Source organism: Eulemur rufifrons, chromosome 28 (assembly GCF_041146395.1).
Source record: "Eulemur rufifrons isolate Redbay chromosome 28, OSU_ERuf_1, whole genome shotgun sequence".
Taxonomy (NCBI): Eukaryota; Metazoa; Chordata; class Mammalia; order Primates; family Lemuridae; genus Eulemur; species Eulemur rufifrons.
In genome coordinates, this window is record NC_091010.1 from 54,688,021 (window position 1) to 54,943,108 (window position 255,088).

General features: G+C 43.8%; 2 protein-coding genes across 2 annotated transcripts; both read left to right on the top strand.

Moving 5' to 3' along the window:
* Positions 1 to 2,091: 2,091 nt before the first annotated feature.
* On the top strand, positions 2,092 to 37,770 carry SMC3 (structural maintenance of chromosomes 3). Its single transcript, XM_069460935.1, has 29 exons — positions 2,092 to 2,201; positions 3,308 to 3,383; positions 9,487 to 9,525; positions 11,109 to 11,176; positions 13,086 to 13,157; positions 13,556 to 13,635; positions 13,910 to 13,988; positions 16,411 to 16,528; positions 17,476 to 17,651; positions 18,180 to 18,260; positions 18,491 to 18,655; positions 18,997 to 19,118; positions 20,160 to 20,373; positions 23,931 to 24,034; positions 24,228 to 24,327; positions 24,729 to 24,889; positions 25,214 to 25,355; positions 27,273 to 27,423; positions 29,454 to 29,606; positions 31,356 to 31,507; positions 32,600 to 32,758; positions 33,365 to 33,472; positions 33,987 to 34,095; positions 34,623 to 34,870; positions 34,958 to 35,170; positions 35,485 to 35,676; positions 35,836 to 36,013; positions 36,717 to 36,823; positions 37,407 to 37,770. Exons 1-29 carry the CDS (start codon positions 2,187 to 2,189, stop codon positions 37,476 to 37,478), a joined length of 3,654 nt encoding a protein of 1,217 aa, XP_069317036.1. The 5' UTR covers positions 2,092 to 2,186; the 3' UTR covers positions 37,479 to 37,770.
* A 34,765-nt stretch (positions 37,771 to 72,535) lies between these two features.
* RBM20 (RNA binding motif protein 20) lies at positions 72,536 to 240,607 on the top strand. The gene is made up of 14 exons (XM_069460844.1): positions 72,536 to 72,708; positions 190,307 to 191,393; positions 192,776 to 192,837; positions 194,715 to 194,806; positions 195,158 to 195,255; positions 206,965 to 207,105; positions 209,781 to 209,912; positions 218,536 to 218,615; positions 220,283 to 220,952; positions 226,685 to 226,789; positions 227,854 to 228,496; positions 230,019 to 230,153; positions 236,534 to 236,655; positions 240,497 to 240,607. The coding sequence occupies exons 1-14, from the start codon at positions 72,536 to 72,538 to the stop codon at positions 240,605 to 240,607; spliced, it is 3,651 nt and encodes a 1,216-aa protein (XP_069316945.1).
* The last annotated feature ends 14,481 nt before the right edge of the window (positions 240,608 to 255,088 follow it).

Genomic DNA, 255,088 nt, shown 5'->3' on the forward strand with positions numbered 1-255,088 from the left:
TAAGGTTGGGGGACAGAAGTAAAAACACCGAAGGGCAGATGATGCTATGTGTTGTTAATGGGATGTTTTCATGTAAAAAGGCTGCAGCAGTTCTCATTTGTTTGGCTATGAGGAAGTAAACTTTGAGTGGTTGGTATTCTGCTTTATGCTGGCAATTTCATTTGGGAGTGACCTTTGCCCCTAGATAGTTCCTAGGTTTCATGAACTAACTACTCATCCCTGCTAAAGGAAATCATTATGTTCTGCCCCTACATACTTCCCAGAAGAGAATGGAGAATAATGCTTCCAAGGGACATGGCAGGTAGGTGGAATGGGGCCGTGGGGAGCCTTTAAATACCAGTAGCTGGCATATATAGGCCAGACACTATGGTAAGTACTTTGCTGCTGTGCTTTTTTCACTCCTGAGTATTTATTGAGTACCTTCTGTGAACTAGTTACTATGGAAACAGCAGGGACAAAATAAAGTCGCTTCTCTCTTTCACTTCCTTTCTAGTACGGACAATAAATACACAAATGTAACTAAAATGATTGCATTAAATTCTCAAAATCACCTTTTTTGATATTTTTGGTTTTCACTGATCTTCATTTTTTCTGCCTATATAAATTATATAAGCTAATTGTGTAAGATTCATTTAATATGGAAAAGCCTAAGGAAGAAAGTAAAAATTCCATCACTGTGAAAACCATCACAAATGTTTTGGTAACCATCCTTTCATCCTTATACATATATATAAAATTATGGGTAAAAAGGATTACTTTATATATCCTGTTTTTCATTCTAAATATGAAGCGGTTTTATAATACTCAGAACTAGAGGCTTAAAACTTTAAATATTAATAATATGCCTAAAATCCCACAAATTAATAGGGTAGATGCTAATCCTGACGTAAAATGTTTAAGGAGTTTTTTTAATTTTAATTAGTTTTTAAATTAATTAGCTAATTAATTTTTTGAGAGAGAGTCTCCCTGTTGCCCGAGCTAGAGTGCAGTGGCTTCATCATAGCTCACTGCAACCTCAAACTCCCGGGCTAAAGGGATCCTCCTGCCTCAGCCTCCTGAGTAGCTGGGACCACAGGCGTGCCACCCCACTCTCACGCGAACCCTACTAAGTTTTAAATGTTTTTGTACAGACAGACCTATTAAAAATAGCTCAATCTAGAAATAATTAAGACCAGAAGTGCCGACAGGGGCGGGATGGACGGTGAGGACAGATTTAGGTAGTTATTTTGTTCTTGTCCCAGCAGGTAATTTTAAAGCGGCCCAGCCATCCAGTTTCTAAACAAATAATTTTTTTTCCTCAAGGCTGATACGGACCACAAACACAGGATTGCCACTAGTACCTAAAATCTTTCAGGTTGTTAAAAAAAGAGAAGTAGGTTAAAGCTTTTAACCTCGGCTAAATCTCTTTTCGTGCAACTGTACAGATCTGCCTAGATTTATAGCACATGGTAGAGCAGTAATAGCTCCCGGGGTATTAATTATCACATTATTAAAACAAAGTTTCCAGCGTCGACCGGTCCCTTCAGGGCTGTCCTGCGAGTGGGAGGTTAGGAACCAGTGGGGGGCGTTCTGTGACTGTAAAAGTTCCTAGGAGAGCAAGAGAGAATAATGGAACAGCAGGGATTCCACACACAGAATTCCAGGCGTCACCAGCATTCCGCGGGCGCCACGACAGGCTTTATTAAACAGGAGACCGCTTTTTCACACTGCCCGGGACCACGTGGCCGCCGGCCAGCCCAGCTACTGGCCCTCGGAGTCTCACACTTGGCTTTGGCGCCGAACCTTTCCCCCTTGTGGACGCGACCATTGGCTACGCGCTCGGAGGTAGTATGGGCCAACCTTACGGTCAAGGCTTCTCCGAGTGAGCTTCCGACTGAGTCTCGGGAAAAGGTTAGCTACAGAGTTCCAGAATGAAATGAAACCCACCTAAAAAGGCCGTAGAAGGCCCGTTTTGCCGAGAAGAGAGAGCAGGCCTGAACCTGACTCCCCCTATGCCCGGAGGCGGCTGCGAAGGTGGTTCCGTCCGAGGCGCGGACTCCGCCTCCACGGGCGCCGCCATTTTGTTTGGCTGGAGCGGAGCGAGCGGCGCGTTGGGGGAGGGGTCTCGTAGGCGCCTCACCTGCCCCTGTGGCCGCGCTGTTGCTGCTCCGGGGGGAGGTCTTCTACCCGGCTGGGGGCGCGGAGCCATGTACATAAAGCAGGTAAGGCTTTCGCGCCCCTCCTACCCGTCAGGGGCCGGTGAGGACCACTCCTTGAGGAGGGGGTGTTGCAGCGCGACCCGCGGTCTTTCACCTCTGCGCGCCGGGTGGACCGGGCTGGACCGGGGCCTGTGGGGGAGGGGAAGACCCTGGGCTCGCTAGCGCCCGGGCTGCGGGGGCCCTGAGAATTGGGGCGGTTCTCTGCAGCCCGGGCCTCCCCGCGTCTGAAGGAGGCAGGACCTCGGAGAGGTGTGGAGGGGCCGGCGGGGCGGGCCGCTTGGAGGGACCGGGCCTTCCCGGGCAGCCCGAGGGCGAGCAGCCGGGGTTCCGGCTGAGGGCTGGCCGGGGGCCGCGCCGGGGGCGGCAGCTGGCGGGAAGGGCTGTGCTGTGCTGCCGCTATGGCCTGGCGCGGGCCATTTGCGTGGGCTGTGTGGAAAGGTGGCCTCCCCGGCCCGGGGGCACCCCTTTCGGGGCACTGGCTGGGGTGTCGGCTGTAACCCGGGGCCTCTCCACTCTGGGATCAACCCGCGGAGTCAAAGGGACCCTTTCTCTAGCAGAATGTGTGGCGCCGCCTCTTCCAGTTGTTTACTTCTGTCAAAATAGGCTTCCCGCGCTAGAGTCCACCGCAAAAACGAGCCCATTCACACAATTTTAGAAAAGTTTTTCTATTGGATATGTCGGGCTCTGAGCACTCCTACTTTGGAACGTTGACTGTTTCTGGCTGGCCGGTGTGTCTGCCCGAAAGCACTCGCTGGGCCTGGAGTCGGGAGAGCGGGGGCCGCTCTGCCTGCTCGACACACCCGCTGCGCGACACCCTGCTGCGGCGTCGAGTGTGCCCGTCGAGTGTGTCGCAGCCTTTCGCGGCGTGCTGGACTTGGGACGCTCCCTGGGCGGTTGCTAACCAAAACGCCCAAGAAAAAAGCCCCGGGACTTCGCCGGCAACAGTTACTGATGAAAGGACTGTTTTTAACAGGTTTTTCATCACCACTTTCCTAAAAATGAATTTTTCTTACGTAGAATTGAGAGATAAGGAAAGGAATGCAAAAGAAAAATGTTAATTTATAAGTAATTTTTTGTGTGTGTTCTCAAAAATATCTTTTATTTATTAGGTGATTATCCAGGGTTTTCGAAGTTACAGAGATCAAACAATTGTAGATCCCTTCAGTTCAAAACATAATGTTATTGGTAAGTGTTCCCAGTTTACTAGATCGGATTTACAATCTATGCAGGTATATAAATTCTGCCCATTTGTATAGAGGCTTAAGGGGCTAAGGATTATCTTTGAATATTAAGTAAATTTATGTTTTTCCGTTTAACTTCTATGTCCTTTATTGCCTGGTGAATTGCTTATTTTATAAATTCAAAAATGTTGGATAGTACAATAAGTTGGTTAAACATTTTTATTTGGGTAGCCTTGTATGTGTGAGAGTGCTTTAATAGCTTTAAGTTTATGGTGAATGACACTAAATTTAGCGTTTGAGTTATTCTGTTCTTCATATATCCAAGTTCAAATGCTCACTATTGCTGTATTTCAAAGATGACCGATCTGTATTCGCAAATTAGTTCTCACATTCTTTTCCGCTGTCAGTGTCTAACACCACGCGGTGTAGTTTGGTTGGAGGAGCATAAATTTTGGAGCATAGCAGAATGGGGTTCAGATCCTAGTTGTGGAACATATTCTTTTTCCAACTTTCTGAGAAGCTTTAGTTTTCTCATTTGTAAAGTGGAGATGATACCTGTTTCGTAGGGCTGTTGGTAAGATTAAATGAGAAAGCATATGTAAGTGTGAGCATAAAGTGTGATTGCCGTTAACAATATTTAGTCGTTAATAGATTCTTCAGATTATAATGTCCATTTTGCTGATATAGCTAGCAAAATTTTTTTTTCTGACATTCTGCTGAATTTTTAAAGGATAGATGAAATAAGTGCTTCTAGACACCAGAGAATCACATTGCTATTGAATCAGTTTTGCTCTTTAGTGTCCTCATTGTGGGAAATACTAGTTTGCTAGGGCAGCCATAACAAAATACTGTAGACTGGTGGCTTAAACAACAGATTTATTTTCTCACAGTTTTGGAGGTTAGAAGTCCATGATCACGATACCAGCATGGTTAGTTTCTGATGAGGGCTCTCTTCTGGCTTATGGATAGCTGCCATCTTGCTGTATGCTTACCTGGTCCCACCCTCATGACCTCATCTAACCCTAATTATCCGCCCCCCCCCCCCCAGGCTCCCATCTCCAAATACTATCACCCTCAGGTTTAGGATGTCAAGGTATGAATTTCAGGGGGACACACTTCAGTCCGTATCACAGGAAAACTTATAGGGAAAATAAGTAAAGGGGAAACACTGAATGCTGATGTTTCCAGAAGACCCTAGAGAATCATACTTTCTTTATTTTGTATAAAATAAATAAAATTGAGGGCCAGGTTTTCCTTGCAACTTTGTAGTTGGGAATAAAGAAAATGTATTTTATTTTCCCTTGTGTTCTAGCTACTGAAGAGTCAGTTAATTAAATTGATGTACTATAAAGGTAGCTTGATTGTACTGGGGTTTTGATTATATTTTGATTACAGGTGCTGTTTTTCATCAATCAAAATCTTTAGAAATGTAGAAAAATAAACAATTACTAGATTTATTATTTATTTTTTTAACCAAAGACCATCCTTAATTATAGTATTAGTTCATGGTAACTGCATGAAAGCATTGCTTTCAGGAGGGATTAACAATTTCCAACTTAAAGAACTTCTCCCAATATAACAACAACCAATTTATATAAATAAATTTGTTAAAAGGTATAGAGGCTCCTTTTGGACCTGTTGCTAGAAAACTAGAGAATTAATGAATGATACCAAATGCACCTATTCTAGAAGAGCGTTGACAAATACATCTCTTGGCTTTGTTGAGAATGTTTTGCTACACAAAACGAGAGTGTTTCTACACCAAATGTTGAAGGCAGTTAGGTTTTCAGAATCCAAATTGATGGCAGCTACTGGTCCTTCAGACTGACCATCCAAGCTGTGGGGATGTAGCCTCCTCCTCTTGGGCTAAGCTGCTGGGGTATATTAGTTCATTAACTCACAAGTTAAAAATGGATAAATATCTTAATATTTCAATTATATAATTTTATAAATGATCTGTAAAATGATGACCGTTACTATCTAGAGTGATTACATTGTGCCTGTAAGATCTGTCAGGTACCTTTGTTTTAGCTGTTTTACTCTCTTGATTACAACGTTAGAATTTCTAACAGTCACTGTTACAAAGGAACGTTGTGCAAGTGTGCTTTCTTTTGCAGTAACTAAAACAAATGAACCTAACATGACTTTATTGGTTACATATGTTTTAAAAACAGGTACCTCAGGAAGGCAAGGTGGCTCATGCCTGTAATCCCAACACACTGGGGGTGGGAGGATCGCTTGAGGCTGGGAGTTTGAGACCAGCCTAGGCAGCATGGGGAGACTCAGTCTCATTAATAAATAAAAAAATAAATCTTAATGTAGAAAAAAAAAGAAAAAAAATAAAACCATGGATTTTGGATTTTCACTCTTTGTAAAATAATTTAATTAGAAATCATTTTGTAGATATGTTTTCATATGAGAAATAAAAAGGAATGAGAGCCACAGACCTAAAATAAAATAAATAATTTAAAAAAGACCAAAAGTAGTATATACTGAGATTGACCTTGAAAATATCCAGTGAAAGCATACTACTTTGATTGTTAAATGATTTTGGAAAAAAAAAAATCAAGATTTGAAGGCCAGTAGCTCTTGTGCTGATATTTAATATATGTACCAAATATATACCTCTTTAACATTTTTCTAGCATTTTAGCAAGATAAATGTTAATTATAGAACATTATGGAAAAGCTTTGAAAGGAAGAAAATTAAAATAAATTGTAATCCTTCTACTCAAAAATAACCATTCTTAATAACAACAGTCTATACTTGTCTTAGCCCTGGTTTCCTAGAAAACAGCAGGCAGGCTTAGCTGCTAAGGCTTTCATGGGAGGTCTAAGGGCAAGAATGAAGGGAAAAGCTGGTCACAGTGTCATAAAGAAGACACAGCTGGCTTGTGGTCATGTTAGATAACTTCCAGACAGACATTGTGGACCCACTCTGCCTTAGAAAGGTCAGATTGGAAAGGAATGGAGAGGATTTGTCTGCTGGTGCCTGTCTGTCTTTGGTCAAAGCTGACTACATAGGGCATTCCCCCGAGCTCTTGGATTGTGTTGCTCTGGGAATTAGCCCCCCTGAAGTAGTCAGGGAGTTACAGCCTCCTTTGGGTCTTCACAGATCTGACCTGAGTATACTCCCAGGAGAGGCAGTAACAACCACAGGTATTAGGAGATTGAGCCTCTCTGATTGGCAGCCAAGGCCTGGGCTGGGACAAGTGAATCTGGGGGCACATATGAACTGGGTCTACGTCAGTACTCCTCTGATCTTTGTATATATCTGTAAATTGGCCTTTTTAAATTAAAATGGGCTTATATAATATTGGTAATATTTTTTTCTCAAAAGTAAATCTTGACTATCTTTGCTTATTAGATATTCAACATACATTATAATTGCTATATAATGTTCCACTCTATGGGTAGGAGTAATTTTTATAGGGAAATTTGTAAAGTTTCAGTTATTTATTTATGAATACATTATGGTTTTAACTATTTATAGTTGTGTAATGATAAATTATCTTTTTAAATTTTTATTTAGAAATAATTTCAAGGCCGGGCGCGGTGGCTCACGCCTGTAATCCTAGCACTCTGGGAGGCCGAGGCGGGTGGATCGCTCAAGGTCAGGAGTTCGAGACCAGCCTGAGCGAGACCCCGTCTCTACTAAAAATAGAAAGACATTATATGGACAACTAAAAATCTATATAGAAAAAATTAGCCGGGCATAGTGGCGCATGCCTGTAGTCCCAGCTACTCGGGAGGCTGAGGCAGTAGGATCGCTTAAGCCGAGGAGTCTGAGGTTGCTGTGAGCTAAGCTGACGCCACGGCACTCACTCTAGCCTGGGCAACAAAGTGAGACTGTGTCTCAACAAAAAAAAAAAAAAAAAAAAAAAAAAGAAATAATTTCAAATTTATAGAAAAGGTGCCCCAGTAAGAACTATACAGCTAATACTCATACCTTTTACCTGGAATTACATTGTTGGTTTTTTTTTTTGTTTGTTTTTGAGACACAGTCTCGCTCTGTTGCCGGGGCTAGCGTGAGTGCTGTGGCGTCAGCCTAGCTCACAACAACCTCAAACTCCTGGGCTTAAGCGCTCCTACTGCCTCAGCCTCCCGAGGAGCTGGGACTACAGGCGTGCCACCATGCCTGGCTAATTTTTCTATATATATTTTAGTTGGCCAGATAATTTCTTTCTATTTTTAGTAGAGACGGGGGTCTCGCTCTTGCTCTGGCTGGTCTCGAACTCCTGACCTCCAGTGATCCTCCCGCCTCGGCCTCCCAGAGTACTAGGATTACAGGCGTGAGCCACTTTGCCTGGCCTGTCGTTTATAACATTGTTATTTTTGAAAAATACTACGTAAATGATACGTCCTTTTGAGGCTATCACATCTGGAGGCACATGAGGTCCATCTACCTCTTATTGATGATGTTACTTTTTATCACCCAGTCAAGGTGGTGTCTGATGTTTCCACTGTATAGTTACTGTTTTTTCCCTTGCAGCTAATAAATAATATGGGGAGATAACTTTGGGACCATGCAAATGTTGTGCTGTGTATAATACTTTCTCTCTAAATTTAGCATCTGTTGATGACTCTTGCCTTTATTCTGATGGTTACAAAATGATGATTTTTCGTTTCCAGCACTCCTTTCACATTTATTTAGTTGACACTTGGTATTCTCCTATAAACAAGAGTCCTGCCTCCTTATTTATTTATCAGTATGGACTCATGGATTATTTCCCCCACCAGTAATTTATAATTTATCTAGTTATTTTGGTACTCAAATTGCCCTGGATTTAACCAGTGAAAGCCCCTTTCAAGCTGGCTCTTGTGTTTATTATATGCCTTTCTTTTTTTTTTTTTTTTTTTTTTGAGACAGAGTCTCACTCTGTTGCCCAGGCTGGAGTGAGTGCCGTGGCGTCAGCCTAGCTCACAGCAACCTCAAACTCCTGGGCTCAAGCGATCCTACTGCCTCAGCCTCCCGAGTAGCTGGGACTACAGGCATGCACCACCATGCCCGGCTAATTTTTTCTATATATATTTTTAGCTGTCCATATAATTTCTTTCTATTTTTAGTAGAGATGGGGTCTCGCTCTTGCTCAGGCTGGTCTCGAACTCCTGAGCTCAAACGATCCGCCCACCTCGGCCTCCCAGAGTGCTAGGATTACAGGCGTGAGCCACTGCGCCCGGCCTATATGCCTTTCTTAAGCACTCCTTTACTTTTTGGCATAGCGTAAATGACCTTTTTGGGATTTACTTTGCGTAAAAAGTGGTAACTTTGGGGCTAATTTGCTCAGGATGTTTTGGTTCAAGATTGAGAGATTGACATAGTTATTTATCACTCTTAACACTGAACATTTCTAGCCAGGCATGGTGGTGCACGCCTGTAGTATCCCAGCTACTCAGGACAGGAGTATTGCTTGAGTCCAGGCGTTTGAGGTTACTGTGAGCTAGGCTCACGCCAGGGCACTCTGGCCCGGGCAACAGAGCCAGACTCTGTTTCAAAAAACAAACAAACAAAAACACTGAACATTTCACTGAACAAATTAATTAAATCAAAAGCATTTGATATCTTTTTATATGTAGAATTGCTTCTATCTAAACTTAGGTAGTAAAAAATGTACCTTATAATCGTCCATACTTTTGTGGTTCTGAGAGACTATATGTGACAGATTGATCGTAAACAGTTTAACATGAGGACAGTTTGAGAATTTAAGACAATTAAGTATTTTAGAATGTTAGCAATATATGAATCTTCAAATAATTGTTTAAAAAATAGTGTATATAATTAAAATAGGATTCTACATCCATTGTAATGATTATAAATTAGGAAAGCCGGGTTTTTTTTAATTCCTATTAGTTTTAAACTGTTGGAAAAGAGCAAAAGAATTAACAGTGAAATACCTTTAAAGGAAAAACTATCTGTAGTTTATTATACTCATTAAGTGATTAAAGCTTTTTTGTTTATTGGAGTTTTTTTTTGTTCAGTGTTTTGTTGTATTTAGCTTTGAATATTAAGATATATTAGAAAATGGGATTTTAAAATGAGTACTTTTAAAAATTTAAAGAGTTTATTGGTTTTATATAAAATAACTTGTACTTTTTAAAATTTTATAGTGGGCAGAAATGGATCTGGAAAAAGTAACTTTTTTTATGGTACGTATTGTTTTTTGAATTCTGAATATCTAGACCTAGGTACCTTAAGATAATTTACTAAAATCACTGGTTTTCTGAGGTTATGTCTGCATGAAACCCAATACGGGGTTGCATTTTCGTATAGCAGGTTTAGAGTGTAGGAATCTAAGTCCTACTCTGTACCCAGTTTCTAATTAGCTATGTTTGGGCAAAACACTTAACCCCTCAAATTGTTCTTTTCATTTTAAAAATGGAGATGTTTGCCCTGTCTACCTCAGATGGGTCCTGAAAATCAAGTGAGGTAATCCACATGAAAGTGCTTTTTAAACTTGAATGCAGTTTGTAAATGTTATAAATGTATGTGTTAAAAATATGTATAAATGCAGTAGAATAGTTAGTATTGTTTTGGAAAATGGTTCATCTTTCTGTTTCACCTTTTAAAAAATGTTTTCTAAGCTTTTTATAAAGGATTGAGTGGTATAAAAAACTTGAGGCTCAACAGACAATATTGTCAGTTTGAAGGCAGTAAATAGAGCTTTGAAAATTCTCTCCAAAGATAAAATGCATTTAAGTATAATAATGCCTCTTAAATCTTTTGGAAAGAAAAACCTTTTAACAGAATTAGACTATACAAGGAATAGGTTGAAAAATGTGAACTCCTTAGTTGGGTAATGCTTGAGGGAAAGGGGGATTTAGTACACTGGTTTAGTAAAGACAAAGGTTCTCTCTCTTCCGTACCAACAAATCTGAAGGGTACTCTATATCCTGTGTATCCCATAGTAGTTGTAATTTGGGAATAGCAAGAGAGTGGATTGGAGCGAAAGTGTGTATTTCAAATCTCCAGGGATGAGAGCAATTTGAATCTCCTCCTCCCCCCAAAATCCCTGTGATTATGAGAGACAACTCTTTCCCACCCCCAGCACACACATTAATGCTCACTTGCATGTACTCACACTCCACCCCACCCATACAGAATATCAAAGGTCTCAGGTGGATTGAGACCAGAACAGCAGAGTAAAGAAGTCCATTTCTTGGGCACGATGATCCAGTTAGGCACTCTGTATGGAAGTGGGAATGGCTCTTTTCAGAAGGTAAGGGCAGTATAAGCAGCATAGTACAAGTTGAAAATGTGAAACATTTCCCTGTATTTCGTTAGTTTTATTTCTTTTGACAAAATACCCAATTAAGTATATTGTTAGAATACATCTTGTTTTGTTAAAAAAGATTTTAATTAATACATTTGTGTCTAGTGGGGAAGATAAGCAAATGTACTATTAATCTAACCAGTCAGTGTAGCTTTTGGTCAAGAAGTAGACCTTAGTTTTGTTTGTCTGTTTTCTTGTGCCAAAGTGTTTTCTCTTTATTTTCTTACTTTAAATGTTTCAGTGAAAACTTCTCAATGTTTTTCTTATATCATCATTTCCTACTTGATTAGTTTAATGTGCAGGCAAATTTTCTACATTCCTTTCATCTACATGAAACAGGTAATTTATCTGCATTGTTCATTACCTGATACACTGTATTCTGTTAAGCTATGGGAAGTTATGAGTAAGTGATAAATCCCATTTTAGACTCAACTAATAGTTATGTTTTTGTATTTCTAGCAATTCAGTTTGTTCTCAGTGATGAGTTCAGTCATCTTCGTCCAGAACAGCGATTGGCTTTGTTGCATGTGAGTGAGACTTCTTTAAGACATGATTGATATTATATGCTTTAAAAAAATATATTGTTAATCCTGGTTAAAAAAAATCATCTGTCCAAGTTTCAGATTCTTTGTAAAGATAACACAGTTTATCTCTTAAGTGTGCTATTCTGCTGTGAAATTTAGTCCAATATATTAATGGCAGATAAATGCCTAATTTTTATACAATGATTAGGAGAAAATTGTATGATTTGCCTATAGATGGGTATATCTGCTGTATAAATTTCTTTAAGGATATGTTCTGGTAAGGTTTAGGAAGCAGGTTTGCTGAGGAGAAAGAAGAGTTTGAAATTGAGGATTAGGAACTTACAAATGCAGAACCAGAAGTTAATTGGTAGCATAGAGAAACAATCATTATAAACTAAACAACGAAAAAGTTGTCTGTTTTATTTTTAACCATATTTGTACTTAGATAGTAGCATCATTTTCCAGTATGAAAAACAGTACAGATGCTCCTTGACTTACAGTGGGGCTATGTCCCAGCATACCCATTGTAAGTTGAAAATACCATAAAGTTGCACACGGATTTAATAAACCTAACCTACTGAACATCATAGCCTAGCCTACCTTAAACATGCTCAGACACTTAACATTGGTGTACAGTTGGGCAGAAACATCTAACACAAAGCCTATTTTATGATAAAATGTTGAATATCTCATTTATTGAATACTGTACTGAAAGTGAAAAACAGAATGCTTGTATGGGTACTCAAAGTATGTTTTCCACTGAATGTAAACTGCTTTCACACCATCCTTAAGTCGAACCGTATTAAGTCGGGGACCATCTGTAAATTTACGGTAATGCAAGGTGTTAGAATTTTTTACTAATCGTGAATAATGAACTAAAATAAGTTTAGGATAAAAAATTATAAGAGGTAGCCAGGCATGGTGGCACGTGCCTGTAGTCCCAGCTGCTCAGGAAGCTGAGGTAGGAGGATTGCTTGAGGTCACAGTGCACTATAATTGCGCCTGTGAATAGCCACTGCACTCCAGTCTGGGCAACATAGTGAGACCTTGTCTCTGAAAAACAAATTATCAAAAGTATAATAATATAATTATCTTCCTTCTGATTTGAATATTGCTCATAATTAATTTTAAGACCAGAAAATGAGATTCTTCAATATATCCTAATGGTGTCTCTTACACTCAGGAAGTTCTTTTTGTTTAACCATTATCTTTTTTTTTCCCTCCTTCAGTTTGTATTTGTAGCCCAGTAATCAGGCTTGATTCCCTATAGAAAAATTCTTTTTAGGTTTCTCAGATAAGCATTAAAAGAACGATAACTTCTTTAGTATAGTTCTTTATTGTATTGAACCACTACATACTAACAGTTTTTAGAATCTGGAAATGATCTAGACTTGGTACATAGTTGTCATGTCATAAATTGGTCTAAATGTGACACATGTTAAATGTATATATTTCTATAACACATTTAAAACCATATAGACCGTTTCAAATTAAGTATTAAAACAGATTTCTAGTAATTATTACATAATTTCTTAGAGTTCCTTTCTAGTATTAAGATTAAACTGTAAGAGAAAAGCCTCACGGAGTTTTAGATACTGGCAAATAGGTATAATTAGGCCCCAGACTTGTGGTATAAAAAAGTGATCTGCAGAATAAAATGTAAGTATATGTAACTTTGACATCTTTTGCATAGTTCTTATTTTTTATTCAGAATCGAAAGCTATTTAGTTGAAAAGTTTTCTTATCCTAATCCAATGTCTCTGCTGTTCAGGCAAGAAGGGGATATATACTGGCCTTATAGAAATTTTTCTCTGTTGAGTCAGGCTTGTTACCTTGCTTTAGACTTTAAAAATGTTTGCAGAATATGAATGTACCACTTAAATGACAAATTTCTTATTTTTCTTATTTTTAGGAGGGTACTGGCCCTCGTGTTATTTCTGCTTTTGTGGAGATTATTTTTGATAATTCAGACAACCGGTTACCAGTAAGTAACTTTTTCTTTCCTTTTTTTTTTTAATTTTTTATTTTGTAGTGATGTTGAGAATTTTATTGATGTATTAATAGCTAATTTTTTCATACTTTGAAACATTTATAGCTGTAGTTAAACTTTTATAATTTTTAGTTTATGTTAAAATAATTATACAGTTTACATACTGATTTTGTTTTAAAATTATGAATATGCTGGTGAATTACAAATGAAAGTGTGTAGTCTATTGCAAAAAAATGTCTTCATTGTGAGTATTCATAGCATTATATTTAGTGAGATAATTGAAATTTTAAAATAAATAGTTATGGTCAAGGACTTTAAAATGACCTTCATTAAAAGTGTTCTATTAATACTTTACTATTAAATTAACTTTGGGCTTTTACATTTTTTCTTAGATTGATAAAGAGGAAGTTTCACTTCGAAGAGTTATTGGTGCCAAAAAGGATCAGTATTTCTTAGACAAGAAGATGGTCACGTAAGCATTTTTCTTTAAATTTACAATTTCTTTACAAAAGAGTAAAAATAATTCTTTTTTTGCCTCATGTAAGATATACTTGCCTCATATTCAACAAATGAGTATTTAGAGCATAAACATAAGAATCAGAAGGTTCTCTGAGGCTCACACAACAGATGGTTTAATTGCTGGTCTGTACTTCCTAATGCTACTTAACCCAGGAGCTATTCTTTGCTTATTATTGGCTGCTTTAAAATTATTTATCTGAAAAAATAATTTTAATGTTTATCAACAGGAAAAATGATGTGATGAACCTCCTTGAAAGTGCTGGTTTTTCTCGAAGCAATCCTTATTATATTGTTAAACAAGGAAAGGTAAAACAATTGTATGTCCTTTTGTTTTGTTTTGTTTTTAGAATTTGTTTTCTGAGTAATTCTTCTCTTGAATGATGAATTTGGTTTATTGATTCTAGTGGTATAGTGGTTAAGCTGAAGTAAAGTGGACCTTACTGTTTTTTGTTCTTATTGATTTATTTTGTATTGAAGTTTATTATCTTTTACATGGATCCAAAGTACAAAATAGATCCATTGCATATTGGGATAGAAGTATTTAGTAGATTAAGTGGACATTGTTTTCTTAGTGACCTGTATTACTTACTGAGGTGCACTGTGTTGGAAGACATTACCTTATAGAAATTGCAGTGATCATATTTAAGAATATTGTAGAAATTGTATAAAAGTGATATTTGAAAAAATTATTTTCTAAAGTTAATATGCTTTATTTCTCAGTTTATGACAGAAGTAAAGTATTAAAAAGCTTATATTACTGGAAATCTACCAACATGCTACATATTATTTTGCCTTATGAAAGTTGTATTTTTTATATTTTTTAAAGCAGCTAAACTACAGACTTCAGCTGATTGTTCTGCTGCTTCCTAATACTTTGAACTATGTCTAAGATAATTCCTTCTCATGACTTATCCTGTAGTGTCCTGATAGTTTTGTGTAGTGTGTTTCTTTTTTGGACTAGGGGAAAATTCTTGAAGATATCCACTAGTTATTTTATACTGGAGGTTTTTTAAGGTACATGTTGGAAAGTTAGCATTTAGAAGAAATGATTACAAGAGTATGGAGTTTCAGTTTTGGAAAATGTGGTACTGGATGAACAAGTTTTCGAAAAGGCTGTCTTCACTATTTGTGGGAGAGAAATTTCTTAAAACAGAGGCTGATTTGAAAGCAGTTATCTGAGTCCCCTCCCCCCAGAACATAGTCCCTTTTACTTCATTTCAGTATCTGCCCATATGTCATTTTAGATAAGCCATCCATGACTACCTTATATAAAAACATTGCCTCCCCTCCAACTCTATATGCTTTATTTCCTTAATCTGGTTTATTTTTCTTCATAACACTTATACTGTTATGATATGCATATTTTCTGTCATTCCCACTAGAATATAAGCTCCGTGAGGGCAGGACCTTCTTTACTCTTTGCTCCTTTCTCAGTGCCCAGCAGAGTGGCATATATGTTGTAGCCATTCGATAAATTATTTTTGAGTGAGTAAATTCAATGAATGAACATGTTTTATTGGGGTGCCCGATAATGAGAACCTGAAGCATGACTCTCTGTATACTTTTGATAGACTATATTTTCTTAGCTTAGAGCCTGTTCTCTTTATGTAAAAATGTTAGAGTAATTATCACTTCAAGTTTTTAATGCAACAATAGCATTTTTGACTTTTATTGATGCTTGTTATATTAAGTTGTATGGCACTTAGGTTGTACCGCTCTCTGTATTTAAAGCATACTTTTTTGTTATATAGTCTGCCCTCCTTATTTGCCGGTTCCACATCTGCAGATTCATATCCTCAGATTGAAAATATTCAGGAAAAAACCCCCAAAATAACAATATAAGAATAAGAAATAATACAAATTAAAAAAATTTTAACTCTATATGTAGTGTTTACATTGTATCAGGTATTGTAAGTAATCTAGAGATGATTTAAAGTATATTGGAGAATGTGTGTAGGTTATATGTAAATATTGTGACATTTTATATAAGGTACTTGAACATTCCTGGGTTTTGGTGTCCTCAGGAGGTCCTGGGACCAATCCCCAATGGATACTGAGGGATGATTGTATTTTTAATAATATTATAGCTTTTAAAAAATGTATAGTCAGTGATGTTTTCCCCTTGTAAAAATACCTTATTCTTTGGTAATGGAGCTCATCTTTTATGCCTTATCACATTGACTAAGAAAAATGGTAGTATTGGATACTCCTTAATTTGTTAATCTTAAAGGAGATTTATGACTATAATTCTAATTGGATTTTTTTTGCAAGTTTCGTTTAAGTAAAGGCAATATAGATATGTAGGTATATGTACTATATAAATTACATTAGTCAAATCACAGTCTACTTAAAACTTAGCATGTGAATACAGGTTGACCATCCCCAATTCAAAAATCCAAAATTCGAAGTGCTCCAAAATCCGAGACTTTTTGAGTGGCTGACATGATAGTCAAAGCAAATGCTCGTTGGAGCATTTCAGATTTTCAGGTTTGGGTTGCTCAACCGGTAAGTATAAATGCAAATATTAAAAAATCCATTAAAGCAGTAAAGGTAATATTGTTTAAAAAAAAAAAAGTAGGAAAAAATCCAAAATTTGTAACACTTCTGCTTCCCAAGCATTTAGGATAAGGTATACTTAATCTGTATATGTATTAAAAACTTTCAAGGTGGCGTTCTTATTCTTAAAGAGCAATCTATAGCTATGTAGTGATTTTTCTAAAATTTTTAGATCAACCAGATGGCAACGGCACCAGATTCTCAGAGACTAAAGCTATTGAGAGAAGTAGCTGGTACTAGAGTGTATGATGAAAGAAAAGAAGAAAGCATCTCCTTAATGAAAGAAACTGGTAAAATAAATGTGATTCTGCCTGCCTTCTTTCTGTTGTGAATTGCTTTTTCATTGTGTTGTAATTATAAAAGGAGTTATGTCTATTGTCAGAAATACACTGTGTGGTAATTTGCCTATGTACTGAATGGAGAGAAAATTAGTTTGAGATTTCTAATAATTCATCCCTTGGAATAAAGGCGCACTATACGGTAACATAGGACCTTTGCAGGTCAACTACTTTTGCTTCTAGCTTTCTTGTCAGTTGTTAGGACAAGACATTGGGATGTATTCCTCCAAAAAAAACACTGGAGTATCAACTGGCATTAGGTTTTAAATTGTTCGGAATAAGTTAATGTAAAACTTTGAACTTGTAATCTTTAGTACATTTGTTATGGAAACTTTGCTTTGCTTTTCATTTGCTGTGTCATATCATGGCTTAGAGTCAGACAGTCCTGGATTAAAAATCTGACTAATAATTAACTGACATGACCTTAAACTTTATCTCTCTGGTCCAAAACTTCCCCATCTGTAAAATTCTGTAGGTTGTGGTGGTGAGTTAGAGGATCAAAGTAGCTCCATGGTAGAAATACAGTTACGTATTCAATATATGGCAGCTATAGATAATGCTATTATTAATAAAAGCTGGGGATTCATAACACCAATGATGTTGTTAGCTTTTTGTCAGTGTTTTGGGGGAAGGCTCACTGACTGTTAAAAAGGAAGCTTAAACTGAGGCCATTACATATGTAACGAAGAATCAATGTCACTATCTGTAAATTTGTTCTCTGATGCTTTTCATAATAAAGCATCTTAATTGCCATTTTAGTATCTTAGATTTGGTTACCACATAATATCAAAGGATAATGCTACAGTTCTTAAGGGTAAATTTATGATATATTTGAGAAGTGATATTATTACATAAAAATTGTATTCATTTCCTTCACCCCCTCCCCATTTTTTTTTAAGAGGGCAAACGGGAAAAAATCAATGAGTTGTTAAAATACATTGAAGAGAGATTACATACTTTAGAGGAAGAAAAGGAAGAACTAGCTCAGTATCAGAAATGGGATAAAATGAGACGAGCCCTGGAATATACCATTTACAATCAGGAACTTAACGAGACTCGTGCTAAGCTTGATGAGGTAAAATATTTACCTTTGACACTTAAAATCAGATTAATTTTGTTTTTATGACTTTGTTAAACTCATGTGGTATTTACACTTTTCAATGATTTTAAAAAGAAACTTTAAAAAACCTCTCAATGAATTCATTAGCAATTTTTTTCTTTCCGTTTACTGTAAGGAAAATGCCTAGACCCATGTGTCCTTGCTGTAGTTGTATGTGAAATATAATCAGATGGTGGTGTCAGGCAGACCAGATGAGAGGAAAGCCACCTTTGAGGTTTCTTGGATTTTTAGAATTTATTAATATCTTATAATTAGTATTGCTGACATTTTACACAAAAATTTGTTTAGGTAATGCTTCAGTTTTCTATTTAAAGAAAACCATTTTAAAACTTTTTGTAAAAGTTTTTTAAGTAAATTATTACTTTCGGTTTATTTTAGTAAATACAAAAAATTTTACTAGATGTTATGAAATATTAAGCAAATACAAAATTAGTTAGAAACACAAAGTTAGTTAGAAATGGTGGCTTGTTTTTCTTTTTTCAGCTTTCTGCTAAGCGAGAGACAAGTGGAGAAAAATCCAGACAATTGAGAGATGCCCAGCAGGATGCAAGAGATAAAATGGAGGTAAGATCATAAACAAGGTGCCGGTTAACTTAGATTTTTTGACCTCAGTAAGCCTTTTTGTACCAGAATTATAGAATGGTAACCATAAGGGGGATTGAATATTAGAAAGACAAGAGTAGTACTAAAAGAGTAAATGAAAGAAAAAGAAGGGACAGAATTAATGGTATCACAATTCTACCACTGTACTTCTAATTGCCTGACTCATTTTCTGTTCAATACTTTTTGAATAGGATATTGAGCGCCAAGTTAGAGAACTGAAAACAAAAATTTCAGCTATGAAAGAAGAAAAAGAACAACTCAGTGCTGAAAGACAAGAACAAATTAAGCAGAGGACTAAATTGGAGCTAAAAGCCAAGGATTTACAAGATGAATTGGCAGGCAATAGTGAACAAAGGGTAAGTTAAAATGCTAAAAATGAACGACATAATATTCAGGTGAGTAGGAATTGCAGAAGACAGTGCTTTATTTGATGGGTTCATGTTTGAGTTTTTTGTAAAACCTTTGCCACATTAAAATAAATTTGCACTTAAGTAGCAACTTAGTACTATCTCTTTGTTTCTTACGTTAAAAAAAATTTTGTGTTGTAAGATCAATTTTTCTCATGAGTTTTTTTCATGAGAAAACTTTTTTTTTATTATATTCAACCCCAGGAGACAACATTTTATGCTAGACTTAAAAATTAGGCAAAAAATTTTAAGCAGATTGCTTTTTTAATTTTATCTTGCTTTATTTACAGAAACGTTTATTAAAAGAGAGGCAGAAGCTGCTTGAAAAAATAGAAGAAAAGCAGAAAGAACTGGCAGAAACAGAACCTAAATTCAACAGTGTAAAAGAAAAAGAAGAACGAGGAATTGCTAGGTCTGGGAATTTTCACCAACACGTTAACTTTCTACATAGTTTCTTCATAGAACCTAGTTATGGGTTAAGAATGTACTAGCACGGTAAAGGGCAAAAGTTAAATGCCCACTTCAAAGAAATAATAACTAATGTTTAACAACTACTGTGGGCCATGGATTGTTGTACACATACTGCCTACATTATTTCTCCTCAAAAACTCTAGGAGATTGATGTTAGCCCTACTTTAAATTCAATAAACTTGAGCCTCTTGGAAGTGAAGCACCTGGCCTAAGATTATAACGTAGCTAAATGTTGGGCTTTTTTAAAGCATGCATTACGTTCTTTTTTTTTTTTAAACTCAAACGACATCTTACTGTATGTTTCATTTTACAACTTACTTTCTTCCCTGAATGCTGTTTTAACAGCTTTTAGTATCTATAAATTGGACTTGACGGTGTTCGCTGATTTCACATTATTTAGTATATTATCATGTTTTTATGCCACTTATATTCCTTTTAATGAATTGGCTATTTATATCCTTTGCCCATTTTTTTGAGATTTTTTTTCCTTACTGTTTCATAGGAATGTTTTATGTAATCTGGACGTTATGTTATAATGGACCAGTGTTATATAATGTATGTTATAAATGTTTTCTCTCTTTTTTTTTTTTTTTTTTTTGCCTTTTAGAGTGTCTTTTATTGCAATGAGTTGAAAAGGTTTATGTAGTTAAGTATAATTACAATGTTTTTGAAAGTTCCTGAGGTGTAGGGCACGAAAACTATCTAGATTTACTGACCAACCCAGACCTGGAGTAAACCCAGACCTGAAATCCTTAGGGTATGAGTTGTCCTTTGACTTTGAGATTTTGAAGTTAAATTGCTATTATATAAAACTGGGTAGTTCAAGGAGCTGTATTATATAGTAATTGCTTTTTATACTTAATTACTTTTTTAATATTTTTTAAATGACTTTGTTTTTATGTACAGTTGACATTGATTTTGATTAAAGTTTGTCATTTTGTGTTCTCATTTTCAACCCATTCTCCTCTTCTATCTTGTGTAGATTGGCTCAAGCAACTCAGGAAAGAACAGACCTTTATGCAAAGCAGGGTCGAGGAAGCCAGTTTACATCAAAAGAAGAAAGGGATAAATGGATTAAAAAGGAGCTCAAGTCTTTAGATCAGGCCATAAATGACAAGAAAAGACAGATTGCTGCTATACATAAGGATTTGGAGGACACTGAGGCAAATAAAGAGAAAAATCTGGAGCAATATAATGTAAGAACTTTTATAGCTGCTTTGTAAAAATCCTTCAGAAGAGATAAACATGTACAGTTTTATCTACTTCGTTTCATTTTTAAATAAGTTTACATGCTACTCTTAAAATATACAAGACAGGCCTTTATTTAGAAAAGGCCAGCACAATTTAATATACATACAGTAGTTCTTTTTTTTAAGAATGTTTTATCCGTGTCAGTGAGTATTCATGTAGATTGAGTATATTTTAAAATATGTTATAAATTTGTAGCGTGTACTTGATCTACCCTTAATTTTAACATGATACTATACCAGTCTAAAATAACTTTATGTTAACTTATTTATTTTTCATTTTTTATATTCTAACATTTTGTCAATAACTTAGTACAAAATATATTTTTTGTTGGTTAAAGCAATGGTGATTTTATAACTTTTTGAAATGAATTAAACATTATTTGCTACGCATGTTTAGCTAGCACTTCCTTAAAAATTGAAGTAGAAGATAAAGTCACGGCTTCCAGAGTAAGATACATCTCATTATTTGAAATGAGACCAAGGGGCAGGGGAGCAGGGAAGGCTTCTTTCTTAAGTGATAATGCATGGCTATGTATAGGTGAGTAGAAGGGGATGAAATTGATGGGAAGGGAGTGTGTAAGACAGGTGTAGTACACAGAAAGAACCCTCTTACCCACGAGATCTGTACCAGTTGTTTATTGATTAGTTAAAAACTAAATAGCATAAGATCTTAAAATATATATAGTATATATGTATACGTGTGTATGTATATGCAAACATATTTGTATATATATCTCAAGCATTTTATTTTAAATAAATAACATTCATATATCAATCTTTTGATGTAAAGCCTAAGGGTTTTTTTGAGTATGAGTGATAAGAGTTTTCAAGGGCCTTTCTTATATGATTGTAGGTATAAACACATTTCTCATTAAAGTTAGATGAGAACAGGATCCAGGATTCCATCTAGCATCATATGTTGCTTTTAGTTGCCATGTTTCTTTTAGCTGCTCTAATCTGCACCAGTTCTCCAAGTCTTTCCTTGATTTTTTTGTGACTTGACATTTTAAATTTTGGTACAAAGTACATATAAATCTATATATTATTTAATTATTTACCCAGAATCTTATAGTTGATTTGCCCATTTAATTCACTTTTTAGTGACTCACCTTTGAATGTGTCCAGCATGTTTTTAAAAAACAACTCTTTGTAGTCATATTCTCACTTTATTTTAACATAATTACATAGCCAAAACAAAAACAGAGTTGGAAGCAAACGCAACTGCCTCTGTAAGCATAAACAACTCAACTGGTAGGGTAAGATGAATGTTAGTAATAGATAGTAGCTTATTGGTTTTGAAAGTCCAGTGTGCTGTGGGCTTCAGTCAGGATGTTTTGTAGAGGGCGTGGAGAATGCTGGTTAACCCAGCTAAGTCAGTTATTTGGAAATTGGTTAGTATAGTTTCAACTGTGATAGCTACATGTCCTTTCTTTAAACAAAATGAGTTTTATCTAGAGTTCACGGAACCACGAACCTCAGCAGATGCCGCCTTTGAAAGAGGCTGGTGATAAACCAAGATCTTCCATTGAGAGGCTTTATTCATTCTTTCTTAAGCTCCAATATTTTAGCTATAGCTTTGGTTCTCAAAATGACCACTTGTCAAGATGAAGTCTTTTCCTTTATTCTAGACAAAGATGATTTTATAGTCCTGGTTATATTATGTAAACCAGCCTTTTACTTCTTGGTATAATACTAAATTAATTTTTCCACAGTGTATTTGTAACACCTGCAGTATGAAAAATGAAATGTCTTTTTGGCTGTTTTGTTATGGTTTATTTTGTCTCGTTTATATAATATGTATCCAACATGCTTAACAAACTAAGTTTTTAGACTTTTCTAACTGACATTAGGGAAATCTTGACCCTAGCACCTGCCATAGAGAAGAGAACACTCTTAGGTAGTAGTTCTAGTATAAACTATAATGTTTTATTTATTTTTAGGCTGTAAAAATAAATACTTTGCTCAGCAAAGTCTATAAAACACATTATTTCAGAATTTAATATAGGTAGCTTATTACTGGTTCTGAGTATCATCATGGTCTTAGAAAGGGAACCATTAATATTCAGATATACCTGAAAAAAAGAGAATGTGGAATTTTAGAAATACTGTAAGCTGTGATGGTAATTATTTACACAGTAGTTTTTGAATTGGTTAGGCTTATAAAGATGAAACATTAATTTAGAAAGCAGACTCTTCAAGGTCTACACTCTTCTAGCATGTAGTCAGATAGCCTGGGGATGAATTAAGTCATTGCTGCTGAAAAGTTGAATTTTACAAAGGGGATTTGTTTACTCTTTTATGGTTTCAGTTACCACTGAGTCCCATATTCCTCATGTGTAGTATGAAAGAGTTTAATTATTCGAGATGTTGCGAGTCATTCTAATTTATCCAAGATTTTATAAATCAGTTAAGAAAAATTTGAGCAAAATATTTTGATTCTATTTCATCTGATGCAAGGATAGAAATGATAAATTTAATTATATATGTATTTTGTATATATTCCAGACTTTTAGTGTATTATAATCTTTAGTTCCATTTAATTTTGTTGACATTAGAAATCCTCATAAATAGGTAAATTGACTGGTTTGATTTATTCTTACTTGTGCCCTTATTGTACCGCCCATTCTTTGGCAGAGGCTCTAATAGAACAGAAGCTGGTAAGCAGAAGATTCACATTGCCCTAATGAGTTGACAGAATACAATAAAGAATATTATGTAGTATCTGTGCTTTTGTCACATTACTACTAAAAACTAATACCTTTTAATACTGTGTGGGAGTATTTGTAATTACTTTGATATTTCCTTAATAATTGGTTACAAACAGAGAGTGTAATTATTATCTCATGAAGCATAATTTGAAGTACCCCCCTCAAAGGCTGGTTGATCTTCAGATTTATCTTGCTTATTTTATTGCTTTCTACAAAGGCAAGGATTTTTGTTTGGTTTGCTTGATGATTCCCCAGCTCTTAGAACAGTGCCTGGCACTGTGTTCTATTTTGTGTCTGTGTGTGGAGAGGGGGCAGTATGAAAAGTATGCATTGCAGTATTCTGAGATTTTGTGAATGTATTTTTTTCTTTTAAAATCCTGGCATATATATTATAGAAATAGTAAGGTTTAGATAAGTAATTAACAAATTATTTTAGCTGTGTTTTATAGAGTATTTCATTTTATGGTTTGTGTTTTCAGGGTGATGTGCTTTTTTGCCTAAAGATGTTTAAAAATTGAAATTGGAGTTTTTAACAGCTTCATTGAGGTATAATTGACATACAATAAAAGACACATATTCAAAGTATATCATTTGATGAGTTTTCACACACATACACCTGCAAAACCATCTCCATGGTTAAGATAATAAACATGTTTATCACCCAAAAATGTTTCCAGTTCCCCTTGGTAATTCCTCCCTCACTCACCTTTTGCTCCCTCCTCCCCCATCCTTTTACAACCACTGATAAGTTTGAAGAAATTAGATTTTAAGTTTGAATTATTTTTATTTCCATAGAAACTGGACCAGGATCTTAATGAAGTCAAAGCTCGAGTAGAAGAACTGGACAGAAAATATTATGAAGTGAAAAATAAGAAAGATGAATTGCAAAGTGAAAGAAAGTTCGTATAGACTAAAATATGCCTTAATATTTTTTTTGCCTTAACTTTTTGAATAATGCTAATTACTGGCTATTACATGGGCTTTACAAATTAACTGTCCAATTTGTTTTCAGTATTTTATTCTAAACTGTGTACTGTTACTGCATCTTCTTATGCGTTTAAAGTTAAAGGCAGTTTAACTTTTATTGATTAGTTACCTGTGGAGAGAGGAGAATGCAGAACAGCAAGCACTTGCTGCTAAAAGAGAAGATCTTGAAAAGAAGCAGCAACTTCTTAGAGCAGCAACAGGAAAGGTGGGCAGGTTCTTTTCATTACCTCTGTATGCAGTGAGTCATTCAAACACAAAAATTTCTTAGCTTTTAAGCTGTAAGTCATTGGTTTCAGGTAATAAATAGGAGAGTACAGTCCAAATCACTTACCCTCTATAAATATGAAACAATAACGATTATATAAGCAGCCTTATTACCACGCATGCTATTAATGATAGCACTTTTGATTTTTAACACTAGTGTCATAGAATAGAACTTATAAGGTGTTACATGTAGTTGCCATATTTCAGGGAGGTGATGTGTTTGTTGGGGAGGATGTTTAATCTCTAATATATTTTAAAATCTCTGGAGTTAATGGGCTTATTTCTTAGCAGGAGTGCCATTGGTGATACTGTTTTAATATTTTCACTTCAAACAATTTACAGGCCATTTTAAATGGAATAGACAGCATAAACAAAGTGCTAGACCACTTTCGTCGGAAAGGAATAAACCAGCATGTTCAAAATGGCTATCATGGCATTGTGATGAATAACTTTGAATGTGAGCCAGCTTTCTACACATGCGTGGAAGTCACTGCTGGAAACAGGTGAAGGAAAGGACTAAGAATAAACTAAGAAACAACTCTGTACTTTTAGTAAAATATGTCTTCCATTATCTTCTTGTATCCTTGGTTCCTTATTTAACTGTCTGATTAAAGAAGTAGACGCTAAGTATTTGTTCCTAATTATAGAAACTAGAACTTACCCTCTTTGGGTTTTCTCCATCCCTTCATTAGAATTTTCTAAGTAATCTTTTTTTTTCCCCTACAATACAAATTGGGTTGTATAGAAAAAAGTGAAATGTTTGATGCTTAAATATTTATAACACTTTAAAGTCTAATAAAGGTGTGTTTTACTGTGTTTACATGTAGGTTATTTTATCACATTGTTGATTCAGATGAAGTCAGCACGAAGATTTTAATGGAGTTTAATAAAATGAATCTTCCTGGAGAGGTCACTTTTCTGCCTCTTAACAAGTTAGATGTCAGGGATACTGCCTATCCTGAAACCAATGTGAGTCAACATGTGTTAAGATCTCTCTTTCATTAAGTTACTTTTTATTATATAGATTATTTAACATTTGCTAGTGCCCAGGCACTGTATGCTGGGATTTACTGATTTATCTATGAGATAAACGTGCCTTTCTTTTGATAGAGCATAGTTAGTGCTGGATGGGGTTGAGGAGGGAGACAGAATTCATAGCCAAGACATGAAACAAATCATTGCAAATGTGTAAAGTGTTAAAATGTATAAGGATAGGATACTTTGAGAGCATTTGTGTGTGTGACAAAATTAAGGTTAGGGAGTTGAAGAAGAATCCCTGAGCAATCTGGATATACTTTTACAATAGTTTGTAAATTAAATGAAAAATGGCTAGCAAAATGACAGATTCTGAAAGCATAACATTGCTGTTGTTACTAGCTAGTATATTTTAGATGGATTAAAAATATTCTTCAGACACCCTTCCTCAAGAAATGTTGTAATTGCTTTGAGTTACTTCAGAATGTTGATGGTAGTAGCAACTGTTTTTACCATCCTGTAATGTTAAAGCTGAAACCCTATGAGGAGGATCAATAATGTAAGTGGAACATTAATCTTATAAGCTACTGAAGGGTCCATTTTTTTCTGTTTTCAGATCTGTAAATTAACCTTTGAAGTTTTGGGGAGGAAAAAGTGAATCTCACAATGTGTGAATGAAACAAGACACAAAAGAATGCATGTAGCTTAGTTTCAATTATACTACATAACAGGACTAAAATGATAGAACTAGGAAGAAGTACAAGGAAGTATTTTTAGCACAGAATCACAATAGCAGTCACCCCCAGCAGGCAGCCACCGTATATAACCACTGTGATTAGGAATGGAGCACACTTGTGTCAGTGTTCTGTTCCTTGTGCTACGTGGTGGTTATATCGGTGTTTTCTCTATTAAGCTTAACCTGTTTATTACATTTTTCTGTGTACAGGATATATTTCATAATTTTAAAAATTCTAAAAATCCTATTCTAACAGCTGAGGAGAGAGAAAAAATGAAAATAAATTTTATCTGAATATTTTTCTGAATATCTAATTTAGATATGTAATATATAAAATTAAAACATTTTGGGGAAATACTATTTACATTTATTTAGCTCTTCTGTGTGAGAGATATTATACTATCCTAAGTATTTCACATATATTAACTCATTTAGTCTTCACAATTTTAGAAGGAAGTTTCTGTTATTATTGTAATTTTGTAGATAAAGTCACCGTTATCTAGAGAAGTTAAACAACTTGTCCAGAGCACATCATGAGTGATGGAGCCAGGATTTTGAACTTAGGCAGTCTGCTTCAGAGCCACTGAACTCTTTAGCACTGTGCTGTACTATTTGAAAAACTTAATGATTATGTGAATAAAATTTTCAGGATATTTCAATAGAATGATTCTTTTAACTTCTTCAGTATAAAAGCCAGTAATTTTGAAATATAATGGCATTTGTGTTTATTTGTATTTCTTTTTTTTTTTTTTTTTTGAGACAGAGTCTCACTCTGTTGCCCAGGCTAGAGTGAGTGCCATGGCGTTAGCCTAGCTCACAGCAACCTCAAACTCCTGAGCTCAAGTGATCCTCCTGTCTCAGCCTCCCGAGTAGCTGGGACTACAGGCATGCACCACCATGCCCGGCTAATTTTTTTTTCTATATATATTTTTAGCTGTCCATATAATTTCTTTCTATTTTTAGTAGAGATGGGGTCTCGCTCTTGCTCAGGCTGGTCTCGAACTCCTGAGCTCAAACGATCCGCCCACCTTGGCCTCCCAGAGTGCTAAGGATTACAGGCGTGAGCCACCGCACCCGGCCTATTTGTATTTCTTAAAGATGTAATTTATAATTCTGCTAACAGTTTTTAATTAACTCGTGATGTTTTTGCTTGCTGACAAAATATTTATTTGTAGGATGCTATTCCTATGATCAGTAAACTGAGGTATAATCCCAGATTTGACAAAGCTTTCAAACATGTGTTTGGCAAGACACTTATTTGTCGTAGCATGGAAGTTTCAACCCAGCTGGCCCGTGCTTTCACTATGGACTGCATTACTCTGGAAGGTTTGTAATAATTCTTAGCTTTGAACAAATAAATTCTGATAAATCATTTAACACATATAATAAGCTGTTTAATAATATGTCACTTGACCTGTATGCCCGTCTGATGAATGTATCTTATATATTTATTCAGAGTCATTTTGATTTTAAGAGTATTTGAATTCCAGAAGAGCTTTTGGAAGAAAAAAAAAAAAAAGAGTATTTGAAAATTCATGTCTAATTATTTTATCATTTTTTAGATTATTCAAGTAAGATTCCAAACAGGATTCATACTTGATATTTAGTGAATTAAATCTCTTAAATGTAATCATTTGGTCTATAGCAGGAGTTCTTACCTTTTTTGCAGTGTGCATTCCTTTGGCTATTTGAAGCCTGTGGACCCTTTCTCAAAATTTTTAAATGCATAAGGTAAACTACTTTGGATCACAAAGGAAACCAGTTATATTGGCATGGTTATCACAACATTTTTAAAAACATGACATAGTAATTCTTTAATGTATTTAAAAATAAGATTTAGTGGATAACTACCATAATTTTGAAGTGCTGATGCATATAAACAATATTTCGAGATCTGTGACAAGTGTAATGTGATACAAAAATAGTTTTTATTTCTCTTGGTAACAAAGTTATGAGTACTAAAAATACTACTGTGGTTCTTATCCTATTCATTATAGAAAGAAATGCTAAATTTCATTTTGAGGTTAGTAAAAGTAAAGATGTAAAATTGTTTCCCACTCAAGTCATAGATCTCTTGAATATTATCTGTGGAATCCAGGTTAAGAACCCCCAGTATATAGGTTTACCTGTCCTCATTTTTTATTTATTCCTTCTCTTTATGATTGATTTGCTGAAGAAAGAAGGTCAAACTCCAGCCTGTAGCTTTATCTGTATATATGTACATTTTGTTGTTGGTTGTTGAACTCAGCATCTGAGAATAAATTGTAAAACATAATGTCATACCATTTGTAAAATTTAAGCATGCATCTCCTTAGAATAAGGACAATTTCTTGTATAACCACAGTATCATTGTTACACCAAAGTAACTTAACATTAACCAAATAATATTATTTAAAAAGTATCCACATTTAAATTTTCTCAATTGTTCTAAAATATTTTTCTACCTAGGATCCAATCAAGGGTGTATGCAATGTCTTCTCTTTAGATTCTTTAAATATAGGTATAGGACAGTTCCTCTTGTGTCTCTCCCCTCTCCTCCTAACCCGCTACCCCCAATGAAATGGACTTTTTCATAGAAAGTCTGCAATTGTCTTGTTGCTTCCTCATCATTAGATTCAGGGTAAGCATTCTTGGCCTGAATGCTGCATGAGTGATACATACTTATTCCATCATGTAATGTGTGCCATTGTTAGTGATGCTGTTGGATCACTAGTAGATCTCAGTTGTAAAAGTGCCTTTCCACCTTTATAATTAATAAGTGATATGTGGGATTAGTCTTTAAGACTGTGAATATCAGATAGGTTCTCCAACAACTTTTTTACCAGTCGTTCTAGCACTTTTTATTGACCTTGCGTGAATCAGTTATTACTGAGGGGGTTTCAAAATGATGATTCTCAAATTCTATCATTGTGTCTACATTTATTAGCAGTCACTCTTCTGTAATGAAAAACCCTCACCTTTCATTTTTTACAAAAGTATCACTTGTGATTCATGGATTCCTTTTTAAAATTCAATGTGTTATCACATTGTCATTATTTTTGATGCTCAGGTTTTCCCAAATATGGGCAGTGGGAATTCCAGGCTAGGTCTTGTGTCTTCTTGACATATCCTCATTAATCTTCAGCACTTCCTTGCTTTTTGGGAGATATTCAGGGTTACCTGGAGGATACATTTTTTTAAAACTGCAAATTTTAGCATTGGAAAGAAATTTTTTCAGGGTGACTTAAAATATTTGACTTTTTAATTTTCATTATGAAGTTAAAGCCTTTAGATTAGTTTTTTGATGTAAGTAAATTCGTCATTGAATAAAGAAGTTGTTATAGGGAATTATTACCTTTCTTATGTTTTATTTATAGGTGACCAAGTCAGTCATCGGGGTGCTCTAACTGGAGGTTATTATGATACAAGGAAGTCTCGACTTGAATTACAAAAAGATGTTAGAAAAGCAGAAGAAGAATTAGGTGAGCTTGAAGCAAAGCTCAATGAAAACCTGCGTAGAAATATTGAAAATATCTTTTTATTTTGTGCTTAGGATGGCTACTGTAGAGAAAGAACTGTGTTTTGATTGCAGTGTATAATCTTTTGTGTGTTAAGTGTGTTTTTCTCATATATACAGCAGAGGAAAAAATTCCATGCCTTTCGCTTTGACTTTTATTTAAGCACAGGGGTTTATGTTTGTTTAACTTTTTAAGACTAAGGGGAAAGGCTAAAAGCTATTTTAATATTGATCCTTTGCTTAACTGTTAATAGCTAATACTAGTGAGTCACTTTAGAAAGAAAATTCAAGAAACACCAAAATTAAAGATTATTGGGCAAAGAAAGGAAACTAAGAAGGATTGGTCAGTGAATTGTAAAAGGAAACCTAGATAGCGTTGGAACAAAGAAGAGGGTGGGAGCATCAGTATTGTCACATAGAGTACAGAAGTCAAATATATAAGGATTGAAAAATGTCCATTAGATTTAACCTTTTTTTTTTTTTTTGGTAAGACGGGGTCTGGCTTTGTTGCCCTGGTTAGAGTGCAGTAGTGTCATAGCTCACTGCAACCTCAAACTTCGGCTGAAGCGATCCTCCTGCCGCAGTCCCCTGAGTAGCTGGGACTACAGGCATGCGCCACCACACCTGGCTAATTTTTCTATTTTTTTGTAGAGATGGGGTCTGGCCCTTGCTCAGGCTGATCTTGAACTTCTGGCCTCAAGCAGTCCTTCTGCCTTAGCTCCCAAAGTGCTAGAATTACAGGTGGGAGCCACTGTGCCCAGCAGATTTTACTATCTTGAAGTTGTTTGGTGCAGATTTAGTGTTAGTGGAGGAAATGGCTATCAAAAATCCAAGTCTGAGTAAACATAGTTGTTCTTTCACATAAAAATGATGCTGCACAAAGAGTGGCTAGTGCAGCTCAAAACTGAAACAGTCGTGCATGTGCATTTTCTTAGAACAACCATAATGCTTTGGTATAAGGCAGAAGTATAATACTTTGTGCTTCCCATTTTGTCATACAGTGTTAAAAATACAGGTCCTTGGAGCATCAAGAAAAAATAAAGTTAATGATTTTTAGTGCTTCAAGGACATTCTTAAGTGAAACTGGCAGGTTTTTTTTTTTTTAACTGCAAGTTTATAGCTTCTGTGTCATCAGTGCAATCAACAGCAAGGAGAAAAAGACAAGCATCTTAGCTTTGACCTTGCCCAGGTCTGCATATCACACTTGGAGAACTGCCTAAATTTGGCAAGGTGTTCACACAAAGTAAGTATGGGGAAATACTAAGAAAAAAGGACGTCGACAGCATATACCAAGCTGTCTTCCTGTATTTGATAATCTAGCTAGTTGAATTATTCTTCCACATTGGGCAATACCTACTTTTCATGCATAACTTCCTAAAGTACCATAGTGCCTTAAGCATAATAGATAAGACAGTAAATACTTGTTGAATGAAAAGATACTTTAAAAATTATAGTTAGATTTCACTTACCTTCCTTTAGGGTTTTCCAAGAATTTTTTTTTGTTTAGCTACTAGTAAAATAGTACACGTGTTATTTTGAGAGTGATATGGTGGGGTAAAATGTTTTAAGCTCCTTTTATGATTGAACACATTTAGGGTAGTATAGTTAAGCATTGTTAGGGTCCATAAATGTGAGGACATAACTGTTATTTAGGGTTAAAGGAAAGGGGATACTTGGTGTTGTGTTAATAAAGAACTGAAGAGAATTTAGGATATGTGATAATATTTACAACCTGGAGAGAGTTTTCCTTAGCCTTGTATATGGATTAATAATGAAATTGATCAGTTGATGAACCAAATGCAACAGATAGAGACCCAGCAAAGGAAATTTAAAGCATCCAGAGATAGCATATTATCAGAAATGAAGATGCTAAAAGAGAAGAGGCAGCAGTCAGAGAAAACCTTTATGCCTAAGGTTCGTAAGTATGTCTTTTATTATAGATTAATTGGGGTGGATCATGTTATCTTTGAATTTTATGTGTTCCATTTTTGTTCGTACCCATACTTTTGGATAGCTACATCTATACTCACATCCATGGATACCCAGAGTCTCCTATTGGCTGCATTCAAATTTTTCACCTTCATTGGATAAATAGGCATTTTTGAGATATGGCACAATAGTATTGTCTGACCGTCAGTATTTAATTTGTCAGTACTTTTTCTGTCTGGAAGCACTCTGGAATTAGTTGAATATTTGATTGCATTTTGTCCAGATTGTATTAAAATGAGTAGAAAGCAAACTTATAAGTGATAATATATTATTTGTCTCCTGAACTTGAAGCAGTTTTGACAAATCTTTTACATCACTACATCAATAGTATTAATACTATCAATAGTACTAAAACAACAAAGAGGTGAAAAAAAATAAAGGGTCCACAATCATACCATCCCAATACATTCTGGCAACTTTTTTTTTTGGCAGGGGGAGACAGAGTCTTGCTCTGTCACTGGGGCTAGAGTGCAGTGGCATCATCATAGCTCATTGCAAGTCAAGCTCCTGGGTTCAAGTGATCCTCCTGCCTCAGCCTCTCCTGAGTAGGTGGGACTACGAAGTGCACTCTACCACACCCTGCTAATTTTTCTATTTTTTTTTTTGTAGAGACGAGGTCTCGCTCTTGCTCAGGCTAGTCTCAAACTCGTGGCGTCAAGTGATCCTTCCACCTTGACCTCCCAAAGTACTAAGATTACCGGCATGAGCTGCCTTGCCCTGCCTCTTGCAACTTTTTATTATGAATATGCCTTATGAAGATTTTAGTTTAATCATGGGATATGATCTGTTCCACACACCTCCATAGTATTGCATCATAAATATTTTTCTTGTTGCTATAGAATCCTAATTGCCAAATTTAATGAGTACCTAATATTTGAGTTGATAAAATTATTTATTTAGCTTACTAATATCAAATAGAGATTGTTTCCAGTTTTTTACTATTAGTATAGTTTACTTTAATTATAAGTAACACAATGACTAATACCTTTAATAATAAATGGATAACCTGTCATATAGCAACGTAGCTTACAAAGTTTGGAGGCAAGTTTGCATGCTATGGAGTCCACCAGAGAGTCATTGAAAGCAGAACTGGGAACTGATTTGCTTTCTCAACTTAGTCTGGAAGATCAGAAGAGAGTAGATGCACTGAATGATGAAATTCGTCAACTTCAGCAGGCAAGTACAACTTGCAGGAAAAAAATTTTCATTGATAATTGGCTACTATGAGAAGTGTCTTTTTTGCTAAATAAAGGAATGTGAAAGAAAAGAACATTGAGAAGCATAAAAATGAGACTTGGACTTATACCCATAAGAATAAATTTTTCTATGCCATTCTGGCCGTTAGGATTATATAAGAAATCTTCATTTTCTCCTGTCTTATTTAGTTATTACTTATTAGTTCTAAGTATTACTATTACTAATAAGATTAAGCTTGTTTAATAATGATTAAAGATTTAATAATGTTTTGAGTAAACATTCTAATATTTGATTTTTTAATGCGTAGATGTAAACAACACTGAGTCCAAAAAATGAAAAGCAGGAAAAGAGAACTATTTTTGACAGCACCTTATAAAAAGAACCAGGCATAAAAATTTAGCATTATGGATGAGCAAAAGAGAGAAAATGAAGAAAGTATAGGGCTTTTTGGAAGGTTATAGAATAGAAAAGTCTATTTCCAGCTCATTTGAGCAAAAGTAATGGACAGGGCGGCAGATTAACAGCATATCTGTGTGTGAAATATGCATGCTCATGTAGATAACTAATTTTTCTTTTTAATTCTAGGAAAATAGACAGTTGCTAAATGAAAGAATTAAATTAGAAGGTATTATTACTCGAGTAGAGACTTACCTCAATGAGAATCTGCGAAAACGCTTGGACCAAGTAGAACAGGTGTGTTGTTTTTTTGAGAGTTGTTTGACACCCATAACCTATTAAAATTGGTTATATGAGAGGCTCTGATTAAAACCATGAGTTTTGGGGACAGAAAGCCTAGTAGTCTGTCCGTGAGCCTTGGGTTGGAGTTCTAGCACTGCCACCTAGTGTATGACTTTGGACAAGTCATTTAATATTTCTAAGCCTTGGTGTCCTCTTGTGTAAAATAAGCATAGTAGTACCTGTTTTGTATGATTGCTATCCTGGTACGTTCCAGGTGCTCAGTAAATGTTAGTTAATATTTTCTCAGAAGTATTCAGATACTGAGAAATTTTCAAGTAATTATATCATTACTCCTCCATCCCATGGACACTTTATTTGCAATTATATGAAATATGTATATTTTTTTGTTTTCCTGAATGTTTATTCAAGTATAATAACAGCTATAGAAACTGTTGGCAGTCTTAACATTTTGAAACTAACAAAATTTGTATTTTGCAGTTTAATGCTCATAAGTTCTTTTGTGTTGCAGGAACTTAATGAATTGAGAGAGACAGAAGGGGGTACTGTTCTCACTGCCACAACATCGGAACTTGAAGCCATCAATAAAAGAGTAAAAGATACTATGGCACGATCAGAAGGTGAATTTTTATATAGTAAAATTTTTTTGATATTTGGCTTGTTTTATAAAATAATATCCAAATAGGCAAAAGCATGTACTAATGATTTTTTTATTTTCCATCATCATGAACAATTTATAGTGAATGGAATATGGTAAGTTGACTATAAATGGTAACTTTTGTTGAAATGTTCATGAAAATTTTATGAGAGACCATAAATTATTCATTTCATTGACAGAAGTATGAGGTACCTGAATCAGGTTTCTCTTGTCACTTAGTTGCTGAGAAGAAAATAATTTTTTAGTTTTTTATAAACATGAACATTAACTAATGAAACTTATATACTTCAGTGACTCATATACACTCCTAATTTTGTCATGACTTAAATAGTTCATGAATTCTCACAGTAAAATTTAAAGAAACACTTAAAAAAATCTAAAACCTATCTATTTTGGTAGATATGACTATTAAAATAAAATCTTTGCTCATATAACACTCTGGCTTTAAAATAGATATTACAACCTAATTTTGTTTTTTCCTTATCTTAGATTTGGACAATTCCATTGATAAAACAGAAGCTGGAATTAAGGAGCTTCAGAAGAGTATGGAGCGCTGGAAAAACATGGAAAAAGAACACATGGATGCTATAAATCATGATACTAAAGAACTGGAAAAGATGACAAATCGACAAGGCATGCTATTGAAGAAGAAAGAAGAGTGTATGAAGAAAATTCGAGAACTTGGATCACTTCCCCAGGAAGCATTTGAAAAGTACCAGACGCTGAGCCTCAAACAGGTAAATCTTCGTGATTTTAAATTTGAAGTCTTACTGCAAATTGCTCTGTATGTGAGTTTATTTATGCATATTTTTTTCTCTTTATAGTTGTTTCGAAAACTTGAACAGTGCAACACAGAGTTAAAGAAGTATAGCCATGTTAACAAAAAAGCTTTAGATCAGTTTGTAAATTTCTCTGAGCAGAAAGAAAAGTTAATAAAGCGACAAGAAGAGTTGGATAGGGGGTATAAATCAATCATGGAACTGATGAATGTACTTGAACTTCGAAAATATGAAGCTATTCAGTTAACTTTCAAACAGGTATGTTTGTGTTATAGTTAAAACATACACATAGACAAGAGCTTCAGCTCTTACTCAGTTTGTGACGATTTTAAAGCTTTTAAACCCTTGACAGGTGGATTTAAAACTCATGAACAAGTCCAGCATATAGGTTGCTAACATACAGTAACTTAAATGTTTTAAACAGCTCTTAAGATCCAATCTGTTATTTTTGTTCTTAAGATTAAAAAATAATTGGTTGCTTTTAAATATTTGTCTTTGTTTTAAGCAGTAATATGAATAATTCCACTAAAGAAAAATTTATATTTGAATTGACTTTTTTTTTTTTTTTTAAGGTCTCCAAGAACTTCAGTGAAGTATTTCAGAAGTTAGTACCTGGTGGCAAAGCTACTTTGGTGATGAAGAAAGGAGATGTGGAGGGCAGTCAGTCTCAGGATGAAGGAGAAGGGAGTGGTGAAAGTGAGAGGGGGTCTGGGTCACAAAGCAGTGTCCCATCAGTTGACCAGTTCACTGGAGTTGGAATTAGGGTAAAATACCTTTACATTCCATTTTCCTCAGAACATTACCATAGTAGAATTTATAAAATCTTTGGCAAATCTAAATTGGTACATTATATGCAATTTAATTTTAAGAGATGATGGTGATTCTACCCCTTTAGGTTGTTAACTCATAGTATATTTTCTTAGGTATCATTTACAGGAAAACAAGGTGAAATGAGGGAAATGCAACAGCTTTCAGGTGGGCAGAAATCCTTGGTAGCCCTTGCTCTGATATTTGCCATTCAGAAATGTGACCCAGCTCCTTTTTACTTGTTTGATGAGATTGACCAGGCTCTGGATGCTCAGCACAGAAAGGCTGTGTCAGGTACAGTTTTGGTTTTGTACTTACCAATGAGAACTTGCTTAAAGATTATACCTTACCTCTTCTATAGTGCTATCTTGTTGCCTGAGGTATTGTGGGGGACTAGACAGGTTATATATTCAATTAGTAAAATAACTTCTCTTCTGCAGGTTTTTAAAAGTTAAGTATTAAGACTTCTTTATGAGGTTTAGTTATGTGAGAAGTAGCTGTGTAATCCTTTGAGTCAGTTGAAAATGCTACTCTAATTAAATTTTCATACAAAAGTCTCTCATTTTAAAACTTGTTTTTCTTAATGTTAGACTAGTCCCTGTCATAAACAGTGCTGATTCTGTATTTATTTAAAGAATCTAATTCTGATCTTGAGTAAGTTAAAAAAAGTCCTTGGGGGAATGGGTAACAGAAAGAAGTTTGTTTTTGTTTTTTTGTGTGAGAAAACTTATTTTGCCCTAACTAATGCTTTGTTAGAAGTTGCTTCCTCTTGATATTAAATAAGAACTTTATATTTTATAACTTTAAGATATTGGGATTAAAGATTTATAACTAATTTAAGAAGTTAAGTTGGTAATTTTTGCAGATGTATGTATGAAAAATAAAAATCACAGGCTGTTTTGACAGTTTTGAATTTTAGGTAAGAGTAAAGATAGTTGCTTTTTCAATTTTCAGATCTGCCAAGAAGAACTTATTAAATTATTATTTCTTTTTACAGATATGATTATGGAACTTGCTGTACATGCTCAGTTTATTACAACTACTTTTAGGCCTGAACTGCTTGAGTCAGCTGACAAGTTTTATGGTGTAAAGTTCAGAAATAAGGTGATTTTATTTTACATGAAGTTTGTTAGTGTTTCATTATATTTATTGGATTCTGGTTTTATGTTACTTAAATAATAAAAGAAAACTTAGTCCTTGCTTATCTGATGTTGATATCTTTGTAAAAGAAACTTCAAATACTTAAGAAGTTTAGCGATTTTTTTTGTAACATTCGTTACATTGATTTTTTTTTTCCATTGGCATTATGAGACTACTTTAATGTGTGATCTTTAACAGTTACATACATTCATTTATATTTGGACGTCATAGCTCTTTCTGGTATCTTCCAGCCTTAAGATTCTTTGATGAAATAGCAAAGTAATAGAAACTGAACAAAAAAAGTAGTTTAAATGTTTAGGCATAAGTGTCCATATATGTCTTCAGAGCATTAAAATACAGAATATTTTTAAACCCACACATTGAACAAACACAATTGTAAATAAAGGTAGCAGTGCTTCAGAATCATTTGGCTTAGTATATAAAATATATAGGTGATAAGCTGTATATTTTTAATATTACCCTGTACAATGCAAACACTATATATTTCTTTAGAATTTAACAGATTTTAACATCTATTGTTCTTCAGGTTAGCCATATTGATGTGATCACAGCAGAGATGGCTAAAGACTTTGTTGAAGATGATACCACCCATGGTTAAGTGGAAAATACTGCCAACTGGTTTGGAAGATGTGTATAGTAATATGATTCTCATACCCAGAAACTGTAAATTTAAACCTAAATATTTGGTCATTATTCATAGTTTTCAGACTTACAGCATACATAGTCCTTTTATATTTCTGTCTTTGTATTTTATAAGACACTGTGTAATGTTACATTTCTACTTATAGTTTAAGAATTTTATTTCCTGCGCTTTTTGTAAAGTGTCCTGCTCCTGTTTTAAATCTTTTGAAACATGCTAAATATTCTTTCCTAATTATTTTATCAGCTGTACTGCCTCTTTTTTTATAGCTTCAATTAAATAATTTGTTTTGTGACTAATTTAGTATTTTATGTCTTTTTTTGTTTGTTATTGTCTCTTTCATTGAGAACACCAGTCATATTGGATGTAAGGCCCCATTTGACTTAATCACGTTTTTAAAGACCCTGTCTTCATATACAGTTACATCTGCGTTATTGGGAGTCAGGGCTTCAACATGTGAATTTGGGGAGGGGGACACAAATCAGCCCCTGTGGGAACATTGGTATATTACTATCAACTAAACTCCAGATTTTATTCAGATTTCACTAGTTTTTCCACTAATGCCTTTGTTATTTTCTAGAATCCCACAAGGGATACTACATTGCATTTAGTTGTCATGTCTTCTCTGGTCTGTGACAGTTTCTCTGTTTTTCATACTGTAATAATTTTTGAGGAATACTTCTCAGATATTTTGTAGAATGTCCCTCAATTTAGGTTTGTCTGATATTTTTCTCCTGGTTAGACCGGGGTGAAATAATACCACAGAAGTGAAGTATCCTCATCACATCATAAAACAGTGCATGTTATTAGTGGTAATGTTTATCTTGATCATCTGCCCAAACATCGTGTTTGCCAGGTTTCTTCATTGTAAAGTTACATTTTTTCCCTTTCCATACTCTCTTTTTTGAAAGCAAGTCACTAAGTGCAGCCCACTTTGGGGGTCTCCTGTGACCTGGGAAAACTACCTTACTAGTTCTGGTAGCTTTTTTTGGTAGATTCTTTGAGATTTTCTATGTAGACAATCATCACCTGTAAATAAGGGACGGTTTTATTTCTCTTTTCCAATATAATTCCCTTAAATTTTTTTTTCTTGTTGATTCTCCCACCTCCCTCAACCCCCCAAGTTTATAGTTATTATCTACAGGAAAGTTTTTTAGGAACTACTCTTCCCTTAGTGGAAACCAGAAGTACCTTAAGGGGCACTTTTAAAATAAATATTAATGAGACTTTAAATTTACTTAAAAATATGCATTCTCTTTGAGTTTTCATTTTGACTAGCTGAATCTATAGAGTTTAAATACTCAGTGTATATACTCCACGGTTTGTTATAATATAACTGATCTTCTATAACAGAAAAATTGGTATAAGATATATTCTACCCAAGGCTCCATTCAAAGGGTTATGTAACTATAACATCTGCCTAATACTCCCACTAACTTTCCTATGCATTTACCCAAGAATATTCATCATGAGTCATTAAATATGAAGGTTAAAAAGGTTGGTGTATAGTTTATGACCTATAGCTTTGTTCTTATATGACCAACTCTTTACAATATGAAATTTGGTGTAAGGTAAGTTCCATTTAAGACTCAAATTCAAGGGATGTTAAGGGCATAGCATCACTCCAGAACTTCCTAATATGTTTTTAAGCATCTTCCCAAGGAAACAGTATAATGAAACTCCAGTGAATTTGTAAGAATAAAACACCTAAAAAAGAAACACTATAAATGTTTTAAAAACCCATATTTTTGCTGTATTAATCATGAATTAGTAATTCTAATGAAATTGAATAGAAAAATGTGAAAATACTGGACGTGATTAGTCAACTCAGAAACTTAGAAGAAGGACAGAAATCTACCCAAGGTATTAGGCAGTGATTCATAAGAAATTCTAAAGTGCTGCTCTGTGGCTGGATAGTCCTCTCCTCAGAGTAAGACTGATTCTTCCACTTAGGGATTTTGTTAATACTGTTACAAGTGCTCTACATTTACCATAGTAGATTTGAACGATGTATATATTTTTAATGGCCTTACCAGCCAGACTGCCATTATTAACTTTTGGGGCATTTCCTTCAAATGTTTATACAAAGTTTTATGGTTGGTTGTTTTTATGTTTACACCAAGTATATAACTTTATATCCTGGATTTTTCGGTTAGTAATATAAAATATTCCTGTTTTAATTCTTTAGAAACAAAATTTTGGCCGGGCGCGGTGGCTCACGCCTGTAATCCTAGCACTCTGGGAGGCCGAGGCGGGTGGATCGCTCGAGGTCAGGGGTTCGAGACCAGCCTGAGCAAGAGCGAGACCCTGTCTCTACTAAAAATAGAAAGAAATTATATGGACAACTAAAATATATATATACAAAAAATTAGCCGGGCATGGTGGCGCATGCCTGTAGTCCCAGCTACTCGGGAGGCTGAGGCAGTAGGATCGCTTAAGCCCAGGAGTTTGAGGTTGCTGTGAGCTAGGCTGACGCCAGGGCACTCACTCTAGCCCGGGCAACAAAGTGAGACTCTGTCTCAAAAAAAAAAAAAAAAAAAAAAAAAACAAAACAAAATTTTAAGGCTGGGCGTGGTGCCTCACGCCTGTAATCCTAGCAGTCTGGGAGGCTGAGGTGGGTAGATCGTTTGAGCTCAGGAGTTCGAAACCAGCCTGACCAAGAGTGAGACCCCGTCTCTACTAAAAATAGAAAGAAATTAGCTGGAAAGCTAAAAATATATAGAAAAAATTAGCTGGGCATGGTGGCGCATGCCTGTAGTCCCAGCTACTTGGGAAGCTGAGGCAGGAGGATTGTTTGAGCCCAGGAGTTTGAGGTTGCTGTGAACTAGGCTGACACCACGGCACTCTAGTCAGGGCAACAGAGTGAGACTCTGTCTCAAAAAAAAAAAAAAATTTTTTTAATAGCCTTGTGATACTCTGTCAAATAAAAGTAGCATAACTTATTTATCCCATTGGAGACTTAGAAATTACCTTTTGGCTAAAGTACCAAAACCAAAAACAGATAAATACTTTTATACATAAAACTTTGGACATTTATAATTATTTTCCCAAGATAGATTGCCAGAAATTAGAGTGCGAATATGTATAAGGCTTTTTGTGTAATTTTTATACCCTTTAAAAAAAGAATGTAAAATATGGAATGGTTAGTATAAGTGGGTTAGTCAAGGATTTGACTATTCAAAATAAATGAAAAAGTAATTTTAGAATACGATAACGATTTATTCTCCACATAGGGGGAATTACCGCTGTTCAGGAAAAGTGAATGGTATTCAGACTTCATTGTCACCCAGCAAACTGTCTTCTCACATGAGGCACAGCTTCCACTTGTTGGAATGCTTGCTGCAGAGGTGCAGAGAATCTGTTCTGTCTTAAGGATTTGTTAGAGTAGAAATAGTATTCATTCTTTACCTTTTACTCAGGCATATCTTCTTCTGGAACACTAACTTGCATATTTGTGCTGAGTCTGATTTAAGCAGAGGAAGAGTAAATGGAAACCAGTTGCACATTAATGCAGTTAAAAGTGGTGACAGCAAAGTGTTAACCTACTACCTAGAAATTAGGAGAGTCTGTCCCTAACTACTTGAAGATTTTTTCCTTTTATGTTCTTTAATTATATATAATTAGGTGGAAATTATCCTCTACTTTTGTGTGTAGATTTAGCAATAGTTCCTTGTTCCCTTAGTTTCATCTTTTTTGAGAAACAGGTAGTTCTCCCTCCTTTGCATCTGCGGAAGGGATAATAAGCTATTTCAATTGTCTTTTGCCCGGAAATGTGTTACAGCGTTTATTTTGGTCACATTATGTAATTCTTGATAACATGGGTTGATTAACATTTGTAGAAGGAACACTATTTTGGCAAGAGCATGTCCCCTTAAAATATGGATTTCCTGTCTACACTTTAAGCTAAAAATATCAGAGAACCTTGAGAGTTAGGATATATTTAGATGCAGAGATATAAAAATTTTTAGTTTAATACTTTGATTTTACAGATGAAGAAAATTGAAGTGCAAATGGGTATAAGTGATCACAAACAGCTTAGTAAATGACAGAGCAAGAACCAAGTCCTGGCTTTCCTGCTTCAGTTGGGCAGACTTTCTACTGCATTAGCTCTTTGTTTCTCCCAAGTTAACTATGAAAATGGGGGAGATGTATCATGAGTACAGTGTTGATTGATCCTCCACATTCAGAGAAATAGATTTTAGGGGCACGAATCACCACCATTTTTGGTTTCCTTTGCTCTTTTCCTCCCTCTCCCCACCATATTCTTTAGACCTCACCTATTTAGGTACACTCTGATCACTTGTCTCCATGTCCTAGGGGGACTGGATTACTCCTGGCTGCCAGTCTTCTGTATGAAAGATGCCAACGTTGCTCCATAAATCTGCCACCATGTGGCACTCACTCTCCCCTTCCTAGAGACAGAGAGTCTGCTGGGTGTAAGAGCCCTTGTAGCAGCCAGTAATTGCACAGGGGCATGAGGCAGCATAGAGATAAGGTTTGCAAGGAGAACATGGATATGTTTCCTTTCTCAGGTCCTCACATTTGTTGGTATTAGTCTATTGCAAAGAGACATTGGCATTTGAATGTTACTTTTATGGATTCTGTGTGGTTCAGATCAAGCACATTGTATGCAATGATAACAAGTCCTGCAATAGCCTCATAAATTAGCCAAAAATTATTCATACGTTAAAAATGATCATAAAGACTGGCAACACGGATGTACATACAGGTGAGAAGGAAAAAAAAAACACGATGGAAAATTGAACTTGAAGGACATGGGTTTAAGACCAAATCATTTGGGGTTACAGAGGCAGTTAATGGGTAATGTAGCAAAGGCTCATGACACTTCTAAGGCAGAATCTTTGCTGGGAGAGGTTTTCAAACAAGAATCTATCATACCACCTCAGAATTAGAAATGATGGCTGCAAAGGTTGCTATGGTTGAGGCTTTCCTCAGCATTGCGCTGCTACTTTTTCTCCCAGTATCCTAATCCCAAGTTACTTCATTTTTTTTCCAGAGCCACTAGAGGGGGCCCTTGACACATGCTAGCTCCTTCTCCATTTTTCGGTCTAGTTTTTCAAACCCTAGCTTATTAGAGTTCCAGGAGCAATGAGACGGTCAAGGTGTGATATTCTTGAGGTTTCTCTGTTGCAGGAATTTATGAGCTAAGTGTTAACTGCTTGCAGCTCAGTCATAAATTGGATGCTTTTAGCCAAGGTACCGAGTGCATGCAACAGGTTGGATTGCTGTTTAGAAAGCTATACAGCAGCTGTTTAATGGGATCTTGTTAACAAAATGGCAGCCCTTTCTTGCAACAGCCCTACTTGTTTCTCAGAGCCATTTTTTCTGCCTGTGCCTTTTGAATCCTCATATAGACCCGGAACAGGTTGTCCCTGTTTTCCTCATTTACTATTTTTTTTTTTTTTAATAGAGACAAGGTCTCACTTTGTCGCTGGAGTGCAGTGGCATAATCATAGCTCACTAAAGCCTTCAACTCCTGGGCTCAAGCAGTCCTCCTGCTTCAGCCTCCCAAGTAGCTGGGACTACAGGCGTGTGCCACTGTGCCCAACTAATTTTTTTTTTTTTTTTTTTTGGTAAAGATGGGGTTCTTGCTGTGTTGCCCAGGCTAGTCTAGAACTCCTAGGTTCAAGTGATCCTCCTACCTCAGCCCCCCAAAGTGCTGGGATTACAGGTGTGAGGCACCACACCTGGCTTCATTCACTATTTCTGTCTCTATCTTGACATCCCTTAATTGAAACAGCTTCACCTGTTACATTGCTTTTCAGCTTACAGTTGCTAAGTCATCTCCCCAGTAAGACTCTGAGTCTGGATCAGGGTTTCCTATGTTCTCTCACAGAGTGATGAGAATACTTGCTGATTTGTTTTCTTATTAGAAACTGTATTAGAATCTCTGTAGCCTTGGAGAAAGGGCTATTATCTTTTTTAGAACTGTTCCAAAGTCCATTTTCTATACTGCTTAAGAATGAAGTGTTCATCCCCATGGTGAGCAGGTGTGTAGGATCCCACACACTGCCTGTACCTCAGCTGGGGTCACTCACAGGCTAAATATCATCCTTCCCCATGCTACATCCATCGTGACTCTTAGAATACTGGCACTGAGCATGGCCCATGGCCTTGTGAGGGATGAGAGTTTAACATATTGACTGCCACACTAGAAAATAAAAATTTTTCCCTGGGGCCATGGTGTTTTATTAAAACAAAACAGTCCTTTTAATTTGTTATTTTTTATTTTCTGTGCATGAGTTGTATGCAACACAATCCACGTTTTTAGAATTAAATTGTTAATTGTAACAATAAGAACATCAACAAGATTTTCATGAACCAACTGCAGGGTTTTGCTTCACGAGGCCCCCAGGGGTTAAAACTAGCCTGAGTTAAATACAACTCACATGGCAGTCAATGTGTTAAGGTACAAGTAGATAAGTGAGCAACATGGTGCTTCAGTTCTGAGATGGGAGTGACAGGCTTTCATCTCAATTGTGAGATTAAAGTTCTAAGGAACCTCCAAGAAAGAAACCACTGAAGCTGGGTGCCAAAGTGGTCTTTCCAGTGACCCTTGCCCTTTGTTTTGTTTTCTCTTTTTTGTGGACACGCTTCTGGGGTATCTATCTAACCTCTGCCCTTGGCTGGGTAGAAGAAAATAGATGTTTGATTTCAAGTGATTTCTTGATCCTTTGGGACAGAAAGCATAAGGATTACAGTCTTCCAGAGACAGCTTCTTTGCTGTATGTTGACGTAAACAGGCCAACGTGTGTGAGCAACCCAATCGTTACCTACTAGGTACCAGGCAGGCCCTTTTACCATCTCACTTAAGGGCAGCAACTTTGAAGTTGGTGGTGGTAACCCCAGTCTGCAGAAGTGGAAACCAAGCTTCCTTGAGGGTGAAGTAACTTGTCTGACAATTCTTGTGGGAAAGCAGTGGAGCTAAGAGTAGAGCCTGGCTTTATCCTTCTCCATCAGAAGATAAGGTGGAGAGAAGCTTGTCCTCTCACTGCCATTTTAAAACTCAAAACGAAGTCAGTGCCAACACTTGCAGATAGACCAGCCACAAGGAAGGTGAAAGGCACCTCTGAATCAGTTGGTTTCTAAGCCATCTACAAATCCGGGGTGTGTTTGTGGAGCTCTGTTCTTCCCTGCTGCCTCCCTCCCCCCACCTCTAGGAAGGCCATGCCACACCAGCAGGGGGCTTTGTTTTAACAATATCCTGGGTGCTGGAGGCTCTTTCGAATGGCACTTGAGAAGGAGCTGCACGTCCCACACTGGGAGCCCCTTCTCGCTCTGTGTGACCCTCGAGCATCTTGGCAGAGCAGGTTGCTGGCAGAGTGCCTTCGATCCTGCCCTTATCCAGCTGTTAACCCTCAGCTCCTCTCACTTGGCCCAACCCTATCTTCTCCTCCCTGTTTACTAAAGGAAAGGGCTACTGAGCGGATTGGAAAAGCCTGCACATCCAACGCTGCCACCACCCTTGCCCTTCCTGGCCCTGTCGCTTAGAGCTCAGCTTCCCCGAGGAGCCTGGGCCCAGTTCTGCTTCACCTTCCAGCTCCGAGGAGCAGGCTGTGCTTCTGCACCGCTCCCTTCTCTCTTTTAGTTCTTAAATCCACTTAATTGTGCTTCGCTTTGTAGTTTGCAGGTATAGGAGGGATTTTAAGGAGAAACTTGGGACATCTGAGGTAGGGAGGGAGATGGAAGTTGACAGAACTAAGAGTAGTTCCAGGTCACCAAGCTATTAGACACATCAGGGCAGGCGCAGGGGTAACAGTGTTATTTGTCCCCAGGCTGAAGGCTCTGCTGTCTGGGAAAGACACGCCCCTTTTCTGGGACCTCTGTAATCTGTTCTTGCTCCAACAGACTGAGTCTAAAGCAAGGACACAGGCAGAACTCTCATCTGAATCAAACCTGTGCTTTTCCCCACCGTTCCTTTCTTCTGTCACTTTAAAAATAAACACAAACCCTATCTTCTTGTATTACTTTGAAGTGAAATGTCCCTTTAAGACCCTCTACCCTGTAAGTCGTGTGTATTGGGACCGTGTCTAATTTTTTTAAGTGAGAAATATTCTTGATTTGATATTACACATAAACCACACTCAAATGCCTTTCAATAAGTAAAAGGCAGCATTTTTGTAGATACAGGGAATTAGATTGGCATAGTTCAGACCAGAAAGATCAAGTAGACATTGCTGCCTTATCGCCAGCCCTCGCCTTTAACAGGCTAATGAACACAAATTAAAACACCAGTGAGTCTTGCTTGGTTCTGAGACAGGAAAGGATTTCCCTAGCACTTAAATAAATTCACATAACCAGTTATACAAATCTAAATATAAAACCAATCTTCAATAGGTTTGAGATGCCAATTTACCGTGTTTGTGAAAAGTTGAACATAACTAATCAAGTCCAATCATATCTTTAGAAGGAGAAAATAGTGACAGCATTTACTGAATTAGAATTACTATCAAAATTCCAAAAACTAATCACATTCATTTAACCAAAAGCCAGTCTTAGTTAAATTAGAACTGTCCGACAGAAATAGTCTGTCGTTCATGATCTGAATTCTGGGGTATGAGATCAATTAAGCTATGACACACATAAAAAACGTCATGAAGGCCGGGCGCGGTGGCTCACGCCTGTAATCCTAGCACTCTGGGAGGCCGAGGCGGGTGGATCGCTCAAGGTCAGGAGTTCGAGACCAGCCTGAGCGAGACCCCGTCTCTACTAAAAATAGAAAGACATTATATGGACAACTAAAAATCTATATAGAAAAAATTAGCCGGGCATAGTGGCGCATGCCTGTAGTCCCAGCTACTCGGGAGGCTGAGGCAGTAGGATCGCTTAAGCCGAGGAGTCTGAGGTTGCTGTGAGCTAAGCTGATGCCACGGCACTCACTCTAGCCTGGGCAACAAAGTGAGACTCTGTCTCAACAAAAAAAAAAAAAAAAAAAAAAAAAAACACGTCATGAGATAGTTCTGTTTTGTATAAGGTGGTGGCCAATTGTTACTCATCAGTAGCTTTTTTGAGATAAGCCATCAGTATGCCCTCCCTGCCTTCGTCTTAACGTCAGCAAAGAACACTTTTGTTCCAGGTATGTACTTCCTGGGATTCTCCAAATACACCATCGGTGCATCCTCTCCCCAGGTGATGCCTTTGTTCTTACTGGCGTCTGTTTAAGAGAATCCAGCAGCCTGACCTGTCTTCTGCCCAGAGAGACTGCAGGGATTCAGCCCAGTTTTGTCCTTGTCTCCCTTTTCTACGACAGAATCTTGTTGCCTTTCTCAATATCACCTTTATTTAATTTTCTCTTTGGTTGCTGACAGTATGAAGATTTCCGCTTGGAAGCCACACATTCTGGCTAAGTCCAAGGACCTGCCGGGCTGCGCCTATGTTCCAGTGTTGGTGCAACCTATTTTTTTTATTTGTTTTTGCCATTTTTATCTGGTGGGTATTTGTTGAATAAACTATCAATATAAGGGCATTAAATATGAAATGTCTGACTTCAAATCAAAAGTTTAGTTTATTATCAAACAAGAAGCAGTACGATTAATCAAAGTATGCACCTGAACTATCCACAGTTTTGCCATCTTAAAGGTAGCTTGTTTATGGCAGCAGTGAAGAAACCTGGAGAGCGAGTGGCAGTGAAATCGTGAAAGGCGTTTTCCACAGCTTGTTGAGAATTGAATATTTTTCCTTGCAAGAAGTGGTCCAAAGCCTGGAAGAAGTGGTAGTCAGTTGGTGCAAGGTCTGGTGAACATGAGGGATGACAGAGAGTTTCCAAGTCCAGCTTCTGTAGTTTTGAGCAGCGTTGTTTGTGCAACATGTGGTCAAGTGTCTTGCGAGAGGATTGGCCTGTCTCCATTGACCAATCTAGGCTGCTGAATCACAAGCATCCTCATCATTTTGTCCAATTGGTTGCAGTAGACATCCGCTGTAATTGATGGACCAGGTTTCATGAAACTGCAGTGGATAATACCAGCGCTGGAGCACCAAACAGACACCAGTAGCTTTTTTTGATGAATATTCGGTTTTGGACTGTGTTTCAGCACTTTGTCTTTATCCAACCATTGTGCCGAATGCTTGTGATTGTTAAAAAGAATCCATTTTTCATCACACATAACAACCCGGTGTAGAAATGGTTCGCCTTTATGTCGTGACAGCAAAGAAAGACAAGCTTCGAGACAATTTCTCTTTGGAGCTTGTTTAATTCACGTGGAACCCATCTATCCAGCTTCTTTACCTTGCTCATTTGTTTCAAATGGTCCAGTGTTGTTGGCGTAGTCACGTCAAATCTTGCTTCTAATTCACTCGTAGGTTGAGAGGGATTCGCTTCCACAACGGCTTTCAGCTCATTGTTATCCACCTTGGTCTCAGGTCACCCACGTGGCTCATTTTCAAGATTAAAATCACCAGAACAGAACTTCTCAAACCATCAAGGTCCTGTGTGTTCCTTAGCCACATCCTTCCCAAACACTTGGTTGATATTTCGAGCTGTCTGTGCTGCATTGGTTCCACGATGGAACTCATATTCGAAAATTACACAAATTTTTGACTTTTCCACGGTTTCACAAAGTTACTGTAAAAAATAATTTGAAAGATAATCACAAGCCAAACCATGCATTTGAAAGACTGAGGATGTACCTTCACAATAAAAATAAAACAAGAAGTGTCAAAATGAAATGTCGGAGATATCAACGGTCAAACTTAGTACTTAAGGAAATCGGACATTTCATACTTAACAATAACCTAATACCAATAGCTGGCACTTAGCGCTTACTGTGTGCCAGGCTCTGTGCTGAGTGACTGCTGTTCTTCAAGGCAGACGAGCCTCACTACAGCCCTGAAAGAGGAACTGTTGTTCTCCCCAGGGTCCAAAGGAAGAGACTGTGTCTCAGAGAGGTTATTACCACCATGGCCACGCAGCTCTAAGAGGTAGAAGCCAGCTCCCCCAGGCCTTGTCCACCGCTGAGATCCGCAGTGACGTGGCGCCCCTCCAGCAATGAGTTCCTGCAACAACACCCAGGCTGCTTCGCCCCTCAGTCTTCTCCCACACACTATTTCTGTCTCCGCCACGGTTGTATTCAGCTAGGTTCCACCCGTAGGGAAATGAGGACTGGGTGCTGGAGAGAAGCTGCGCTCTGTGGGGCCCACTTTACCTGCCTCCTGGGATGAACCTGGTGACTAGGTACGACCTGGAACAGCATAGCCAGAGCTTTGCCTAGAGCTGCATGCAGAACCCCATATGACCTGTTAGCAAAGCAGAGGGGTTCTAATCTAAACCTATATGACCCAGTCCTTGCCTCCTCACCAAATTCACTTGAAAAAGTGATTTCTCCTGTCTCTTCCCTTGGAGGTTCTACCTCAGCAGATCTGGGGTGGGGCACAGGAGGGCCACAGGTGAGATCCACTAACTAGGGAAATTTGTTGGTCTTCAAGAGTGGGGTCAGGCCTGCTAAAACCTTTGGGAGAAAAGGGTGCTCAGTGAAGCTGGGAGAAATCCTTTCTGAGGCAACTATGCAAAGGAAAGCACCAGAGTTCTTTGGTTTTGGTTTTATCCAATGAGGAAAGTGAAACTTTGATCTTAGCTAAGGCAGACACGGGGGCAGCAGCTGGGTGCAAAGGGAGAGACTCTGCACCCAGCAGAACTTTAGAAAGAAAGGCCCCCAAGCCAGAGGGCTGGGGTTTCAGAGACGAGTAAGCCAAGGCCTCCTTCGTCCTGGCCAGCCACGGTATGTGCTACCGCCACATTTTCCTGGGCCCTCAAGCTCATTCCTGTCTCCAGGGAAGAGTATTTTTAAACCTACCAGTTTGACTCATCAGCCTCTTCAACAGAAGGGGCCTGAGGCTCACAGCTGAGGAGTCTGCGCTGCTGCGGCAGCTCCAAGGAGGGGCTCGGGGTGGTCACAGCCCTGGCGATGGCTGCTCCCTGCCACCCCCAGGCCTGCCTCGCAGCCAGTGGCTTCCAGGGAGCTTTTGTTGGAAGCCAACATGAACGTGACCCACACTGCGGTTGTCTCCTCCAGCCCAGCCAGTGGGGAAAACCCCAGTGGCCCCTGCCCAGCAACCAGAAAGAATCCAGACCGGGAGCGTCCGTGACCTCTGAACCCCGACCACCCCTGGCCGGTCTGTCACAGCCTCGTTAGGCCTCAGCGTCCCTCCCAGAAGGCTTCCCAGCCCCTGCTGCCTTCATCCTGGACCCGAGGAGCAGGACTTTGCAGGCTGCTGTCTGCCCTATTCACCTCCTCTCCTCCAAAAACCTCATATCACTAAACCTTCTGGAACGTTCTTTTACCTCCTGAGGATTTTTTCTGAGGTCTCTCATCTTTGAAACCCTCCTGAAGGAGACCAGGATGTCGCATCCTCCTCCTCGCAGGTTTAGGAAGAGGGACCGGGAGCCGCTGGGCTGGCTGCCGCTGTCGCTCAGGGGTCACTCCTCAGTCCCGGCTGCCCCCACACCCGCGCCTAGTGCCATCTGCCCAGGACGCAGGGGCACTCTCTGTGTTGGCCCAGCCCTCGCTCCCCGGCAGCCTGTCCCGCTCACCGGCTCAGCCTTCCCGGGCCCACACTCGGGGCTCCTCTCACCACGGCCCTGGGCTCCTCGCGAAAAGCACCGTTTGGGAAAAGCTGAAGTGGCTCTCATACAAGCTGTAGCGAGTGTGCGTCGGAGACTTAGCTCTCTCAGTGATGAGGGAACCAGCAGGATGACGAAAGTTCTGTAGGACAGTGACCCCTGGGGGTATGTTTTCTAGCCGACAGCAATCACTTCCAATTTCCCAGTCCTCTACTTCTCTGTGAACACCTCATTTCACGGAGCTGGGCCTCATCGGTAGGAAATAGTGAATCAAACTAAGTTACCTTCCCCTGGAGAGTCAGGCGACCCCTGGGGGGCCCGCTGGACCGTGCTCAGGTGTGGCTGGGAAGGAGTATCCGGCACGCTTGTCCCCAAGTACCGGATTTATTTTCTGAACATGTGAAGCCTCTCTGACCACCCACTTCGGCCCTGAGAAGCGGGCCCATGAGGAGAGCTGCTCGTGGACGCTCAGGTAGGACGGGAGGAGGCCTGGTGACAAGCAGCTGGGGCCAAGCAGGTGGGGGGGCGGGAAGAGAAAGCGCGGAGGAGAGGGGGGCTGAGGACTCCGCACCACAGGGGCACAGGGGCGGATGGGGCTTGATTCGACAGTTACCCGTAAGGACCTGCGGCATGGCAGCCTGAGTTAGCGGCTACGGTTAACCAATTTTTCAGATGAGGAAACTGGAGTTTAGATTAGGAACAGGTCCGGAGTCACCACACTGAGTGGTGAAGCCCAGTGTTAATGCGGGTCTGCGCTCCTGAGCCAACAGTGCGCGGGAGGCCACTGCGTGGGAGGCAGGGGTGACACTGCGTGTGTGACCATACGTGGTGGGAGGTAAAGGTGATGCCGTGTGTGTGCACATGTATGTATAGGAGGTAGGAGGTGACACTGCATGTGTGTGTGCTCATGTCCCTGCACTAGATGCGAGGTAGGAGGTGACACTGCATGTGTGTGTGCTCGTGTCCGCGCACTAGATGGGAGGTAGGAGGTGACACTGCATGTGTGTGTGCTCATGTCCGCGCGCTAGATGGGAGGTAGGTGACACTGCATGTGTGTGTGCTCATGTCCGTGCACTAGAAGGGAGGTAGGAGGTGACACTGCATGTGTGTGTGCTCAGTCCATGCACTAGATGGGAGGTAGGAGGTGACACTGCATGTGTGTGTGCTCGTGTCCGCGCACTAGATGGGAGGTAGGAGGTGACACTGCATGTGTGTGTGCTCATGTCCGTGCACTAGATGGGAGGTAGGAGGTGACACTGCATGTGTGTGTGCTCATGTCCGTGCACTAGAAGGGAGGTAGGAGGTGACACTGCATGTGTGTGTGCTCGTGTCCGTGCACTAGATGGGAGGTAGGAGGTGACACTGCATGTGTGTGTGCTCGTGTCCGCGCACTAGAAGGGAGGTAGGAGGTGACACTGCATGTGTGTGTGCTCATGTCCGTGCACTAGATGGGAGGTAGGAGGTGACACTGCATGTGTGTGTGCTCGTGTCCGTGCACTAGATGGGAGGTAGGAGGTGACACTGCATGTGTGTGTGCTCGTGTCCGTGCACTAGATGGGAGGTAGGAGGTGACACTGCATGTGTGTGTGCTCATGTCCGCGCGCTAGATGGGAGGTAGGTGACACTGCATGTGTGTGTGCTCGTGTCCGTGCACTAGAAGGGAGGTAGGAGGTGACACTGCATGTGTGTGTGCTCAGTCCATGCACTAGATGGGAGGTAGGAGGTGACACTGCATGTGTGTGTGCTCGTGTCCGCGCACTAGATGGGAGGTAGGAGGTGACACTGCATGTGTGTGTGCTCGTGTCCGCGCACTAGATGGGAGGTAGGAGGTGACACTGCATGTGTGTGTGCTCGTGTCCGTGCACTAGAAGGGAGGTAGGAGGTGACACTGCATGTGTGTGTGCTCATGTCCGTGCACTAGAAGGGAGGTAGGAGGTGACACTGCATGTGTGTGTGCTCGTGTCCGCGCACTAGATGGGAGGTAGGAGGTGACACTGCATGTGTGTGTGCTCATGTCCGTGCACTAGATGGGAGGTAGGTGACACTGCATGTGTGTGTGCTCGTGTCCGCGCACTAGAAGGGAGGTAGGAGGTGACACTGCATGTGTGTGTGCTCATGTCCGCGCACTAGAAGGGAGGTAGGAGGTGACACTGCATGCGTGTGTGCTCATGTCCGTGCACTAGATGGGAGGTAGGTAGGTGACACTGCATGTGTGTGTGCTCATGTCCGTGCACTAGATGGGAGGTAGGAGGTGACACTGCATGTGTGTGTGCTCGTGTCCGTGCACTAGATGGGAGGTAGGAGGTGACACTGCATGTGTGTGTGCTCGTGTCCGTGCACTAGAAGGGAGGTAGGAGGTGACACTGAATGTGTGTGTGCTCGTGTCCGTGCACTAGAAGGGAGGTAGGAGGTGACACTGCATGTGTGTGTGCTCATGTCCGTGCACTAGATGGGAGGTAGGAGGTGACACTGCATGTGTGTGTTCTCATGTCCGCGCGCTAGATGGGAGGTAGGAGGTGACACTGCATGTGTGTGTGCTCGTGTCCGCGCACTAGATGGGAAGTAGGAGGTGACACTGCATGTGTGTGTGCTCGTGTCCGCGCACTAGATGGGAGGTAGGAGGTGACACTGCATGTGTGTGTTCTCATGTCCGCGCGCTAGATGGGAGGTAGGAGGTGACACTGCATGTGTGTGTGCTCGTGTCCGTGCACTAGATGGGAGGTAGGAGGTGACACTGCATGTGTGTGTGCTCGTGTCCGTGCGCTAGAAGGGAGGTAGGAGGTGACACTGCATGTGTGTGTGCTCATGTCTGTGCACTAGATGGGAGGTAGGAGGTGACACTGCATGTGTGTGTGCTCGTGTCCGCGCACTAGATGGGAGGTAGGAGGTGACACTGCATGTGTGTGTGCTCGTGTCCGTGTACTAGAAGGGAGGTAGGAGGTGACACTGCATGTGTGTGTGCTCGTGTCCGCGCACTAGATGGGAGGTAGGAGGTGACACTGCATGTGTGTGTGCTCATGTCCGCGCACTAGATGGGAGGTAGGAGGTGACACTGCATGTGTGTGTGCTCATGTCCGTGCACTAGATGGGAGGTAGGAGGTGACTTCCTCCAGCAGCAGGTGCAGAGCTCAGGCCTGGGGCGATCTTACACGGCTACACAAAGCCAACTGCAGGATTCCACACATCCGCACCGCAGGGCCCTCATTCCTGTCCCTCTTCAGCACCAGCTGCCTTGGACCCCAGGGGATGAGCTCAGCAGGCGGGGGCCACAGTGATGACAGCAGCTGGCAGTGCCTTTGACAGATTTGCGCTCCAGCTTTAGCACTGTTCCCAGGAAGGATGGGTCTCTGCCCCGCTGTGGGCTGGAAGGAGGAGGAGGAGGGGGCTGCGGGTTGGGGGGGGCCTGGGGTCTGTAATCAGATAGGAGGCTGTGATGGTAGCAGCTGTGGCAGGGCCTGGGGAGGGGGCTTGGGCTGCCAGAGCAAGGCTGGGTCGGGGGGTTGGACTCATCCATCATCCTGGAGACAGCTCCCTGGGGTGCTGGAATCTGCATCTATGCCAGAGTCCCTAGTGTCACCAACACAGCCTGTGTGGGGATGATGTCTCATGGGTGGGGAGGGCCCCAGGAAGCTCCCACCCATCGAGGGAGACACTACACACAGACTCTGGACAAAGGCGTGGGTTTCCAGTCCCAGCCTTGCCCCTTGTTAGCTGCTGGGTCTTGGGCAAGTCTGTTAACCTTTGTCTCTGTTTCCTCTCTGGTCACATGGAGGCACCGCATGAAAAGATCTTCAAAAGTGGTTCGAGATTTAAGTGAGAACAAAGTGCCTTGCACACTGTGTTTGCTCCATGAGAATTAGGTTTAATTTTTTGTGCCAGTTGGCAGCCAAGTTCTACTGTAATATCGGGGGCTGGAAAAGCTTGTGTTTACTCACTGCAGAAAGGGTTTAACCGCCAGCCCTCAAGAGGGAGAGTTTTCATACCATTATCTGCTATTAATATTATGCAACAAATGACACCAACCTCAGGTAGATTAAGACAATCACCACTTATTATATCTCATGATTTTGTGTGTCGGGAGTCCAGGCAGGGCACAGCAAGGTGACTCTTTGCCCCGCGTGGCATAGATGGTGGTCACCTAAGTGGCATGGAGATGACGGAGGGCCTAGAGAGCCCAAGACGGCTTCACTTCCAAGTCTGGTGCATTTTCAGGGGAGGCAAGAAGGCTGGACCCGCAGGCACTGTCAGCCAGAGGCCTGCGAGTGACTTCTCCGGGTGGCTGGACTTCTTACTCGGAAGCTCCGGCTTGCAAGCGAGTGTTAGCTGATGGCTAAAGTGGACACTGCTGGGCTTCTTATGACCCAGCCTTGGACGTCCCAGAACATTGTTTCCACGTTCAATTTGTCAAGCAAGTTACTAAGCCCAGCCTTGATCCGAGGGGGGGGAAATTGGGCCCCACCTCTCCACGGAGGAATGGCCGAGATTTTGCAGCCACCTTTAGTCCACTACAGTTAACCCTCAAAGAGGATCTTTACAAAGTATTTCTTTGTGTAGAACTTTTCCAGTGGCATCTTGGGGGAGTAGAAAGAGCCAACGATCACTCGGCGCTCCCTTTATGCTAAAGGCCCTGTATCTGATGCTGGGAACTCGAAGGGAGGTGGAAGAGTGTTCCTGGGTTCTAGATCTCAGCCTGGACCTGCTTCTAATGTAGTGACCGCAGGCAAGTCATAGCCCCTCTTGGCGCCCACTTCCCTGGTGAGTTGAATGAGAGGAGGTTGGATTTGCTGCCGGGAGCCTTTCTCTAGCACCAGCCCTGTGGGGCTGGCGTTCACTATTGGAGAAACTGAGAGAGACTTGCCTAGCTTCATGCTAACTTTCCAGTTCCAGAGTTGTCTATGTACCTCTCATCTTTAGCAAAGTCACAGAAAACAGCTTTACGGAGCTCAACCAGAAAGAGGTGCTGCTCTATTTATTATTGTTTTTTTTTTTTTTTTTTTTTTTTTTTTTTTTGAGACAAGGTCTTGTTCTTTTGCCCAGGGTGGAGTACAGTGGTGCGATCATAGCTCATTGCAGCCTCCAACTCCTGGGCTCAAGTGATCCTCTCACCTCAGCCTCCCAAGTAGCTAGGACTACAGGTGTGCACCACCATACCAGCTATTTTTTTTTTTTTTTTTGGTAGCGACAGGGTCTCTCCCTTGCTCAGGGTGGTCTTGAACTCCTGGCCTCAGAAGATCCTTCTGCCTTGCCTTCCCAAAGTGCTGGGATTATAAGCATGAGCCACCACACCTGGCTGGCTGGTCTGTTTAGAAGATTCTTAGCAGACTCCTTTAAATTGCCAGCTTTCCCAGAGCTCCAGAACAGGAATGGGTGCACAAAAATAGGAATTCCTGGCCCTGTCTCAGAAACACCAGGCATAAAGCCCCACTTGTTCTGTGAACCCCCGTGTGTTGTGGGACTTAGGATCTGCACCCCTGGCTGAGCCAAGATGGAAGAGGGAGAGGCCCAGGCCAGGCATCTCTCCACTCACTGGTTCTAGACTGATCTCCTTACCTGGAGAGGTCCCCAGAGCATGCACGTAGTCCACATGGCAGGTACTCCAGAAAGATGCTTAGACCAGAAGGTCCCAGCCTCTGCCCTTCTGGGCCACTCTGGAGTCTCCAATCCTCTGGGCATCCATGGGCCAGGCCATCCCAGGGAGGGAGTAGGGAGCCCGGCTCCGGCCACCAGTGCAGGAGGTGAGAGAGGGTGGGCAAGGAGTGGCCTTGCCTGGAGCCAGGGCCGTGGGATTTACAACTATCCTGGGGCCTGTAAATACTTGAAGAGGCTTTTTAATTTTGAGGCCATGAGTAATTGAGCCAACTGTGTGCTCAATTACTTCTGCTCCAAAGAGCAGAAGTTCTAATTTTGATGAAATCTAATTTATCAGTTTTTAAGTTTGTACAAAGATGTTTCCTATGTTTTTAATTTGAAGTTTTGTAGTCAGCATTTACATTTAGGTTTGTGATTTATTTTGAGCCAATTGTTGTGTACGGTATGAAGTGAGAGTCAAGGTTTATTATTATTTTTTAAATAGCTATTCATTGCATCTAGCACCATTTGTTACAAAGACTTATAGTTTCTCCCATGAATTATTAATACGTTGGCACCATTGAAAATCAGTTGGCCATGTATATAAGGGCCTATTTCCCACTCTGTTCTCATAAATTGATCTATACATCTATCCTTACACTGATACCATGCTGTCTTGATTATTATAATTTAACGGTAACTCTTAAATCTAGTAGTGTGCATCCTCCAAATTTCTTCGTCACATTGTTTTTGCTTATTCTAAGTTTTTTAATTTTCCATATACATTTTACAATCAGAATGTCAATTTCTAAAGACAAAATCTGCTAGAATTTTGATTGGAATTGCATTGAATTTGTAGATCCACTTGGGGATAATTGACATCCTAAGAATATTGAGGTTTCTAATCCATGAATGTTGTAGATCTCTCCATGTATTTAAATATTCTTCCATTTCTCTCAGTAATGTTTATAGTTTTCAGTGTTTCCATAGTTTTGCCTTTTCCAGAATGTCATATAGTTGAATCATACAGTATGTAGCATTTTCAGATTGGCTTTTTTCACCTAGAATATGCATTTAAAGTTCTTTCATGTCTTTTTATGGGTTGATAGCTCATTTCTTTTTAACACTGAATAACACTTGAGTATATGGAAGCACCACCATTTATTTATCCATTCACCTACTGGGGAACATCTCGGTTGCTTCCAAGTTTTAGCAATTATGAATAAAGCTGCTGTAATTATCTGTGTGCAGGTTTTTGCATGGACATCAGTTTTCAACTCATTTGAGTAAATACTAACAAGCATTACTGCTGGATCATATGGTAAGAGTATCTTTAGTTTTGTAAAAAATTGCCAGACTGTCTTCCAAAGTGGCTGTAGCATTTTACACTCCCATCAGCACTGAATGAGAGTTTCTGCTGCTCCACATCCTTGCCAGCATTTGGTATTGTCAGTGTTCTGGATTTTGGCCATTCTAATGGGCGTGCAGCTGTATCTCACTGTTGTTTTAACTTGCATTTCCCTGATGACTTATGATGTGGAGCATCTTCGCAGCCATTTTGGGTAGTCTATGAAGATGTTTATTGTGCTTTTGAGCTAAGGATACCTTTTTTCATATTTTATCTATTATTCTTATGTACTTAGAGCAGCAGTAGTGCCTCAGAGTATGAACTTACAGAATAATCTTTAAAATCCAACATTCTATGCCTATATTTTGGTCTACAGACTTTCAGGAGGCCCCAAGTTTTGAATCCTAGCTCTGCTATTAATATATATTCCTATTTAAGTTTTAAAATGTTTTGAGTTCTCTCATCCCCGAAATGGGCATAATAATACCTACCTTGCAGAGTTTTTGTGAGCGTTACATGGAATTGCCTGGCAGGGTTTCCCAAATGTTGTTGACTTGGAAATTGACACTATGATGGAGTCTCCCATACAGCATGAATGAAACAGAGGAAGCTGATATTCCGCCAACAGGTGCAAAGGAGGCTGCTGGACTTTTAAAACAAAAGGACTCCAAATACACGTGACTGTTTACATTTAGCACGAATGGTCCCTTGATCCCATTTCTGGCTGAGTGTTCTCAGAGGGAGTGGGTAGAACACACAGAGGCGGGGAATGTGTGCTATTTCTGGAGCCAGAAAGCAACACATCCAGCAGCAGGAATAACCTTCCTGGTGCTGATCAGTTGCTGTGACTCTGGAAATTTGCAGAAATTAAGTGGCCAAGACCTGTGTTTTTCTCAGCCTGGAGAGACGGTCAAAGACTCGTGTCATGCAGATCCAAACCAGCCAGTAGTAATGACAGGCGGGGGCCGTGGGTGACTCAGGTGTGGGTTGTGGGAAGGTAGAGTATCTCGGAGCAAAGAACGACCTCAGCTGAGCCCTGGTAAGGATCTGAGGATGCTCTCCTGGGGCATATTTTTTTTTACATTCCTGGATCTTCATGTCATTTTCTTGAGCCCTTCCGAGCCCAGGATCCAGCATGATGGGTTTGTCTCCACTCCCTGGTCATCTCCAGGGTCTCTTTGTGGGTTCCCACCCCTAACCCCGACCTGCACCCCTGCTCCCCTCCAGTCGGGCTGGCTGAACTCTCTGAGGTCATGGGCAGCCCCACGCTGACTTTCACCTGAATTACTGACTCCCTTTCCGTTCAGGATTCTCGTACGGCCAGAACACCCCTTGCAAAGACACGGGCAGGTCACTTTTACTTTAATCATAAAATGTTTGAAATTATAGAAAAAATAAAATGATATTACTTAGCTACACTAAAAGAAATGGTTAAAAATCTGTTGTAATCATAATTCCGACAGCCCTAAAGGAATTATTTTTATTCTGTTTTTTTCTTTCACTTACTGTTATTGTAAACGATGGCAAAATGACATCATCAAACATGTGCTCATAGTGGGTGCTATGCTAAACATTTTACTGATTTTCTCTCAATCATCACAACAAGCCCATGTGGTAGACGTTCATAGCTCCATTTTAACTTGTCTATCAACTCAACATTCTCACATAATTAAAGTTTCCACATAATGTTTATGATGGTTTTTAATTGCTACATACTAATAATGCTCCTAATTCACTTAATTTCCTTTCCTTTGTTAGGTATGATGATTACAGGGGCTGGGGGGCATTTATTCATTCATTTATGGCACTAGTGTTTCATTAGCACCTGCCGGGCTGTCGGGTGCTGTGTTGTATCCAGGGAGCACAGTGGCGAGTGAGGCAGAAACGCTGCGGCGTCCCAGAGCAGCTCGGTCTCATCACAGCGGATGTAGCCCTGAGAGGCAATTATGGGACAGGTGGTGATGAGGGTGGTGCTGGATGCCGCGGGAACACAAAGAGAGGAGCCTACTCCATCCCAACAATGTCAGAGGAACAGCTGTCAATTAAGACCAAGGAAGGTCACTCCAGGAAGAGTAGAATGATTTGAATGGCCACTAATTTACCATATAGAAAACCTATAATGGTGCTATGGTTTGAATATTTGTCCCTCTCCAAAAGTCATGTTGAAACGTAATCCCCAGCATGGCGGTATTGAGAGGTGGGGCCTTGAAGAGGTGGTTGGGTCAGGAGGGCTCTGCCTTCTTGAATGGATTAATCCATTCATGGATTAATAGGTTAATGGGTTAGTGGATTAAGAGGCTATCATGGAAGTGGGACTGGTGGCTTTGTAAGAAGAGGAGAGACCTGAGCTAGCACGTTCAGTCCCCTCGCCGTGTGTTGCCCTGTGCTACCTACGGACTCTGCAGAGCATCCCCACTAGCCAGAGGGCCCTCACCAGATGTGGCCCCTTGACCTTGGACTTAGCCTCCATAACTGTAAGAAATAAATTCCTTTTCTTTATAAATTATCCAGTTTCAGGTATTTTGTTATAAGCAACAAAAAACAGACTAGGACAGAAGGCCACCAAACACATGCCACCCATGATGCTTGGATGAAATTTGGGACTCCAGGGATCCCAGGGGTTCAGATAAATTAGGATTTGGAGCCCCAAACTATTTTCATTTCATGGTTACTTTATCAAAGGCTTGTTTGTCATTCCCTAGGCTGAAGAAGCCTGAAACAGCAATGATAATGTCTTTATCGTCCTTATGATTATGATGTTGATGATGGTGGTGGTTGTGGTGGAGGTGCTGGTTTTGACAGCTTTTATTAACCGAGCATCTCTGTGTGTCAGGTATTTTACAATGTCATTTCATTGATGTTCACAATCAGCCCTATAGCGTGGTATCATGGCCTTCATTTTTTAGGTCAGGAACTAAACTAGGCAGATTAAATAACTAGCTCAAGCTCAGTCTGCTAATAAACATGGAAGGAACCAGTTCTCTAACCACATGAGTTGCATCATTTAGACTGTTAAGAGCAGTGGCAGAGTGTACTGGCTTTACCCTAAAGGTGCTAGTGGTGGGTTCAAGTCTCTTTGAGATACAAGGGGAATTTGATGCATCATCGCTGGCTTGAAGATGGTGGGGGCCACCTGAGAAGGAGTGCAGTGGCCTTAAGGAGCTGAGAGAGGCCCTCTGTTCATAGTCAATAAGAAAACAGGGGCTTCAGTCCTATGACCACCAGAAACTGAATTTAACCAACAACCTGAATGAAGTTGGAAGCAGATTCTCACCTAAAGCCTCCAGATAAGAGCCCAGCCTGGCTAACACTTTGTTTTAGCCTTGTGACACCCTAAGCAGAGAACCCAGTTGAGCCATCCTGGACTTCTGACCTACATAACTGTGAACTAATAAATCTGTGTTCCTTTAAGCCCTTATATTTGTGATAATTTGTTACACAACAATAGAAATACAATATAGCAGCTCTGGCCACAGAGTCACTTGATGTTCCATGGTCAGCAAGATCAGAGGCTCTGTCTGTACCGGGGCCTGCTCACTCACCAGCAGCTACTTTTCAAATGGTGCAATTCTCTGCTGCCCGTGTCAGCCCCAGCAGAGCACTGCATCGTGACTCTCCTCCTGGGGCTTGTGACCGATGCGATAGTGTCTTTCTCCCCGTAACTCCCTCTCATACCCTAGGGTCTTCTGTGTCACTGGACTTTGTGCAGAATCCTTTCCTCGTCAGTGCCTCATTCAAAGCTGGCAGCCTCTCACGTCACTTGACAGATGGGCCAGAGCACCATCTCAGGTGTCAAATAAATATGCTGCCTCCAGAACCCAAAGAGGGCCAGCAAGTGCTGTGTTTCCTTTTTGGCGGTAGATGATGCAAGATGCAATAATTTATCTGTTACTTTGGAGGGAATGGCAGGCCCGGGACCACTGGGTTCTGATCAATTCAGTCCTGTGGCAAGCCCCTGAATCTTTGTAAGGTTTCATTTCTCGCCTTCTGCAGGACGAGGCCTCCAACACATTTCTTGCTCTTCCAGTATTATTAACATGATGTTATCAAAATAGAGGACAATTGTGATATCCTGAAGGATGTCCAGCTTGCCCAGGTCCCTTTGGATGACAGATGATGGGAGAGTTAACATAGCTCTGGGCAAGGCCACAGACGCGTACTGCTCACTGCTCCATGTGAATGAAAGCCATTTGTAATAGTCCAAATAGGGTGGAGTAGGCTTTTCCCATCATATAAAAGTAGAACTATTAAAGCAGAAATCAATGAGTTAAAAAGTAGAAAAAACGGCAGAAATAACAAACATATTCAAATGCTGTTTCTTTGAAAAATCAACAAAATATATAAACCACTAGTTAACCTAATGAGCAAAGGAGGAGGCAAAATACACAAAATAAATGAGAGGAACAAAAAAAAATTGAAAAGAGTAAAACTTTTGAAAAGACTATTGTGTATCTCTTTGTGAATAGACTTGAAGAATTAAAATCTATAAATTCCTGGAAAATACAATTTGTCAAAATTGTGCATAGTAAAGATAGAAAAGTTAAACAAAACAATTCCCATAGAACGGTATTCTCAATTTTTTTTTTTTTTTTTTTTTTTTTTTGTCTCAGGGCTCTTTTACACTCTTAAAAATGTTTGGAGACACCAAAGAGCTTTTATGTGCATTATGTTTGTTATTATTTACCATGTTATTTTTTTTTTTTTTTTTGAGGCAGAGTCCCGCTCTGTCACCCTGGCTAGAGCGCCATGGCGTTAGCATATCTCACAGCAACCTCAAACTCCCAGGCTCCTGAGTAGCTGGGACTACAGGCATGTGCCACCATGCCCAGCTAATTTTTCTATATATATTTTTAGTTGTCCAGATAATTTCTTTCTATTTTTAGTAGAGACGGGGGTCTCGCTCTTGCTCAGGCTGGTCTCAAACTCCTGAGCTCAAACAATCCGCCCGCCTCGGCCTCCCAGAGTGCTAGGATTACAGGCATGAGCCACCGCGCCCTGCCCCATTTATTTTCAAAAACAAATAAATGTTACATGTTAATACAAAAAGGACCTTTTTAATGAAAAATTGCTTTATTTTCCATAATACCATTTAGGGAGAAAAGTGGCATCATTTTAATATTTGGCTTAATAGAACACAGATGGATTCTCGTATCTGCTTCTGCATTCCATTTCTTGCTATATGTTGCTTGATTTGAAGAATATAAAAAAAATTAGCCTCACGTAGACATGTAATTGTAAAGGAGAACTTTTCGGTCATGCTGGATGGGTTATATGAACCACTGGGGGTCCTTGGGCTACTTATTTGAGAACCAATTCCATAGAAGAAACAGAAAATGTTACCAAAGATTTTTTTTTCCCTCTCTCTGTCACACACACCTACACATATAAAGCAACAGGATCAGATGATTTCACAGGGGAATTCTTCCTGTCCTTGACAAACCAGATGATACTAGAGCATAGAAAAAGAAGGAAAACTTCTAAACTTTTTAAATGAAGTAAATATGACATTCATACCTAAATATAATAAACACACAAAAAGAAAATATAGAGATCATTTTTAATTATAAGTATTTATGCAAAAATAGCAAATAAATGTTAGCAAATACCCTTTAACAGCATGTTAAAAAACAATACATCATGATCAAGTGGGATTTATTCTAGGAATGCAAGGATAGTTTGATATTATTCATTAATAAAATTCTCCATAATAATAAATACATGAAAAAATTGTATGATTATATCTACAGAAAATGATTTTTATAAAATTATGTATTTATGATCAAAACATTAAATGAAAAGAATTAATTCATTTTAACATAATAAATGTATAAATAAGTATATATGTATATAATAAATGTATATATCAGGAAAGTCAACATCTCACTTAATGGATAAGCACATAAGTTCAGGAATAAGGCAAGGATGCCCAGCATGGCTACTATTATTTAACATAATATTAGAGATATTAACCAATGCAGCCAGAAAAGAGAAAACTATTAAAAACATAAGGAATTGAAAAGGAAAAAAGTAAAACTATCTGTATTTGTGAATCACAGGATAGTATATCTGGAAAACTCAAAAGTTGTAATTATAAAACTAACACAGGCAAAATAATTCTGTAGGTATACATGCACAATTTTGTATAGATGGATGAATTAATGTAGACATATAAATATGGAAATACATGTTTATATTTATATAAACAGTAACCACTTAGAGAAGGTAATGAAAGAGAAAATCCTATTTATTATAAAAGGAAAAGAACATAAAATATTTAGGAACAAACTAAAAGAAATGTAGGAACTAAATGTGGGAATTCTAACATAATCTGTTGGGGAGTTGTTTACCTAATATCGTGGCACTAAGCGTCTAATAAATGAGTTACATAGTCATAAATAAGAAAACATGGTATATAATAGGCAAGTTTGACTCTAAAAGTAGCCACCATGTAACTACTTTGGGATTCCTAGGGTCTCAAAAGCCCGATACTATGGGGTCAGTGCTTGGTCCCAGGAGAGGTGCCATGGGTGCCACCTCTGGCTTGGCTGCATATCCTCCTGGCTCCCTGTCTCTTGTCCCTCTGGGCTGCGAGTCTGGCAGCTGGTGACAGTGTGGCAATGTGCTTGGCTCTGTCCTCCCTTCTGGTATCACTTTTTCTGTAATAAAATTTTTGCTTTGATCTCTGGAGTGTCAAGTGTTTGATTTGATACCACTAAAGCCATCAAAACGTCTTTAAGCAGAACTTTAAAACACCCCCAAAGGGCATAAAGGTAGACTCGAACAAAGCAAAAGACATCCCTTGTTCTTTGATGAGATGACGCGGCATCATAAAGATTGAATTCTCCTCAAGGTAATATACAATGTTAACATGACGCTAATCTGAAACCTGAGGACACCAACAACAAGTAACGAGATAGCAGCAGTAATAAAAAGTCTCCCCTCAAAGAAAAACACCACTTTTTTTCTAGAGAAATTGATTTCAGAGCGATATGAGGGGAAAGAACCAGGCAAGAATAGCTGTGAAAACTCCAAAAAAGAAGAGTCGTGAGAAGAGACAAGCCTTGTCAAATACTAAATGATATTAGAAAGGGTGTATAATTAAAATTAGTAACTGAACAGGCAGACTATTAGGAATAAATAGAAAGTCCAGAATTAGACCTAAGTACAATTTTTAAAGGAAACTTTAAAGTGTAACATATATACAGAAAAGGACACAAATCATAAATGCACAGCTTGATGAATTTCCACGGAGTGAACACATCCATGAAACCACCATCTAGTTCAAAGAAGAGAACATTTCAGCAGCCCAGAAGCCTCCCTACAGCTAAGTTTAAAACTCAGCTTGTGGATCACCCTATGGATGTTTATTTTCCCTCTTTACTTGGCATATCTATTTAACTTTTTCAGCAGACATTTTTTGGATACCTTTCTGTGTGCAGTCACCCTGAAGTGCTTGTTGCCATGACATCACCCTAGCCCGCTGGGTGGGCTCAAGCAATCCTCCTACCTCAGCCTCCCGAGTAGCTGGGACTACAGGCATGCACCACCATGCCCGGCTAATTTTTCTATTTTTAGTAGAGATGGGGTCTTGCTCTTGCTCAGGCTGGTCTCAAACTCCTGACCTCAAGTGATCCTCCTGCCTCAGCCTCCCAGAGTGTTAGCATTACAGGCGTGAGCCACCGCGCCCGGCCATAATGGCCACATGTTAGCTTGACTACATCTGCAAAGGCCCTATTTCCAAATAAGGAAATTCACAGGGACTTGGGGTTAGAACTGCAACATATCTTTTTGGGGGACACAGTTCAACCTTTACAGTTGAGACATGCTTATGTACTCTTCCTTGGGTGGGTTCCTGAGGAGAGAGGAGGAGAGTGAAGGAGGCACATGTTAAAACCCTCCTGGGAATGGGGAGGATGAAGAAAGGTTGGTTAATGGGTACAAACATACAGTTAGAAGGAATAAATTCTAATGTTCCATAGCAGAGTACGGTGACTATAGTTAACAATGTTTTGCACTTTTCAAAATAGCTAGAAGAAAGGACTTGAAATAGACCCAACACATAGAAATGACAAACACTCAGGTGATGGGGACCCTAATACCCTGGCTTGATCATTACACATTTTATGCATGTAACAAAATTTCACACGTACCTCATAAATATATACCAATATAATGTATGCAACCCCCCACCCATCCCCAGTACTAACAGCACTTCCTTGAGATTCTTCAAATCATCAGAAGTCAAGTTCCTCAGGGAAGCATTCTGAGGAGCAGGCAATCTGCCACCACCCCCCAAATCCCCCACCGGCAAAATCCAAACAGAATCACAGCTGTCACCCCCTCCGCTCCCTTGGGCATCCTGCTCTCACCGGATATTCAGGTTTTCTGAGCTGACCAGTGTCCCGTGACAGAGCAAGCTCAAGGACATCATTACAGCCACGTGGGGAGAGGTGACTCTGGGCGCCAGCCTGTGCTCAGCCCTCACAACAACAGGGAAGAGAGATTGCTCATCCCCATCTTACGGATGAGGAAACTGAGGGCAGAGAGTTGCGGTAACGTGCTCACGGTCACTGCTCTGGCCAAGGGCAGAACCAGGACCCAAACCCAAGTCTGTGAGTTCCTTACAGGGCGTTCTTCTGACAATACCCCCCTTTTCCTGTTTATCTTCCAGATGGTTCGTACGATCATGTCTTTTCACCCTGGGACTTAAACGCGCAGAAGGTGCCCGGCACCCTGACCCAGAGCAACCCTCCCCCTTTCAAGAGAAGACCAGGTATCAGGATTGCTAAACTTCTCCGACGGGAAGTCCAGTAGTCATCATAAAAACAGCTATGACAGTTTGCTGAGCCCCCATCACAGGCTAGATGACACGGGCCGAAGTGCTTTACGTTGACTCCTTATACTAACCTTACGGCGTGGGCACTGTTATTCCCATTTTCAGACTGGGGACACTGAGGCTCAGAGGGACGGAGTAACGTGCAGCATGTCATGCAGCTGGCGGGCCATGGGGCTGTTTCTGTTCCAGCCATTCTGACTCCAGCGTCTGTGCCGAGAGAGGGTCTCCTGCACGGGGTGGCCCTGGGATTACCGAAGGGGCCACAGCAGGCATGGCACTGTCTACCCGCTCCCGGCCAGCTGCACGGGTGCCCGCTCAGTGAGGTCAGCACATCGCAGGCTCTCACTGTTCCTGGCGTCACTCTGGCACGCAGAGGCCTCCGGTGTTGCCTTCCAGAATGATCACCTGATCCCGGGGCTGGTGGGCAAACAGCCCGAGATGTTTATTCTCTGACAAGCCGGCCTGACAGACAGACAGGCTGGGTGATAAGAAAAGACAGAAGAGGCGACTGGGGAGGGGCTGGATAAAGGAATCCCCTGCTCTGAGAAGGGCTGTTTTGCTTGGCTGGGGCCTGGAGTCACACCCCAGGCCGCTGAATGACAGTGACATTCCCCAGGGATTAAGCTCCTAGTGTGGAAGCTGGGTCTCCACGGGGGGTGCCGAGCCCCATGGAACTTAAATAATGCAATTAGCTACCGGCTGCCATTTCTCCCACATTCGTTCATACCGCCATCCTTCCCCGTGCCCCCTCCAAAAATCACGCAGCTGCAACTTGTTTTACAACCCGCGGTGACCCTGGGTTGTATCCTGCCTTGCTTTCTCTTGGAAACAGCAAATGAGACACAGTCACTCTCTGGCTCTCTTGAATCATACCTCAAAACTCCGCTGTTCCAGGAAGCCATGCCCAGGTAACCCTGTCCCGTGCTGCTCTGGGCCTGGGGATTCTGCCCTCAGTCTGCAGTTGTCCGTTTGTCATCAGGTACTGAACAAGTAAGTGGTGGAAAGATGAGCTATAGCCACCAGGGGCTTGGGGCAGCGATGCTTTTAGGGGAGGCAAAGATGCTGATGTCACTCCTGGTTTGGGATAACTGCTTTCCTGTTCAGGGACATTGGATGTACTTAATGGTCCAGAGCCTGGATCTCCTGAGTCACAACCCACTGCTGCTCTGACTACAATACAACACTGTGGGGCTTGTCAGGGGTCAAGGGGACTGGCTGCTAAATTCCCGACCAGAGAGTTGGAGGCCAAGCCTTTCCCTGCAGCCAATGAGGGAAGTTATCAGTGAGTTGTTGGGCAGGAAAGAGACTCATGGGTCATGTCCTCACTTTTCCTCAGCTAAAGTTCCCTGACAGTCTCCTTCAAATTCAGATGTGCATCCAGTTCCATGAGTAACCATATTATTTTTAAACAGCATCCTTCAGCCGCTGTCTCTCCTGGGTTTTCAGAGAGTGGCAATTCTTTGTGAAGCCAGGACAGGATTTTGTTTTATGATTGTTTTCAAGCATCTGCAGGGAGTCCACAGAGTTCAAGTAAAAATAATATATATACTCTGGTCTGAAAGAGGGACCAGCAAATAGTTAAAGCTCATCCCAGGGGGATAGAAAAGTGAAGCCAGGGAGTGTGCAGAGATGGGAATCCAAAGGATGGGATTTTGGGGACAGCAGAGAGGGTCAAACCTCGAGGGTTTAGTAGAGGAGTGTCTGGTCTCAAAAGCCCCCAAACCAGGAAACACCACTCAGAGTAGCTAAAAAGCTCAATTCTAGGAGTAAGAGTCTGGAGTTAGATCCATCCATAGCTCCTCCACCTACTAGCTGGCCAGATGGCTGAACTTCATTGAGCCTCAGTTTTCTTATCTATAAAATGGGCATAAAAATAATCACCTAATAAAGTGATTGTGAGCACTGAATGAGAAATATTATGTGCTCAAGACAGCCTGTCAGAGTAACCCTCAAGAAACCATAACTGTTATTATTAATGCCCAGATAACAGTTAATATCTTATCGCTAAGATGATATGATAGGTTGTTTAATATGTATCCATAATTGTCAAACCGGTTGATTACAACTGTATCAACATGACCACTGGCAACTTAATGATCTCTATTTAACTGTCTCTATTGGGGTTGTTAGGATATCAAAAGGATAGGGTGTAATACAATACATTATCCAGTGTGTTTCTCCTTCATTCTTTCAGATAAATTTTTGCTTTAAAAGTAAACATCTTACTAATGTACTGTTTTTTTTTTTTTTTTTTTTTTTTTTGAGACAGTCTCACTCTGTTGCCTGGGCTAGAGGCTAGAGTGCCATGGCATCGGCCTAGCTCACAACCTCAAACTCCTGGGCTCAAGTGATCCTCCTGCCTCAGCCTCGCAAGTGGCTGGGACTACAGGTGCACACCACCACGCCCGGCTAATTTTTCCTATTTTTAGTAGAGACAGGGTCTCATATTTGCTCAGGCTGGTCTTGAACTCCTGAGCTCAAGCAATCCTCCTGCCTTGGCCTCCCAGAGTGCTAGGATTATAGGCATGAGCCACCGCACCTGGCCTTAAGGGCTACATTGTATTCTCTTACATGTAGAACCATCTTTATGTAAGCAGTCCACACTGCTCAGCACTTTGTTTCTAGTTTTTTGCTATTATGAACAATGCCCTTGTACATACAACTTTGATTATGACCACAAATAAACTCATAAGATAAATTCCTAGAAGGGCAACTAAGTCAGTTTCCCTTTTTGCAATTTTAATAGACCGTTCAAATTCACTTCCAAAGAGGTTGCATCAACCGACTCCCACAGTATATGAGAATGTCTGTGTCATCACACTTTACAGTCTACTAAGTAAACTGTTATTAAAATGAATAACAGTAATAGCATGTGGAGTAGCAGCACATATGACATGATCTCCTCTGCAGAGATGAATGCTCGCAATCACCCTGAGAGGTGAGCTGTTTCCCCTTTGAATAGAGGACAGAGGGTCACAGTGATTCAGACCAATGTCTGAACCTCAGCTCTGCCGTTTATTATCCCAGCGACCTTCAGCAGGTTCTTCAAGCTTCTCTGCAAAATGGTGATAGTAAATTAAGGCATGAGAAAGCTCCTATAATCAGTGCCTGGAACCCAGTAAGCATTTACATAACATTTACTAATATTAATATTATGAAACAAGTTGGAGTGCCAGAGTCCCCGGCAAGTTTGAGAAGGACCCTAGTGTACCAGAGACACTAGGGTCTATTTGCTACTCCTTCCTACCACCTCCCACCAGGTTGCTTTATTTCTTTGAATTTTCTTATTTGCAGGGTGTTAATTTAGGTGTCTCCTATTAATTTACTGATGGGGACAGTTATGAGTGGCAGAGTTGCATCACAATGCAGGTGACATTTTATATTCACAGCAACATCACAGCAAAAGAAGATAGGTGGGGTCTCAGCTCCATCTCTGTCACTGAGGCAGTGTAGAGAGGGGGGAGGGGGTGAGACCTGGGGACAGACCGACCTACCTCAATCCTGCTTCTGCCCTTTAAAAGCCAGGTGACTCCGAATAAGTTCTTATACCTATCCGAGCCTCAGCTTCCTCAATCTTAAAGTACAGATTAAAAGTAGTTACCATGGGGTTACCGTGAGTATAAAGTAAAATAATCTGTGAAAATACTTAGCAGGTGACGCTTGTTAAATGTTCAGTATATTCATTAAATGTTCAGTGTATTCATAAACGACAATCTAGCCTCCTCCCTGATGATAGTTTGCCTGTAGGTCAAGGAGGGACAGGATGCTTCTGTAGAGTGGAACAAAGAGAGATGTTACCAGCCCTCACCTCCGAGTCACATTCCGCATTTGTCAGGTCGTGTGACTCACACAGCGTTTCTCTGGCTGCAGTCACTGCGCCGCACACCCTGCGGGGAGGGCAGTGAGGGCACAGGGCAGACGCAAGCAAAGGTGGCCGCCCCAGCTGGGGTCTTTATGTTTTCCTCCTGGAAAGAAGGGAGAAAACACACATTTAAAAATATTTTTTCATTGGAACTTTTTAATATTTTTTGACTTGCAAAATGAAAGTGCTTTTTCAATGTCATCCTGGAAAACATTTTTGTGGGGATTCTGAGGTTGGACATGAACTAACTTTAGGTGTTTGCTGCAGTATTGTCCTCTACCTTCGAATCTGCTCTAATTCCACTTTCAGTTATTATGTAACACGTGAATTGCAAATATTCAGCTGTAATCACAGAAATGGGATTTCTGAAAAACACCTTGTGAATCATTCATTTTTCTCCAATTTTTTTATTTTGAAAATTTCAAATTTACAGAAAGGAAGCAAGAAAAGTCCAATGAATACCTAGATTAACCCATTATTTCTTATTTTGTCAAATATGCTAGTATATTATTTTTGAGATGCATTTGTGCCAGTAAAAATGATATGGGGATAGACTTAATTGTGTAAATATTGTGACTTCTAGGCACTTAGCTTCCTGGGGTTTGATTTGTTGTTCTGTTTGGTTTACAAGGTTGGAATATAAAGAATTATGTTTATAACAAACGCCAGATTGAACACTGTCTCATCAAATCTGCAAGATACCTATCCCTAACCCTAACAGGGACCCTGCAAGCCAGGGTCTCCTCACTTCCAATTTACATATTTGGTGACTGACACACAGAGAGGTTGAGTCACTCCACCAGTAAATTGCAGAGTCTGGATTCAAAAACAAGTGTGTCTTTTTGACTACAAAGCCCTTTCCACCAAGGTTTTGGAAGATTTTCAGAGGGAGATTTCAATGAAAACATATAATAAGTTTTCATTGTAATTTCTGGGAGAGTTGCAATGTTAACTTTAGGTAATTTCCTTTCACCAAGGAAGTCTGGGGGTGAGGGGGTGGGTGGGAGATGGAGTTTTAAGGAAACCAGTCACCAGTTTCTTGATAGAAACTAAAGATGATGAACTAACCATTCAGAGAACCGGACAGGACTCTTGTTCTCACTACCTCTTACCTGCCCTATCCTGGGACAAATCACCCCAACACCTCCTTATTTGTGAATTGGGGGTAACAACCAATACCTCTTCACCTTTTTTTTTTTTAATGAGAGTTTTGCAATCTGTGGCGATCTGATCTTTATGAATACAAGGAATTGACAGTATTATTTTATGTCAGAGGAAGGAGAGAAGGGGGAAGAAAAGGGAGAGGGACGGAAAGAGAGAGAGACACTCCCCAGGTAGGGTGGCAGAAACCAAGGGAGGTGCAGGCGCAGGGGAGTCTCCTAAGGCTGAAAACCCAGTCTGGGTGAGAATAAAGTATTTTTCAGGAATTCAGATCTCAGAGAATTTATCTCCCGAATCTTCTTCTGCCTGGTTTAAGGAGGAGGGCGGGTGGGCTTGAAACCTTCAGCAAACTCCTCTCCAGGCCGTGGAGCAGCCTGGCCTGCGCTCTGGCTTCCAAGGCACCCAAGGCATGATTTTCTCCGCTCCTGGGGGATGCTGGTGTCAGGATTTAGAACTCCCGTGCGCCCGATGGCCGGTAAGGTCTACTGGGCAACCGCTTTCCCTGGTCTTTGCCCAGCTCCTGCATTTCTGCTGTATCAGGTACCTCTCAAACCCGTACCCGGAAGCCAAGACATTAAGCTGCACCTTGCAGGGTGGTTCCTCAGCCTCCAAAGACGCAGGATGTCCGGGCCCCACAGCTGAGAACCGGTGTGCTCAAGTGGGACAGGCGCACGCGGATGCCCGGGCAGTTAACAGAGCTTCAGAGGCGGTGATGGTCGGACGTTGTCGGCGAACTCTTTCCTTTTCACCTTTTACATTTCCTCTGAGATTTGGCCAATAAATAACAAGAATAAGACGTATACTCAGTTTGGTCTTTGCGCTCTCCGGGTCGTGGCAGGTTTTACCTTATCAGGTTTTACCTGATAAGCAAAGGAAACAAGAAACCCACCGCGGCCTCACCGGCTGCTTCTGGGGACCCCTGAAACCAGCAGCTGGAACTGCCAGTTTGGAGAACCCCAGGGCCTGCAAGTCTCACCGACCTGGGGGAGGGTCCAGGCTTTTCCCTCTCGCAGGGTCAGGGCCCTGGGGCTCGAGTGGCGCTGGCGGGGCTCCAGCCGCGGGAAGATGCCAAGCCCAGCGCACTTCGCACCCGCGATGCGCGCGGACGTCCGGGGCGCGCTCCGTCCGCCCAGCTCGGCAGGAGCAGCGCGAGGCCGCGCGCGCCGCTCCCAGGGGTAGCTGGAGACCCCGGGGTCCCGGAAGAAGCGAGCTTGCGGCGGGGTGCCGCTGGCTGGAGTGTGTGTCACCTCTTCGCGCGGTGTGTCGTGCTGTGGAGCGTCCGGCTCGGGACCCGGAGGGCGCACGGTGGCGAGTGGCACACGCCGCGCTCCCTCCCGGCTGGCTGCACTCAGGGTCAGCAGGCAGAGCTCCCCGGCCCACCCGGGCTCCGAGCAGCCCCCAGCCGCCGAGCAGCTCCAGCCGGCTGGGAGACGCCCCCTGGCCCCAGCCCCCGCGTGTCCGGGCCGGACAAGCAGGGGCGGCGGGAGGAGGAGGAGGCGGCGCCGCCAGGACTGCCTCCTCCCCGCCCCTCGCGTCTCCTCCCAGCGCCACCAGGAAGGACAAGGGGACTGGGCACGGGGACCCCGGCCAGTGAGCGCCCGTGCCCCGGGACCGCCCCTCCTGTGCGCTCTCTCGCCGCGATCCTGGGCCGGTCTCGCCCCGCATGGTGCTGGCAGCGGCCATGAGCCAGGACGCGGACCCCAGCGGTCCGGAGCAACCGGACAGAGATGCCTGCAGTGTGTCGGGTGCCCAGGCGTCCCCAGCACCCCCGGGCCCGCGAGGGATGCAGCCGCCGCCGCCGCCGCCCCCAGCCGGCCTACCCCAGATCATCCAAAAGTAAGAGGAGGGAGAACGGGAGCAGGAACCAGGGGGTGCGCTTTGGGACTCTCCCCGGGTGCTCCCTTTGTGGCTCCATCTCCTGTCCCTGCTGAACTTCGCTCGGCTTCCTGGCGTTTGCAGTTTTCTCGCTCCCACTCTGGGCAGAGTGACTGTCATTCTGGCTGTTTGTGAGGTTGGGGAGAGGGGAGCCAAGTTATTTGGGGGAAATCATTTCCTTTTTCCTTATCTCCTTTCTCTTCTTTTCAGGGATGTTACTGGATATTTTGAACTAAAATAGCTCAAACTGGGGGGAAATGGTCCAGAGACTGTATTTCATCTTTCTGGTCCCAAGAGGCCGCTGGAATGTATGGGGAGTCGTGCGTGAGTGTGCGCGCGCGAGTGAGGGTGTGTAAGTGAAATGTCGCCAAGAACGAAACCACCCTTACCGTTGCCTCTGAAGTCAACTAGTGACACTGGGGGAAAGGGAGGTGTGAGAGTTTGTAAACAGCATATTTTGCTTTGTCCTGAAAGTGTACACTTTTCAAGAAGGTCCTTTCGAAGAGTTCTCAGCTACGCAACCTTTTTCCATTAATGTTACCACCTTGTGACTCGGGTGAACCGTGCGACTTGGGTCGTGAATTTTCAAAGTCGGCCTTCCCAATGCGTGAGTAGGTGGGGAGTGGTTAATAGCCCCTGAGAAGCGCTTTCAGCCCATTTGGGGGACATTAAAGCAAAACGGTGATGTTTTGTTTTTGTTCTTTTGAGATTTTATGAGACAGTTTAAGGCCTAGAATGTTGGTTTATTTGAAGGATCTCTATTCTCCTAAAAGTTTACCCAGCTTGTAATGAAGCCCTCAAAACTAGTTTAAAAAGTGTTGGAAAGTGAATGATGGGCGCTTCTGCGAAACTGATGAAACTAGATAAATACACAAAAGTACAGCAAAATTTATCTCAGGGAACAGAAGTTTTCCAGCGCTGCTGTATTGATTGAGTTGTGTAAACTTATCAAAATGTAGTAAGAGAAATAACCAGTGATGGATGAAAATGAATGTAAATAGCAGTTAAATATTTATTGTTTCGAAGACTGACTTATGTAATAGAAAGAATAGTGAAAATTCAAGTTTGACATTAAAGAACGCTGGTATCATGTTTCAGAACAAAATGGTTCCCTATTTTTGACTGGTGGAATACTAAAGCAACACTTATGACAATTTTTTGCTTTCATTTGATATTTTATATAACTTTCAACTATTAACAGTTTCCAACTATTTGAAAATGAAAATATTTCATATTTTTTTGTTTTACAAATTATTTCGGCTAATACTAAATATGGTTGGCAGTTTATGTACACCATTACTTAAAGTTTTTCTTTATGTCTCAACAAAAATACAAAACAACAGAGAAAAACTACTTAAAATCTAAAGTTTACTTACTAAAAAATACAATTAGACCAATCATTAATTTGGAAACATCTGACATGCCTTTTACCGGGCCAGTGGCTTGAAATTAGACTGCATGTTAAATTTGTTAAAATTGCTTTAGTATTGTAATCATCCTGCATTTTCCTATCATTTACCTTTAAGTAGAAAAAAACTAGAAACTTTATATTCACAGAAAAATCTTTGTAGGTGGGTGTCTGATTATGAAATGTTGCCAGATTGAAAATAAAATACCGTTTTGTAGAAATGGATTCTGTAAATTATATTTTAATTACCTCCTATAGTAAATAATTTACCCTATAAATACATCCCCCATTTTGAAAATTCCATCCCTGGAATATCTTGTTTTAAAAGATAAGGCTGAGCTTTTCAAAGATGGCCCCTTCTGCTTGCAGTCCAGGATGGAGACATCAAGAAGCACCTAATGGCTCTGCCTTGTTTTGCATTGGTGACAGATCAGTGTTCAGGGACCAGGTCCAAGGTCAGTGAATGTGCCCATAGGGTTTGATGTTTGCGTGCTTATGTTTCAGGCTTTCTTTATAAGGATGATTTGGGGTTCGTGCTGAAATTCTGCTGGAACCAAGTGTAACATGGCAAATGCCTTGCAGGTCCATCTTTAATGTACTGAAATTTGAGCAGGTTATTTTGAAACTACATTTGCATAATTTAATCTGAGCAACCATTTTTATGTAGTTCTAAGGTGCTGTTTGCATCAGCCATCTTAAGAAAATATAGGGCAGATACTGCCCTCGGCTGCAAAATGACTTGTCTTCCTGTTGATCTGGGGAATTTTGTGAACTGGAGCTTTGGATGAAATTCTCTTCTAGTGGAACGCGTATTAAATATTATTAGGAAACCTCTATTTTTTTCTAGTTTTTTTTGAGAGGTCATTATGTAATTTGTAAGAGGAGAAGTTTTGATCGCTTTCAAAATGATGGTGACATCAATCTTGTTGCTTAGCGCTTAAGGATTATAAGAATTTTTTTCACTTCTTAATGTCTATGTTTACTGATTATATTAGCAATGGCTTTCATTTTAAGTAAAAGTCAATGACTTTGGTAAAACCATAGTAACAGTCATAACAACCGATTCCTGTTCACATGTGTAATATTTGATCTTTAGAGAACGGCTGTATACTACATTTAAGTAGATAAACACATGAGGTGTGATGACGAAAAATGAAACGGATTTTGGTGTTTGTTTTACGGATGCCAGTCTTAGTACTAATGAAGATTGCATCTAGAATTAATTTTTGTGGTGTAATTTTGTTCTAATTAGTTATATTTAGTTTTCTTATTGCATTCTTAGCTTCAGTTAAGATCGTCCATACCTTTTCTGCTCTTGCTTACCGCTGACCCCTGGCCACTATTAGCATTAACTGTACAGAATGTCAGCTATGTTATAGACACTTCCACCTAATATCTTGTAAGATTTTTATTTTAAATGTGCATTCTCCAAGTTGGCCAATGTGGAGGTATTATTGTATATAACGTAAAACATTATTTAAGCTGTTTGGGCAACAAGAAATATAAGTAACACCTTAAGAGGAGATTTGGAATGAGTTAGGAAATCAGAATAATTTGAGAACTTAAAAAAAATATATATTTTCCATACTAGGAGATGTAAGAAAACATTGACTGGTGTGTGTTAGCCAATGTTTAATAAGGATTTACCTCGTCAAACATTCACGATATTTTATTTCTGAAATTATTTCGTTTTAGTCGTGTGCTTTAAAATCAAACCTAATCCTTGATTTATAAGAAGTTATTTATTAACCTTGATGCACATCAGAAATTTACATGTTAGGTTGCAAGTTTTAAAACCGACATCAGAATAAAAACAGAACCGCTCAGTTCTGTGTGAAATATTGAAGTCAGCGGTCGGATGGAACTATAAAGTGTGCCACGAGTCCTAGTGAAAACAGACCAAAGAAATACACACACACCTTTCATGAAGTGAGTGCATATTTCCTAAATTATTTGAATTGCAGCAAAATATTCCTGGCTAATGCATGACATTGGGTTGCATATTGACTTTGATTATAGATGATTTTTTTCTCTTTCCGCGATTGTTTTTATAAGTGATGAATAAAAAACAATTATAAAAAATAAAAAAGTTTTGTTTTAGCATTTGATAGCTAGTGTCACCTGAATGTTAGTGTTTGTGGTTTATGAAGATATAAATACAGTTTTAATTTCTTAAATTTATAGTCTTCTGTATAGTATTAGAACTCTGGCTATCTATGTTTTCAGAACAAAGTGCTCCCCCAACTCAGAATAGAAAATGTTATAAGTAGCAACTCTGATTTACAGACTTCAACTCTAATTTTATAGACATCCTGCATTTGGGAAGAGTTTCACATAACTGTTAGGGAGTGATAAGCAGGCAAGTTGTGAATGATGTCCACCCACTTTTGATGGGCATGCTGACAGTGACATCCACAGTCAGGGGAGGAAATAAGAATTTGCTAAAAAGGGACATTACCTCACGCTCATATTTGGTCTTTTTGTGGAAAAAGGATGGAATTTCTAACATCTGTGCCAGTTTTTAACATCAGTTTGAGCCCATTTTTAGGGGAATAGCAATACACTTGTAGAAGGAATTTTGAAAATTTTAAACACCATCTTAAACTACACATAAGACAAGCATTCTGCAGGGAAAGCATCTGAGAGGATTAAGCATTTACCCCAACAGGGAGAGAGAAGGCGGCCTCTCTCTCTCTCTCTCTCTCTCTTTTTTAAAATCACTTAGAAAAGTTCCTTTGCTTCTCTAGAAAGCCTCTTAAATGTGTTTTTTTAAAAAAGAAATTTTGCTTGAGGGTTTGTTGTGATAAGTGTTTTTAGATAGTACGTATAGCCATCCACTTACGCGTTTTTCTCAAATTGCCAAAGAGATCAGTATTATAAAATGTGTACATTATTCCCATTAGTCACAGTAAATGACTATACATATGGTGCATGCAGAGTTGTTCTAATGCCAGTGCTGCAGGGGGAAAAAGAAGGAGAAAAGTTTGATCACCCTTTTATTTGTGTATCCACTTATTTTTTTGCTAATTCCTTAGAAGTTTCCAAAATTAAAAAGCCCAAATCTGTCCATTGGAATGTGAACTCTGATCTGTTAAGATCTCTGCCTGTCCTAATAGCTGGGGGGGGGGGGGTACCCCAACCAGGATTGACTCATAGTGAAGTGATCCCACATGATCTAGTTTCTCTCTGCCTCTGATTTATTTTTCTTATAGCCTTAGGTTCTTGATTCCAGTTTAAACTAATATTTCTTCCCTTCCCACTGTAGCCAATCCTTGAGTAAACAAATCAATACAGCTCAATTCACAGCTTTGATAAACAAGAACACACAAAATGCTGGGAACTAGGGTCTAACCAAGTGTTAGAAATTAAAATGTGCTGAACTAAATATGGAAAGTAAGAATGGAAGAAGATGGAGATAAATAGTGGAGTTAAAAATCCAAAGAAAAATCCAGAAGCAGGGCTCTCTGCTCCCTTCATCTACCCGGCTTTCCCTGCCACGGCTCTCCTGTAGCACAAAATCCCACTTAATCTGATTTTTATTTCCCGCCACAGTAATTACTTAGTTTGGGATGGTCTAACTGATACGATTTTGTATATTTTAACAGGGAAAGTTGCCGTGGATCCACAGCTGGTGCAAGTGACTGGTAGCTGTGTTTAGAATAGAGTGTTGAAAAGTTTTGCCGAAAGTAAAGTGATCTGTATTTCAGAAAACCCGAGCAAAGACGGTAATTAGTGATTTAAGAGAGGCAATTCCCTTTCTGGTTAATGAACCAAGCTGGATCTTGGGAATATGTGTTATCATGGATGACTAACACTGCTTATTTCCATCAGTGAGTAGACTGGGAAATCCTAACTCTAATTAAGAAGATGCATTTTTGAATCAGGAAAATGAATTTGGTTTCCGACACCACCAAGGGGGTGTTGGTGGTGAGCTGATAGTTTGACTGGCTTCATGGGTGGTCAGTGATTAAATTCCACCCAACTAAGGAGCTGTACAAGGTTTCAGTCTTTGACATTTACAGACAGCATGTGTGGGGACAAGTCATCGCTGCCAGTTGTTTGAGGAGGAGGTGGAAGGGAAGTACCCCTCCCTCCCAAATATTTTGTTTGTGTTTCCGTCATGTTGATATAGCCATCTAAAATGGTAAAGTCTTTGCTGTGGCTGAAGTTACAGTCGAGTTCATTGATCCTCCTCTTTCCTACAACTCCTGCTGGATTTTGTAAGATAAGTAAGTCCCCTGATGATTAACAAGGCAACTTTTCCAACGTGCTGACAGCAGATCCGTAGGGGAGATGGCACATACTGATGCTAATGTACTTTATGAGCAAAAAGGGAGCAGTTAAGCGACTTCCGTGAAGATGTGTTAATAACTCATAGCTCAGTTTGCTGAATAAATCTTTCCATGTGTTCAGAAACAAAAGCCTGGGAGTCATGCATGTGTTTGGGGGTTGGTTGTCACTCCGTGAAGATAGTTTTCATGCCACTTTCCCCTTTAATGTGGGTATTTGCTTTAAGGATCCACTAGGGCCATTTGCTTCTGCCTTTTCTTTGCACCTGCTCTGTCTCCATCACACTTACGACCCATCAGTTCTCACTTGCTACTTCCCACTCTGGCCCAAACACGCAAACCTCTACTCGCGGCTGTCTGGACATCTTAAATACTCTTCACTTTTGCAACTTGTCTGTAGACTCTTTCCCAAATATTTTATTTAGTTAGTTAGTTTTTAGAGACAGGGCGTTGCTCTGTCACCCAGGCTGGAGTGCAGTGGCATGATCACAGCTCACTGCAACCTTGAACTCCTGGGTCAAGTGATGTTCCCGCCTCAGCCTCCCAAGTAGCTGGGACTATAGGCATGTGCCACCACGCCTGGCTAATTAAAAAAAAAATTTTTTTGTAGACATGAAGTCTCACTATTTTGCCTAGGCTAGTCTGGAACTCCCGGCCTCAAGTGATCCTCCTGCCTTGGCCTCCCAAAATGCTGGGTTGCAGGGTGTGACTACCACACCCAGCCCCCAAATATGTTTTCAGATTTTGTTAGGCCTGCCATCAAACTTGACCTCCAGTGAGGGTTAGATAAGGTAATATATATTTTAAAGACAGCATTAATTAAGCCTCTTCTTTTGGTTTATTTTGAATTCATTATTGAATAGAATGATTTAGGATCAGCTTGATGTTGTCAAGTGTAAGAGGAACATCTTTGCTCTGAATTCATTACTGGGTTTCTGATAAGGAGGAGCAGAGTAGTGGAGGAAAAAACCTGTGGACCGGGAGTGTGACTTGGACAAGCCAATTAACCTTCCTAATCTAGCTTCTCCAGGGATTGGAAATGATCGATGGTAGTTCCTTCCAAGAATAAAATTAGGTGAATCTCCAGGAATATTGCTGAGTGAATGTAGAATGCCTCCCTCGGTCCCCTCCCTCCTACCTGATAAGGAATATGTCCTATGTCACACATCAGTTAAATTTTAGCCAAGTACCACTGGCATAGGTACTTGTTTGTGAGATTGATCACTCATGAAAACAACAATAACTGCGAAAAGGGAATCAAACGCTTTCTTTAGCATTTGCAAAGAATATTTGGATCAGTGACATAATTTTAAGTCAGAAAAGTGGATGCTAATGTCAGCGAAAAGAAAGACGTTTTATACTGTTTTTTAATCTCTAAAAATTTTTTTTGGTTTAAAAATAATTTTTTGGAATATTAATTATTTTGGAATGGTAAAGTAAATAGAGTTTGTAAAAAGGGCTGTTTTCAATTTAGGAGACAGATTCCATAATTTTCATGTGTCTAAATTGGATTGTATTAAACACAGGCAGGCGGGAGTGTGTTTGGTGACATTATAGATTTTAGGACAGAAAACGTAAACATAGGACCCACAAACGTCTTATAGGAGCGTGGCTGCCGCCTGGACTCAGAACCGGGACACGCAGTCGCTGGGCTGCAGAGCCCTGCTGGAGGTCGGGCCCTAAAACAGCTTTGCCGCCTTGCAGAGGTCGTGGCTGTCCCAAAGCTGGGCCTCAGGCTTCAGTGTGGCCTTGCTGTATCAGGAGACCGAATGTTTCCAGAGCCTCTTAAAGACGTGGGCGCCTCGGGGGCTTGTGCTGCGTCCTCCAGCTGGCGGTAGCGTGGAAGTGTGGAGACACTTTATTTGATATTCGAAAAGATATTTTTTAACCTTCTGCATTAAAAAGGAAGATGAGTGTGTGATTAAATCTTGGTTTATAGACTTTGAGTTATGCACATAAATTAGAAAGAGCCTAGGGATATTTATTGCAGCATTGTTTGGAGGAGCAAAAAATTAGAAACCAAGGAAATGTTTCTCAGTTGGGAAAACAAATCATGTGCATATATGTTATGTGCCATTCAGCCGTTAGAATGATGCTGTTATCTTGCATTTATTGATATGCAATGAGGACCATATAATACTGTTAACTAAAAAAAAATTACAAACAGCATGTATATAAGGATCTCGTTTGTTTTTTAAAAGATATGTGTGTGTGTGTGTGTGTGTGTGTGTGTGTGTGCCGGTAGTTGCAAGCCCAGAAAAACATCTGAAGAACAAATATAAAGATGTTAACAGTGATTCTAACTCACTCTGGGTGGTGTAATTATAGTGGTTTGTCTTTTTATTAAATATTTTCTATTTTAAAAAAATTCAGTGAGCATATATTACTTTTATTATGCAATCAGAGGAAACAATAAAACTATTTATATCTTTAAAAATAAAAAAAGGAGTAGACATTTCACATTGGTATTGCACTGTCTCTAAGACTGAGCTGCCCTTTAGATTCTGAGAACTGCTTTAGCCCAACCCTCCTGTTTTCATTTGCTGTTTTAGCAAATGAAGATCAGAGAAGTCAGTCGAATTGTCCAAGGTCACACAGTGAGGAAGTGGTCAGAATGAGATGAGAATCTCCATATTTCCGTATATTGTTTTTTCTGCTAGGCTATCCCTTTGTCTGCTTAAAAATGGGGGAAGGAGAAATGGAGGCCATTCATAAATTCACCATGTGTCTACTGGCCCAGATTGAATCTCTCTCGGGCATCTCACGCCCTGTTCCTTCCTGCCAAACAGAAGCTGAGCACCACATTTTCTCCTCTGCTCCTCTTGATTCAAGGTTACTTTTCTCCAGATCCTTAATAGGGAAAAACCCAATATCTACTTTTCTTTCATACCCAGCAACATCCTCTTGATGCCTTGGAGCTATGGTGTAAAGATGAACCCTTTAAGGTATACAACCATAACTAATATTTTTATTTAAAAGAAGCAAAACACATTTTACTTCTTACTCCCAAGCCAATAACTCGTAATACTTGTTATAATTTCTGCTACCCCATCTTCCACTCACTCTCTTTCAAATTGGTTTCAACCAAGTATATAATTTTGACTGTATTTCAAAAAAGTAAACTTCGTTTTAGGGGGACTACATTTGAGTTCTTTCTTGCTCTTGCATGTGTACTCTATATTTTTTTTTTCTGAGCTATTTGAAGGTAATTTGCATAACCATCATTCTATTATCATAGCTAATGAAATTAGTCTTACTGAAATATTTTTTGCTAATAAACACGAGATCTTTAACTTTTTCTAGTTGTCTGAAAAATGTCTCCCACAGTTTTAAAACTGGTTCAGTTCACACATGCGTTTGTTTATGATGTCTCTTTCTTTTGATCTACCAAGTGTTGTATTCACCTCTCTCTGCTCTTCTTGACCCAAGATTATAGGCTAGTTGTCTTGTAGAAGGAACCACGATCTGGTTGTGTCGGTTGTTTCCTCTTGATCAGATTCAGGTTAAGCATTTTGGCAAAGATACGCTATGGGGGATGTGTGTCCCACTGTTTCATCCCTTGGTTAACATGGTGACCACCAGATTGCTCCATTTGTTCTTTACATTTGTTCTTTAGATGTTTCTCCAGATTTTTAGAAAGCACTTTCAACGAAATATATAGAACTAGAAAGATAAATAAATATCATTTTAGAAAGGATGAGTTTGGATATATAGTTTATATCAAACACCCTTGTAAATATGTTTGCATTATACCACCCTGTGGATATTAATAGTATGTGGAGCCACTGGATTTTTCTAGTCCTGACTTAACAGGACTAGACTGATGGGCCAGCTACTCCCCACTTAACTCCTGTGGAGGCGTTCTGTCTCAGGCTGCAGTGCCTTTTAATGTCCATAGAGTGAATATAAATCCTTTTTAATGCAATGGCAGTAAGTGGATGCTAATGTAATTTTTACTAGCTCATGAGATTTTTTTAGGCATCCTTTTGACACTATGTTGGCTCTCTGCACGAACCTTTTAACTCCCTTTTCAAAGTCACTGTATGAAGCAGACTTTAAAAATGACCGATGACTTGCCCTGGAGCCTAAACTGGCTGAGTCGTGGAGCTGGGCAGTGACTACCAGTTTGTTCCTGTTTTTTAGATTTAAGTTTCATAGCTATTTTTGCCTGTTCTAGTTTGGTCCTCTTATTTTCATACACAAAATATGTATGGGTGGGGAAAGTGGCGTGGAGTCGTGAAAAGGAGCAGGAGCAGGCAGGCTACGTGTTCTACATTCAGCTGTGCCACCACTAACCCTGAGCCTCAGTGTTCTCATCTGTTAAAGGGAACAACAATAATAAAGTGAATAACAACTAACTTATTGAGTGCTTCCTGTGTACCAGCTACTATTCTGAGCACTTGATGTATTTTAATCCATTTACCATTTAACAATAATCCTGTGAGGTAAGTGCCATTATTCTCCCCATTTTACAGATGAAGAAACTGAGTCACAAATCTTACTAGGACTCAGGAAAGCTAAGAAAAATAGTGTTTACGAAAGAACTGGTGGATTGGGGCTGGGAATGGAAAATAATATATAAATTCAAGTGATCTTCACTTCTCTATGTAAATATCTGTACCCTCAGAATAATTTATAAAAAGCTCATCACTTTCAAAGAAAATATTATAGGAAAAAAATGCCTGGAATAAATTTGAAAGTAGGTCAAATTTAATTTTTTTAAATGGTCATTGAAAAAGTTGGTTTATTTTATTTGTCAGTATTATCTAGGTCAAATTTAATTTAAGACAAACTGAGCAATCCCATTAAAACTTTTTTTCCTATTTCTTTTTTCCTTTCTCTTTTTCTTGTAGCTTTAAATATACCATTTGGTTTAAAGTGAAATCTATATCCCAATTTAAATTCCACAAGAAAATCCGACTCTGGCATTTGATTCACTGTCTTATTCTGCTAGTTATGCATGTTAGGCAAGACCTAAATTCGATGCTCACAGAGAGTACATAAACACTTATAATCCTCTCAGCATGTGCTAAAATAATAACAGATATGATAGTTTGATTTGCAAAGTGAGCCTTGCCAAGTTCTACCAGACCCTTTTTGAACCAGTTCAGAAAACCAGGATTCAGCAATGATTAAAGTGTCCCGGGCTCCTATTAATAGCGAAAGGAATTCCTGACTTGAAATATAGACACATGAAACTCAGTCTCCGCCAGACAAACTTTTTGAACTATCTTTGCAGACATTGTCACAGGTGTTCTTTTGCTTTAAGAAACCGTGGTATGTGAAAACCAGACTGAATAGAATCAGTAAATCAGGAAAGGGTTGTTTGCTTTCAACCTGCGAAAGGGTTTACAGTAAAGATACTTTAAGCAGTGAGTTCCTCAGTGTATTTCAAATAGAAATTCAATAATGCTAAGAGTTCGGAGGCCTAATAATAGTTTCTAAAACTTTTGTGTCTTTTTTCAGTTTTACAGAGGTATAATTGAAGTACAGTAAGCCGCACACGTTTTAAACATCCATCAAACCATCAAACAGTTGAGATAGTAGTCCTTTTTTCACCCCCAAATGTGTCTTCATGCCTTTTACAACATATCCTTCCCTGTTCCCTTACCTCCTCTCCCTCAGGCAACCACTGATCTGCTTCCTATCACTCTCACTATAGATTAGTTTGCATTTTCTAGAATTTTGTATAAAAGAATCCAAATATTACTCTCTTTTTTTGTTTGGCTTCTTTCACTCAGCATTATGATTTTGTTCAGAAATATCATTTTTAGAAATTGTGATAAAGTACACATAACATTTATCCTTTAACTATTTTAAAGTACATAATTTAGTGACATCAAGTACATTTACAGTGTTGCGCCACCTTCACCACCATCGAGTTCCAGAACATTTATATCACCCCAAAAGGAAGCCCCAGACCCATTAAGCAGTTACTTCCCGTTCCTTCCTCCTCCACCCCTGGAAACCTCCTGTCTACTTTCTGTCTCTGTGGATTTGCCTATTCTGGACATGCCATATAGATGCGGTCATATCATAGGTGGCCTTTTGTGTCTGGTTTCTTTCATACAACGTAATGCTTGCAAGGTTCATCCACGCTGTATCACGTATCAGTACTTCATTACTTTTTATTGCTGAATAATATTCCACTGTATGGGTAGATAACATTTTGTTTACGTATTCGTCTACTGATGGACATTTGGTTTATTTTCACCTTTTGATTATTGTGAAGAGTGCTGCTGTGAACATTTGCATACAAGTTTTTGTTTGAACATCTTTTGGGTATGTATTTTGCAGTGGAATTGGTGGGTCATATGGCAATTCCATGTTTAATTTATTGAGAAACTTCCAGACTGCTTTCCAAAGCCCTGCACCATTTATTAAATATTAATACATCCTCTCCAGCAATGAATGAAAGCTCCAATTTTCTACATCCTTGTCAGCACTTGCTATTTTCTGATTTTTTTCTTTAATGGCCATCCTCGTGGGTATGAAGGGGTATCTCACAGTTTTGATTTGTACTTCACTGATGACTAATGATGTTGAGCTTCTTTTCATGTACTTGTTGGCTTTTTGTGTATCTTGAGAAATGTATATTCGAGTCCATTATCCATTTTTAAATTGGGTTGTTTATATTTTTGCTGTGGAATTGTAAGAGTTCTTTATAAATTATGGATGCTAGACCCTTATCAGATGTATGATTTGCAAATATTTTCTTACACTTTATGGAATTTTTTTAGCATAATGATTTTGAGGTTTATCCATGTTGTTGCTGGTATCAAAAGTTTGGGCCTTTTTATTAATGAGTAGTATTCTACTTTATGGCTATGCCACAAATTGTTTATCCATTTATCTGTTGACGGACATTTAGGTTGTTTCCAGTTTTGGGCTATTAATACAAATGAGGCTGGTATAAACATTATTTTGCAAGTGTTTAGCTGAACATATTTCTTAGTTTCTTTTGGGTGTATATCTAGGCCAGGCTGGGCACGGTGGCTTGCGCCTGTAATCCTAGCACTCTGGGAGGCTGAGGCGGGAGGATCGCTCAAGGTCAGGAGTTTGAGACCAGCCTGAGCAAGAGCGAGACCCTGTCTCTGCTAAAAATAGAAAGAAATTAGCTGGCCAACTAAAAATATATATAGAAAAAAAATTAGCCGGGCATGGTGGTGCATGCCTGTAGTCCCAGCTACTTGGGAGGCTAAGGCAGGAGGATCGCTTGAACCCAGGAGTTTGAGGTTGCTGTGAGCTAGGCTGATGCCACGGCACTCACTCTAGCCTGGGCAATAAAGTGAGACTCTGTTTCAAAAAAATATATATATATATCTAGGCCAATGATAATTTAACCTTGTAGGAGCACAGATGTTATGTATAACAATCATTTTTTGGGTGAAACCTCTTTGAATTTTTATTACTGTGTCTTTGAACTGTGACCCTTCAAGGCATTTAAAAAACACACACTTTTTCTTCTTTGTTTTCAGCGTCAATCACTCATTAGCTTAGTTTTTTTTTTTTGTCTCCTGTTGATGAATCTTCCTTCAATAGTTTGTCATTTGGCAAATAATTATTACTGTGAAAGTTGGAATGTAAGATGAATAAGACAACAAAATTGCAGAACCTCAAACTGGAAGGGACCCTAAAGATTATCTAAGTCAACTCTCTTACCATAAAAAAGGAAATCGGCTCCAGAAGGGAGATCGAATTTACCAAAGGCCAGTCAAGTATCCGAGAAGTGAAGCGGAGCGTGGAGAACGCGGCTGCCTGTGAGGGTAATTTGAAGTCTCCCAGCCACACTGCAGCAGTGCTGGGGGCTGAGCAGCACCGTGTTCTTGAAGTGCTGTAGCGTTCACAGGGCACTTTGTTTCCTCCTAGGTTATCCCATTTAATCCTCCAACAACCCTGTGAAGTAGGTAGGGATTAAGTAACTAGCAGTAGCTTGGGGTCACCTAGCCAATCATTGGAGAACTCAGGCTCAGAGCCAGGCCTTCTGATTCGGTCCAGCTTGTGCCACCTCCTCCCTTTCTTTTGAGCCCCTTCCCCTTTTCCGTGCCCACTCTTGCCCCCTTAGCCCAGGCCTCCCAGCTTCTCCCCCTGCCTCCTGCTGGGCAGAGGCTCCATCCTCCTTTTCTCTCCATCAGTGCAGCATGAATCTTGTCTTCTGCTTGCTTAAAGCCCAGCTGTGGCTTCCCACTGCCTGTAGCTTCAGATTCAGGCCTGCTTAGAGGCCCTTCCAGGCCTGCCCCACTTAGCTTTCCAGCCCCTGGGCTTGCTGTCCTGTCTCCCTGTCCTCAACCAGAACATTCTAGTTCATCTTTGTGGATTCTGCTTAGACCTCACCTCTTGTAGGAACTATCTCTGACCCCCAGCAGGAAGGAGAGGGTAGGTGTCCCTCTTCCTGTAATACTGTGTGGCCCCCACTGTAGCATTCGTCCTCCACTTACCTCTGGTTTGTCTCCCCTGGGGATCATGCAGAGTCCTTGCAGGCAAGGCCAGTGTCATCCATCTTGGTCTCCTCAGCACCTAGCAGGGTCCCTGGTACATAATTGGTGGAATATATGGGAGAATGAGAAACTTAACTGCAATTGAACTTTTGATCTAATTTGGTGACGAGAAAGCTACTTAGGACAAGAAAAGCTTTTCGTGGGTGAGGATTGATGTGACACCAAAGCTTACCTTTTATTTGGACTGTCTGAAAGGACCAGACAGACATTTGTGTTTGGAGAGGTAGTATAAGGGGAGCATCGAGGCGGAAAGTCAGAAAGGTGAGCTCTGCCCTGGGCTCCATCATTAAGCCACCGTGTGACTCGAGGTGGGGCACTTCGCTTCTTGGGTTCCACATTTTTGTTAAAGGGGTTGCAGGGCGTGGGGCTTGTTCTAACAATTGACGGGATGACACGTGAACACGCATTGGTAGGACACAGTACTGAGTACATGTGTCATAACGTAACCTGGCTTTTTGTCTCATTCAGTCATTGCCAGTCAGAGACCGAATCGTGTACAGGCAATTTCCAGACTGAATTTCTTTGTTAGATTCTGTCCAAATAGGAGACACGGTGAAAACAACCACTTGGAGCATTCTTTAAACCTTGTTGCATCAAAGCTTTTAATGACAGAAATTCCTGGGTCACAAAAAAGGTTTTTAAGCCCTAAGCTAGCACTCTGCTTATTTCAAGCAATTTCTAAAATAACACGACTCAGTGCAACTGTAACACTGAGATACTATTTTATTATTACCTTGACATCGTGGATAATGACAGTTTAATTGTGGCAATGATGATGACAGTTGACTTGTGACAGATTAAAAAAAAAGGAGTTGCCTGGAAAATAAGTTATTGTTCATGATTTCCCAACGAGACCTACTTGGACCACCCTGTTTAATGAGGATCCTGAATCCATCCCTTTCTGTTCCAGCTCCCTTACCTTGCTCTAGTTTTTCCATTTGTCATCTTCTAACAGATTACATAATTTGCTTATTTGTTATGTTTTTATTATCTGTTACTTCTCCTTTCACCCTGCCCCCACCACATAGCTCTACAATTGCAGAGTTTTTGGGTTTTTTTTTTTTTTTGGAGACAAGGTCTCACTCTGTCACCCAGGCTGGAGTGCAGTGGCACGATCACAGCTCACTGTAGCCTCAAACTCCTAGACTTAAGTGATCCTCCTGCCTCAGCCTCCCAACGTGTTAGGACTACAGGCGTGAGGAGCCTCTGCACCAGACCGTAGAATTTTACTCAGGGCTTTACTTCTCAGCACCCAAGAACAGTCCCGGGCACACTGAAGATGCTCACTAAATATTTGTTGAACCACTAAGTGAACTGTTAATAAAATACTGACTTTAGTGATTACTATGTGGTGGTATTTGTTTCTTTTCTGAGTCCACATGAGATATGAACCATATGGGCTTCAGGAGCTGAGTTTTGTGATTCGGGAAACTGGAAGTGGAAGGTGTTGGACGATCATAGCCTCTGCCTCTGTGTGATTCTTAGAAGTAAACTCGCCCCAGGCATCTGTGACACAGTGCTCTTGTCACCACCTGGCTCCAGCAGTTGCTGGTCTAGCCCGACTGTCTTTGGCTGAGATCTGAGGTGTGTATTTGGTGGGGTCTTGATGGTGGAGGAAGAGCAGGCCTGGGCTCAGTCCCTAGAAATAGATGCCAAAAAAAAAAAAGACTGGAGTAACCTTGTGTCCAGCAATAGGATTAGTGAATAAATTCCGCTACATCCTCCCAATACTATGCGATCATCTCTCTACAGACTATGATTCAGAGAAATCTCAAGAATATATTATTAAGGGAAAAAAACAGGTGACATGTATATAGTTGGGTATCTATAGTAGCCAAGTATCTATAGTAGCCAAGTAGGGGGAGAGGAAGCTAAATATATATATTCCTATTTGCTTCAGTGATCAGAAGGGCCAGATCTGAGAGCTGTTGGAAGCAGAGATGAGCAGGAAGACCATTCTACCTGCTGCCTGATCTCAGGCACTGGGCGGATATCGTGGGGAAAGGGGAGCTCGGGGGAGATGATCTTTAGTGGCGCTGGTGTGGACAGGAGCCAGCACTCGGCTGTGGCACCGTTAAGTTCCACATGAGATCTGTGCTTTGTTAGGAAGGATGTAGAAGGATTAGGAAAGGAGAAAAGACTGAGAAGCTCCCAGCCCACCTCAGTGAACTTTAATTTTCCAGTTCAAGGAACCACTTGTAGTTCATGGAGACCTAAATTATCCTATGATATTCTCAATCCAAATATTTAATACTGTGCCTAACTTCTCAGACACAATTAGGGGAGAAGAACTGTGAGTATTATACTAGTCTCAGTCAGGAAAGGCAGGGGCAATAAAGGTAGTTCCCTGAGCATATCACTGCCCTTTCTCAAAAGAAATGTCCTTTGTTCAAAATGTAGAGAATTGAATTAGATGACTTTAATTAAAATCTCTCTCAGAGATTTTTAATTAAAGCTCCTGAGATTTCAAAAAAATTAAAAATTTAAAGTCGGCTTGTAAAACATATCACTTCGTGGTGAGAATGTAAAGTGATACAACGTCTATGGAGGAGAAGTTGGCCATATCTAGCAAAATTACATGTGTGTTACCTTTTGACCAATGAATCCTGTTTGTAGGATCTATCCCAAGATACACAGGCAAAAGTAAAAAAGGACTATACACAAGGTTCTCCATGGCGACACTGTTTGTAGTAATAAAAGACTGGAAACAACCCAAATGTGTACCAGTAGGGGATGGATTGTGCAAACTATGACACATCCACATAGTGTGTTCTATGTTGCAATAAAAGGAAGGTGGATGATCTCTATGTGCTGCTATGGAATGATCGGTAGGGCATACCGTGAAATGAAAGAAGCAGAGCGCAGGAAAAATGAATAGCATGCTATCTTTTATCTAATAAATACATACATATTTGCTTATAATTAAAAGAAATGAAAGAATAAACTAATAAAAATGGTTACCCGTATTGGGAGGGAGGAAATGCATTGAGTGGGTCAAGGGTAGAAGCTAGACTTCTCTGAATGGATTCTGTTTTGTAGATTTGACTTTGGAACCTTATAGATATTTTTCTTAATTATAAAGTAAATTAAACCAAAATGGAAAAAAGTAATCCCCAAAAGTCAAGAGCAAAATGAAACAAACTTTTGTACCAAGTTGGTGGCTTAACCACACAGAGAGTTATTTCAGGCAACTTTAAAACACAATAATTTGACTATACATATCTAGTGGAATATATCTTAAGGTCAACATGAAATCCAAATAAATCTTGAGCTATTTTCAGTAATATTGTTGATAATAATATTGATATCACTTTACTGACACTAATATATGCACACACACCCACATATATGTATATATTTTATATATATAAGTAATTATGTTAAAATAATTAGAAACCAAGAATTTTAGTATACAAAAAGGGGATACCAATTTTACAGTAAAAGATAAGTGAAAATCCTATAATCCTAAATTTGAATTGGAAATATTAGTATGAACTCCTGATATATTTTAAACAAATAAAAAAAATTTTCTAACCCTGTCCACTGAACAGCCTAGGAATAATGACCAACCTGATAGCAATAAGCATCTGTGACATCCAGATTGTGGCCTCTAAATACAATTTTCCACTAAAAAAGAACTAAGAATCCTCAGAAAAATGGCTGACTCCAGGTCTGGGGCAGAAAATAAGACACGAGATAAGCCGGAATATTTTGCTGTGCCAGGAAGCAGAGAGGCTGTCAAAGACTACTGTGTCCTGTCAAAAGGACTCAGAAGCCAACCTGAAGGGGCTTCCAGCATCCAAATACTGAACAATTTGAGCAATAAAAAGGAATAATTGTAGTGGATTGACATATATCAAATATGTTAAAATACATAAAATCCATGAGTTAAAAATTCAGTAGTTCCCACTGTAGGCAGCTGATGAACCAACTTATTATTTTGAAAACTGGTCAAAAAAGGTAATGAATGAGCATTTTTTTCTGGTATTTCTTATTGGTTCCTTAGAGTATCTGAATAATTAATGAGGAAAAATTCTTCTTTTTAGAAAAATGTTATCTAATAACTACAGAAGGAAGGAACATTACCAGTTTGTATCCCCTGGTGAATAATGAGTCTAGACACACGGTTGTCAGTGGCTGCTATGTATGCTATTAGGTGAAGCTGATGGGGGCCTTTATAATGGATGGATCAGGCTGACAACATTTAGACCCACTGATCAACCTTAATGTCTCGCAAGGCTTGAGACCTAACTACCAGTTTATAGAAATACAGGAGACAGAGGAACATGTCAAAGTGATACCATGGAGGTGAAGTCAGCATGGGGGACATTCTTCACGTCAGATGACTTGGTTTCTTTAATAAATTGCAAGAATAAAAATAGCAGGAGGGGTTATCTGTAGATTAAAAGGGACTTAAAATACTTATAAGCAAAATTCAGTCTACAATTCTTGTTTGGATCCTAGCTCAAATGAACTAACTGTAAAAGATATATATCTGTGTGTGTGTGTGTGTGTGTGCGCGCGCGCGAGAGAGAGAGAGAGAGAGAGAGAGACAGAGAGAGAGAGAACAAGAGAGTCTAAGACATTTGAATAGACTGGATATTGAGATTAAGGAGTTTATTCCTGGATTACTTACTTGGTTATTTAGTTTACTTATTTATAGCTGTGGTAATGGTATTGTGATTATGTTAAAAAAGTTGTTATGTTCTGGAGCTATATACTAAAATATAGACGAAATGATATATCTGGGATTAGCTTCAAAACAGTGACAGGGATGGGGGCAGAGTAAACAATATTGGCTGTAGGCTGCTGATTTTTTAAGCTGGGTGATGAGAATTATATTATATATATTATTATATATATCATATTATTCTCTATATATTCATTATATATCATTATATTATTCTCTCTACCTTTGTATGGTTAGAAAATTTCCATAATACAAAGTTAAAACAAAACAAAACATCAGCTCAGTCAGTTGGCCAGGCCTGTTTTCAGATGTCCCTGGATTTAATATTGGGCAGTGGAGTGGACCCTTCTTAAACATCACCTGGCAAGCGCGAGGGAGGCTGGGATCAGAGCTTGCATCTGTCTGGCTCCAAAGCTCAGGGTTCTTTCCATCTTATCCTGCAGAATTTATGTCCCTCTTGGGGCTCAGACTATTGTGGGATTGTTTAGATTGAGGATTTGTAGGATTTTACGAGCAGCTGTAATATAAACATGGGAAAATGGGGGCAAGGCAAAATCAGAACAAAAACTGCAACCCGTTTTTCAGAGTTGGTCTTCCTTTGAGGGAGGGAAATTTACCCAAGTGTAAGGCAAGAAAATGGAAACAGGCTGCATACCTCTTGCCTTGACCTTGTTGGTCCTTTTCTGTGGCCACTGGCCTGGGCTTTGGATTGAGAGAGACCTGGGTTAGGTAGCATGGCCTGTCACGTGTTTGGCCTTATTGTTCATGCCTCAGTTTCTTGAATCAGCCTCATTTGGTTATTAGGAGGATTACATGAGATTGTCCACACCATGCTTAACACAGTGCCTGGCAAGCAGTGAGGCCTCAGATGTTCATTAGGAAAGAAGGCAGAAGTACATTTCCCCAGGATCCTGAGAATCCCAAAGCTGTGGGCCGAAGATGGTGTGTTTGGCAGTGCGTTGTGATGTGGACACCCCAACTCCTCCCCGGCACATTCTCCAGCACTTTCTCGGGGACCTCGGGCAGCCTTACCTAGATTTGGAACTGTCATTTAGCCTGGGTGAGGAGGCTCAGTGCTCTCAGGGTAGTGATTTTTCCACCTGGCCACATTTTATTTTTTGTGTAGTTTGATAAGTGTTGATAGGTGGGTGGATAGAAAGGTAAGTAGCTGGTTAGCTGGAGGCCAACTTTAACTTTGCCAGCTTTGTGATTGGAAGGAAAAGGTGAAACTGCTTGTCCTTCCTGAAGCGAGCACCACAGTTTCTCTCCTTTCTACCTTGTTTACCTCCTACAACCATAACCCAGACCCCTTTCAACCCACCTAGCTCCATCCTGGCAATGTGGATCTTTTCATGAGCCCTTTAGGAGTTACCGGCAAATGCACTTGTTTGAATCACATGGTCACCTGGGAAGTGTCAGGGAGCCCTGCCTTGTGGTGCCTCCCTGATCACAAAGTGATCAAACGGTGGCCTTTGATTCCTAGGCCCTCAGCGTCCTGCTCACTTCCCCCCGTGCATGTGGCTGCCCACTTGCTGGGGCTTGGGTGTGAGTGAGCGGCACAGGGAAGCTAAGCCAGAAGAAGCCCTGATTTACGAACTGTCCGGATTTAACTGAGGCTACAGCACTTTTATTAATAGAACATGCTGCATTTCCTTTTTATAAAAATATGAAGATCATTGCACTCAGGAAAATGCCTGGTGACTTTCTGTCTTTAGGGCATGTTCATCACCAGGCTAAAATTAAAAGTGAAGTCAGGCCCTCCTTGCATCTATTTTTAACTGAGTTTAGCATATGAATGTGAACGTGAAGTCTTTCTTTAGATTCCCCTGAACTCAATTACTTACATATGCCAAGCATCCCGCCCGGCATTCCAGAGCTGTGGCTGGGGTTATCTTGAGTGGGGAGGCCCAAAGGAAGGTTAGGGCTGACCAGCTGCTACCTGAGTTTGTGTGTGTTCACCCATCTCAGCTTCACTTAGTCTGGAAAGTTAAGGTGAGGCCAGCCATTATACTGAAAAAATAAAAAAATAAAACAAGGGAAAAGCAAGCCAACCAAACAAACAACCCATGGCTATTTTGTGATGCTGAGATATAAAATCGCCCTTAGTGGGTACATATTTTTCTAGGGTGTTCCAATTTAGAAGCAGCCACTTGGGTTGAAGGGAAGACACTGGGTTGCAGGGGAGACCTTGTCATTCAAGCAGAAAGTGCGAAGCGCCCTGGCATACCAAGGGAGACTTGAGACAACAGGTGGAGGGAGAGGAAAAAAACTGAACAAGTGTCATTCCTGTCCTGAGAGTTCGCGATGAGTGATGGGAGTGCCAGAAGAACCTTTTAGAAACCCTCTTAAATTCCCTCTTTGAAATCTTTTTAATGTCTGCTCTTTGAGGACTGTGCAGAGAGGGGAGGGTAGAAGACAGAGTTGATCCCAACTCTTAAGATTCTTTGGCCTAATGTTTCACTTGAAGGCAAGGACTGACAGAGCTCTTTTTTGAACTTTTTAGGGCAGTTCCCTGTGGACATTGTTCAAGTAAAACACTTAAAAAAAAAACAACCTGTCAATCATTGTGTCCTGGCCCTTGCTTTGCTTTGTTTTGTTTTGTTTGAAAAGTGATTTTAAATATGTGAAAAAATATTTACAGTTCATTAGCATTGTGTCATTTCTCTTTGAACATTTAAGTAAATGAGTATTCAACTTTTGTTGTTCTGAACACCTTTAAGGTGTTGTGGTTTTTAAGCAGAAGAAAAACCTCCTTCTATTTTTTGGAATGGCAGCCAAGCCATCACTGAGGATAAGCAGAAGATTAATTTAAAATGACAATTACTTTTGCTAATCCGCCAATGGTGAGGATGAGGTTGTTTATGGCTGGAGAACTATGGAAATGTTTCCAGATAGAGTCTGAGAGGGGAACACCAGGAATGTGGGGGGGGGCGGCGGGGGGGCGGGGTGGTCTTTTTACTTTTGGGGAGTAGGGGTAGTATTTAAACAGCCAGCTCCTTCCATATATTATTTGGCCTTTCTGTGGAAAGCAATCAAAATGAAGGATGGTGTGTTTACAAGCTACTGCCATCTGTCTGAAAAATCTCTTAGGGGCTTTTGCCTGCTGTTCAACAAACCACTTACATAATTTAACGTACCTTTCAACAAAACTTTGGATTAAATTACAACACTTTCAGGCTTAGAAGATTGTTTTCAAATCTGAAAACTTTGCACCTTCACTTGGTTGCAGTAAATTGTAAGGGACTAGCTTTCCTAGCCAAATGGACATTTTTGGGTCTGTCCAGTTAGTAAAAGGAAGGAGGAGTGGGGGTGGGGAAAGGTATCCGTTGCCATGGTGCCTAGGCACACAGCGACTGAAGGGGTGCTCTGCTGGCTTCTGGATAAGGCTTGGGACTTGGTGAGTGGACAAACTCCTGATAAAAAGAGTTGCTGAACTTATAATAATATGCCATTTCTTTGAAACCATTCAATTTCACCCTAGTTATTCCAGATATTTTTGCTTTGGTATTTTTACCATGACTCATCTTTATTTAGCGAGTCTAATGATTTCATCTCTTTGACACCTTTTAGTTTTATCTTGTTTGGTTGCTCCTGTTAAGTAAGTATTTTTTGTCTTGTTTTTTCCTGGCTTCGATTTGCCTCTTAGGGAGTCTCAGGATTTCACACCTTGGAGTTTTAGGGTGGATCCAAGAAAGGGCCCGAACGCTCTTTCCCAGCGACTGTTGGTTGATACCTGGCACAGACAGATAAGGAAGTGAAGAATGTGGCACATCCTTAGACTGTCCTTTGGTGAGATCTGAGCCTCAATTTCTCATGACTGGAATACGTTTCTTTAGATCATACACTGTGTGTGAAAAGCCCTGGGCATTGGCCCCTGCTGCTTTCACTGTCATTATGATTTGTGGGGATTGATGCTGGGCCTGGAATCCCCAGTGTTTGTCTCAGCTGGAGTTCTCCAGCACAGGGCTAAGAGCAGTGCTAATTCCAGCTGCCAGCATGATCCTCCTTCCCTGGCAAGAGAACATTTAAATACGGTAGAACCATCCCTGTTGTAAGTTTCCTGCTGTGAATGCTCATGGCTTGGGAAAATATGGCTTATTCTCATAAATGCTTTGAGACATAGTTCTCTTTCTCCAAAGTTTATGTATAACAACACTACTCTAACAACATAAAGGAAATTTTTTGAAAGAAAAAAATATTAGCCATAAGCTCTGTCAGACTCAATTATTTGCCTATTTTGTGTTCATTCCTTTTATTTTTGGTCACGTTTATATATTTAAAAGTAATACACACAATTTTGCATTCTATTTTTCCTGTTTATCATTATATTGTAAAAATATTTTTCTTGCAGTTGCATTATCTTCATAATTTAATTTTCCATGACTGCTTGATCATCGATGAGGTACAAGTCCACGTACAACCCAGCAAGCTGGGGGCCCTGGCGCTCTAAAAGAAAGGCACTTTTCTAGACCAGGAGAAAAGATCATCTCTCTGGTGGCCACTGTGACCCCCCAGGCCTGGAAATGTCTCTAATCAGGGGACAGAAGTGGAGGATGCAGAGCATCTTTGGGGGGTGCTGGAAAACTGTGCAGGTGGGCACACTTCCCTACAGTCCTGAGCTGATCTGTGGAAATTTATCTAACTTTTCACCTGCTGATGGGCAATTACAGCTCCAGTTTTTCACTTTTACCAGTACTATAGGAATGTATACCTTCATGCATGTAATTCGGAACACTTCCCAGTAATGGGATTACTGGGCCAAAGGGTATAAATATTTTTATTGCTGTTGATATATTTGCCATATTGCTTTATATATATGCATATATATGATATATGCATATATATTTTTACATGTTTATTAGCCGTATTTCCAAGAAACTCCATTTTAATCTTTTTTTTTGGAAAAAGGATCTTTTACAGTGTTAATTTACAGAGCATTATGCTATGATTATATATCATATCTGGTGAATAATACCACACGAGTCTAAAAAAGTCAGCAGTAACATAGGAAGGTGCTGGTTTCACAGTAGCTTCATGGTCTCGGGAACCACTCTGCCAGGGTTTGAATCTCAGCTCACCACTTGTCACCAGCTGTGTGAGGGTGGGCAAGTTAACCTCCTTATACTTCAGTTACTGCCTCTGTAAAATGGGAGTGACCATCATATCTGCTTCCTAGGGTTAATGCTAGGAATGAATTGATATTTGCATAGTGCCCAGAGCAGTATCTACCCAAGTATTATGCACTGGGTGCTGGTTAAACAAATGCATCTCTCCAGTTCAAGAGTTTTTAAAAAGCTAATAGAAGTGACACTTTGTTATATATATGTGTGCACATAAGAATATATTTTTACATGTTTATTAACTGTATTTCCAAGAAATTCTCTTTTAATCTCTTTTTTGGAAAAGGGATCTTTTAAAATGTTAACTTACAGAGCATTATGATATGATTATATATCATATCTGGTGTCATTATTCATTATGTAATGTATCTGGTGAATAATAACACCACACAATGGTGTGATTATACGTGTTATTTAGGAATGCTTAATTAGCTTTTAAAAGAGTCCTGTATCCCTTTAAGGTCGAGTCGGGTGGTCAGTGTTATCTGAGACTCAGGTGCTGAGGTTGACAGCCACTCAGCTCTGAAGAATTCTGTAATAATTCACACCGAGGGACAAAACAGAGGGTATTTTTGGGACTGTTCTTTGCATTAGGGACTCTTCCTCCTCTCATGTGCGATAGCTGTTCTCGAAGAACCCCGGTTTTGATGTGTGGCATTGCTTTACTCGGGGGATTTCAGGTGCTGCGCCTTGCTTTGCTCAGCGCACGTGGAGCCGGTTCTCCCAGAGGGATGGCGATGCCCCAACCCTGCGGGTGGGGGCAGTGGTGAGACTTCGGGCGGCCCCTGGCGGCCCGGACTGGAGAGGTGTCAGCCCCTGTCAGTTTGTGGCTCGATCAGCTTTCCCCCCTTAATTCTGGTTGTTTCTGCTGCGCTCTCCGAATAATTCTACCCTTGTGTGTGTTTAAAAACTCTAGAAGCCTGAGAAATCTCAGCGAGCCAGTCGAAGGGGAAGCTCCCCGCGCCAAGGGTCACCGGCGCCAGGATCCTACGTCCCTGCTCGGTGGAGACCGCCTCTCCGGGCTGTGTCGCCCCTTTGGACCCGCGGAGCTTTCGGGGTTCGTGGGCCAAAAGTCGCCGGGCGAGTGCGCTGCGCTGGGCCGTCCTCCCGGGGTGCGCCGGAGGTGCGCGCCCGCCCGCACGGTTCTCCAGCGCCCCCTGAAGATGCTCGGTCCTTGGCTTCTGTCCCCTAATCGGGGACGCTCACAGGAGTTGGAACAGAGAAGTGTCAACAGCCACCGCCCGAGAGATGGTCTTTTTTACTGGACTGGGAAAGCGACTTTCTTTGGTAGCGCCAGTGCCCCAGCGTGCTGGGTTGTACCATGGAACTGGCATCTTATCAGTTTTTCAAATAAAGCTTAACACATGCTTATTGCAGAACAGTAGAAAGCAGGGGGGAGAACCCCTCACGGGTCCACTCTCCAAAATCAACTGCTGTTTGGAATAGTTCCTTTGCCTTTTTTTTCTATATGTAAATTGGTTTCCCCCCCCAGCTTTAATTGTATTATAGAGCTCAATTTCGAATATTGCTTTTTTCCCTTGACATTTTACAAACATACATACTGGCTGCATAATATTCTGTCCTGTACAGACATACATATAGCCATTCCACTGTTGGATATTTAGGTGGTTGATTTTTTTTTCCTTTTAAAATTCTATGGTAAACATCTTTCTGCCTAAAACTTTTTCCATATTGAGTTCTAGTCCCATTATTGTAGGGCAGAGAGTGGGAATGCTTTTAAGGCTCTTGATATATGTTTTCAAAATGGCTTTCCAAAAGGTTTGTGCACGTTTTCACTCCTGCTAGCTGTGCTTAAGTGTGTATTTCAGCACTGGGTATTGTAAAACATCCCTGTAAGATGTTGTCGCCAAGGCTGCAGGTGAGGAGAGGTTAGGAGGGGGCTGCTGAGGCCTTTGTGCTTTGAAACCTGGACTCTGTAACATGTTTATTTCCAACTGTCTACATTTTAAGGACGTTGTCTGGCCTGTATTGAAACTGGAGAAATGAGGGTTAGTTGTGTTTCAGAGATTGAAGTGGTTCTAGAGATTGTGTTGAAAGGGTGTGTTTAAAGCAGAGAGCTGTCAGAAATTGTCATGGCTTGGTAACCTATGAGCTTGAGTCATATAAAAATGGAAGATCATTTTCTGTGGGTGACACACCTTTTTGGGGTTGGCTTCCTAAACATTTTGAGGAGAATGAGTCTACCAATGGAGGGGCTTTCCCTTGGCATTCTGAGTGTGCATCCTCCTGGTGCAAGGTCCAGACCCGAGGTTATTCTGAGCCCCCTCCTGCACTTTTATATTGTTTGTCCAGCTTGCTCCGTGGGGAGAGATGGTCTCTCTTCAAGGATGCATTTCAGTCCCTTTGTGCATCAGGTGGGTGGGAAGAAATGCAGAAGCCATCTATAGCTGCGGTCCCAATTCTCAGGTCCACGCCTGTTAGGCTGTTAGGGACTGGGCTGCAGAGATCCACTGCCCCCCTCACCCCTGCCCATCAGTCCGTGGAAAAATTGTCTTCCATGAAACCGGTCCCTGGTGCCGAAAAGGTTGGGGACTGCTAATTTATAGCCATTCAGTCTGCAAACACACTGGAAGGAAGGGTGGGGCTTTAAAAACAAATGAACTGTATCAGATGGGAGTCACTTTTGAGTTACGGTCAATTCTTATGTTCTGTAAAATCCATTAGAAAATCTGTACCCATATCACCGGTTCATACATTCTGCACCTGGCTCTCCCATTCATGGGACATTTCTTACCACAGTGAACTCTTAAACCAAGGCTGCTGTTTTTGCCACACTACTTTCAGGTAAATGCAGGATTCCAACATTCTGCAGTTTAAATACATTCTGAGCATCTCCCAATTCCCACCCCATTTCTGGAGGATGGGCAGGCTTGAATTATATAACCTGTAGCTGGACATTTTTGTCTTGTCCACACAAGCTCAGTAATGTCTCCCAAGTCTTCAGGATCACTTTGAAGCTCACTGGATTAATGGTGTTGAATCTGTTTAATCCAAATAATTTTAATTGGATTAGGAGCCCTGCATATTAACAAGCTGGTAATGAGTGCAGGCATTAAGATTGATCACTGCTTAAGGCTGTGAGATCAAATACAGGGTCTGGTATTTTTGAGGCTGTTGATGGACTATATTCTTTAGGCTCTGTCTTTGATTGCATTTTCTACTCTTAGAATTTAAAATAATTGAAACCAATAGCTTTAGGATTCCCCCACTAGCGGGTATGCCTATTTTATATGGGTGTGTGTGTGTGTGTGTGTGTGTGTACAAACTACCTCTGTGCCATTGCCTGTGGAGAATATAGAAGTATCTCACATTCTGTCCTCAAGGAGCTTGCAAGCAAGTCATGGGGATAAGGAAAACAAAGCTGAAATATCTAGTAAATGTTTCAGGACAGAATATAATTCTGTGTTCACAGTACATTGCTGATTGCTGGTGATGCTCTAAGTGCCAACGTTGTGGGTTGCAAATTATTTAAAAGGAGAAGACCAATGGGGCTTCAGTGTTTGAGAAAGACTTCATGGAGGAGGTGAGATTTGGAGCAGCCTTGAAGGAGTGAACAAATTTTGGTAGGTGGTAGTGACATTATTGAAGTCATACCTAGATGAGAACGTGGTGGGATAAGGAAGAAAACCTGTTTTGGAGAATAAGATTTGTGTTGAATTTTGATGAGCAGAAAGTTACTTACTGGCTGTCACCTTGAAAGTTAATTCTCTGAGCCTTAATTTGCTCATTTATGAAAGAAGGATAGTAATACCTCAGGTTGTTGGGAGGATTAAATGAGATAATATATAAGATCACTTAGCAGAATACCCAGCAGGGAGTAAGCAGGCAGGCAATGGATAGCAGCTGTGGGCTTATATCTGTCAGATGTATGCAGGGTTGTAACAGGCCCTCCGAGAATGAGAAGGAATGAGGGTGAGACATGAGTTGGGTAGAATTTTGGTAATCATGTGCAAAGATAATTAGCCAGTGCAGATATCGGGTGCTGGATCCCTTCGTCTGGAGCATCCCAGGAATGGACTATAAATTCCGGATGTGGTTCTGTACTGCTCCAAGAACTGACTGCATTTCCTTTTGTCTTCCAAAACTTGGAGGGTGAAACCAGGTCACTGCCATTGTACTGAAATTGGGCACAGGATCTGGTGCCAATTGTGCATTCCAGAGGCTGAAATTGGGATCTACTGAAATGATTGGTGTCCTCACTCTGCTGGGTCTCTGTCCTCACTCTGATGGTGCCGACCACAGATGAGTGCCTTCCATCTCACAGAGAGAAAAGCAGATATTCGAAAGTGGTATCTTTAATTGTCTAAAAGTTAAGTATGCATGAAACAGTTATAATGAAGACAGAGACATTTAAACAAAACATACAAAAATAGCAGAGGAAAAACTGTGTTCTAAGATGAAATGCTAATTAGAACTATCACTCTCAGAATTGATAGAGCAACAGCACTTAGTGCTTCTTACCCTCAAGTTCTTGCACATCTCACACTGCTCACAGGGTAGTTTTTCTGTGTATGACATTCTGTGGTTGTAGAGTTTTTCTTTATATCACTTCATCCAAGAACTTCAAAATCTATAGTAAAAGTGTATATAAGGAAGAACAATTTCTTGTCTTTTTTTAAATTTTCAATCTCCAGGGTTGTGACAAACCTATTTGCGCTTGTCCCTGTTATCCTGGTTATAATCAAACTTGGCTTCTTTGGAACCACCAAATGCTACTTTTAGTTCCTAATCAAATACTGGTTTTGAAATTTGGGGATACGAGAGGCTATAAAGAGAAGTAAAAGTTACTAAATATGTAGTTTGTCTGAACGTGTGAAAATTTCATTAAAATCCCAGAGTCACTGTAGAATTTTTGAGTTTTCAAATAAGGCTAGAATTAGACTGATACTTGCAGACTGTCTTAGTCTGTTTTCTGTTGTTTATAACAGAATACTTGAAACTGGGTAATTTATAAAGAAAAAAAATTTATTACAGTTATAGGGGCTGAGAAGTTCAAGGTTAAGGGGCCGTATCAGGTGAGGGCCTTCTTGCTGGTGGAGCCTCGCTGTAGAGTCCTGAGGTAGCACAGAGCATGCTAGCTCAGGTCTCTCTTCCTTTCCTTATAAAGCCACCAGTCCCACCCTTGTGATAATCCATTACTCCATGAACCATTAATTCACTAATCCACGAATGGACTAATCCATTCATGAGGGCAGAGCGTGACCCAGTCACCTTTTAAAGGCCCTACCTCGCAATACTGCCACATTGTGGGTTAAATTTCAACGTGAGTTTTGGAGGGGACAAATATTCAAGCCATAGCACAGACCTCTTTGGAGCTAAAAAAACCTGAAGGTTTACCCACTGTTTAATTTTTCCAGTAGGTGCATTTTAAAACAAGCATTCTTAAATAGTTGTTGGCTTCGATGGGCACGTATCTCATGTTGCTTGTCTTCCTGTAGTAGTAGATGTCTGTCCAAAGATAATGGTACCAGCCTGGCTGGTAAAACAATGGCTTTCCAAATTGTCTTATGGGTAGAGCTTACTGTCTAGTGGGGAAACCAAACAGTAACCAAAAAAAAAAAAATGCAGATACAGATAAGCTTAAAGCCAGATAAACAAGGCCGGGCGCCGTGGCTCACACCTGTAATCCTAGCACTCTGGGAGGCCGAGGTGGGCGGATTTTTTGAGCTCAGGAGTTGGAGACCAGCCTGAGCAAGAGCGAGACCCCGTTTCTACTAAAAATAGAAAGAAATTATCTGGCCAACTAAAAATATATATATAGAAAAAATTAGCCGGGCATGGTGGCGCATGCCTCTAGTCCCAGCTACTCGGGAGGCTGAGGCAGAAGGATTGCTTGAGCCCAGGAGTTTGAGGTTGCTGTGATCTAGGTTGACGCCACGGCACTCACTCTAGCCCGGGCAACACAACGAGACTCTGTCTCAAAACAAAAACAAAACAAAACAAAAAAAACAAACAAAGAAAACAAACAAAGAAAACAGATAAACAATGTGAAGGAAAAGAAAGAAGGATTTCTTTCAACCTTGTCTGTCTTACAGACAAAGTAGGGAAATAGAGCTATGGGAATACTCAAAAGTTTATTCACACAAAACACATACCTGTAAAAACTTAACCAAAGAACAAAGATTAACAATGAATATGCAAAAAGTTGCCATTAATTTGCTGTTACTGGCTACAAGGATGTCACTAAGTGGAATTCTGTTTCTAGACATATGTGAGCCTGTGGCACGCTGACACCTTGATCTCGTAATTTGATTCACTTTGGTTAAAGCAGCATCATTGAAGAAGGGACCTCCTGAGTTGAGGCCACCCATGGAAAGCGTGTGATTATGTGACTCCTCCCTCCTTGTTCACTTCTGGTAAGGTGTAGTTTGGTTCTGGAAAGTACCCTTGAGTGGGAAGGCCAGGAGTATGGGATCTGCTCTCTGTCCTGCCACCAACTCCTTTGGTCAATGAGCTTGGCTTCTTTGAGACTTGGAGACTTGGATTCCGTGTCTGGGACATGAGGGGATTGAGCTTGATGACCTGGAAGGGTTTTTTTTTAGGTCCAAATTTTATTTCAGAAGCAATGGACAGTAGGAGAATGTTTCAGGTAGATTCATTTCATACCTAATCAAGATGTGACATTTTCACGTGGTCTGATGCAGTAGAAGGAGCACTGGTCCAGGAGTCTGCAAGTTCCAACCTCAGCAATACCACAGACTCCTGCAATGACTTGGTTTATGCTCCTTCAGACCTGGAGCACAGATGAGTTCATGCTGGCTGCAACTCACATTTAGAGACAAGGAGGCTCTGTAGTGGTTTAGCATGCAGGTTCTGGGTTCAAATCCAGCATACTCTGCTAGGTAGCCATGTGGACATGAGCAGAGATCTTGGCCTCCTTGAGCCTCAGTGTTTGAATCTATGCAGTGGAGCCTCCGTTTCTCATTTATAAATACCCCTCCCTTCCTCCCCAGGCCCCGGGGCAAGGATGAAGACTGGGTAAAGTGGTTAGCACAGTACCTGGCACATACTGAGTGCCCAATACGTGTTCACTGTCCTTTTTCTCCTTATTGATAATTATTATGGCCCTGTTATTGTAGTTCTTCAGTTGGGCATGTCATGTAACACCCTGTGTCTTGGTTTCCTACCCGTGATACCTGCCTCACAGGGTTGTTTTGAAGATCAAACGTGACGATGCGAAAATGCTTTGTGAGCGCTCGGATCCTCTCTGAAAGGCTGGGCAGGTGAAAGCGCAGGCTGGAGGTCTGTCCGTCCGCAGCCTGGCTGTTTTCTCCGCCAGGGCTTGGCTGAGGGCTGGAAGGCAGGTCTGTCTTCCTCCAGCCCTGACGGACTGAGGCACATGCAGACACGTTTCCCGGCCAGGCAGACAGGCCCAGCCTGCAGATGGCCACAGAGTCGTTCATTTGGTGATTGTCATTCACAGCTCATGCCATCTCGTGCCAGGGGCACCTCGCTCTCAGTTTCATCTCTAGACTGACATTGCTCCTTCTAACCTCCTCTTCTGAAATGTTGAGAGAAGGGCACAGTAGGACAGCAGTGTTTCTAAATGACTTTAAAAACAATTATTTAGGCTAACTAAAAACAGTGAAATCCAGAAACTGGGAGTGGTGGCATTAGAGCTGGGCACCTGTTGTCACGCAGGCTGCCCTGGGGAGTAGCAATTAGTTTGTTTGGCAAAACTACTGGAATGTTCTCGGTGAGGGCGGAAATCCGGGAGTGGGTGGTGGGTTTGCTCCTTGGGTGTGTTGCCTACTTCTGAGCAGATGGGGCTGAATGAGTGTCCAGAGGGGGAGGATGGCACCAGCTGGGGAAGGCCCGAAGGGCTGTTTTCCCGTCCACATGGTCCATTCATAAAACGCCTCCTCTTCCTTCTCCAGATGGCACCGGCCACTGCCCAGTTTCCCCCACCTCAAGGGTTCGGTTCTCTCAAAGGGGGGAGGAGGAGCACGGTCAGCTAAAAAGGTGGTAGCAGCCTCCTTCTGCAAGCCTCCTCTGACTGCTCTCTGCGGCTCGCTATGATGGATGGCCTCGGCGTGTTGGGGCGCGTGTTCAGCTGCGAGCCGGGATCTGCCAAGGGTGTTTGGCCGGCTCTGGGCTGACATCCACAGCTAATCAGCCCGGGCTGCCGCACACCAGCGCACGGTGCATGTCACCTGGGGGCCAGGAGGGGCGGATGCTTGGGGGCGGCTCTGACCCACCTTCTCCCTCCCCCCCGACTTTGGTGCGTTTTTGGCGGGGGCTACTCAGCAAGGCTGTGTGGGGGCAGGTGGTTCTCTGGGGTCAGTTTGCTCAGCTGGTCCTTTCCGGGGAGAGCTGTACCCACACTTCCTTCCTGCTCCTGCTGTGTGCGACCCTCTCTCCCTGCTGACCTCCGGTTTCCCTTTGCTTCTCTCTACTTTCCACTTATTTCTTGCAACCTGTCTCATTCTCCTTCTAATCAGGCATAATTATTGATGTGATTTGTTATTATATAATTCGTGCAAAATCTTGAGTCTGTGCCGCCTGTTTCTGTCTGGGAAGCAGTTGCTTGATGGGAGAGAAATAGGGCCACCTTCTCCTCTCGCATTCCTCACTGACCACGCAGGGACAGTCATTGAACAAATGAGGACCGGACACCTCCGCTGACGGCACTTCACTCCCTAGTCTGGGCTCTGGGAGGAGCTGGTGACAGAACTGCCCTGAATCCTAGGGACACACTGTTTCCCTCTGCTGTCAGACCACGTCCCCTTTGCGGTGGGGTCTGCACCAAAACTCCCCATGCCTACATTTCTGAGAAAACCTTCGCATCCACTTATCCTTTAGGGTTGGTTTAGCCTTCCAGAGACGGCATGGGAGAGATTTAGATGTCTAAGTTCATCCTCTTGTTTAGTACTTTGCATTTAAGTACAGGGATCCCCAACCTGCAATATATTTTTAAAGGCAGTACTGTTTGAAGCGAGGAATGCTCTCTGCTAATCCTGTCTGCCTTCAGGGCACTGGCTTGAAGTGTTGGTGACATTGGGATTATTTTTACAGTTGCCTTTAAGCCCCATAAAGACAAACTTTGGAAGGTTGACGCTGGTCTAGCGATGGCAGCTGCTGCTGTGCCCTCTTAGCCTCAGGTCAGGCTGAGGAGTTCGTCGTAATTATTTTTTAACTTTTATTTTTAAATCATTTTAGACTTATGGAAAGTTTGCAAAAACAGTACAGAGAGTTCCCATATACTTTTCACCCAGCTGCTTCTAGTATTAACATCTTGCATTACCATGATACATTTATCAAAACCAAGAAAGGAATATTGCTGTAATACTAGTAACCGAATTACATACTTTTTTTTTTTTTTTTTAGATTTCAGCAGTTTTTTTTTTCCGCTAATGTCTTTTTTCTATTTCAGGATGCAATCCAGGATCCCACCTGGTGTTAGTTGCTATGTCTTCATAGCCTCCTCCATGCATGATGATTCCTCAGTCTTTCCTTGTCTTTCATGACCTTGACGCTTTTGAAAAGTACTGGCCAGTTGCTTTTATAGAACTAGAATTGGCCAACTTTTTCTATCGAGGGCAAGATAGTAAATACTTTTGGCTTTGCAGGTCATATGGTCTCTGTTGCAACTGTTCAACTTTACTGTTAGAGCACAAGAGCAGCCTTAGACAATGTGTCAATAAGTGAGCATGGCTGTGTTCCAACATAACTTTATTTATGACAATAGGCAGAGGTTCCAATCTGGTCCTTGGGCTGTAGTTTGCCAACTCCTGTTGTAAAAGATCATCAGGATTTGAACTTGTTCTCATGATTAGATTGAGGTTATGCATTTTTAAAAATAAGAATCCCACAGAAGGGATGTGCCCTTCTCAGTGTATCACTTAATCACTTGCTTAAGGTGGTGTTAACTGTAAAGTTAAAAGTTGCTATTTTTTTCTTTGTAATTAAGAATATTTTGGGAGAGATACTATAGGATTGTGCAAATGTCCTATTTCTCCTCAAACTTTCACCTGCTAATTTTAGCATCTATTGATGGAGCTTGCCTGCAATAATTACCGTCAGATTCTAATGGTGATTTTCTATTTCACGTGTTCCTTCTTGATTTATTAATTGGAATTCTTCTGCAAGGAAGAGCTGTTCCTTCTCCCCCATTTATTTATCAGTTATTTATATCAGTATGGAATCAGATATTTCTTTTACTTTTTGGGTTATGATGATCTCAATTTTTGAAGTGGTTGACAAATATCACCCCCTCCCTTTTTTTCTATCTTGACTTTAAAAATAATTAATTAATTTAAAAAATTTTAATAGGTTTAGGCGGTACAAGTTGAATTGCATTACATGTGTATATTGTATAGTGGTGATGTCTGGGTTTTTGGTGCACCCATCACCGGAGTTGTATACGTTGCCCCCCGCAGGTAATTTTTCATCCCTCACCCCCTCCCACCCTCCTGCCTTTTGAGTTTCCGATGTCCACCATACTCCTCTGTGTGCCCTGTGTAGCCATAGTTTAGCTCCCACTTATAAATGAGAACATGAGGAATTTATTTTTCTGCTCCTGAGTCACTTCACTTGTTCATCTTGCCCCATTGTATAGTTGATGAAAAGCTAAGACATTAAAACTTAAAAAAAATTTGCAATAGAGAATCCTAGACATTGTCACCATATGTTTATTTCACTATCTGTAAGGCAGCTTAATAAAGTTACATGCTTGAGTCAGAGGTAGATCTCTTGAAGCTTAGGGCCACCAAATAATCACCCACCCAAAAAAAATGTGGCCAAGTAAAGAGGCTGTTGGTAAAATAGCTGGATGATTGCGGTGGATCCTGACATCTTGAGAAGTGAATATATTCGCAAAAGCTTCGGCACAAGGAGAGCAGCCAGCCTGGGCCGCAGCGGGGAGTGGGTTTGCTCATTTGTAAAATGAGGCGGTTGGATCAGCTGTTGGTTGTGTGGGTCTTTTCTGTCCTTTCTGGGCTTTGTGGTCGCTGTGGATGCTCAGCACTCTCACAGGTGACCTTACGGATTCATTGCCATCTTGTCCTTGCTGGGCCCGTCAAAAAGAAGTTATTTGGAAAGCATATCACTGATTGCACATTTTATTCTATCAAGTGCTCTGCACATTTCATATAGCTACTGGTGGCCCTGAGATAAGAGTGGAAAAGTGCCCTGTGCCCTTCTGAGTGGTGGGTGATCTATTTTTGACTTGGAGACTGGTGACAAAGCTGTCTTCTGTCAGGTCAAACTCGCGGGGACTTTCTTGTTTTCTGTTCTTCTATTGACAGCTGTGCCTGTGTTCAAAGTGGTCATGGGATAGCTGGAAGATAGCTCTGGCATTTAAACACCTAGATAGGAAGGGGACGATGGAATGTATTTTTCTTTGCTATTTTGGTTAGCAAGTCCCTAGTAGTCCATAGTAAGGGGGAAGAAGCGAGGAGAGACCTCTGGGAGGATGGGCAGGAAAAGACGCCAAACTTCAGGTTTGGAAGGCACAGAAAGATGTTTCTATTATTGGCAGTTTTAGTGCCTGGAAAGGGAATTACCAGAAGGAAAAGGGAAAATAAAGGTTGGATTTACAGTAGCCTGGGGCAGGAAGGTATGGAGGTGAGATAGAGCTAACCTGATCAGCAGCATATAACTAATACGATCAGAGAAGGACTTTTTCTTCTTTTTGCATGCTGTATAAAACATATATTGAAACTCATGCACTGAAAATTGCATTTCTATAATGTTTTTACATAATTTGGGGTCTTTTTTTTAAAAAAAAGTACGATGATGCAGGCTGACCTGACGGGAGAACTTTTAAGAGACGCTTTAAACTCTCACAGGTACTTAACATAAGCTGGCACGTAGCTCTGATGGGACGCTGCTTAAATGCCGTCTGCATTTCCAGCATCTCGCGTACATATTGAATAGCTGTGGAGCTTTGACAAGTACTTTAATCTCACGGGCATTACTTTCCTCATCTGCAAAATAGAGCCAGGTCCATTCCTGCCTCCCAGGGCTGTTGTGAGGATCCAAGATACAGTGCTATGCGATGACGTCCTCATGGCTCTTTAATTATTTTATAAAACCTGTAATAGAAACCAGGGGTCTCACACCCAGATCTTACTTTCTTGTGTTTATTTATAGGAGCTAGTAATTAGTAATTCTTCCCCTCACTGCTCCTGTATTTAAGGTCATGACTTCCTTTGAGATTCTGATGAAAGTATGAGCCTCCTTTACGCGCGCGCGCACACACACACACACACACACACACTCACACGGTTTAGCATAGAATGTCAAGGGTTCTCAGTCTGAAGCCAAATTAAAAAGCTCTGATTTTTAGGTTCTCAGAGTGAAGAAAAAAAAAATTCTCTGATTTTAATGTGCTTTTCAAATATTACAATTTTATCTGCAAGAACTAGGTTTTTACGGATGCCTGGCATTTGAATTTTCTGCTTGTATGCATCTTTCTCGATCATTTATCTTTACGGTGGAAGAAATCATTAAATTGTGCTCGTATCAGCTCAGTGCTTTTCTAGAAATGTCCCGGTGCAGCCGCCTAGGGAGGGCAAGATTGTCGACTATCAAAGGCAAGACTGTAAATTAAACAGAAGGAAAAGCTGAGTCATATGGTAACAACTGCAAAAATAGTAAGATAGTAAAAGTATATAAACCATAGGGGCTCGCATCGTGTTTCCCTTCCCATCCTTAAAATGTCATAGCTAACTAGAGGGTTAACGTGTTTTTTAATGATGAGCCCAATCAATGGGATTTAAATCATCCATGATATATTTATAGCTGAATGATTAAGTCGGATGATGTGACAAAACACTTAAATTGTATTTATGGTCATTGATGGTTTTACGAGTTATTAGAGGGAGGCAGAGTTACACCAGATTAAACCGAGACATCTGATCCAGACATCAGTTCAGTAATTTCATGGGAAAAAAATAAATCTAAATGAGCAAAAAATGTTTGGGTATTAACTGCAGTCTGATGGTATTACAAGTTTTCCCAGTTAATTAGTAACACATATCTTAGGACAAATGTTTGAGACAGAAATCTCGTGTTTTCGCATAACAGACCAGGAGTCCAGCTCTCTGCTCTCCCACTGCATTGCTGCATGACCTTGGGCAGGTCACTTCATCACTGTGGAGCTGTGAAATGCAGGGGCCGTGGCTACGTATCTTCAGTGAGAGATTTCTTCCCATGTCAACAGTTTGTGACTTAACTGTGTGATTACTGCTTTTTTAAAAAAATGCTGTATTAACATTTAACCCACATATAGGAAAGTGCACACATTGTAAGTGCATGGCTCATTCTTGTTCATCCTCTAACCTGCCCCTGGATTAAGAAATAAAACATTATCAACGTCCTAGAAGCCCTGCCTTGTCCTCCCTCCAAGTCATGAGTTCCACTCTTAAATGTTAAGAAAAAAAAAGAGAGGGAGAGAGAAATATTGAGGTGATAATTTTTAGAAATTTGGCAATCTAACAGATTAAAAATCAAAAGCCTTCTTGATTTAGAATCCTATTAATCCAATCCACAATCCCTTATCTGAAATTTTGAAATCCAAATAGCTCTGAAAACTAAAAGTTTTTTTTTTTTTAAAGCATTGGGCAAAATTGTTAGGTGACAAAGTCTGACTTGAAAGGTTGAGAGGCTGTTTGCAGCTTTAATTTATCCACATAGTGTGACTATTAACGCTTTCTGCTCAAGGAAGGTTCATATGTTTGATGATTTTTATCTGAAAAGTAAAGCAGGTGCAGTTCTGTTTTCCTACCTGGTACATTATCAAATGTTTCTCTTCCAACCCTACATTTTTTTAAAAAAAATAAACTTTTATTTTGGAGTAATTTTAGATTTAATAAAAAGCTGCAAAAAAAAAAAAAAGGACAGAGAGTGTTCGTAATACCTTTCACCTAAAAGAGTGCAAGAATTGGGTTCTATGTAAAATTAAACTTTGTACTTTGAAATGATTGTAGATTCACATGCTGGTGTATGGAATAATGCAGGGGGACCCTATGTACCCTTTACCCAGTTTCCCTCAATGGTAACATCCTGAAAACTGTAGTCCGATATCATAACCAGGATACTGACACTGACAGAATCAAGATGCGGAATGTTTCCCCACCACGAAGGTCCCACCCTAGCCCAGCTCTCGCACTCCCTTGTTCAGCACATGTGGATCGAGCCCTCCCGTGGGTCAGGCTCTGCTCGAGGCCGGGGGAGATGGGCAAGTAGGAGAGACAAAGCCTGCCCTCTCAGCTTCCAGAAGACAGACACAAACAAGGAAACACACAGGCAGACAGTATAATGTCAGCTAATAAGTGCTATGAGGAGAGATCAAGCAAACTAAGGACTAAGAGAGAGGAAGAGACCCAGAATTTTAGTTTGTTTGGTCATATGGGGCCAGCCTTCCTCTCAGGTCGGAAGGCAGGAACAACGACAGCTTTCCATGCGGGTAAACATCAAGTACCCGTTTGCGTCTTACACTTGAATCGTGTGTAATTATTTTGCATTCTGTTTGTTGGAAATCCACAGTGCTGTTCTCTGCTGGGCTTTAAAAATCTGAGGAGTTCGTTTGTGGTGAAATTCCATGGGAAACCTTGTTTCCTTCGCTTCTACTCCCACAGTGCAGGGTCTCTCCCCATAGCCATGGCGTTTTGTGCATTCGGTGACAACAGACACGGAGTATAAAGCCTGTACAAGTCTCAAGTCACAGTGTTGTTATTTTTTGGTATTCTCGATATCATCAAGAAACTGTGACAAAAATCAAAGAGATGGGGGCTAGGGAAGATTCTGAAAAGCATATATTTAGATGGGTTTTTCATCTGATTGTCAATTTGTGTCACTCATAAGAGAGATTTCTTCATTTTAAGTGGTTCCAGAAAATGGGTATAAAACAGTACTTAAATAGGGCCTTCTGATCAATATATTGAATGGTACTAGTTACTTTAAAACCCTGGAAATGAGTGATTTTAAACAATTATGGCCATTTTTTTTTGTGGTGAAATATACATAACTATTTTTAAGTGCACAATTCAATTGCTATGTTATGTAAACATCTTCACTACTTCCTGAACTTTTTCATCATCCAAACAGAAACTCTATACCCATAAAACGAAAATGTCTCCATTCCACTTTTCCCCCAGCCCCTGCTAACCTCTAGTCCACTTTCTGTCTGTATAAATTTGCCTATTTTAGGTGTATCATGTAAGTGAAACCATACAATATTTGTCCTTTTGTGTCTAGCTTATTTCACTTAGAATAATGTTTTCAAGTTTCATTCATATTGCAGCATGTATCAGAATTTTATTCCTTATGTGGCTGAATAGTATTTCATTGTATGTATATTGTTAATATACATATATATTGCATTTTGTTTAAACATTCATCTGTTGGTGGCCACATGGGTTGTGCAAAAGTTGATGGCCACCTTTGGCTATTGAGAATAATTGATGAATGCTGGTGTATAAGTATCCGAGTCCCTGCTAGACTTCAAAGAATTGAGTTAGTTCTTTTGGGTATATACCTAGAAATGGAATTGCTGGATCATATGTGTTATGGATTGAATGTTTGTGTCTCTTTGAAATTCATATGTTGAAATCCTAACCCCCAAGGTGATAGTATTAGGAGGTGAGTTCTTTGTGAGGTAATTGGGGTATGAGGGTGGAGCCCTCATGAATGGGATTAGTATTCTTATGAGAATTGACCAAGAGAATTTGCTCTTGCTGTCTCTCTCTCTCTCTCTCTCTCTCTCTCTCTCTCTCGGCCCTGTGAGGATACAAGGAGAAGACAGTTGTTTCAAACCAGGAAGACTGTCTTCACTGCTCGCAAGATCTTCCAGTGCCTTGATCTTGGACTTCCCAGCTTTTCAGGACTGTGAGAAAGAATGTGTGCCTTTAAGCCACCCTGCCTATGGTAATTTGTTATAGCAGCCTGAATTGACTGAGAAAAGATGATAATTGTATGTTTCTTTTTGAGAATCTGCCGAATTGTTTTCTGCAGCCGGCTGTACCATTTTGCATTCCCACCAGCAATGCAAGAGGGTTCCAATTTCTCTACATCCTCAAAAATGCTTATTATTTTGTTTGCTTTCATTATGCCCATCCTAGTAGGTGTGAAGTGATACTTCATTGTGGTTTTGATTTGCATTTCTCTAACCATTAATGATGCTGAACATCTTTTCATGTGCTTATTGGCCACTTGTATATCTTCTTTGGAGAAATACCTGTTCAAGTCCTGTGTCCTGTTTTTGAATTGGATTATTTTTGTTGTTGTTGAGTTGTAGGATTTCTTTATATATTCTGGATATTAACCCCTTATCAGGTATATGATTGGTGTTTATTTTTTTCTCTGTGGGTTTTCGTTGTACACTCTTGATAGTGTACTTTGATGCACAAAAGTTTTTAATTTTGATAAAGTTCAGTTTATCTAGTTTTTTCTTTTGTTGCTTGTGCTTTTGGTGTCATATGCAAGAAATCACTGCCAAATCCAATGTTATGAAGCTTTTCTCCTAGTTTTCTTATAAGAGTTTTATAGTTTTACTTCTTAAGTTCAGGTCTTTGGTCCATTTTGAGTTCAATTTTGTGTATTGTGTAAGTTAAGGGTCCAACTTCATTCTTTTACATATGAATACCCAGTTTTCCCAGCACCCTTTGTTGAAAAGACTGTCCTTTCCCCATTGAATGGTCTTGGTATTCTTATTGAAAATCAGTTGATCATGTATGTGAGGATTTTTTTTTTTCTGGGCTCTTTCTTGTATTCCACTGGTCTATTTGTCTGTCCTTATGCTTGTACCACACTGTTTTGATCACTATAGCTTTGTAGTTAGTTTTGAAATCAGGAAGTATGAGTTCTCCAACTTTGTTCTTTTTTCTCAAGGTTTTTTTTTTTTTCCTTGCCAGTTGTGGTTTGTCCCTTGAGATTCCACATTAATTTAGGGTAAACTTTTCTATTTCTGCAAAAAATGTCATTTGGATTTTGATAGAGTACATTGAATCTATAGATCACTTAATGATATTAAGTCTTCTAGTATATGAACATGAAAAGTCTTTCCACTTATTTATGTCTTTAACTGTTTTCAGCAATGCTTTGTAGTTTTTGCTATACAAATTTTTCCATCTCTTTGGTTAAGTTTATTCCCTAAGTATTTTATTCTTTTTGAAGCTATTATAAATGGAATTGTTTTCATAATTTTCTTTAGGGATTGTTCATTGCTAGTGTATAAAAATACAACTGATTTTATGAGTTGATTTTATATCCTGCATCTTTGCTATTTGTATATTACCTCTAACAGGTTTGTGTGGGGGGGTGTGTGTGTGTGTGTGTGTGTATAATCTTTTAGGGTTTTCTGCATATAAGATCAAGCCATTTGTGAACTTCTTCCTTTCTAATTTGAATGCCTTTCATTTCTTTTTCTTGCCTAATTGCTCTGGTTAGGACTTCTAGTACTATATCAAATATAAGTGGAGAAAGTGGACATCCTTGTCTTATTGCTGATCTTAAGAGAAAAGCTTTCAGTCTTGTACCATTCAGTATGATGTTAGCTGTGGGTTTTTCATACATGGCCTTTATCATGTTGAGGAAGTTCCATTCTATTCCTAGTTTATTAAGTGTTTTTGTCATGAAGAGTTGTTGAATTTTGTCAAATGCTTTTTCTGCATCAATTAGATGATCATATAGTTTTCCCACTTTATTCTGTTAATATGGTATGTTACATTGATTGTTTTATGTTGAAGTGGTGTATAATTCTGCTGAATACTGTTTGCAGGTATTTTGAGGATTTTTGCATCATATTCATAAGGGATATATATTGTCCTGTAGTTTTCTTTTCTTATAGTGTCTTTGGCTTTGGTGTCAGGATTATACTGGCCTCAGAGAATGAATAGGAAATGATTTTTCATTGTCAATTTTTTGAGAGAGTTTGAGAAGGGTTGGTGTTAATTCTTCTTTAAATGTTTGGTAGAATTTACCAGTGAAACAATCTGGTCCAGGAATTTTCTTTTTTAGGAGATTTTTTATTACTGAATCAATCTCCTTACTTGTTTTAGGTCTCTTTGTATTTTCTACTTCTTCATGGGTCAGTTTTGGCAGATTGTTTCTGTGCATTTGTCCGTGTCAACCATGACCATTTTTAGACTGAACTTTTGGCAAATTGGTTACTACTGTCTGCTTTATTGAATTACTTTCTTATCTAAGAGTGAAACTCTCATTTTAAATAACATGTTATTTCTTTACAAAGTACAAGGGAACATGAGGGTTTTGCTTGTATATATTATTAGTGTATTCTGTTTTTGCCAAATACTTAATAAAATATTGTGTGTCTTCTGACTCATTAAAAATGGGAAAGTGTACAGAAGGTTGTCAGGCTATGTAAAAATGATTCCAACATGCCAGTGACATAGTTCAGACTGGGTCAGGCAGAGCTAAGAGGAGCAACCAGCATCCGTGAGGGACGAGAGCTTTGTGGCTTTCCACTGTGCTTCACCTGGTCCTCAGGTCGGCTGTTTGCTTGTAGAGTCATTCCTGCAACAAGTATGTACTGAGACCTGCCATGTGCCAAGCACCCTTGTGACCGCAGACACCCAGAGATGGATGCAGAACACAGAACACAAAACAGGCAGCTCCCTGTGCTTTGGGAGAATCAAGGAATGAAAACAGAACCGAAAGGTGGCCTTAGTCCTCAGAAAGAATATGATTCTGTCATTCTAATTGTTAAGTTTAGAGGCTTTTTATCTGCTCCTGTTAAAGGAGCAAATCCATTCTCAGGCACTGTCTTCTCTGCTGGGGATGGGTTGGCCCTTTTGTCAGAAGCTGGAGTAGCAGAAGGGAACTGTGATGAAGCAGTAGGTAAATCTGTGCAAGGCCTTGGAAACCTTCTAGGATTGTGCGTGAACACTGATATTCTCTCCACAGAAGAACATGTGGCAAAATGGGAATCTGACCATTTCATTGAGATTGGAGACAAGTTACTAATACAGGAGAAGACAAGTAGAGAAGCATTGAGGTGAATTCTGACTAGCGCTGTTTGAGGTGGAACACCATTGAGGTGAGATGATGGTTTGGGTTAAAATAGTAATTTCTAAACCACAGGCCTGTTGACACAGCAAACTGGATTTTACCATAAGAAGGTAACTACTTCAGTTAGAACTTGCCTTAGTATTGTATTTTAATCAGACACCAAGAGGAGCTGACTGACATTTTTTTTTTTTTTTTTTTTGAGACAGAGTCTCACTTTGTTGCCCAGGCTAGAGTGAGTGCCGTGGCGTCAGCCTAGCTCACAGCAACCTCAAACTCCTGGGCTCAAGCGATCCTCCTGCCTCAGCCTCCCGAGTAGCTGGGACTACAGGCATGCGCCACTATGCCCGGCTAATTTTTCTATATATATATTTTTAGTTGTCCATATAATTTCTTTCTATTTTTAGTAGAGACGGGGTCTCGCTCTTGCTCAGGCTGGTCTCGAACTCCTGACCTTGAGCGATCCACCCGCCTCGGCCTCCCAGAGTGCTAGGATTACAGGCGTGAGCCACCACGCCCGGCCCTGACTGACATTTTTGAAATACACTCTCCCTGAATTAAGGAAGGGATTGGTGGCCTCCTACTTCTAGTCACACGTGTCAGGAGAGATATACTGAGTACTGTGTCTATGGTCCAAAGGTTGTGCCTTAGCTTTTGAGTTTCATTTTCATTGAGGGCAGAACTGAGGCTTTCAGGTGGCGCTTCAAAGGTTTCTTAAAACTCTTCATGTGATTGAGTTTTGTTAGGATATCCCTGGGCAATGAATGAGATGACACCCTGGGGTGCTGAAATTCTTCAGTTTTCTGGCCACTGCTGAGTGGCGACCCAAAGTCCCCTGCAGTTTAACTGAGGTGTTTATTCATCCTCGGACTGGAAGCCAAGGATTGGAAATTTAACATGAAATAAATAATTAAACCTGGGCTCCCACAGGTGCAGAGGGCATAAATAATCCAACCGCATGCTGCCCAGGCATTCCATATCATGGGCCATTTAGATTTAATGGCCAGGCACTCAGTTGTAACTGAATATGTCGGGAGGCGGCTCCTGCCTGGGACGGGGAAGGGTGCTATTTCAGAGCAGTGTGTTTGTCTGTCTGCTGGAAAGCTGCCTCCACCCTCTGACTCTCCTGGGGACCCTTTGCTGGCTTGGTCTGAAAGGAGAGTCATCTGCCTCCTGCCTGAACCTGAGTACAAAACCTACAAGCGGCTCCTCTTCTGGTTAAGTGAAGGAGGTGATGTCTTGAAGGGAGATCCAGGAAAATGACTCATTTAATCAGAGACATTTGGAGAAACAGAGGAGTTCGCGGGTGGGATTGCACTTTCTCAGCGTCGTAAGTTTGAACCTGAGGCCATTTGAGCATTGGGGAGTGGCCGAAAGTGGGTGTCGTTTTCTGCTTCAACAGCAAATCTTGCGAAGGGCGCTGAGAAGTAGCAATCCATTTTCTGGTGACCAAAGATGAGGACGCAACTACTGCTTCTAATTATGCCTGAGTCATGTCTATGGGTTTGCACACGGTACAACTGTCGTAAAAGGTTGTTAAACGAGCAAATGAAAGAACACTGATGCATTGCGACGTTCTGTATTTCCTGATAGTGGTCTTACCTGGGCCAGTGCCACTCCCAGGGGGGGTCCCTGGAGCAGCCTCATAAGCATCACATGGGAGCGAGTTAGGAATGCAGATTCTCAGGCCCTGTTCCAGACCAAGTCATGGACTCTCTGGGGTGGGCCAAGGAATCTATTTTTAACAAACCGTCTGGTGATTGTGATGCCTGCTGGAGTCTGAGCACCACTGGCCTAGAGCTTTGTCGGTCAGGGAGGTGATTTAAGAACCATACACACACTTGTTTCCTCTCCTCGGTAGGAAGTCACCACAGCTGGTTGCAAGAGAATTGCATTTTACACCCCTAGATGCACATGTCCCCCCTCCCCTCCCCCGCTGCCTCTCACCCGGGACTCCGCTGGTCCCCTGGCTGTTTTGTTCTCTAGATCTCATGTTTCCAGATTCTGTGCTCAGTTACTTCCAGGGAACTAGAGATGGGGTGGGGACGGAGGTGTCCTTCTGTTTGTTGATTGCCAGAGGAGGTTGAGCTATCACATCAGGCGTCTGTTGAATGCTCACTCTGCGCTAGACCTGCACTACTGTGAGCGGTGCATGGTTCTTGTCCCCAGGGCCACAGGAGCTCCAAGGGAGGCAGACAAGGAGGCGATGATGGTTGGGGGGAAGGTGGCAGTCACTGGGCTGGATCTGGGAGCACCCAGGTGGGCCATGCTCAGACCTGGAGGAAGTGCTTGCTGGGCCACCTCTTACAGGGTGGGTAGGGTGGCAGAAGGGAGAGAAGAGGGAGGGCCGAAGGAGCACCACCGCTTAAAGTACACACTAGAGAGTGCTTTATCCAGCTTTTTACTTTTAAAATTAGTACATAAAGTGTACAACTCCTAAGTTTACAACTTGATGAGTTTTTAAATGTGTCCTCATCCATGTCACCACCACACATATCAAATCCTCAACCCTTCCTCAGGCCTTAGCTCAAGGCTCACCTCCTCCAAGAAAGAGGTCTTCGACCAGCCCTTTCTCTCCTGACGCCTGCCCCCTCGGAGCTCTTATCAACGAATTTCCCACACCACACAACCAATTCTGATTCCTTCCTATTGGGGAAAAAAAGGTCTGTTTCTCTAATCAGATACGACCTGCCCTGTGGGCAGGAACTTCCCTATACTTCTGGACATCACTCTGTGATGCCCTGCACGGTCCCAAGCATACAGCAGGCGCCCAGCCAAGAGGGAAGAGGCCCCAGAAGAAGAGGCTGTGGATGGCAGCTCCTAGGGAGGCCGCAGGAGAGCCTCGGGAGTCACCCTCGCTGGCAGGAGCCTGGTAGGAACCCTGCCTGTCCTTGAGGACCCGTCATCCTTGGGAGAGGGTTGACACCCTGCGAAGAGGCTCAGACACGCCAGCCGCCAGGCCACAGGCACTCTGGATGGTGTCATGTGAGGTGGCGTTTGAGCTTCTCCCCTTACAGCCTGACAGCGCGTCCCTTGGGGTGGCAGAAGGTTCGCTGAAGGCAGCGTGGAGCTGGAAAGGGAAGGTGTCATTCTGATGGCCATTCCCTCAGCCTTCTGCCACGATCCACAGAGGGCCTGGGGCGCCCAGTTCTGCCCCACTTTTAGTTCCTGACTCGGTGATACAGATTGCTAAAGGCCACTGACTTGCACATAGCCCCACGCCCCAGTGACATTGCCTCCTTGAAAAGTACCTTAGATGCTGGCAACCGATGGTGACCTTTCTTTGGTAGATGTCTGCTCCCAGCCCAGCCAGCCAGACCACTGCCATGGAGGTGGGAGAGGTAATCAGAGCCTTTAACTTAAGGGCACTTGGCAAAGAGCTGTCTCATTTGCTACGGTTCTGTTATATGTCACTTAGCGTGCAGGGTTCCAAGAACTACTTGGCCTCTTGACAGGGAACATGATAGAATGTCAGGACCTAAGCTAATGTAAAATATGCTTTGGCCAGCCAAGTCATGCACAGGCAACGCAAGAAGCCATTGGTCATTCACACGTCTGCGCCATGTGAGATGAGGGCCCCGCTGAGGGACTTAGCCTTTCCAGATCCACGTGATGACAGCGATCCGGCACACGGTGGTGGCTTCTTACTCAGGGCATGCTGGTTTTGTAAAGCAGGAGGGAGGGCATCCCTTGAAGAAAAGCATGTTCTTAAAGGGCACTTGTTTCCTTTCTCTCTGTTTCCCTTACATAGTGGTCCCCCGGGCAAGACCCCCAGTGGATGCCTGAAATGGCGGAGAGTACAAAACCCTACATATATTAATACTGTGTTTTTTCCTATGCATGCCTGCCCATCACAAGGTTGAATTTATGAATTAGTCACAGTACTCTTATGCTTTGGGGCCGTTATGAATTAAAATAAGGGTGACGTGAACGTGAGCACCGCGATGCCACAACAGCCGATCTGATTGCTGAGACGGCTACTGCGCGGCTCACAGGCTGGAGTGTAGACAGTGTGGAGACACTGGACAAAGGAGAACTTCACGTCCTGGGCGGGCAGAGTGGGACAGGGCAAGATTTCATCATGCTACTTAGAACAGTGTGTAATTTGAAACTTAGGAATTGTTGATTTCTGGAATTTTCCATTTGATATTTTCAGGCCAGGGTTGACTGTGGGTAGCTGAAACCTTGGAAAGCAAAACTGCACGGATTGGGGGACTTCTGTACCCCTTCCTTCCCGTTCCCCCTAGAATTTCTGTGTCTTTGTGCTTCTCTAGTGTGCCTGTGGCACTAACACTAGACTTCCAGGTGACAAGATTGACTAGCTTTAAAGGTGCTACATTTTTTACTTAAGTGCTTCAGATTTAGTAGTATGATTATTGAACAAAATCATCATAGGGAAGCTGTGCCAACTAAGAAATGTTTGGCTGCGACAGAAAATGCAACAAACAGTGGCTTAGCCCAGAGAGACATTCATCATCTACTTTACATGCAGTTTGGAGGCAGGTGGCCCAAGTTTGGTTTGGTGACTCAACAGGATCTGCAGGGACCTTGGGTCTTTCCATCCGTCCACCTTGCCATGTTCCATGATGTTTTTGTTCTCATGCCTGTGCCCTCCTCTCCACAGGACGGTGACACAGACCCCAGGGCCACGTACTTACATGCCAGCAACCAAAGCAGAAAGCAGAGGGTGGTATGTGGGGGGGGGCGGGGGAGGGGCGATGGGCAACAAAACAACCCCTCTTTGCCTCTGTCTTATCTGGGTATGAAATGTTCAGACCCTTGTTGCAAAGGAAATGTCATTTAAATGTGGAATCTGATACATAGACCTGAGTCATTTTGGGCTATTTGGTGGCCCTTCTGAACTCCATCCCCAATGGTTCTTTCTCAAAATTATAAATCGTGAAGAATTTTATTTCCTCCTAGTCTATTCCAGCCCAGAGTTCACAGATGGGCTTGATTTTCAACTGATGGGCCTCACTGAGGCCCTCACTGAGAATCTCTAAGAGTTTCTGCCTTCGAAACCAGCTAAGTCTGGCCCCTACCCACTGGTGCCCGCTCCATTTGTTCTGAATGGTACATTGCACCAGCCTGGCCCACGGGGGATGTGCTGTTCACATCATTTATCCTGTAGAAACCGTGTAAGCCGGAGATCTCTCCATAGTGTTCAGTTGCAGTGGTTGGGAGTTTGTCTTTTGAAAAGTTTGGGCCTAGCTCTCCTTTGCTGCATCTTGGGAAATGATTTTCTGCTAAAATAATTTCGGTTTGTATGCATGCATGTCCACAGACACACACACCTCCCAGCACCACACCATTCCAGTGGGAAAAGGAGACAGGGATTTCATGGTAGCTGTCGTTTTGATGAATGTTCCTATCTCCACCCACACAGGCCGTGACATTCCTGTCTTTCCCGCTTGATAATCTGAAAATCTCCCGGCCAGATTGCCTTGCTATAGGCCTGCAACCTGGAATGCCACACAGGTTCTGGGTTTCAGTCCCCAGGGCTCACATTGGCTGGCGTCTGTAGGAGCCTGTGGGCTTGCAGCTGATAAGGCAGAGAGCTAATGGGAGGCCACCCTGGAGAGAGAGCTGGACAAGGTGTGGTCCCCCAGTGATAGAGCAGCAGGACTTCGGGAGCTGGGCGATGGTGTGTGAAGCAGGGCGTGATTATGCGGTCTTGCTCCAGCCAGACTCAGTTTCCCCTTTTATCTACTAGTCCCAGATGCATTTTATTTTTAAGGCTCCTCACTCTTCCCTCTGAAATGTGCTCCTGAGTGTGCCCAGCTCTTCTCTCTGTTTTCCAACTTCAGCTGGCAGACGTGGCAAGTCACTCTCAAGTGTTGAAACTATTCACCCTCCCACCCAGTAGAAGATTTGACATTAGAATCTAATCATTTTGTTTGCTTCCTTTAAAGTCAAAAGCCTGTGAAGTTTATGATTGGCTTTATAATAGGAAGGATTTGTCAAACTTTTGCCTGGATTTGCAGAACCTTCTAGAAGAGCTGCTGTCAGGATTCAGAGTCTCAAGTGCCTGCGCACTCTTAGCCTTTGAGGACAAAATGCAGAGATTTCAGAAGGGAGAGTTCTGGATCCAGACTGTCTACGGTGAAATCAGCTTCCATCACTTACTTGCTACGCGCCCTTTGGACAAGTTATTTAACCACTCTGTGCCTCAGTCTCTTCACCTGTCAAATGGGGATTGTAATGCACATGCCACATGTGGTTGTCAGGAGAAGTCAATGAGGTAACCTTTGAAGGTGCTTAAAATGGTATCTAGCAATTAGTGAGCACCGTGTGTTTGTTTAATAAATATTAAGAGTTTCAGAGGTTTTTTTTGTTGGCTTCTTTAACTGAAATTTTTGTTGAAATAATTAGAGATTCAGATGCAGTTATAAGAAATAATGTAGAATGTGTCAATTAAAAATAAAATAAATCTTAAAAATAGTAAATAATACAGCGTTCCTGTGTACATGTATCATATATTCAGTTCCCCTAGTGGTAACATTTTGCAAAACTATAACACCGCATCACAACCAAGACATTAACATTGATATACTCTAACTATCTGATTCAGATTTCCCCAGTTTTACTTGTATTCATTTGTGTGTGCACATTTGTACAAGTATGTGTATGTATTTAGCTCTATACAGTTTTACCACACATGAAGCTTCATATTTCCAGCATGGTCAGGACACTGAACAATTCCATCACCACGAGGATCTCTCGTGTTGCCTTTTTAAAACCACATCCACCTTCCTCCTTTCCTGCAACCCCCTGGCAAGGACTAATCTCTTCTCCATTTCTAAAGTTTTGTCATTTCAAATATGCTGTTTAAATGGAATCATACAGTTTGTAACCTTTTGGGATTAGCTGTTTTCACTCAGTACAATTTCTTGGAGATTTACCCAAGTTGTTGAGTGTATCAATAGTGCATTCTTTTTTCTTACTGTATAGTATTCCAAGGTATGTATGTACCACAGTTTGTTTAACCATTCACCTGCTGAAGGACATCTGGGGTCTTTCTAGTTTTTGGCTATTACAAATAAAGCTGCTGTGAACATTTGTATACAGGTTTTTGTGTGAATGTAACTTTTCTTTTCTCTGGGATAAATGCCTTAGAGTGTGATTGCTGAGTTATTAATATATGTAATTGTATGTTTAGGTTTGCTACCCAAATAGGTGTAAAATAACGCTTTATTTAAATTCATACCTCCAACAATACATTTATATTCTACTCTTTGACTTGTATTATGGTAAGCATTGTATTAGTATTTGTTAGATAAATTAAAATAGACCACTGGCTTTTTTTTTTTTTTTTTTTTAGTTTTCAGGGTTTTTTTCCCCCTGTGTTTTTATTTTTCTCAAAAACCGACACCATTGTAAGAAACCATAGTCTTTACAGGAACTAAACTTAAATTCCTGGATCACACTGATGTATGCCCCTAACTCAACCATGATAAAATACAGTTTATCTAACAATGGACTGCTTTTCTGTTTTAACTTGTGACTCATTGGGACTTTAAAGTTTCTTAGATGCTTTAGTTCTCAATTAAGGATATGTACAGAAATCACCTGTAGAGTTTATTGCTTTTCTTTCTTCTTTTCTTTTTAAAAAATACCCAATGGGTAACACCACAGACTTACTGAATCTGAACTTCTACAAATGGTAGACCACTGGCTTTTACACAATGTGTCCAGGACTGTGTAAGAGAAGGGAGAGGAGATTCAGTGGTATGGTGATGGGTCTTGTCTTCAAGAAATGTCTATGCTTGGCTCTGGGAATTGATTAGCTGGAGAGAAGAGCCATTAGATGTGTGCAATCAGCTTATAGAAGGCTTGAGAAAGCCCAGTGGACAGCTGGGTGGGGGGAGGGTTGGGGATAGAGCGGAGGTTTGGGAAATGGTTGTCAATCTTGCTGCCTCCAGTACCTGAGATAGGAAATTTGATAGTCTTTTGTATTTGAGAAAAATTTAGAAATATTTGAATTTGAATAAAAGCCAGGAATTTTGCATGTAGTCATATATGTTTTTGGTTAAAGATAAGGGTTACTGTAGAGAGTCACAAATCCCCTTGAAAGGGTGTTACTTACTTACAAGAAGAGAACAGAAGCATGGTGTTACTGGAAAATGGGTGTAGCATTTCACCATTGTGGACAAAAAGTTGGGCTCTTGGCCAAGTCACATAGTAGTTTTCCTGGGTTCTAGCAGGATGCTAGTTCTTTCTGTGGATTGGGTCAGTTTGATGAAGTGCAGGGAAAGCTCACCTCGTGTATTTGACACCTGGAGCAGATAATTTTTCACATCACTATCTCCTATATGACAAAATTATTTTCAGTAAAAATCATGTCATCAGCAGTCATTATTTTCTTGACTTTTTCTTTAGTTTGTAAATAATGATTGCAAAAGAATACATGTAATTTTTAAAGATACTACTCAAATTCAATACAATATTTCACATCTGAATTAAAATTTATTCTGTTTTTCATTCATTTTTACAATCACTGTACTATCACTGTTTATTTCAAATATGTTTAAACCCCAAAACATACAGTACAGCAGGGATTGGAGACACAAACTGTGTCTGAACTGGAATAGAAAGATTCCGAACAAATAGGAATTTAATTTTGAAATCTATGTGTATAGGTGAGTCTGAGTTTGCAGGGGCGACTCCAAAGCTGGGAGTTCCCCTAATAACTTTCATGTAAATGCCATGCTTATGAAAGGATAAGTAATTACAAGTATGCTTATTTGAATCTTACGATTTATTGTCCAAATTCAACTGTAGTGGCAATAATTGTTTAGTACCTAAACCAACAAAATAATTGTCTTTGAGAAGGAGTAGTTTCTCACTGATGTTGTTTAGAACTGTTCATGCTTGGTGATAAGAAAAAGCAGATGACTTTTAGCAGTTTTATTATTGTTTTGAAATTCTCTGGACATAACAGCCACCTTACTGCCTGCACGTCCGATTTCACCACTAATGTAGGAGAAAGATTAGGAGTTTGGGAGTTTGTTTGACCCAGATTTGAAGCCCACCCTTTGCCAGTTTGTAGCTGCTTGACATTAATGGCTGTAGTCAGATATTTCCTTATCTGCCAAATGTTAGGGTTTTGTGTGGGTTAATGATGGAATCCGCACAAAGTGCTTGGAGTAGGTTCTGGCGCACAGTAGGTTCTTAAGAAATGCGAATTGTCTTCTCTGCTCCATCTGGACTGGGCAGTGTCCGTGTGTCTCTGGGACAGTCCTGAGCCTCGAAGGAGCTCGGGCTGTCCGGTCACAGAGCTGCCTCCCTTTTTGTCCTCTTTCTGACATCTGCCAGGAAGTGTGGCAGTTCTGTTTAAGCGGCATTCATTGAGTGACAGCACTGAACCCCAAGGGAAACTTGAATAAACCCTGAGGGTTCTGAGATGTGTCCATCAGAATGCAGGCTTGGGCGAGGAGAGCTATTCTGGTCTCCCTTGGGCTGAAAGGGTGGGGAATTTCAGGACGGCGTGGTGAGCTGTCGAAGGCTAAACCTCAGAAACAACAGTGATTCTCCTTGGCTTGAGCGAGAAGAGACTCTGCAGCTGTTCCTCCTAATCGAAGAGGCTTGGTTGTAGTCAAGGCCATTTATGAATCACTTTCCCCCTTTCTGTGTCTTGATCCTGCCTCCTCCTCATACAGATAATTGCCAGGGAATGTGGTCCAGGCCTTTTGGTGGCTTTTGTGAGCCTTTTATAGTAGTTAAGAAGGAATTCTTGGTATTCTTGTTGTGTATAAAAGATCAAGCTATTCTTACGCACAGTGCAGCTCATGTTGAACATGGGAATATGTTTAAATGACACAGGGAGGCTCTAGGATGACTTTACATAGCAATTTTGTGTTGTAAAATGAACTTGGTGCACTTTAAAGGGGCTAAAGAGAATTCTTAATTTTATACAGTTTTATCTGCCAAGTGATAAGGTTTTCTTTTCCCTTTTTAAAGGAAATCTATTTAGTGACGGCTTATTGAGAATATTGGGAAGAAAGCACTTTTTTTTTTTAATTGAAAGCATATTAGAAAATCTATCCTAGAAAAATATCTCATGTTGTAAATAATCTCAGATGTAGATTTTTGGATATAAAATGGAGCTTAAGATTTTATTTTTGCTAACCTGATATTCCAGAATGTATTGTATTTTTACAATATTAGCTGCATGGCCAATTCATTTCAACTGGAAAATGTCAGAAAACATATAACTTAATGAAGGTCAAACTATAATACACTGTTTTAAAGTGTTTTTCCTTATATTATTGCTATCCTGCCAATATAGTTCTTAAAGAAATTTAAATATTTTTAGAAAACAGGATGAATGGTTTTAAAGGCAAACATGAGAGATCTGAAGCCTTAAAAATATAAAATAAACACTTGGTGGTGATATGGTTAAATGAATAACATTGGCAGGGCCCACTTCATTGGCAGTTGATCTGTGGGTTCTTTGGGGCCCCTTCTTAAAAGGGCCCTGTGCTTGGCTTAATGCTCTGCTAGCATTTCAAAAGCTATCATCATTTTAAATTCTCAGTAACTTGTGAACAAGGGGCTCCACATTTTCACTTTGCTGTGTCCTGCAAATTATGAAGCTAGTCCTATGCATCGGCTACCTGGTGATTCAGCTCTAACTAGTTTTGGACTTTTGAACTTCCAGCTTAATCCTCACTAAATATTTATCAGTTTTCTTTCCTTGTACATGAATTTGTGTGGACCAGCCTAGTGAATTTTTATTTAGATACATTTCTTTCCAACTTTTTCAAAGTTCTAAGTATTGGATAAACAGTGTTTTTTGAACATTTTAATTTTGTTGCATACAATATAAGACTGAAATCCCATTTCTTTGCTAGCTTCTGGTAAAATATGTAGGTTCTATGTATTTTTGCTAGATAAAAACAGGTGAAATAAAACTCTTGTTTCTAAAATTATTAATAAACTATTAATAGTGGCTATTCCTGGAGGCTGGGATTTCAAAGAATTTTCACTTTCGAAGTTCGAGTTTTTACAAGCAGGAATTATTTTTATAATTGGGAAGAAGAAACAATCAAAATTTAAAAAAAAACTATGCATTTGTTTTTGATTCTGAAAGGCAGTCTTGGGGTGTTGAGGACTGGGGTTCCTATTCCCGAGCGCAATCACAGAAAAGTTAGTGAAGTTCAAGAAGTGGCTTGGATTGCCCAAGGATGTGGCCGAGGGTGAGCGGGACTATTTGTGGCAGAAACGTTTGGTAGGTGTTTGCACACTTGGGGATAATCTGGGCCTGGCACCCAATTTTACAGGAGGCACTGATGGAATTTCATGTCAAGGCCTTGGCTATCATCTTTTCTTCTTCTTTTTTCTTTTTTAATACTCTCCTCACCCCTCAAGAACAGGTCAGACACGCGTTGCTGTTGGCCAAAGCTGCAGCTCGCCTTTGAACCAGGACAGAGCTGTCCTCCTTCTGATGCAGGGTCAGGTTCAATGTGAGGTAAACAGCTTCGGATTCTAAACCCTTGCTGACATCTCATCCCCGCTGTACAATGTGGCATCGCTAATGCCCTCCTGCTGCTTGTGAAATGGCCAGGATTTAAATGCTGGGATCGAGAGTCAAAGAACCAGGGGATGACCCTGGCATTTTGATGCTGGACTCTTGCCTGGGGAGGGCAACCCCACAGGTGTGCCGGAGCCCTGGGGCAGACAGCAGGCCAATCCGGGACCAGCCTGCTCTGACCAGCACCTGCCCGGCCGCTCTGCTAAAGGGAGTTTCTGCCCTGACACTGGGGAAGGGGGAGCATCTCTTATTTTTCTGTCTGTGCTGTCTGTGGGCAGAAATGTTTTGGCTAAAGGTTTTGACAAATCTTAAACATGATTTTAAAGACAAATTATAATTTCAAAAATCAAAAAGCTCAAAATAGAACCAAGTCAAAACCCATGTGAGTTTAAGAGAATGTTTGTTTTTTTTAACCTATGTCCTTTGCAACCCAGGGGCTGGTGCAGGGAGGCAGGGTAGAGTGAGGGTCCCCTCTACGTACCCCCCAATCTCCCAGTCCTGCTTCGATCACATCAGCATTATAGTTTAGGCTCCCACCTAGCATTTCGTATGAAGAAAGAGTTCATTACTGAAAAGCAGTAAGTGAGAAAACCACTGAATTCGATCAGTTTCTTACTATGCTGTTTGATCCTTAGCATGTAAGATCTCTTTAGTGCTGATGAATGAAAACACATACCAATAGTTAGACTGTGACCATACTGAACCTTTTCTGTTGTATTTGAGATAGTTTTTAGCGTTACAGGGTGGTGGCCATGCTGAGGAGGCCATTCTCCAATAATCTGGAAATGTAGCCAAAATCCCAGTTATGATACTGACAACCAAACACATGTATACCGTAGACTGTGTGCTCGGCACATGCCTCAGCTCTTCCCACGTGTTCACTGTTCAGTCCTCACAACGGCCTGGAGGTAGGTCCTGTTGTTATCTTCATTTCATGGCGCCTTCGGTTCTAAGTTTAGACAACTGAGTCCTGGGGCTGCCCCATTGAACCCCTTAAGAGAGCTGCTTTTCTATCTTCCGTTTTCTGCTTCCCAGCTGAACCCTAAGCCCCAACAGGGAAGGACTAAGGAGGGAGAGAGGAGCTTGTATTTTGGGGAGTGCAGTTTTCTTGGAGAGAAGCTGGTCCTTTGGGGGACAATAGGTGGGGCTTCCTTTTCCCAAAGTCCCTTGTGAAGACAGCCCAGCGTCTAGCTTAGTGGTTGGATATCTGCATCATCAGGACCTGCTACATGCCACGGGCTCCTGGCACACGAGAAAGAGAAGTAGGGACAGGAATAGGAATCCCCACCCTGAGGACAGGCCCCATGTGAGCCCCCAGCCCTAGAATTGTGGAGGAAGGGCAGGTGACGTGGGAGCCACAGTCTGCTGGGACTGCCACTGCTTGGAGAACAAGGAGGCTCCTGTGTGGGAAGATTGTCATGAGATGCACCCCTGTGTGTGGCGGGGGGACATGCAGATATCCCAAGGTTCTCCTAGAGGAGCAGCTCGGGAGGAGGCTCTTGTTGGCATCACTGAGCCCAAGACCACGGAGGAGGACTTGAGGGTGTGTGTGACTAGAGGCCAGAGGACAGGCCATCATTGCTCCTTCACTGCAAGCCACCACCATCATGATAGCTCTGCCTTGCTTGGGAGGAGGGGAGGAAAAGAGCTCTGAGTCAGCTATGAGACTTCAGTTTTGCAATGACCCGAGCAGAGTCTTAGAAATCTAAATGAAACTGGATAATTGCAAGTGACTGAAAAAGTCAAGGAATTGGGTCAAACTGACTTTAAGGAAGCCCCCGCCCATGGGAAAGGTGGGGAAGGGGTTGACATAGCCCAGTTATGTGAGAAACGAAAGCATTCTGTGTCTATACCCAGCAAACCAAGACTCCCCCATAAGTCTGCTGCCTTTATCTATCAGTCTGGTCTGGAAGAATCATCCATTTATTCACTCATTTACCCCACAACACTTAGTGAGCATCACCTGCATACCGTGCCAGGTACCAGGAAAGCAGGAGTCCAGAGCTTTACTGACGTGGTCTCTTCCCACCTACTCGGATTCTGAATTCCTGGACAGGGACCATATCTCTTTCTTTTTCCTTTCTCTGTCCCTCACCTGTGCTTATCGTTGTTACTCATTTGGTATCATAAGCTAATGTGTTGACCCACAGTGGGCATTAACTCTTCCTGCCCCACAAGAGAGTTTTGGCATCGTTTCAGATACAGGAAGCTTACTAACATTGGCAACAGTAACCTCCAGAGGCAATAGGATCTAAGAAATAACATTTTCTTTTTTTCTCCAATTGAATTGTCACATATTTTCATTAAAATCATGTTTTGTATTATTTTGTGTCATTCTTCCAGCAGGAAATGATTCATCAAACCAAAGAAGGTGTTCAGTTGCAGTTAATTGTTAGTTATTAAGAATTGTGTGGCTTTTGGGTAAGTCACATACCAGCTCTGGTCCTCATTTTTGTCATCCCTAAGATATCATGTGTGTTTGTATGTGTGATCGTGTGTAGCAGTAATAGTAGTAGTAATCATGCTGAACAGAGATGCGTGTTTTTAATTTACAGCCTACTGTAATTTAGTAGCTACTGTAATAATCCAAACCTGACATGAGGCAGCTTTCTAGAATTTTTCAGTCTTTATTGATTGAGGCTAATAAAAGCTGTTCTAGAGACCCCAATAATTACCTTTCAGTTATGTCATAGATGTGTACCTTATCACCTGGACTCAACGATATAATTCCATTTGGTCTTTTCTAGAATTCCCTGTCACATCAATCAGTGGATCCATCATACATTCTACAGAGGATCTTAGAATGGTTGCCAGTCAGCTTAGGTCATCCTCACTTTGGCTCCATATTTTTTAAGTGTCTTTTCCTTCCTCCTTGACGGCCTCAGTTTCCCCCAGGCTACCTCTTGCCATGCCCGCTGTCTCGACTCTCTCTCTTCTTTTCCCCTTGCTCTTTAGGGTTTTTAGTGTGAGAATCATAGAAGCTGAGTAGTTGACATGCTGGCTGGACTAACAGGGCACATGCACAGAAGTAGATTTATCCATACCCATAGACAGAGGCCTGGCCAATGGGCTACAGGCCCTCGGGTTTTAGGCCTGGCCTGGCCACAGGTGTGCCTTCTCCATCACTGAGACGGGAAAGGGAGTGCTGGAGGGGGGCATCACTTCTGCTCACAGCTGATTGGCTAGAACTAATCACATGATCTCACTTAACGACAGGGACCAGGGAGAGTAATCCTCCTATGTGCCCAGAAGAAAAGAATTGGGTAAGGAAGAGAACTAGAAGTCTCCACACGAACTTTTTATTATATTCTCGGTTCTCTCATTGACTTGAAGCAAAGTTGTGTCAGCAAGGCTCACATTCTTCCTTTATAAAAGGGGGGGAATGTAAGGGATAAGAAAAGTATGTGTTACTAATTGCTTAGTTTGGAAAAGACTAGTACTATATGGTTTAGGCATCCTCTGTGTGAAGGTCTCTGTCTTTTCCCTTCCCTAGTATTGGGGAGGTAAGAATGGTAGGTGGGGGGTTAGGGGCGGATACCACCTTCTGAGCAGGCCCCAGATCCCTTGATCCAGGGTTTGACTTCATTTCCTGCTGGGGAACAAGCCCTACGACTGCACCACCACCCACCCCTGGGCACCAGAGCGCCTGGCTACTCCTGCTCCGTGGGCCTGGGTGGGGGCCCACTGGCCAGGTCTCGACTGTGCTGCCAGAATAATTAAAAATATATGTCTACTTTTATTCATTCAGTTACCATTGAAAGGATATGATTTGGGACTGGAGTAATCTGGGTGATTTACTATTGCCAGCTGTAGATTACGTCCTGATTTGGAATGAGAGTTTGAGAGTGGTCAGAACGCAGAAGGCAGTGGGTATTTGAGCAAGCACATTCTTGTTGAATAAATGGCTGGAGTATGGAGTAAGATGATCACAAAAATGTGGAAAATTTGAATTTACAACTGTGCCTGTTATCCTTCCTGTAATTGTATTTTTAAGCATCAGTTGATTGAGCTGTTTTCAGTATTTAGATTCTGCATGAAGAACAGGTTAGTGGCCGTGTCGATGTCCTGTTGGTATTGTCTGTATTTCCCGTGACGGACGCCTGCACAAGTGTGGCCGTCTTCAGTTGCAGGCTTCTGGGGACAGAGCTAGCTGTTCCCATTCTCTTTCCACAGCTCCTTCTGCAATGCAAAATAAGATGTTTAATAAATGATGAAGTTGGTGAAGGTGGTCCACAGGGACGGTCTTCATATTTAATTCACTACACCCTCACATTTTCCTATTCTTTAGAAGTACTGTTGGGACCTTCAAATCTCATAAATATTCCGTTGCCCCTCTCCCCTTCCATCTCCCTCCCTCCAGCAAAACTCTATCTGTGCAGATTTCATTTTGTTCTAAGGACGATAATCTGCAGGGAACTTTAAGAAATGTGATGGTTTTACCTGAATTCTTGCGTGACAGACCCCAAGTACCCCCTTCATGTATACAGGATTTACTGTAGAGATGAGGGCAGTGTCCCCTGGCCACCCAGAGTGACACTGAGTGTGAGGTGGAGAGAGCACAGGCTTGGAATTCTCTCACACCTGATTCGAGTCCCACCTCTGCCATTGACTACTTGTGCGACATTAGGTAGCCCCTTCATTCTTGTTCATTTCTGGTCTGTGGTGGATGCTGTTCTCTGTTGGTCCATCTGCCTGTCACACTGTCCTGTCCCTCTTCCGCCAGCTTGGGTTCCTGGGTTCCCCACCCATTCCCTGTGGTCCTACTGGGGCTGTCAATCATGGAATCATGAAGGGTGTCTTCCTCGCTCGCTGGAGTGGGCAGGTGACCCTGGAAAAGAGACACTTTTCTCATATCTTATGTCTGGTCCACATTTTGCTGCGCGACTGTGGGACTTGAGCATAGTCTTGGCCTAAACCTTGGCGTCTTCCTGCACTTTCATCTTTCCTTCTTTCTCCCCACAGCCAATCCACCAGCAGGTCCTCTCAGCTCTACCTTAAGACACAGTCAGAATCTGCCCACTTCTCAGCACCTCCCCTGCTCCCACCCGGGCCAGGCTACACAGCCTCTCACCTGGATCGCTGCGGTGCCTGCCCCACCCCACCCCTGCAGCCTGCGCTCCCCAAGCAGCCAGAGTGACTTACAAAATGCAAGTGCAGTCATTTCCCTCTGCTCAAAACCTTCCGGACCCTCCCACGTTATCAGAATAGAATCCAGAGGTCTCTTCGTGGCCTTCACCTTGGTGTCCTCTCATTTCATCTCATATCTTCTCCTGGACACTCGTCCCACTTGGTGCCAGGCTCTTCCTTGGGTATCCCATGGCCTTTGCTCCCTGCTATCTGGAACCTGCTCCTTTCAGAAGCCTGCAGGGTCACTTCCTTACTCATGCAGGCACCTCGTCAATCTGCTTATCCTGCCATCCCTGGCCTTCCCGGTGCCCTCGCTCCCCATTCTGCCCACTTGTCCCCTTTCCTTCTGCAGTCTTCCTCTTAGCACTTACCATTGCCTGACACATTATACATCTATTTCTATATTTTTCTGTCTTCCTCTACTGGATGTAACTTCCATAAGAAGAGAGACTTTGTTTTGTTCCCTGCCGAATGAATCTCCTGCTCCTGGAGTGATACCCGACATACAGAAGCCCCTCGCCTGTTTGTTGAATGAATATAGAAATGCCAAACCTAGGCTCTTTCTGACGAGGGCCACCCCTGCCGTTAGAACCTTGGCTACCTTCTGACCAGTCAGCCGCAGAGTGGGGAGTGTGAACGTTTGTTCCCCTTCATGCGATTTCCACTGGGCCCTGGTAAGTTCTGCCACAGACAGGCGGGACAGGATGGCGTGTGTGTGTCTGCGTGTGGGTCTGTCCAGGCACAGTCACCCCAGCAGTAAATCACGGCTGCGCAGACCATGCCTTTTCACATGACCAAAGGGCAAATCAGCAAGCTCTTCTGCAACCTCCCTAATTGGTGTCATCTTCAAAAACAACCTGTGGCTTCCGACTCTGGTTTTGCTTGTGAAAGCATCTCCCTGTTTCTCATGGAACATCTTAATGTAGCTGGGTATTCGGATCTCTCTGCACCTTCTCATCTCACACGCTATAAAAATGAAGGCCTAAAAATAGGTGTGATAAGCAGATTAAGGACATTAATTGCGGGGCCTCCCTCCTCCCTTCACCTACGGCCCAGAGCACATGAATGCAGAGCAGTCCCGGGGAGATGCATTCCTGAGCTTTCTGGTTGGAATGAGGCGTATGGGGGCTCCCCTCCCAGTTGGGAGGGGAGGGCTCCCTCCTTGGGCACCTACCTCCTCTCCTCTTCTCTGACCACTGCCTTTGATTAATTTGGGGGGGGGGAGTGATATATTAATAGTTTAGAACAATTAATTGTATTAGAAATGACTTTCTTTTGACAGTGTTTCCTCTATAGAGACCTGCTGGCTCTTAGTTGCTATCAGTGTTTAATTACGGTTGTTAGGCAAGACTATTTGAAATGCTTAATAGGAAGATGTATTTCAAGAATAATAGCAGGCATTTTTAAAAGTAATTTTAAAAATAGACTTAATTTTTTTTTTTCGCAGTTTTAGGTTCACAGCAAAATTGAGAGGAAGATACAGAGATTTTCCGTATGCCCTGTGCCCCGCCGACATGCACAGCCTCCCCCGTTCTCCATGTCCCCCGGCAGAGCGGTGCCCTTGTTACAGCTGATGAACCTACATTGACAACCTCCTGGTCACCCGGAGCCCATAGTTTACATTAGGGGTCACTCTTGGTGTGTACTCTGTGGGTTTGGACAAATGTGTAATGACATGTATCCATCATTGTAGCATCACACAGACCAGTTTCACTCCCTAAGATAAAATTAAGTTTTAATGACATAGATATTAATATGTGCATGCCTTCTCCTTTAAATATTAAAACATGGCATATAAGGCTAAAATCTCTTTTTCTCACCGCCTCTAATCCCAGATCCTGCCCCAGATTCAGTTGCTGTTATCAGCTTGTTTGCATCCTTCCATTTGTGCTTGGAGCACAGGGTGATAACAGTAATGACACCTCCGGGACTATTGACAGAGGAGCTCTCGGGCCCAGGCAGGTACTGTGGGCTCACATAGTCCTCCCAGCAACTCTGTAAGGTGGGAGGTGGGTACTGTTTTGTAAATAACAGCTTTATTGAGGTACAAGTCACATACCATAAAAATCACCCTATAAAAATATACAAGTCAGTGGTTTTTATATATTCACGGAGTTGTACCCCCATCACCAGTATCTAATTCCAGTACATTTTATACCCCACCAAAAGAAACTGTGTATCTATGAGCAGTCACTCCCCACCCCCATCCCCTGGCAACCACTAATCTACTTTCTGTCTCTATGGATTTGCCTGATTTGAACATATCATATAAATGGAATAATGCAATATATGGCTTTGTGACTGGCTTCTTTCACTTAACATAATGTTTTTAAGGTTTATCCATGTAGTTTGTATCAGTACTTTGTTTCATTTTTTGTGGTTGAATAATATTCCATTGTTTGGACAGACCACATTTTGTTTATCTATTTAATGGTTGACAGGCATTTGGATTATTTATCCACTTTTGGACTGTTATGAACATTCATGTGCAGGTTTTTGCGTGGACACACATTTTCAGTTCCCTTAGGTATACACCTGGGGGTGGTACTGCTGGGTCTAGGGGCAACTCTACGTTTAACGTTTTGAGGAGCAGCAGACCGTTTTCCCAAGTGGCCACACCACTTTACAATGCCACTAACAATGAATGAGGGTTCCAGTTTCTCCACTTGCTACACTTATTATTCTTGCAACACTTATTATTCTTGCAACACTTATTGTTGTCTGTCTTCTTTGTTTTAGTCATCCTAGTGGGTACAAAGGAGAATCTCATTGTGGTTTGGGTTTGCATTTCCTTACTGACTAATGATGCTGAGCATCTTTTCACGTGCTTATTGGTCATCTGCATATCTTCTTTGGAGACTTGTCTATTCAAACCTTTGCCTATTTTTAAATTGGGTTATTTGTCTTTTTTATTATTGAGTTTGTTACCCTATTGTACAGATGAGCATGGCCCTTGCTCTGTGGCAGTATACAGAGAAAGCAGAATTATGTAATTCTCAGTTCATACGAAATTTCTCAAGTGTTGGGACTGAGTTTTACTTCGATTATAGGCTTAGCTCTCATGTCTAAATAATTACAGTTACCATTAGTTTGCATCTAGTAGGTACTAGATGCTATAGATACACTCTACTGTTAAACAACTCTGCAGAAACTGAGGCTCAGAAAGGTTATGTCATTAGACCAAAGTTACACCGTAAGAGACCCAGCCAGGGTCCAAGTCAGGTTGATTGACTTCAGAGCTTGTGTTCTTTCCCCTATGTTGCCATCGATACAGAAAAGAGACAGACCAACAAATCCCATGTATCAGTGTGTATGCAGAATCGCTTTGTCCCTGTGGCAGTGGTAAGAAGCTGGTGCTGGGCCAGGTGAGGTGTTTCATGCCTGAAATCCCAGAACTCTGGGATGCCAAGGCTGGAGGATTGCTTGAGCTCAGGAGTTCAAGACCAGCCTGAGTCCTGAGCAAGAGTAAGATCCCGTCTCTACTAAAAACAGAAAAAAAAATTAGCCAGGTGCAGTGGCACACACCTGTAGTCCCAGCAGCTACTCCAGGAGGTTAAGGCAGGAGGATCACTGGAGCCCAGGAGTTTGAGGCTGCTGTGAGCTAGGCCGATGCCACGGCACTCTAGCCCGGGTGACAGAGCGAGACTGTGTCTCAAAAAATAAATAAATAAATAAATAAATAAAAAGCTGGTGCTGGGACTTCAAGCTAGTGATGTTTCAGAATGCAGCACACCAGACTACGTGTAAAACAGGTTGCTGGCTGTGCAAGAGGAAATTGCTCAAAGCTGGGAGCTGCAGAACTGAAGTAGCTTTATGGAGAAATTGCTGCTTCTTTGTTGAGGGAGAAAGTCTAGAGGTGTTTCCCAAGGCCTCACATCTTACCTGCTGCTTCCTGAGAGTGCTTAACCAGGATTTTCTCAGTTCTGTTTCTGGAGGGGAGGAGGGATTGTTGACCCATTGAATCAGGTTAGAGGTGTGAGTGGCGAGGAGAGGTCAGTTATTCATACTGCTCGGCGTTCTTCCATTGAATCTTTGGCTTCTCCTCCCACATAGCTACTTTGAGATGTGCAGTATGTCCCTGCAGCCGCGGGTGTGCTGGGTCATAGTGTTGCCCTGAGAGAGGTCTGGCTCTTCAGGATTTAGAGAGGGTACATTCTTTCTTTGCAGCCAAAGCAGATATTTTTGCTGTGTATGAATTATCCGAGGAGTCAAAACAGCAAGCAAGGAAGACAGGATCACTATTATCACCAAAAAGCATTTATCAAGCACCTGCTATAAGTGCACCAGGTGTACTAAGGTGGCGCCCGGCAGCCTTGGTACCTGGTCTGCCTGCCTCCTCCCCAGGAGCCTGACCTCTTGGATTCTGATCCCACACTGAGCATACGCTGTGTCTTCGGGGGTGAGGCCAAGTCTCTGTCTCAGGAAGTTTAAAGTCTTTGGGTGGAGAAACGTGGGCCACCAGGTTTTTGCAAGGTGGACTGTGACACTGTCACTGAGCTGCTCATATCGGGACACACCACTCTGTGAACTTGGGCAGTCAGTGGCCTTTCCCCTCTGCACAGCGGAATAGTCTTGCCCTGTTGAACTCACGAGGATGTCCTGGGAGTAAATGAGTGGATGTGCCAGTGGCTCTAACATTTTGGGGTCAGAGATCCCTTTCAGGAGCTGATGAAAGCTTTGGATTTTCACCTCTGAAAAACTACTCTGGAGCACACACTCACATGATTTTGCAAACGATTTCAATTTCATGGTTTTTACGGACATCCTGAAACCCATCCGCAGACCCCTGTGGGGATCCGTTAGGTTACTGACATCTGTTTCAGAGCTTATTCCCCGAAGGGTGTTTTTAAAGTCCCAGATAATTGATATTACTATCAATTCACATTACTATTATTAAGAATACTGGGTTTTTCAGTTATTTCTATGTTAAAAACCTTTCTCGTTAAAAATCAGTTGCTGAATGCCCTTATAACCAGGTAGTATCTAGATCTGTGAACTCTAAGGATAAAGCAAAAGCAAGTTAATATGACCGGATTTTCCATCTGTTCTGTGTACGTGTGTAACATAAAATGGAAAACAATTGCAGAGGAGTAGACTTAAAAAAAAAAATACAAACAAAGCACATAAATCTGGATTTTTGTTGTGACGTCTTGTTGGCTGTGTATTTTGGGGGTTGCAGAGCCCTCAGAGCTATTGGGGGCAGCGTTAAATCTGCTGCTCTTGTAAAACTAATTTTATGGCACATAGCTGGGGTGGCGTGTGTGTAGGAAGGCGAAGACATTGGTCACACCAGGTTCCCTGAGACGGGAAGCAGGATTGACAGCCACAGCTTGGTCTCTGTGCCGGGGGTAGAATCTGCTGTGTGTGCAGCCTCCTTCCCGCCCCCACTCATCCTGGCAGGCGGCGGTGCTGGGCACAGGGACCCCATCCCCATCTTGGGGGCAGATATGCTGCTGGCTGCTCAGTCTCCCTCTGCCCATCCCCCGCCCGGCTGGAACTCTCTCTCTCTGGGCACCCCCCTCCTGCTCCTCTGACGCAGCTTCTCAATTGGCCTTTCCCTCCCGGTGGAATGTCTTGTCCCGGGAGGCAGCGATTGCATCACGGCTGTCCAGCCTCTCGCTCCTGATGGCTGGTTTGGCTCTGGCCATGAAAGGGCTGAGGTTTGGATTTCAGAGCTGCTGAGGGTGTCTCTGTCCCACGGGTCATGTCTCAAAGTTGGAGATGGTAAGGTCATGATCTCACCCAGCATCTATATAGCATCTGATTTTTTCCCCACTAAAGCACGTTCTAAGCCTCCCATGGCACAGGCTGCTGTTCAAAGCATCAGCATTGCGTGAGGTCCTCTATTTGCCTGTCTGACACCTCAGGGTCTACTGTGTGCCCACTTGAGAGGGTCCCTGCTGTGCAGCATGCTGATTAACCCCAGTTCCTCCACCAGCTTTTTGTGGGATCATGGATAAGTGACAGCTGCTCCACGCTACCCAGTCTCCTGGTCTGTGAGGTGGGACCAGCATCTGCGTCTTTGGGTTTATCTGAGGATCCAGTGACATTGCAGAGGGACTACAAAGTTTAGGGGTCCCCAAGACCATCCTCACTTCTGACACCAGTTGCAAGTTTGGGGGTCGCCAAGACTACATTCAGTTGCAGTAATTTGTTAGAAAGACTTACAGAACTTGCTGAAAGCTGTTATAATCACAGTTGTGACTTATTTCAGTGAAAGGACCCAAATTAAAATTAACCAAGGGCAGAGTCCAGGAAAGTTGCATGCATGGAGCTTTCAGTTCTCTCCCAGTGCAACTGTGCAAAGCACTAACTCCTGACAACAATGTGTGAAAATACACACGAATGGCATTGGAAGCTCATCTGAGCCCCGGGGGCCAGCGTTTTCACTGGGCTCGCTCACGTAGGCGTGGCTGATGTCTTCGTGGCTGTGGCTGGTGTCAGGCTCCAGCCTCGCTGGAGTTAAAGCAGATGCAGCGTGGCCCAGGCCCCTGCCATACATCACATTGTTAGGCTGGCTGGCTGGCTCAGGCCCCCACTCTTACCAGGCAGGGCAATCCCAGGGCTTAGAGGCCACCTCTCAGAGCCCAGGGGAGGGAAAAAGCCAGATTTCTTTGTGGGGAGGGTTAATTCTTTACCAAACAGGGACTATGCTTCAGACAGTACCTACTGTATGGTAGACTTCAGTGAATTGCTGTTAGTGCTCACTTGTATGCCCCAGGGTCAAGGTGAAGGGGGAGTGTCTTAAATTTTCTTTTTCTTTTCTCCCTTTTTTTTAATTATGTCTGTGGCCTTGGGAGGATGCCTCTCATCTTGCCTGTTTGAAGTTAATTCCAGGGTGTGTTTTTGCCAAATAATAATGCCTCTCGTTCATGCAGTTCTTTAAACCTGTCAGGCTCTCCTGTGCTGGTTTGAACCTCACAATGACCCAGTGAGGTGAGTGGACAGGTGTCATTATCCCAATTTTGCAGGTGAGGCGGCTGATGTCATAGGAGGCTTGCTGAATCGCCAAGCCTCAGGGCTGACAGCAGGCCCACCCTGGGTATCTTCCCACATCTTTCTGCTGCCCCCCCTTGAGGAATGCTGCTCTGTTTATGTGCACGGACTTGAACTAGTCGGACCTGGGTTCAGATCCGGTCCCTCCACCCAGGCTGTGTGATCTTGGGCAGATTCCTTCTCTGCTCCCCCTGCCCACTGGGATTGTCCAAAACACATGAGATAAAGCATGTAAGGTATAGGCTTATAATACTGTTAACTGACGTGGAATATTGGTACTACTAGTAATGCTTGTTCACCAGTATCACTATTGCTGCAGCAAAGACAGCAATAACTTCTTTAAGCATTTTGCTTGGTGTTTAAGAAATTCAGAATGAGAAGATATCTTGAATATAGAGAAGGCAATTTGTGGCAAGATCATCAATCCTTTTTAAATAACTATCAGATAATTATCTAAATAGTCTATAAAACAGTCTTTGTTGTTCCCAAAACTCCCTCCTGCGAGGGGCTGTCTCTCCCTTCAGGTCCTGGTGGCTGGGCCTCTCTTTTCTGCCCCTCCTGCCTCTCTTCCTCACCTAGTAAATCCTGGTGCTTCCTCAAACCCCAATAACTTCCTACCCCAGTTAGGGTTCACACCCCCTTAGCCACCCTTTCCTTTGAAGCATTTAGCAACTCACAGTTGCATGATTATTTGACAATTTGATTAATATCTATCTCTTCTGCTAGGCCATGGGTCCCTCGAGGGCAGACGCTGAGATCGTATCTCCCAGAGTTGGCAGCCGCTGCCACATGCAATGCAAACCTAAAAGCCAGGTGGGACCTCTTAGCGGCCCCCGGGGTTGATTCCCACCCAGCCCCCTCGCTGTGGAGAACACTGGCCGTTGCACCCTGGCCGCAGCCCAGCCAGCCCTGATGGGGACTGCATCCATCAGTACCTGGTACAGGACGTTGGAATGCTCCGGAGGCACTCTCCTGATCGCCTCTCTCTGAGGAATATTAATGTCATTTCCTCTCCTTTTTGAGACTTTTTAGTCCTAAGTTCCAAGTCTGCCCTGTCTGTTAGCTCTGCACACTGCCTGGGAGAAACAGCCCCTGGATAACAGACAGGTGACATGGCTTCCTGGGACTTGCATTCTCCTGCCTTTGCATTAATATAGCGGTGACAAGATAAAGTCTCTGTGGCAAAGATTTAAGAACATGCCGATTGAAGCGTCCCAATTTTAGCCTCATTAATCTTGGCTTGGAGTTCCCTGGACCCCCTTCCCTGGGTGTCCAACTCCAGGATACGCCTGCCCCTGCCACAGGTCTTGGAGCAGACACCAACACAGCTCCGGTCCTTCTCCAGCCTGGGAGAGGGAGGCAGCCGTGTCTTTGGAGTCAGACAGCGTGGGGCGCTCCTTCTGGCTGCGCCGTTGACATCACGGCCTTGAACAAGCTTTAAGCTACTAGGGACTCCATCTGTCAGATGGGAAGAATGCTTGGTCCATGGTTGGCCCTCAGACCATGCCAGCGTGTTCTCTGCTCCAAAATTCATCCCAGCGGGATGAAGTGTTCCTTCTCCGGTCTTCTGAGTCTAGGAGTCTTGAGGACCTCACTGGAGACCACAGACGGTGCTGACCTCTGGGACTATCGGCATCCTGTCGGGTTCCCCACAACAGACCCCAGGAGGCCCCAGGAAACCTTCCCGGGCAGCAGGATGTGGCCTGGACTCTGTAATGACCAATCTCAGTATTAAGAGGACTACTCACCAACCTCCAACAATCTCTTTTTGTTCTCGTCAGTATTTTCCTTATGGAATCAATTCCTATAGGTACCAGGATCCCTGCTGGACATCCTACTTCCTCCAAGATTCTTTGCTCCCTTCCCTTCTTGCCTCTGTCTTGGCATTGTCACCACTTACCAACACGGCAGGAGGGACGCTTGCAAGGCTCCGAGATGATGCCAGCAGCCTCAGACAAACAATGCCCTTTCAGAAAATGGAGTTAGTTCTTTGCTACTTACCAAAAGTTGTTCTTGGGATCTCTTTCTGCCCTTCTTGCTCCAGAGTTGGTTCACTGTGTCTCAATTCTGTCCATCTCTGTTGCCACCTCTGATATGTCTTCTAGGGCAGAATCAGTGGCCCCCTCCTACCCTTTGCTCCTGGCTGGGAATGTGTAGTGTTGAGCAGGACAGTGAGGCAAACCACAAAGCACAGAGCCGGGTGTACAGCTGGGAGGATTGTCGACATGGTCTCCAAGGACCTCCCCAGGCGGGTGTCTTTGGAGGATGCTGTCTCTGGATAAATGATCTCCTGATACACAGAGGAGGCAAACGCCGTGATTTGTGGCTGCTATGAATAGAATTGCCCATGCAGGGCTAGCTCCTTGGTGTTGCGGACCTTGATTAAGGTCATGGCAAATCAGGGATGCAGCCCCTTTCATGATCCCTAGGGATTTTGCCTGCGGTTTCTGTTTAGCTGGAGAAACGCACTGGCCACAAATTTCCCACACTTGCATGACTCGGTACTTTCTGGCTGCCTTTGACTTCCCGATGCCTGTGACATTGCAGAATGTCAAGAACTGCTTGCTCAGCTACTTTCACTCTCACTTTAAAGATTATCGCCTATAAAGCAAGATAATGGACATATTTTATTTCCAGCAACGTCGTTTGTCCTTTTGCGGTGCTTCCGCAAAAGCACAGTCTCACAGATGCTGACACATGACTTCAGCTAACCAGCGTGTGTGGGTGCGATGTTTAATTATGCCTGTCTTTTTCTTATCTTTCCATTATACCTGGGAATGTCTGTTAAATTGCACTCACTAGATGCACTCCTTCCTTTTCTTCATAAAAATAAAATAACTCCTCCCTTCCCACCTCTCCTTCCATGAGGAGATAATTTTCATCATTCACTGAAGGTCAACATTCTTGAATTATTCGTCTTTGGGCAACAGCTTGAAAGTAGCATGCTGATTAAAATATATCTTCTCAATCGATTTGCTTTTTGGAATGTCCTAGTGTGTGGTAAGGGGGTGTCGTTTGTGTCCTTGGAGCAACTGACCTGTGCCTCCTGGGATACTGATCCACTCTTTGGAGATGTTGAGTGAAAGGATGGTGAGATTGTAGGAGAAGAAAGAGGAACAGAGGAGGGACTGGAACAAGGAAAATTAGGCTCACAAATGTTGCTCTATCAGTAAGTTTTAAGTCATTTCCTTTCAGATATGGCTTTGGATATTCTTTGAAGTACAGGTGTCATTTGGAATGATTCCCATGGTCCAGTATCTCATGAAAACTGGATTTGCATGTACGTTGAATTTCATGTTGTAGCCCACCTTGAGATCCTATGGGGTGAACTCATTTTATCCTGTAAGCCAAGATGTTGAAATTTTAGCATGGGTCCAATATAAAATTTCCCTCATAATCTTATTGTGTTTCAAGAATGTCCTTAATATACCTAGACCTCAACCCACTGAGATGAGTAATTTTGATTTTAATGGTGGATATACTCTCATTTGTAAAATGAGATTGCTAATTCAGTTTCTTGGGTCTCTTCCCAGAGATTTTCTCTACTTATATATAGTAGTACCCCTTATCCATGGTTTTGCTTTCTGAGGTTTCAGTTATCTGTGGTCAACTGCTCGCTGTTGGAAAATATAAATGGAAAATTCCAGAAATAAACAATTCACAAGTTTTAAATTGCATACCTTCTGAGTAGCATGATGAAATCTTATGTCACCCTGCTCCATCCTGTCAACCCTTTGCCCAGCATCTCCACGCTGTTAGTCTAGCGCCCGTTAGTCACTTCTTGTAGTAGCCTTCTCTGTTATGACATGGTCTGTCACGGTGTCATGGTGCTTGCGTTCAAAGATCTGTTATTTTACTTAAAAATAGCCCCAAAGCACAGCAGCAGTGGTGCTGGCAATACAGATGCCAAGAGAAGCGTTGAAGTGCTTCCTTTAAGTATAAAGCTAAAAGTTCTCGACTTAATAAGGAAAATAAAAACATAGTATATATAGGACTAAGTACTATCCAGCAGTTGCAGAGATCCACTGGAGGTCTTAAGGAGGGACTGCTGTAAACAGGTATCTGCATGTATATCTTTTTTAAGCAAAAAGGAACACATTATGCATATTGTTTATCTGCCTTTCTTTTGTTTTAGCCACATATCTCTGAAGAGATTGTTGCCTGTGCTTTTGTCTTGATTGAATAGTATTCCATTGCACAAATTACCATAATTTATCTGCCCAGTCTCCTATTGATCTAGGTTGTTTCTAATATTTTGCTATTACTGACGGTGCTGCAGTGAGCATTCTTTCATATGCTTCTTTGCATGTATGTCTCAATCCACCAGGAGGATGCATTTCTGTCAGTAGGATTGCTGGGTGAAAGGTATAGTCACTTTTATTTTGATAAAAACAACTGTCCAGGGTATGAGAGTGCCTGTTTGCCTGCCACTCTGCCATCACCTCAAGGTTTCATGCCTGCTAGTTAAGCACCTGCTACCACCCAGAGAACTCAGGACACTGCCCCACACACAAAACGTGTGTAAGTCATATTGGTTAATTAATATGCATCTTAGTAGGGGGTTGCTGTATTTGCCCAGGATTGCTGGTTTCATGGCTAGATTGGTAAGCATTCACCCCAAGAGTGAAAGGCTTAAGAATTTAACCCCAAGTTTAGGCTACGAGGAAATGCTATTCTCCACCCTTCATCCTGACAGCAGATAAAATAGGCGGGGAGGGAAACCGATCCTGTGTCTGCCGCAGACAGTATAAATGCATTTGCACAGATCGTTCATACTTCCAGACCCGGAGAGGGTGAAACTCCATTTTTTGACAGCAAATCCTAAATAACCTGTATTTAGGATTACAAAGTCACAGCTCTGCACCCAGAGGGCTTGGGAAGAAGTAGCTGAAAGCAAGAAAATTACAGTGCAGATTTTACGAAATTTAAAGAGATAAAGTCCACCTTCTCAAATTACATTGTCAGGCACATTTACTTCTCTCTCTTATTTTTTTTTAGTGTGAAGATGCAAGTACACACATTTACTTCTCTACAATGCCTTTTACACAACATATACCCAGTTTGCATTGAATTCCATTTCTTGCTCCCTCCTCCCTTCCCAATCACACACCATGTGTGTTAGCACATTTACAGCTGTATAGAGCAGGACATTTTGTTTTGTTTTGTCTTTGCATTAAATTTCCACACACTTTTAAATGAGGTTGTTGAACAATGATCTACTTGTATCTGATGTTTCTTGGGAGAGCAAGTTTACGTATTTACCCCCATCTTAAGAAAAGAGGAAGAGCCAACCCAGATGACAGAAAGAGAAAGGGACGTGGTGGTTGCAAGCACCACGTGTGCTGGGAATGCAAACACACCTATAGCCTGGGAGGCTGTGCTCCAGCGCTGCTCAAACTACCTCTCAACATGTTGGGATTCATCACCATCTAGTGGAGGAATTGTCTTTTGTCCTTTTTTTCCCCCCAGTAAGCTTTTTACTGAATGCTATAGTCTGGATGTTTATGTCCTCCCCAAATTCATACATCGAAACCCAACTGCCAAGGTGATGGTATTAGGAGGTAGAGTCTTTGGGAAGTGATCATGTCATGAGGGCATGAATGGAATTAGTGTCCTTATACGAGAGGCGGGAGGGAGCTTGTTTGCTCCTTCCACGGTGGAGGACGCAGCAAGAAGGCACCATCTAGGAGGCAGTGGGCCCTCACCAGACAAGGAATCCACTGGTGCCTTGGTCTTGGACTTCCTAGCCTCCAGCACTGTGAGAGATTAATTTCAATTATTTGTAAGTTGCCCAGTCTAAGGTGTTTTGTTATAGCAGCCTGAAGGAACTAAGACACTGAAATATAACATGTTGAAATAATAAGTGAATAGCTCAGTGAAATTCCACACAGTGATCATATCCCTAAAACCCACACCCAGACCAAGAAACAGCATTGCCAGCACCCCCGGAACAGATCACTCCCTTTCTGGTCACTATCCTGCCTTCAAAGATCTTTAACCATCTTGACCTCTCTGACCATAGTTTAGTCTGCTTGTTTTTGAATTTCATATTGGAATGATACAGTATATACTCTTTTGTGTCTAACTTTTTTTTTTTTAACTCGGTGTTATGTTTGTAAGATTCATCCATGTTGTAGCAAGCAATTGTACTTTGGTTATTATAGTTTTCACTTCTGTGTAGTATTCCATTAAATGAATATACCACTATTTATTCATGTTATTGTTGATGGATATAGATTGTTTCTCATTTCTGGCTATTACAAATAGTACTGCCAGGAATGTTTTTGTGCATGTCTTTTGGAGAACATATGCAGATATTTTTCAGGTATACACCAGAGAATAGAACTGCTGGGTCATTAAACTGCCTTACCAGGGGCTTTAGGTCCAGGTCTTGCCTATCGTGCTAGACCCTCTGTGGTCATTCGTTCATTCACGTGCCAGGCCCTGTGCATGGCATTGGAGGAGTCATAAGCAGAGGCAGATGTGGTTTCCACTCTTGTGTAGATGTTTATTAATCTAACATCCAGAGAAGGTGTTGTAATAGCCGTGTAGGTAAGTGCTAAAGGGGAAGAAAGCAGGATTCCGGGAGAGTGTAGCAAATGGGTCTGGGCTCAGGGAGGGGGTGTAGTGTAAGGGGAGGCTTCCCTGAAGAAGTGACATAAGAGATTAGAAGGATAAGGAGGAGTTTACCAAGGGATGGGAGGGAGAAGCTGTCCAGGCATGTTCCTGGAGCAGAAGGAAGGCCAGGGTGGCCAGAGCACAGAGCTGGACTCGAGGGTGGGGAACGTGGTGAGGCTGAGATTGGGGTGGGGGCTGCAGCCTTTCTGCCCGTGATAGAAGCCCAGACCCACTGCGCTGCGGTGTGTTGGCCACTTGGTCTGAGAACACTCCAGACCCTGCATTCTTTGAGGGTTCGTAGTCACAGCAGAGCAAGAAGGGCCCATTCTGCTGCAAGAATTGCTAGGAAGTATTTGAAAGGTTTCCCAGCTGCTCAGAATCGTTCAGGGAGTTGATCTATCACGGAAACAGTACGGGGTCTTGTCAGTGTCCTTACGTTGCAGGTAGCATTTTCTGGCTGGACGCAGGCAATCAGATGGACGTCTGTCTGTCTCTAGAGTGGAGCCTGGTCTTGTGAGGACTGAGGACTGCACATATCTGAGTTATGCTGTACGTTTGTAGCTACTTTAGTACAGTCAAAGACTCTTGAATCTTGCCTTGTTTTTAGGAAGTGGTTTGAGCAGGAAACCATGAAAACTGCAAGAATCTGCAATCCGGGGGAGTGTTTATTCAATACACATTCACTGGGTACCCGCTCTGTGACAGCATGTATCCCGCTCTGTCCTAGACACTGGGGATTCAGCGGCGAACAAAACAGACAAAATTCCCCTCCTCACGATGCTTACATTCACCCATAATCTTCTCTCAAAATATTAATAGGATCGTTTCGTTGAGCTGTCATCTCTCTTGACCCCTCAGAGAATGTTACATTAGGGAAAAGTGCTTCTGTGTAGGCCTAAGGAGGAAAGAAAGTCTAGAATCTGAAAGTTGGAAGCCAGTTTTCTACCACCTTCCAGAAGAATCTCAACTTGGGGACTGGTGTGTCGGGGGAGGCAGAGGGAGGGTGAAAGGGCACCAGCATGGGTTTGAACATCCCAGCCAGGCGACTTCCTGGTGGTACCACTTTGGGCAACTTTGATGTGTAAAGTGAGGATGAACGATTGCTTCCCACCTGCAGGATTGAACTGGGAGAGTGACCTGAGATCAAGCAGGTCAACCCCCTGACCTGAGTGTTGGGTGGCTGTCGTGGCCGTTGAGGAATGAGGTTTCTGTGCGGCCTGCGCGGTTGATGAACACCATAAGCAGCGAGAAAGCCTCACCCGGCGGCCCTGCCCGTCCCCGCGCCAGCTGTGCTGTCTCCCTCTCCCTCCTTTCCCGAGTGCCCAGACCTGCTCCAGCCTCTCCTGATCCTCAGCAATGCAGACTTGTCTGGGAACTTGGACACTAAGGCAGCTTGGCATTTCCGGGCCAACTGCTGAGCTGAAACAGGTTCATTGTCAGGGCCAGGGCCAAGGAAGGAAGTCTAGTCGGAGGCCCCAGGGTGGCTCGCCCCAGACTTCTGGAAAGAAGGCTGCTGAGAATTTTGTATAATTAAACCCTGTTGTTGTAGGTGTGTGTTTTGATGGCCTTGGCTGTGGGGTGAGGTGGAGTTATGTTGACCTTGGAAGATTAGGATGCTTTTGTTTCTGACAGGACCGCGGACCGCGTAGTATAGGTCACGAGGTTTATGTGGTAGAGAGAAAATTGCATTTTTTCCTAAGGTTGGGTGTTTTTGAATCAGCCAAACCCTGATGGGCTGGGCAGAACTGGGCCCCTGGGTTAGTACCGGCTTGGTCTGAGTGTTTCATGGGCAAGGGCAGGGCTGGGAAGAGAAGCCTGGCCAAGGCCCAGCTAGGGAGGGAGGGCAGGGAGTTGGTGCGAGCCCAGTGTGGGAGCTGCCCTCCTGCAGAGCTGGCTGCGGATCCGCCAGAGATGCAGCCCCCTTCTCTCATTCCCTGCCCCCCACATCTTCCTCTCCCACTGAGGCTTGCCAGGGGCTGGGAAGGCAAGTTTGTGGCCACCCTGATCTTCACCAGAGTGGCCTGGGGACTCCTTCCTGGGCTAGGATGACTTGGTTTTCTTCTTACATTCAGTCATCCCCTTACTCAGGAGGACACCAGCAGATGTGACATCATTATTTGTGTGAAAACAGTCACTTGAGGGAGCATTGTCCAGCGGACACAGGGACATCCACATTAGCACTTGTGAGCTCAGAGAGGATGCAAAAGCCAGATGCACCCAGAGAGCAGAAACATCCTTAGAGATCACGGGCATTGGGCGCTTCTGTCCAGGGTAGCACGGCTGTTGTTATCTGGGATTCTGAGCCTTGTCTACCTTACTCTCTGCATTTGTCTTTTCTTTTTGACTCTGTGACATCGGCTGGGCTTTCCTCCACTTCCTGACCACTCAAGATGGCAGCCCCGACGGATCAGGCTGAGCTTCCCCCGGCAGCTCCCACAGTTCCTGCAGCTTGTCTTGCTTTCCAGCCGCCTCCCATCCGCGTCAGCACATCCCTGGTCCTTGCCTTCTATACCAGTTTGCACCTGGGACCTCTTCCACTCCTTCCCAGCCAGAAGCTCCTACGCAAAAGCTAAAAAGCACAAGTATTCAATATACCTTACGGTGGATACAGGCAAGAGAAGAACCCATCTACAGAGGCAACACAGAAAGCACAGACAGTAAATAAGGAAACACAGGTCTCTGGCTCTGTCGTCTTCTCCGAGCTTCAGGTGTGGGTATCCAGGGGCCTGCAGCTGTTCCCACGTTATTTCTCATTCAGCTTCAGTCCTCGTGTTCCACATGACTCCACCATCAACTCAGAAAGCCAGAGAGCCCCACGAGTCCTCCTGGACTCTTTCTCTCCCTCACCTCTGCCCCTAACCTTCCATGTCCACTCTCCAAGGCCTGCGGCTTTCGGTCCTACATTTTTCTTGAGTCTCTCTGCTCGGCAGGACTGTCCCACGCAGCCTTCTGCCATTCACTACTCACAACTCTGTGGCAGCCCAGATTGTTCTCAGTTCCCAGTAGCTATGCAGGTGCTGTTTCCTGTGCCTGCAGTCCCTCTGCCCCTGCCCCTTCTTGCCTGGCTTTGTCCTACTCTTTCACCAAGCCTGAGTGCAGACCTCACCTCCTCTAGGGAGCCCTCCTGGACTAAAGGTACATGTTCCCCGGGGGAGTCTGGTGGTATCCCTTTCAGGCTCATTTCTCTAGAATGCCCACTTCCCACCCCGTGTGGGGGTGATCAGTTTACATACTGCCTCCCCGGATCATACATTCCTCTAGGGCAGAGCCCAAAAGAGGCTGAAGTTATCTTTGTCCAGTTCAACGGTGGCAGGGTAATGTAGTGGACTGAGAGTTGGGACACCAGGTTCTGCCTGGACCCTGGGGCCACTCGGTGAGTGCTCCATCCTTTTTAGTAGATTAGACAAACCTAGGAGGAGCTCCAAAGTCCCTTCCTGCTCTGATGGTCTGCGGTTCCACCAGTGGGTATCTGCTGGCTCTGGTCCAACTTTTCCATCCGCACGTCCTCATCAGAGGGGCCTTCTGGGCTGCCCTCTTCCAGGTCAGGGGGTGGGGACAGGGAAGACTGTGGTTTTCATTAGCTTCCCGAGCCATTCCTTTCCTAGCTCCCAGGCCTTTCCCCAGGTCTGCCATGTGCAAACCTCCCAGGCACGTCCTGAGAGAAGAGGGAGAGCATTGGGCTTGGATAGTGTTGTTGCATGAGCCGCTGAAGTTTCCAGAACCTTAGCAACATGAACCCCTGCACCTTAGTCCCGAGGTGGGGCCTGGGCCAATTCTCCTGCAGTGTGCTCTCCCTGGACTTTTTCTGCAGCTCTTAAAGACAGGAAGCCCAGTTAAATTCAGCATTTTTTTTTTTTTAACCACAAACTTCTTTGAACAGATGTTTTACTTTCTTACAATTTCTTTCTTCTATAAAAGACGTATCAAAAGAAAAAAGAACCCTAACTTTACACAAAATCCAATTACCACTGCTGAACTGTTCAGCCACAGCTAACCCAGCAACTATATTTTAATAGCACATCTTGGTATTTTCTGTGTCAGAAGCACCTGGGTGGTAGCTGGGAGGCTCTGTTCATGTATCCAAACCCCTAAAGCTGCATCTGCAGACAGCAGAGATGCCCTGGTTCTCCAGCAGAGGGCCAATGCCAGAAATGTGAATGGATTCATTTCCGTATTCTTCACCTCCACCTCCCACTGTGAAGGATCTGTTTTCTGGTGAGCTCGCATCTGGGGCAGATGGTTAGCTGGGAGCAGGCCTGGGCTTTCCCCCCACCAGCTGCACGGGAGCTGTGGACACTTCCTTGCTGTGACACCAGGCACCAGCCGTCACTCTCGGAGCACCCCAAGCCTGGGAGGGTTCCAGAACCTCCTGGTTGAATCACTACCCTGTTTGGGGAACGGAGACAAAATGGACTGTATTTTACAAATCCTTTTTTAAAAGGTTTATATAAAATGGTAAATTGTATGATGTGTATTTTTCCAAAAATGAAAGGAGAAAAGGCTTGTGGGCTAAATATAAGCTTTCACATTTATTGTCTCATTTAATTCTCTGAACCTCCAATGGGGTGAATAAATTTGCGTTTTACGGATCATCGAACCAAGGCACAGAGAGATTACATTCCTTGCTGAAGGGCAGAGAATATTTGTGGAACTCACTGGGGTTGTTCTTTTACACTTGATCTTAGCCAAAAGGCCGAGAATTGATTGGGGTTGTTTTTCTGTTTTACAGTTCATTCCAATGATACGTTCAATATGATATGTTTTATTTAATGTTGTACATGATAAATATATGCACGTTTTATTTGTCAGCTAACTGGGTTATAAACTCCGGTCACCTTTCCTCCAAGCTTCTCCCTCCGCTCACCTTCGCACGGCCTTCCAAGCCAGGGTTTCCACGTGAACACACTCACACTCGCTCTCATACTCTCTCTCACACACACACTCACACTCACACACACTCTCACACACACTCAGTGCTCACATTGTCCTTTGTTTCATTTTTATTAGGTGTTCCTTATGGGAAGAGACCAGCTTCTCTTCACTGGAGAGATTTGGCAGTGAGCCCTGGTGGGCGGTGCAGGCCCCTCTTCATTAGGAGGAGCTAGAGCAGAGTGATCAGGGGTTCAGGGCCAGGTGGTGTCACATTTCCTGGTTTGACCCCAGCTCTTCACTTGCTAGCTGTGCGGTTCTCCCCATACAGAGAGGAAATGTGAAGTGTATTACATGCAATAGTACCTGTCAATCACTGTCAAGCACAATGCTTGGCACACGGTAGGTTTGCAGGAAGCTGGTGGTTCCTGTACCCCTGATGCGCCTCACCTGGAGCCCTTGAAAGTGTCATTCTAGACCCTTGAAATCTCCCGGGTGGGGGGCGGCTGGGAGGCTGTGGTTTCACCAGCACCCAAGCCGCGCTTACGGTTGGGAAACTGCGCTACCAACGTGATGAGCAGATGAAGGCGAGTTGATATATAAAGTAAAAGAACGTGGAGGAAAGTTATTACTTTAAACACTGGTTCTCAAAGTGTGCTCCCGGACTAGCAGCAGTATCACCTGGGCACTCCGTAGGAATGCACATTCCTGGACCCCCTTCCAGACTCAGTGACAGGACCTCCCCAGGTGGATGCTAGCAGTACCTCCAGCTGCTTCTGGAGCCTGCTAAAGTTTGTAAAATGTACTTTAGAATTTTAAAGAGACAGTCCTTTGTTTCCTTTCAAACAAGTTTAGATGCATATCTAGCTATTGAGGAAGAACTCTAAAGATATGTACATTTGTACCAAGAAGAGAAGGAAAGAAAGAAATCTATTGATGTGGGGGCTCAGTTTTATTTTGCTCAAGGGCAATGAATCCACCCCTGTTCTTTGCTAGTCCTGTGGTGAAGCACAGGGACCAGCGTGTGGATCAGGAAGCCAACGTTCAGGACAGCTGAAGGGACAGCCTTGACCCCACCGTCTTCCCACCCCCAAAATATCCCAGGGTGAGAGGTTATTTCTGCTTCTCAGGAGCCCCAGTTCTTCCTCCCTGGAATGCCAGTGTCCCTCTTATGTGCTGTCACTTTCTCGTGGTTCTTGTTGTTGGGGTCAGTGCCGTAAGCAGTTGCTTGAATACAAACCCTCTGCCTTCTCATCCCGTTTCTGCTGGATGAGCCCAAATGTGACTGCAAAGCATCTTCAGATAGAGTCAGATCTTTCTCAGTGTCCAGGCTTGGTTCACCCACGGCCCCTGCTGTGAATTCAGCCTTTCTAGCCCACGGCACCCCCATGGCACATCCTACAGGGGCTGATCCCTGCGGGCTGCACTTCCCAGGCTCCTGCTGGGTTTGGCCAGTGCAAGGCACTGGGGTGAGATTGGAGGGTGGCAGGAGGGAGATGCCAGGGTGTTTCTCCCCCTCCTTCTCCGTGTTGCTTGGGTATCTTCCAGTACTCTGTTTCCACTCCTGTCCCCACCAGTTTTTGCTTGCCTTCTCACCTGTATAAGCAAATTCTCTGGATTAAATTCCCTTTGTTCTGAGGAAATTTGGAAGTGGTTTCTCTTTTCCTAATTGGGTTCTGACTAATACAGCCCATTGCCCCCCTCCCCCTAGGGAAGTCACTTTGTTGTTATGATGCCTTTGAACTTGTACCTTCTCCAAGAGCTGTGACCTTCTCAAGGGTAGGCATCATATCTGATTCAACGTCAAGTCCTTAGCGCCTACTCCAGTAGCTATCACTTTTGATATGCTTGGTGTTTCATGAATGAATGCACGATAACGTGTGGCAGTGGCTGCAAATACATAGGAAAACCAGAGTATGCCATGTTCGAAATTTGTGCAGCAGTCAAGATTCACCATGTGGAGACATTGATGTATGCCCTCTCGTCCCACAACCAATTTAAAATAGTAATCATAAATCTTAAATGTGTAGTCCAGAGTACAGAGTTTTTAAACATAAATTTGAGAGTGTACGTCGGTTATCTTCTGTTCCATTGTAAGCCAGCCCAGGACTTGGTGGCTCAACACAACAATTTATTATTTCTCATGATTCTGTGGGTACGACTTGAGTCGGCTTCAGCTAGGCTTGCTCATCACTGTGTTTGGTAGAGGTTCGCTGGAATTGCCTTGCTTTATTTTCACGTCTGGGGCCTCCCTCTCTCTTCAGTGAGTGTCCTCCTAAAAGGAGGCTGGCCAGGGCTTGCTCACAAAGCGGCAGTGTTTCAAGAGGGTGCAGGGGAAGCTCTGAGGCACTTGAGGTGGAGGCTTGGAGGTCATACTGCATCACTCCCTGTGCATTCTGTTGCAAAGCAAGCCAGGAACCCAGCCCAGTCTGGATGCAAACAATCGGGAAATAGACCCACCTTAATGGGCAGGGCTTCAAAGAATTTGTGGCCACTTTTAATCCACCGCGGAGTGGTTATTCGCATTGCAAAACTTTCTTTATTACAGTATTCAGTATATTCAGTACATTAAGTAGAGCCTCCTGGAATAGATTTAACAGGTGACTCAATTGGTAAGACCAGAGCTGGAGAGCTGTTACTGCTTGTCTTAGTTCTTCGTCTGACCACCAGGTGGTGGCATTGCTCAGTTGACTTTGACTGTTTCAAGGCCAGTGTCAAATCCCTCCTATAGATGCTCTTAAAGCTGTGGGAGTCCTGTGATGTGTGGGTGGATCAGGAGCAGGCCGTGCTGACTACCAAGAGGGCCTGGGATGAGGACTGCGGTGGGCATTGGCTGCCCCTCTGGAAAATTCTTCTAGAACTGCTGTGGGAACACAGATCTACGAGGCCTCTTCACTTCCTGGAATGGGGGACTGGAGTGAGATGCTGCATATATATCCCATCATAATGGACACAGCTTCGAAGAAATGTCGTTTGTAACAAAGCAATTTTTGTGTACTTATGAGCTGCCTATCGAAATTGCATTGCATTCATGTCATGACGGTTCTATACCAGTGCTTTCTTTATCTTCTGCACCCCGGTGGTTGTTTGTGTACTTAAGAACAACAGTGCATGTAAAAACTGATGACATCTGATTAAGGTCTGTAATCTGGTCCATCTAGTCCAGGGTACTGTGCCAATGTCAATTTCCTGGTTTTGATAATGTAATGTACTTATATAAGATGTGACCACTGGGGAAGCTGGGTGATAAGGACATAGACTTCTGTACTATCTTTGCAACTTCTTGTGAGTCTATATAATATATTTCAGAATAGAAAGTAAAAAAAAAGTCCTCGATAAAATTAACCCCCTCCTGGTTGTGTATTACTGGTATTTGCTTTATCATTTGAAAGAAGAGAGTTGATCACTGATTAAAAAAAAATTGTTTTTTAGTTGTTCTGGCAGAGTAGCACTGGTTTCTCATCTCCCTTCGGGTCCACTGGCTACTTGTGCAGACCCCATCCAGGCTCAGAGCACCTGCTAGACCAGCTGATCAAAGGTACAGAGACCTGGAGCTGAGGACAGGGAGGGGCATTCATGCCACCTCCTTTCTTCTCCTTCCAGACTCAGAGATCCTCTGTTCCAAGTTTCTCCTGCACATTCGGGGCTCTGCCCTTTACTAAGCACTTTCCTGTTTGTTGTCTCAGTTATGTCTTACAGCAGTCCTGTAAGACTCAGAGGAAGACAGTATTATTCCCATTTTGTGGATAGGAAAACTAACACAGAGGGGTCTCTAAGGAACTTGCCTGAGGCCATAAGTAAGTGACGCACCCAAGGGTAGACTGTAGGATGTGACTTTTCATCTAGGTTTTCCTTGCTACTTCCTAAATAGACTAAAAAGAGAAAACAAAACTTTTTCAAGCGAAGTAAAACTTATTTTAAACATTACCTGTTTAAACTCCTAACCCATAATTGCACATGCTTTTATTTATTGGCTTGCTTTATTAAAATGCAACTTTTAGCACCTTCTGATGTTCATACAGTGTTTAAAGCAGAGAAATGAAACTTTCTCTTATGAATAAGTGGAGAAAGTGGCGTTAACTCTTTTTTCCCATCAATGAGAAAACAATAGGTAGCAATGGGTTTGGTAGTTCCGTGGCAAAAAGGCATTTCCTGAGATTGACTTAATGGCAAAAGGAGAAACTGTTATGTTTTGCTGACCAGAAGAACGTGGGAACATTTCAGCTAAAATGCAAGTTAAAACTGTGCAAGACGTAAATTAGCATTCAGCAGCCTTCCAGTCTCCAGACGCCAGTCATGCCGGTAAGCCCTGCAGGAAGGCTTTGACACCAGCCCTACCCTCGAAGAGCACATACTGCAGCTAGCGGTGGAGCTGGAAGCAGAAGGCCTGGAGCAGCCGGAGAATGATATAGGACAGCTGTGCTTTCGTGCCGGGGTCTATACCATGGGTGTTTCTGGAGACTAGAGCTACTGAGGCCTGGATCACTCAGAGGAGGTGGCGGGGAATGTGCTGGACTTGGGAGGAATGTAGAGCTACAGGGAGGGGTTAGCTCTCTGTTGACTCCTAGAATTGCAGTGAAAAAGTTGGTTTCTTATAATCGCGCTTGCTAGCTGTATACCCCCAGATTAGTTATTTCTATCTTTTCAGCCTGTTATTTTTCGGTGGTAAGATACTATAAAATTTACCATTTTAACTATTTTAAGGAATACATTTCAGTGTCATTAAGTACATTTACAACGTTGTGCAGCCATCACCACTATTTAGTTCCAGAACCTTTCCGTTACCCACAAAGGAGACCCTGTACCCACTAAACAATCACTCCCTCCCCGGTAACCACGATCTGCCTTTGTCTCTATGGATTTGTCTATTCTGCATATTTCATGTATTAATAAGTGGAATCATGCCGTAGATGGCCTTCGTGTCTGGCTTCTGTCACTGTGCACGTTTTCAAGCTTGATCCATGTTGTTCAGCCTCAGTTTTACATTCGGAAAAATTACTACGTAAAAGGCCCTGTGGGACGTGGCTAAAAGAATACAACATAGTTTGTGCCCTGAAGGGTGCTCGTCTGTTGGAGAAGAGAGGCATGCATCCAGTTAATTCTGACACTGGGCGGTGACATTAGTGACACAGGAAGGAGTGTCGGCCTGACCCTAAGTTCAGGGCTGAACAGGTGCATGGTGTGTCTGGGTGAATGTGGGTGGCCGGGTGACTGGCGTGTAAGGCCTGCGGGGAGAGCAGGGGAAGATGAACCCAGCTCAGAGCCGAACGCCTTTCTGAAAAGTCTGGACTTAGTGGCAGGTCGGAGCCATTGAAGGTTTTGCAAGCAGACGACTACTCCACCCTGCTCTTCAGGAAGACAGCGCTGGTGGCATTACGGAGCTTCATTTGGCGGCATTAGAAGGCGGCACCTGATTAGGAAGCTGCTGCCATAATCCCGGCAAGATGCCGACTGGCTGAGACTTGAACCCAGGTCTCCCGACTTCAGGCGAAGTGTGCTCTTCTCTGTGCCACATGCCCTTGCTCGCACTTCATCTTCGCGCTCTCAGGTGCTGAGGATTGGGTGACTGCCTGCAGTCATTCTAATTTTACTCCGGAGTGTAACGTTTCTTCAGTGTCCCCTCTTTCCAGCTGTTTGCTTGGACAGGGCTGAGAAGGAGAGTCTGGGTGGGACCAGCAGTGACTCTGCGTCCCGGCCCCCAGTCATCTCCTCTCCTCCTGTGTACCTCAGGCAAGGGGAAGAGCTGGCCAGGTAGCATGTTCTTCCACCTCAGCCAGAGTTTTAGCCTCCAGTAAAGGGAGTCGAGCCTTCTTCAGGGAAGGCCTTGAGGATCAGAAGGAAGCATGGCCTGGGGTTTTGCTTTCTCTCTCCCTCCCGGCAGGCATTTTCTCCTCAGGACTGAACGGAGTTCCTGGTGGTTTTGTGTGCCCAGCCTCACGGGCATTGTTCTGGCCACATTCCGAGGAGTCACATCCTCTCGGAGAAGCCAGAGGTGTGTGGCATTACTCCAGCTGAACCATGTAAGAGCCCCCACCTGCCTCTGAAGTTGCTGCTCTGCGCAAAGGAATAGGTCCTTATGCATCTGAGAAAGTCAGTGACCCATTCAGGGGCCAGTTAATCTTGCTAACTAATCCTTGTTCATCCAGGATACATAAGGAGGGAGAGGATGAATGGTCTCCAGAGCGGAGTGGGATTCCAAATCCCTGAAAAAATTCACTTTTTGAAAACCAGAATCCTTCCATTTTCTTCATGAAACCCCAGAGCCTGACGAAACAAGCTACCATCTCCATAAAGTTGAGTATGTACACACACACACACACACACACACACACTCTCACACTTACAGAACACTCATCTTAAAACCACCTAGTCAAGAGTTGCCCAAGATCAACCACACTTGCTAGGGTCAGAGAAGCAGGAAGTATCAACAAAACTAACACCACAGGAATAGAGTTTAGAAGTATACAAGCAATCAGCAAATATTTATTGTGCACCTACTGTGTGACAAACACTGTGCTATGGTGGATGGGAAAATGTATGAGATTTAGGCCTTGCTCTGGAGGAGCTTAGTAGTTGGGGAGATGTAATCTGAGAACATAAAGATGGTCACACCCTATGACCAATGTCATGCTTACCGGGAAAACCTTAGAAGCATTCCCAAGGGTCATAAATAAGATATGGATACTAGATATTACCACTGCTATTCAACATTGTGGTGGCGAACCTAGATAATGCAATAAGACAAGAAAAATAGATGAAGCATAAGGATGGGAAATAAGAGACACAGTTCTTACTATGTGAAGATGTTATGTTCATTTCAAAGTCCAAAAATTTTCGCAAGTATTATGTGTCACAAAAAAGGCAAGCAGAATTGCAGGATGCAGTGTCAACATACAAAAAACAACTAACATTTCTGTTAAACTGCAGTAATATACAGGAAATGTTATAGAAAAAAAGGGACTGTTCACAATAGTAACAAAACTGAAAGGTGCTGAGAAATAAATTAAAACATTCATAAGGTTTTGATGGAGAAAACCATAAAACATTATTAGAGTATATAATAAATGGAGAATGATATGTTCATAGATGGGATAACTCATTAGTGTAAAAGCATCTCATTTAAGACAATTCCAATAAAAATTCCAATAGGATTTCTCTAGGAATTACACAAACCAATTCTAAAATTCATTTGGAAGAGTAAGGTACATTAATAGGTCTGAAACACCTGAAGAAAGAAAAAGGGGTTCAAGAAGACAGGTTAGAGAGCAGGGAAACAGACGTAGGAATCACTGTGAATTTAGCGTGGGGTAGCTGTGCATTCTGCACCAGTGGGAAAGGCTGAGCACATCAGTGACTTGTTTGAGACAGCCGGTTTTCTACAGAACAATATTAGTCTCCATCTCACAGCATACACGCAGGTAAATCTTGGCTAAACCAAGATGTGAAAATTAAAACGTTAACATTGTTAGAAGATAACCCCAGGAGAATATCTTTATGACCTCAGAGGTTAAAAAGAATTTCTTAGAAAAGATCCAAAAAACACAACCTGAAAAGATTGATAAAGTTAAAGTATTATTATTTATGGATGTATAGTGTAAGATTATGGTCTAAAAGTATACACATGGACATTGCCTCTGGACAGAGAGAGTAGAGGGTGGGACAGGGGACATTAACTTTATCTGTAAGGTCAAAAATGATGCGGTGTTAACATTGGTTAGTTCTGGATGGTGGGGACATGAGAGCTTGTTATACTTAGAAATATTTTTGTATTTAAAAACGTTTCAGGAAAACACAAAGCAACTACCAACCTGAAAGCAGCTACCAGCAGGGGATGTGGAAGCTACAGGTGTATAGGGGGAAATTGCCAGGCCAAGAAGCTGGATTGTGATCTCAGCGCTGCCATCAGCAATGTACGTCCTTCTGTGGGTGAGGACCTTCCTCTCGGGCTGTGCACTCAGGAAAACAAGAGGGCCGGGCTGATCACTTGCTAAGGTCCCCCTCCCTTACCTACTCTCACATTTTCTCCTCTCGCCATGGGGCAGGCTACCACTGCTAGAGGCTCAGAGAAGGAAGGGCAACTCAGTGGAAGGGCATTTTCACAAGCATAAAGTTCTGTACAAGCTCAGGGAAGTGATTATCACTGCATAGAATTCTTACTTACCTGACCTCTTAAATCACAGGCCCTGCCTGATTTCCTTTAAGCTCTAGACCTTGCTGTTTTCCTAGACAGGGTGGAACTGGGTGTCCTGTAGTGAAAAGTGTGCCCCCTACCAAGTGGCAGAGTCTTAATTAGCTGGGACTGAGTAGGGGTATACTGCTGACATTGACGTACCAGCTTAATTGGTCTCCATTACTTTCCTAGAGTCTTGAGGCCTGAAAAAGAGCCAAGAATTACACTCAGGTATGGAGGCGTGGGGGGAGGAAGGGTGTGATGGGTCTCTAGGGAGGGACCAGTGTTTTCATCAGGGTGGTCATCTGTGGGCTGGTAGTTTGAAAATAGGAGTTTTGGAATCCTTCTTCACCTGTGGACCTGCCGACTAGTCCTGCCTGAGTTTTCTCATCTGTGAAATGGGGCTGACAGGAGGAGACCAGGGTGATGTAGGGCATCGTTTCCTTTATGCCCACAGAGAGAGGGCTTTGAAGATAAAGCGGGGAGGCGTGTAGCATGGTTTTCCACTACAGCGGGGTATTTATAATTACGGTTATCACTGCCATCAATCCAAGCAAGGAGCGTAACCACGATCTCAGTGATCTTAAATAATTTGCGTGTGTGGACAGAGTTTTCAAACTTTACAGGATGTCTCTGTAAAACCGGTCTGGGTGCTAGACGACAAGAAAGTCAGTTGAAAGGCAGGGCATCCTCTCATGGCCTCTCTTTTCCATAGGAATGAATTTTAAGAGACTCGATTAAGAATCTTACTTGACCAGCCTGAGCAAGAGCGAGACCCCATCTCTACTAAAAATAGAAAGAAATTATATGGACAGCTAAAAATATATATATAGAAAAAAATTAGCCGGGCATAGTGGTGCATGCCTGTAGTCCCAACTACTCGGGAGGCTGAGACAGGAGGATCCCTTGTGCTCAGGAGTTTGAGGTTGCTGTGAGCTAGGCTGATGCCACGGCACTCACTCTAGCCTGGGCAACAAAGTGAGACTCTGTCTCAAAAAAAAAAAAAAAAAAAAAAAAAAGAATCTTACTTGAGAGATAGTTGTAGCAAGATCAGACTGGGGTGTAGACAAACAGCTCCCTCCATTCATCCCACTCTTTCCATTGTGTGTGCTAAAGAAATTGATTTTCTTTCCGTCTTGGCCTAACTCTAATCTTTTCCCTCTCCTTTTTCTCTTTCTTTGGAAAAGAAACACTTCTTTATTTAGCCACCTCTTTGCATCTTCTGGGTTCTTTCCCTGCAAGGTGGCTTGAGAAGTAAGGGCACTCAGGGGCTCTGCTCTGCTGTCTCATTGTTTTGTAGGATATGTTCTAGGGGTGCCCTAAAGCAAACCCACTATGGCTATCTGTGACTTGGACTATTTAATGAAAATGGCCACACTTTTGGAAAACTATGGTTCCCAATGTGCAGGATGTGATTTGACTTTGAAAATTTTTAACTCCATTGCTAGCTTGTTGACTTACACGAACAGAGTATCCTCATTTAAGAGAGTTCATTGAAGCAATAGAGTTTGCAGAGTGAAAGTTGAGAGTAAGAGAGACCTGGGAGAAGTGGATTCTTGCCAGAGGCAAATGTGGAGCTCCTATGTTTTCAGTGACCAATGTTGAAAATCTTGTGCTTTAAGGCAGTGGGTTTATTTTGTTAGGAGATTTATAGAAAATTAGCAATAAGTTGCTCTTTAAAAAGTGGTTTCTTAAAAACTCTGTGCAGGTTTACTTCTTAATCCATTGTTACTATCTGCCTCCCACCCTGGGCAAAGCTATGTGACGCTTCCTCCTTGACTGAGAGAGTTCCTTGGTCCAGGGCAATGGATGGATGTTCCTCTCTAGTGTGTCCAGTGTGGGGCTGTTCCCCTTTGGTGTGATGCATAACATTTTGCTGCTGTAGCAGCACTTCTTTTGGTGAGCATCTCATTGGGAAGCATCTCAAGTCCAGGCTTGATTGTGTGCCGTTTTTTTAATCCCTGTTGTTGCACCATTTGAATCGTACGGTTACGTCAATGTTAAAGGACAGTCTTGCAAAAGCACTGCTAATTACAGGCACTCACACACTGTAGCCACTGGCGTGTCTTTCTTAACATTCCCACAATAGTCGGACAAGGGGGATGCATCTCACTTCTGGGGCTATTTTAGGGCAACAGGTATAAGATTGAGACATCTTTCAGATGTTTGTGACCTATGGAGTGTGTGTGGGGGGACAGAGAGAATAAAAAATAGAGTTTGCTTTTTTTTAGAAAAATAGAAAATAAAGTTTTTCTCAATTAACTGTCTAGATGAAGTCACTATGACCTTGGATAAATCATTTAACTTCATTAGACTTCAGTGGGATCATCCGTAAACTGGTTATTATAATAATTTACTTGTCTGTAGACAGAGGCTGGATGAGAGGTCTCTGGACAACCCATCCGTGGATTTTTTTTTTTTTTTTTTTTTGGCCTAAATAGAAACAGAGTTTATTGGATGAAAGCAATAAAATTGCAAAGTGCAAATAAAAAACTATTGATGTTAGATTTTGGAAAGGGATTTAGGGAAGAGAGAGAGAACAGACGTTCCCCTCAAGGCAAACTTTTTTTTTTTTTCCGTAAAGACTTTATTTTTTTAGATCAGTTTTAGGTTCACAGCAAAACTGAGAGGAAGGTACAGAGATTTCCCATAAACAGCCTCCTCCACACATGCACAGCCTCCCTTGTTGTCAACATTCCCAGCTGAGCGGTGCATTTGTTACAATTGGTGAACCTGCATGGACACATCGTGATCACCCAGAGTTCGCAGTGCACGCTGCAGTTCACTCGGTGCTGTGTATTCCCTGGGGTTGGACACATGTGTGATGACACGTCCATCATCACGGCACCACACAGAATGTTGTCTCTGCTGTAAGAATCCTCCGTGCTCCTCCTACTCAGCCCTCCTCCCCCACATCTCCTGGCAACCACTGATCTTTTTACTGTCTCTAGTTTGCCTTTTCCAGAATGTCACATATGTGGAATGAAACCGTATGTAGTCTTTTCAGATTGGCTTCCTTCACGTAGTCTTATGCATTTAAATTTCCACCATGCCTTTTTATGGCTTGATATTAATAGCTCATTTCTTTTTAGCACTTAATAATATTCCATTGTCTGAATGTACCACGTTTTATTTATCCATCCACCATTCAACTGAGGAAGACATCTTTGTAGCTTCCAAGTTCTGGCAATTACGAATAAAGCTGCTGTAAATATTCGTGGGCAGGTTTTTGTGTGAACACATCTATGGATTTTTGATCTGCCGAACACTGAACTGAGATAAAGGAGTCTGGACATAAGAGTGTAGTTTAAAGGGACAAGTTTGCGCTTTTTTAAAAACCATTTTCACTGTAAGATATTGCATACACACTGAACAACACCTAAAGCATCGATGCAGAGTTTAACAAACAAAGCAAACACCTATGTAACTATCACCAGGTCAATAAACAGATGCCCCTGGCACCTAGAAGCCCCTGAGTGTCCCTGAGCCATCGCAGCCTCCTCACTTACACTTTTGTGGGACCTTCCTTGCTTTTCTCTATAGTTTTACCCCTGGGTTCCCCTCTACTAGTTTGAAAGTTATATACTCTTTCTATTCTAGAAATTATAATATTTATACTTAGAGTCTAAAGTTTATCCAAACTTTCATTTCCTATTGGGTAATACAAGGTCCTTGGAACACTAAAAAATGTTTAACATCTCCCAAATTATTTTTCTCTCAATTGCTGTGTGTTTTAATTCTGTATTTTTAAAGAACACCATAAAATATATTGTTCAGGGTTCATTTCAATTAACTTATGCATTTATTACTTTCTTTTCTCTTTATTCCTTTTTGTGTTTCCAGTCTTAAATCTTAGAACACTTTCTTTCTGCCTGAAGTGCAGCCTTTAGAATTTCCTCGCTGGTGATGAATGAAGGCTCTTGAGAAAACTCCTGGATTTCACCTTCGTTGTAGAAGGGTATTTGTGGCAGTAGTTTTAGTTTCCTAAGGTCGCTGTAACAAATTAGCACAAACCTGGTGACTTAACACAAATTTATTCTCCTATGGTTCTAGAAGACAGAAGACCCAAAAGCAATTTCACTGGGCTAAGATGTCAGCGCTGCCGCGCTCCCTCTGCAGGTTCCAGGGGAGAATCCTTGGCTTTTCTGCATCTAGAGCTGCATTCCTGACATTCTTTGGTCCATGGGCTCCTTCCTCCATCCTCAAAGCCCAGGTGGCCATCAGGCAGCTGTTGTAGCATCTCCAAATCTCTCTCTTTAGTCACTTCACCTCTGTGCCAAATCTCTCCTTACCTTCCTCTTGTAACACTCCTTGCTGCATTTAGGGTACACCCAATCAATCCAGGATGATCAACCCATCTTGAGATCCTTAACTGAATCACATCTGCGAAGTCGTTTTTTGCCCTGTAAGGTAACGTTCGCAGGTTCCAGGGACTATGACTTTGGGGGCCATTATCCACCTTTCCACATCAGTGTATAAAATTACAGGTTGATATTATTTTCTTACAGTGCTATTCAACTGTCTATTGGCTTCCATTTTTGACACTGAGATATTTTTTAGTCTAACCAGCATTCCTTTTAAGATAATCTATATTTTTTCCTTTAAGCTTTTCTCTTGGCTTTAATCACTATGATCACTGATGTGTCTGGGTGTGCATTCCTATTTTGCTTGAGATGCTCACTCTTTAGACTCCATGGAGTCTTCCAATAGTTCTGGAAAATCCCCAGCTATTATCTCTTTAACATTACCTCATCCCATGCCTGTTGTTCTTTTCTGGGACTCCAGTCAAATGTGTGTTGGGTCTTTTCATTATGTTCTTCATATTTTAAATACATTCTTTAGTGTTTTCCATATTGCTGCTTTTTGATGCTGTATTCTGAACAGTTGCCTATGATTTAACGTCTGGTTCTTAATTCTCTCTTCTATTGATTTTAATCTTCTGCCAAACACTTCAATTAAGATTTTCACCTGTTACTTTTTCTTTTCTAGAAGTTCTATTTGATTTCTTTTCTAAATCTGCTAAGTCAGGTTTTACAATTTTTTGTTCCCTGCAGATATTTGCAAGCTTGTTGTTTACTTTTTCATGTGGTTGGCACAATATAAACTTAATAAGTTTGTATTTGAAACCTGTCCAGGTCTGTTTCTGCTCTCTGTTGTTTCTGTTGGTTCTTCTAAATCCTGTTGCCTTATTTCCTTATACATCTGATTATGTATTTCCTTACATGCCTATTTTGCTAGTCATTTTCCTTAAAGAAATTATTTGTGGAGATTCCCAGAGGCTTAGAATAAGTGTACTTTCCTTCTTCTGGCTTCCTGTTGGTGTCACTACAAACCAAATTCATTGCCTACCTATGTTGTGGGATCCTGGGTATGAATCTGTGTGAGGGCAGGGCCTCTAGTCACATCTTCTTAGGGTTTTTTTTTCCTCCTTCTTTTTTCTTTTCCTGCTCTGCTTAGATTTCTCTCTGGGCCCACGGGGCTGGGGAGGAACAGGAAGTGACAGCTTAGTTCTGGTTCATCCTAATCCTGAGAGTGTAGCCCTTTAGGCCCCAGCTTAGCGCAGGTAAAGGTCCCTGTGGGAGTCTTTACATTGGATGGGCCCTGACATCTGCCATCCTTACCCCTCCAGTATCTGCAAGGCAAAAGCAGCTTTGGGACTCAAATTATTCTCTAATGTCTTAAGGCGCAAGCTTTCCCCAGAAATTGGCCTGGCAGGGCTGTGCTGTTTTTAAACTCTTCAGTGTTTTTGAGGTGATTTATCCCAAGTCGTTTTTAGCCACATAGTTCATCCAGTAACCCAACCTACCTAACCTGCCCTTATGGGAAATAGCTATTACATTTTTATGATATAAAATTATGCATTTGTGTTTAGCAACTACATTATTTGTCTTTTAAGGAAATTTAGAAATTTACAGTGCAGAAAGATCGAGGGAATGTAGCTTTATTCGTTTTAAGAAATTAGAAGCCATATAGTAGACGCTTGGGGTGGGGAAAGGGGTGAGACTTTTGCTGGTTGCCCGTTAACATTGTGAAATTGAAAAGCCAGCTTCCTTGATACCATTTGTTCTTTCCCCAAGAGGGAACTTTAAGTGATTGGCTAATAAGTTTCATCCTTGCCTTGCAAAAAATCACCACCAAAGGAAAACTACTGTTGGCTGGTTTCCCAGCCACCTTGGCCTGGTCCTGAGCTGCCCTGCAGTGGCCCCAGCCCAGCCTCCTCAAGGGAGGCAGCTGGGAGGGCGGCTGGCTTTGACTCGGGCGGTGGAGACAGCACTGGTCAGCAGCCTCTTCTCTCGTGCCCTGGTCCTTAATGCTCCAACGTGTGTCTGTGACAATGAAGGCGGATTCCTGACTTTGCTCATGGCTTAGGCTACTTCAGTGGATAAGCGCAGGCCAGGTTTGTGAGTCCAGTCTTTGGCCAACCCTCAACATCACGTTTTGACCAGTTGGTGTTGGATCAAGATTTTAAAACTGTAAATCTCAAATGTTAAGAATGAATTTTCTGACCACTTTTATCCCTAATTTGTTTGTTTTTTTTTTTTTTAATTTCAGCATATTATGGGGATACAAATGTTTAGGTTACGTATGTATATTCCTATCCCAAATTTGGATGGAAACTTCTGAAATTGTAATCAACATAAGGAAAAGCTTGTTCATCATTGTTGATTTCGAAAACATTGAACAGACGTCTGCTGTGTGAAAAGCACCGTGCTGGGTGTTGTGGAGTCCTTGCCCTCAAATGCTTATAGTCTTGTCCTGTGCAGAAAGCTCAGGTATGGCCACCTAAGGGAGAAACTGGGATTCAGAGGAGCCGCTGAGGGTGGTTGGGAGAGTGGCCTGGCTGTGATGTTATCATCCCCTTGCTTCTGAGGTTTGCTTTGGCTGATCTGGCTGGCTGGTGTCTCTTCCTCCTTACACCTCAGTGCGTGTCCCTCCCACGTCTGGGCTCAGGGAGTGAGGGTGACCTCCCTGCCCACGGGAGTACTATCATGTGGTCAAAGGTGCGCAGGTGGCTGTGCTTCTCTGTTTAAGACTCAGCAAAAGACAAAGTAGAGAAATCCCGGAGTGGGGAGCCAACCTTGCTGCCTGTCAGCAGGTTTTGTGCAATCGTATACATAATTCATGGTTTATGCATCAGAACAGACCCACTTTCCTGGACGTTGTTTCAGAATGGTATTGGAATTTGAGTTAATAAAATTTGGCTGGAGTGAAAGATGTATCTCCTTGCCAATTCTCTCAAAACTCATTGTTCTAGAATGCGCCCACACAGGAGAGGTTGGTGCGTTTATTAATTAAGGCCACTGAGAGATCAGTTAAGCCTCAGCAAACAAATGCCACGTGCTCTTTAAGGGGAAAACAGAATCCGATTTGTTTCCTCATCGAGAATTAGGGGGTACGCTGCCAAAGCTTTTCCGAGCTGCCCCTCTCTTTCTTGGCCAGCCGTAGGGCTGTCAGCTTCCAGCCCCCCAACTTCCCTGGCTGTGAGGATTCCTTCCCAGTTTGGTTTGGAGCACAGATTCCACCTGCTTTTATTTTGCTTTCTGTTTGGTATTATCCTCCCAAGCACACGTCCTTCTTCCATGCCCTACACCTCTGATTATATTGCTGAATATTTTGATCCCAAACAAAGGTGACTTTTGTCCTCAGCTTGTTATGAAAGATCAGTAACATGTGACATGTGATATGTTTTCCAACTTTTATATCTTTATATGCCCCTGGTGTTTGGCTCTGGGGATCATGTTTTGCTGAGTGTAATACTCTTGTCATTAAACTTTTAATTGAAGTAAGTAGTAGAACAAAGTTGTAGTAGAGTGGTTTCCTCCTCCTCCTCCTATTCCAGAAGGGGTGTCAGAAAGCACTCCCAGGGTGTGCAGAGGATTAAAATACCGACTCTTTAAACTTAGGATAGATTCCATCCTATTACTTGTTTTTGTACATGTGTGTATTGGAAATGATGCCAAGTTAGAGAATGTCTAATAGTGTATTAGAGGATATTTTGATCTCTTGCAATAGCAGAGAAGGAAGACAGTGCAAAGTGCTGGGTACAGCACCGTGGATTAGCTGATAGGATAAAAGGCACTGGTGTTCTTAGGGGGGAACTGGACGAAGTTGGGTTTCAGCTACTCTGCTAGTACCTCAGCACTCACCTGACACCCAGACGCTCCTGGTAAGGCCCATGCTGAGACATTATCTTGGGCCATGGGAAGATTGGCGGCAGCTGTTTTAGGTGGCTGGTGTCCTCTAATCCCAGAGTCATCGGGATAGACCCTACTGGGACTCATTTATTCAACAATATGGGTCTCTGCGTGTGGCGGGTACTGTTCTAGACATTGGGCATACAGCTATAGCAAGGACAGAAGGTACAGATTCAAGGAAGGACGTTTCAGGTAGTGAGGACAGCTTGTGCAAAGGTCCTGGGGATATGATCACCCTGTGGACCCAACATGACATCTATGTCTTGAAGCTACGTTCAGTCTTTAAAGATCAAATCTGGAAAATTTAATGATGCTTCCTGCTTCTGTTTTGCTGGCCTCTGGAGAACCCGCAGAGCAACAACAGCTAACCAGGCAGGAATTAAAACCCCTGCTCAACAAAGAACCAGTTTCCTTTTCTAGGAAGGGCTCATTCCCACACTGTCTGACTCACAACACTTCACTGGTTTCCTCCGCTCATGGGCTGGGGCCGGCCTTTGTGCAGGATGTAGCCTTTTCAGAGACTGAGTTGTTCATTCTGGGAACGAATCCTGTCTTTGTTCTTGCGTCTTCTTGTAACAAGAGGCTGGAACCTCTGCCATTGCTCTTTCAAGGGGTCATTTTGTATTCTACTTACTGCCTTCCATCCATCCCAGGGGACCGAGACCTCATCTTGTCTGCTTAGCTTTTCTTTGTCCCCCCATTGCTAAAGATGGCATAGTCGGCCCCGGTTTTAAAGAGGAACTGGTGTTTAGAGAGAGTTTCACCTTAAACTGCCACTTTGTGTTGAAAGGGTTAAGAAAGAAAAAGAAAAAAGGAAAGGAGAGGAGAGAAGAGAAAAAGAAAAGCCCCAGGAATGTTTTTGGTGGTTTCCTCAAATGCTGTGCGTGCGTTGGGATCTCTCAGGCCATGGAAGCTTCTGTCCCTCTTGGGTAAGAACTGGGCTATTCCAGACATCCGCTGGCTTATCCCACCAGGGGCGGGGGCAGGGGGATGATGGCAGGGACCCACTCTGCCCATCCTCATGGGTGGAGATTTGGCTCCAGCAAGATTCCCAGGCAAAAACAGAGATCAGGTAGCCAATCCTGGCCCAGTGTGCTGAGGGTCAGAAGAGGCCCAGCCACAGGGTCTCTGATCTTGGACTTACCTGGATTCATCACTGGTTGCTACTTTCTTTGTACTTGCATACTCCAAAGAAAAAACAATTCCCTACTACCACCCTGAAAGGTATATAAAACTGAGCAAAGGGAACCCAAACGTTAAATCAGAGACTGCAGGGCAAGCCCACTGCCGTGGGTTGAGCAGTTACCCTGCCTTTTCCCTTGATCCTGCCTGTCTGCAGTTAGCTCTGGCCAGTGCTGGTGGTGGTGGTGGTCATAGAGGTGGTGGGTGACACAGGAAAAGGGGCAGAGAGCCATGTACCAAGAAGCTATCTCAACGCTGATGACCTTGATCTCTCTGGTGAAGTCTGAGGTCATAAAATGAACCTCTGTGATCCCTGAGCCATGTGCTGGCATGTTCTACCTCCTTTTGCAAAGAGCTTTCCTGGAGCACAAGTGTGGAAACCCATCTGAATCACGTGCACTGGCCTTCACGTGCAGACAAATGTGGCCGTGCCTCGTGTTAGACACCTCACGTCCACAGGTGCCTTGCCCTTACTTTTAGCATGTGGTTCTCCAGGAGAGAACTTCCTGCTTCGGGAAAGGGGCTGCATTTGACACCTTGGTCTGGGGTGGTGGTGGGGGTTCATTTGAAGGCCCTATACGCTAGATGGGGCAATATTAGCCCAGCTGAATTCTTTTGCCTTATAAAAATTATTTTTAAAATGAAAAATATTTTATTAAAGAAAAATTCAAAAATCTAAAAAAGGAGAAAGGAGAAAAAAAATACCTGTGATTCTACCATCTAAACACAGCTGCCCTGTTAATAGTTTGGCTTATTCTCTAATAGTATTTCTTTCCTATCAAAGTGTTATTTTGCTTTTTTACATGGCTGTGATCATGATATACATATAATTTTGTGCATTAGTTTTTAATGTAACATTAAATAGTAAGTGGACAGGAAATACTTTTTAGTGGCTACATGGTACATCCTTACACTCCTGTGTACTTGGGTTTCGGGTGTCTTGAGCTGCAAGGACTTAAGGACTCAGTAATTGGCTGGAGGTCACATGGTGGGTGAGTGAAGAAGCCAGGCCTAGGCCGCATCTCCCGCCTCCCAGGTGAATGTTCATTATACTCACTGCATCTCAACCTTTCCCTACCTTTGCCCCACACATGAGCTGTGTGCCCTGCCTGTTGCGTCCCCCTTACGTTACTGTGTTTAATGCCCCTCCCACTTCCATTGAGGATCACGGCACCTCCTGCTACAGGACGTGTCCCGGAGGTCTCCTTCCACCCTTCCACCGCGGCACCCAAAGAGACCCATAGTATCATAATAAATAACAATATTCATTTTGGCCAGATGTATCTCCTGCTTCTGCCAGCCCAAGTTCCACCTCTTGCCTTAAAACTAGCTCTGGATGGAGCAAGAGAGAGGGTTAGCCAAAGGAAATAGGAACAGGCTTGAATACCCAGCAAACAACCTTAGGGCAGTGGTGCCTAAACAGCTGCTTGCAGGGTAGATGGAAGATGTGGTTCCCACTCCCATCGCTCAACCCCCGAGTTCTTCCTTCCCATTCAGGACTGATGCGTGGGCATAAATTTGCTCAGGATTCCACTCCTCCAAGGGCCCTGGGCTTCGTTGGTTTAATGGTCTGCTGTTGCCATCTTGAAATTCTTAATAAGTTTTGAACAAGTGCCCTGCATTTTCACTGTGCCCTGGGCCTCGCAAGGAGTTGGTCCTGTACTTATCATGCTTTGAACAATCTTCCCTGTAGCATTCATCTTATTTTACTATATTATTTACATTTATGACTCACCCTACACACTGGGAGGTGTTTTGGTGGAAAGACAAAGTTTGGGGAATCAAACAGACTTAGTTTCAAATGACCACATACTAGCTTTGACACTTTAGGTGAGGTACTCAGTCATTTGGAGCCTCAATGTTCTCATCTGTAAAGTGGGGATAGTGATCTTAATTTTTTAAGACTTTTGAGGATCAAGGGAATGTGTGAAGCAGGTAGCATAATGCATTGCACATGCACACTCAATATTGCCTTATATTCCTCCCTCCTTCCTTGCCCAGCACAGTGCTGGTGCACAGGAGGTGTTCAACACATGTCTACTACGTTGAATGGTCAGTCTGTGCCTTTTCACTTCCAGAGGGGACCTTGGATTGTGTCCTGGCCCTTGGGTAAGAGCTAGGGTCATACAATTAGAAGGGCTCTTTCTAAGTATTGACTTTTCTTCTTCTGGGAATCATACTCCAGGCCGTATATCAGGGCACCTTTTATTTTAATAATCAGGTGCACATTCAATGCATATCACGTTATGGAGCTCACAATAGCAGACACGCAGCACTGACTGCATTAAGTGCCACATGCCTTCTTCTGTAATCCTGGAGATAGGCACGGACCTTATTCCCCTTTCCCCTGGTTGGTTGTGGCTGTCAGCCCCAGACCTTCCCCCCCCCCCGCCCCCCTGCCAGGCAGGGTCTCACTCTGTTGCCTGGGCTAGAGTGCCGTGGCATCATCATAGCTCACTGCAACCTCAAACTCTGGGCTCAAGCGATCCTCCTACCTCAGCCTCCTGGTGGCTGGGACCACCACACCCAAATAATTTTTCTGTTTTTCTTTTTTTTTGGTAGAGACAGAGGTTTTGATTTTGTTCAAGTTGGTCTCAAACTCCTGTCCTCAAGCGATCCTCCCACCTTGGCCTCCCAGAGTGCTAGGATTACTGGCTTGAGCCACTGCGCCCAGCCTCAGACCTTTGGTCTTACCCACGCAAACCGCTGCCTCTCCCTCGGGGGCACGTGGGAGCGGAGCCCTCAGTGTGGATTTGGGGATGTCTGTGGTGGAGTGCTTTTCAGTAAACTCTTATCCTAAGAAAGTCCTGCGCATAATGAAATAAGACAGAGAGAGGAAAAGCAAAACGTGCAATGACTGATTGGAGTCAAGTCTTACGCCTTGGGGAAACCTATTAGATTATGGAAGGGACCCGAGGCCAGAGCAGAAATGCAGCTGGGGCCAGGTTGGCTGGTTCCCGCAGGTCAGCATCTGGGACTGGCGCCTTTAGGTGTCTGGGACTGAGTCAGCGGCTGAGAGCCAACCAAGCCTGGGGCAGCCTGTGGGCTGTGACTAAATTAGGAAGAAAGAGCCCTCGGGCTCTCCTGGGAGCTCATGGGGGCTGGTGGGCTGTGGAGGGGCCTCTGGTGGCAGCTGGAAGCAGGCTGTGTAGACACGTCTGACTGGCTTTCACTGGGATTCTTCAGTAGGCAGCAGAAATGTCACACACCAAGTCCCAGCTCAGTCCCAGCAGGAGGGAAGCCTCCCTTATACCTGTGTGACCGTGGGTGATGCCAGGTGAGAGATGATCCGTCCCCCCAAATCCCCTTGTCTCCAAGAATCTAGGTAAAATAGGAGAACCTAGCAAGCTTCAATCACTAAGTCATTTACAAGCTCTTCAGGAGAGGTTTTATCTTTTAAAAAGCAGGCCCTATTGAATCATTTGGGGAGGGGATGATAGCGGACGCCAGGCACCACGGATTAACATAGGCTGTCTCCGACAGGACAAATTAGAATGATGGCGGCTCTATATGACCAGGCAACAAGCTACCTGTGACAGCAGATTTTGATTTAGAAAATCATGCAGAGGTTTAATTTGGTTTGATTGTGTAAGTATCACAGGGTGAGATGTGGAAAGAGAAAAGTAAAAAACAAAACAAAATAAACAAAAAACCAGAAAACTTGGCAGGAGAATGGTGGCTCCTGGGAGGAAGAATGACCACCATTTGCAAGTAATTAAGCCATGAATGGGGCCAAACCTGTCATTTGACTCCAGGGTTTTTAGTCCCTTCCTCACAGAGATGGGCTTCTTGGCTGGTTTTTGTTTTTTTTTTTTTTGGTATTATATTTTCTGTGAGACTGGTTGAAGGTCTCAGCCTTAGAGCACAGTTTCTCAACCACAGCATTGTTGGTATCTTGGTCCAAATAATTCTCTTCCGTGGGTGCTGTTCTGAGCACTGTAGGATTTTAGCAGCAACCCTGGTCTCTGCCCAGCACCCTCTCAATCCTGACAGCAAACTGTCTCCAGCATCCTCTAGGGGACAAAATCGTCCCCAGCCACTGCCCAGAGCAAAGCAGAATCCACTTTTCCTACTGGATTGCACTTAGCAGGTGAAATGATGGGTCATCTCACTCCATGTCCTGGGTCCATGGAAATATAAACAGGACCAGTGGTTCAGGAGCTTTGCTGGTTGGGGGTCACTTTGTTGGTGCTGTCTGATGTGGCTACATTGCTAAGGTCCTTTTGGGCACATGCAGGACCAAATTGTTGCCCGTGAAAACCCAGAGTGAAAAACAAGCAAGCAAGCAAACAGACCATCACTACCACCACCACCACCACCAGCAGCAGCAGCAACCAAAAATAGCGAAGTAACCAGGCCCGGGGGCTTAGGAATTTTTACAAAATGGTTGGCGTGATTAGCCAAGACTCCTCCTTTGAAGCTTCTCAGGAGGCCTGTCTGCATAGAGCTGGCTTGGGTGTTGATATGTGAAGAGGCTGAGGACATGTGGTGTAAACATCGACTGATATTGTTTGCCATTTCCACTCAGCATGTGTAATGCAGCAGGAATGGCTCCCGGTGGCATGTGACTGCCCTTCCAGACGGGTGTGCAGTGCTCTGGGACGGCTCTTTCTCTTTCGCTCCCTCCCTCGCTTGCATCCCCCCCTCCTCTGCCCCTTTCCAGACTGGGGAGAGTTTACGTGGAGGCTTGTCATGATTGGCATGCAGAAGGCTGGTAGAATGTCACTGGAATTTTCTAGGGAGGCACATGCGCGACACCCAGAATGACTCCCCGTGTCGGTGGCCGCAGGTCAGCGCTTCATGCCAGGCGCCCTGGTCTGTTTCAGAAAGGTAAGGTTGCATGATGTCATCCTACCTTTCTTTCCCCAGTACAAGGGAGAAATCAACTTTTTTTTTTTTTTTTTAAATTCTCCAGCCCAGGCGGCACCTCTGACCATGTTGTCGGCGCTCAGAATTTGTGCATGAGTGTGCGATTTGTCTGTATCCCCACCCCCTCTTGTTTAAAAAAAAAAAAAAATTAATGATTCACAACGGCTTTAACGAGACCTGAAACAGATCCTCAAGACCCCAGTGAAATCAGCGATCCCAAAGTCGGGAAGTCTCTGTGCTCTTTTTACGCTGGTTACTAAACTCTTTTACAAAGGAAAGTCGTGTGGCTCCTGGAAAACAGATTGCGTTATTTATCACCAGACCTGGGAGGATGGAAGGGGACATAGTCAGGATCCCAAAACTTTATAAACGATGACCGTGTCATGAGGTTGAGGTGTTTTGTATTACTCGCTGCAATTTGCAATGATGGAAAATGAATGTAAAGGTGTTTGAAATGCCTCATATCTGTTGAGCGCAGACTCAGACTCATTCTGAACCCGGAGGGGAGTGCCGTGCTAGAATTTACAAGACGGGGATTTTTCGCCAAGAAATAACGCTTGGGAGTTGCCTTTAAGCACCTCTGAAGTAGCTGTAATGTGAATGTCAGCAACTCTTAGCCATCTTTAAGTAAAGTTAAAATTTTAAGCAAAACTATTTGAATCATCTCCGAACAAGCAAGTAAGCGTATCAACTTCTGTAGGGAGGTTCAGGGGACATATTTGGACATGGATGTGACGATCCGTTAGCAGGCACAAGCACAACCGAACATGACTCACCTCGTTTCTTTATCTGATGCAATTAAAAGTGGCTTCAACGCACGCAGTACAGGGATACTGGTTTTCTGCTTGCAAGTGTGTCAAAGCAAATCCACGCTCATAAAATGGTGTGCATGGTGTATCTTATATCACGGGAATTTTTTTTTTAACCTTAAAATAATCCATCACATAGCTTTGTCATCGGTTTCTGCCTTATATGCTTCGGAATCTTTTCTTTTCGTCACTTTTCCTCTTTTCATTTCTTTGCAAGTCTGCACAAGACGTCAGAAAACTGAAGTGGAGCGGGTTAATATTTTCACACACTCGCCCCTCCCCCACGTGCATACGCTAACAGCTGCCATGTATGATTTTGTGGAATTTGATATTTCGAGCGAAATGACTTCCTTATTTTCCATAGTAATATAGTAATCAATTTTACCATAGAGAACTGTGTACATGTCAAGGCTTGGCTGCCCCTAATTAGCAATGGATGGGGTAGCCGGGGAGAGTGCTGGAGAGCAGTTTTGAGTGAAAAATCAGCCTTCACGTTTTAGCCTTTCTTGCTGCTTTCAGCAAAGGCAGTTCTCAGTCTGCTTGAATCTTAACCACAGGTCTGGTTTGTAGCGTTGTGAGAAAATATCTAGAATGGCACGTGCAAATGTAGTGGAGGTGGGCCTGTCCCTCTAACCGTTGTGGCGTTGTCTTTTATCTCCGCTCTGCAATAACTTTTATATGGCCAGTGCTTTGTTAAAATAGTGGCAAAAGCCAGAAGTAACCCACGTATGATCTTCTCTGCCTTGGGTGGCCCCTGTGGTTTGTTGGCTGTAGTCAGAAAGGGATGTGTCTCAAGGCACCAGAAACTTCCATGCACTTTGGGAAATGAAGGCTTTCTCAGTAAATAGTTACATGGTATATTTATAAGGTTTCAACCTTAATGTTCTCATATAGTCTGAGGAATTTGAAGGAATGAAACCACGCACATTCCCAACACACATACTGAAACACAATACACCTTGTACTGCACAATGAAACAGCACGTTCTGCTAAGATCTCCCTTCCCATATGCTTGGAGACAGTCATAAATTCAAGTCAGTAGAGCAAGTCTTTGCTCAGCGTCTCTGATTTGTCCAGCACTGAGCCAGGTAGGCATTTGAGAGTTTGAAAGGTTTTAGGGTTGGGTGATATCCTCAAGGCACTTACAACTTGGAAGGCCAAAGTCCTCTACCACCCCTCACCTGGCTCTCTGCAGCAGAAACTGTATGTATACTCTGGGGAATGTCTTGTCTCACAAAAAGATACTTGCTGAATTGCATGAAAGGTGCATCAATACAGCTAAGAAATATTAATGGATTGCCCACAGTGTGTGTGATCCTTTGTGGACTTGTAAAAATGTCAGTTTGTTCTTAAGGGTAATTTAAGACAAGCGATCATTTTGTTTGGAGTGATAAAAAAAGGCTGTGGGACCCAAAATGATAAAGAACAGGCTGAGTCCATTTCTTTAGAGATATGATTCTTGGACTTTGTTTCACGATAATTCTCTTGAGAAGCTATTAATTTGAAAAATCCCAAAGTCCAGACTGAAACAGAATCTCTGGAGGCAGGACCCAAAGCGTCAGTATTTTTTAAAACTCCCCAAGGAATTCCAAAGTGCCATAAAGTTTGAGATCTGGTGATATCGATGGCTTTATCAGAAACCTCTTTTCGTTTGTTCATTTTTTAGCCCAGGCATTCTAGGGTGAATTTGGGAAGGGACTTTTTCATAATGGTGGTGGTGCTTGGCTTGACTAAAGAACTTTCGGCCTTCTGGAGTCTGACCCTTTCTCCCTGGAACTCGGTGTGGATGGAGCTATGCTTTCGTCTTATTCAGCAAACCTGATAATATGATGCCAAGCCAGTCACTCAACCGACTAAATTTCCTAAGGTTTTCTGAACCTTGAGTGTTTTTATTCCAGGAGGCCAAATGTTGCTGAAGGTCTTGATTGTGTCTCTTAAAGGAAGGTGTTTATGCAAAATTACATGTGTCCCTTGAAATTATCTTTACAGTGTCTGAAATCCCAGGGAAAAGGAAGCCCCCTCTTGGTGTGCTGGGCAGCTAGTAGGAGTAGATCATTAATTATACAGGTGTTAACTAAATTCCTGATAACTCACCAGAGATTCTTAGAGTTGCAAAGTATTTTCAAGATACTCCATCATGACCAGCCTGGGCAACATAGTGAGACCCCATCTCTACAAAATTTAAAAAAATTAGCAGGTCATGGTGGCATGCATCTATAGTCCCAGCTACTCAGGAGGCTAAGGCAGGAGGATCACATGAGCCCAGGAGTTTGAGGTTACAACAGTGAGTTATGGCTACTGCATTCCAGCCTGGGTGACAGAGTGAGACCCTGTCTTAAAAAAAAAAAAAAAAAAAAAAAGATATTCTAGTTCAGTGGTTCTCAAAGTAAAGTATCAGCATCACCTGGACTTGCTAGAAATACAAATTCTCAGGCCCGACCTAAGAACTTCTGACTCAGAAACAGCATCTATGTTTTAAGAAGCTCTTTGGGTACCTGCCAAAGTTGAAGAACCACTGCTCTAGTTTCACCTAGTCAGAAACTGAGATCCCTCAGTCCTGAAACCTGTCTCTGCACACGGCCAGATCATGCTAACTTTTCCATGTGTCGTAAATACCTGTTTTAAGAAAACACCCACCACCCTAAAATCATAAAGCATGAAGAAACCTTAAACGTTGTTGCATCTGACCCTCACATTTCACAGAAGAGAAAACTAAGGTCTATAGGGTGAAGTGATCTCAGTAAGATGTACAGTTATTGGTGACAGAGCTTATATAGGAAGTGGGTCTACTTTACAACCAAAACAACCCGCCCCCACTAGTCCACATTGTCTCTTTCGTTTCAAATAGACGTCTAGTATTTGGCTTATTTCACATCAGTTAAAATGTCTAGGTTAATAGGCAGCTCTAGGAAAAAACTAGCTATTTTGATTGAGAATTTTAATTCTTTAAAATTAATCTAAACTTTTATTTTGATTTAAAATTGGCTTGAATTTTATAACCATCCTTGTACATATACTAGAAAAGCCTCAGTGATATAAACTAAGAGAAAATTCAGAGAACAGAAGGACCGTTCCAGGAGCATGTGTTTCATCTCAGAATCATGTCGATTAGGCACTTATATTTCCGCAGATCACACACTGAAATTGCATTTTCTTCAGATTTAGTTAAAAAGAAAAATGTGACAAGCAGTCTGTTTGTTGAATATTTTAGAATTTTATACTTGACGTGGTTGGTGGTATTTGCATAATCTTGACAGTGTTCAAAGACTGAATCTAATCCACATTGTCTGCAAGCTGCATCTTTCAATGCTTTGTAGCATTACACAAATAGAACATTTGGCCAGGAAAACAAATTGAGAATGTGAAATACAACTATTAGCTACTCACACATGGAGCAAGTGTGTACGTGGATATGAATGTTTATTGGTTCCATACGTCTACCATGGCCAGGCACTGTGTCATATTATAGTTTGTGATGCATAGTTCCTGCCTTCAAATGCCCATGGGACAGTGGGGAAGTCAGACAAGTGACCGAGTAGGCAACTGTGAGAGCGGGTGGCTGGAATTAGAAGAGAGTGCAGTTGAGGTGACTGGAGCAGCAGGGCATTCTGAGGATCACGGAAGGGGTGCAAGTGCACGATGAATGGGGGTGGGCATCAGAGAAGGCTACCTGGAGGAGGCATCACATGGGCTGCATTTGGAAGGATGGTGGTTGTCAGGTGAAAGGGACTAGGGAGGAGGTTGTCCAGGGAGAGAGGCCAGTATATGCAAAGGCATTAATGCTTGGGTGTACATTGTCCTTCGCTGGGGCAGTATTGGTCTATAAACCCCTAAATATTTTATTTGTATGTATTATTGTATGTGTGTATTAGCAATTTGGTTTCTTAGAGAACTGTGTGTAATGGTTTTTAAATATACATTTCAAAAAGCTTATTTTTCCATTTCAAAAAACTCAGATGTTCCCCAGAAAAATTTCTCAATTGAGACGTCACCAAATCTTATGTTACTGAGAAAATTAAACGATCTCCCCTAACCCCAGAAGTCAAACCAGCGTTTTCAATTTTAGCCTGCACAAAACCAGTGCAATTCTGCCCAGTGTAGATTTTCTGAAGAATTACGTCTCAGAAAAAGCAACTCCAGTCCTGAATGGTCCGAGCTGCACTTCACCCTGAAAGCTGTGAGTCCATCTGTGAAATGTCTTTGTAGAGGAGAGAATTTTATGACGAGACACTTTTGGTATTTCATTCACTAAGTCTTCACGGATAGAGGTAAGAGACTCTCTGTGCTGTACTGCCTGCCCAACAGAGCAGCGTTAGAGGAAATGCAATTACTTCATGCCGGCTTGCCTGCAACACACAGATCTGAGCCGAGCCATATACAGTCGAGTGCTGCATGACGACGTTCTGGTCAACAACAGACCACATATACCGCGGTGGTCCCATAACGACCGTACTTTTACTGTACCTTTTCTTTGTTTAGATATGTGTCGAGACACAGATACTTACTGTTGTAATTGTCTGCAGTATCCAGTACAGAAACATGCTGTATGGGTTTGTAGCCAGGAGGATTGGCTATCCCATATAACCTACGTATGTAATAGGCTACCCCATCCAGTTTTGTGTAAGTTCACTCTATGACGTTTGCATAATGACAGAATTGCCTAATAATGCATTTCTCAGAATGCATCCCTGTCGTTAAATGGGTTAAGTGGTGCATGACTGTGTATGTAACAATGGTTTCTTTAAAAGCATTCCCAGGAGCTTAAAAAATAGCTTAATTTGTGGAGAATGATGATAGTTAATATTATCATGCTTTGCAGAGCACCCGCACATCATGTTTGATCTTTACTGTAGTGAGCAAGGCAGACATTGTCATCTCCATTTGACAGATGAGGAAATCAAACCTTAGAGTCATCAGATTTCAAAGGTGGAGCAAACCTCAGGGGTCCTTTCATGCAGCCTTCTTCTCATTTTACAGAAAATCTCCCTGCCATCCCAGGAAGCTGACTGACCTACCATCCCACAGGGGGTGAACAGGGACTGTGGGCCCGGGCCCAGGTCTTCTAATTCCTGGCCAAACCATTTTTCACTCCCTCATGCTCATCTCAGTCTTTAGCTGGAAGAAATTTGGGAGAATAGACATTTATTTCTTTGGAAGAAATTTTTCTGAAACCAGTCCTACATGCTGTTTTTATGAACACATACGTATAGCAGAAAACTTCCTTATTTTTTACGCCTTTTCTATATGTAGATTGATACAGACAGACAGACAGACACACATACCATGCGTGGATGTCACTGGGGAGGTGAGGGTAGAACTGAACTGAGCAGAGTTTCAAAGGAAACTTCAACTTTGTCTAATTTTAGTTTTTGATAAAAAGTATCTGAGGCAAAAATGACCGTAATAGTAGCCTTTGTTCATTTGGGGTGATGGGGGAATCAGTTCCTAGGCATTTGTTATATTCTTCATATTTATGTATTTTAAAAATTCAGAACAAAACAAACATGAATATTAAAAATAAATTCCCACCTACAATACCATCATTTTATAAAATAAAGAATATTTTCAAGAAAAAAAAGTGGCGCAGAAAGAAGGAAAAGCCAACTGTTGTATGGTTCTTTGTGGTTAAGTTGACATTAATACATACTCTGTTTGCTTGAAGTCTCTCACACCAGCAGAAAGTGGATTGTTTTTCTGTATTTGCTGCAATATTGGTTTTCTTTGGCACGTTTTGAGCCCTTCTAATAACTGCAGGGAAAGGCAGGCCCTCTCCTGTCAGTTAGAAAACCACCGTGTGGTTCACGTGCCCCTTTGTGACCGCACATTCTCTGGTTCTGAGAATCTGACGCTGATGGACCAAAAAGCTGGTGATCTGACACCAAACGTGTTATTTAAACTCACATCCAAGGGAAATAGGGCCGGGAATGTGGTTTTGGAAGCTCCCTTTGATGAACATGTAGAAGGAGGATAGGATATTGTCCACACAGTTAAGGCCCTCCTTCAAGTCCCGGTCAAGCGCCTCCTTGGCTGGACGACCTCGGGTGGCTCGTCTGACCTTTCTTGGCCGCGGTCACTGGAAATGGTCATAGTTGACTTAACTACCCATGTGGTTGTTCTGGAGATCACATAGCTAATGAGGTGAAAACACTTATTAACACGCCACTGAAAAACACAAAACAAAAAAGGGATGATAGGATTATTATTGCTGTGATGAATCATTCCAAGAGGTGTCATGGTGAAATGAATCATCCTATGCTAATGTCATGGCTGAGGCCCAAACACGGAATGGCAGCGTTGGCCCAGTAATCTCGAAATTAGTCACCGAGGCCAAGCTAGTGACGATCCAACAGCACTGTCGTTACCCATCAAGAGAACACGACCCAGAAAGCGTGCGGTCCCACGCCTCTCGCCACGAAGGAGGAGCCTCACCTGGGAATGTTGGTGGGGGCGTCTCCCACCCCAGCCACTGCCTCAGCCCTGAGGAGGGAGGGGCTGCGTTCCTGTCCCAGCTCTCTCCTGTCTAGGTGTGTGACTTGGGGTGATGCACATGTGACACCAACTTCATTGGCTTTCACTCTTTTTCCTCCGTAGAAGGAGTGGGTTAAACTAAATCATCTCTGAGGCACCTCCTTGCTCTTTAAACTTGATTATTAGCTAGAGTTTGAACCCTGGTGTCATCATTGCCATCTTTGTCACCTGGCAGTTAGGGACTGCCCCCTGTGGTTTATATCCTGACCTGGCTTCTGAGAGCATTAGAAATATATTTCCTAGATCGTAAATTCTCAAACTCTACTGCAAAGACCTGACCCTGAGCACTGCATTTTATTTGATTTGGCCACATTACAAAGGCGTGGCCAAACCTGGAAAACGTTCTCTTGCCTGGTCCCTGAGCCTTCTCACCTAGACTATATTTTATATTTGAGCACAGAAGAAGAAATGGCACATTCAACACTTGGTCTGGAAGGGGAACTGAGTTGAACTGGAAGTGAATTTAAATTCCTGAATTGGTTATCTTGGAAGATGATATTGCGGCTATGCAAAGACGGCCAGTCGCACTGGTCTAGGCCCCACCACGCTCTGGGCTGCGGTTCTTGGCTCCTGCTTCTGGAAAGCTGGACGTTACCAGGGAAGGGCCTGCAGATGAGACCCCAAACATGGCTGCTGCTGCGCCTCAGCTGTGTCGTAGGTGTTATCATGCAGCCCCCTAAGTCTCAGCTCACCAGGCGGCTGTTAGGACTCTCTCCAATCCCCTCAAGCCCCGGCCCACGCCTGCTCCCTCCTCTCTCAGCAGTGTCCACCCCTTATCTTCCACTCCTCTTTTCTCCATGTTGACGTCTCTGCATTTTCTGTCATCCATTTCTGTCTGTCTCTAAGGAAGCTTCATCTTGGCAGAGATCACCTGCCACCCACACTGATGACGAAGATGACGATAGTGACCCCTTAGCTCCAACCGCCAGGTCCATGTAGTCATTCTACTCCTGCAGAGGAAACTGGAGGGTGACAGGGAGCCCTCAGGTCAACGGGGGCCATGGAGAGGAACCGCCTCAGTTAAATGCAGATGGTTTAAGTAGGCTGGCTTTGTTTTTACATTGTTATCTGTATTAAGCAAACAAAGGAAATGCGTTGGTTCATGCACAGAGAAGTCCAGAGCAGAACCAGGCAAAGCTGGCGCAAGGCCTTCCCATGAGGTCATCCGGGCTGTCTGTGCGCCTCTCTCCAGGCCGGTGTCTTCTGCGTTGGCTTCATTCTCGAGCAGGCTCTGCTTAAGTGTGGCTTAACAACCAGTTTAGCAACCCGGGCGCGAGAGAGAGTGTCTCTTTCCTGATAGCTCCAACAAAATTTCGGGCAGTGACCATCCTTGAGCCAATCACGGTGGCCGGGGTGGGGGGCAGGGAGGGTGGTGCTCGGACTGCCAGGTCTGAGACACGTTGCATGGGATTACTACTCCCATTTTACAGGTGAGAACATTCTGAGGGCCAGAAAAATTAAGCGACTTTACCAATCTCGCAACCCATAACAGGCAGACGGAAGCCCAGGTCTCTGACCACAGTTCATCTCACAGTTGCCTGTCACGAACTGCCGATCTAGCTGGATTGATAAGCCCAGTGTTGATAAGTCTTTGTTCAGGATTCAGACAGCCCTTGAGTTGGCCCTTTATTTGTTAAGTTTCTCTAAGACGTCAGTGGTGTGAACCACTTCCTCCCGTGCCTTGCTGTCTTGTGCTCTCCTCTGTCCGCACGCTCGTCACTCGGTGTGGATTTGTCTTCTCTGTGGTCTTGGGAAGGTTTCTCTTTTCATCTTTGTGTCTCTACTACCTGGCAACTTTTCCCAGCTCATAGTAGATGCTCAATCCATGTGGGCTGAATGGACAAACTCATGAATGCTGTCTTTTATTTTATTTATTTTTATTTATTATTACTTTTGAGACAGGGTCTTGCTCTGTCTCCTAGGCTAGAGTGCCGTGGTGTCATCATAGTTCACAGCAACCTCAAACTCCTGGGCTCAAGTGATCCTCCTGCCTTGGCCTCTCAAGTAGCTGGTACTACAGGCACCTGCCACCATGCCTGGCTAATTTTTCTGTATTTTGTAGAGACAAGGTCTCACTCTTGCTCAGGCTGGTCTCGAACTCCTGGCTTCAAATGATCCTCTCGCCTCGGCCTCCCAAAGTGCTAGGATTACAGGCATGCGCCACCATGCCCAGCCTTATTATTAGTTATTGTCGTTAATCTCTTACTGTGCCTAATTTATAAGTTAAACTTTATCATAGGTATGTATGCATAGAAAAAAACATAGTACAGATAGGGTTCAGCACTATCCTTAGTTTCAGGCATCCACTGAGGGTCTTGGAACATATCCCCTGAGGATAAGGGGGGACTACTGGATCTCTCTGAATGGAGGGGAGAGCTACAAATAAATCTGGGTGACATGATCATTTAGTGATGAGACAGATGGTTCCGGGGCTTGGTCAGCGTTTTTGGAGGCAAGGCTGTTCTCTTGGCCACTGGGGGCTAGGTTGGATGATCTGGGTTCTCACTAAGGTTTTTACCACCACCCAGCTGTGTGGCTTTGAACATGTTGTTTTCTCTCTTTGTTAATTAGGGGGTTGGGTCCGGTCTGGTCTCCTCTTCCTCATCCGGTCTCGTCTCCTCATCTGGTCTGGTCTGGTGTCCTCTTCCTTGTCCAGTCTCATCTGGTCTCGAGTTTTAATTTCAATAATGTTATTTTTATTTTTAGAAATACTATGTTGTTATTTTGCAAAGCCACATGTCTGGCTAATAATGTCTTGTTATTTTGTTTTTACTTGTTTTTTCATATTGTTTGGCATATTAGCATATCAGAGAGATTTATTACCTGAAGTTTCGTGGCATATAATCCTATGTTTGTAGTGTCTGTTAATTCTCAGTCATTGTGGACTGATTCTGTATAGCTGGTGTAATATTAGCTGGGGAGCGTACCTACAGCAAAGCGTTAATACACTAAAATTCTGTAGGGGTTTACGTTCAGGATGTATTGTTCCAAAGAGGTTTTGGTTTTTTTCCTATGGAGTATCTCAAGGGTAATAACTCTGAACTAAAAATTTTGGGACTGTGTTTCAGTTTGTTGGTTGCTAGATTCCATAGGTAATCTAGACTTGAACTTGAATTAACATGAAGGAAAGCTGCTGGTTATGAACCCTAAAGGAGTTTTCTTGCCCCCCTTTCAGAAATCATATAAATGGTCTAAATATCACTTTAATACATTGAGCCAAAGGAATGTTTTGATCCTCTCGTTTTTATTGATGATATAGTAGTTTGGTGATTAAAACTTTAGGTGTCATTCCAGTCCCAGTTCCCACATTATGAAGTGCAGGGTCTCATATCTTATCCCGACCATGAGTAGGCTTTAAAAAATAAGCCACTGGATAGAACTTGCACCCTCCCAGGTGACCACAGTGCCAGTCTGTTTGCCACATGGCCTTCCAGGTTTTAATTCTCTCTTTCGTTGTATAAAAGCAAACGTGTGTATCTAAAAGCATCTTTTTTAGAGTCTATTTCGTATTTATCAGTTTTATAGTTAAAGGTGTTCACCTTTTAATATGCTCATTTGCCAGTCAAAGCATTGGTGATATAAACTGTAGCAAGTCAGTGTAGGAAGTTAAGGCAAATATTCATCTTATTTGTAAATAAAGAAACGTTATCTGGATTTGAATGAACACAGACAAATATTCCTGGACAACTGCTCACTTTTGAGTTCAACTTCTCATGTAGTCTAGCTAATCGTTTTTGTTAAATATCCTTATATTTACCTGAAAACAATGACATGGTCTTTAAAAATATTACTATGATTTTATTAATAGTGACAGTAAGTGGTAATGAGATCAGATATCATAAAGAGTTTATATTTTTCAAAACATAAATGTAACAGCTCATTTAGCAATGTGCTTTAAAATGCAATCATAAATCATTAAAATTAAACAATAGTTGTCAGGAAAATGAAAAATGTGTATTTTTGCGATATTTTTTCCATCAAAAGTTTACAAAATATTCACAGTTTTGGCAATTTTTAATAAGCTACAAATGATCAGGAAAAAAAATAATTAGAGGGTTGGATAAGTTCATCCCTAAGGGTTTGCAATTCTAAGCTTTCCTTGGTTGTCATTGTTCCAGCTGTGTAAAAAAGCTGACTTTGAAAAGGAAGAGACTTCTGGGTTTTTCCTGCTTGTGCAGAATTGGCCCCTGGCTAAATTTCCAGAGCATCTTTGGATGCAGATGGTCTGTGCTCTGGGCGAATCAGTTGGTACCAAGATCGGTCAGCACCCACACTTACCACTGCCTCCCTGAGTGGAAGCCTCTTTTGCATCTAACTGTCTTTGGGACTTGTGTGAGTTTCCTATTGCTGCTGTAACAAATGACCACAAATTTAGTGGCTTCTAACAACACAAATTTCTTCTCTCGTAGTCCTGGAGGGCAGAAATCCAAAGCGAGTCTCACTGGACTAACGTCAAGGTGTGAGCAGGGCTAGTTCTTTTGGAGGCTCTAGAGGCAAATCTGTTTCCTGGCCTTTTCTGGTTTCTGAGAGGCCACCTGCATTTCTTTGTCTAATGGCCCCTTCCTCCATCTTCAAAGCCAGCAGTTAGCATCTTCTTTCCTCTCTGACCTGTGCTTTCATTCTTGTATCTTCTCTCTGACCCTGATGCTCCTGCCTCCATCTTACAAGGACTCTTGTGATTACATGGGGCATACCTGGATAGCATATTCCAGGATAATCTCCCCATCTCAAGATCTTTCATTTAATCAAATCTGCACAGTCCCCTTTGCCATGTAAGGGAACGTATTCACAGGCGCTGTGGATAAGAATGTGGACATTTGAGGGGAGGAACCATTATTCATCTTACTATAAGGATTATCCATTCAATTTCAAAACCTAGACTTAGGGAGAAAAGTGTATTGAGACTCCTGCATTGGAATGGGGAATTGTAGATAGTCCCTTAGGCAGGTGACTCTATACCTGCTTATAGGTTTAGCTGTTTGCTTCTTGGATATATTTAGATTGTCCTTTTTCAACTGTTCAAGGGTCTTTATCCACAGAAATGTGTACTCGTAAAAGAGATGTCCGTATCTCCTAAAGTCACCAGGTTCTGATGAGCCACACTCATCATCTTCCTCCTTCATTTTGCTCACAGCATGAACCAAGAGCCCACCAAGTATAAGGCAGTGTCCTGGGGAAATACAAGAATCTCCAAGACATGCATCCTTCTCTTGTGGAGCTTATGTCTATGGAGTAGAAAGGCACGTAAGCAATTATTTTTAATACAAGGCAGGATGTGCTAAGTGATGTAACAGTGACAAGTCAGGTAGTGGGAAGATAGAAGGGGACATCAGTTTCAGCCCCCAGGGGTGTCAGATCATGTACCCCAATTTTTGGCTCAAAACAAATGCTGGCATGGATGTGGAGACACAGGTACACTCATACACTGCTGTTGAGACTGCAAACTAGTACAACCTCTATGGAAAGTAGTGTGGAGATACCTCAAAGAACGAAAAGTAGACCTACCATTTGATCAAGCAATCCCACTACTGGGTATTTACCCAAAGGAAAAAAGACATTCTATAAAAAAGACACCTGTACTCAAATGTTTATAGCAGCACAATTCACAATTGTGAAGAGGTGGAAACAACCCAAGTGCCCATCAGTACATGAGTGGATTAATAAAAAAAAAAAAAGGTGAATTAATACCTCTTGTATTAACCTAGATGGAACTGGAAACCATTCTTCTAAGTGAAGTATCACAAGAATGGAAAAACAAACACCACATGTACTCACCATTAAATTAGAACTAATCGGATCAACATTTATGTGCACACATGGAAACAATATTCATTGGAAATCCAGCAGGTGGCAGGGGGCAGGAGGGGATGGGTAAATTCACACCTAACAGGCACAATGCACACTATCTGGGTGATGGACACACAACTTTGACTCAAATGGTGCTAAAGCAATTTATGTAACCAAAATGTTTGTACCCCCATAACATTCTGCAATAAAAAATATGTATTAAAAAATATAATTACTGTATACACCTGAATTTCAGGTTATGAACTATTGCAGGCCAAGAATTTTAGGGCTTTTAAAAAAAAATAGGATGATGTGTTTTTTCCTGTCTACCTAGGGTCTTTGGCTCAAAACAGGTGTTCAGTTGTGGTGATTCATGTGAAATCACTTCTACTCAAGGTTGATTAAAGTTGGGAACAATAAGAATTTTTCGGAAAACCTGGTTATTCTTATTTCATGCTAAATCTGAATAGGTAAACTTCTGAAACCTGGGCCGTACTCTGGAAAGGACCTGTTTCCCACGGCTGACCTACAAATGCCCCGCGTGGTTGGCTTTCCTGGTTGGAAAGATAGCACTTCCCCACGTGCCCTTTCAGGGGGATGGGGGAATCTCCACCAGGAGCTCCCTCCAGCCCAGAATGCAGTTTTAGAAAATACAGCTGACTTCTCTGGGAAAAACAAAACCAACCTTGTCTTACTCTAGCCATGGCAACCAAGTTGGCACCTCATTATCGCCTTGTTAGTGAGAGCAGGCTGCACGGTGGACAGACCTGGTGGGGAGGGCTGGCCCTGTGCGGGCAGGACTTGGATTTAAGCTTAATTGCTCTTCTAAAGCTCAGCTACTTAATACTGCACGAGTCGAAATCTATCATCAGACTCTTGACCATCCATCCTCCTCTTCCTTCCGGATTCTTGCCTACGTAGACGTTATCGCCTCCCCACTCTGCTGCTGTCCAATTTGTGCTGGGCACACAGGGGCCCCCAAAGCTTGTCTGCAGCCAGCCTAACTCCCCAGACGAGAAAGGGTCTGTAACTGCCTTTAACCTTGACCTCACTCCTTAATATTTTAAAATGCAGCCAGCCTGTTCTGCTCTTGGAGTGTAGCAGGGCTGCTGGCTGGGTAAAGGTGGTGTCTTTTTAACGATTTATTGCCAATTTTTGAATCTTCACGTGATGGGAAAGAGTAATGAAGTCACTTTTACCTGGCTCTGAAATGTGTTTTGTACTTGCATTTGCATGTGGGTGTGCCTGGTGTTCTGGGCACGCACTTCCAACAGGAGTGAGGCAGCACAGGACCTGCCACGCCTCCCCTTTCCTTCTTGCCCGAGCCCACCCCACTCCCTCTCTTCTTTGTTTCATTATCATTGGGCTTTTACCCTGTGGAACCTGGGTAGATACTAATGTGTCCCGGCTGTGTGGTTTCCACCCCACACTTCACAAGCGTGCAGGTTGCACAGCCTGGATTGTGCGTGGCAATCCCAATTTCAAATTCCACAGTCCCATTCAAGTGTCCTGGAATTCCAGTTCCTCAACATCCCTAACATCCTTCCTGATTATACCCACTTCTCAGAAGGAGAATTTAAAACCCAGAAAATACGGTCTTACCAAAGAACCCTGACTGTGGTCACCACACATCCCAGACTTTCTGGGAAGTTCTGTCCAGATTTTTCACATGTAATTTTTTTAGTTATTCTTTATGCTAGTTGGGTTTGAGAGCTGGGTTGAAGGGAACTGTGATCTTATGAAATATATATTTAGTCTTTGTTTGGTTTCCTGGCATACAACTCCTAAAATCCTTGGAATCCCATAAATGTCTCTTTTTGTATGCTAATGAGTTAAAGATGGCTGGCAGCCCCCAGGTGTATCTTCAGGATGGGCACTGGTCACCGCAAAGACCAAGGCAGGATTGGAGTGTCAGGACTTTTAGCTCCAACCCCGACATCAGGGAAGAGGACAGGGGCTGACCACTGGCCAATGATTTAATCCATCAGGCCTACGTAATGATGCCTCCATAAAAATCCCAAAAGAACTAGATTCAGAGAGCTTCTGGGTAGCTGAACACGTGGAGCGTGGAGCCCCTGGAGAGGGCGCGGAAGCCCTGCCCCTTCCCACGTACTTTGCTCTGTGCATCTCTTGCGGCTGGTGTTCATTGGCATCCTTTGTAACATCCTTTATAATAAATTAGTAAATGTGTGTCCCTGAGTTCTGTGAGACGCTCTAGCAAATTATTAATAGTTTAACCTAGATTTATAGCTGGTCAATGAGAAGCACAGGTAAAACAATGTGGGGTTTGTGATTGGCATCTGAAGTGGGGGACAGTCTTGGGGGACTGAACCCTCAACCTGTGGGATCTGATGCTACCTCCAGGTAGATAGTGTCAGAATTGAACTGGAAGACACCCAGCTGGGGTCTGCTGCAGAACTGATGGCTTGCATGGTGTGTGGTGAAAAAAACCCACACACATCGGGTGTGAGAAGTGATCTATGTTGGAAGAGAATAGGAGAAACTGAGTTTGTTTATTTCTTTATTCAGACAGGAACCTAATTTTTATTGCTTTTGGATGTGAAACTAGGACACGGATTAAAATGTGTTTGGCACAGGTTTACACACAATTCACTGTGTAAGCAATTTTAAAGTCTGCATTTTTCACTGAGCATTGGAGAATATAGATTTTCTCATGTCATTAGAGTGGTTTCTTTCTTTCTTTTTTTTTTTTTTGAGACAGAGTCTTGCTCTTTTTTCCCAGGATAGAGTGCCGTGGCATCAGCCTAGCTCACAGCAACCTCAAACTCCTGGGCTTAAGCAATCCTCCTGCCTCAGCCTCCCGAGTAGCTGGGACTACAGGCATGCGCCACCATGCCCGGCTAATTTTTTCTATATATATTTTTAGTTGGCCAGATAATTGTTTTCTGTTTTTTAGTAGAGACGGGCATCTTGTTCTTGCTCAGGCTGGTCTGGAACTCCTGATCTCAAGTGATCCTCCCACCTCGGCCTCCCAGAGTGCTAGGATTACAGGCATGAGCCACCACACCTGGCCTAGAGTGATTTCTTATTTAGGGTTTTTTTTGTTTTTGTTTTTTGTAAACAGTGACTTTACCAAATTCAAGATAGTGTTTACCATGGGCAGTGATGGGGCTGGCGGGGGTTGGGGAGAGCAGGTAGCCAACCGGGATTTAGCGTGCTGGAATGTTTTCTCTCTCAAGCTTGGTGCTGGGTACACTTTCTGCATCTTAATGTTACATTATAAAGTAGAAATTTAAACACCAATAGTAGATGGTTATTTAATATTTCATTATGTTGCTATATCATAATTTACTTCAAATCCTAGCCCTGTATCCTAGCCCCCAAATCCTACCCATCCACCAGATGGATATTGGTAATCTTCAACTGTGGACTCTTAACGCAGTAGTAAACATCTTTGGGTATCAAGTTTTGTCTGCATTGTAGCTTGTTTTCTTAGGTTAGATTTATAGAATTGAATTATTGGGTCAAAGAATATGACTATAATGAATGCATTTTAATGAAACTGTATGAGTTAAGACTATCATTGACATTGTGTCTATTCTACTTTATCTCTCCAACACTAAGTGCTGTTATTTAAAAAAAAATTGCTATTTTGCTAGGCAAATATTTGTTTCTAATGGATTTAGTTTGTATTTCTAATTACCGGTGAGATTGAACATTCTGTCATATAATTTTTCTAGTAGAGTTTTTTTAATGTATATGTATATGCACAAGGTTTTGCAGACTCACTTGTCTGTGGGACCTGTGTGGGAGGGTCTTATTTATGTGGGAGGGGGGACCACAGATGGCCAAAAGCCCATCCCTTGCGCCACCCCGCTTTTGAAAACCCACGGTGCATCTGGCCCTCTGTCTTCCTACAGTGCCGCCAAGCTCCTGGACAAGAACCCGTTCTCGGTCGGTAACCCGAACCCTCTCCTTCCTTCGCCTGCCAGTCTCCAGCTGGCTCAACTGCAAGCCCAGCTCACCCTCCACCGGCTGAAGTTGGCACAGACAGCTGTCACCAACAACACTGCGGCCGCCACGGTCCTGAACCAAGTCCTCTCCAAAGTGGCCATGTCCCAGCCTCTCTTCAACCAGCTGAGGCATCCGTCTGTGATCAGTACCCCCCACGGCCACACCGGGGTACCCCAACATGCTGTGACCATACCCAGCACCCGGTTTCCCTCTAATGCAATTGCCTTTTCACCCCCCGGCCAGACACGAGGCCCAGGACCCTCCATGAGCCTTCCCAGCCAGCCCCCCAATGCCATGGTGATGCATCCTTTCGGCGGGGTAATGCCTCAGGCCCCTGGCCAGCCAGCAGTCCTCTTGGGCATTGGCAAGACGGGGCCCGCGCCAGCTCCAGCGGGATTCTACGAGTATAGCAAAGCCAACTCCGGCCAGACGTACAGCTCTGAAACAGACGGTCAGCCCAGCTTCCTGCCAGCCTCTGCCTCGACTTCGGGCAGTGTGACTTACGAAGGGCACTACAGCCACACGGGGCAAGATGGCCAAGCTGCCTTTTCCAAAGACTTCTACGGACCCAACTCCCAAGGATCGCATGTGGCAGGCGGATTTCCAGCTGAGCAGGCCGGGGGCTTGAAAAGGGAAGTGGGGCCGCTGCTGCAGGGTGCAGATGGCCCGTGGGACAGCCCCCACGGATTCTCTGGCCAAAGCAAGCCCGATCTCCCAGCAGGCCCCAACCTGTGGCCTCCACCCCCCGGCCAGCCCTACGAGCTGTACAACCCCGAGGAACCCACCCCAGACAGGACCCCTCCTTCCTTTGGGGGTCGGCTTAACAACAGCAAGCAGGGTTTCAGCAGCGCCCGGCGGCGGGCCAAGGAGGAGCAGGCGATGCTCTCCGTGCGGCCCCTGCAGGTTCAGGAGCTGAATGACCTTCACGGTGTGGCCCCCCTCCACCTGCCCCATGTCTGTAGCATCTGCGACAAGAAGGTGTTTGATTTGAAGGTGAGTCATCCAGGACGGGCTGGGAGCCACAGCGAGGAGCCTGGGTGGGCTTCCCCCAACAACCCAACTCTCTCTGCTCGTGGGTGAGGAACTGTCACGTTTGGGTAACAGAATTTTGCCATCAGTATTTCTTGATTAAAATCATAGGTGTTAGGACCCAAAGGACTTTCAGAAATGTAGCAGGACCTGTCCCTTGCTTTGCGGCAAGTTAGAGATTCTTACTCACTTTCTATAGGTGAGAGAGCTGAGACCAGATGGGGGAGCAAAGACCCCCACCTGGGTTGCAGAGCGGGGGCTCAGGAGCCCAAGTCTCCTTGGAGGGATTGTCCTTCGTGGTATGCCCGGAAGCCACTGTCCTTGAGTACATATACTGTGCTAAGTTTGAAAGACAAAAACAGCAGAATTTTGGATCAAGGGCAAGAGAGTAATTCTCAGTTGGGACCAAATTATTACAGAGGACCTCACCTTCCCCGTCTACAAGGTGGAGGTAGAGCCTCCTAACACCTTCCCTGTGATTGCAAAATGCTTTGAGCTGCTGCAAACAAAGGCTCTTTGTAGTATAATTTTCTCCAAAAAATGTATTGCTGGTACACTGAAATATTCTGAAGCAATAATAATGATCATAACCAACACATTTTAAACCCTTTCTGTGTGCCAGCAGTAACTCATATGAGGTAGATACTATTTTTATTCTCATTTTGTGGATGAGAAAACTGAGGCCCAAAGAGATCAAGTGACTTGCCCAGGGGCCCCTAGCTAGGAAGTGGCCGAGTGGAGATTCAAATGTGGCTCTGACCTTTCCAGGGCCCGCGCCTCCCAACTCCCATCCCGTCCAAGGGCCCTTGTTTAGTGGGAGTCACACCAGAGCATGTCATTCACTTCTGTTGGGGTCACATGTCCAAGTGCAGCCCTGTGACTCAGGTGGGACACACCTTCTCACCTCCAGTCTCCGGGGGAACTGGCTGGCCCTGAGAGATTCTGAAGGGTTTTGTCTCTCATGAGCCTTTTCTAAGGTTTTATAAATCACTGAGTTCACCTGCCAGATTCTCCCAGCTGGATATAAAAAGGGGTGGGGGTCTTCCTCGGGGAGAGGGGAGGGAGTGGGAGGTGGGTGGTGGGTCCAATAGTCCACTGACGGGAAGTGGGAACCCGACTTGTGGGTCTGGGCTCCTGTTCAAGACAGGCTCCAGGTGTGCCGATGAGAGGCTGATGGAGTGAGGCTGGATGGCCAGGCAGGAGCAGGGGAGGGGCCTGGGAGGGAGAGGAGCAGGGAGAGGGAGATGCATCCGCAGGGTTGGTCAACTTCTGGGCGCTCTGTGCTCATCCTTCACCTTCCCACGACTCAGTTCTACTTTGGTCATTTTTCTTTCTTTCTGACCTAGGACTGGGAGCTGCATGTGAAAGGGAAGCTGCACACTCAGAAATGCCTGGTCTTCTCTGAAAAGTAAGTGCTGTCCAGGAGAACAGGCTCATGCATACACTCGACAAATATTCGCTGGGCACCTGCTGTGTGTCGTGCTCTCTTCTCAGTGCTGGGGAAACAACAGAGAACAAAACAGGCAAAGTCCCTGCCCTCAGGAGCTTAATGGGGACCAGACAGATGATAAGAAAAATGAACAAGTAAATTAGATGTTAGTAAGATCCCTGGTAGTAAGTGCTAAGGAGAAAGCATTGGGGCAAGGCAGGAAGAATGTGTGTATGCACGCATGCATGTGTGTGTGTATAAGTGTGTGTGCATGCATGCTCGGGGGCTTGTCCTTGCATTTTAAATAGGGTGGTTGGGAGAGGCCTCACTGGGGACACTTCAGGAGGGGTGGAGTGAGCCGGTGGCTTAGGGGAGATGTATCCCAGCAGTTAAACAGAAAGTTTGAAGGTCCTGCAGTTGGTGTGGACCTAGGATATCCAGGTCATTGTCATTCATGCAAGATTCAGCATGACCAGGGCAGGAGGACAGGGCAGAGGAACCAGCAAAGTCCCAGGGCCCAGATCCTGAGTACTTGGGCTTCCTGTGAAGACTTTCGCTTTTGCTTTGAGTGTGATTGGAGCCAGTGAAGGGTTCAGCAAAGGAGGGGTGTGTGCAGGCTCCACGGAACAGGACCCTGGCTGCCATGCTGAGAACAGACACTGGGGGCGGAGAAGGGGGTGCCTGGCTCAGAGTGTAGAATGGATGACTGGGGTTAGGTGTTTTGAAATGGGTGCATTCAAAAGGACTCCCTTTGTTATTTACAATAGCCAAATCATGAAAGCAACCCAAATGTCCATCCACAGATGAATGGATAAACAAAAGGTGGTCTATCCATACAATGGAATATTACTCAGCCTTAAAAAGGAAGGAAATTCTGACATGTGCTACAACATGAATAAACTTGAGGACATTATGCTAAGCAAAATAAGCAAGTCACACAAGGACGAATATGGTACAATTCCACTTATATGAGCTACCTAGAGTAGGCAAATTCACAGAGGTAGAAAGTAGAGTAGAGGCTATCAGAGGATGAGGGAGGGGGAATGGGAGTTAGTTTTTAATGGGCACAGAGTTTTAGTTTTGCAAAATGGAAAGAAAGCTGGAGATGGATGGTGGTGTTGGTTGCACAATGACATGAATGTCCTTAATGCCACTGAACCGTACCCTTAAAAATGGTTAAGATGGTAATTTTTAAGTGTATTTTATCACAATTAAAAATAATTTTTAAAAGGCCTCCCTTTTCTGCCTTTTCTTAATTGTGGTAAAATTCACATAGGACTCAACCATTTTGACCATTTTAAAGAGTACAAGTCAGTGGCATTTAGCACATTCACAAGATTGTGCAAATGTTACCACTGTCTAGTTCCAGAACATTTTCATGACCTCGAAAGCAAACTGTGTACCCATTAAGCAGTCACTCCCGGTTCCTCTCTTCCCCCAGGCCCCTGGCAACCACCAGTCCGCTTTTGGTCTCTGGATTTGCCTCTTCTGGACATTTCTGTAAATGGAATCATATAATAGGTGGCCTTTTGTGACTGGCATTTTTTTTTTAACAGCATAAGTAAAAAAATGTGCATCCATGTTGTAACATGTACAACCTTTTTATGGCTGAATACTATTCTGTTATATGTATAGACCATGTTTTGTTTATCCATTCATCTTTGGATGGACATTTGGATTCTTCCACCTTTTGACTATCGGGAATAGCGCTGCTGTGAACATTCGCGCACCGTGTTTGTCGGAACACCTGTTTTCCACTATTTTGAGGTCTATGGTAGGAGTGAAACTTCTGGGTCGTGTGGCAATTCTTCGTTTAACTTATTAAGGAGCTGGTTTCCCTCTGTCACCCTCTCCAGTGCTGGCATGCGGTGTATACTTGGTTCGGCAGAGGAAACACTGTGTGCCTCTCCCAACAGCACAGCTGTTTACAGCCCTGCTGGCAACGAAGGTGAGCGCTGGTCAGAGCTTGCGGCGGAAATCGGCTTCCCACAGGCCTGTTATGTCCTGTCTTTAATAACCAGGACTTCCCCGATGTGTCCTTCTCATGCACGTGTAAAGCAAACAGATCCCAAGACGCTAAACTTGGGCCCACTGTCTGGGCCCATCAGCATTCCCTGAGAGGTTTTAGACATAAAGCTTTGCTGATTGCCAGCACGTGGAGAGGTGTGATCACACCAACCACTAATAAATATGCCGGGGAAATTGTCAGCTTTCCCTTGTCCCTTACGTCCTAGTAATGACTCTTGAAGGTGCTGTCAGTAGCTGGGGATTCACCTGGTCTCTTCCATTCATCCGCTAGATTACGCCGCAAGCCTCGGAACGCCGTACGCAGCCATTCCAGCGAGGTCCTTTGCTCAGTCAAGTCCCACGTTTCCTTTGGCTTCCACAGGGACAAATGTGAGTATAGAAGCATTTTATTCATTGTCATTGTTGTCCTCAAAGCATTTGTGTCACCTGCCATGTCTGGACCGAGAGGGGACACAAATGTGTCGTTCAGAAAAATGTCCCCAGACAGCGGTGGAGATGGTTTCATTCAGTCCAGCGGGTGTTGAAACACACAGATAAAAAAAGCTGACATGAATCCTTAAAATCAAAGGTGTTCAGAGCCTTTCTAGCATTCAGCACTGGTTTGGGGGGAAAAAGTTTGTGCTTTTACGTTGTTTGTTTGTTTGAAGATTTTTTGATGTTATATTGAAGTGGCCTATTTCCTATGAGAGTGTAATTTTGAAACTTGGACCAGAGAGTGTATTTGAAAGGAAGGACTATGTACCAGTAGCATTTGTTGGCCCCTTGGGGAAATGGTTGGTGCTCTATAATATTTTTGTTTGTTTTTAGTTTTGTTTTCTCTCTCTTGATAATGTGCACTTTAGTCTCCTAGAATTGCTAATGCTTCATCTCTCCTTTTTCACTGGCTTTGACACCTCCCTTCCTCTCTCTTTGGTTTGCATTGTTTTCCCACTGTGTGGAGCTCCCCCAGCCCCCAATCTGACTTCTCTTCTCCCTGGGCACGAGGAAGGGGAGTGGGAGACAAAACTGATTGGAAGACAAAATGCATTTGGCTGGACCCTGCTGGAGGCACCTGTTAGTGTGCTTTTGCCTGTGCCTGTATTTTCTGATAAGATTCGTAGTGTGAGCAGCTGCAGCCTCTCTCCCCTGCCGGGAGCGAGCACAAGCTCAGGAGAGCAGCCTCCATGTGTGGGTGCAGAAACGGTCGGACGAACAACCTGTGAACTTCAGCTTTTAGGTCCTAGGGAGTGAATGGAGGGGCAAGGAGGTTCATGACAAGACATGAGGTCTGTCTTGTCCAAAGCTTCTATTTATTCGTGTCTGTGTATTTGTGATGTTGAATAGAAGAAGCACTCCGAGAGAGCACCTGTCTAGATGCTCACGTTTTGGTAAAGGAGAATTTTGTGGTTTCCCTCTCTGTACTCTCCCCACTCAGAGCCATGCCTCCATGGCAGTGGCAGCTTTGAGTCAGTCCCAGGAGACGGGGATGGCTAGTTTCAGTGCCTGTCCTTTGTCTTTGAGATCAGACTCCTGATGACATGACCTTGTGTCTTGATGGGGTGTGCCGGACTCTCCCGCACAGGGCCTGTCTCCATGCACTGTGGGCCACGGAGCCACCTCTGTGCCTGCAACCCCGCCCTGAGACCCCACCCCAGGCTCTGGATTGGGGGGTCAGGGAGGCTGGAGCCAGAGCTTGTGCATTGAATCCGTCCCGGGGTCTGGGCACAGGAAAGAACTGACGTCCACTGGGCCCCTTTATAAAGGGGGCTGGATGGCAGGACAGGCACGGGCAGAGCAACTCTGTGGTCTGTCCCACACCTCATCCTCACCTTCCTGCTGCCCTGGGAACCAAAGACCCTTTTCTGTGGACTTGGAGTCGAGGGACCTAAGTTCAAGTCCTAGTTCTGGAGCCACCAGCTGTGTGCCCTTAGGCAAGTCACTTTTCTGAGGCTCTGTTTCTTTATCTGGGGACAATAATGCCCCAGAGAATGACTTTGGAAGTTAAATGAGTGCGTTTTCACCTGGCTTGTATAATTTGTTATTTTGATGATGCCTCCAATCCTGGACTGCCCTTCCGTGCAATATTCTACTCCGGTGGCCAGCACCAGAGGGAGAGGCCTTGGGGTAGACCACACAGTTGTCCTGCCCTTGTGAGGACCAAATGAGACAAAGTATGTGACAATGATTTGTGAACTGTTGTTCTTGAGTAAGGAGTGCTTTAACCCATGTTAGCGACGAAGAGTGGTGGGAAGCCCATCCGGGTAAGGCCAGCACTGTCTTCTGGCCGTGAGAATTTGGCCGAGGCTTGGTACCGTGTTTCTCTTGCTTGAATCTGTCTAGTGATACCTGGGGTCATAGCCGCCCCCACTTAGAGATGTTTCAAGGTTCCCATGAAAGCAATTTTCATTTACGTACGTGCTGGGCCGGCACACACGGTCTGCTGATTCGTGTTGCTCATTCTTGGTAATTTGTATTAATACCCAGAAGTTCTGAATTCAACTTTCTCCAAATGCCTGGAGATGGGGTGTTTATCTGGCTTGAGCCTGAGAAGCAACCCAAGAAACTTTCTGCTTTCTGCACTGGGAGCTAACAGGAGTCGGAGAGCCCCGACATTGTAGGATAATAATAGCAATAGCCAACATTTATGTAGTGCTTGCTGTGTTCTCAGCATTTTAGTACTGTATTAACTCATTTAATCCTCCAGACAAACCCATGGGCAGATACTCTTCACTCTGAGTCACAGCTAATATATTCTATAAAATATTTGAAAGCATCAATAACAGTATCTTTGCCTACCCTCCGATGTAAGCTAAGATCCATAGCTATGAAATCCATACCCATCTGCTGTCTGCATAATATGTTCAAAAGCAAGATCATGAGGAATGAACATTATCCTCGCTGAGGCCTGCAGAGACTTAGCTTGGGTAAGGTGACCCGGTGGCCAGTGGAGGTGTGGGGTCGGAACCCCGGCAGCCTGGCTCTGCAGACCTCACTTGTGACCGCTAAGCCAGCCATACTGCCCCTCTCTGAGGCTCTCGGGGGCCTCTTCCTTGCTGTGATTTTTCTCTTCAGCAAGTCCCTCTGGCCTGCCCTACTCCCACCCCACAAGCTGCCGAGGAGGTTCTGAGGCCGCCTTGGGGGTGGCAGGGACTTCTCTGGCCTTGGGCAACCGTGGAGCAAGATGAAGAGGCCAGTCACACCCGGCATCCAAATTCTTCTGCACCCGGACAGCATCTCCCAAGACGAACGCTGATGTTTCTCTAAACAGAATCTCTAAGCATTTTCCACAGACCCCAAAGAAGGGGAGAGGCATCGTTGGACTGGTTTTATCATTATAAGTGCTGTGGAGTCTTACTGGTCACACAAGCCTTCCCAGGGACATCTGGGGGACAAGGACAGAGCCTGCCCCAGCCAGGGCCTGCTTTCCCAATGGCTTGATGCTCATTCACATTCTCCTGTCAGATTCTGGCCCCGTGCCTGCCATTTCTGGCAGATGGGCCTGAATGCAGGTGGATTTCTCTTTAGGAAAACCTGAAATGCAAAAATATTGACATTTGAAGACAAGTTGAGAAATAAAGAACTGATTAATCCACTACTGAAAAATACTTTGCAAGGCTCCTTTGTGTATGTAACAGGACAGTCCCTCAGAGAAATCGTTTATTTTATTTTCTGCCTACAAATACTGACCTCCAAAGATACAGAGATACATCAAGGGGTGATTGCTCTGTTGCCAAAGGATACCTGGCCACGCTCCAGTGAGTGCCCAGTGAGTTCCCTTTGCATGTACATTTCTCTCGTTTCTTATAAAACTTATGCTTGGTGTGAAATTTCAAACAGAAAAGAAAAAATGAGGAGAATGAAATTCCCGTGTTACCCCTCCTTCCACCTCCCACAGAGATTCCATGAGGGTTTTGCTGCGGTTTCCTCCACAAGTGGGTTCCAGTCCTGTGCCAGTGCTTTCTCTGTCTGACTCCATCTACATGAATCTTTTCAGAAACACATTTTGTTGAGTAAAATCGGGAACACCCAGGACTCCACCACTGTGAGATCGTTAACGTTTGTGGAGCAAAGAGCAGTTGCTGCTTCTAAAGCTCCGTGTTTGGAGTTCGAGGTTTCAGTGAGCTATGATTGCACCGCTGCACTCTAGCACGGGCAGCAGAGCAAGATGCTGTCTCTAAAAAAAATAATTAGGCTCAGTGCAGTGGTTCACGTCTGTAATCCCAGCACTTTGGGAGGCGGAGGTGGGTGGATCATTGGAGGCCAGAAGTTTGAGACCAGCCTGGGCAACGTAACAAGACCCTGTCACCACAAGTTAAAAAAAAAAAAAAATTAGCAAAGTGTGGTGGCATGTGCCTATAGTCCTAGCTACTGGGGAGGCTGAGGCAGGAGGATGCCTTGATCCCAAGAGTTCGAGGTTGCAGTGAGCTGAGATCACCCCACTGCATTTAAGCCTGGGCGACAGAGCTAGACCCTATCTCTAAAAAAATAAAATAAAAATAAAGCTCCCTGATTTTAAGCAGGAAACCAAAGTGACACAGGGATCTGGGAATGAGCCTTCAGAACATATGTGAACTGCCACAAAATCTAAAACGACCACACAAACCATCTCCCACCACCACCAAGCTCTTCTGGCAACAGCCTTGGCTGCATTTAAATTTGTCTCAGCTGTGCTAGAGCCTACGTCTTTCATCACCGTGTTTATTTTTGACAGCAAGGGAACACTGAACTGACAGTTGCGTGCCATGTCTGCCGGTGGTGGGGTAATTTGTGTCTGTCCCCAGTGTTAGGGACAGGCCTGACACCCAGCCCCTCCCATCTCACCCCAGGGTCCCTGGAGAAGGGTGTTCACTTTCACTTAAGCCCCTACCATCTGACTGACCTGAGGCTCTTTCTCCTGAGCTGCCGGAGGCGTCATAAACAGAGTAATCAGGTTTCTGGAAGGGGCCTTGGGGCCTCTCAGGCTGTAAATAGTTTTCTTGTCCCTGCCCAACATGCACTTTGCCTGTGAGTGTCCCCATAAAACCGCCTTGCAGTTTTCCCAGCCACCTTGGAGTTTATTTAGTACCAGTGCCACGGGTGGGTCTCCCTGGCCTGGGACAACACACATCATTTTTATGGTTTCTTTCTCACCAAGACCCTGCATGTCTGGGAATTTGTATAAAAAAGGAAACTGAGGCTCAGGGAAACAAATGTTTGTGGGAGGCCAGAGGTTTAAGTCACAGGTTGCCCCCAGATTGGTGGCTGTTTCTAGAACATCTGTCTGCCTACCCTGGCCTTCCGAGTCCGTGGCTCAGAACACTCTGCTCTCCTGACCTCTTTGCGCATGAGGAGCAGTAATTGATGTGACATCTGCTGCGCCCCCTCCCCCCGCCGTTCTAGCTCTGTCGTTGCTCCTGTCCCCTGAGCAGAGGCCGCCTTGTGCTTTTTCAAAGAGAGCAAAGAACGGGAGACAGGAGATCTAAGTAGGTTTTGTTTTCTTTTCTGGGTAGGTTTTTTCTTTTCTTTTTACAAATCTTCATTCTTTTTTCTTGTTGCAAAAGCAGTACAAACATTGTGTGAAGAAATTCTAACAATATAGAAATTTAAAAAACAGAAAATCCAACTTTGCAGAGAAAACTGAAGGCAAATGTCTTTTGCTATAAATATCTCTCTCTAGCTAGTGTATGTGTGCATGTTTCATTAGTAAAAGTATTTTTTTTTTTTTTTTTGCAAAAATCAGGTAATGCCATATATAATCTGTGACACAATTTGGTTTGTTTTTCTACTTAACATAAGCTCAATATATATTTTAATTGATTTCTAAACATCTTTCCACATCAGAACATAAAGCCATATCTTATTTTGTAACATCATTTATTGTATTTACCTTAATTTATCAAGTCTGTGATTGATAGATTTTTCAGTGGGAACTGAGTTTTAATCGCAAATCTTCCACTGTTCGATGGACCACAGATTAAGTTCTTTAACTTCTCCCAGGCTTCAGTGTCCTCAGATACAGTGATAAGTGTGGACCAGATGACCTTGAAGCTTTAACATTTCATGACTCTACAGTTTACAGACATGTCGAAGTTGCTGGGCAGGTGAACTGCCCAAGTTTCATAGGCAGTCCTGGCACCAATAAAAGTAAATTCACTCTAAGTCAAAGCTAATATACTCTATAAAATATTTGAAAGTATCAATAAAGGCATCTTTGCCTACCCTCCAATTAAACCAAGATCCATAGCTATGAAATCCACACCCATCTGCTATCTGCATCATATGTTCAAAATCAACATCATGAGGAATAAACATTTGTCCGTGTCTTTCCTCAGGTGGGTTTAGCACAAAACCAACAGAGGCCCCCGGACTCTGTGCCAGATGAAATTAGGTCATATCTAAGAGATCAGGCCCAAGCACAGGAATGGTTTATTGAACATCGAATCTACACTTCGTAGCACTAGGAAGCACCTTGAGAAACTTCTCTCACTCCACAGGCCTATTGCCCCGAGCCAAATTTTTATTGCAACTCTGAGTTATTTGAACTTGGGCCTCCTCTTTGAACTCACCTGCACAGCCTGTTCCTGCGTGCACCAAAGGGCATTGAAAGGTCTCAGAATCCTCGTATACAGGTCTGTTTGTTCCTTTTGCATTTCCACCCATCTATAAAAGATTTGTGGGTGAGTTAAGAGGTCTGGGACCCAGCCATATGAACCATTAGAAGCAGCAGCATCTGGTTTTAAATGAGTGCCCCCAGCATGTGAAAATGGACCAGTCTAGGCTCCTGATCCCACATGGGGCCATTTGAGGTCAGTGCTGGCCTGCAGGCAGGCTGCAGCCTCCCCCCCAGACTGAGAAAGGATGCTTGTCCCTGGAGGTTGGTAATTAGGGCTTTGGTTGCAACCCCTGCACCTTCGCTCTCTTAGAGATTTGACCTTGGGCTGGAAAGTTTCAAGTGCATCTGTCACACGTGTGCCTCCTGGGAGCTAAGCAGGGACAGCCCATCAGCACCTCGATCTGCTCTTCTGCCCCAGAGCACATCTTTTAAAATTTATTTTTGGATAAGTTTTAATATATTTCAAACTTACAGGAAAGGTAATAAGAACTCCCATATAATTTTTCCCAGATTCACTACTCCTTTACATTTTGCCCCACTTACTTTATCATTCTCTCTCTCTCATCTGTTATCTATCTGTCTGTCTGTCTGTCTAATCAACTATGCATTTTCCTCTAAATCATCATCAGAGAGTAAGTTGGAGATGTTGTACCTTTTCACCTCTCTTTTGGCATGAACTTACGAAGAACACGGATTTTCTGGTTCATAATCACAGCAATAGTTTTATTTTCCCAATCCAGGATCGTTATAGCACATCTTTGAACTGTTGGAGGAAAGAAGCAGATAAACATTTATTTTAGGCGCCTGCCAGATGCCAGCCATTGTAGCAGGCACCTCACATACATTGTGGCATTTCATCTTCTCAGCAGTCCTGTGGAATCAGCCTTTATTCTCCCTGTTTTACAGAGAAACAAACTGGGGCTTGGAGTAAGTCAATAACTGGCCCATAGCTAGTCACGGGGGGAGCAGAGACATAGACTTGGGGTCTGTCTGATTCTCCTACTGCCCTGACCCTGGTGCCTGTTAAACTGGAAAGCTTCATGTGGGTCTGTTCTCGGAGAGTTACCAGGCCTATGTGTCTTTAGTTCGTTTGTGTATCATCTCAACTCTTGCTGGGCACCATGGCAGCAGAATTATTCGTAAATAAGGTGCTTGGAGCTTATCTTCGGTAAAGATGAGACCACCACCAGCACGGACAAGCACATCTGAAAGGTGAACATGCTTGTGAATGGATGCACAGTTAAACAGCCGATCACACAGAGAGGGAGGACAGACATTACATTCATTGGGACAGGCAGTGGGAAAGACATGGGTTTCCTGTTTATGCTGAGCACATTTAGGGAAAGTTATCATTATCCTGGATCTTAGGGTTTAACTTGGCAAGACTTCTGGGAGGAGTGGAATTTTAAAACTTAGAGCCATATAAGCATAGATATTTTACATCTGGAAAGGATTATAGACATATAGGTCACCTCCCTCATTGCAGACATTGGGAAACTAAGGCCCAGAAAGGGAAACTGGTTTGTCCCTGTTATGCACATTATTGGTGGATGAGCTGGGGTGCAAACCAACCCAGGTCTTCTGGCTTCCAGGCTGATGTTCTTTTTCCACTAGGAAGTCCTAAGCTTTTTGTACCCCAAATCCTCTTTCATCATTTACTGCTATCCCAAGCAACCGCTGTCCTACATTCTGTGTTTGGAAAGATTTTAACTGCCAAAGTACATGTATTAATGAGGAATTTCACAAGTGACCCATTTTTATTAATGAAAGACACAGATGCACCAATTAGACTTTCTGATCAGCCTAAGATCTAATCAGTGTTAAAAGAAAAACTTCAGACAAATTAAATTTAACAGACTTGATTGAGCAAAGAGCGATTTGTGAATCTGGCAGCCCTGAGAACGAGAAGCGGGCAGAGAGCTCCGCTCCGCCACGTAGGCAGCATGGACGAGAATGGCCGTGAGTTGCAGAAACAGCTTAGTGGGTTGCAGCTCCTTGTTGCATTTGCCTTATTTGAACACGGTCTGTCTGATGAGTTGGCTGCCGGCGATGGCCTGAAGCTCGACTGCTGTATTGGCTGAGACTCAGCTATTTGTTACAAAACCGTACTCCTGAGTTAGGCTTTCAGTTAGTTTATGTACTAAGTTAGGTTGCAGTTCATTACGTAAGGACTCACAGTACCGAGGCATCCTCAGGCCAAATTTAGTTTAATTTAACACCAGGTTACCATATCAGTAAAAAAAACTCAAAGTGTAATCTCAGCTTGGGTTTTTGAATGTCAAAAATAACATTCATCCCCATCCTCCCTGTGAAATCATTATCTTCAAAGACCCTTAAAGGCTTATTAGAGAACCCAGGTTAGGAATTACTATACAGCATCACACGGCTTATTCTAAAGCACTCAGGGTTGTGTCCCCAAGGTACAAACTTCACTCTAGATGTGCTACCCAGGGACCTCACCCCCCATCCCTCTCTCCGTTACCATTCACATCTCCCAGAGGGCACAGGGCACATAATAGCCATGTTTATATAATCCGTTTCAAGAATAGAACAGAATATACCTTTTGTGAATCAAATATGGTTTTGAACCTAAATTGAGTTTAACAACAACAAAAAGATATTTTATTTTTAGATTAATGGCAGAAAAAATTTGACCAAACTATCCTAAATAAAACATTGGCAAAAGAATATAACACATAAAAATTAATTTCTTTCTAACTAGATAGGATTTACCACATGCCCTGCGGTCAGACACATCACAAAGGAAACTGTTAACACAGATTCTCCAGATCTGTGACTCTCAAGATTTTCATTTCATGGCTCACTTAGACAATGACTGACTGAAGTAAACTGGTTAAACTGAAGAAGCTGGTCCTGGTCAGCAGAGGCACTTGGCCTTCAGCCTGAGGGATCAATAGCTTGGCACCGCTATTACCCATTTGCAGTTCACTAGTTGGAAACCTCCAAATTAATATTAGCTGGAAGAAAACTAAAAATCTCAGGATTATCTTAATAAATGACAACAAGAGCATCAATACAATCCAATTTCTATTTCTGATTAGCATCTTGGGGAAGAAAGCACTCAAGAAATGTATTTTTATAATTTGAGTGAAAACCTTAACTGAGACTGACTCATTTGAGTGCTTTTGGTGATGACGTCTACAGCATGAATACTTCTGTTCTTTGGTGGCTGGCGGCTGCCAGGGGGTTTATTCTTCGGGAGGCGTATTCCACCGCCCAGCAGCAGCAGTTGCTGTGCTGCGCTCAGATAAAAGCCTCTTGAGTTGTCCTTTCAGTCTGGAGGAGACAATGAGAGAGGCGCTGGTCCTCGTGCCCGGTCACTAGGCAACTGGACAGGCCAGGAGCGGAATCGGCCCAGAACCGCCTGCGTGTCTGCTCTGCCATCCAAGCACTCATTAGCCCAGACCAACCACAGCAGAGTCACATGGCGCAAAAACGTGCCCTGCTGAGAGGAGACCGGGCAGAGTGCCCGGCCTCAGCCCTCCTTGTGATAAACTCAGGACCAGCCCTGCTTGAAAGCTCAGCTGTGTCTGCATCTGTATGTGAACCACTCACCCTAACAGGAGGCAAAAAGACTGCCTCTAACAGCCCTCCTCATCACCCCTGCAGAAGGGCTCAGCCTTGCTAGGCAGCTCCAAGTCCCCCAGCTCACGGACAGTCCATTTGCACTTTAGGCGAGGAGGTGCTCTGGGGAGCTGCCTGAGCCACACACCGAACCCTTGCTCCCCTTTGGGAAAGTGCTTAACCTCTGAGCATTGCACAGGGGGTGTCTGAAAGGGGCACTTGGATTTCTGCAGTTCAGGGCTGGCTGAACCATAAAGGGAAACTCTTATTGGCTCTAATTGTTTACAGCCCCAGATAAGACAAATGAGGGCTTTTCATGGTAGAATTACCCAAGTATTAGCTCTTGTTTGCGATGAGACCTCAGACTTCCCCCCTGCATTACCTTAGCAGGGTCAGACCCACATCAAATGTAATTAGACGTTGAAGTTCACTTTATCATAGAAAATGGTGATTATGCAAATGTAGGCTGTGCTATTATTATAGAATGTGTTTCAGGTTTGGAAAATTGCATCCTTCTCTTCCACATTGGATTAGCCTATGGTTACTAATTCTTGAACCTCCCGGAGATTCCAGGCTGATTAAGGTTTGCACAAACCAGACAGACACACTTCCTCCCTCCAGGAGCTTTGATTAGGCCCAGGTCTCAGCTTCCAAATTGTGTTCCTTAGTGGGGCCTTTGGGACTGCCAGGTGGGGGGCACCAGGGTGTTGGACCCCAAGGTTTGACCAGCATAGCTCCTCTTTTATTTGTCGAATATACTGGGCTAGTGAGCAAGCTTTATTTGGAGAAAAGATTTCAAGCTAAAAATATTTTGAAAACCATTGCCCCAGACCACAGGTTGTTACTGTAAACGACAATGCTTATGTATTAGATTCCCACAAACTTTTCTATGTTCTTTTTTCTTTATTGTATTTTTTAAAAATTGTAAGTCGGGCAATATGAGAAATATATGAAAAAGACTCAGTGTATCTCATCTTACTCCCTTCCCATTCTGTCCCTCTGAAGATGACCAGCACGGACAGGTTGATGTGTATGCTCCATGCCTCTCTCTGTCTGTGCAGATAGCATTTTTTTATTGCAAAAAAATCTCAAACATACAGAACAGTAGAGACTAGGATAATTAACCCCTGTATACCCTTCACTCAGTTCCAATAACTATGAAAATTTTTACACTTGCTTTATTTTTTCCCATATAGTTTTGTTTTGTTTTGTTTTCCAAAAATGGCACCAAAGTACACATACTATTTACTTGGCAACCTGTTTTTAACTTAATCTGTCTTAAAAATTATTCCATATCAGCACATTCACCTCCTTCTTGTAATGACTAGGTAGTTTTCCATTGTATGCTTGAACCATCATTTACTTAAACATTCCCCTATTGTTGGATATTCAGGCTGTTTCCAAAATTTTTTGCCACCTCAAATGATTGCAATAAATGTTCCTGTATATATTGGTGCTTTACATATTGGTGCTTTGATTTCTATTGGATAGACTTCTAAACGTGAGATGGCAGGACATAGGCTGTGTATATTTTAAGTATTATTTAATGTTGCTAAAGTATATTCTCAAAAGGTTGTAGTTATTCAACCTGCCACCAGCAACATAGGAATATGCCCACCTCCTCATATCCTGCACGGCCCTGGATATTATTGCTCATTAAAAATATTATTGTGTGCACTGCAGCCTGGGTGACAGAGCAAGACCCTGTCTCAAAAAAAATATATATATATGAATCTTTTTTTGTGAAGAGATGGCATAAAATTGGTATTTTTGTGTGTCTGTGAATGGATTTCTTTTGTCATTAATATTGTAAATTACAGCTTTGCAATCACTGTCTGAGGGAAGATAGCCATTAGCGATGTCTGGAATAGAGGGGAAGAGGGAACTGTCTTTCGAAGATCACTGCTCTTTGTTCCCACTAGTTTGCGCAGCGGAAAGGTGCCGGCCGTGTGGTGCACATCTGCAATCTCCCTGACGGAAGCTGCACTGAGAATGACGTCATTAACCTGGGGCTGCCCTTTGGAAAGGTCACTAATTACATCCTTATGAAGTCGACTAATCAGGTAGGTTGGGCACTTTTGCTCCAGTATATTTGGGATAGACCACACATTGGTGAAAGGGAATTATATAATTTTTAAAAAAGAAGCTATTCTTAACACAAAGAGGTGATACATAGCTGGCCTTCTGTTGACATGGCACAGAGGTTTTTGTTGGTGATGTTTTGTTTCTCCTTGTTTCACCCTACCCTTCTTGTGATGGGCACAGGCCTTTGTGAGTTGCCTAGAGGTGAGGGGAGGCACTTTGGAATGAGGTGCTTGTTAACGTAAAAATGCTAATTGGCCCCCAAAATAGAAACCTATGGACTTGAGTCTGTTCACTGTGTTGCCAGCCCCCTGGGCTAATGCTATAGTCTTCTCTTCTAAGCTTATCATACCTGATGGCCTATATTTTGAGCCAGCCAAGAACTGGGGACTGGCTATTTTTATTGGTCCATGGTGTCAGTGGATGAGGCCCATAGATCTCCCAGCAGGAGAGCAGGTAGAGACTAAATATGTTTGTCTTCATTTTTAAAGTCAGAGGGGGATTTTATACCCCCAGTGGTCAGAAATCAAAATATTTTCAAAAATATTTTTACTTAGGCTAGACATGGTGGCTCATGCCTATAATCCTAGCACTCTGGGAGGCCAAGGAGGGAGGATTGCTTGAGCTCAGGAGTTCAGGACTAGCCTGAGCAAGAGCGAGATCCCGTCTCTACTAAAAATAGAGGAAAAAAATTAGCTTGTCAACTAAAAATAGAAAAAAATTAGCCAGGTATGGTGGCACTCGCCTGTAGTTCCAGCTATTGGGGAGGCTGAGGCAGGAGGATCACTTGAGCCCAGGAGTTTGAGGTTGCTGTGAGCTAGGCTGACACCATAGCACTCTAGCCTGGACGACAGAGTAAGACTCAGTCTAAATATATATATATATATATATATATATATATATATATATATTTACTTTATGAATCAGAGGAACAGGCACAGGAGGAATTCTTTTCTTAATTACGGCATAAACTTTGGAGACTCAAAGCCACATCAGATCATCAGTGGTCTCCCTCCATCAACCTGGGATAGACTACTCAGTCTCTGTTCCTGCTGCTCAGAAATTCTGTCCTGGGTAAATGTGCAGAATTCAGCTTGCAACATTAATGCAGTGAGATTCCCTAGATTAGTATTATTCCCATTTGACAGGTGAGAGCCGGAGGTGCTAAAATGTTTATATCAAGAAAGAGGCACTTAGAAAGCTGGCAGAATTTGACATAAAACCCTAAAGAATCTTGACTTCTTAGTCGCCCACACTTCTGCCATAGACTGTCATAGACTGTGACAACATGGAGAAAAGCCATGCATCTGAAATTCAGAATTAAATATGGAGGAAGGAGGAGGAATGAGCTTGTTCAGCCCATTCAGTTCAAGGAAATGGGAGAGTTAAGGGCTCAGATTAGGGCTCCCCTGTCACAGACCACATTTCCCTCTCAACAGACAGGGGCCAGAATCAGTACATCATCAGTATAGCACAAACCAAACAAATCTAAGAAACAATGACAGCAACGAATTTGCCATAGCAGCTACTGGGGTAACTGACAGGTCAGTCAAAACAGTCTATTTGGAAACTCTCTGTGGACGTAGATGAAATGGAAAAGCCCATTTCTCTGTAAGTGTTTTATCAGAACAGTTAAATAAATAAGAAAGATAGTGTGGAAACATAATCAGGTGTTTTCCTTTCTCTTTAACTCACGACATGATCTTCGTTCAAGCCTAGGACTTTGTGAGTCCCTGAGTTTTTGAGTATATTTCTTTCTTCCTAGGGAAAGTGAGAGATCACATAACCAAGGCTTGTACGCCTGTCTCTTGCTGTCACCCCCCAACAGCAAGTTTTGTAGGGGTCAGGCCAAGGCCGCATGTGCAACAGCTCCCTCTGGGATCTGTGGGTTCATGGACCCTCCCATCCCGGAGGGGCTTCCATAGCATGATGGAGCGCGGGACGTACATAATAATTAAGAATAATGTTTTATAACCACGAGGATCAGGAGAGGGAGCCATCTTATAATGAGCTCTTTTGGTGAAGTTAATAAAAAGTTCTCTTTGAACAGATGAAATCAAAGAGATCTCTTCCCTGTACTGATTATTTTTCCCTTTTCACTGAAGTGTGAAATACATATTCTAAAATGTGTAAAGTACACTAATCCTAAGTGTACAACTCCATTAATTTTTTACATGTGTACACCCATATAGTTAACACTCAGGGCGAGACATAGACCATTTCTAGAAGGTCAGAAGGTTCCCTTATAACCCCTTTACAGTCAGTACCCCACCCCACTCACCCCAGAGGGAAGCTCAGCTCTGACTTCTATCATCATTTATTAGTTTTGCCTAATAATGTTCTTTAACTTTATATACATGGAATAAATGTTCTTTTTTTTTATTTTTTTTTATTTTTTGTTTGTTTTTCAGCTCATTAAGGGGGTACAAAAGATCAGGCCATATACATTGCCCATGCCCATCCCCCCGAGTCTGAGCTTTAGTTGTGTCCATTCCCTAGACAGTGCACATCACTCTCATCTTGTAAGTGTGCACTCCTCCCCTCCCCCCGCCCCATTGTTCTTTAACTTTATATACATGGAATCATACCTTGTACTGAGTTTTATTTAGGAGCATTAAAGTCAAGTCCAATATGTGTCCCTTCCTTTCTTTCTTAGGCCTTTTTAGAGATGGCTTACACAGAAGCTGCCCAGGCAATGGTCCAGTATTATCAAGAGAAATCTGCTGTGATCAATGGTGAGAAGTTGCTCATTCGGATGTCCAAGAGATACAAGGAATTACAGCTAAAGGTAAAAGCATTCTCTCCTTCATGCAGCCATTCAACAAGCATCAGCTGAGTTTTTCTTACTTGTCAGGTACTGACTTAAGTGCTGGTGGGAAGGAGAGGACAGGAAAAGGTTTAGAAATTCCTCACTGCCTTTGAGGATATCACTTGGGAAGGCGAACCATCACAACATGGCAAGCGAAGTGCTCGTTGAGGTAAATGCAAAATGCAAAGGGATGCTCGAGACTACCTGGCAGCTGAGGAAGATCTTCCAGGGGAAGATGTTTACAGGGAAAGTCTTGAAGGAGGAAATCAGAAGGGAAAGGTGGTTGCTTCTCGGTAGTGGGAGTTCCAGGTGTAAACCCCTGGTTGTATTCACAACCTCCTTCCCCACCCATTCAGGCTTTCAGTAAGTTTTTTGTCCTCTGTTAACCCACTTTATCTCTTGTTCTCTCCTCTCTGTATTTATGTCTTAAGCCAGCCCCATAGAAGCCCTTCTAAGCATCACTTGACTCAATTGGCCACTGTCAGAGGGTAAATTTAGATTATTCCAAACCAGGCTTTATTGTTTTAGCTGGTCTACATTTCTTTCTTTGCTGTGCTGCTTTTTTGTTTTATTGTGAAATATAACATACGTACAGAAAGTGAATAATTATATATTGTAAGATTTAAAAAGTCTTAATAGGTGAGATCTCATAAATACCATAAAACTACCACCGAAGTCAAGAACTAGAATACAGACAGCACGCAGAAGCCCCTGTGAGTCCCTCCCCATGGTCAGCCCTCCCTCTCTGCTCTCCTGACTTGGAGGAATACCATTTCTGTCCTTTTCCTTATAGTTCTACCTCCTATATGTGCCTCCCTCAACATTATCGTTTAGTTTTGCCTGGTTTTGAACTTTGTATGAATGGAGTCACCCTGTGTTCTTACAGATCTTGCTCCTTTCATTCAACATTATGTCATCCATGTTGTTGGGTGTGTCTGTTTCTTTTCATTGTTATGTAAATTTATGTCATATGGCTATACAATTTATCCATTCTATTGTTGATGGACATTTGGATGACTTCCACTTTTAGGATATTAGGGACAATGCATATGAACCTTTTCAAACATGTTATCCTGGTACCCATGCACAGGAGCATATCACTGGAGGTACACAAATAACTAGGATTGGAATTGCTGAGTCGTAAGGCATGCTTACCCTCAACTTTACTAGACGATAGCAAGCTCCTTCCAAAATTAGTTGTCCCAAATGTATACTACTACTAGTATAGTATATGAGAGTTTTCAATGGTCCAGATTCTTGCGAACACTTTGTCTTGTCTGACTTTTTAATTTTTGCCTGTCTGGAGAGAGTATAATGGTTTATCATGGTTTTATTTTTTATTTTCCTGATTACTCATTGAAATTGGGCACCTTTTCTTATGTTTATTGGTTATTCCATCTAGATCTTCTTTGGTGGGAAGTTTCTTTTCAAGTCATTTGCCCATGCATTTCTTTTACATTGTGTCTTCCTATTGGTTTGCAGGAGTTCTCTTAACTGGAGCACTTAGTCCGTTTGGATTTATTGCAATTAATGCTACAGTAATGTTTAAATCTACCCACTTATTTTATGCTTTCTTCTGTCTCATTTAATAGAGATTTTTCCAGTTCACTTCAGCTCATTCCACATTTACTTAGGGTCCATTTTGTTCAAGACTCATAGTCTTTAATCTGCCTTCAAGGTTGGAGTCAGAAGACAAAGGCTCAGTGATTGTTTCTAGCTAGGACTAGTATTCTGACAAGTCTATATATGTGGATCGGTACTATGTTAACCAGTTGGCAAAGTCCTGATTCTGCTTTGCTTGCATTATTGCCTCTGAAGTTCCTTTGCCAACAGTTCTGCTTCAGGCAGAACCTAGCTTTTTTCTTTCTCTAATGAAAGCATATTGCTTCTCTCAGACAAGTAAAAGATCCCGCCCCATTCTGTACCTAGCCAAAATTCCTGTTCTCCTGGATTCTCCCCTGGGAGCTAGAATTGAGTTTATGCTTTGAGTTCCCAGTGGAGCTTTGGTCTCCAAATGAGATGTTGTTGTAAGTTTCTAATTAGGATAAACAGCACTAATCAGCTTCTTAAAGCATCAAGGCATAGTAATACTTTGCCAAGGGAGATGATTTGGGGTGGTGCAAAAACCATGGGTTCCAGAGGTCAGATAGTCAAGTTTGCATTCAGCAAATGTTCACTGAGAGCCCACTGTGGGTGGAACTGGGCCAGGTGCCGTGGACATAGAGGTAGCAAGCTCGTGAGGAACTTGGTCTGGTGGAAACATAGACCCATCAACAACCATCCTGTGACCTATATCAGATTGGAAGGTGCTGATGCCAATCTGGCCCCTGCCCATTCCTGCTTTGGTGAGCTTAGACAAGTTGCTTAACCTCAGTGAACCCGTTTCCAGATCAGGAAAGGACTATACTTTGCGTTCTTTGGCTTTCAGTATTTTTTTCAAACACTGTCTTTTAAGTCTCATAATCACCCTACCCTATAGGTGTGTAGGGTGGATACTAGCAGTAATTATAAGAGTACAACAATAATAACAATAATATGTACCTTTCATTGTGTCCTGGTACCCTGGGGCGAGTACCAAGCACTTTACATATATTAACTACTTTAATTTTGACGTCAGTCCTGTCAGACAGGTATTATTATTTCCATTTTACAGATAAGGAAACTGAGGTTAACAGAAGTGTATCAGTAATTTGTCCAGGATCATATTTGGTTACTGGAAGAAAGGTGATTAAAACCTGGCACTTGTTTGGGTTTTTCACTGTATCTGCGTCATTATAGTGTGTTATCACGATCTCCATTGTTCACGTGAAAAAAGAGAGAGAAATCAGGTAATTTGCTTATGTAGTCAGGAAGCAGCAGAGATAGTATCCTAACAGGGTTTCTTGAGCTTCAATACGTGTGCAGATCACTTGGGGCTCTTCTTAAAATGTAGCTTCCGATTCAGTACGTCTAGGGCGGTGCTGTGATTCTGCATTTCCAACTGGTGCTGCTGGTCCTCAGAGCACACTTCGAGTCTAGAACACATTGTTTTCTGATCTTAGTATGGGTTTTCTGCTCCCTAAGGTGTCACAGTGCCTCTTAGGGTCATTGTGAAGGTCACGTCACATGGAATAACATATGAAAGCATCTTACAGCATGTTTCCACTACATAGTAACACATGCTTTGTGGTCCCTCTGTTGATATGAATCAGCTACGATTCTCTCTGCAAGTAACAGAAATTCATCTCAATTAAGCATATTAGCTTAAGTAAAAAAAAAGGGAACTTATCCGCTCACGTAAATGTAAAGTCCAGGAGTAGCACTGGTTGCAGGTACGGCTGGATTAAGGCCCGAATGATATCATTCAGACCTGCTTTCTCTCCACTCTGTCTTCTACCCTCGTGGCTCGGTTTACTGGGGGCTCCCTGGGGTGGGCCTTAGCAGCCCCTGGCTCTCTCCTCTAGGTGGCACGATGGCCACAGTAACTGAAAAACTGTGGCTTTTTATCCTTCCATTTCCTTCAATAAGAGAGAGCCAGAGTTTTTCTAGAATCCCCTACAAATTGGACCAGCTTAGCACATGCACACATCCCTGAACCAACCTCTGTGGCCAGGGGTGGGCCGTGCTGTGACTGGCTGGGCCTGTACCGCCTGCTACATCTTCAGAGCCACAGGTGAAGACCCTCCCAGACCTCTGGAGCAAGATCAGGGAGGAGCAGCTGCTATCGGAAGGAGGGAGCTTGGCTGCTGGGGAGGCAGATGGCAAACACTGTGTCCACCTGTGTCTCTGGGCCAGAGGGGTCACCACATCGGGTCCCACCAGGATTGGCAGAGGTGGAGAGAAATGCTGATGCTCTTTCTCCTCTAACTTTACCTTCTGCTTACCAGGCAAAGTGCAAGGAGAGAAAAGAGAGATTTTAAGGTATTTTTCATCTCTTGTCTTGAATATTTCCTCATGCACATATCTTGTCTCCCCCATACACCTTTTGTGGCAGGGGTTCTATTCATCAAGGTATTTGGGGCAGAGCCTTTCACATAATAGATGTTTCATAAATGTGCAGAATGAATGAGAAAGAGAAAATCTAAAAAATCTAAAAAGTGAGTGTTTTTCTTCCTACAGACCTGGACAAGAAGATTAGAATCTTTTCTGGGTTGTTCTATAGAGACTTCTCCAAAAAGTACAAAATCATAATGTCTTCGATGCAGAAGAGAACTTGGAAAAATTTAAACCAGTGCCTCCCAGTCACTGAATCAGAGAATCGTCAGAATTTTTGGTTCCTCTTGCTCAGAGCTTCTCATTCAGTAGGTTTGGGTTAGGACTGAAATTCCCAGGTGGTTCTGGGGGCAGTGCTACTGGTCTTGCCAGCCTCCTAGCTGCAGAGAGGGCCTCTGGCCCTGGGAATTAGTCTTGTGAGTGGCCCATGATGCTCTCAGTTGGGAAGATTAAATGGGTGAATTGATGATGGAGGGTCTTCTCTATGTGAGAAATGGTACTAATAGTTACAGTGCATAGGAGACATGGTCCTCACTTGGGGAGAGTATACTCTCTAACTGGGGGACAAGCTATTCTTGTGCAAAGTCATACAAAATTTAAACAATAGTACATAGGTACAGGAGCTCCTAGAAGTTCAGTGGCAAAAGGCAGTGTGACTTAGGCGTGTTAAAAAGAGAGATTCCTGAGCAGGGCCGTGAAGAAGGGGAGAATTAGCTACACAGAAAAAGGGTTTCCAGGCAGAAGGAGTTGGGTGAGGAAGATGTAGAGGCTGGAAGCCGGGTAACGTTGAAAACAATCAGGGCTGCTTTGATAGGATCTGACTCTGATGAATTCTGAGCTCATCTGGAAGGTTTCAGCGTCTTCCCAGGACTCTTGAGGTATGTAAAACAGCGGTGGAGCTGTCAGAGGACATGAGACTCTCCAGCAGCTCCTTTTGTGTTGGCCAAGCACTCTGTGTCTTTCATTGGCGTAGCCTGCCATGCCCTGAGGCTTTCGGTGGATGCCAGATGGGCCTCATTAGCCGCCTTTATAGGTGGAAAAAGTGAGTCTCCCACAGGCAACAAGCCCTGACCCCGGGTGACCCAGCAGTTGGGGGCAGAGCTGGGGCTGCTCTTCCTGGGTTGAGATTCCAAGTCATGGTGCCTCCCCCTGAGTGTGCCAGCACTTTCTTAGGGCTGCACAGGGGCTTGGAATCTCACCCCTGTCTCACGTGTTGACCGTGACCATTGTGGATGGTCCCTTGTGGGGTTGTTGAGCTACATCAGTGTCATCCTAGAATGGATGAAAAGATATGACATCTGGGATTTGCTTCAAAATAATCTAGGGGGTGGGGAAAGAGGGTGAGGAATACAGATGCAACAGGATTGGTGAGAATCATTGAAGATGAGTAATGGATTCTTGGGGGTTTGATATTCTATTCTCTCTACTTTTGTGTATGTTTAGAATTTTCTACAATAAAAAGGTTCCCAAAATTTTACCGAAGACCTACTCTATTCTCTCCCATTTCCATTTTTTCTGAGATGATTATAGCTTTGTTTCACCTGCCTCCTTTACATTTTAACCACGGCCCAAGAGGAAGGTTGAAAAGATTTTCTTGGGCCTTTGAGAAGTCAGTTCTATTATTTGAAAATCTTTGTCCACTTCTGTCCCATTCTCAGATGGCAGCTGGCAGTTGTTCCAGAGAGCGCCAAACAATTTGCAGTTATCACTTAAAATAGCAGGACTAGCCCCTCCGGTCCTCAGAAGGGTCACAGTGCCTGTGGTCACTAGCCCAGTGTAGTATTTGCTACAAACTGTCATATTCGTCCCCTGCAGCCTCATCCCTCCATCCCTCCAGCCAGTCACCTTAGAACAGGGATTATGGATCAACTTTCCCATGCCAGGCCCTGTGCTGCTGCTGACTGTATGAAGATCAGTGACCTGGGGCCCCCTCACTGGGGACCTGGGATCTGAATAGAAGTCACTGCAGAGGGCACTGGGCTGGGAGTGACCGCAGGAGGAGGCTCGGTGCTTGGGAAAATAAGGGGCAGGGGATTGTTTAAGCCAAGAGGCCCTTCTAGCCCCCAGAGAAAACTCTAACTGTACCTCTTTGACCCAGGGGACTGCATGGGTCACTAGAGGAGGTTTTCATCTGTGGTATCTGATTGGCCTACACTGTCCCTCACCAAAGGGGAAGGGCCTGGGGGTGTTGTCTGTGATGACCAAGGTGCAGAAGGGACCGAGAGCTCCAGGAGTGCCTCTGCCTCTGACACTGGCCTGCCCTGCTCCCACCCCGACTCCTCCCTGGGTAATCTGAAAACCTCAGCAGCTCCCCGCCAAGGCCATCCTCCTCCCACCCTGGGCTTTCCAGGGCCTGGGCTGGAAGGAACAGTCAGGAGGATGTGAGGTTCCAGAAAAGCAGAGGAAAACCGGGACCTTGGGGATTCTTTTTACAACAGAAGGTCCACGTCCAACCTCCTTGGGGAAATTTTATTTTTATGTTCTAAACAGTTGCCATGGTGCATTTATCCCAGTGTGGGGACATATTCTTTAGCCTCTGCTTATTCCAGCTTGGCAATGCAAGCCACAGGTTGGGGACCCAGGATGTGGTCTCCTGGGTGACAGCAAATCTCAACACATAGACTTGGTCCGGTGGCTCCCACGAGCTTTCCATGCTGGCCTGCGTGGAGGCTGTGCTGCAGCGGGACCAGCCACCCCAGCCCCCCTTTCCCTCGATGATACTGTAGCTGGATTCCATTGTGTGGCCCCAGGTATGCAGGCAGGAAGAAGACCACTCAATGAGTGGATCAATGAGATCCACTATCACAGTGTAGTCATTTCCAAATAAGCCACCTTCTACCCCAGTGGAGTGATGAACAACCCTGGCTAAAGGCCTGGTGGTCTGGAGCGGGGTGGTGGGGTGGAAGCAGCAGCTTTCTTCTCTGCCCAACATCCTTGGCTCAGCCTTGGGTTGCTGCTTGTGGTCCAAGATAAGCAGTTGAGGTGCTGGTTGCCAGTGCAAGTCTTGGGTGATCTGATTGCTTGTAGGTGGCTTATAGAGAGTCCACCTCTATAGCTCCAGTTTGACGTAAGGGCCATTTGCCAAAGTTGCAAGGTGCCTTTTTGGGTGGGCATCCTGCCCAGTGCTAAGTTCCTGGGCCTTTTCTTGAACAGGGGATTGTCTGCTTTCTTGACCACCGACTCCCTCCTGAGCACAGGGGTAGGAGTCACTGTCTCCTCTCTGACTTTCATTCCTTTTGCATCTGCAGCTAGGCTTGAAGATTTCATATCTGTGTCCCAGCCTTGACCTTGCACCCTGAAGCTGCAGGCAGCTTCTCCTTCATTCTGGCCTTTCCTCTGTGCTCTTCCCAGGCTAACACTCAACTCAACGGTGACAGATAAGCAGCCCAGCCACTCGGAGCACTCAGACCATTCTAGTCCTGGCTGAATCCCGTCTGTACAACGAGATCCCTAGTGTTTGTGTGACCCTTAAGATTTCATGATTCTTTGTAAATGACATGGGAAAAAAATCAAGGCTAAAAGAGCCATTGATTCAAAATCTTAATAAAACTCTATCAAGAGTTGACATTACAGACTGAGGGTTTCTGGAATTGTTTATTAAAAATCAGCTTTATTGCTATATAATTCACATACCATAAAATTCACCCTGCTCCATACATTTTTATTGAATGGATGAATTCTGAATTCTGCATAGTCTTTTAGAAGACACCCCTGCCCTGTCTTCGTGCTCCTGACTTTCTTTTCTTAATCATTTATTATTTACTTTTTTGTTATTCTGTGTCCATTCTGGGTTTAGGAAAAGACTTTGGTTGAGATTTGGGGATGAGGGTTGGTCCTATCTTGGCACAGCCACCACGTAATGACCTCTGGACAGGGTGAAGCCGTTGGGTGCCCACCACTCTCAGGTGTGAAACGTGACTCCCAGCCTCTGCTGCCCAGCCCACAGGTGGACTTTGAGCACCAGCTGACCCTGTGGGTGAACACTGGAGTAAGGTGTTGACGGAGGTGTGGGTTATGGAGAGGAACTTGAAGTTAAAATGCCTGTCAGCTGGTCCTGATTATTTTAACTACCTCTGTGACCCTGGATGTGTCCCTTAACCCAGCACAACTCCAGGGGTCACCATCTGCATGGAACACAATGTGGCTGGTGACCCTGGAGCTGTGCAGGGCAGAGACTCTGCCTCAACCTCTCTGGGTCTCAGTTTCCTCACATATAAAATGTGGAGGCTGCATTCAATGACCTTCAGATCTGTCCCAGTTTACAATGCCTGCCTGCCTTTTTCCTTCCTTCCTTTCCCCCACCCCTCCCTCCCTTCTTTTCATGTTTTAAATATTTTTTTTTACTTGAGTGGAGGTGCAATTGAGTATTATAAGCCAATGCTGCTTGTCCCCAGCGTATGGACATGAACACCAGGCTCCTTCCGTCCCCAGCTCGATGGACCACTCCGTGTCCTCTGGACCGGCCAGCCTTACCTGTTCAGCATTATACTCACGCTCCTCATCCCTCGGATTACACTTTTGTTCCTTCCCCACAAAGGATGGGGCGATGAACCACCCAAGCCAGAGCTGCTTCGCTCTGGTGTTTGCGAGGCCACCTCTGACCTGATGGTGATCTCTCTGACTTTGCTAGAAACCCGGGAAGACCGTGGCTGCCATCATCCAGGACATCCATTCCCAGAGGGAGAGGGACATGTTCCGGGAAGCAGACAGGTGAGGTCTGGGCCCAAGTCTCAGGGCAGGTTCTGGGCAGTTGGAACACACTCCTGTTTCTCATTCTTAGGGGGATTTGAGTCACACTGTGCCCTGCCCTTGATCCTGCCCCATCCATCTGCTCTCTGGGCCCAAGTTCCCCATGAAAAGCACCAGTCCCGTCCAGAAGTGCTGTCAGGTTAACCTCAGGGACATGCGAGACTCTGGGCTTCCCCTCAGCTGCTCCTCCTTTGTCGGAAAGAAATACAGGAAAGGGTCTGTTAGTATTTGGCCCTTTGAGGCAAGTCTGCGCTCTCAAAGTGTGTGTGCGCATGTGCATGTGGCTTGCATTTAGAGCCAGCTCTTGAATTTTCATGAGCTGAGTAGAGTTGTAGGGAAAAAAAATATAGATGGTCCAAAAAAAAAAAAAAAAAAAAACCCAGTTACTTGAACAGTCACTCTGAACATTGCATATATTCAGTTTTTCAACCCATGTCTTCCAACTGAAGTTTGTGACCAGGCCAAGCTGGGGCTACACGTTGACCGCTGTCACTGCCCTGCAAAGACAGTTCCGGTGGAGGAACAAGGTGGAAGCAGCAGGAGCGGGCGGGCACCTGGCCGCACAGCCGTGGTTCTTACCCAGGGCTGCCACAGGGGGCGCTCTAACCTCACTCTAGAGGCTGCTCCCCCCACCATGTCAAGGCAGCCCTAGCGAGACACATCAGGGTGGCCGCTGGTCAGTGAGGGTTGTTTTTCTGTATTGGGGAGCAAATGGAAAATGCTCATGTTTCAAGAATGCCGAATATATGACTCAGGTGACCTGCTTGATAATCAAACAGCCTTCAAGTATATACGTATTTGTGTGTATCTTTGTGTGTAACTGTTTAGACTTGGGATTTATATTTTTTATGTGTCTGTTTTCTTTAAAATATTGTGGTTATTGGGGTTTTTTAAAGATGTATGTAAAGCCACACCATGCCCCCTGCGCTCTGCGTCAGAGTGGAGGGGATTAGGAGGTCTTGCTCTGAACTGCAGGGTGGGGTCTTTTTCTGAGTTTCATTTTCTTCATCTCAGACAGGAGTAGGTCAGAGTCCTAGAGTCTCTTCCAACCCAAAATGCCTTCCTAAATCTTTGCTATTGGAATCTCTGAGCCCGCCCTTCCCAATAATTAGCATCCTTCTTCTCTGCCAAGGAGCTGAACAAATTGAGATGAGAAATAAATGAGAACAGTGGAAGCTAAGGGGTGACCCGATTCTGAGAGAGGCCACAGAGTGCACCCCAGGGTGAGGCAGCCTTACCCACAGGCTGGCCCCGCCTCCACACGCCCCCAGGAGGAGAGTCAGAGGCCTGGTCCCTGAGCACAGCTCACTTCCAAGAGAAGGAAATACGGGGCTGAGCCGAAGCCGTCCAGCTATTCTATTCTTCCTGGTTCCCAGGAGCAGAATGAGCAAAGGGGCAGAGGGTGGCCAGTACCAGGCTTAGGGAAAAATGCCCCGCATAGAAGCCAGGAGGGAGAACAAAGCATCCCCCTGGACCACGCTATGTGTGGTTCTGGACAGTTGTGAGTTAAGCGTGCACACAGTTACACACATGCAGTGTGTGTACAGGAGAGATCCTGCGCCTACGTCTGGGTGGGGTGGGGAGTGCTTCACGCAGCTTCTGAACCCTACCCCTTGGCTCCCCCACAGATATGGCCCAGAAAGGCCGAGGTCCCGCAGCCCGGTGAGCCGGTCCCTCTCCCCACGGTCCCACACTCCGAGCTTCACCTCCTGCAGCTCTTCCCACAGTCCTCCGGGCCCCTCCCGGGCTGACTGGGGCAACGGCCGGGACTCGTGGGAGCACTCCCCCTATGCCAGGAGGGAGGAGGACCGGGACACAGCCCCCTGGAGGGAGAATGGAGATGACAAGAGGGACAGGACGGAGCCCTGGGCACACGATCGCAAACACCATCCCCGGCAACTGGACAAGGCCGAGTTGGAGGAGCGGCTCGAAGGAGGGAGGGGCCACCGGGAAAGGTACCCGAGGTCTGGGTCCCCCAACCCGCTGCACTCTGCGTCCAGCTACAAAGGCCGGGAGGACAGCTACCACCGGAAGGAGCTCAAAGCCAAGTCGGACAAGTACCCGAAGCAGCAGCAGGACGCCCCCGGCAAGTCCAGGAGGAAGGACGAGGCCAGGCTGCGGGAAAGCAGACAGCCCCTTCCCGATGACTCAGGCAAGGAAGACGGGCTGGGGCCAAAGGTCACTAGGGCCCCTGAGGGCGCCAAGTCCAAGCAGAGTGAGAAAAATAAAACCAAGAGACCTGATAGAGACCAAGAAGGAGCTGATGATAGAAAAGAAAGAAAAATGGCAGAGAATGAGGTAATGATGCAATCTCTTCCCCAGGTAAGGTGAGGCAGGTCCCAAAGAAGAAGAAGAATATTAAATAATAATATAATGATGGTGCACATTTACTGAATGAAGGAACGTTTATCCACTATTTACTCTGTGCCAGGCACTGTGCTAGACTCTTTATTTCAATTAAGTCATTTAATCCCCTCAGCAACCCTATGAGGAAACTGAGGCACAGAGAACTTAACATTATTTGCCCAAGGGCACACATAGTCAGGAAACGGCAGAGACAGAATTATACCTAGGCGTTCTGGTGCCAAATTCCATGGCTCTTTCTTGCCCTTACTAGAAGTTAGAGGGGCACATAATGGAATGGCCTTCTGTCGTCCTGTTTGTCCGTGGGGGCATGTCCCTGAGGTGTTTGCATGGTCGGAGTCTGCCAAGGGAGATTAGATCTTTGGTCCACTCCGTTCTCTCTCCTGCCAAAAAAGCATCCACCAATCCTGGAGCTCCAATGAGGGGTGGGGAAGAAGCAGCCATCCACGAAATTATACTGGGTGCCCTGGGCTTGGGATGTTTCACCTCCACTTTAACAAAAACGCATGGCGACTGGCCGGCACGTCACCCACGAGTCTGAAAGGCTAAGACCCGCTGCATTTCTTCAGTTCACGCAGGGTCACGAGTGGACTCTGGTACCAGGTTTATGTTCTAACTTGGCTTACACTTTCTTCTTGCCAGAGCCTTCTGAATTTAAGTAGAAGTGGGATAGTAGAGGTTTGGGCGTCTCCTTAAGGAACCTAATTTTTTAAATCCTCTACAAATATCTTCTAGTCATCCTGACCCAAGAGTTGGTGACAGTTACTAAGTCTAAATAACGAGCCCAATTCTCCACTCCATGCACACTGAAGAGTGGTTCTGGCTACTACTTCAGCATTCAGTCACATGCATGGGTGGAGTGCCACTTTGCCAGGTGTTGTGCTAGGTGCAGGCGGTCCAAAGGTGAATAGGACATGGTCCATGTTGTGGCAGAGACAGAGGCCTAATGGTGGAAAGAGACCTATAAAATAATTTGCATACAATGGGAACTTACAGCGGGTGAACTGCTCTGTGGGCAATTGTGAACTCTACACAGCGAGAGGAGAGCTGCACAGAGGGAGGTGACATTTGAGCTGGGTATTAAAAATGGGAAACAAGCAGTTTGGTTCTCCGTGGAAGCAACAGCAAGGACGAAAGTGAAAAAGAAAGACTGTTTTGAAAAACCTGGAAATACTCCATGTGGCTGCATCTTTAGGACAGATTAAAGGATGATGTTTTTAAAAAGTAAAATCAAGGTAATGAAAGATGCAAGCCCCTGTAGAATCAGATACCCTGGAAGGATGTGCCAGACGGATGCCCAGCTTTCCTCCAAAAGGACCCTAGTACTCTTTTCTCCCATTAAAAAGTCTGCCACAATTTTTCCCAATTGGTTTGGGGTGGGTGGTGGGGAGCGCAGGAGAGAGATGTGATTAGGGAAGTGGGTGGGGTGGGCTCATGAAAGACCTTGGGTGCCTTCCTGAGGACTTGAACTGGATCTGGAGGACCTAGTGAAACAGTGGGTATTTTTTAGAAAAGTGTATTTGCTTGGAGGTGACCAAGGTGCTGGTGATGGTTCAGTGTCTCGAGGAAAGGCACAGAAGGGCAGAAAGCAAGAGCTGGCAGGGGCTCAAGCTGGCCTTGTAAGTGCACTGTCAGTCTGCCGCCCTGTCCCCCAAGGCCAAGCGGGGAGGCTGTGCCCTCTCAACCTGCCCACACTCCTGAGACTCTTCTTTGGTAACCTCATTTCCCCTACTGTTTACGCTGCTGTCATCGGTCTATAATATTGCTCATTTAACAAATTAACTGCCATGTGAGTTGTATTTAACTCATGCTAGTTTTGAGCCTGAGGCCTCGTGAAGCCTATGAAGGCTCAATTCTCTGAAACAAATTCAATAAATATGTCGTGAGTCACATACAACTCAATTGGCATGCAGTGAAAAAATTGTAGCACCGTGTGAGTTGCATATAACTCATGCACAGAAAACAATAAAAAATAACAAATTGTTCTTTACCTTAGAAAGGATCATTTTGTTTTCAAAGTTTTTATTCTATTTTCATAATAAAACTCTGTGGCCCCAGGGAAAATTTTTTTTCTAGTGTGGCAGTCACTGTGTTAAGGTGACACACACTGTGGGTCATCCTGAGAGCCCCCGATGGAAAAGGATTCCCAGAAAGCCCCATGGGTGTCCCCCCAATTCTGTCCCTCCAGGTGGTCTTGCCTCTGACAGCCCTAGAGCAGGGTCACTGGGGACTTGCTGGGGTCCCCCACAGATTGTTTCTGTGCGTTTGGAGCCGGGCAGCCCGACTGTGTGTGCTGGAGTAACAGCAGAACAAAGGGCTCTTCGTACTGTTCTTAAACTCTGTGTTATGAGCTCGAGAAAAAGCCAGATCCCCACTGGGCTGTCCCCAGAGTCAGATAGCAGATGGCGACTGAACTTGGGAAGAAGGAGGCAGCAGGCTGAGGACGGGGGCCTTGCTGTCCTCATACACCAGGCGCCTCCACGCACAGGGCCTCACACATGTTCCCCTGCTGCGGGGTCCCCAGAGGACTCGCTCACGGCCTCATTCTCCACGTTTGTCCCTGGCACTGTGTGCAATCTCAACGCCCCAACCCACTCCTCCCCCTTCCCGGCTCTCCCAACCTCCGCACGGCAGGAAGTTTTGTCCGCTGCTCTGTCCCCAGTCCCTAGAGGAGGGCTTGGCGCAGAGTGGGCGTTCAGTAAGTATCTGTTGAAGGAATGAATGGCTGAACCCAAACTCTCGGGGCAAAGGCCTGGCTTCCGAGAGCCTGGTCACACCCTGTTCTTCTCGGCCTCAATTTTCTTGTTTGTAAAATGGGTGTGATCACAAGGTGGTTGTAGCATATTAATGAGCTCGTGCTCATTAAAAACCCTCTGAGATCTCTGGAGAAAGTGTCTATGGTGGAGAAGTCAGTGTGTATCTGCTTAGTGATCACGAGTGGCCAAGACCATACATGAGACCTAGCCCTGACCACAGGACCATGAGGAGAAGGAAAGAAATCAAGTCACGAATAAGGAAAACTTGGGAAGGAAGCACTCCTCCATCTTACTGGAAGGGGGAGACCAAGGTTACAGACCCAGACACCTAGGGAAGGAGAGGCAAGCAGGTGCCAAGTGGAACCAGGTAAGCAGGATGGACTCTGGCAGGCCAAGGAGGTGGTGCCTGTCACCAGCCACCACTCAGCTCCGTTCTGCAGCTGCCACGTGGAATGTGTGCCCTCACTGTGAGATCCCCCTTTTCTTAGAGCAAGGACACAGTCCAGGATAGACTAAGTCATGTCTGTGGGCCAGATGCAGCCCAGCAGCCCCTAGAATGTAACTGTTAGTATAACCAGTCCATAAGAGGAAGAAGTAGAGAAACCACTGACACTCAGTGCAGAGCCCAGATGAGACCCAAGTGTGGGGGGAGGCAGGTGCAAACTTGTTATTACCCCTGCCAGCTTCTACCAATTTCTTTCTTTTATTGACCAGTATCAGTGGGGCAGCTAGCACCAGGGCTACAGTTGTGCGTGACATTGAGACGACCCCAGTCTCCTGGAGCTTATAGTCTAGGGGAGAAACATGCTGATGCAGTGATTCCTCAGATGAACAGAGGAGCGTGGGCGCTAAGGAGATGGAGGTTCACAGCGCCGTGAGTGCCTGCAGTGAATCCGAGGCGTCCCTGGGTTAGGGTGTGGCTGTTGCGATTGGGAAGAGTGGTGAGTGTATTTACTGAGTGAACAGGAAGGCGAGCAGATGGAGGGACTGGCACGTGCAAGGGCCTGTGCATGGCTCCAGTGTGGCTGGAGCAGGGAGAGCTGGGGGCTCAGAGTAACAGGACGTGAGGCTGATTTGCCACCAGGGACATCATCACGCAGGGCTTGTGGGCAGGTGAAGGATGTTTGTCTTATCCTAAGTGCAGGGAGAAGCAAATGAAATATTTAAGCAAGAAAGTACAATAAGGATGTGATAGTTTTGGGATGATCATTCTTGATTGCCTTGGGGAGAATAGATTTTGCGGGAGGGTACAGAGCAAAAGTGGGAGACCAGTTCGGAGGAGGTTTGGCAGTAGCCCGGGCCCTGGGTTGGCAGAGCCATGCTTGCAGCATTTGGCTGCTAGTATCGCAGTCTGTGGGCTGGTGTGGGCAGCTGCGTGCTTTGGTCTGTTCCCATAGGCTGCTGCTCTCATCTGGAAGTGACCCAGGGCAGAGGAACCTCTGAAAGGCATTACCCTGTCTCCTTTGCCTGCAGGGAGGAAGAGCAGGGGTCTGCCTGGTGGCAGGGACTTCCAGCCCAGCTGGCAAGGATGTCCCTGCCTCTCCCAGCTTTAACTGGAGTGTACCCCTTTACTGTGTTGGTTTAGGAGTGGACCAAGTACAGGAACTGCTTGGGAAGGGTAAGGATTATTTATTTTGACAAGGGAGGGCCATGGATAATTGATTCAAGGAGATAAAAATAAAGAAAAGTGGTCACCTGTTGACAGAAGCTGTAATAGCTAAAAAGGTATTTATAGCCGCCATCCACTTAGGTTAGCTCAGAAGACTTGAGCAAAACTTGCAGTGGAATATTCCACACCAAACACTGGAAAGAGAAAGGACTTGAGGATTTAAACTGTCTGTCCCTGTCCGGTAATAACTGGTTAAACCAGTCAGCCCTGGGCTTCTGCTCCGGCTGGCTCCTTGTCAGCTAAGGGGGTGTGTCTGGTTGTGAGAAAGTAGAAGTCAAGTTTGAACCAATGTCAGCCAAAAATGTTGAGAAATGCAACTTGCCCCCGAGGAAGCCTGGGAGTCATCATTGATTTGGTGGCCAAAGGTTAAGTCCTGGGAGAATGTCCCCCAGAAATTTCTCAAGTGGAGGTTGGCAAACTTTTCCTGCAAAGGACCAGATAGTAAATATTTTAGCCTATGTGGGCCAAGAGGCAGAACTGAGGATTTTGTGTAGGCATTTCTGTATTCACTTAAAATGTAACTATTTAAAATTGTAAAATCCATTCTTAGCTCACAGGCTGTGCAAAAAGAGGAAGCAGGTCAGGTTTGGCCTGTAGACCCCTGTGTGAAAGGCTGGTTAGAGGCACTAATTTCCAAACGAAGCAGCTGCTTCCAGCTGTTCAGTTTCACAGACACAGGTGCTATAATGAGAGCCTTAATTTGGGCGAGGGAATAGAAAGAAGGGAATGCTAGTTTGGGCTGTAGCTCTAGGACAGAGATACGGCAAAAGAAGGTGAGAAGGCACTAATTGGGTGACAGCTCCCTTCCTGGATGATTATCTGGTTGGGATGATTTTTTTTATGGCCAAGATGAGTCTGTTGGAGAAATGTCACCATGGTGGTTAACCCCAGGGATTCAGCCTGCCCAGGTCAGTCCACCGTTGACTTTTGTACTCATCCTTACTGCAAAAAATTACCCAGTTTGCCAAGAATTTCTGCCCCCTAAAGACATCAGACTGCAAGAACATTTCTCTGCCTCTGTTTGTCTGTGTGACCATGAGCAAGTTACTTAACTTCTCTGAGCCTCAGTTTTCTAATCTATAAAATGAATAACAGCAGCTGCCTCCGAGGGGCTCTGGGAGGATCAAGGAAATACTGTATGTGAAGCACACCTGACAACTGTTACCTGTGCCCAATATTATTCTTTTTCTCTTTTCCCTGCTCACTGTTGATTTGGTTTGTTCTGTTCTTCCGTTGGTAAGGCTGGAAAAGAGGAACAGGAGGGCTTGGAAGAAAGCCCCCAGTCAGTGGGCAGACAGGAGAAAGAAACAGAGTCCTCTGATCCGGAAAACACACGGACAAAGAAGGTAAAGTTTGTTTCAGATTCTGGCAGTGTAGCCACCTCTGCACTGTAGGCATCAGGGACCAAGTCCCCATCCTGCCTGGTGATGTCCTGCTGCGTGGAATATGTCTGAGACTCTTGGAGCACTTCTTGGAGGAATGGCTTTGCTTGGGACCTTCGGACAATCTTTACTGAGGAGATCTTTACCCACAAGCCTGGGCTCTGCCTCACTCTCCAGCAACTTGGCTGTGCTCCTAAAAGAAACATGTGCCCCAAAAAAGACTCAGGCTTCAGAGCCAGACTCCCAAAATAGACAGGTCTCTTGGGGGATGGGGAGATGCTACTTCGGGTACTAGAACTGGGGCCCCGACCTTGGCAATCCCAGACCCTGGGATTAACAAGACATCTACTGTGCTTGTAAAGCTTATTTTACTTAAAATGAAAAACCTAGTTACAGTCTTCCTGAGCTGGAGCTGCCACAGCAAAAAGAAATGTCCTTGGAACGTGGCCAGCTTCATGCCTTTCCGGTCAGGGGAGATGGGTATCGCTGGCAGGGAAGCTGATCTCCTAAATCTGTCTGCAGAGTCCGTGGGCTGCAGAGAACGCCAAGAGGAAAGTTCTAGGAGGGGCCTAGTGGGAACCCTGGCTACAGAAGTGTACCCTTGCTGGGAGAGGGTGCTTGGGGGAATTTTGTGAGGGACTTTGCCCCAGTTACATTTAGCGATGGCTCACGTGCAAAGAAATACCTCCAGTAAGAATTTAAAGTTTATAACTCAATCATTCATTCCAAAACTATTTATTGAACATCTATTATCTACCAGGGGTTGAAATTCTTTGTGTCACTTAAAACATGGTGGATTAAGCTTTAGGGCTTATTCCAAATCCTGTGCCGTTTTGAGCGTCACTTTAAGGATGAGTCAATGGTGTGGGACTTGAGTGGTGCACAGTAATTACCCACTGATTGTTCCCAGGTAGAGACGAGAATGTTCAGGATCTTTCTGGTTTGAGGGGTCCTTATGGTCAAGGTTTGTGCCTTCTGTTTGGATGCTCTCAGTCACCGTCTGACCTCCGTTCTGTGTTTCTGCGCAGGAGCAAGATTGGGAGAGTGGAAGTGAGGCAGAGGGGGAGAGCTGGTATCCCACGAACATGGAGGAGCTGGTCACAGTGGACGAAGTCGGGGAGGAAGAAGACTTTATCATGGAACCAGACATCCCAGAGCTGGAAGAAATTGTGCCCATTGAACAGAAAGATGATATCTGCCCAGAAATATGTCCCTGTGTGACAACCACTTCAGATTTCACCAAGGAAGGAGTCAAGGCCATTGGGAATGGAGCGGCAGAAATCAGCCTCAAATCACCCAGAGAACTGCCTCCTGTTTCCACGAGCTGTCCCAGTGACATAGACGTGGAAATGCCTGGCCTAAATCTGGACGCTGAGCGGAAGCCAGCTGAAAGTGAGACAGGCCTCTCCCTGGAGGATTCAGATTGCTACGAGAAGGAGGCAAAGGGAGTGGAGAGCTCAGATGTTCATCCGACCCCTGCAGTCCCGCAAATGTCTTCCCCCAGGCCAGCAGAGGAGAGGGTCCGGCAGCCTAGCCCCTTTCTCGATGACTGCAAGACCAGGGGGACCCCCGAAGATGGGGCTTGTGAAGGCAGCCCCCTGGAGGAGAAAGCCAGTCCTCCCACCGAAACCGACCTCCAAAGCCAGGCTTGCCAAGGAGTGTTGACCCCCGGTAATTACCTCCCCTTTTCTCCTGGGTGGTGGGGTTGATTGGACCCCTGTGCACCTAACAGAGTACGGGCATGTGCAGGCTGGAAGGAACATAAGGAAGGTTTCAACTAGCATCAGAGCTGGTGCAGAAAGTAATTTAGTAACAGAGGGAAGCCTCTAAAAGCCTGGTTAAACTGTTAGAGCTTTTAGGCAAATGGTGCAAAAGAAATCAGATAGGCGGCAGCGTGTTTTCTGAAAAACTCAGATAGGACAGACTTCTCTGCATTTACAGGAGCCCAGATGGACTTGGATAACTAAAATTAGCTTGAGTTATCAGCAGAAGCATATCAGAAGGGGCCTGTCACGGGCTGCGGAGGAGGACCACCCAGGCTGTTATTTCTGTGATGGGGCAGGCGTGTGGGAGGCAGGAGAGGAGTGGACAGGGAGTAACAGGGCTCCCCAAGGGGTATGGCCATTCCCCTTTTTACTGCCTCAGACCCCTTTTCTCCAGGGTCTGCCAGTGGTACGAGACCTGTCCCGGGCTCTCCTCCACCTCCATTGGAGGTGATGTTGTGTCAGTGCCCGGCGCTGTGACATCATGAAAGAGAGAGTTTAAAATAGGCTAAGCCCCGTCTTCTCTGCCAAGTGGAAACTAAGATCCGGCAAGGGCTGTGGGGGTAGGGAGGGAGAGTAGCCTTTAAGAGTCTCACTGTGTAAATAACTGGAAATTCACTTTGCAGAAAGCCTGCAGCATACCAGAGGTGGAAGTAAGAGGCAAGGGGCAGAAATTACAGAGGAAGGGCTTAAAAACAACGTTTCAACCCAGAGCCCTGTGGGTGGCACAGGCTGTTAGGTAACCTGGAGGCTTGGGCTTTCCTCCATGTCAAGCTGACCTGAGCTGTTTTCCACCTGCGTGGATCTGAGTCTCCATGGAAACCCTGCCATGTACCGCCTTCTTGTTGCTAGAGAAACGCTGAGGCCCAGACTCTGTCTAGAGAAGGCAAGAATAAAGGAGGAATGAAATTTTCACCTAACTCTGAGTGAACCTCTCTTATTTGTGGTATAGGTCTCAACATGTGCCGGCGGTAGTGGCTTGTTAGCTTACCCAGTGTTTGGGGTTCATAGTTAATAACACTGCTTGACAAGCTTGGGTGAGAATGGCATTGCCTTTTTGCCAGCCTCAGTGGACGTCAGCACAATTTTTGCCCGTCAATGATTCCTCTGCCTGCGGGGCTGGGATGATACTGAATTGGAAGGCAGGGGGCAGGGGTGGATCATTGCAAGCGAAGGCATCGGCAGCCCATGCCTCCCTGGACCAAATGCAAAGATTTGCCAAGTTGTGTCGTGTGTGGCATTCTTTTGGCAGTGGAAACAGCTCTTAATTATAGCGCTTTGGTTCTAATTAGCAGTCATTGCCCCAGCCTCATGTGATTAAGCAGTCCAAGGGACAATTCCTAATCACACAGTGCAGGGAATCGAATTGCAGGGACTCTTTGAGGCACGTTGTGTTTCATGATGTCTTTGCCTTGGCTCATGTTTTGCAGAAAACTCCAGGTACGTGGAAATGAAATCTCTGGACGTGACATCACCAGAATACACTGAAGCGGAGCTGAAACAGCCCCTTTCTTTGCCTTCCTGGGAACCAGAGGATGTGTTCAGCGAACTTAGCATTCCTCTAGGTAGGTGAGATACACAGTCCTTCCTGAAGTACAGCTCCAGGAAATGAAAGTCCCACAGCAACATCTAAGAGCTTGAGAGGGCTTTTTATCATTTTGTTGCCGTTGTCATTTTTAACGTATGATGCAATAACCTAGATTTGCACGGTACAACTTTAAAGTTTCTTGCAACTTCTGTCTCCCATAGTAGACCAGATACTCGAGGGGATCAGACCTGGAACAGCACTGCCCTGGGACCCAGAGGCCTGTTTTCTGTCAGAGAATGCTTTATTCTTGACGACACAGAGCCTTTAACTCCAGCCCCTTTTCAGGCAGGAAAGCAGAGGTCCAACAGCCTCTATAAAGTCAACAGAAAGAACCTCTTCTGCTACTTCTCATCGCCCCAGCCTTTCCTTGCCCTGGTCCTTCCCAGAACAAGGCTACATCTTTTCTCTTTAAAGGACCAGCTTTTCTGAGGCGATGATGCTGAATAGACTGTTGGGGCAGAGCCTGGGTAATTGAGAGAGGGAGCACAGAACAGAGAGACCCGGGTCCCATCCTTCCTATTCTATGTGTGGGTCACCCTGTGCCCTCAGACAGGTCATACCCCTTCCTGGGCCTTAGTTTCCTCATCTGTAGTATGGAGTTGGACCAGATCAGTATTTTTTCAAGGGTGGAAGTGTTGGGGGTGGGACAGGGAGGGAGTTTACTAACAGAATCACCTATGACACATTTCCAAAGTAGAGAGCTAAGCAGAATCTCAGGGCAGGGAGTAGAGGTACTTTAAGAAAGTTTCCTGGGAGATTCTGACACCACCATTAACCCAGCGACTCCCACCCCAGCCTACGTCATCTTTGAGTCTTTGCGTTAGCTCTGCAAAGTTGGAAAGCAGCGAGATAAAGCAGTAGTAGCAACTGCTCAGGAGCGCTTGGGGAAGTGTCACAAGGAAGCATGAGAAGCATCGGTCATCTGATGACTGACGACCATGTGTCTGCTCATCCCGGGAGGGGCTAGTCAGCGTGGAGCTCACCCTTTCCTTCCAAGTTTTTCTTTTCTTTGTGCTCCTTTTTTAAAAAAAATCTGTTACTATTTCTTTCCTCCAAGTGTGCCATTTTTGTAGAGTCAGATTTGGAGAGCAAACTTCCTTTTTTTGTTTTTTTAAGGGATAAATTGGCTGCATAGCATTTCCCAAGACAAAAACTAACAAAAAAAAAAAAAAAAAGAAGAAGAAGAAGAAGAAAGAAAGAAATACTGACCTTAGAATGAACTGAGATGACCCTGGGTGTTTTAACTCTGGAAAACAGTTGCAAAGGCTGCCTCGCAGTAGCAGGGAGGGGTCCCTCATGCATTCATTCAGTGAGCAGATACTTACTGGATAACATGGTGCCCTGCTAGGCACTCTGGAGGAACCAAGAAATAGAACACAAGTTTCTTGTCATCAAAGAACTTGGAATCTAATTGAGACAAGCAAAAAGTAAGAATCAATTCTGCTACCTTGTAATTTGTGTCTTTATTACTGTTTTTCATTACCGAAACTGTGAAAGTTTATGGTAACAAATTCCAAAAAATAAGAACCATATAAGCTCAATATTAAAGGTCTTATCTCTTTCTTCCAGTTTCTCCCTAGCCTCCGGAGGTAGCCACTGTCAGGCCCACAGATAGTTTTTCTTCTACAAAAATAGGATCACACGATACATATAATGTACTGCAATTTGCTTTTTTCGCTTAACAGCACATCTTAGAGATCTTTTCATGTCAGCACATAGAGAGCGCATTCTTTTTAACCACTGCAAATGTTCCAGCTTAAAAGCTATGCCATAAATTACTGATCCTTCCCTCTACTGGTTAACATTTAGATTGTCTTCTTTTTCTTTTCCATTATGAAAGTGCTATAATAGCTAAGCTTTTATTGGTGACATTCACCATTCCTATTACTTTGCATGTATTATCTTATTTAACCCTCTCAAAACACTTAAGAGGGAGGTGTTATTTTTATCCCTATTTTACAGATAAGAAATCTGAGATGCAGAGTCACAAAGCTAATGGCTGGCAAAGACCAGAGTCAGGATTCGAACCCTAGTTGTCTGAGTCTAGAGCGGTGTTCCTACCCTCTATCTCTGCTGCCTTCCAGACATGCCTGTTCAGTTACCTTTGTGTGCGTTCCAGTGTTTCCGTGGGACAGCGTCCTAGCGGGGAGGGTTGTGGATTTGCATTTTAAAGTTTCATAATTATTACTAAATTACACTCCAAAAAGATGATCTCAGTTTTCATTGCTGCCTTGAGTGAGATTTCCCATTCTCCACCTCCTTGCCAACACTAGAGGTTAGCAGTTTTTAATCTTTGCCAACCTGTTAGTAGGAAAACGGTATCTCATTTTGTTTTTTAAAAACAGCTGTGTTGAGGTGTAATTGATGTACAATGAAGTGCACATATTTAAAGTGGACAGTTTGAGAAGTTCTGACCTACGTATATACCTGTGGGACCATCACCACAATCAAGATAATGAACATGTTCATCACCCCCCAGAAGTCCTCAGTCTCCTTTGTAATCTCTCCCTCCACATTCTGGTTTTCGTCCACCTGTTGATGGACATTTGGGTTGTTTTCTGTTCCAGGCTTTTACAGATTGTACTTGTTTGTAGTCTTCAGTTAGCTTTGAGACCCATTATCTCATTGGTCCCCTGGGGAGGAGTGTGGTACTATTTTCTGCATTTGACAGGTGGGAAAACTGAAGTCCAGAGACTTACCCAAGAGGACACGACAAGGTCAGGTTAGAACTCAGGATTTCTGATCTCAGACCACTCTGCCAGATCTCCCGTTCCTCCAATTCAGGCAGCAGCACAGTGTAGGAGTGGCAATTTTTGTGCAGAAGTTAAGAGCACAGACTAGGGAATCTGATTCCCTGGGTTTAAATTCCCTCTCTACTACTTGTTGGCTGGATGACAAAGAGCAACTTATTTAAACTCTCTGCTTGGATTTCTTCATCTGTCTATCAGGGATAGTAATAGAAGACTACTAGGTAGAGTTATTTTGAGGATTAAATGAACAAATACGTACAAGGTCTTAGCACATAGTACTTATTAAGTACTTCCTGCAGTAGGAAGTACTTAATAAGTGTTGTCTATTGTTAATATTCATTCATGAGACCTACTATGCATTCTCTCCCTGGGGCTTCTAACCCTTCACCCACCCTCCAGGACTGGTCACTACTGGCAAAGAAACTTCTAGGGAGGTGAGAGACAATTTTTAGCCTTTGTCCCTGTGGAGAGCAGGGAGGTGAAATGAGGGGTGCCAAGGACTGGGGCACCCCACTGGGAAGAAAGGGAGGCCAGTCCCATTGCTCAGGGACTGAGGGTGGGAACGGTTGGGGAAGGGCACTGGCCGTGTGACGCAGGCCAGCTCTCCGTGACCTCAGCCAGCGCCAGCCTGCCCAGGCCTGCTCTCACCCGGACCAAACAGCGTCGCCTACAAAGCACGAATCCCTCCTCCATCCATCCCAGGCTTTACTAGGATGACAGGGTTATAATTACCCATGCCAGGAGCTATTATTAGAAGGCAAATGCAGCTTTAATGATCGCAATAGAGGCTGGAAAATGGGAGGACCGGGTAGCTCCAGAACACGTCGGGGCCATAGCAGTGTTTCTTGATGCTGCCGCTTCATGTCCCCCTCTCATTCCAGAGGCGTCCTGGGGGGTGGTGTGGGCATTTTTATTCTGGGGTGAGTTGCCAGCCCTTTGGGGATCCTCCCTGCCCAGACTTCTCTTCCCCCAGTGCAGTCTTGTGGCTGCCTGGTACTGCCCAAACCCACTGGGCGGGGACCGGGGAAGAAAGTTGCTGCCAAACTGCAGGGCCGGGTTCTCCAGACGGCCTTGGGGAAAGGTTGGAGGGCAGGTGAGAAGGTTAACACTTAGGCAGTTGGCTTCTGTGAAGAAATGTTTAACATGTGTCAAACCAATATTTTTGGAGCACCAAGCAAAATGATAGGTGCTTCCCTATAACACCATTGTGGTATTATTCCTATTTTACAGATGAGGAAACTAATCTCAGAGAGGTTAGTGTGCCTGAGGTCACACAGCGTAAGTCAAAGAGCTAGGTCTGACTCTAAGTCCCATGTTCTCTCCACTACGGCGTGGCTTCCAAGTTCTTTTTATCTGGCAGTAGAGCCTTTGTTCTAATGAAATCTCACCCAGAACCTCACAGATGGCAGCTACACCGCTCTGGTGGGAAGGGGCTGCAGCTGCCAGCTCGGTCCCTACTTCAGGCTCTGGGGTAGCTCCTGGGGCAGCTACACCCCTTCTGGGGGTCCCAGGACAGAGCTGGGGAGGCCTCAGCCGGGTCTTCAGTGAAAACCCCAGGGCTACTTTCCTGATACTCCACAGGTGCCTCTGCTGTGTCTGGGAAGGGACAGAGGGTGTGGCTCTGAGCAAAGCCCTGGGGGGGGCATCTCCGCTCCCAGCGGCCTGTAGCGTGTGGGCCTCGGCTCCCTCGGAGCAGCGGCCAGCGGAAAACTACTTTGCAGAGACAGAGGAAGGAGGCCGGGCCTTGCCGACTGCGCCCTTGCCAGCAACGGCCGGGAGCCAGGGCCTGCTGGCGAGGCGGAGGGGAGAACTGGCCACCGGCAGGCCGAGCTGGGGCCACTCTTCGGTCCTCTGTCTGCAGAGAGGAAGGGAAGGACCCTCAGCCTCCCTCTGGGCAGCTGCGCCCGAGGGAGGCCCCTCACAGCTGCCGGCTCGGCTGGAGCATGCTACGTGGCAGCTGGAGAAAACCGGGCTGCGGAGGCCGCCCGGGCCCCAGACCACAGCCCAGCCACCAGTCGGGCTGCTGCAGGCTCGGGCAGGCCCCCTGGCTCCCGCCCTCCCTCAGAGCTGCCCTTTACGCTGATAAGTAGCTTTTTTTTTAAATGGAAAAAGAAAAGTTCTAATTTCAAGGCCAGGCTGCTTCTCTGTGACAGGGTCTTCTAGGCACTTAGCTCAGTGTCCCAGGGGTGGGAGGAGGAAAGTGAAGAAAGAGGAACTGGATTTGTGGTCAGTCGTGCAGTGCCTTGCAGGGGCCACCGTCCCATGTCCCTCCCTGTGAGAAGTTGGTGTCCCCCCCTACCCCCCCCACCCCCGACACACACACCTGTGCCGCCCTGGGCCCCTTCTCTCCTACCCAGTATGGCCAGATCTCCGGCCATTTCCCACCTCCAGCGGAGCAGAGGGAAGCAGCCCAGCCCAGCCCAGCTGCCGTGCTCCTGCTCGCAGGCAGGGACCGCCTGGCCTGCAGGCGGGATCCGGGTGTTCCGAGTGTCAGCCCCTCTAGTTTAGTTGCATGGTGGGCCCTGCTTTTCACAGCCCTCACACCCCTGTGCTTTGGCCGGAGCTGCACAGTCAGCTGTCCACTACGCAGGGCTTGTGTTCTTCCTAACTCCACCTGTGGGTGAGGAAACTGAGCCCAGGAGTGGTTCAGCTGAGCCTCCCAGGTTACGTAGGTTCTTAACATCTGCCCTAGACCCTCTCAGACCTGGGCTCTTTCTGCTCTGCTGACCCACCATGTCTTCAAGAGGAGAACCGTGACCCCCAAAACACCTTCATGGAGGCTGGGCAGCCACCATCCCTTCAAAGATGAATCCTCTGGTTGTGACATTGTCACTTCTCTATGGCTGTGGGGCCATTGTTTCCTTCCCTTGGAATCAAAAGGCCTCCCAGAATTCTGGGACTTATATTTAATAAATCTCAAATGAAATGCTATTAATTGGTTTATATCTGATGACTCAGATATAGAGCCTGGAGGAAGGTAGAAGAAAGTTTATGATATACTATTACCTGAAAAAGGGGGATACAGAATTGCATTTAGGGTATGATTAAAACTGCCACAAAAAAGCCCTACATATAGATAAATTGTGTGGAATAAATATTTGGATTGGAGTGACCCCAGATGATTTTTTTCCCCCTCACTTTTATTTATTTTAAATTTTCTCTTTAATGAACATTATTCTAAAATAAACAAAAATGAGAGAATTCTTCCAGAGTCCTGGTCACAGTAGCTGCAGAGAGAGGTACAATGTGGAGAAATGAAATCCAACGAGTGAAAAGTCAGAGATGTCAGGACCCTCCTCCTTTTCCTGGAAGCAGGCTGACCGAGGGAGGCCTGGCCCCGGATTCCCAGAGGCCAGTGCAGAGTATTTGATTGCCGGGTACTCACCACACTGCGAGGAGACGCCCCTGCTTTCACAAGCACTTGTGAATGACGTAGGCGCTAGTCTCTTTGTGACTGTTTTGCAGATGAGGAAACTGAGGCTCGGAGAAGCTAGGTAACCAGCCAAAGTCAACAGCAAGTGAGGGGTGGAGCTCATGGCTCCCATTTCCACCTGGCGGCCTCCCACGCCTTCCTAACGCCTGCCTGTCTGTCCCCATCCTTCCCCAGGGGTGGAGTTCGTGGTTCCCAGAACTGGGTTTTATTGCAAGCTGTGTGGGCTGTTCTACACGAGCGAGGAGATGGCGAAGGTGAGCCACTGCCGCAGTGCTGTCCACTACAGGAACTTACAGGTAACCACCGGCCTGCCTTACCCAGCACCCCCTGGGGTCCCCTGTCTCCACACCCAGGCCAGGCCTCCGATCCTAGCTCCCACCTTCAGGGCCTACCCCAGGCGCAGGCTACCTGGCATTCCCCGAGCACACCAAGCTGTTTCCTGCCTGTGGGTTTCTATCTCCTTCCACCACACGGAGAACTCCTGCTCTTCCCGTGGACTTGCTCCACATGGTGGCCGCTTCCCATGTGCTCCCCGAGCGTCTGTTTGGGTTGGGTTTGTTAACTTCTGCCACTCCCTTTATACTGTGAGTACTTGAGTTAGGCCGGGCTTCACCTGGCCCATGGTTGGGGCTGACCCCTTCCCACAAAGCCTGGATGTTGCAGATGCAGATATTTCTCTGTCTCTTTCCCCCTGTGCAGTATCCCTGTTGGTTAGAATAAAAACCACTATTATGTTCTATTTAAGTGTTCCTCCATACAGCAGATATTTATCACAGGCAGACTATGTACCAGACACTGTTCTAGACACTGAGGATACAACAGCAGCAACAATGAGGCAAACAAAACCCCTGTCCTCACGGAGTTTCCATTCTAATGTAGGAAATGAGCAATAAATAAAATAATTGATAAAGTGTATGAAAAGGTGACACATAAAAATACTCTGTATACCATATTTCATCCAATCTAAGGTGCCATCATTTGTGAGACACACCACTATTTTTTGATACCAGCAAGAAAAAAGAAGTTGCAAATGAAACGGTGAGACTCCATCAACTGAGAAATGCGTTTTGATTCAGAGATGTTAATGTGTGAAAAAAATGTATCTTAAATGGATGAAATATAATATGTTCTATAATATGTACCTAACTAATATATAGTATATTAGAATGTGGTTTTCATAATTAACTTCTGGTATAGGCTGGGTTTTAGCAACTTAACAGAGGGCTTCGTATATCAGACGCCCAGGGGTAAGTATCTCACTGAGGACTCCTCTTGTTTTTACTGTAAGGAATCAGCCTCAACTCAAGAGGTCCTCATCAGGGCTGTTCCCTGGTCCCAGGCCAGGCATTACTGTTACCATTAAATTGTTAAAGAGTAACCAATCTAGTGGTTCTTAACCAGGGATGTGAACCAGAATCACTTGGCCAGTGTTGCTAAAATATATGTACTAGGACAGATATTGGGAGGGGGGTTGCAGGAATGTGTAATTTGAGAAGGTTCTCCAAATGATTTAAATATGCACTCCTAGTTAAGAAACTCAGGTCTAGACTAACTCTTTTGTTTTATGATTGAGGAAACTGAGGCCCGGAGAAGCTATGTGATTTGTCCAAGCCACGCAGATAGTGAGTTACTGGACCTAGGATCAGATCACCTGATTCTTAATCACTTTCCTCTTTTTACTCTACTAAGCTCATCTTGGAAACTGAGACCCACAATGTCATGGCCTGGGTCACCATCTGCAAGGGACTGTCATTGGCTGTGCCCAAACTCAGGTCATTTAAGCCTCTTGATTTCCCTCCGGAGAGCAGCTGCTCTGTGAGCGAGGCAGCCACAGGGCCTGGGACTGGGCAGTGAAGACCTGACTTGGCCAGAGCAGGGGATTTAGACTGCGCTCCACAGAGCCAGCTGAGGGCAGTCGTCTATCGTCTAGCCCGAGGACATAATCATCCCCTTCCCCACCAAGATGAAGTCCACAGAAGGCAGGGCCAGAAGGGGTCTTGGAGGTCATCTGGTCCTGATTTTCCCAAACCTTGGTCTGCGCACCAGCTGGAATCTCTTTGAAATGCAGCTTCCTGGATGCCACTCTATGCTTGCTTACTCATTCTCATAGGGCTGGATCTGAGAATATACAATGTAAACAGTCTTTCCAGTAGGTTCTAATGCCTCGGTGTGAGAACCTTTTATCTTATCCAGCAGTCCTGGTGGGATCCTGCAGCCCCCAAAGAGCCCACACAGCTTAAGGTCACCCAGGGAGTTAGGAAGAGTTCACACTTGCCAGGGCCTCTAATTCTAACCCATGTATTTTCTCCAGGCAGCGGACTGCACTGTGTTCTGGGCCTCTGGGCCAACCCCCTGGGCAGACTCCCCTCCCGGCAGCAGGCCGGAGCCATTCCTGCGGTCCCCAGGCACACTAGGGGCAGACATTAGCTAAGCCTGTCACGCTGGCCAACTGCAGTTTATGTTTACCTGTGCACCTGTCGGGGAGCTGGGCTCCTCCACCACAGGCTTCCCAGATAGGATTTCTGTCAGTGGCCTTGACTGAATGACTCTGTCCACACAGCTTGGCTCACCCTGCCCCAAGAAGCAGGTGCTGGCTGACACCTAAGTCAGGCAACTTTTAAACTTAGCACCCACCAGGAGGCCTCAAGGATGGGATCGTGGATGACTCTTCCAGGCAGGGAGCAGGTGGAAGGAGCCTCCGTTCTCTCCTAGCAACCCCTGCTGTGCCCTGCTGCTGTCATGGCTCCGCAAGAACCCACCCGGAGTGATCCGGGACAACAGGTGGAGTCAGCGCTAGCTAGGAAAACGGGACGCCTGCTTGGCCCCAGACCCAGAGAGGAACATGCCCACATGCAGGGTACTCATCCACTCACTTTCCCCAGCACACGGTTTCCCTCCCCGAGCCCCTGTCAGCAGCCTTGCCCCCTGGCACCCACGGTTTGCCCCTCTCCCGGTCAGCCTGTCCCCATCCTGGAAAGCCAACCACAGTCTCTTCTAGGAGAGAGCAGGCAGACCCAGCTGTCCTACGCACATCCTCTCCTCTGGCCCTCAGAATCATGCAGGAGGGGGGTTGAGGAAGGCACTGTCCCCCTTTTTAGGATTAGGAGTCTGTGGCCGGGAGAAGAAGGGTGACTCTCCCCAAATCATGTGGCTGGCGGTGCGGATGAGAGAGGCCGACATTACTGAGTGTTTGTTCTGTGCCAGGCTCTCTGATAAACACTGTGTGTTGCCTCTCTTAACTTCACGGCAACCTTACCCCTAGTTACTGTTATCACCCTCACTGGACAGATGTCAGAGTGTTTGATATCCTGCCTGCTGAGAGCTAGGATTTGAACCCAGGTCATCTGACAGCAGAGCCCACACACTTAACCACTGTGCTGGACCTAGCCTTTCTGACTCCTAACACAGTGCTCTGTGCACTGTCCTTGCTGCCCCGGCACAGTCTGTGCCCCAGCTGGAATCCCAGCGGGGGCCACAGGCCTTTGCCCACCCTGTCTCACCGCGTTGACTCCGGACAGCCCGCACGGCCCGCCCTGGCTCACTGTATTTTGCTGAGGCCAGTCGGGCAGTGAGTGTTCGGGGGCCATGTGGAGGCTGCCCCCAACTGTAGAACAGACAGGCCATTTTAAAATCCATCCAAAGACCTCCAGACCTCTCCACCTGCCAGCTTGCCCTGGCAGGAAACAGGCTGTTGAGAGTCTTGGATGTCAGGCTGTGGTTTCTGTCTTGCACAATTGCTGTAGGCCGGTGCTTGCCTTCCCCGCCTTCCAGCCTCCCTCCTTCTGCCTTTTACATGTGGACATGCTGCCTGGAGCCTGGGTTCTTTCTGGAAAACAGAGTTGTTGTGAGGATTAAATGAATTTAAGTCAAGCAGTTTGACTTCAAGTCAAGCAGTTAGAACAGTGCTCGGCACCAGATAAGGGCTTTGGAAGTGTTTGCTGTTGTATCTGTACTTTCTAGTTTTTCTAAAAGAGATGCCTATTCTGTGTAAACTACCATAATGAGGGTCTTAGCTTGGGTTCTGTAGCCCCAGGGGGACCCAGATGGCAGGAGAGGGGACCGAGACACGTCCCCTCCTCTCCTGCCGGGTCACCACTCACACGTCCGTTCCTGCACTTCCCCTCTCTTCCCACACAGAAGTACTTGTCCCAGCTGGCTGAGGAGGGCCTCAGGGAGACCGAGGGGGCGGGCAGCCCGAGGCCCGAGGACGGCGGGATTGTGCCACGCTTCGAAAGGAGAAAGCTCTGATGCTGCTGCTGCTGCTGCTGGAAGGTGGGAGACGGAGGCCTGCCCAAGTGGGGCCTTCCTGACCGCTGGGACAGGACTAAAGCCCGAGAGGAAGGAAAGCCAGGCAGGTCATGTTGCTTGGGTTTGTTCCCAGAGACTCATTAAAATGCCCCCGAAGTGTCTCCAGGAGCCAAGTCACCGTGGCGTGTCCAGCCGCTGAGGGTCACCAACTCTCCCTGTTGACTTTTGTTTCTCTCAAGTGATCTTTCAATTTGCTCCTCTCCCTCTCTTCCTCTCCCTCCCTCCCTCCCTCCTCTGTGCCAAGGATCATTTCCTTTTCATAAAATCCAACTTCTCAGGGATTTTTCACAGTGTTCAAATTCTTGCTAGGGTATAACAGGTCAGGCCAGGCTGAGTCATGCAGGGAAACGGTTTAATGGAAACTCCTGGGTCGAGTGAACCCCTTCAGGGAATCTGCACGGTGTCCCTGCCTGGCGTCCCGTGCGTCCCGCAGGGAGAGCGGGGTTGCTGAGTGGGGTCCTGCAGCCCCGGAGAGAGGACATCATAGACAATCAGTTGGCAGAAGCTGCGAGTGGCTTCATTAACCTCTTTCTCCAGCCGGACTGCCTTTTTGAAAAGCCCCTGTCTTTGGTAACTCTTTCATCCTCTCAACTATTCCACAAGTCTGCCAGATTTATGCCTTAAAGTAAAATTAAATGAATTTTATGGGGAAAGAAAAGAGCCCTTCGTTTTGGAAGTTCTAAGTTTCCTCTAAACCTGTCTCCCTCCTCTTGATTTCAGGAGCTGTCAGGCTTTGTTCCGTTCTGGGCAATGAATTTGGTATAGATTCGTTTTAATTAAAAATGAAAACGGAAGCATCTTCTCCCTCCAGCTAAAACAGCAGTTGGCGTGGCCTTAGGTCGAGGGCTGGCCTCCCTGCAGTGGGTGGCACTGGCTCGAGAGGCGCAGTAACATGGAAGCAGCATCTGTCCCTGACTCACCCCTGGTGCCTGCACTCTGGGGCACAGCAGCCTCACAGTGGGATGGTTTTTAGATGGCCCTGCAGTAGGGGAAGGAGCTAAGGAAAGAGAAGGCTGCAGGGCCGAAGAGCAGCGTTTGCGGTTTTCCAGTGGTTTATGGGGGGCCCTTTCCAACCGGGCAGAGGTTGAGGGCTCCCAGGGTTTGACCGAACGCATGTGCAGACTTTGATGTCAAGATGTTATGAAGAACAGAACCCTTGTTCCCAGCGCTCCTTCTGGTACTGGAGGTCAGTGGTGCCCTCCCCCTGAAGGGCTGTGGGCTCTCTTGCCGGACAGTCCATCGGAAGGGTTTGGGACAAGGGTGCTGGGGGAAATGAGGCTCTGCCACCGCTACGCAGCTGCGCCCAGGAAGGTCAGAAGGGAGCCTGGGGCTGTTTACATGAGCTGAGCTACTCCCCCGAAGGTGCCTTCCCTGGCTTCGGCTTCACCTGTGAAAAATAAAACAAGGAAGATGGGTCACTCTCCCCTGGGCAGTTCCTGTCCTTTCTATTCCTGACTGCGGGCAGGTCCACCGAGAAGGGATTGTGTGTGGGTTTTTTGTTTTCATTTTTCTTTTTATGGTAGGTCAAAGTATACTGCTCATTCTTTCCTCTGCACTAAGGGAAGAAGGGTGGAGAGATTATCTAGCTCAATAGGGATGTTTTATATCAGGAAACTGAAGCACAGAAAGGAAACAAATGTAGAACGTAGAAAGATCACATGGAAACCTTGAGGCGTACGGTCACGGGCAAAGAGAGAACTGTGGGACCCTGGGAGAGATAAGAGTTAAGGCACCAGAGCGAAAAAGACCAGTTTGGACAGGCGTGGTGAGGAGAGGTTGGAAGAAGCAAGAAATCTGAACTGGTCATCAGGCTGTTAAATAAAATTGTACAGGAGGCCCCTGGTTTGGACCCAGCAGACCAAACCAAAATGGAGTCACTCATGCCAAAGTTCCACGTCACCAAGCAAAAACTGAGTTGGTTTTCTGACCTTCCAAGAAATCAAGAGAGAGAGAGAGAGAAAATAGCTAAATCCCCAAATAGGCCAGTTTTAGCCAGCATGATAAGAAAGTCACCTCTGCTTTATCTTTTACAAGGAAAGTAACTTTGAAATGACCAGGCTGGTTTTTGTTCTCTGTGTCTCCTTTCCTCAGCCCTTCTCTGTCTATAAAGCAAGCTCCCCTGCTCAGCTCCTGGGAACACTTGTTCTATTTTATAGAATGAGGTGTTGCCCAGTTCTAGAATCAAAAATAAAAGCCAATTAAGATCTTCAAATTTGTTGTAATTCTGTCTTTTGACAAGGCCATATGGGAGTGGTAGGAAAGTTGGTGTCTCAAATAGAATAAAGTCTGAAGATCGTGGCTCAGCCCAGATTGTTCCCCTGGCCAACTCCACAGGTTTTAACCTGGCATTCTGGACACCAGCTGGGCCTCCTCCATTTCTCAGAAAACCCTCGGCCCCGTGTGTCTTTCTTCCCACTGGGGGGAGGTCTGGGGGTAGCTCTTTGGCCTCCTCTCTGAACCTTGCTGGGAAAAGCCCACATCCTCCACCAGGGGCTGGAACGATGCATTATCAGAGGCTGGGCGCTGTGTCCCCCAGCAAAGTGGGAGCAGACCTCACAGCTCATTTTCCTCCTCCCCCCACCCCAGCAGCATTTCCATGGAAATCCAGGTGGTCGAGTTCCCGAGTAATGTAATGCCTCCCTTGCTGATAGACTGACCTTCTTCATGTTGGAAAGCTGGAGAGAGCCCCTGGGAGGGAGAGAGAAGAGGCTGTCTTTGCATTCAGTCAGAACCTTCCGTTTAAAATCATCTAAGAGTCTATACTTGTATGTGTGTATATATACATATTTATTTTTATTTATTTTTATACAATTCCATTGGCATGGTCCTTCACCAACCCTATAATTTGCACTTTTTATTCCTATGTGTGTCACACCCAATGCAGTACTAAAGGCAACCAGGAAAATATTGATTTATTTTTTAAAGCTTTTCTTTAGTGTTTCGTCAACCATTTCAAAGTGTCTCCCAGAAAAGGTTGCCCAAGAGTATCCTTGAGCAACAGATCCATTTGTACCCTGGGTACAATATAATAAAGGCCTGCATAATTTTCTTTCCATTGTTAACATCTGAAATAAAGTGTCTCTAGACATTATTCCCAAAGAATTTGGTAAATTTGATGTTGGTGTGAGCAGCAACCATTAGTATCAGGGTTTCCCATTCTTGGTCAGTTGGAGGCTGTGATCTGTTAGACTGTACTTGAACTGGACCAGAGTTTGTTTTTTGAGTTTAAGAGAAAAACAAAAACACTAAGTTTGAACTTGTAAAGTATTGAAATCTGTTGAGTGTCCTATAAATTGTCACCACTTTTCTTGATCTGTATAACTGACTGCAAAGTGTTTGTTTTTACAAAAGGAAAAAAAAAATTTTTAATAAAGAGAATTTGAAAGCTTGTGAGTGACGTGTGTCATGCAAGATTCCTCGACATTTGGCCGGGGAGAGCTTCCCTAAGCAAAAGTTTGGGATTTGGTCCCTCTGAATCTCGACTGTTTTCAAGGGTTGAACAGAGGACGAAATGGCTTCTGCGAGGGCTCTGGTTAGGCTGCCAGAGAGAATCAGAGGTTCTCAGGGGAGAGCCTTGGGTGATGAGTCTAAGTGGGGGGCTGCTGTCCCTTTTGGAGGCTCAGATACAAAAATCTCTTGGCCTCTTATAAACCCCTAGTTTTGCTACCTAGTTGTCCCCACTCTCTGGTGGCTGACCCCAGCTGTCCTGCACCAGGGTCAGGCCATTTCTGGCAGTTCCATCCCCTGTGAAGATGAAGATCTGGTGGTCAGTGCTGTCGTAGAAACAGCAGGCCCAGAGAGACCTGGCCCTGCCACTGTTAGCCTGTGACTTCCTAAGGCCTGCTTCCTTGGGTGTAGAAAGGGATAATGGCATTAATCGCTTCCCAGGGTTGTTTTGGGTTAAGATAATTGCTGGTGAAAGCGCTTGGTATGCACGATCGTGTTTATTTTTGCAGTCTGTGCTCTGGACAGCAACCCTCCAAATTTCAGGTGTTCTTAAGTTCTTCCTCAACCATTTCTTCTAGCAAAACAATGCCAGTCGCCTCGACCCAGTTGGCCAGTCTTTTGTATGTCCTGGGCCCTTCCCTCTTGTTGGCAGTGCTCCTGAGTCAACGGGGAGGGGCTGGGCAGGCTGGACCCAGAGGGCGAGGTGAGGGGGCCGCCTGTAATTACGGGGAGCAGGTTGCTGATCCAAGGAAAGTTCCTGTCGAGCCTGTCACTGCTCCCCTTGCCCCCTCCCCCCCCCACACTCCATGTAGCCATCCTTGGGCAGAGCTACATGGATGTTCCCAACCAAGAGCGGTGGGGAAACATCCTTCTCTACATCTGCTGTCTGTGCCGCAGCTGGTCAGAGCAGTGAATGGGCCTAGGGCTGGTCCCGCTGCCCTAAGTTCGGGATCCAGGATGCTTGAGGGAGACCCTGGTGCCTAGTCCCAGCATGTTGCTCTCTGTGGCACAACTCTGGAGAGCACAGGCCACATATTCTACAGGATGGTGCCCCCTGGAGTTGTGCAGTGCAGGTAGCCTGCCAGGGACCGCCCACCCCCCGAGTTGCAGTTGTTGCCACATCCCTGGGTGTTCCCATTTTCTCTTGGATGTCCCTGTGGGCCCTAGAGCTTGGGTTCGAGCCAGTCCACTGGGCTGGAGCTCTGACACTCAGACCCACACTTCTCCCCTCTTCCCCTGCCTCACTCTGCTGTGGCCTAGACACTGGGGCTGTTTCTCACAGTGCCCCACTAGGTCAGGTCACTTGGGGACCGACCTTGGCCCCAGTCTGGCCCGAGACCTCTGTGCCCCTTTGAACACCAATAACAACTGTTGACTGTCCACCTCGTCAGTGGTTGGACATCTGGGCTCACCCCTGACAACTCCCCATTCTCTTTTCCCGTCATCATGGCCCTACAAAGTCACCTATTCCGAGTGAAATTCCAAGCATGTTAGAGCAGGATGGCCCCAGAGATCCGCAAGTCTTAGCCTTTCCTTTTGCAAGTGAGCAAACAGGCCCAGAGAAGGGATGTGACTTGCCTAAGGCAACACAGCTTGTTGTATAGGGCCAAGAGTCGAATCCAGATCTCCTGGGTAGTCCTGTTGGGGCTACGTGGGGAGTTTAGGTTATTTCAATTACATTATTTCATGAAGTTTCTAGGTGTAGCCCTGGCTAGACTTGGGCACTCAGCAAGGGACTCAAGACAAATCATGGATTCTCATGCTTTGGGTGTCTCAGACTCACGTGGGGAGCTGGCTAGAAATGCAGTTTCCTGGCGCTTCTCGTGGAGATTCAAACTACGAGGGCTTGGGGGGGACCCAGGCGTTTGCGTTTTAGCAAGCGGGAGGGGGGGGGGGTGATTCAATGCAGGTGGAGTCCACTGATCACACCTGGAGAAACACTGCCCTAGGTGTCAATCAGGGACTTGCCCAGCAGCTCCTAGAATAGAAGGGGCATTTAATTTACTGGGGTGGGGGCAGGAGAGATATGAATGGACACCATTCAAAACAGGGAAAACTCTAGTGTGAAAAAGGCCTGACCGTGGGGGACAGATAAAGCAGACCAGCCTGGCCGTGGCAGAAGGAGCTGGAGGCAGCTGCTGGTCGTAGTGGGGGTGGGGGCGTGGGGCAATCAGACTGGGTTTGGGAGCACGTGCCACGCTTTTTTTAGTCGGATTCATACTTCCTGTGTTCAGGCAGAAGTCAGTTTTCCAGTGCTCTCTTTATCTTCGTTAATGGTTGAAAGTGTCATGGTTATACAAACGGCTCCACGATCTGGTAAGAGCCCTGCCCTGAGACAGAGAGCTGTGCAGAGTCAGCGGTCCTTCTGGGGAAGAGGTAGGAGGAAGGGGGGCATTGCCCAGAGCCATGTCACTGTCTGCAAGGGACCCTGGGGTTTACGTGCACTTTCTCCCACCGTCCGTGAGCCACTGCCAACACCAGGATCAGCCCTGCTGATAACTGAGCCTGCCCATGTGCCACACTCTGGGCGTCCTGTGTAGGGACAACCTGAGAGGCAGGTGCTGTTACTCTCCCCACTTCAGAGATGGGGAAAATGAGGCTCAGAGAGACAAAGTGGTTTGCCCGGGGCCAGACAGCCAGTAAGCAGCAGAGCTGGGATTCAGACGCAGGTCCGAGTGACTTTCAAACCACACTCTCAACCACTGTGCTCCACTGCCTGTCTCAGGGCTGAGGTCTTCCCGCATTTCCCTAAAGCTTCTAGACCCCGGGTCTGCCGAGAGCAGCGTGGGTAAGTTGGAAAGCCTGGCTTAGCTATGTGTGCCTATGACTGACTTCCTGGTGGTTAAATTCCAGAAACCGGTATCAGCAGTATGTCTCCTCCCTAGAAAGTAGATGAAGAAAGACCCCTACCTGCAGCACTGGAGGAAAACAGGCAGGAAGGCCAAAGGGGGCTAAAGAAATGCTGTTTCTTCCTTCTCCTCACTCAGGAGAATTTTCCAGGGAAGCTGGATCTAGGGGCTGAGAGAGGACGGAGGGCCCTGGGGGCTGCTCAAGTTCCTCCTGCCTCAGGGGCAGGAAGAAAGGGAAGCGTCCTGCTCACTGCTCTTGGGGTACTTAGGGCACAAGGGCATGATCAAAAGAGTGTTTCCCACTGCCCCAGACTTTGTACTTTGACCTCTCCTTCCTGAGCAAAACTTGATTGTTATTTACCTGCCACCTCTTTCCAACAAGGAGTTAAGATGATGTACAACATAGGCCATGGATGACCAGATTAAGCCAACAGACAAATTTTAAATGAAGATTGAAGAAAGTTGGAGGTGGGAAGTATGTGATTCGTAAGGGCCGATGGAGCATGAGATGTGACGGGGAGCCTCCTGGGAGCCAAGGCAAAAGAGGAAACATGCTCCATTACATGGCTCCCTTGTTAGAATAAGGAGAGCATTGGAATGCTCCCCAGTTCATCTGGGGAGATTGTTCTACCTGACTCCGTATTCTAGAAGAATTCTCCTGAGAACCTGTACACGGTGTGAGCAGAGGCACTGAGAGGTGTTGAAAAATCCTTAGGTAGGCAGCTGACAGCCCAGTGTTGACAAGCACAGTGGGAATCTCTCTGGAGGGGACATTAGGATGGTTCCTTTTCTGTGTAAAGTGGTTCCTGACACCAGGGTGGCATTCCCGGTATCCAAAGGCCTATTCCACATGGCGAGGCCACCTGAGAGTGACCATACTGGCTTAAGTTTGTGGGGTTTTTATTTTGGGTTGTTTTCAAACTCGGTTTTTCAAATTTCTCCTGTCACTTGGCTGAAGTTCCAGGAACCAGTGTCCCTAGGACAAAAAAGAGGCCGCCGTTATCTCTACCACCTGACTGCCCTGCCACACATACCTGACAACAGAGAGCTCTGGGTGGGGCCCCTGCCTATCTGGATTGCTGGGGGAAGAAAAACTCTCCAGCATGTGCTTTTTGGGGTTCCCCCAAAGGGACAGCCCTGCCTGGCTGGGAAGGGCTGACTGCTTCAGGCTGAGGTTCGCAGCTGCCTTTCAACTGTGTGTGAGAAGGGCTGGCCTGAGGAGGAGGGGTGTGGAGGTGCTCCCTGTTTGCCCACAAGATCTTTGACCCTCCCTGTCTGCAGACCCAGGAGGGAGAGAGCTTTCTGGCTTAGGGACAGGTCTCCATGCTGGGAATCAGGACCCTTGAGTTCCTGAGTCAAAGCCACAATGACTCATTCTGAGGCTCAGGCAAATGTCTACCTTCTGCCACCTCAGTTCTCCCATCCGTACTTTGATGTGTCCCCTGTGCTTGCCTGACCTTGTTGGGATGAAAGGAAGACAGGAGTGGAGACTCACTGTCAATCACAAGGTGGGGGTGGGTGGTGCTTCTCTCCCTGAACTCTCCCATGCCACATGCCGCAGGTCTGTGGGGCACTGTGGTCCTTGCTACCATCTTCCCACCCCCGGCAGGGAGGTCTGCTATCAGGAGCAAGCAAAGTGCCTCCGTGGGGCAGGCTCACTCAGAGTTGGCCACCTGGTCTCTGTGGGCTGGGTCTCATGTGCTCCTGTATACCTTTGCTTGGCACTCAGCTGACCCTACTTACCCCCACCTCATCTGCACCCACCCTCTCACCCCCACAGCCTCCGTGTGTGGTCCAGCCAGGCTCAGTGCCTCATTGGTCCCCAAACGGGCCCCTTCGCAGCTCCTTGGTTTTGCACCGTCTGAAATGCCCTTCCCTTGTCTCTCTACTTGGAAACTATGACTTTGTTCAGGGCTCTACATAAGCATTACCTTCTTTACCAAGCCTTGCCTGACCTTCTCTGACCTCCCCACATGTGACTAGCCCCCACTGTGTCCCAGGACACTTTGTACCCCTGCCCCAGCCACATACACACCACGCAGAGGCCCCTCCTTTATGGTCCTAATCATGCCGCCTTGTTATCTGTTTATAGATTTGCCTTTGCAGTAGTCATTGAGCCTACCAGGGCAGGGAGCGTGGCCTGCTCCCCTGTGCCCGCCACGGAGCAGGTCCCGGTGAACGTCAGCTGAAGGACTAAGCAGCCCCCTTGCTCATCTCTGGGACTGGCTGGAGCGGCAGCGGCCTGAGCCCTAGGTCTCTGCCCAGTCACCAGGCACCATGAGGACTGGCCCAGCTGGCTGGCTGCAGGAGCCGGGTGGGTCCTTGGAGCAGTGCCAGGGAGCACCCAACCACCCTGATGCCTTGGCCCAGCCCATTTTTTCCGCCCCAGCCCCCCCTAACCCAGGGCTGGGAGTTGGCTCTGACAGTTGATGACACAGCCCTGCTTGTGTTGCCCAAAGCTTGGCCTTTTAACAGCCGGAATCTCCTATAGCCACAGAGCCAGGCCTCCTATGTAGGCCTCATCTCTCTGTGCCCCCAGGGCCATCTACTGCCCAAACCTGTCTGTCCTCACTCTGCACCCCCACCTAGCCAGGCCCACCCAGTTCTCCACGACCTTCCCAGGCAGAGCCAGGAACAAAGCAGGGTTTATGACAGTCTGTCAACACCGGGGTGGATGGCCTTGGTTCACCCTGTGCTTTGGAAACCACACCTGCCTGCCTGAGGCCCACACCTAATCAATGGCTCCTGAAGACCCAGGGGCTGCAGTGAGGCTCCCTTCTCTCCTAGCATCTAAAAAGCACTGGCGGCTTGGGCCATGAGTGGGGACTTCACTGCCCTGGAAGAGAGAGACCTTGGTCTAGATTGATTAGGTTGGTCAGATGATTAATAATTAAACCTGACCTATTCCCAGCCACACACACACCCTGCAGCCAGGAATCACCAGGGAGAAGGGGCTGAGAAGGAGGCTCTGAAGCCGGGCATGGGCTCAGCTCTGAAATCCCCCCAGGGAACTAGGCCTCTTAGTCTCAGGGTCTTCTGCCCATCCATCCAAGGTCTACAAATCCACCTCCTAAATAAAACCTTTCTAATTTTTCCCACAGGCTCTGAGCTCTGAGAGGGCCTTTGCCAATTCCTAGGGTGCAGCCAGCCCTGTGGGCTCTGCTCTGGGGGTGGGATTTGCAGATGAGATTGGACTTCAGCTACACCTGTGTTGACACACGGTTTCTTCTAGAGCTCCTCCTGCGCACAGCCTCACCCCTCTCTTATTTATACTTTCACTGCCCAGCACGCTGCAAAGGGCAAGGCGTACTCAGCATACCCAGGACTGGCTCCTCTCCTGATCCTCGCCTGGGAAGGGCAGTGAGCTCAGAGAGGTGGGAGCTGGGCATCCAGGCTGCAGCCCACTCCCATCAACAGAGGCCTCCTAAGCTCTCTTAAAGGTCTTTCTCCAGCTAGGAGAACACTGAGACTCTGGCTAGCTGCTGGACACCTTGGAGGCTGGGGACCCAAGCACCAGGGCGCGGCTGGGCAACCAAAGTGGGGCTCCCTCCCTCCCTCTGCAGACGCTTCCCACTTATTCTTTCTAAGGTCTTCTCCCCAGAGGCCACCTTCCTGCCTCCCCTTCCTCCTCCCAGCTCCACATCTCCCCAGATACGAGGCCTTCTTCATCCAGCGGAGGCCACTCTTTAGCATGTTGTCCAGGCTGTTGTGGTTAGTTTTTATTTGGGGTACGGGGATAGGAGTGGGGCTCCATCTCCTCTGGTGCTCTGGCCTCAAGCCAGCCAGGCTAACACAGCCCTTCCACTCTGGGACGAGACAAGTCCCCCAAACTCTCTGCAGTCCAGGCTTCCTGTCCGAGATAGCTGGGCCAGCCCAGGAGAGTCAGGTTCCTGTCCTGCCCTCTTCTACTAATTTGCTGGGTGACCTGATTGGCTCACTTCCTTCTCCCCTCCCTGGGCCTCTCCATTCCTGGAACAGAGGCCATTATCATCCTGGCCCTGCCTGCCTCCCTCCTGGTGTAACGTGAGGTAGCAGAGAAAAGCCTCGGCCGATTGTGCAAGCACATACGTGTGTGTGTGTGTGTGTGTGTGTATGTGTGTACGTGAAGCTCATGGAGAACAGTGGTCACGGCTGGTGGTTTTAAAATCTGAGCCTTGCCGGACTGCCCCATCATAGGTGACACTCCCACCCATCCTGGCCCTTGCTGCAGCACAATGCACCCCTCGATCTGCCTGTGGGTCTAGCTCCTGGCCCAATAATTATTCCTGTGGGACTATTCAAAGCCTCTTTCCCTTCCCCCTTCCTTGCTTAAAGAAGATTTTAACTGCCAAGGGTTTATGCCTCTCTTTCTTTCTCACTAAGCAGAGCAGGTCAATCAGCAGGGTTGGGGACAAAGCAGAGGAGCAGGGCTGGGGAGACCTCCACTCACGGTGGCTGAGATTGACTCCCACCGAGAAGAGGAAAGAGGGAGAGAAGCTTGAGAATGCACTCTCTGGGGAAGATGTCAGGGAGGTTTTGTTGTGCTTTGGTGGGAAGGAGAGAGAGGGGAGAGAGAGGCTTCTGGGTAGCTATGAGGCATTAGTGAGTTGGAGACCAAAAGAGACAGAAGCGGGGATTTAAGGACACGTTGCTATGGATTACAAATCTGATCTCACGTTAAGCTCTTTGAAAGATCCACGTAATATTTTTTTTATGTAATCTAAGACAGCATTGATTATAAATCTCATCTTTATTTTTTGTACAACCAGGAAAGAAAATATCATGGTCAAACGCTAAAACACACAAATCATTTGTCAGATACATCCTGGTTTCAGGAATGTTAAAATGTGAAAAAATTGTGTCTATTAAAGTTTATGAATACGGTCCTTGTCCTTTTAGTTAGATTCTTAATATGCAACAAGGTGCTGGGGCTGGACTGCGTGGAGCTCTTACATTTATTCTGATGACAGTCATGTTGAGGTCGGTCCCCTCCTCCCCGCCCCATTATCACCCTGTACTCTTTGCAGAACCTACTGTGTGTGCCTGGAGCAGTGAAAGAACTCATTTGCTCAGTTAAACAATGACATATTCTCAAGGGGCTGCAGTCAAGTCCTCTCCAAAAGTCTTCATAGATCTTTTTTCATTTTAATGACAATCTGACAGATGGATGCACACACCAACACCCACACTACTTATTTCCCACCCCCACATTGCAGTCGGGACATCTGGATGGTCAGAATGACTTGATCTCAGTTCCCCCATGTATGTTTGGGTGTACGATGGCATCGGTGCCAATACTATACCAATTGCTCTAATCATCCCAGGCTCTTGAGGAAAGTATCGACGGGCACTTGGCCCACAAAAAATGTATTTGTGCATGCAGAAGGCAGGGTGGTTTGCAGTGTTTTTAAGAAAGAAACGTGGTTAGTAATTGAGAGCATGCAGACAGATCAGATTGCCTACAGGGCAGAAAGAAGGTTTTATGGCAGAGCCCTCAGAGATTACCATCATTTAAGGGCTGTGCAAAGGAGTCTGAGAAGCAGCAGCCAGAGAATTGGGAGGAAACGTAGGAAAGTATGACATCGAGAAGACCCAAGAGAGTACTTCAAGAGGTAAGAGTTTTGGTTTGAATGTTCCTAATAGGTCATATTTAGTTGAGTGCATCAGTAGTTCTGAGGCTAAGTAGAAAATGCAGAGTGTTATATGGTAAAAGTGAAAGAGCCCAGACAGGTAGAATTGCATTTGAGTGAGTGCCATTTTTAAACTGTAATACTTGGTGTGACATAACTCATTTCCGTGGCCTTATGAATGGGTTAGACAGTCATTCTCCATCCTTGGCTTCTGATATCTGAATCCCCTATGCCTTGCCCCACCAACACCCCTGAAGACCCACTGGGTTCCAATTCCTTAGTCAAGCCTCACCAAGATAGGAAACATGCAGTCACACCCCACCACTGCTGAAGGGAGCCACAGAATGAAACACCTGCCTGCAGACGTACACAGTACCCACCCCTGCAAACACACACACAATTTAACCCAACCTGGGTCTGGCTGCCTGGTCCTGCCTGCTGGGCTGAGCCAAACAGGCTACAGGACCTGGTGCCTGGAACCTTCCCTTCCCTTCAATCCATTCTCCTGCTTTGTGCTGCCCTCAGGCTCCCTTAGGAATGGGCCCAGTCCCTAGACAGGGCACTTATTACCAATTTCTCTTACCCATGGAACCATATATATCCCTTCCTTCTTCTTCCTGCAAAACCACTGCTTCTCACAGCATCCCATTCCCTGTGAGTTGGATGGGCTGCTCTGTCCTGTCCTCAGAGAGCTGTTCACGTGATCCAGGCCCGATCAATCAGAGTACCTCATCCTCTGTGTCATGGGGATTGATTCAGAGAAAAGAACATGACCAGCATGGGCCCACCCAAATATTCCCCATGCTTTTGCCAGAACCATCAAAAAAGATGCACTCTAATTCTGGGTTGCTAGCTGTAAGTCAGTGGTTCTCCACTTGTGGTTTGCAGATCCCTGCATGAGGCCAAAACTATTTTTATAATCATATTGAGATTTTTATTTGCCTTTTCTCTGTGTTGACATTTGCACTGACGGTGCAAAAAACAGTGGTGGGTAAAATTGCTGGCACCTTTACCATTCTGCAGGAAAGAGCTGAAAGTCAGGGGGCTGAGTGGTAGCCATATGAACCCTGTGCTGCCCACACTTTGCCCTGTAGTTGCAGAGATCATGTCCACTGGTCATACAACTCCAGTATGCCATGGATACGGTAGTCTATGTGAGTGGTCCCATTAGAGTTGTTCAGTGCACAACCTACATGGCTGTACCTAGTGATCCTGAGAGCTGTGCTTCCCAACTTATGTTCCATGTGACTCAGGTGCCATAAGATGCAACTCTAAAAAGGATGCCATAGTTAAATAAGCTTGGGAAGACTGCATTCTATACATCCCTCTCTTGTAGATTCTCAATGGAAAAATCTGCACATTAAAGGTTGTAAAGTCTCATAATACAGTAACTTGCTTACTTTATTTAACCTCTTATTTCCCCAACTATTAATGTTTTATCATGCAACCATTTTAATTCGGGGGTATTTATAATATGCCATGGAATACTGGGCTTTAGCAAATGTTCTTGAACAGTACTCCATGAGAGCAGGGACTATGGCTGTCTTATTTTCTGCGGTATGCCCAGGGCCTGATACAATGCCTAGCACATCATAAAAGTCTGAAAAATTTGTTGAATAAATTAATGAGTTGATGAATGATTGCTGTTTTCACAAGCCCCTGTACTCTCTATATTTACAAAAGCGAGGTCCTTGTAGTACATTATTTATGCCGTTTTGCCAGCATTGAATTCTGTGCTGTGGTCAGTTGCCTTCCAAAAATGATACGTTTTTCAGGATGCAATGAGATCTTAGGCATTTAAATTCGTTCCCTCTGTGCGCAAGGCTGGGCAAGCACAACTGTTTCCCATTAACCCAGCCTCTCTGAGGCCTCCCTTCTCTGTGGTTTAGTCTGGAGAAGTGCAAGCAAGCCCTTCCCAGCGGTTTTCGTGTGACTGACAAAGAGCTAATGCCAGCCTTGGAAAGGGAAGGGCCCACAGCGGCTCTAGTCCACTCTGTAACTCTGGGGCAGTTGAGCAATAACGAAGCCCCCAGGGGCCCTTCTCTGGAGTTGTTGGGCTCAGCCTTATGTTTCCTTCTCTGAGAAGGAAGAGGCACCAAGAAAGAGAGTCAAAGTATCTTGGAAGCTCCAAGGTTGTAGAAAGTGTAGGATTTGGGGGAACTGAGGCAAGGGAGAGGGAGAGGGAATGAGAGAGAGAGAACGAATGAAAATATCCTACTTTCTATTATCCTCAAGTGCAGGAGTTGATAAACTACAGCCAAAGCCAATTCTGGCTGGCTGCCTGTTTTTGTACTACTCTCAAGCTAAGAATCGTTGAAAGAAATTTAAAAGAACAATATTGTATGGCATATGCAAATTATGTGAAAATCAACTCCCATTTTTGAAGAGGAAATACGTAAAAATCTCGTTACACATCAGCATTAACAGAAGAACATTTGCAATAGATTTCAGTGATAGAACACACTTTGAACCCCAACTATGTTACTTCTCAAAAAAGAATTTTATTCTTCTCATTA

Coding starts and splice junctions, on each gene's coding strand:
- RBM20 (XM_069460844.1), top strand. CDS start 72,536: ATGGTGCTGGCAGCGGCCATGAGCCAGGACGCGGACCCCAGCGGTCCG. Junction 192,838..194,714: donor TGCCTGGTCTTCTCTGAAAA/GTAAGTGCTGTC, acceptor CACCCTCTCCAG/TGCTGGCATGCGGTGTATAC. Junction 194,807..195,157: donor CAGCCCTGCTGGCAACGAAG/GTGAGCGCTGGT, acceptor TTCATCCGCTAG/ATTACGCCGCAAGCCTCGGA.
- SMC3 (XM_069460935.1), top strand. Junction 3,384..9,486: donor TTCAAAACATAATGTTATTG/GTAAGTGTTCCC, acceptor AAAATTTTATAG/TGGGCAGAAATGGATCTGGA. Junction 9,526..11,108: donor AAAAAGTAACTTTTTTTATG/GTACGTATTGTT, acceptor TTGTATTTCTAG/CAATTCAGTTTGTTCTCAGT.